The 288,358-nt window shown below is 42.3% G+C and overlaps 1 protein-coding gene across 1 annotated transcript; it reads right to left on the bottom strand.

Moving 5' to 3' along the window:
- Window positions 1–45,386: 45,386 nt before the first annotated feature.
- On the bottom strand, window positions 45,387–151,815 carry VIPR1 (vasoactive intestinal peptide receptor 1). Its single transcript, XM_039726612.1, has 13 exons — window positions 151,543–151,815; window positions 109,894–109,990; window positions 96,687–96,794; window positions 87,526–87,629; window positions 82,103–82,203; window positions 79,664–79,796; window positions 65,655–65,808; window positions 63,228–63,288; window positions 60,857–60,926; window positions 56,376–56,467; window positions 51,526–51,655; window positions 50,878–50,919; window positions 45,387–49,653 (listed from the first exon to the last, which is right to left on the bottom strand). The coding sequence occupies exons 1-13, from the start codon at window positions 151,618–151,620 to the stop codon at window positions 49,462–49,464; spliced, it is 1,362 nt and encodes a 453-aa protein (XP_039582546.1). The 5' UTR covers window positions 151,621–151,815; the 3' UTR covers window positions 45,387–49,461.
- Between the last annotated feature and the right edge of the window lie 136,543 nt (window positions 151,816–288,358).

A 288,358-nucleotide genomic window follows, 5' to 3' on the forward strand; every position in this document is an offset into this window, starting at 1 on the left:
GCACTGATGGTGTGTGTCAGTGGTTGGCCTCTCTTTATGCCAGCATTAACAAGAGTTGGGAGAAAATTGTGTTGTCAAGCACAAGCCAAGCAGAAATAATGGCACTTGAATTCTTTCTCTGCACCCACAAAGTGACAGCATTTGTGGTCTTTAGCGTCTATTTCATGGTTACATGTCACAGGCGAAGCCAAGCCTTGCAATATCCTGGGTTCTCTGGTATGGGTTCAGTTTTGTCCTCTGTAAAGTTGTTTCTGGGGTTAAGAGCTCCTCGTTTGCAGCCTCTTTCCCATAATGTAACACATCTGGACTGCAGAGATCCCCCTCGAGTTTCTCCATCCTGCTCTTCCAGGGAAGTCCCATCGTGTCAGAGAGACTCAGCTGATGTGCAGCTGCATTTTCAAAGCAGGGATGTTCATGTTTCCTGGCCGTGACTGCAAAGAGAGATTTACTCCAGGTTTCAGGAGCTCAGCGTATTTCAGGAGATCTTGATTTACTCCCACTTCCTGCCAAACCTCCCTAAGTGACCCTGGGGGAATTGTACATTCCACCTGTGCCTCACTTCCCAGTCTATAAAAGAGCATGTTTCTCTCAATTTTTCTGTCTTATATTTGGATTTGGAGACTTTTGCAGCAGGAATTGTCTGTTTCTTTGTGCTGTTTGTACCTGCACCAGTGAGACCTGCTCCAGAGTCTGCAGGCGAGTGTCAATGCCTGGGGGATCTGCCTGGGGGATCCCAGCAGTTCTGGAGGAGCTGGTGGCTTCGAGGTCCTTTCCTGACAAAAGGACCCACACCAGCACAGCAGCATCCTTGGTAATGCTGGGGTGACTTCCAGGAAAAAAACCTTCAGGATGAAATGGCAGAGGCCACGACTTCTTGTCCTAATCAATAACCACAAGAAGCACAGAATTTTTAGTTCTTTTAATTTATGTTGTCTCCTTATTTAATGTGAAAAACCAAGGTGTTCCTGAAGCTCTCCTCAGTTTTCCACCCCTTGCTGTCACTCAGTTCTGAGAATGTTTGAAATCTATAATGACCAAGCTCTAAAATCCCTTTTTCTTGTCCAACTGCCTGTATGTGTGTCTGCCCAGACAGCTTGTACCTCCCACTGCATTTGTCTGGTGAGTTAAAGGCCCTCAGCACAACAGATTGTTCATGCCCAGGAAATCAGAGCTCCATCCATCCTGCTGAATGAGGAGAATTCTTCACAGAGGGAGAAGCTTTGCTGCCTGGTGTCAGGCCACTCCTGCCCTGGGGGCTTTCCCAAGGCAGTGGCAGCACAATTTCTTCACCAGATGTGAATGCTGAGCATTGGGGTGTCCCCTGGGTGACTCTGCAGTGACAGGGAGGTGCATCCAAACCTTGACAGGGGGAAAGCCAGGGACCTCTGCACTCTGTGCTCCTCTCAGGAGTTAAAAAGAGCCTGTGCCCTTCCCATGGGGCTGGAGATGTCCTGGCTGTGCCATGTCTGCTTAGATTGTCCTGGCCTGTGAAATGTTGCCTGAGCACCATGTGCAGTTGTGGAGAGGTATCCACCCCTCTATCCAGGAATGCTGGGACAGGAGAATTTTAAATCAGATCCTCACGTGACATTTTGCACCCATAAAACCACCTAGGTGAGCAGGTAATGTTTTTGTAAACATGATCATTTATTGGCTGAGTGGGAGCACAAAGAGAATTTGGCTCTCTCCAGTCAGTGAGACAAACACTGGCTATTTCCAGACCATTCCCTGCCATTGAGGACTTTTAATAAATACCTGATTCCTTGGGAAGGATGCCCTAGAACAGAGACTGGACAGAGCTAAAGAATAAATCAGGGATTTATTCAAAGGATCTCCTCCATGGATGCACCTTGGGCAGCACCAGAGCCCAGCCAGGGCTGCACCCAAGATGAACCCAAATGGTCCCAAAATGCACGAGCGCTGCCGGGGTCTCTCCCTGGGCTCAGCTCTGCTCCATGTGCACATTGCAGTTCAGTGTCCAATCCCAGCTGCAGCCCCTGCAGTCCCATCCTGCTTGTTTTTCTCTCTCCAGCCCACGGGGTTTGTGCTCTTGGGCTGAGATTTGGATCATTTGTCCTTGGTGCCCAGCTGGAGCAGGAATTGTTTTGTCTCCCTGCTCTGTGCAGAGAGCTCATCATCATCTGATATGAAGCCCAGACCCACACACTAAAGCAGCACAGAATGTGAAAAACATAAAAGCTCCAACATGAGGCATCATTTCCCCCAAGGATTTTTCAGATTCCTCACCAGGCTCAGTGCTGGGCTAAGGCAGCTCCCAGGAGGGCAGGTGGTGGCCAGGGCATGGCACAGCAGTAGAGTTTGTTCTATTTTCTTTACAGAAATCAGTCTAAAATCTGTCCCAACCCCAACCTGGTTAATCCCCACGTGTTTCTGTTACTGGGGTGTCTAGTGGCATCCTGTGTTTAGAAGTATTTTTGAGACTTGCTCAATTAATGGGTCAAATCACAGAATCACAGAATGGTTTGGGTAGGAAGGGACCTTAAACTTCACCTAGTTCCACCCCCTTGCCATGGCCAGGGACAGCTTCCACTATCCCAGGCTGCTCCAAGCCCTGTCCAGCCTGGCCTTGGACACTCCCAGGGATCCAGGGGCAGCCCCAGATTCTCTGGGCACCCTGTGCCAGGGACTCACCAGCCTCACAGGGAACAATTTATTCCTCACATCTACTCTAAATCAATCCCCTCTCAGTTTAGAGCCATTCCTCCCCATCCTATCACCACAAACCCTTGTAAAATGTCACACCTCAGTCAACAGCCTGAGATGGAGGAGTGACATTTAAATTTCCACTTCTGGATTTAAAATGATTCATCTCAATCATGCTGCCATCATTAGAGATCATATGAATGAGCTACTTTACATGCTCAAAGCTACATTCCTGTGCCTGAACAGGCAGAAGGAGGGGGATTAATTAAGGGTATTTAATTACTTTCAGTGTCCATTGCACAACATTTCTGCTGGACACGTTGCCATCACTCAGCTGAGTGGCAGTGACTTGTCACAGGGGAGCTGTCAGCAGCAGGAAATTGTGGAGCAAGGAAGGAGAGGAAGAACAACTCACACTGGCCCAAGCCAAGAACACATCCATTAACCAGGGACTGATGGCTCGTTCCATAACTTGTCACCCATTAAAATATTGCAGCTATATGGATGCTGATGTACTGCCAGCTGCACTAAAAATAGGCCAAGTGTGCAGCTTTTAGTGCCACAGGGGAAAAAAAAAAAAGTTTTTGTGCATTAAAAACACTTTGCCATGACTCACATTCCTTCTTGGCTTTTCTGTGCCCTCAGATGGAACATTTTGCCAGAGGTGTCTGGTGCACCCTGAAAGCAGCTTCTGCAAAATAAAATTAGAAAGCACTGTTCATCAAAGCCCTGTGATGTGAGATCCCATCAGCCAGGGAGACCCAGGAGGGGAGGGCAGCTTGTGAGGGTGTCCTGGGTGGCAAGATGTGGCTGGGGGTGTGTGTTCTATTCCCCATCTGTCAGAGCTGGGGCAGTTCTCCTCTGTTCATGGGGCAGTTTTCTTTATCTCTCCCACAGCCAATCCTCCCTCCAGCAGATCTCTGCTGTCCATGGCCACTGAGTGTCCCTGCAGGGCTGATCAAATTCCAGCATCCCATGGGGAGATGCTCCGCCCAGGGCAGGAGCCAAGCATTCCTACCTGGATCCAATCTGAGCCTGGAACAGCACAGCAGCCTTTGCCTACTGCAATGCCAGAGGAGCAGCTTTCTCCTGCCCTGCATTCCGGGACTCTGCCACCACCCTGACACACAGGGGGCCAGATCCTGCTCTGACTCTGGCTCTGATTTTGTTTTTTTTTGTTTTTTTTTTTTGGTACTATTACATTTGTATTTTAATTTCCCAATAAAGGACTGTTATTCCTAATCCCATATCTTTGCCTGAGAGCCCCTTAATTTTAAAACTATAATAATTTAGAGGGAGGGGGTTTACATTCTCTATTTCAAGAGAGGCTCCTTAGCAGACACCTGTCTTTTCAAACCAAGGCAGAGGATGTCCTCAGTCTGATGCTGAGGAGCTTGGGGACAGCAGAGCCATTGTGGGCTGCTCCTGTGGCCCTGAGAGGGTGACAGGGACTGGCAGGAGGTTTGGATGGAGGGGACCTCCTGTGGAATTGGCAGCTTGAGCAGCTGGAGTTGAGGTGGTGCCTGCTGGGGAGGGTCAGGCTGGGAGAGAGATTATTTTTCTCCTCCTTTGGACTCATTTATTGGCAAAGAAGGAAGTAGAGGGTTCTTGAAATGCACTTGCTTTGGAGAAGAGTGCTCTCATCAGTCCTGCAAACAGGAAAGACCTGTCTGGTGAGAGAAGGCTTGAATTTGAAGCCACATCATAGAATCATGGATGAATCTGTGTTGGTGAGAGCCCCTTAATTTTAAAACTATAATAATTTAGAGGGAGGGGGTTTACATTCTCTATTTCAAGAGAGGCTCCTTAGCAGACACCTGTCTTTTCAAACCAAGGCAGAGGATGTCCTCAGTCTGATGCTGAGGAGCTTGGGGACAGCAGAGCCATTGTGGGCTGCTCCTGTGGCCCTGAGAGGGTGACAGGGACTGGCAGGAGGTTTGGATGGAGGGGACCTCCTGTGGAATTGGCAGCTTGAGCAGCTGGAGTTGAGGTGGTGCCTGCTGGGGAGGGTCAGGCTGGGAGAGAGATTATTTTTCTCCTCCTTTGGACTCATTTATTGGCAAAGAAGGGAGTAGAGGGTTCTTGAAATGCACTTGCTTTGGAGAAGAGTGCTCTCATCAGTCCTGCAAACAGGAAAGACCTGTCTGGTGAGAGAAGGCTTGAATTTGAAGCCACATCATAGAATCATGGATGAATCTGTGTTGGAAGGGATCTCTAAAGGCCATCTAGCCCAACACCCTTGCAATGAGCAGGCACATCTTGAAATGAGCAATGTTTCATTAAGACAAATGCAAGGAGTGAGTCAGAACATCAGTGGGGTGCTCATCTTGCTCAGCTCAGGCAGTCCAAGCAGCAGCCTCTGTAACAGGGCGATCATTTCCTCTGCCCATCCTTTTACATACTGAAAGAAGAGGGGAAGAACAGGTTTTGTCTAATATCAGATGTTTAAAAGATAACAGACAGTTTAAAATTAGTCACCCAGGCTCCTTTACATCAGACACGAGAGCAGAAACTTCCAGAGGCCAGCTCATTTTCTGATGACATTTTTTAGGCAGTTGTGTGGCATTCAGCCATGAATCAATAGGTTTATGACCTTCAGATAGAATTTGAAGCAATAAATTGAATATTTTGCAGATCACTGACCACTTACTCTACATCTTTATTTTCAAATTTTCTCATTTTTTTTTCTTTTCAGAGCAGCAAACACTGTTTGCTCCTCTGCTCCTGAGGTGCTGGTGCAGATCCTTCATTCCTTGGTGACATTTGCCACCTGTGCCCTGCTAAATGGTGCCCTGATGTGTCCCAGGAGCTCATTTATTCCCCTCACCAAGCTCTTTGCCTTGTTCATTAACATAATTACTTCCCTGCATTAGCTTATACCTGTAATAAAATCTCTGCTCCTCCTGTTTGAAGCCACAGAGGTTGAAAGCTTGGTAATAAAAACAATCAGTGACTTAACAAATTACTTTCCCCTCAACCATTTGGCTGGTTTGGCAGAGCTCCCTTTCCCTGTGCTGAGTTTTTCCCACTGTAGAGGCACTAAAAAACTCCTTTATTAGTGAGCTCACCTTGGCTGTGATGGCCAAGAGCAGATGTGAGGGAAGAGGAAATTCCTATTGCATGGAATAATATCCATTCCTAAAAGCAAGGACAACACTCAGTTCTGGAAATGATGCTAGGAAGAACCAGAAAATGGTTTTTAAGAAGATTTATTGCACAATTCAGAGTCCTGTGAGTTCTGTGCTTTGCCTGGGATTGAATTCTCTTTAAGAAACTGCTTCTGTTTAAGTTTATTTTTGCCGTGCTCTGCCTCCTTCTGCCTTCCATGGGAATTATTTCACAGTTTTGCAGTAAGACCTCCCAAACACTGTCCAGAGAGGGATTGATTTCTGTCTTTAAAAGGACATTACTGACAGGGAGGGGTTGGATGCTAAATGGGCTCTTTAATCTAGACAAAAACACAACAAAAGCAGGAGAAAAACATGAAAACTGAGAGTAGTTCACTTATTAGAGCAAACTCTTCAGAGAATTGTGCTTTCTCTGTCTCTTGAAGTTTGTGAAAAGATCTAAACACATCTTTGGTATCTTTTCACACAATCTGGGGTGATTTAAATATGTGTGTGGGACAGGAAGGATGCACAAGGTGCTCAGTGCCTGCTGAAGGGGCAGCTGAGCACACAGTGGAGTCCCATGGCTCTCAAATAACATTAAAAACCTGATTTTAGGCAAATAAAATCTATCTTTGGGCTCTGATAATGGATTTAGGGAAGAAGCTGGTACTTTCAGGGAGAAAAATCCTTGATTTATTTATGTGTCCTCTTAAAGATGAGGTGAAATGTCCCCTTGGCTGATTTCAGGTGGGTTGAGGAGCTCAGGGAGAGGAATCCAAACCTCAGGGAAAGCCCAAGGGAAGAGGTGGAATTAACCCCTGACTCTCAAGCCCATCTCCATTGCCTGTCTCTCAAGAATGGCCAAAACAGGACCAGAATTTTGGGTTTATCCTGGCTGGGAAGTGGTGGTGACTCTGTGCCTTGGCTGTGACTCGGCCATTTGTCACCTCCTGTGCCAGGCAGGCAAATTGCCCTGACTCTGCAATCAGGGTAATTAGGCAAAGCAGTGTTTTGAGCTGCTGCAACCCTCGGAATAAAACATTGCCTTTGAATCAAAGTGCTCTGATCAAAGTTGGAGAATTAAGATAACAAAAGAGCAATTAGGGAAATTTTCCAAATGAACAACTTGTGTGGGTGGAAATAGGTTCTTTCAAAAATGTCATCAAAACATCTGAACTCTTTAAGAATGCTCCTTTTTCTTTTGTTTGGAAATTGCTCATTTAGGAGAACAACACAGGAACACGGGTGTGTCATAGGCTGGTGTCACCTGCTCTTCTCCACTTTTCCTCCATGGGAAGGAGTGTCCCACATCCCGGGGGGATGGGGACAGCTCTGTGTCCCAGCTGTGTGACCCAGATCAGGGTCTGGCTGCTGAAATGTTCACAGAAATGCCCAGAGCACTTCTAGGGACAAATGCACACCAGCTATTGTACAGCAAAGATTGTTTCCTCAGGCTCTCACTCCTTTCTGAGCATCAGGGGTGGCACTGGATGATCTTTGCTGACCTTTCCAACCCAAACCATTCTATGATTAAAAAATAAATAAATGTGGCAAGGCTCACAGGGGCTGGAAAGTTCCCTGATGGGCTCTGGCAGAGTGTGAATTGTCCTGCTTTGCAGTGCTGCTTTGTAAAAAAAGAACCTGAGGGTGGAAAACAAAGCAAACCATGTCTGGAAAACAGTTCAGGCTGGACCAGTGTGAATTGTCCCACTTTGCAGTGTTGCTTTGTAAAAAAGAACCTGAGGGTGGAAAACAAAGCAAACCAAGTCTGGAAAACAGTTCAGGCTGGACCTTGAGCAGGCAGAGGGATGTGCTGGGTCAGTCACCTGTCTCAGGCTGACCAAAAAGCCTCTGCCTCACTGACAAGTGAAGTGATTTTCCTGGTAGTGGGAAAATATTGGAACCCTGGATACTGAGAATTTTAAACTTTCTGTTGAACTTTCAGTGAATGCCTCTGAGCACAAAAGAGTGCAGAGCACGGAGTGGCTCTGACTTTGATGAGTGAATCTCAGGCTGAAATTGTCCCCTGCAAGGACAGGGACGCAGAGCTGCCACTGCTGGAATGGAAGCAGCTCTTTGGCTGGAATGTGATTCAGCCAAGATCATCTTCTTATGGACCTGAGATATCTTACAAACGTGTTCCTGAGCTTGGGAAGGAAAAGCACGCCTGGAACATCCAGAAAACCCTGGACTCTCTCCTCTGTTCCGTGAGAGGCCTTGGGAAGCCCCAGTTGCTTCACTGGGGTAATCTGTTGGGATAATCAGGCTCAGATTTCCCTGGAAGATCATTTGCTCCCAAAAAACCTTGAAGTTGTGCTTTGCTTGCTGTAGCTGAGCATCTGCCCTCATCACACAGGTGTTGGTTTCTCCCTCAGCCCCAAGGAGTGGGAGAGGGCCTGATATTCCCTTCAGAGATGAAAAAGGAGGGTTCCTTTCCCCTCATCTCATGGTGTGTGTGGAAGAGGAGGGTCTGGTCTCTTCGCATGGTGTGGTGGGGAGGGACAGGGACCTGATTCAGGGTGAGGGTTTTATCTTCATTTTGTGCATCTGGGGGTCAGATGAGTTCCTGCACCTGGATTCCTCATCCTGGGATCCCTTCCTAACCCACAGCTCTGCCAAAGGCTCTTGGTCAGCCTTGGTTTCTTATTTTAGGGTGAGGTGAATTCCCCTCTGGATGGGACCATTTCTCTCTCTTGACTACAGAAAGAAAATGGGGGTGAAATGTCAGGCTTAAATATCTGCATTTTATCCAGGAGGAGGTGCCACCCTCACCTTCCCTGCTGCCCTCAGAGCTGCACCTCCCTCAGGTTTTATTTTTAATTTTTTAATTTTATTTTTTATTTATTTTATTTTTTCTGGAAAGTTTTTGGAATTTTCAACACCAGGCTTTCAACTTGGCAAATGAAAATATACCTGGAATAGGTGAGGGACTCATCTGACAGACATTCTGTCATGGTTGATTATGTACAAACACATTCTACATCCACAAAAAATAAAATGTTAAGTAGCCAAAACAAAATGAGTAAGCAGTGAGTGCTCACCCACCTTTGGATGGAGGTACAAGGTTCATATTCTTTTTGCCTTGTCCTCCTTTTATCCTTATTTTCCCATTGGTGGAGATAAAATGGGAAAGGAAAAAGTAAGAGGAAACCAAATGTTCAAAGTGCTGAATAAGCTGCGAGCAGTTCCCCTCTGAGACCTGTAATCAGAAAAGGGATTTAATAGTCCCCATCCAGTCCTTCTTTGCCTGCATTTGGAAATTGTGATTATAGCACCAGCGGCACATGTCACAGTGATGCATATCAATCTTGAAATGCCCTCCTCTGCTGGGAATACAGGATGGGCTTATCCATCTTCATCAAAATAAATCAAGAGCCTTTGTAAAGAAGGTTTTCAGCCATAGGTCACCACGTTGCCTGGAAGCTGCAATTTAGGAAGAAAAATGTGATTAAACTTCTCTCAGTTTCTGACATGGGGGTATGTGGCAGAGCGTTTAAGCTGTGGAGTTACACACAGCCTCAATGTGTGTAACTTCAGGGAATGTTGTGTGTTCCCAGAGGAGAGACAATAAAGCCAATTTGGTTATTCCCCTGCTAATTGTATTAGGATTTGGTGAATTTAGCTGAGCCAACGTCACTAACAGTGATCAGAGACTCCTCAGCAGTGGTACCCAGGAGCTGGGAAAGATGGGAAAACCTCCTGGGCTGCTCCGTTCGTTCATTGCATCAGGATGAGATGTCAGGGCAGAAACAGAGCTGAAGGAGACATCACAGCTCTGATCCATCATTGAGATGTTAGGACTTTGAAGCTGAAATTACACAGGGAAAATGAGGCTTCCCTGGATTAGGGCAGCTCTCTGGATCTGTCTGGAGCAGGTCTTTGAGCACCACAAGAGAAAAGGAACAAACTCCTCTAGGGCACCATGTGGGCTGAGACCAAGCAAGGAAAAGCTGTGATTTTCCTGCCAGGAAAAAGAGTGTGAGTCTGGCTGCCAGCTCCTATCCCAGGAAACATCTGGCTAACACCAACCTGGCTGGATCATATCCAGTGATGGAAAGGTGCTATGTCTGGGTTTGAAAAGACAGGCGTCTGCTAAGGAAAGCAGGAGCTTCTCTTGAAATGGAAAATGTAAAACCCCTCCCTCCTAATGATTATAATTTTGAAATTAAGAGGCTCTCAGGCAAAGATATGGGAACAGGAATAACAGTTCTTTATTAGCAAAAATAAAACAAAAAATCTGTGCCACCACCCTGACCCACAGGGGTCAGCTCCTGCTCTGACTCTGGCTGTGGTTTGTTTTCTTTTTTGTACTATTGCATTTGTATTTTTAATTTTCCTAGTTAAGAACTGTTATTCCTGTTCCCATATCTTTGCCTGAGAGCCCTTAATCTTAAAATTATAATAATTTGGAGAGAGGGAGTTTACATTTTCCATTTCAGGGGAAGCTCCTGCTTTCCTTAGCAGACATGTTTCTTTTCAAACCGAGACAACAGGGCACTCCTTTATCTCTGTTTTCTCACCGAGAGGGTTGAGGGGAATGTGTAGATACCAGGCTGAGCAGTGTTCTGCCCATTCTGGGAACAGGTGCTATGACAAATGCATGGTGCTTATTCAGATGGAAAGTGCTGCCTTAGAGATGCTGTCACCACGATGAATGAGTTCATTGCCTGATCCTCTTTCCCACTTGTTGTGGAGTGTCAGGATTCTCAGGCTTCCAGTCACAAGGTTTTGGCTTTTTTCCATGTCACCCAGAGAAGCTGTGGCTGACCCTGGATCCCTGGAAGTGTCCAAGGCCAGGCTGGATGGAGCTTGGATCACCCTGGGCTAGTGGAAGGTGTCCCTGCCCATGGCAGGGGGTAGGACCAGATTTTTAATGTCCCTTCCAACCCTTCTCACCCAGACTCTTTGGGGGCTCAATGATTTCCCTCAATGGATCTGAGTCCAGACTGCACTAAAATGTGTTTGAAAACATTTTAAATTTGCAGCCCAAGTTCAGCCATGGCTGCTGAAAACACCAGGGAAGCAGCAGATGCAGCAGTGGATTTTTCAGGCTTCTGGATCTTCACTCCTCTGATTGATACAGCAGCACAGAGAGTTCAAGCAATCCCTCAGAGAAAAAAGAGTCTCTCAAACAAACAGGAAAGAAAAGAATGTTTGCTTAAAATGCTAAACATATCCTAATTAGTAAATAAAGTGTAATTCAAATAAGGCTTAAGAATTCCTGCCTGACACTGTTATGCCACTTGTGATATTTGTGTAGTAGGAGAGATGAAAAAACCCCACAAAATAGATGAAAATACATGCAAAACGAAATAAAGCTTTAGATTAAAAATGGTGATCCAGATTCAACTCTTTCTTTGAAGATCCTTTGCAATCAGCAGAAAATAAATCTCCCCAAACTTAATGAAATTCAATTTCCCAAGAACAGGGTTTTTTTACAGGTAGGAGCTTAAGCATGGACACAGCCACAGCAACAACTCCTCTTTTATTATCACAAATAAAAAATGACATGAATTCATTGAAGACAATTATAGGAACAGCACCCAGCCTTCACCTCTGGGCAGCAGATCCCCAGAACTCTTTACAGCACAGACTTATCTCAGTTTGTATAGGTCAGGCTGTTAATCATTTCTTTGATTCCATTTTCTGATCTGTGACCAAGGAAAGTCCGTGGCTCAGTTTTCACTGCTGAACCTTTTACCCCTTGCTGACCCTTTTGTGATGACACTATTGAAGAAAAGTGGAGGTGTCTATTTTCTCTTACTTGTGCTCCAGTGTGGGTTGCTCTCTGAAGCTCTGATGCAATAATAAATGCACTGCAAATCTCAATACACCCCATGCTGGTCATGGGGCTGAGCACAGCCTTGGTGAGAGCTTCTCCTCCACACACAACATAAAGTCAATTTATATCTCTCCAGGTAAATTTTTGCCTCATATCTGGGAGGAAAATCAGAATCCTTCATTGCCAGAGGAAGAGCAGGCCCATCTCCAGCAGCCCTGGAGCTGCAGAGGAAAACTGCAGCCTTGTGCAGGATCCCTGCTCCAGCAGAAGCACAGCTGGCACTGCAGGAGGGCTCAGCTACCATGGGATGGGACTGTGCCACCACCCTGACACACAGGGGGTCAGGTTGTATTCTGACTGTCAGTGGTTTTGTTTTTGTTTTTTTTTTTACTATTGCATTTGTATTTTTATTTTTTTTGTTGAAGGACTGTTTTTCCCATTCCCACATCTTTGCCTGAGAAGCTTTTAATTTCAAAATTATAATAATTTAGAAGGATTCAGGTTGTATTCTGACTGTCAGTGGTTTTTGGGATTTTTTAATACTATTGCATTTCTATTTTTAGTTTTTTGTTGAAGAACTGTTTTTCCTATTCCCTCATCTTTGCCTGAGAGGCTTTTAATGTCAAAATTATAATAATTTGGAAGGATGGGGTTTACATTTTCTGTTTCAAGGGAGGCTCCTGCTTCCTTAGCAGACACCTGTGTTTTCAAACCAAAGCACTGATGATTATTGGAAAGAGTTCATGCTGGACGGAGTGGTCTGGGGCAGAGATTGGGTGTGAACTGAAAAAGGGAAAATTTAGACTAAATGTTAGGAAGAAATTCTTCCCTGTGAGGGTGGTGAGGCCTTAGCAGTGGTTGCCCAGAGAAGTCATGGCTGTTCCATCCCTGGAAGTGTCCAAGGCCAGGTTGGATGGGGTCTGGAGCAACCTGGGATAGTGGAAGGTGTCCTGTAGGTTAAAACTGAATTAAATTCTCTTCCAATCCAAACCATTCCATTCTGTAATTTCATGACTGAAGGGCTCCAAGGGCTGTGCAGTGCTTTCATCCATGGATTCTCAGGTGTGTGGGAGGCACTCCTGAAAGTTTCTCCCACACCTGCACTTCCCAATCTGTGTACAACGAATTGCTGTGACACTATTCTGGCAGTGTGGCGCTTGTTCTCTGACCCCAGGTGAGCCTGCACAGGCCCAGGGGGACGCCACAGGCTGGGCAGGACAGGGAGGAGAATCACATCCAGCCCTGGATTTGTGAGCTGGCATTTATTTGGGCCATGTCTCCTCCCCAAGGGGTCCCTGCTCTCTCAGGTGATGCTTTGTGCTGCAGTGGGAAGGGAAGCCCTGAACAAACCACAGGAGCTCCTAAATTAACTTCTCCCACATAATTTCCAGTTGTTTTTTTTTTTCTCCTCCTGTTTCAGTCCACGTTGGACTCCACATCTTAAGAGTTTTATTATTTACAAGTCGCTATCAGCTGAAGGGAGGCAGATCATGTTTTATTGATGTCCTTTCAGACTGAGCACAGGCTGGATGGCTCCTGGAGCATTTCCAGTCCCTCCACTTTGGCAGGGATTGCAAGGCTTGTACCAGCCCTCCCCATTGCAGAAAATCCTGCAGATTTCCAGAGTTTTAGCTGGAAATCTTTACTATCAAGACATTTTTATCTTTACTATCTTTACTATTCACTTTACTATCAAGTCTTTACTAATGTCTTTACTATCAAAATATTTGCTTTTTAAGGAAAAAAAAACCAAAACCACAAGAACCAAAGGCATTTTTCCCTCTTTTTTTAATAGATGCAAATAAATACACAGACATATAAAAGGAAGATTAAAAAATGACAAAAATAAGTGACCTCAATTTGTCACAGATCCTTTTACTCCCCAATTTTTGTGTGTGTGCTGTTACACCACACCTGATCTTTGACTTTGCATGTCTAATGTGTTACTCCCCCACCTTTAATCAAGGGAACAATTGGCAAATCAGGGAAAACAGCACTGGGAGATGCTCTGGGGCATTTTGGACTTTAAGAACATTTTGTAAAAGCAGTTGTAAACTCAAGTACTTGCCTTGTATCTTGTCTTTATAAAAGTGGGGCTGCTGCTCTGGCTGTGTTAAGCAATAAATGCTGAAATGTGTAAGAAAACAGCTCTAAAATATTCCAAATGCTCCAGTTTCTTGGAGGCTGCTGCATGACTGATACACAGAATTCCAGGCATATATTTTGTGCTTATAAACATGCAGAAAACAGCAGCTTCTGCTCTTTTCTTTGGAATCCTGCTCTCCAAACCCAGCAAACTCCACACAGCTGCAGTGGGAAGCTCCAGGCTCCTGGAATTCCTGGGCAGGAGCAGCAGGATCAGGTGGCACACAGGGAATTCCTGTGCTGCAGATTCTGTCCCTGGGGACAGGTACTGCCTGCAAACCCACAGTGCTAAGGGGAGAATAAATCCAATTTCCTGGGAAATTTGCAGCATTGGGAGCTGCCTTCCTGATTTTTTTTCTTTGCAGACTGACAGCAGAAGTTAAGCATGCAGATGGTGTGCCTGTGGCTGCCCTAGTTTTTGGCAGGGAAGTCTGGACAAGAGAGAATTATCCATCCCAGGGCTGGATAATTCCCAGTGGCAGGATGTGTGGGATAGGCCTAGGACAGTGGGCACCTCCAGGGTTTTGGAATTTCACCTCTGAACAAGTGAAGAATCTGGCCAAAATTATTATCCTGGAAGAATAGAAGGGGGAACCCCATTAAAATCTTTTTACCTGTGGTATGGTTTTGCTGTGCCTCATCCCAGCCCTGCTTTTTATGGAGTTGAGGGTGGGATTGCTCAGCATGGGTTCAGCTCTAGGGAGGGTCCCCAAAGTCTTTGCAGTGTGTGGATGAGAGAATAAGAGCTGTGGGCAGAGATTTTTGCTCAGGGTTACTCCCTGGAGAAGGTGCCAAACTTCTTGGAAGGTCCTGATGCCTTGTGAAGGCTGGTCTAGAACAGAAACTAGACAGAGTTAAGGAATAAAGCAGGGATTGATTCAAAGGCCTCCATGGATGCACTTTGGGCAGCACCAGAGCCCAGCCAGGGCTGCACCCAAGATGAACCCAAATGGTCCCAAAATGCACGAGCGCTGCCGGGGTCTCTCCCTGGGCTCAGCTCCGCTCCATGTGCACATTGCAGTTCAGTGTCCAATCCCAGCTGCAGCCCCTGCAGTCCCATCCTGTTTTTCTCTCTGCAGCCCACAGGGTTTGTGCTCTTGGGCTGAGATTTGGATCATTTGTCCTTGGTGCCCAGCTGGAGCAGGAATTGTTTTGTCTCGCGGCTCTGTGCAGAGAGCTCACCATGCCCTGATATGAAGCTCAGAACTGCACACTAAAGCAGCACAGAATGTGAAAATATAAAAGCTGAAACCTGAGGCATCATTTCCCACCAGCCTGGAGCAGCTGGAGATCAGTGTTAGGAAGTGTAGAGGTGATGCAGTGGAGCTGCAGTGAGTACAGCCAGATATCAAACCTTCATCCTGAGGCTCTGCCTGACCCAAAAATATCAGCTCTGTGGGGCAAACTGATAAAAAATGTCTCCATCCAGAATCTGGCCTCATCCTGGGCACAACTCCAACAGAAGGAAATGTTCAGGGAGTTGGGAATGCCTCGGGAGGGCTGGTGTTTCCAATCCAAGCTTCTCCTCTTTTTTCCTTCAGGGACAAAGCTTTCTGGTCCCTGGTGCTTGCAGCTCTGCCCAGTCTCAGGTGTTGAAGGAGAGCTGGCCTGACCCTGGCCTGGCCTGGCCTGACCCTGGCCCTCAGCAAGGGTGGCACCTCTGCCTGGCCCCTGGGCCACGACAGCCACAGCTGAGCTGCCCATGGTGCCAGCAGGGCTGGGAAGGGCCCAGAGGGCCTTGAGAAAGTGGGACTGAATCACAGAATCATGGAATGATTCAGGATGGAAAGAATCTTAAAGCCCATACAGTTCCATGGGCAGGGACACCTTCCACTGTCCCAGGCCGCTCCAAGCCCCATCCAGCCTGGCCTTGGGCACTGCCAGGGATCCAGGGGCAGCCACAGCTGCTCTGGGAATCTGTGCCAGGGCCTCCCCACCCTCACAGGGAACAATTCCTCGCTAATATCCCACCTAAATCTGCTTCCTTCATCTTAAATTCGTTATGGTTAAAGCTGTGCATGGTGCTGACAGCTCCTCTCTGGTCCTATGGCCACCTGTGCTTCATCCCAAAAACACCTCTTGGAAGCCACGTCCTGTGGGGACCTTCTAATCTCAGGTCAGGAGGGTTTCACACTCACTGCTGAGAAACCAGCTCTGGGATTAGAAAAATAACCAACCTGACCAACTCCCTGACTGTTTCTGTGGCTCTTTAAGCTCCGTGTGCCTCCAGGAGGTCCCTTCTTAGAAGGAGTTTGCAGTTCTAACCCGAGGCTCCTCTAACACTCTCCAGTTCAGGGAAGGTTGATCTCCTGGAGGGGAGCCTGCCTTTGTGCTGAGCTGCGGAGAAAATCCCTGTGAATCCCTGGCTTTGTTAAAAGCTGGAGGTTGTGTGAAGTGAGCCCAGCTCTGGGATTTTCCCAAACACACCCAGCACTCGCTCCGACTTTGATCAGCAAACAGAAGTCATCTCAGGAGGGTGTTTATTTTTTTTTAAATCTTGGGTTAGGGTTCAAATGTCTTTGGTGGGCATCTTCAAAAGCTGCCCTGGCCCCAGCTGCTGTGCAGATAACAACAAGCTGCTCTTTGAAGCTGGGATCTGTGTGCCTGCTGTGTCAGGCCTTTGTAGCACTGAGCATCCTTGCTTTGGGATCAAGGACCCCTCTGCCTCTGTTAAATTTCCTGTCAGACATGAAGCTGAACCCTCTGACTGGAAACAAGAATGACTGAACAGCTTGGACAAGGAAAGTCCACAAAAAGGAAGAGGAAATTCGGGCTCGTTATTTTGTGTCCTGATTTTGGCTGGGACAGAGTTGATTTTCTCCCTAGCAGCTGGTACAGAGCTGTGGTTTGGGTTTAGCATGAGGATAATGTTGATACCACACTGATTTTCTGGTTGCTGAGCTATGCTCACCATAAGTCAAGGAATTTTCAGCATCTGCCAGTGAGGACAAGAAGCCATTAGAATGTATTTGTTGTAAATATTCATTATATTAGTTGAAAAAATTGCTGGTCCCCAAGTTAATTTGCTGGATCTTAGAGCTGTGCTGTGTGACACTTGCAGGGTGTGTTCCCTGTCATGCTGTTGTCACCAGTGGGAACTGGGATAAGGTTATCCCATTGTTGACTTTGTATCACTGACAGGATGGAATTGCTGGTTGTGGAAATAATCTTTGTGCTCATTATTCCCATCCAGACTTTGTGAGCCATCTGTTGGTAATTACTGATTGTTATACCTTTTATCTTTTTCCTTCAGAGACTCAATCCATGGGGATGACACCTCCCTTTGTCCTCCCCTTCTCCTCCAGGCTACGAATTTTGAATATCCTTGGGATGGTCAAACCATCATGTTCCCATTGGGTTATACCTTTTATCTTTTTCCTTCAGAGACTCAATCCATGGGGATGACACCTCCCTTTGTCTTCCCCTTCTCCTCCAGGCTAACTACAAATTTTGAATATCCTTGGGATGTTCAAACCATCATGTTCCCATTGCTGTAACTTCTGAATGTGATCCAGGCCTTCAGCTTGAACAATCGTTTCAGAATTCCATGCAGAGATCTGCCCCAGGGCTGGATAATTCCCAGGATGTGTGGGATGGGCCTAGGACAGTGGGCACCTCCTGGGTTTTGGAATTTCACCTCTGAACAAGTGAAGAATCTGGCCAAAATTATTATCCTGGAAGAATAGAAGGGGGAATCCCATTAATGTGTTTTTACCTGAGGTATTTTGGTGTCTCCCTGAGGTGGGATAAATGGCCAGTCTTCCAGTTCAAGTAATTTTAAGTTTCTGCAGAGCTCTTACCAGGAACAGCTGTGACCTGCTTTTCCACCCATCCTTCCAAGCAATGTCTGGTTTTCTGGAGCCCTTTTTACACTTGTTCCTTCTCCACAGATGGAGCTGGATTAAGAAAAAACATCTCCTGGATGCCCTTTATCCATTCCTGATGGTTCAGGCCATCCCTTTATCCTGCCAGAACTCATCCAGCCCATCCTGTAGCAGTTCTGTGGCACCAATGCCACCCTTATAGCTGTGAGGTAGCAACATGTAGGATTTTGGATCCTTTGTATCTGGAAAGAAGGAAAAGTGTGAGCATCGTGTGAAGAGCTCCATTTCAAGTATGGCCAACAGAAACGTTCATCATCCCCGTGTGAAAATGCTTCAATTCTGAAAACTCAGGCCTAAACCCCTGCAGGCATCAACCAGCACAGCTCCAGAGGTTCTTAATGATGCTACCATGTTTTCACTAAAGAGGATGCTCCAGTTTCAGTTTTGGAGAAGATGAAGGGTGTGAAGAGTAGATACATGTGACAGAGGAAAATCATAGAATCGTGGAGTTGCAGGATGGTTTGGGTTGGAAGGAACCTTTCAGATCATCTTGTTCCAAATCCGTGCAGGGACTCCTTCCACCATCCCAGGTTGCTCCAAGCCCTGTCCAACCTGGCCTTGGACAATTCCAGGGATCCAGGGGCAGCCACAGCTTCTCTGGGCACCCTATCCAGGGCTTCAGGGAGGAATTTCTTCCTAATACCTAATCCAAACCTGCCTTCCTTCAGTTTAAAGTCATTTCCCTTGTCCTGTCACTCTACGCCCTTGTGAAATGTCCTTCTCCAACAGTGCTACCTCAATGAGGTTAATAACTTATTTGTGATCCTTCAGCCTTGCAAAAAGGGCAAAATTATTTTTTATACCAGCCAGATATTGGAAGATTTTGAACAAATCCTCATAAATCTTTAATGCTGATAAAGAACTCTACTCAAGCACTCTTAAAGCTGTGAGTAGCTGAGCTGGGTCCTTTTCTCTGTGAGATTCTCTGCTTTTCCTGTGCCAGAGCTGCAGGCAAACCACCATGCATTGGTTATTCTGAGCATCTGGGAGTGTGACCCACTTACTGCACAGGATCTGTCAGTGGAGAGCAGCACAGAGCTCAGACCTGCCTGCAGATAATTAGTGTTTCCTTTGTAACTTCCTCAGGAGCTGGGCAGAGTGGGATATGTTGAAGAATACATTGAAAAAACCAGTATTTCAGGAGCTTGCAGTAGTTTTAATTTCAAGTCTGTCCAGGGTCCTTTCTGCCTGCACTTTGGGGCTGAACTTGTAAAACCCAAAACATATCTAGCACTATCCACACACGTGTGTGTGCATAGAAAAAGAGAGGAATATATCTGGAAAATCTGTCAAGCTCGGAGTGCCAGCATATAATTAACAGAGCAATCAATCTGGAGCATAACAGACTGAGCTGCTCTTACTGTTAGTGAAGAGAGCTATTTAACCTTTTCTGGGCCAGAAAAATAGTGGATATTTATATGTATATATCTATCTATATCTATATCTAATCTATATATATATATATAAAATCAATATCTATATCTATTTCTATATCTATATCTACATTTATATATATCGAAATATAGACATATTTTTATATATTTATATTATATTATTCATTATTATATTTTATTATTAGCTATTATATATATAGTTCTATATATGCATATTAAATTATAATTGTATAATAGATATTATAATACTGATATAATTAAATTTATATATATATTTATATATCAAATATATTTCCAGTGGTAGAAATATCCACTGTCAAGCTGATTTGTACAACCCCAGGCTTGAGAAACCAGTTCTGAGAAGAGCCAGGAACTGTGAACTCCCATAATGTTGATGTCAATGCTGTGCACAACTAATTTCTCCTGCTGGAGTGGAACTATCAGGGCCAGGGGTGCACCATGAAGGGGGATTTGTAGATCTGCTGTGTGGAAGGAGGAGGGGTGAGAGTTTATCCATCAGCCCCTTGGTTCTGTGCTCCAGAAGGGATTTGCTCATGGAGAAGGTCCTGGGGGTGAGGGTTAAGCAGCTGAACGTGAGCCCAGGTGTGCCCAGGTGGCCAAGAAGGCCACTGGCACCTCCTGGGATGACAAAAGGGCCAGGGCAGGGATTGTCCCTCTGTACTGGGCACTGGTGGGGCTTGGAGCAGCCTGGGATGGGGGGAGGTGTCCCTGCCCATGGCAGGGGGTGGGAATGAGGGGATCCTTAAGGTCCCTTCTGACCCAAACCATTCTGGGATTCTGTGATTTATCCAGGATTTCTGTCAGTTTGGGTAACCCACAAAGAGGAGCTGAGAATTCTGAGTTTGCGTGGGTGGTTATTGGTTTCTCTGGGTCTGGATTGAAAGCACTTGAGATGGTATTTCATGTTTGGACTCAGGTGTTTATTATTTCTTATCAGTAAAACATTCTCACGACCATGAGTTCTGCAGTATTTCACTAAAAAGGTACAAAATGGCTAAAAATCTCTTGTTCCAAGTCTTTTAAGACTAAATATCCAATTAAGAACTGACACCTAGATTATTTTCCCTTTTAACCCAATAACTGATCCCTGGAATCCTGCAATGTGGACTTTCCTGCCCAATTACAAAACATCACCCAAGCCCATGAAGAAGAAGGAAGAAGAAGGTTAAGAAGGCAAACAAGAAGGACCAGCCTCCACCCCAAAACCTCCATCTTGCTTCATATTTATTTCTATATTCTAAAATCCCCAACTCTAACTTTTCCACCTTGTGATAGCACACACTTCTATTCAAACTCCACACCCACAATCCCAGTTCTGTCATTCCATTTTGGAAGCTTCTCCACGGCCTCAGGTCAATGCAGTGTTCTCTTGGGGGTCAGTGCCTGGCAGCACAGAAAGTTTAAAATTCTCAGCAGCCAGGGCTCCAACAGGTGATTTTAATTAATATTGTCCCCCTGGAAGGATCAAAAAAGACACAACAAGGTGCAAGGAGCACAGCTCAGGAGAAATTCTGCCTCTCAGAGGAGACACCACCCCACAGACTGGATTTCTAGCAGCCATTGCCACCAAAAAGCCACTTCTCAGAAGGAAAATGGGAATTTGGCTGAGTTCTCCCTCAAAAAATTACACCAAGGGCCACGAGAGTCTTGACACAGACTTCTGGCTGCTGCAACTTTTGCTACAGTTTGGAAATTCTCACTGCTAAATGGAGATAATACTGAAAACACCTTTCTGTGGAAATGTCAGGAATTTAGAGATTTATTTCTATGAAGTATATTTGTGCTCTGTTTCCAGTTTTGAATCATCCAGTTTGCTCAGGAAAACTCTTCTCCTCTTCTGGATGGTGGATGTTAGAGAAACGTGTCTCCTCTGCAAATATTTCTAGGCAGGGAAGAGTGTAATGAAAAACTGGGCAACATTTTACAGTTAAAACTTCTTTTTTTTCTATGAGAGACATTCAGATTTAGAGGCCAGAAGGTTTATTCTTCTGGTTTAATAATAAAACAGAATGTTTATGACTGGTATTTTCAATTCATTTGTGTAGAAATGGGACAAACAGCAATTTTGAAATGTCCTTGTATTGCCTCTTTTCCTGCTTTTCAGAATTAAATCTTTCACCTTGTGGATTTGAATGGAATTTTGAATTTTTAATGGTACCATTTGAGCAAAAAGCCCTTTACTACAGAATCCCTTAAAGAAAACATTTGAAGCCGAAACTGAGATTATTATTTACCCCCAAACAATGCTTTTGCACCATTTATTACTTTGTGTTCTTTTTTTTTTTTTTTTTTTTTTTTAAGAATGGGATTTGTTTTATCCTGAAATTATTTTTCCTGCCTGATTTATGCACAAGCTGAGAAAGCAACTCTCTTGGAGCTCTATTAATAAGTGCTGTGAGAGGCCGTGGGCTGCAGCTGATGAAAAGCTACTGCATGAGTACAAATCCATATTATTCTACATATTTATTAAATAAAAGGGGTGGTTTTTTTCCCTCCTTTGACTTGTGCTGCTGCATTTATATGGGAAAGTGGAATATTTTTCTTTAGGTGCTAGAAACTTCTATTTGAAGACACAACCGTAAACTTGCTTTTCCCTGCTGAAAACTGAATTTCCTCCTGCTGAAATTAGGAGAAAAAATAAGTCTTGGAGGGGTTTTGCTTGCCAAAGATACATGCAAACCTTTTTTAAGGTTTGTATGTATCTGGAGTTTCTGGGGTGAAGGGATTTTAGGACATTAAATGGAATTTTGCTGATATCACTGTGTTTGTAGTTGGGTCTGAAATGTTGGGGTTTTTTTTTTAGCCATGATATCAACATGGACAAAACACTAATTTGGGGGTGTTAATTTTCCTGATGGGCACAAGGGACATTCTTTAGGGGAACAGGAAATGTTCCTGACCCATGGTGGCTCCTAAAGGACGCCTGGGCAAGGACTGGGAAGGTGCTGGTGGGAGGTCAAAACTGTAACAAAAGCTTTTCTAAGGGCTTAAAGAGTTTGGGTGAGCCTGGGATAGTGTTTGGTTGCTGGTGAAGATGTTTCTGGAGAGTTTCACCTTTTTTTTTTCCTCAGGTCAGAGTTCTCCAATGCACCAACCTGCTCTGGAGGACTTTGTAGTTGGAAATGAAGGATTTGCTTCTAGTGACAGCACAGACCATATTTTGGAGAGATCTGGTATTAACCCTCTTTTTCAGAATGTATATTTAATGTGAATGCCAAATTAAATAATTATTAAATTCTTCTGTAAATTAAACAGAATCAAATAATTGTTTTGTTTCTTCATGTCCTTTAAGACTTCCAGAACAATTATCTCGAGGCTTCCAAAGCATCCAAGAGAGGATGGAAGTTGTGATGAAGATTCAGTGAGAGATCTGTGTCATTCTGGAGCCTGGTGAGGTACCTGGAAGCCTCTCAAAAGGCAACAGACTCTTCTGTGTGGTCAGCTGCGATGAGTTGTTCCTCAAAAATCTCTCAAGAGACAAAATGGCCTCAAGATGGATGGATGGCCAGGCCCAGAGGTTGGTGATGAACGGTGCTGCATCCAGCTGGAGCCAGTCACCAGGGTGTCCCTCAGGGCTCTGTGCTGGGGGCAGCTCTGTTCAATGTTTTTATTGGTGACATGGATGAGGGATTGGGTCTGTTATTAGTAAATCTGCAGATGACACCAAGTTGGGAGCTGTGTCCATCTGCTGGAAGGGAGGAGGGCTCTGCAGGGAGACCTGGAACAGGCGGATGGATGGGCAGAGTCTAACAAGGTGAAGTTTAATATGTCCAAGTGCCCAGTGCTGCATTTTGGCCACAATAACCCCTGCAGTGCTCTGGACTGGGGATGGTGTGGCTGGACAGTGCCCAGGGAAAAAGGGACATTTCTGGGGGTATTACTGAAGGGGTATTGGGGACAGTTAATGGTGATATAGAGACTTTAGCATCAGAAGGTGTGAAAAGAAACTTTATTATTAGAAATTTACAGTTCTTATAGAAACAATGGTGGACTTAAGACTTGATTGTCTTTTAGGAATCTCACACTATTGGTGAACTATGAATAGCACACTCTGGAGAACTATATCTGTAAACAATGGTTGTAGAAAGAGAGATAATAATTGTTTGAATTATTTTCTTCCAAGTTTCTCTCAGTTTCTATTCAGCTTCCCGGGATTTTCCTGGGAGAACTATGTCTCTCTATGTTCAGAGGATGTGTAATTACTACATGGGGGTGCTGGTCTCTTCCAACCTGGTCATTCTGGGAATTCTGTGAAGATGTACCTGGGAAGATTTAGGTGGGATATTTAGGAAAAATTCTTCCCAGAAGGGTGGTCAGGCATTGGGACAGGCTGCCCAGGGAAGTGGTGCAATTGCCATCCCTGGAGGGATTTAGAAGACTCCAAAATGTGGAACTTGAGGGTGTGATTTAGGGGTGAACATGGTGATGGTTCTGGCTTGATTCTTGGACGTGATAAGGTCTTTTCCAACCTTAAGTATTCCATGATTCCAAGGTGGTGGCCATGCCCATGAGGATGCTCCCTGCAGGTGACAATCAGGTGTGAATTAAAACCCTCCCAGGTTTTCCAAGGCTTGGAAGGCTGGGCTGTCAAACCATCAATGGATTAACTCTGATTATTTCCAATAAGGCTGATTCCCTGAATTCAAGGAGCAAGAGATTGCTCTGCACCTTTTTCCCTAACAAAAAATCACTTGCAAAATTCAGCTTAATTGCAGAGCAGCTGGATTGGTTATTTCATCACAAAAGAATCATGACAATGCATAATCATGGAGAGCAGGATATTTACAGAGACATAAAAAATGAGACCTTTTTCAGTGAATAATAGAGGGCAGGGATACAGAGGAAATTATTCTGCCTTTTTTAAATATGTACTTGAAAAAATCAGCTTTATCCCAGCTCCTTCAGTGTTCATTTTTTTCAGGGGAAAATCAGGGTTTTGCTCAGGTTTCTTGAATACAGAACTGTTTCTAACACTTGCATATTGATGCCTGCAGCATTGCAAATTTAATAGATGCACCTCATTTGCATAAATCATTTAAGAGCACAGCTCCATGGGGGAACAGAGAAAAAATTAGCCTCAATATTTGATCCAAATCCTAATGAGGCCAATGGAGAGACTCATCAGGGCCCTCCCACACCATTCCTGCCTCAGCTGGGAAGCCCAGTGGCTGCTGTGGCTGCATTGGGGTGGCAAAGGTGCAGTTTTTATTTTCACCTTTGACTTCTGGGTGACCTTTAACTACCTGAGCAGTTTCTTTATGTCTCTCATTCCTCTGATAGAGAACTGTTAAAGAGGTTCTTGGGAAATTATTTGGGACTGGTTCCCAGCACATCAGATTTGTTAATTTATCCTGAAACTGGGGTCTTCAAAATTAATATTTAACCCTTGCTGGTTGCAGTCAGGTGCTGATAAAAGCCCAGACTATTTCAGGCAGAGTTATTTCAGCTGCCTCATTCCAAATTAACTTTGCTGCCTGAAGGACACAGTAATTCGCCACAGAAACTTGCTCCCAATTCCATGGAGCAGGTCTTTGCAAAGGCCCTTGTTCTGCTGATGGCAACGTGTTCAAACTACAAGACAAACACAGATCTTCTGGATTTGATCTCTGAGGTCTTTCTGACCTTAGAAATTCTGTGATTCTCTGCAGGTTTCCAATTAGCTCCCATCCTTGCCTGGCCTGGTGGATTTGTCATGCTGGGGAACTGTTGGCTTGGGGTTCTTGTGAACAGTCAGAAAGGAATCTGGGAAGTGTCTCTGTGGGAAAAGCCCCATGAGGCTAACACCTTGATCCCAGTCTAAAACCTTGATCCCAGTCTAAAACCTTGATCCCAGTCTAAAACCTTCAGGCAGCAGCCTGAATGCCCTGGTGTGACTTAACTGCCAGGCTTGGAGCTTGACGGTTGGCTGGAAGTTGATAAATTATTATAAATATTGGAGTAAAAAAAATATCAAGGAGGGTTTTAGCCTTTTTTTTTTTTTTTTTGAGTGCTTTTCTGGGGTGTCTCCTGCTGAGAGCTCACTCAAGGAAAAATGAATGTCCTTAATTTATTGAATGAAGCCATGAATAGAGCAAGAAATATTGCTGCTAAATTTGATATCTGTATTATCTTCCAGCAAAAGGGAGAAAATTTGCTCCAGTGGCTTTGGGCTAGATCCTCACACCTGAGGAGGAAAATCTTCTTGTGCCTCAGAAATCATCCCCTTGGGCCAGGCCACTGCCAGGGAAGAGCCCAGAGCTGTGGCTAACACTGCTTTAGTGGTTTTTGGTTAAATCCATGCATTTCTCAGGTGCTCTGTCGAAGTAACAAAGGATTTTCCAGCACAGAAGGAACACAGAGAGACTTCAGGAAGATCTTTCTCACTTTGTGTGCCACTGGTAGGAGTGATGTCTCCAGAGAGAAGTATAGTTCCATGAAAATAATTTGTTGGAGTTAAAAGTATCTGAATGGGGGCAGTTTAATGCTGCTTCATTGTTGATCAGCACCTAAACCACCCCAAAAAAAATCTCATTTATAGATCCATTCATAGCACACAGAGTGTTTATCTGGAGTGGAGACACTCAGCTGATTGGTTTTGAAGCACAAGAGGGAATAAACCTTGCCAGGCTCTTTCCCCAGGCACCCAGTATTCCACTTTCACCATCACAGTGAAAATCCCATTTCTTCCCTCTGCCAAATTTTTTTTGGCCATGAAAGGCTGAGAAAAGAAAAGAAGCAGTACCAGGAAACACTGCAGAGATCCCAAATTATTAGTGTTCTGGGCCACTACCTGGACATGGATCTATTGTTTTCCCAAGTGGAGGTAAGAAACTGAGCTCACAAATCTGCCTGAAGTTTCAGCCTACAAATATGCCCCAAACATTTTAATATAAAAATATTGTACTTACACTACACTCACCTCATGTTCCTCTTTCCCTCACAAACTGAACAATTTGGGCTAGGCATGCCTTTCCATTCTGTTTTTCCTCTTGGGAATGTTTTCACAGGGAATGTGTTTCTGGAATGGTTGAGCAGGTTCCAGTGGCAGGGGCACTTTTCCTTCCTTCATCTTGCAATCTGTTTCTTTGAGGGATTCCAGCTCTGCTGCAGAAGAGGGATGAGAGCCTGAGGGGTGATTGATGCCATGGGATGGTGTTTCTGCTGTTTATCCCTATTAAAAAAAGGTAATATCCTTTGTTTTTTATGGGATATTACCCACTGAAGTTGCATTTCAAAAGCACTTTTAAAACTGCAAAGCCAACCCTTCAAAAGCTGGGCAACACCAGTGGGACTTGGGCAATCCTAAAGAGAAGGATAAGGGAGAAAATGCTCTCACATGTGCCTGCTCATGCTGCCCCCGAGGTGAAATCCCAATAAACAAGTTACAAACCAGACCAATTCATTTACATGGCTTGTCTGCCTTGAGGAGAGACTCACAGAAAAGAGGAATTACAGAGGGCTGGAATGAGTCACTGCACTGCCTGCAAGGCTGAAGGGAGCTGGGATCACTGGGCCTGTGAAATATTTGCTGCTAAAAGTAGATAATAGGAATATAAATATCTAAGCATCAATTTAAATATAAACATAAATATGAAATAAGCATAAATGTAGATATATTTCTTATAAATAAAATATAGAAATAGAAATATCCTATAAATTCAAAGCTGTATCAGGAGGAGAACATTCATGGTCACCTCATCAATCCTACGTGGAGCAGTACATGAATTTTAATGCCCATTTCTGAAAAGTTTGGGGAGAGGAGAAAGAAAATCATAATCCATGGAGAGCAGGGGTTGCCCTGAGGTCAGATTTCTTCCTCATGACTGGTTTTGGTGGCACTTCAGACACCCTAAAGCCAGCTCAGGGATGCTGTTCATGCCATCCTGCTGCCCCAGCAATGCCCTTGTGACCTGTAAGGTCTGACAATGAAAAGGAACCCAGAAAAAAATGTGGAATAAACCCTAAGGATACAGCTACTGCAGTGGGTGAAATAGATTTGGGATCCTTCTCCATCATGCCATCCTGCTGCCCCAGCAATGCCCTTGTGACCTGTAAGGTCTGACAGTGAAAAGGAACCCAGAAAAATTGTGGAATAAACCCTAAGGATACAACTACTGTAGTGGTGAAATAGGTTTTGGATCCTTTGGTATTGAGGCCTGCTGCAATGGCCCATTTTTATTTTATTAAACTTTGACTTTCCAAAATGTTTCCATCCAAAATGTTCATCAGCAATGACCCACACCACCTTCCCCCATGAGACACTCCCAGAAATTCTTTGGGAATGTGCCATTTATCCTCAGCACAAGGCACACCAAGGAGTATTGTAGCAATATCACTACAGGACTGATGAATTTGAGTGTCTGGAAATGTTCCCTGGCACTTAGTGGAAGTAATTTCAATTGTTCACAGGACTGTTTACGTGGTTAAATCTGAAAACCTGGTGTTATGGTAGCAGGGTCACAGAGCAATGCACCAATGTCACTGTGGTCCTTCATGGAGCCACAGAATGGTTTGGGTTGGAAAAGACCTTAAAGATCATCTCCTTCCACCCCTGCCATGGCAGGGACACCTTCCACCATCCCAGGGTGCTCCAAGCCCCATCCAACCTGGCCTTGGACACTCCCAGGGATCCAGGGGCAGCCACAGCTTCTCTGGGCATCCTGTGCCAGAGCCTCACCACTCTTAGATGAGATATTTTCTTCCAAATATCTCATGAAAATCTGATCTCCTCAAACTGAAGTAATTTCCCCTTGTAAATGTGACAAAAGTCCAGAAAATTATCCTTGGACAAAAAGGGAGTCTTCACCACAGTAGCAGAAGATGTTTTGGAGGAGAAGCTGTAGCACCTGAGTGAAAACCCTTGATTCTCTGTTTATTTCTGTTTATTTCTCATCTGGTTAATGCAGGGATGCAGCAGAGCTTCCAGACCAGAGATCACCCAGGGCTCTTGGAGGGAGGGCAGCAGTGCAGCCCCTCCTGCTCCACAGTGGGAGACAGGCTGGTGCAGAGATGTGGAAAAAGCTCATCTGAACCACATCCAAACCTGCTCCTCCTGCTGTGTCTCCATCATGGCAAAGCCCAGAGAAAAAGAGGGATTCAGAGAATTAAGGAGTGATTTGTGCTGGAAGGGACCTTAGAGATCATTCCTGCAGTTAGGAATAGTTGCTTGAGGTATCATTCACAGGAAAGAAAAAGAAAGATTTTCCTTCATGCTGTGGAAATGGGGAAAGGGAGAAGGACAATGAGTTAATATGCTTTGATCTCTCTTTCAAGTGCCTCCAACAGCTGCCAGGCCCTCCTCCCTCCTCCTTTTGGGCTCCCTGCCAGTGCACTGCACCTCTTGAGCAAGGAGAGAGCAGCTCCTCTGCATATTAATGTCTTACAGCTCCTACAGGGGCCAGGCTGGGCTAGGACACACCTCTCACAGAGTGCTTTTCATTTCCAGCATGCAGAAAGGGCAACATGCTGTGCAGCCCTCTGGGACACTGTCGTTATCACCCCTAATAATGAAGGGATGGGACTATTTTTGGGCTAAGAAGGATTTATTGCTCAGATAAATATCAGTCTCAGAAGCTGTGAGATATGAGAGGAGCAAGCAATAGCTCAAGAGTAGTCATAAGTTCTTTGTTAGAAGACAATATAGAGCTTTCTAACCCAATAGACAATTGTCATAGGGTTTATTTTGCTTTTCTGACCTATCACCTTTATTTCTACTGCACTGTGGATACTTTTATCCAGTGGGCATAGGTCTCACATGTATAAATATATTGCTGTTATAATTTCTAAACTCTTTGCTCACTCCATACAACCCCATCCCTACATTATAAACCCTTCACCATCTCATCAATACATTTTTTTATGTACTTAAGGCATATACCTACTTACAACTACAGAAACATAAGTTTATGATTTTTCTGCTTAACATCTGTGTATTGTATTTTTACATCAATGCCAGCTTCTTCTAAGGCTGCAGATCAAACCCTTTCATGTCTGTGGAAGTTTCTATTTTTCTGATTGCCACAGGACACCCCCATGGTGCATCCCCTCTGCACAAAGGCTCCAACACAGCCTGCAGGAAGGTGCAAAGCTGCAGCACACACTGCACACACCAGAGGATGTGTTTGCTGTTTCCACCTGATAAGAAAATCCTGCAGGTGCCCTGTCTGCAGTTGGAAAATGGCCCATGAGGGCAATGAAGGCAGCTGGTCCTTACCTGTGACACTGCATCACCTGAGCTGGCACTGCAGGAGCTCAGGTCATGGTGTTCGGTAAATAAATACTTTTGGTAAAAGGCAAAGATTGTCTGAGGTTGTATTCTAAATCAGAGGGAGCTCTGGGGACCCCATGCTTGTTCCTGCCTCTTGGGGTTTAGCTCCTTCTCTGATTCCAGCTGAGGAGCTCACTCTGGAAAAGCCATGGGCAATTTGGCTGTGCAGTCTGTCCTTGTGCTAAACAGGATTAAGCTGAGCTCAACCAGTAAGCAAATCCTCTTCTGTACCAGAGAGTTTCATTTTAGGGTAGAACAGAATTATTCTGTCCCAAGCACACACACACAGAAGATTGTGTGCATCCCAAAATCCCACCTGACCATCCTAGACGTGGATTCCTGGAATGGTTTGGGTTGGAAAGGACCTTAAGGGTCGCTCAGTTCCAACCCTCTGCCCATGGACGGGGTTGGAATTAGGTGGTCTTTAAGGTCTTTTCCAACCCAAACCATTCTGTGGCTCCATGGAGGACCACAGTGACATTGATACATTGACCTGTGACCCTGCTAACATAAAATCAGGTTTGCAGGTTGGACTTTAACCCCCTAAACAGCCCTGTGAACAATTGAAATTATGTTCACAAAGTGCCAGGGAACATTTCCAGACACACAGTTGATCACCCATATAGTGAAATTATTATAACCCCCCTTGCTGTTTCTTGTGTTTGTTTTTCTGCTGCTACTGCTGCCTGCATAAAAATGTGGTTACAGAAGTAAAATAAATGAGCCTGATCACACCCCTGATCAGCTTGAGAAATTTCTCTCACAGTTACACCCAGTAAAACAAAGCTATTTTAGGACAAGAAAAATTCAGAAGGAATGAGTTTGAGAGGCTCATGAGGCTTTGCAAATCCAATGCAAAACTTAAGGCATTTAGGCAGCAGAGGCAATACTCTTACATGGTATGGACCAGGCATCTTTTTCCTTTAATTTTCTTTAATTTCTTTAATTTAATGCTGGAAGCTTTCCAAATGGCTTATCATTGATGATTTTAAATCAAAACCAGACAGTTCACAGAGGTCAGCTGCAGGGGTGGCACTAAGTGGAGCTCTGGCTGAACTTGGCAATGATGGCACTGGCACCTCAAAAGAACCTTTTTCCAAGTAGAAGCTTCCCAAATGGCTTATCATTGATGATTTTAAATCAAAACCAGACAGTTCACAGAGTAAACCAGGTGCAGGGGTGGCACTAAGTGGAGCTCTGGCTGAACTTGGCAATGATGGCACTGGCAGCTCAAAAGAAGATTTTTCCAAGTAGAAGCTTTAAAGATCTCAGCAGATTCCCCATTCTTGGTTTTGATCCAGGAATGGTCACAAAGGGGAAGCTTGTCACAAAATATTAACCCCAGGCCTGTCTGGATGGAGAGGTGACAGCAGGCAGAGAGATCTCCCTGGTGTGACCCACACAAGGAGATGTGGAGACCTCCATCCAAGCCCAAATTCCTCCTCTCCAACATGCTGTGTTAACAGAAAACTCCCCATCCCTGAAGTGCCCAAGGCCAGGCAGGGTTGGAGCAGCCTGGGATACTGTGAGGTGTCCCTGCCTGTGGCAGGGGCTGGAATGGATGATTTTTAAGGTCCCTTCCAACCTAAAACATTCTGGAATTCTGGGATTCTCAGAATGAGTCTGTGGCCAATGTTGTATTTAGAATATTTTGTTCAATCTTTGTGGTGCTGCAAAGTCCTCCTTGGGCATTTTGTCTTGGCTGCATCCCTAATTCCAACTCTCATCTTGCTCAATTAGCCCAATTCATTCTCTGGAAGATAATTCTGTGATTCTATGGCAGGATTTCTTGCAGCAGAGGTCCTCCTCTGCTTGTCAAGCTCTCCTTTCTCTGCTTTAATTCACCTTCTAGGCAGACAAAAAAAAATAAAAATCACAATTGCATGCTTTTATTTCAACAGAACTTACCAATTTAGCCCATTTCAGTGAATGAAAAAGGATGGCTTTGCCTGTCTCTGTGTGCTGAAATCATCCCAGTGTCCATGGATCAGAAGGCTTCATTATTAAATGATGTAAATGAATTAATAAAGAAGGCTTCAAATGCACTTTTGTGACTGTTCCAGGGGTAAAAGGGCTGTGTTTCTCAGAGTAAACCAGGTGTGGCACAGAGCTCAGGAAAATTGAAAACACATATACAAAATCAAACCTCCTCTATGAAAAGCTGCCTGATATGTTTTCACACAAGGTCGTGTTAACTAAGCTGCCATGACTCAGACAAATGGTTTCATTTGCTCAGATTTTGCACAGAAAAAAACACTGGTCTGGCTAGAAATGGCAGAAATTATGGTGTCTGGAAGAGGACAAATCAAAACGGCTTTTTGCCTCAAACACAGACCCATTCATGGTTATTTTGTGGGTGAATGGAGATCTGTGAATGCCTCTTCAACATCCTTGTTTCTCTGTGGTTTCTGCTTGGTAGACAAATATCAGGCATTCCCCAAAGATGCTGTGAGGAGATATCCTGTGGTAAAGGAGATGTTATTGCAGCAAGACAACAAGGTCAAGGGGATGAATGAGAACAGAGACAAATAGAGGTGAAATGTGTTTGGGCCTTTTTAAACTTTGTTTGCAAACTTGCTCTGTACTTGGAGTATCTTTGTAATTCTTTTTTACATTGGATTTCAATCTTAGCTCTACCAGCAGCTGTGAGTCAGCCACTCCTGCCTACCACTGGCTCGAGCCTTTAACAGCACTCCTTGAATTTCTGCATGGTCTAGAAGCTGCTCTAAATCCCACCAGTGGCTGGGAAACTAAATCTCAATTGCCTGACTTCCAGTTGGATTTTGTGAGGGGAATGTTTGTGAAAATGCTTCTGGAAGCCAGTGTGGAAAATGTGACTTTTTCTTCCAGAGTCAGAAAGTTTATCTTGTAAGGACACAAGCTGTCCTAGGCCATTTCTCTTAGGGCCAGAGAAAATGAGTCTTTCACCTTTCTATTTAGGGCACTGGTGAGGTCGTTCAGTCAACTTCTTCCTCAGCAAGACCATCTTTTTCCACTTTTGCTTCCCTCTTTGACATCCTACAATGTGGATGCTGAGAGTCTGGTCAGAAAAAGAGTCAGATAAACTTTCCCAGATAAAACTCTGTGAAGCTTTAGGAAAGTTCAGAAAAAAATTAAAACACTTACTCTTTACAACTAATGTTTTAAACGTGTTGTTTTTTTGTAAGACGTTTAAAAGAAAGGTGTTATTCCTAATTATATTCTATATTCAATAGAGTGAAGAATGTTAATTAAGGACCAATCAGGTCCAGCTTTATTGTAATTATCTATAAAAAAATGTGTAGTGCCTAATAAACTTTACATTTACCTTCTGACTTTGAGTCTATATGTCACTTTATTCACCCTTTCTCAGTACAACAGCGACACTACAACTCCTTGGACAACTTGCAGCTACTGCGATGTATTTTTGGAGCCTAAAGCTAATTTGGAGAAGCATCATCAGCACCAACACAGGCTGCTGTGAGGAGAAGGAGCAGCGGGGGAAAGCAAAAGAGGATTCTGGCCATTTTTAAAATTCAAAGACGTTGAGGTGGATGACCCTTTTGCATACCATGTTCCTAGATGGTATGAGGAACTGAGCCAGGACAAAAACTCCCAGCAGCAAACCCTTCTTCTTGCATGAAGGTCTGGGTGTTTTGATGACTGGTGTTTGCAAGGTCACCCTGTCTGGGAGCAGTCCCTTCCCTCCCCCTCACGCTGTCTCTCGTGGTTGTGGGCAGTGACATAATGTGCAAAAATGTTTACATCCTCATGGAGAGCAAGAAACTGGAAATAAAACATGGGAAAAATGTAATTCCAGCTCAGTCACTGAAGTGCTTTGATAAAAATAAGCAAAGATATCAGATAAATGCATTCTTAAGTTACCAGGGAGGGATGAAGCGCTCTGAAAACCACATTGAGTAATGGAATGATGTAATTCCCCATGATATCCAGTGGTTTTCCATTCCATTGCTGTCAGTTGCCTTTTCCAGACATTTAGAAAGTGCAGGGAAACAGTTTTGAACCTTCCTGAAGGAGCTGAAAGCAGGGTCTTCATGTGCAGGAAGAGGGAGGCAGTGGAGAAGGTGGAGGAAAGCAGGAGCTGTGTGAACATCCTGAAGGCCACAGACCCTGGCTCCATCTTCAGCTACAGCTTCGTTTCTCCCACAGTGGCATCTTTATCCAGAATGGGTGTTTTTCTGTTTGGGATTGTGGAAGCCATAGTGTTGCCCTTGGACTGTAGTGGCTCGCCCAAAACTGTCCCAAATGATAAATTAAAATTTAGATCAATAGATTTTGTAGCCAAAGAAAAAAAAGGCTGCTTGTTTTGTAGTACATAGAGTAAAAAAAAAAAATAAATCATGATATGCAACAGTGGGTGAATTGTCCTGGCCAGGCATCAGACATTGCCACTGCTGACATCTCCAGCTGAGACTGCCCCAAGAAATCCTTTGTTCAAGGAAAGAAATGGGCACTTTGGGTCAGGTTTTCAAGTGCCCGAAAACAGGCTTGGAGAGTTGTAGCAGATGCTGTGGGGCTTGAAAAGAGAGTTTAGATGGGATATCATTAAGAAATTCTTCCCTGTGAGGGTGGTCAGGCCCTGGCACAGGGTGCCCAGAGCAGCTGTGGCTGATCCTGGATTCCTGGAAGTGTCCAAGGCCAGGCTGGACAGGGCTTTGAGCAGCCTGGGACAGTGGAAGATGTCCTTGCCCATGGCAGGGGTGGAATGAGATGAACTTTGAGGTCCATTTCAACTCAAACCATTCTGTGATTCCATGGTATCTACCAAGTCTCCCATGATTATAAAGAGATTTGCTGTAAAAATGCAACCCAGGAAATGAAAACATGATTTCATCTTGAACAGATTCACGGCAAAGTTGAAAATTGGGCCTGAGAAGTTTTTCTGAGCTGGTTTCATGGACGCTGAGCTGTTTTTTGTAGCCACAAAATGAACCTGTGGAAAAACGCCTCGATGTAATCGTGCATTGGAGAGACACAGAGTCAGCAGAGAGCAGCACACATCTCTTGTCACACGTGCAGCTGGATAAATGGAACAAGGAAAGGTCTGATCTGTTATTGCTCCCATCTGGAGGGTAAACCTGACATTTCTATCTGCCAATAGAAATTTATTGTGAAGCAGAGCTGCAGGGAAGGTTTCCTCACGCTAAATCAACGAGCAGAAGAAATGAACCTTGTGTTACAACCAAATAAGAAGCTTAATCACAGCCTACATGTCTGGCTGCATAAATAATTCAAATACATACAGCTGCAATTTCAATATATTAAACCCCAATGTCCCAAACAGCCCTGTGAACAACAAAAATTAATATTCCATTAGTAAAGAAACTGAATAAATTGAAGTTCAGGTTTGTTCTCATTTTGTCTTTGGGGAAGAAAGAACTTTTTACAACCCACAAGGAAAAGAATGTATTAATGATCATCTGGGGGTTCTTTTATCCCAGTAAATCTCTCTTTGCTGGAGCCACAGTTAAATTCTCTCTGTTGAACCCACAGTGCCCCAAAAGAATTATTCCTGTCACTGAGCCAAGGTCATGAGTTTTAGGTGTATTGCTGGAGGTAGAAAATGTTTTGTTTACTTTTTTTAAAAGCTCTGAATTGATGTTTTTCTTACAAATGGGAACATTCACTAAGTGCTAATGTAGTAAAGATAATTATGTTCTTAACAACAGCGGTGTCCTTTTGGTGACAAGTATTTTTTAATCCTGTAATATTCAATGTTTCCGTATGTATTGCTCACCAAAAAAAATTCTTATTATAAGAATTTGACTTCAATATTAACATAGAGCAGAAGCAAACCCCAATTATTTCTATAAGGAGAGGGAGAGAATACTGGATATCCTGTGAGGTGTGCAGGTGTCTCTTTCAAGCAAAACTATAATTGTTGCCACTTTCCTCCCACGGCTTTGAAGAGAAATGGGTTGGTGTAACATCTTCTTCATCACACCTTTTTTACTCCCATGTTTCCCATATTTTATTTCACAAGAACTTGTTAGCAATTTCTGTATTCACTGGTCTGACAGGAACCAGAGCAGCTGTGTCTCAGAAGGCCAAGGACAGCTGTGGATGCTGGTGGTCCATCCATTCCTTGGATGTCCAGTGTTGGAACCCTGGCTGCTGAGAATTCCAGACTTTCTGTGCTGCCAGGCACTGACCCCCAAGAGAACACTGCATTGACCTGAGGCCGTGGAGAAGCTTCCAAAATGGAATGACAGAACTGGGATTGTGGGTGTGGAGTTTGAATAGAAGTGTGTGATATCACAGGGTGGGAAACTCAGAGTTTAAGGGTTTAGAATACAGTAATATAGATAAAGCAAGATGGAAGTTTTGGGGTGGGGGCTGGTCCTTCTTCTTCACATTCTCCATGGGTTTGTATGATTTTGTGTAATTGGATAAAAAAGTTCCCATTGCGGCCATGGGTGGTTGGTTATTGGGTTAAAAGTAAAAATAATTTAAGTGTCATTTGTTAATTGGACAGCTGATCCTTCAAAGGCCGTGTAGAGATAGATATGGAGCCATTTTTAGTTTGTCAGAGTGCAGTGCTGCAGAACTCAGGGTTTGTGAGACTGTGACAGAATAAGATAGATAAGAACTAACAGATAGGTAAAAACTAATAAACATCTGAGTCTGAACACGAAATATTGTCTCGAGCGCTTTCAATCCAAACCCTGACAGAGGCAGAAAAGAAGATGACTGACAGTCCAAGTTCTCCTTGACAACACCTTTGTAGTCATCACCTTAGACCTTTGCAGAGCAGGGGACACCCATCAGGAGTCCCTAAATCTCTCCTTTATTGTTTCCATGCAATGCATTCAGCAAGAGGATGACTTAGTGTGGTGCACATTTTGCCCCTCTCAAATAGAAAAATTGGGAACTTCAGTGTCTTCTCTGTCTTTTAGTTTCCCAAGTCTTAAATCAGACAGCTCAGGTTTATTTAAATATATTTAAATTGAGTATAAATTTATCTGCTGCACCTGCACAGATGAATTTCCCCCTAAACTGAATTAACTACATTAACAAGAACTCCTTAGAAATGAGTTCCAATGAGTGGCTCTGGCATTCATAGCTGCTTAACAGACACCTAAAACCAGGTGAGAGGATTCTCCCCCAGAAAGTCAATACTAAAATAACAAATATGTAAAAAGGAATTAACAATTCTCTTTGTGTTTACAAAGCTGACAACAGTTTTTCACACCCTGTCCCACCCAGCAGAGGGAAACCAGCATTGCTCTATGTGCAGTGAAATGTAGTTTTTCAGCTTCTCATTGTTTTTCTGAACAGAAACATTGGGTGGAATGTCCACATTCTAGGGCTCAATTCTGGCTGTGGGATCTATTTCTGATGTGAGGAATTTGTGCTCACCCAGTTAAGATTTGGTGAGTAAAGCAAACCTACCCAACTGAAGTGCTCACACCTGGAGAAGGTCTGAACAGCTTTAAATCAGGGTTCAGAATTAACAAGAATTCAGAAAAAAGGAAATTTTCATTATCCACATCACCAAGCTGTGCTGTGTTAGTTTTAATTTTTTTGTTGTTTTGTTTTGTTTTGTTCCTGAAATGTAAAAGCTTTGGTAGTGAGCTTCTGCAGCCAGATTACAACAATGAGCACTCATTTATCTTCATTGCTGAAGGCTTCAAGCCTGTGTGTCAGCCTGCACTTCTCCAGCACCTTGCCAGCCCTTGGCTCCTCAAGGACTTGTTTACCTCCTGACTAGAGATGTGTTCCAGCTGTGTGTGTGGGACCCCATTTCAAAAGCTCCCTGGAAATTTCTTTCTTGCTGGAGCAATTTTTGCTTTAAACTTTGCCTTAATGACACCTAAAATGCTTTTTTCTTGTGAACAGACCATAGCATTTGATGTTGAATCTGAAGAATTTCACTCTTGTTCAAGGCTTGGGCAGCTTCCAGAGCTGGCATATTACTATGGATGTGAGCAGCTCTCCAAAGAACATTGCATTAATTTACATTTTGCACTGTAATTACACTGGATTTGAATGATGAGAGTTGCTGAGTTCTATACATCGTTTTTTGATGTTAGAAAAAGTGCTCATTGACTCTTGCTGCTCCTGAGCTCCACAGAACAACCCTTGTGTTTCTCACCTGCCACGAGAATGATGTATATTATAACTACAGTCAAATAAATCATCAGGTACATAGAAAAAATGAACTGATGCAGTTGGATATTAAATCCTAGAATGGTTTGGGTTGGGGGCTTAAAAACCACCTTGTTCTAGCCTGCTGTCATGGGCAGGGACATCTTGCACTAGAGCATGTTGTCCAAAGCAAGGACTCAGTCTTGATCTGAGTTGTTGCCCTCACTTTATTTAGTTGCCCTAAGATGAGTCAGTGGGAGGGAGGCACTGCCATCCTCCTTTTATTGCAAGTCCTTTCCCTCTTCCCTCTTCCCTCTTCCCTCTTCCCTCTTCCCTCTTCCCTCTTCCCTCTTCCCTCTTCCCTCTTCTCTCTTCTCTCTTCTCTCTTCTCTCTCTTCTCTCTTCCTGAAGTGAAATGTTCCTTTTCATATCACAGTAAAATTTCCATTCAAAAGGTATTTTTATGCTTCTATTTTCAGGGGAAAAAATCCCCCATAGCATGTCTAATTTAACATTTTGTTCAAAATAAAGCACAGTCAGTTTTGTCTGGCCCTTCCCTTCCCTTCCCTTCCCTTCCCTTCCCTTCCCTTCCCCCCCAGGAACCAAATAAATGCAATCAGTTTTTCACACAAGACCTAATCACTGATCCAGCTGATGAATTCCAAATCTTTCCTTGGAGATGGGAGAGCTGTTGAGAGCCCAGAATTGAGTTGTACTCTATAATTTTGATTCCAAGCTTTATCCTTGCCTAGTTCTGGCCAAAATTACAGTAATTGTCTCAGAAACTGAGGGTTCCTGGCCAGTAATGGAAGCAGGGGGAGGATAAAACCCTCCACTCTTCTCCCACAGGTCAGGAAATTTGCAATGAGATCCTTGGAAATGTGACCATCACCAACTGGGAAAGGGCTGAGTTCCTATCCAGCCAAGAGGGACCTTCTTCCGTCATGGACCAACATGTTTGGTATTTTCTCAAAAGCCAGAGAATTCCTGGAGCCTCCTGTTTAGAGTCCTACCTGTGAACTAAACAGGACACGAGGAGAGCTGGAATTTAGTGGCCAGCTAGATCACACTTGATGGGAAACATTGATGGGATGGAATGAAAACCTGCATGCACTCCAACCCAAAAATCACATTACACACATAAATCTATTCCACATAATAAATTCCTTCATCACTGCCAACTGAGGTCATATTTCCACCAGATCCCCATATTTTTTTACCTGTGAGCAGAGAGGACACAATGAAATATTATGGATTTTAATGGCTTTATGCCAAAGAGCTCAGGATTAAGTGGCTGATAAGGAGCAGCCATTGAATTAGGTATCCCAGAGCAATAAATCTCTAAGAGCTGGGGGAGGCAGATTCTTGGCAGCAGTGCCCAACTCAGTGTTGGGCCTTGCTTCTGGTATTTTACTTCCTTTGTAAAATAAGTTTCACAAGTGGAAAAAATGATGATTGGGTGCTTTGTCTCACTTTTCAGGAGACAAAGACAAATTTGCAGCTGTTGGTTCAACCCTAGTTTATTTCACATCAAATATTGGCATCCCTGTGCTTTAAAAGCCACTTCCTTGATTTGGAGCTGATATTAAGTGACAGAACTCTTGTTTGTCACCCAGGACACTTAATTATCAAGGTATTGACGTTCTGAGTTGAATCCCTGGAAATGTTGGGTGGGGCTTGGAGCAACTTGGTCTGTGGCAGGTGTCTGTCCTAGATTGCAAGGCAATATGTATTCTGTTTGCCATCTGTTAGAGGTGGGGCAGTTCTCTTCTGTTAATTGGGCAGTTTTCTTTATCTCTTCCACAAACCAATCCTCCCTCTGGGGAGACATGTACTGTAAATGGGCCACTGAGTGTTCCTGCATGGCTGATCAAATTCCATCATCCCATTGGGAGATGCTCCGCCCAGGGGGAGGAGCCAAGCATTCCTACCTGGATAGAATCTCAGTTTTGGGACACCAGAGCAGCCTTTCCACTGGATTCCCAGAGGAGCAGCTGCCTTTTCCACTGGATCTTCAGAGGAAGACTCACCCTTCTGCAGGGTTCCTGCTCCAACAGAACCACACCTGACACTCCAGGAGGGCTGCAGCCACAATTCCAACAGGACTGCTACCAACACCCTGACCAACAGAGTGTCAGGTTGTATTCTGACTCTGTCAGTGGTTTTTTGTGTTGTATTATTGCATGTATTTTGCCTTTTTTTTCTCCTTTTCCTAATAAATTGTATTTCTGACTTGGAGTGTCTCACTGGTTTTGCTTTCAAACCAGAACAGTGGCCCTGGCCATTGCAGGGGGTGGAACAAAATGAGATTTGGAGTCTCTTCCAGCCCAAAACATTTTGTGATTTTATGGTTCCTCTTAATATTTGGACAACAAATTGTGCTTTAGATTGTCCTGTCTTCCCCAACAAGCACATCAAATCACAGGTTTACTAGCCAAATGTTTTCCTTTCTTTTTTCTCCCTCTATCTCAGTCACTGTAAAATAATTACAAAGATTTGCTCTGCAAACCAAGGGCAGGGGTGATTGATGTTGGCTGGTTTCAGCATTCCAAGTTGCTTCCTGTACCCTTAGGCTGTGTGTGGGGAGGATTCAAGGTGCTGATCTAGACTGGGAGGAGTGGAGATGTTTCCAAGGGGAGAGGTTTAACCAGTATTGATGGGTGGGGATGGACTCTGGGAGAGGTTTAAATCCATTAAAAGGGATCTGTTGCCATGTACAGGAAACTTTTGCCTCTCTGGTTTTTGGATGCAAGACCAGTTTAGTTCTGAGCTTTCCAGAGCAGTGCCTGACAGGAGCTGGGGGAGTCCCACCCCTGGAGGTGTTCAAGGACGGACTGGAGGTGACACTCAGTGCTGGAGGTGACACTGGGCTGGTGACAAGGTGGGGAACAATCACAGGCTGGCTCAGAGGTCTTGGAGGGTTTTCCCAACCTCAGTGATCCCGTGATTCTGTGACCTGGGAAATGGCTATTTTAGATGACATTGCCACTCACCTGCCTTTGTTCTTGTGATCCAACAAAGGAGTAAGTGTGATAGTATAGGGATAAAATGTTTCTAAAATCATGGGATATTCAGGGGAGCTGGGAAAAGGTTGGGCCTAGTAGGCCCTGGGAAAATGTTAGGCTTTACTGGATCATGTGAAACTGCACCTGTAAAATCATTTAATGACTATGATAAATGATAGGATTGTTAAATGCGATGATTGTTTGATAATTGGACATAATTATTGTTAAATTGTAACAAGAATCATGAGAAACTATCTCATGATGGAAATTACAAAAATCCATGCTTGGATGAAACCGACGTATACAATAGAACAATATAGGTTTAATAATGATTATATAGTTATATAATGATAAGGGTGTAAAAATGTGTTCATCCTGAACCCATGTTAGAGTCAGATTTGGGTCTGTACCCCTCACACCCAGAGCTCTTCCATAAAAGCACCTGCATACAATCATTCCATGATTATGTGTTCCTGAACACTAACAAGTGCATGAGGGGTTCTACAGTAGGAATGATTTCCCTGTGAGCACGGTCAGTGTTAGAAGAGGTTTCTAGGCTTTCAGAAAGTGCAGTGTTACAGCTGTGACACCATGCCTAGGCTCTGTGTGCCACATGTCCTTGGGATCCTCGGACAACCCAGCATCTCTCTGGGCTGAAGATCCAAATCCCCTCTGTGGATTGTACTGAGGCACAGTTCAGTTTATATCCCCACTGGGAGGGTGTAGATACAACCAACTGCATGTGGAATGAAGATGATTTAACCACTAGGACTGATCCACTACATGGGAAATTGCTTTAATGTCATGGAGATCACAAAATTCCTCATCCTGGTATTTTGCCATGGGGAATCAAAGGAAGAGGATGTCATTTGCCATCTTTAAACACGATTCTTTCTAATAGAGAAAAGATACTTTTGCAGTCATGAAAACTGAACTTACACAGAGAGGCCCTAAAAGCCAAGCTCAAAACCTTCCAGAAGTTGTGATTGCATGTTCCATCAAATTCAGAATAATGGTGCGTGCCTAAGAAAAGCCATGCCTTGCTCTTTGCCAGCCAGGAAGGACACAGAGGACAAACAGCTGGGACCAAAGAGGGTTGGGCTGATTTTTTTTTTTTTTAGACTTCTCAGATGACCTTCAGCAAACCCACTTACGTTCATTTCTGAGCAGTGACTGGACTTCCTCATGTGGAAGATGTTTTTTGGCAGGATGGGATCCTCACCTCTACAGACACAGAATAACATAATTGGCTGGTTTTCCCTTTCCCCAACCCTCACAAGCTGCTTTCCCCAGTTTCTGGCTTAACCCACAGTGGAAGTCAGTACAAAGAGCTTCACTTCTCAGAATGACCCAGAGCATCAGTCCCCTTGTTTTAAATGAAAATGGTTAATCCATGCAGAAAAATGGACAAATATAGCCATGACATGTCATTTCAAGTTGTAGGTTTGGCCTTTATCAGCAGTGTCAGCACTGGGTGTGAATCAGTTTAAGAAGGGGGTGAGTGGCCAAGCTGGCCCTACGGACATGGAAAAGCTCACTGACCTCTTGTTGAGATCTGTTTTCACTGCCTGATATTTGTGTGCATCAAATAATGTGTCTTTGATATGAACAATTATGGTTCACCTGTGGCTTTTCTCCAGCACAGAGGAAGGCTCATGCTTTGTTCTGAGCAATGAAGATGTTTGCTGGGGGATATTCCAGCAACAATCAGCACGTCTGTGTTTGTGTGTGGGGTTGTACGTTCCTGTGATTGCAGGAATCATCTCACACCTGTGGATTGTGACAAAATTATCACGTGATTTCATGGTTGTCACCTCCATGCATCAGTCCTGCCTCCAAAGGACCATCCATGCACCCAGCTCGTGCAGTGGGGGAGGTTTTGGGGTAATTTATGTTGGATATGGTTCTGGTTCTTCTGCTGGCAGAGATGTTCCCAAAGAAGGTCTACACAGAACTCCCATCTACTTGAAGATGTCCCTGCTCACTGCAAGGACTAAATGGCCTTTAAATGGTCCCTTTCAATGTTAATATTTCTATGATTCTCTGATTTTAAGAGTGATTTGGTCTATCTGGTTAACTTTTCAAAGCATGAGGTCATTATGCTTAACTCTAAGCAAGAACCTCCCCAGTTCACAACTTCCTTCTTAGTTTTCCTTCTCTGTGTCTTCTCCAGGACTGTGAGGAAAAAATTAAAATATCAGGTGGAACACCTCAGACACAATGTCTTCACGATGGTTTTATTGCTTGTTTTCAGCAGTGTCAACCACAGAGAAGAACCCCCTCTGAAGCAAGGAGGCGACCCAAATACAAAGGAAAAAAAAAAAAGAAAAAAAAAAAGAAAAAAAAAAAGAAAAAAAATAGCCATTTCATTGCATATGTACAGAGTCAGACCAAAAATAAATAACATCAGGCAAAAGGCCATGGAACAAGGCAGAGACTTCACCTGTGCTGAGCAAGCAGGCCTGTTCTTGCTGGCATGGAGGATACATCACAAGCACCTGGTACAGAGAAGCTCACAGAGAGAGAGATTCTCTGCTCACAGCCAGTGCCCATCACCCTCTGCTGCCAAAGCCTATTTACAGCAGGGCAGAGCAGAGGTGTTTACAGCTGGAGTGAGAAGGGTCAGCTGGCACCAGCTGCTGACCCACAGCTTGAGGTGTTTGAAACAGGCTCTGAAAATGCACTTTTGAGTTCAAAACTGCCTTTTCGAACTCGATTTTTCATCATCATCTGAGTATCAAAAATGTGGTGTTTATTTTTATCTTTTTAATGTGCTCTTCAGATTTCCTCTATGTACAAATGTACAATATCCACAAAACTTGGGTATAAAACACTGGTGCTCTGCTGCTGCCAATGTGTGTGCACTCAGAACACAAGTGAGCATTATTTTCTTTACACACCTGTAGCCTCCAGTCCCAAATATTTGCTTTCTCCCCTGTGATTTCACAGTATTCTAGAAATAACCAGAATTTCAAACCCAGGGCTCTTCAGGATATAGGACAACGTCATGCAAGTTAGGACATTCAGGAAGAGGTGGAAAAGATGATCTGTGCACTCAAAAAACTCCTGATTAAAAGCCATATTTTCATCTGCACAGGTCTCCAGGGGAAATAACAGGGTCAGTCACTGTAATTATACCTCATCAGACTGAAATGCAAATACTGGGTTTGGAGAGGGGATGAAAAGCTGACTGACTGAAAAGAAATGTATTGAAATCCACATTTTGGGACATCTGACTCCACCTGCCAGTCTGGGACTGGAATATTTTCCTTTTTACAGCAGTTTAGTGCCTGAATGATGCCAGCAGAGTCCTTCTGGATGGATGTGGGTGTGTGTGAGCCCTGCTCCTCAAGGTTCATCTCCAGTGAAGCAGCTTCGTGGTGCTGGCCCCATCAGCACTGGGGTGGGAAAAGTGCAAATTTGCATTGTGAGCCAGGGAATTCAGGACTGCAATCCCTGTCCCCAGGAGTTTGGCACATTCATGGCTGCAGAGATGCCACGGGGGGAAGCACAAGGCTGGGAGGGAGCCTGGGCTGTGCCAAACACCCAGTGGGACACAGCAGGAGGAATATTTTATGTGGGCTTTCCTGTTACAGCTGCATTCACCTCCCAGAGAAGGGACTTTGCTTCTGGTCCACCTGTGTTTCCACAGTCCATTTACCAAACCAAAGATGTACCTGTGTGGTGAGAGTAAAATAAGCTTCATGGAGACACATATTGGCACTTCCCAGTTTGAGAGATTCCCTTTTAGTCTGAAATTATTTTGTATTTTCTTTCCCCATATTTCCTTTCCCCTTGTTTAAACCCTGGGGTGAAGCTGGAAGGAATGGAGACAAAAAAATCCCCCCCAAACCCCTTTAATCCCTGTCATGGAGCCAAGTGGTGTTCATTCACTGCTGAGCTTTCTTTGGAACTTCGTTTTGCTTTTGAAAAGCTATCAGCAATCTTCCATTAATCAGCAGGTGCATTTCTCTCTGAAAGCATTCCCATCAGATTGGAGCAGAGATTTGGGTTTAATCCCTCTGCCCTGTGGCACAGACATGACCCTCATTGCTTTTGAGATGAATGGGAACCCAGTGGGATATAGAGAAAAAAGGAAATCTGATGATTAGTTCATGTATAAAATATCTTTTCTCCATCAACACTTTCCTTGAGAAAAACATAACTTTTTTTTTCTTAGCAAAAAAACCCAAACAAGCCAAAAATAAAACAAAATGCTCAGATCTTTCATCTTCTGGCCTTTCCCCCTTTTCATTCCACAGTAATGCTGCTGCTCCTGCATACATAACTCTGATTTTAAAAACTTGTTTGATTTTAATGCCCCTAAAATTCTGCAACAGAATTTATTTTCTAAACTCTAAACAGGGTCATATTCTCATTTCTTGCTGTTTGTGAGAGGGTCACAGAGCAACACAGGTCCCAGCTGAACAGAAATATCTGCAGTCTAATGTTAGCACTGAACCTGGTACCTCCAGACCTTGACAATAATTTATTGTTTATATTTTAATTGTTCTGTACTTATTATCAGTTTTAAATAATTCAATCACTGAAGCATAGAACAGGGGGGCATACTCTATCCCTGATATAAAAAGGGGGTAAGCAGCTCCAGAATGAAGAAAAAGGAATTATTTTGAAGGCAAATCCCAGTTTAATGCTGGTGTAATTCAGTAGTCCTGCAGTGAGGTGATTGGTGCAAGCAGGATCAGAATTTGGCTTTATTTCTATAAAGAGTTTTGGAGCCCACATTCATGATCCTCAAACACATCTGTGCCTTTTAGCAGAGGCAGAAGAAGCTTTCACAGAATTCCCAGAATGACCAGGTTGGAAGAGACCTTCAAGACCATCGAGTCCAACCCAGCCCCAACAGCTCAACTCAACCCTGGCACCCAGTGCCACATCCAGGCTTTGTTAAACACACCCAGGGATGGGGACTGCACCACCTCCCCGGGCAGCCATTCCAGAACTTTAGCACTCTTGCTGTGAAAAACTTTTTCCTGATCTCCAGCCTGTATTTCCCTGGGTGCAGCTGGAGGCTGTGTGCTCTGGTTGTGTCAGTGCTGCTGCAGACAGAGCCCAGCCCCAGCTGAGCACAGGCACCTTTCAGGAGCTGTGCAGAGTGATGAGGGCAGCCCTGAGTCTCCTTTTCTCCTTTAATACCTTTCAGGAGGCACATCTCTGGTCTTTGAAGCAGCAAATGGATGTAGTTGCCCTGCTGGGGTCAGTTCTGGGGTCAGGCTGGAGCTGGGGGAGCAGCAAAAGTGCTGAGCTCTGTTCTGTGCTCTGTGTGGGGCCAGGACTCAGGGCCAGGTCATGGGGCCAGGACAGCTTGCTCCACGTTGTCATCTGCAGTGAAGTCCTTGAATTCCATTTTATTGATGAGCTGGATGAAAATCAGATTAGGCCAGGCCAAGTTATGGAGCCAAATTCCTGCACTAAGCCAGTCAAACAGGGCCCAATCCCAATGTAATCATTCACTTGATTGCTCACGTCCCCAGAGTGAGAAGATTTCACTCTTTATAAAGTGATTCCACCCCCAGCTCCTCTGTTTTCCTGGAACACGGGGCCAAGGCAGCTGGGCTGGCAGCTCTGCATCGCTGACATTGCCATGCCTGTCACAGCAGGTCCATTCAGCACGTTCATTTCATCCCTCAAACACCCTTGACAGCAGAGAGGAGGCGTGGCTGGATGTTCAGTAATGCAATAATTGTCAGTAGGGTGCCTGGGAGCACAGCTCTGGCATGCTGGTGTACTCCACACTTTTTGAAGGAGCCCCCTCAGCTTAGGGAACATCCCATCTTCAGGTTCCTGTGCAGAACAGCCTGGTGGGGAGTGTGACAGGCTGCAGAGGAGCCTGTGGTGAGGGTAAATAACCAGCTGGGGTTTTTCCCTGTCACATCTCCAAAAGGCAAACCTTTGCTGGCTGTCTTTGGCACTTGGCTGGTGCTGGCAGGGGTTAGCACAGGGCTGGAACACAAGAAAAGCTGCAAACACACACATTTCCTCCTGAAAACTGAGAGGAAAAGGGAGCACAGGGAGAGGAAAGGGAAGACCAGAGGGAAAATGCTCCGTGTGTCTCACAGGATGGCTCAGAGGCTTTCCCCCCAGCAAGGCTGCCTGGAACAGATGGGAAGGGATTCCCTCACATCCCACAAAGGAGGCTGCTGGCAGTGGTGCTGCACTTCTGCTCTACAGCTCTGTGCTCCAGCTCCTCTGCTGCTTGGCTGGGACCTGAAATTCCAGTTCACACCTCAGTGGATGCATTCCCAAGATTGGGCAGTGTTCCTCTGCAGCCCATCAGTTTTGTTGAGTATAAATATTATCATGACAGATGAACAGGGGGAATGGCTTTGCAGCCTGATGGATCCAATGTTTCCCAGACTGACATTGCTTCAAAGCTCTGAACCAGTGAGACAAAGCATTTTACATCAACTTGGAAGCTGAGACAGAATTTTTCTTTGCTTCTTCTGGGTTTCCTTGAAGTTAATAATTCACCTGGAAAATGCAGGTCAAGTCCTTGCTTTGAACCAAGCACAGCAGAAGAACTGGAGGTACTGGTGGGATTTCTCCAGTATTTCCTGGGTGAGTCCTAATCCAGGTTTGAAAATGCTCAGTAGAGCAACACAAGCACCAAACACAAAGAGAATCACGGAATATCCTGAGTTAGAAGGGACCCACAAGGATCATCGAGTCCAACTCCTGGTCCTGCACAGGACAACCCCAAAAATCACACCAAGGATCTGAGAGCATCATCCAAACTCTTCTTGTACTCTGACCAGGACCACTTCAAAGGTTCTTGCCTCTGAGAACCTTCTGGATTTCAATGGGATGTTGTTTGAGGGGTGTCAAGGCATAAGGGCTTCAATGCAAGAAAAGTGGGGAAATTTTGAGCATCTTCTTGTTTTCTCTGCATTTTGGGAATCAGGGAGCTGCATTTTGATGATCTTATGGCACGTCAGAGTTGTACCCTCACTGTTGATGTGGGCTCAGTGTAAAGTAGCCATAACAAAGCTGGCTCACACCTGGCCAGCCTGGGGTCACCAGCACTGTAATTTCAGGAATTTTCACATCTTCCTGTAGTTTTAGGACCTACAGGCTGGGTAGCCAGGGCTGCACTGTGACAGGATCTGGGCTGGCTCCCTGCAAACTGAGGACTGCAAGTTTGCCCTTGGTGGATCACAGTTCCTCGTGGCCCTTTACTGACTCCAGCCCCCCACGCTGTTCTCAGAGCTGGAGAAATACTTTGGGAGCATCCAGCTGAGCTGATAACAGGCTCTGGGAATGGTGATGGCATGGAATTCTGCCCTGTCAGGACTCAGAAAGGAGCTGGATCTGCAAGTCTCCTCCTGAGCTCAGTGTGGTTTCTTGGCACCCTTTGCTTAAGGCCAACACCCCCCAACCCCACCAGGCTGCAGGTGCTTCCCTCCAGTGAGCTGCATTTCGTTTTGGAGAAATAAAGCAGGTAAGTTGAGGTCTCTGAGCTCTAAAAGAGGAGCCCACCTCCCTCTCCAGGTGCCTGTGTTGGTGACCCAGACACTCCTTCACGAAGACATGTTTCAGTAGCATGGCAGCAGCCCAATTACTGAGGGTACACATGAGATGGGCAGGGATTTCCCACCCTCAGCACAAAACTTTTTCAACCCCACTCGATGCAGCTGAGTGGGACACAAACATGAACATCTGTACCCTGTATTTTGAGTTTGGGACTGTGGGGTTGCCTCAAATGAGCAGGACTGGGCTTTAATATTTCTCCTTTGCCTCTCCACCATGAAAACAAGAATTAAAAAAAACCCTACTCCCTTGGTTTTAATGGGATCCATGTGCATTCTTCAAGTAGGAATTGCCCCTGGATGGAAACTAACAGGCCTTCAGAAAAGAGGTAAAATGCACACATACATCTTAAACGTCTAACAATGCCTTCATATAGGATGAAAGCTCCCCACAAAAGCTGAAGAAGAAATCCATTTAATAGCTCCTTCACTCCTTCCTCCCTCCTGGAGTGCCAGTTGTGTGCTGAGACAACCTTGTTCTGATGAAAGCAATTTCACCTGCTGCTGTGACACTAATTTTTTTCATCTGGAGAATGGCTCCTTATGGCAGCTGTGACTCAATTAAGGATTACAGGGCCCTATATTTCCCTTTCCTGACAGTGTATGCTAAGCAAGTGCAAATGAATTACAGCCCAATTATTTCCCCCTGATCCCTAATTATCCTGGGTGCATCCATGCACCGAGATCTTTGGGACAACTTAAAGAGAATGAAAAAACACAGCCGTGCTCTGCTTTTGGCATCTGGCCCTGATTTTTATACATGCAAATTGAGTTTCCTGTTCATGGAACACAACCAAGCAAAGCACCATGTCACCAACACAGTGCAGAGAAGGGCGTCCTCACGCTGGTCCTTCTCAGTGATCTGCTCTTCCACAGGGTTCCTGGAAAGCTCCTGCTCCCAAGGATGGTGGGGAATTAGCAGAACACACTGGGGCATCCTCTGAGGGGCTCTCCTGGTGCTGCAGATTCATCTCCACCTGTGTAAAACGTGGGGGCCATGTGCTGGCCTCTCCATTCCTGCTCATGTTCCTCCTGTCCCTTCTCCCCATGTCCCCAGCACCATCTTTGGTGCTGTATCATCACCTCTTATTCACAGGAATTTTGGCACATTCATATGTTTGGTGGTTTGTTTTTTTTTTTCCTGCTTCCTGTCTCTGTCTCTCCTTTACTGGCTCATTCTTTAGAAAAAAAAGTGCAATTTGTCTGTTTTAGAGATGCCAGTTCTGGTAAAGCCACTGAGGACTGAGGCTCTCCCTCCCTCACCCCAGTGCTTCATTATTTATGACACACCAGCATCTCCCAGGCTGTCCTCAAGCAACTTGGACAATTCCTCAGAGCTATCAATCCCTGAGGGCTTGAAATTGAAGAGTGAAAGGCCTGAAAAGAGGGAGACCAAAAGTGTTTCTCTGCCTCTTGGCTTGTCTGATCTCATCCTGGATGCCAGTGGCTTTTCCAGTTGTGTGTCCTCTGTTGGCTCATGTGGAGCAGGTCATTTCACAGGGGTTTGTCATGGGATCACTGATTCCCGGGGATCCTCGTGTCTCAGCTTTGGATGCTCAGTGCCTGGGGAGCCCCTCACACCAGGGAGAACTCGGCCTGGAAGCCGGAGCAGCGGCGCGTCTTTGGCGAGCACTTGGTCAGCATGGAGATCTGGGTGCTGAAGTTGGTGCCGTTGCTGCCCAGGGAAGGGTGGTGGTACTTCATATCCGAGCCCAGGAACCGCTCCAGGTGCCACCTCCGCCACTTCCTCTTGAGCTCAGCTTGCACCTGGGCGTGGGGAAGAGAAAAGGCAGCACAGGGCATCACTTGATGTTCACAGAATTCCCAGAATGCCACCAGGGCACTCTGCTGGCTCATGGTCAGTCATTGTTGTCCAGCCCTGCCAGGTCCCTTTCTGCCTGGGCACTGTCCAGCCACACCATTCCCAGCCTGTTCTGACCTGATTATGTGAGCAGCCTTGGATAACCCCCCACCCCAGGGCCAAGAGTTACTTTATAAAGGCCACTAAACTTGGCTTAGATATAACTTTTAACCACATAAAGGGACACTTCAGTCAGTAAATTACTGGAGCAGAAATCCCTGAGCTTCATCAGAAAGGAAATTCTCATTTATACAATCAAGGTGCTAGATTACTTAACTTCAATGACAACACTTGGTAAGTATAATTTAGATGCTTTTTTTTCCACTGCCCTGTTTTTGGTTCAAATATAAGTGATTTAACTACAGCTTGTTTGTAAAGCTGTCAATACAGCTGTGCTTTTTTTTGACAGAAGCTGCTTGTTGCTGCTCAGAGTGTTTACAGAAATAACCTGGTCTATGCCATCCCAATTCAAATCCTGAACAAACCTGGCCACTGCCCTTGTCCCCTCCTGCAGCCCTCTAGTGCAAATTTTTAGGTAACAGCATAAATTAGATGGAACACCTGTGTCTGAAGGGCTCTGGGATAAACAAACACAGAACAGCACAATCCCAGGATGAGAATGCCAGGACTAAAACGTGGGAAAGTCAATATTACTCCTGCAAGGCAGAAACACGTTCACCTGCACTGCTCTGTGCAGTCACACCAATGCCTGTGCTGGTTTTGGCAGTGGCTGTGATCCTGAGGAGGATTCCTGGAGGCACCAGGCATGAACAGGGCTTACATGGGATTTATCCTGCCCTGCTGAAGGTGGTGCTTTGGGATCAGGGATTGTGCAAGTTCACACAGGAGTTCTGCTCATGCTGTCTCACGAGGAGAGGATGGGCTCAGCAGCAACTCTACAGTGCAAGCACAAGTCCTGATGTGTTTATTAATTGTTGTTATTATTGTGCTGAAAACTGTCAGGCAAATGGTTGAATTGTTTTCCTGGAGAGAGAGATGTGATCTGGATGCTTCCCCCAATTCTGTAACACCAGGATCAGGAATGGGACACTTCTCAATTCGCTCTCCAATGCATTCATTTTTTCCTAGCTGCAAACATTGACCAAAAAACCCTGATGGTCTGGTCTTACCTCTCCATTGAGGAAGCAGTAGAGAACAGCCACCACAAACCCCTGGGGAAAGGAGAAAACAGGATTTTAGCACTACAGACAAGGAGAGAGTGTAGATCCATTCAGCTCCTAAAGGAGAGATCACACAACCACAGAAGTGTTCAGGTTGGAAAAGACCTCTAAGGTCATCAAGGCCAACCATTCCCCCAGCACAGCCAAGTCCACCACTGACCCATGTCCCCAGGTGCCACATCTGCAGTTTTTGAACACTTCCAGATGCCAGATGTGCAGTGATGATGATGTAGACAGGGATCTTAATCATTCACCACTGAATGAAATTTGCTGCCCAAAGCCCCATCTGCCGTGGCCTTGGACACACCAATGATACAAAAACTGAACTGTGGTGCTAATTTTTCTCCCTTAAGTAGGAAAAACACAGAGACACCAATGCACAGAGGAACATTTTCTTTTCATTTCCTAAAATGAGGGAAGAGAATCTCCTTCTGGAAGGCAAAATATAGATTTATCTTTCATCCTGGCCAGGCTGGAGTGAGTAGATTTTCCATAAAGGTACAAGATCAGTATGGGGCATGTCCAGAAAAAAAAGCCATGTCCAGCTTGTTGCATTTCTCCCTGGTGACAGACCTGGTGACCCAAATGGTGGCTTACCTGGAATGACCCAACCACGAGCTCAAAGACCAGCTTCACTTCTGCTTTGAAATTGTCAGGGAAGAAAGCAAACATGATGTAGTGAATGCCAAAGAGAGGGATCAGCAGCAGAGTGGACTTGGCCAGCCTCCTGTTGGAAAGACAAACATGAGCCACGAGGGGAGAGGGAAGAGGGTAAGAGGTTGAGGAATCCTGCAGCTGAGCCCTGAAATAAACCCTGAAAATTTGCTATTTCTCCTTGTCCCACAGACTGCAGATGGCTGGTGATTTCAGACCTGGTGGCACCATAAAATGTGACATTTTTATTCCCAGTAGCTCCACTGGAGGTATTTCTTTCTCCCTCCTCTCTTCTTCCCCACCCACCAGAGATCTTTTTTTCATCTCCACAAGCTAAATCATCATCTAGCAATGTCTTTGTTTGCCTGGGATTTCAGAAAATTACAGCTTCTGGGAGAGAAATGGTATGTTTAGCTCAGAGTAATGACAGGCTACTGCACAATGAATGTCTCCAAAGGAGGGGGATGAACAGTATTAGTGCTTAATGGCATCATGCTGGGTAATCAGGGGTCTAATTAGGAAGAGATGATAATGTATTAAATGTAATCATTATTTTAAAAGTAGCTGGCAGAAAGAAAATTAAATAAAGGGTCTAAGGATGCTTGTGGGGGTTTTGTCTCACTTGGTCCCTCGTATCCTCTGACATTTCCCCCTCTCTCAGAGGCTTCTGGAGGAAATAAAGGTAAGGCTGGGATGTTGGAAATACTCATTATTCCACCTGGAACCCCTCCACCTCCAAAGCCTCCTCAGGCTCAGACCTCTCAGACCATCTTCATTTATTTGCCACCTGCAGGAGCCCACGGGGAGGCTGATGTGGCAGCTTTCTGCAGAGGATGCTCATCCCTGTGCCTCCCAGAGCTCCTCTGTAGCTCTCCCTGGGGCTGGCCCAGAGACAGCTCAACACTGAGGCTGTGGTTGGAGGCTGTGGCTCATTCCAGGAAAAATGAGAGCCTGCAGGAAGATGAGGGACTTTACAGGAGTTTGCCTTTCTCACAGCCCTCACTAGCAGGTACATCCCTGCTCTCAGGGATCAAAAATCTGAGTTGTCTGAGGAACATCAGCCTAGAGGAGGAGATGTGGTGCTACCTTTGTGTCCCACATTGACAGAGATGCTGTTTGCAACCTCCAGTGGATTAGAAAATTTTATCTTATCATTGCAGACAACACTGGGACCTTAATTACAATATTTTCCCTCCTGGCTGGATTGTGGTGATGAAAAGGACATTAATGACAAAACTTGAGCCCCCTCCTCCAATCTGCACACCTCACACCAGTCTCTTATTCCCAGCACTGAGCTTCACCAGATACTGAGTTTTAGATTTTATTTTGGCATCAAGGCAAGGGCTCTGTGATTTTTAAAAGACTCCACCACCTAAACACAAAATCATCACCCAGTCCCAGTGTGATTTCTCCCAGGAAGCTCAAGCCTGGCTGCACAGGAGGCAGAACTGCTTGGGGGATTGTGTAAAGCTGGTTAAATCTGCTGGAAACCATGGATTATCAAAACCATCATTGCTCTGATTCCCAGCACATCCCAGACCTCCCCTCTCTGACAGATACATGTGGTGACAGGTAATTTTGGGAGAACACATGTCCATTAACCTGCATGGAATCTGCTCCTGCCCTTGGGAGTGGGCAAGAGTGAACCAACATTTCAGTCACGCTCCTTGAAATCATAATGGAAAAGTTACTCAGAGGACTTTGATGACAATATTGATCCACAGACATGGACAGAATGGAGAGATTAATTTTGCTCAAGTTTTCTCCTGCAGAAGACAAATTCTATTTGCCTGAAATATTGCTGTCCCATTCTTGCACAAGTCCCTGTCATTTCCAGAAAACTGTTTTGGGAGACTTGTTCTCAGAGCTTCCAGAACATGAAAGCCCAGCTCCCTGTCTGCAGCATTAATGAGGGAGTCAGCAGCACCTGAACTTCCAGCCTGCAGCTAAGCTCAGACCTTTTGGAGCTGAACAATGCTGTCAGCACGTCAGCAGGCTGTGTTTGTAGAAAATAAACAGTATAAAATACACATCAGAAGGAGGGAGAAATGCAAATGAGATATCCAGGATGCTGTTTGTTTAAAACAGATTTGTCTCAGGTTTGGCAGGAGGAATGCACAGAATCACAGAGGCATTTGGTTGGGAAAGACATCCCAGACCATCCAGTCCAAGCTGTGCCTGATCCCCACCTTGTCCCAGCCCAGAGCACTGAGTGCCACCTCCAGGCCTTCCTTGGACACCTCCAGGGATGGGGAGTCCACAACCTCCCTGGGCAGCCCCTTCCAATGCTTCACAACCCTTTTGGTGAACAATTCCTCCTGATGTCCAACCTGAACCTCTCCAGGTACACCTTGAAGCCATTTCCTCTCATCCTGCCACTTGTTGCCTGGGAGAAGAGCCCAATCCCCATCTGGCTCCAACCTCCTTTCAGGGAGTTGTGGAGAGCAATAGGGTCACCCTGAGCCTCCTTTTCTCCAGGCTAAACACCCCCAGCTCCCTCAACATTTCAGGAGCAGTTTTTTTGCTAAGAACTGTTGGGTCCTGCACTCAAACCCCAGAAGCCTCCACAGATTTCTGTCTGAAAGTAAAAATCTTAGGACCACACTGAGAACTTGCCTTGGTGAGGTCCAGCCTTCAGTTTCAGACAATTAATATTTGTTTCCAAAGGAAAGTGTGGTGTCTTGTACCTACTACAGTGAATACAGTCAACAGAGTTTTCCAGATGTGGCTGGTGGCCAGGTGCCTCTGTACAGGGGGACAAGTGTGCCATAGGTCCTATGTCCTGTGTGACAGGTCCCTGCAAGTATTGGAAGTGTCCTGAACTACCTCACGTCCCTTGGAAACCTAAAATTTTAGGGTCAGGTTGGAAGGAGCTCTGAGCAACCTGGGATAGAGGAAGGTATCCCTGGCCATGGCAGGGGGTTGGAACTGGATGAGATTTAAGGTCCCTCCCAATCCAAAATGTTCTGGGATTCTGTGATTCTGTGAAGTGAGCAACTGATTCATTCCCTGTCACCATGATATTTTTATGAAAATCCTTTTGCCAGGACCTTTTCTCCTGAGAAGCTAGGAAGCTTCAACTTCTCCACGTTTTGCTGATTTCTAATGTGATCTTGAATAGAATAGAATAGAATAGAATAGAACAGAATAGAATATCACAGTATAATAAATCAGCCTTCTGAAACATGAAGTCAAGGTTCTCATCTCTTCTCTCATCCTGTGACCCTTGAACACAACCATAATTCCCCAGTGGAACTGAGCCATCTCTCCAGGTGGTGAAGGAAGGTGAGGATCTGTGGGTGTCAGGATCAGTTGTCCTTCAGCAGAACCCCCTGTTGAGCAGGTCAGTGAGGGGAACTCTGTGTTTTACCAACATGCCCTGTGTTTGTTTACAAGGCAAAAAGAGCTTTCCTGGCAGCTCCACCTCACTGGAAAATGTGTCCTGAACCCAAAGCCCAGCATGACCTGTGAGATAATCTGGACATAACTCATCAGGTGCACGTTGGCAGCACTTTTGCTGAGGTGAACAGGAGCCAGCAGTGCCAGGACACTGCTCAGTACTAGAAATTATTTAAATATGCTGATTTAATCTCTGCACCTGCTGCAAACCTGGGGTGCAAAGATAAAATTCCCAGTTGGAAATCCAGAAGGGCAGCTGGTAGAAAGTGCAAGGTCTGGTAATGTAGGTGTGTTGTGATGACAGAAAAATAGGTAATTGGCTTTGGCTGCTGCCAGGAAAATTAAGGTCAAACACTGGCATTTCCTTTCATAAATTTGAGAATCTCTCGAGGCAGATGAAATGAATAATTCACCATCACCAGAGAAAAAGTCTCAGTGGCGTGGCTGGGCAGGATTTAAGGAACATATTGTTACTTTTTTCCATCCTGCAGCAAGACGAACTGATATTTTTCAGGGTACCCAAAAGCACAGCTCCCTCCAAAGACAAAGATTTACAAGCAGCGACCATGCAGACACTGGACTCTTTTCATTTAATTCTATTCTAGGAAACATTAAATAAATACCCAGGATAGCTGAAAAGCGGAGCCAGAACAGTGGGAAGAATCAACAATAACCTGGTCTGGACTTTTATTTTATTTGCATTGAAGCCAGAATAAATCCATGCAAATGGACATTTCTTTCACTCTTAAAATACTGCAGCTGAGACCAGCTTTGGCCACTGAGAGAAAGATGTTGATCTCTCTGGTATGTTGTTCATTATATAAAGCCCCATTAAGGTCAACCTCACATCCCTGGAATAAAAGTATTAAGTCAAGTAAAACTTCTAAGACAGTGATCCTTCTCAAAAGAGAAGAGAAATGTATTGAGCTAATCCAATCTTGTTTAGAGATATCTTTTAGGATAAGGAAAATTTGTCATAGATCTTACTGAATGGTAATTTTCTAGATCTCTCCTTTAAAACTGAAGGTCAGGGAAAAAAGCCTGTACACTATGGAGAGCAACTTTTTGGTTTCCATCAGGGTCTTTCTGTCTTCAGAATCCAATAAATATTAAATATTCAAAGCAAAATTATATTTGGCTTCATGATCATTATTATTACTCTCATTTCTTCATCATTAATCCCAGGAGAAATCCCTCTCATCTGCCACAAACTGACATAAAACCTGCCCAGCTCTTTTAGCAAATGCTCCATTTCCTGATTTCTAATCTGCTTTAAGCAATTAAAATTAATTGATTTTGCTCATTAATCAAGACACAATAATGAACTATCAAGCAGCCAGGCAGGTTTCCCAAAAACCACTTTTAAGATAGGCTTGGAAAAGTGTGGGACTTACGAATATTGGCTGGTTTCATTGTGCCCAACATCTGGGGAATGCAGCTTCTGGACTAAGATACGGATGATGCAGATGAAGAGGATGAAGTTCACCTGTGGAGATGGAAAGAGAGGGGTAAAACATCAGCATTTTCCTTCAAGGAATAGAGCCCATCACTAGAGGGGAATTCCTCTCACTGGAATGGGTTTTGCCATGGAAGGAGCTGCCGTTTAACAAGCCATGAGCAGAGAGCCCCTCTCGGGGGCGGGGAGCACATGGAAAACCGACACAGGATGGCATCTTGGGCCTGACATCAGCCTGCTTGGGACTTCGTGTCATACATCCCAAGTATGATGATGTCAAGCCCATAGAGCACAGCTCCGCACGACGTTCCTGCTGCGCGCGCGGGAGGAGCCGCGGCACCGGCGGCTCGCGAGGCGGTGACATGGGGCCAGCTGCTGAGCGCGGTGAGCCAGGGAAGCCAAACCAAAACACGAAGCAGGATCCACTCCAGCGGGCCTCTGCCCAATCCTATTTGATACCGTGGGATTTAGCTTTTTATGTTTTTCAGATCCTGTACTGCTTTAGGGTGTTTCTCTAAAACTCCACAGCCTGTCAGCTGCGGTTCTCCTGTTTTATTCAGACAAAACAATTCCTCTCTGGGCCTGAAACTCAGGGACACCTGACTGTCTCAGGCCCTGAAAAGTATAAACAAAAGTGAGCAAACTGGAGGTATGTGACTTCATTACCTGAAGCTGTAATTTGAAAGATTTGATGCCTCAGCCAAAACACAAAGCAGGATCCACTCCAGCGGGCCTCTGCCCAATCCTATTTGATGCCGTGGGATTTAGCTTTTTATGTTTTTCAGATCCTGTACTGCTTTAGGGTGTTTCTCTAAAACTCCACAGCCTGTCAGCTGCGGTTCTCCTGTTTTATTCAGACAAAACAATTCCTCTCTGGGCCTGAAACTCAGGGACACCTGACTGTCTCAGGCCCTGAAAAGTATAAACATAAGTGAGCGAACTGGAGGTATGTGACTTCATTACCTGAAGCTGTAATTTGAAAGATTTGATGCCTCAGGCCTTAGCTTTTTAAATTATTTTTTTTCAGATTCTGTGCTGCTTTAGTGTGTGGGTCTGGGTTTCATATTAGAAACCATTCAGTTTTTCAGATCCTGTACTGCTTTAGGGTGTTTCTCTAAAACTCCACAGCCTGTCAGCTGCGGTTCTCCTGTTTTATTCAGACAAAACAATTCCTCTCTGGGCCTGAAACTCAGGGACACCTGACTGTCTCAGGCCCTGAAAAGTATAAACAAAAGTGAGCAAACTGGAGGTATGTGACTTCATTACCTGAAGCTGTAATTTGAAAGATTTGATGCCTCAGGCTTTAGCTTTTTAAATTTTTTTTTTCCAGATTCTGTGCTGCTTTAGTGTGTGGGTCTGGGTTTCATATTAGAAACCATTCATATTAGGGGATGGTGAGCTCTCTTCACAGAGCAGGGAGACAAAACAATTTCTTCTCTATCTGGGGACCAAGGACAACCAATCCAGATCTCAGGCCCAAGAGCATAAAAAAAGATTGACTGAAGAGAGAAAAAAAAGGAGGATGGGACTTCATGGGCTGGAACTGTGGTTGGGCAATTAACCAAGATGCAAGTGGATCAGGACTTACAAAAATGTGAGCTCTCGTGACCAAGCCCTATTTTGCTTCCATCTTGGAGCCATCTGAGCAGAGCCATGATTGTGGCTCCACTACTGCCAGGGTGTGGCCTTTGAAGGCTCTTCAGTAAATATCCTCTTTATTCTCTTTAACTCTTTTCTAGCCTCTGTTCCAGCTGCTTAAGGCACCAGTATAACCTCTGGTATGTAAACAGACCAAACTTGTAACTGCATGAAAATTTGTCACCATCATCCATCGTGGTGTAGCCCCACTTAGAGGTTCCTGACTGCCCAAGGTGAACCTATTGACAGCTTTCAATAAATACCCACTTTTATTCTCTTTATCTTGTCTAGCCTCTGTTGCAGGTAGCCACTCCAAGGCATCATATTGGCCATGTCCTGTCTGTGCAACAGGGGATAGACCTCACCAGTAGGGAACGTTCCCTCCTGGGATGTTAGACCAGATCAGTCTGGCTGATACCCAGATTTTAGGTGATTCTTTTCACCCCAAAATCTCACAGTGCCCTATCAATGTACTCAAGCAATGTGAACCTTATTTAATAGCAAAGGTGTAGAGCTAGGAGTGGGAATGTCCTGATGGCATGAATTGAATTAATATCTGCTGCTTTCAAGGTCCTCTCTGTTGAGTCATCCTGTTACTCATGCAACACAGACAACAGAAAAGCAATGACAGATTTCTGGGGACTTGGTTCAGTTTTCGTTTGGCACACAACCCCTTTCTTTATCCTTTCATGGTCAGTGAATGTGCAAACAATTCTAGTTTTTAGTGGCTCAGCAGCTGGAAGGGATCGTATTAAACCAGCCAATCTGATTCCTTGCAAAAATAGATTATAAGATTTCTTCCAGCAATTCCTACACTTATCACAACAATAGATGAATAAAACAGACTGAAGCCCATCTCTCAAATAGGGGCTCTTTTTACAAAGCCTATGACTGATTGGCTACCCACTGCATTTCTTGGTTATGATGCATTGCTTAATCACTTCTTACCTATCAGTTTATCAGAGTTTCTGTTTATATTTATTTCCTTAAAAAATGGTTTGTGTGTCTGATTTTGTGGGAAGTGAAATTTATTAGTCCCAACCAGTATTATCTAGATCAACTACACTAATTATCATTGATAACACACAAGCTGCTGCAAGGAAGGCAAGAATGGGGAAATTAAATTCCGACTGTGTTGGTTTGGAGAGGTCAAGAGCAAACACAGAGTGGAGTGGGTATATGGGCTTGGTATAACCTTGGAATTCCATGGCAGAAGACATAGGAATCAGGATACTGGAGAAGTTTTTTAGATTATTTTTTATCCCTAGAATGTAATTGAAGAGAATCAATGTGTTCCCAGTGCTTAACGCCTTGTATACAAGATATATTTCATGTTCCTTAAAGATCTTATAGATCTTGTATATGTATTTCTTCCTTGTACACAAGACATATCTCATGTTCCTTAAAGATCTTATAGATCTTGTGTATGTATTTCTTCTTTACACTGAAATATCAGCTGTATTCCCATTGATTTGGAGGAAATGCTGCATTACTCCCTGGAGAAACCTGCTGTTCATCAGCCAGTGGCTATCATGCCCTTCCTTTAGGACAGATTTATAGGATATCTGCTGAGGGAAAAATCAGGAACTGCTGGGTAAATTCTGTTTGGCAATGAGGAAAAGATTTATTGGCCAAAAGAAAAGACTGACCCAATGATCCAAGAGGAATAAAAGGGTGTGTTTTTTTGACTGAAAGCTTATCTCAGGAAAAGCAAAATACTATCTATAGCTTTCCAGGATGATATAAATATTTGGAGATGTGTCATCTATGCTCCATATTTCTTTCCAATGAGGTAAACAGAGCAAGATGTCATTATTGAAACTTTCAGTCTGGAATCCCTGCATGATAAATGCCACAGGGAAAAAAAATAGTCTTCTTGTAAAAGTCATAATGTGCGTGGAATAAGAAGGATGTCTAAGGAAAGATTTCTGTTTAAAAGAGATTGATTTGATTTGGTTTCTGTTGCTTTTTTTTTTTTTTTTTTTTTGCTTCCCTTCCCACATCGTTGACTTCATTTAAGAAAACTCAAAACTAAGTTTAACTCCAGTTCATTTGATTTTAAGGTTTGGATCCATGCCCAACAGAGCAATGTTCAACAAGGATGGAAGGACCCAGAGTTCCTGAGAAGTGTCCTGTTTTCTATGGTAAGGATTGATCATATCCAGAGAATTAAAATAAAATACTTCTGTTGATTTTTGTGGAAATTAGCCAAACTCCTCTAGAACTTACTCCAAAAATACACAGCTGGAATGCAACTCTGTACTGGATGCAAGAGACAAATTCCTGAGGGAATTCCTCTACTCCCTTTTATCTAAGTGGAAATTCACAGTAGGACTCATGTTAATTTGTAGTGTTGACATCTACAACTGAACAAGTCATCCTGGTCAGCTCAGAGAAACAAAACCACTCCTAGCATGGGTCATCTGGTGGAATTCACTGATTCCTGAGGCAAAATGAGCCTTTCCTGGATGTTCAACCACATTCCTTCATCTCCCATGGCCACCCCACCAAGGAGATGGAGGTGGTCACAGCTACATCAAGTCAGCTCCACCCTGGTGGCCTGGTCACTCAAACTCTTCCTGTGGTCAATGCTGCAGGTGAGGGTGTTTGTTTGCAGGAGGAATTTCCTCATCTTAAAGCAAATTTTCAATGTACAGTGGGATTTTACCTGGCAGTGCATTTTCCATGGACATTTACGGGACACTTCTCAACACCCCTTCACCCCTCCCCAGTTAGGACTAAAGATGGCTTTGCAGCCAGCAGAACGTGCTGATACTTTACCAAAATAGACACCAAAATAGGAGTTTTAATGATCCACCAGAATGGGGATTCCACTATTTCTTCCCAGCACCTAAAAAGAAACAAAGCCAGACTTAAAACATCAAGCACAGCAAGCAAGCAGGTCTGTAACCTTCTCAGCTTTCCCTAAAAGCTAAGTTTTGCTAGGTGGGTTATGTGAAGAGAACTAAACCTCATGTGTATGGACTGGGAATGGTCAAAACTTGCTTTGCAGTGGCTGTGAGCACTGGTAGGTACCAAATATCCTAGAGGTAATGCCAATTTTTTCCCCCTTGGCCATGGATTGGGCTGGAGCATGTTAGGCAGGGTGAATGTGGGGGAGGATGGTGATTTTTCTTCATTTCTTTTACACTGAGCTCTGCTGCAGGGAAATGTTACAGAAACCATGAAAATTGATCAAAATTTATGAAAAAATTCACCAGGGCTCCAGTGCTCTCCACCATCCTGGATGGAGGGTGTTTGATAAGCACAGAGCAATTGGCACCAGCAGAAAAAAAAAACAAAACCCAAAAAAACCCCAACAAAAAAACCATCACATCCTTCTGAAAAAAAATTCCAGCCAGTGGTGGAATTAGTCCCATAAATCCAGCAAGCTGCACCTCATCTATGGACAGTGTTAGAAAAGTCCCCAGGGTCCAGGGTGGGATTTATTTCATCCTGAAGCCAGAGATGTCTGCACACACCACCCCTCACCTGTTATTGCATTTTAAAACCAACGAGGAAATGAGAGGGAAGGACTGATGTGTAAATGACTGATATTGCTTGGGACACCTTTATCTGCACAGTCAGGTGACAGAAGGTGCATTTTTAGGAAAGAATTCATGGAAATTGGGCTGCTTTCATGTAAGGATAGATTAGTGGTGCCTACTGCAGACAATTTCACCCAGATTCAGCTCCTCTAATTCCAAATGTTGGCAGGGAAGGCAGTAGAAGATGAAGAGAGGCACTTTTAGGGCACAGTTCCCAAGACCTATATTAAGCATCAACTTTGGGATGATAAAAATTTCACTCTGTGGACTACACTGACTAAATCTGCCCTTTTGGAGAGGGAGCAAATTTCTCACATACAGATGCTTCCAGTTAGGTGTGTGCTGCCCTTTCATATAAAGTGGCCCTAATTATGTCTAGTGCACTTCATTTTTGAAATAAATTGAGACAGTCTGAATGAAGGTCACTTTCACTTGGAGATAGAATGTTTAAATAAAGTCTTAGTGTTGTTTAAGCAATCTTACCTAATTAGGGTTTATTTAATCTGGATTAATTTCCTGTAATTTTTGTCTGCAGGTAATGAAAAAAAAATCTGGGTTAGGTATTAATATATTCTATAAATTCATGCTCTGTTTTACTCAGCACAAAAATGTAGGGATTTAAAGGCCCCAGAAAATACAAATAATTCTGTATTTTTATTAAGAATTTTTGGAGCTGAATGGGAATATAGTAAGAAAACTGGCATCCAGAATGGTTAAATCCTCCTGTCTCTGTCTCATTGTAGAGGCTATTTATTAACAGAGTAAATAAGGTCAGTTTTATGCAGATAGAGTGAACCCATAAAGGAAGTGAGTAGCCCTCAGGAAATGTGCCGGCGTGACTATAAATCAAAAATGCAGTGAGAAATCTGAGCTGCTTCTTGTAGTGAAAAAGGGGCAAATCAGGACACATTTGGAGGGGAAGAATGCATGGGAGAAAATGGATTTAACTCCAGGATGCAAATGCAAGAAGTGAGGGAATGCACACTGAGGACAGAATAAGCACTTGATTCTGCATCTCTCTGGGGTGTTTTCCCATAAAATCCTTTCCAATTACTGCAGCCTGACCGCTTGAATAAAAGCAAGAATGAGCATTTCAGGATCAAATCCTCTCTATTTGCACATATTCTTGTATAACTCTGGTGTCTACCTCATTTTCTTAGCTGCATTCTCTCTGCTTCTTATACAAAATATCAAAGGCTGCTGCTAGGTGAAATGGGATGAAGAATAGATCCTAAAATCGGCTTAAGAAAAAACTAAAAAAAAAAGAATTTTTAGGCTTTTCCTGTGGGAGAGAATTGGGTGTGTTTATAAATTCCCTGCTGCATATTTAGGGTCAATTCTGCAGGGTGCAAAACTGCTCTGAGCAGAGGGACAAATGCAACCATCAAGGTCTGCTCACAAATTCCCTACAAATATCCTGACCAAGGCACTGGGAAGTAAAGAGGGGGAGTGATTGGCCTAAAGTGACATTTCAGGGAGACCCTGGAGCGTTTCCTGGTTCCTGGTGGCAGGGGAGAGGTGCCACTGCTGCTGTTTTTTGGGTTGCTAAGATTTCAGGGTTTTCCTTGGCCATAAAGGAAAGATAATTGAGTGCAGAGGCTTACCCAACATCGAAAAAGTAAATCCTGACAATTGTCCAGGCAGTGATGAACACGGAGGGGGCACCTGAGGAGAGAAGAGATGGTGTTGCTGTCAGAAATCATTATCTGATTTCATTACCAGATTATTTAAAATCTGTCTCATTTCTCAGGGCTCTTCTCCCTCTCTCTCCACCTCTCCTGAGTGACTGAGGGGATGCCTTCCCTCAGGGGTAGGAAAATACTTCATGTTTTCAACCCTCACATGCCAAGCAGGCAATGTTGCATTTCCCTCCCTGTGGCCATGCAAGAGCAGCTCTCTGAAACTGCTACCTGCATGCTGAAATTCCTGTTGCAGTGCCTAAAAAAACCTTCCAGGGGTGAAATGCAAGGAATAGGAATCACTTGAGCCACCTACAGTGTGGACACCTGTACCTGAGGATGTCACCACAGGCTCTCCTGAGCACCAAGGGGCAGAATTGTGTGTTTCTCACACAGAGACCATCCAGCTACATTAAATGCTTGATTTAGAACAATAAATATGAAATATCCCTGGACTCTTCTGCCCTGTAAGGGAGCCTGGAGTGCCAAGTTCACACACAGCTGTCTGTAGCTGGCCAGGTGAAGCTGCCTCTGCTCCTCACTCCATGGTCTGACACGTTTGGGTGGTCTTGTCCCCTCCTTGTGCTGGCTCTTTTCTCTCTCTAATCCTTGACTGGATTTAGGTTGGAAATACTCACAGGAGAACACATCTCTTTGCTCTGTGTTAGTCACAGATTGTGTACACTTTATTACCAGTGATTTCCAAGTACAATACTACTAAAACCAGTAAAAACTGTAATTAGAGCATCCAAATTATTAATTCATGCATAATCCAATCCAGATCCATTCCTAATGCTCTTGCAAATGATGGATGACTGAAAGGCCAAAAGTTCCCTCAAGCACTTGCTAAGTTCTGGAATTGCCCTTCTGCACCCAAGCAACCTCAGGACACATGAGGAGCGCAAGAAATTTCCTTTGATTTAAATCATTGCCTTCATGCATTTTTCTTTAAACTTTCAGCTCTCCAGTGCTGAAATAAAGAATATCTGGAGCGCAAGGTGAGTTTAACAAAGGTCTGACCTGAGGAACTGAAACAAGACCTGCTCCCATCATCCCTCCTTCTGCCCAGAGCAGGGAGAATCATCTCTGCTTTGCAGTGTGAAGCCAAGCATAGCTCCTGCCACTTTCAATGGGAGTTACTCCATGGATAATTGAGCAAATCCTGAGTCCTGGCATGCCCCTGCACATGGCACAATTTTATTTTACCTTTTCTTCTCAAGATTTCTTCCTGCTCTTATTATTTCTGTTTCAGCTACTGAGAGCAGGCAATAGAAAGTTATTTGCTTACTTAAATATAAATTTTCAACTAAATGGTATGAAAGGCGAAAAAAAATCTGTTTTCTTTTTGAAAAAATAAAAGCTGATCTGGTGGGATTAATTTGCATAAGTCAGCAATTCAGTTGTGAGTAACTTTGTAAAGAGTTTAATTATCTCTTCCTTACCATTTTTCTAATTTTATTTTGTTTTGTTTATTTTATATTTTATTTTATTTTATTTTATTTTATTTTATTTTATTTTATTTTATTTTATTTTATTTTATTTTAAAATATATTTTATTTTATAGTATTTTTTCATTATATGATTTTTATTTAATTTTATTTGATGCATTTGAGACTGGATTTACATTAAGACTGGAGAAATCACCAGTGCAGTGAGCAGAATGTTATCAGCATTAGCACACAGGTGATGGGATCTCAGGGCAGCTGGCTGGCCTGAATTCAGTTTCTGCTTCAGTCCAGGAGTTCTGCTTTGCTGGGATCCATCCTTACAATTTAAGGTCAATCCATGATACCAAATTTGGAATTCCTTCCCAATATCCAATCCAAATCTACTCTCTGTCAGTTTGAAGCCCTTCCCTGTGTCATGTGCCTCCATCCCTTGTCCTCAGTCCCTCTCCAGCTCTCCTGGAGCCCCTTCAGGCCCTGGAAGGGGCTCTGAGCTCTCCCTGGATCTTCTCCAGGTGAACATTCCCAGTTCTCCCAGCCTGGCTCCAGCCCTGGAGCATCTCTGTGACCTCCTCTGGAGTTGCTCCAACTGCTCCACATCCTTCTCATTTTGGGGACCCCATGGCTGGGTGCATCTCTGCAGTGGATGTCAGATAGGAGAGCAGAGGGACAGAATCACCTCCCGCAGCCTGCTCCTCGTGCTTCTGTTGGTTCAGCCCAGGACACAGTTGGGTTTTTGGGCACGTCTTGAACTCGTGTCCAGCCTCTCATCCAGTCCTTCTCAGGATTTAGGGGGGCCTGGGTGCTGTCTACAAAATCCCTGCCCCACCTGAGTGCCCAGGTATCTGTGCTGAATTCCTGCTACAAACAAACCCCAGGCAGGATCCCCTCCTGAGGAGACGCGTACCCCAGCCGATCAGGATGTACCACCAGAAGTACTTCCTCTCCGAGAAGAAGGAGATGACCAGCAGGGTGTGAAGGTACAACCCCTCCACCAGCAGCCAGAAGAAGTTGGCCATGACACAGTACTGGAAGAAAACCATCATGGCCTTGCAGCCCACCTGGAAGAGAAGAAATGAACAGTGGTGAACTGTTGGAGCCCTGGCTGCTGAGAATTTCAGACTTTCTGTGCTGCCAGGCACTGACCCCCAAGAGAACACTGCATTGACCTGAGGCCGTGGAGAAGCTTCCAAAATGGAATGACAGAACTGGGATTGTGGGTGTGCAGTTTGAATAGAAGTGTGTGATATCACAGGGTGGAAAACCTAGAGTGTAAGGGTTTAGAATATAGTAATATTTATAAAGCAAGATGGAAGTTTTAAAGCAGAAGCTGGTCCTTCTTTCCCTTCTTCTTCATAAAGTTAAGTAGTATTGTGTAATTAGATAAAGAAATCATCATTACAGACCATGAGTAGCTAGTTATTAAGTTAAAAGTAAAAATAACTTGTGTAATTTCTTAATTAGAAAATTTATCCTTTAAAAAACCTAATAAAGAAAAAGATACAGCTGTATTTTTAACTTATTAGAAAGAAGTACTATAAAACTCACACTTTATGAGATTGTAATGTAAATAAGAACTAATAAACATCTGAGTCCAAACAAGAAATACCATCTCACACATTTAATCCCAACCTTAACAAAAACCCCCCGAAAAACAAAACAAAAAACCCCCTTCCCCCCCCAAAAAACAAAACAAAAACAAAACCAAAAAAACCCCAAAAACCAAACCAACAAACAAAACCAAACCAAACAAAAAATCCACATAGTAGTGCCCTGTGTTAGGAACTGCAGCACATTCCCACAGGAAAGAAATTTCCATTAAATTATCAGTGACCCTTGCCCTGGGTGTATCTTTGGGATTGCTTTGTGCAGCACCTGAATTCCTTATGGAATGAATTCTATGGTGAGAAGTCTACAAGAAGTTGCTCCTCTTTAGGAAAAGAAGGACTGGGATATGTATTTTTACAATAAAGGATAGGCAGGAGAAGCAGGGCAAGCACACAAAAGTATGCACAGGTTTTATTGCTCTGGAAGGGGAGAGATTTGAAAAGGGAAGGTGAATTGTTTACCTTCAGGAAATGAATAATTAAACACAGTAACTTGCTGTGTGGAGATTTCACTGCAGCACAGGTAATGGGAACAGTTCCCTTAGCAAAGAAATAAATACAAATGGAAATTTCTGACACTTAAGGGACATTTCTGACACTTGGCACCCACTGCATCATTACACATCCTCGAGGTGTTGGCTCAGCAATTGCCCTGTTGATTTCTGTGGGTCTGCCTGGGTGATACCCTGCATTTTCTGGGGCAAGTGTTTGCTCTCACTCCCTGGTTGGTGGCACTTCCCTGGTGTCCTGCACGTGTGGAATGTTTAATTTAGAGCAACAAGACCCCATTTTCCTCTCTACTCCTTTCCTGCTGAAAGCAGTTGCTATGAAACACTGGTTAAAAGGAGAAGTGTGGAAAGAGTTTTTTCAATGCCACATGTTTTGGGAGGGACTGTCCCCACCCTCATCCCTAAACACATCAGTGTGTGACCCTGGGGACCCTGTTGGGCTCCTGATAACCAACTTCTGTGCACATCAGCTCCCCGCTGTGAGGCACAGCACAGACACAGACTGAGGGGTGCTGATGGGGGAAGGTGGAGGCAGAGCAGGACGTGAACTCCCTTCCACCTCAGAATATGCTCTGTATGACTTCAGGGACTGCCAGGGAAGGAAGGCGGCACAGGGCTGGGCTGGCAGAGCTGGGGATGCAGCAGCCTCATGCCAACGGCATCACTGTGGCATTCACATTCTCTGAAAAATCCCCTTGTCCAGGATTTTTCTCCTGGGAAGCTGAGAAACCTCAGACAAAAAGGAAAACAATATTTATTTCATTTGCTTCTCCTCTGTTTTGCTGCTTTGGAATGTGGTTGGAGATTGTTTACCCACAGGTGATTGTTTCATTGGATTCTGGTGTGAATTGTTTTCACTCTTTGGCCAACCAGGGCCAAGCTGTGTTGGGACTCTGGGAAGAGTCAGGAGTTTTCATTATTATCTTTTTAGCATTCTGTCTGTATCCTTTCTGTATTCTTTAGTATAGTTTAGTATAGCATTCTTTAATATAATATATTATTATAAAATAATAAATTAGCCTTCTGAGAACATGGGGTCAGATTCATCATTCCTCCCTTCACTGGGGATCCTGGCAAATACAATACATCACCACACCTTTGGTTTCTCTCTGATTTTTGTACACATGGCTGTGTGACACTGCCACCCCTCCTTCCTTTCCCCCAAAGCCTGAGTGTCTTCTTGGTGTGTTTGCAGCCAGCAGGGATGTGTGTGTGAGTGAAATTCCTTAATGGTTTTACTCTGTGGGTGTTTGGCTCTAATTCAGCAGCTCCCAGGTGAGACACGAGGTTTAAAGGGGCAGATCTGATGCACCTCAACCACCTGCCTGTAAAACAAGCATTTCCTTTGGGGATTGTGCACCAGGGAATCACTTCTAGATGGTTGCACTGAACTCATGGCAGAGTCAGGAGCACAGCACAAGGGGCTGCAAGGCTCCACAGGACAAGGGAAGGCTGCTCACAAACAGTGCACGTGGTTTCTGCCCAGCAGAAAAGGAAAGGAAATCCCTCAGGAAGGGATTTCCAGTCTGACTTTGCAGAGCTATTGCCGTGCAGAGAGAAAGCTTTGCTGATCTCAGTCTGTGGCAGCAGAAATTGCAGATCCAAACCCATCCTCTCTTCTCCCAGCACTGGCAAACATCAATTTTGTGGCAGTCTCTGGCCCTAATTCCTCCCTTAAAGGGGTAGTGGCTTGTCACAAACCTGAGGTGGATCATGGTCAGCAGTTGGATCTCATAATCCCCGAGATCTTTCCAACCTTAATGATTCTATGGTTTTATTTATTTATTTTATTTATTTATTTTATGGTTTTATTTCTCTATGCACATGGGCAGCAGCTGGGTTTTGGCAAATTCTCCTTCTCTTCCTGGGTAGCAGATCAATTCTTTGCTCCTGGCTGAGGGATATTTGCTTATTTTGAGTATTTCCTACCACTCTTGGAATTTTTGGTTTTACCTAGAGAAAAGACCTTTTTGTGCAGCATTTTGAGTGCATGACAGTAATGTCTTGTAGCCAGGGATACCCTGTGGCACTGGAAGAGAGCTGGATGCACTGTCCTGTCCTTAAAATTAAATAATAGCATTTTTCCACTGCCTGAGCTTGCTATTGTTGCCTAAAGTGGATAAGTTTAAAGCAGATATTTCCAGGAGAGGTGCAGTTTGATTGCTGATGATTCCATTGATCCTCTTTGACAGTGGCACATTTGGAAAACAACCCTTCCTGCCTTTTGGAGACCTTATTCCATGCAGCACTTGGTAATGGGTCTCCACCTTCCTGACTGATTAAATTCAGCCTCAGAGAGGCTGGTTTAATGCTGGAATATAAAATCCTCTTTTATGTAAGATATCTTACCCTTTAGATGACAGGCACAGGGCAGAGATGAGCCATTACATCTCTAGAATTTATTTTTTTTTCCATAAAGAGCAGAGCTCACTATGTGTCACTGTTGAAAGACTAACATGGGGCTATTTTTAAAACAGACATTTTCAAGAGAAAAAGCTGAATTACATCACTTTTGCTACCCTCTCTTCTTCCACAGGCTCATTTACAGATTATTTCCTTGTCTTTCCTCAGGGATCTTGCTCTGCTCATGTCTGCAGCAGATGTGGCAGTGAGACGGTTTTTCCCTTGATTTTGTGGCTCCTCTCTTTAGAGCTGCATCAGGGATGTGCTCTTTGCTTTTCCCATGAAATTCCCTCTCTTTCCACATGTGTTTCCAATGGCTGAACTCTGGGAAGGGCTCTGCCTCCAGCCAGAGAGGCATTGGGCTCTCGACCCCTCCTGACAAAATCTTGCACCCCAACACATTTGTCCTTCTCTGCATATTCCTCACAGCTAATAAGAAAATTTAGTTTTGATTATTGTAACCGTTTCCTTGAGGATGGGGCCTGTCCTAGACCAGCTCAAGGGCTTTCAAGAGGAAGAGGCAAAGAGAAGGGACACAAGGGTGGGGACAAGAAGGATGAGAAACAACCCTGCCAGGTTTTTTCCTTGTGCCTTTTGGATAATGTTAGCCCTGATAAAAATATCTTTCTCTTCGTTTTTAGGTGGGTCAATTGGTCACTACATCAGTTTTATGACCCATCTATAAAAATACAGTTCAGGTGCTGGAGGCAGTAATTAGCTCAGAGCTGAATCTGCACTAAATATACACATATCATTCACCTTAGTAGCAGTAACTCATCCATAGCTCCTGAAATTTGTCAGTCTGGACCAGCTGATAAATTTATCAACCTCAATAAGAACAGCTTAGTTGGACAGGAATTGTTCTGAGTTTTTGAGGTACACACACTCACACATCCATGATCAGCCTCCTGTGAATGTAACAAAATTCTATAAAAAAAAAAGGCAATCATTCCACAGAAATGCCAGCACAAGCCTCCCTTGTCTTCTTCAGTGCGGCTATGGTTTGTTGCAGGTTTGGGATTGGGTTCAGGAAGGATTTAGACCAAAGAATTACAAAGGAGCACGTGAGTGATTGATACTCCACCTACCACAGTGGAGAACACTGGAGTCTCACAGCCCCAGTCACAAGAATCTCCCATCCCCTGTACAGAATCATGGAATAATTTGAGTTGGAAGGGACCTTTTAAAGGTTCCATCCATGTATGGCCTGTCCTCTGTCTGGACACAACCCCTGTGCAGACCCTCCAGCCCCCATTCCTCCCTTGTACCCATAAACTCTTCCTGAAGGGTGGAAGCTTTGGGGCAGGGCACCAAGACTTCTCTAAGTCAGATTAAAGACATATTGAAGACATCCCATGCAATCCTGGTCAGTGATGCAGCTCCTGGCATTATTTATGGAGTTGGGACAGTGCATCCAGCAAAAATGTGGGCTCAGATTTGCCTCAATCCATCAATCATGAAACCTTGAGACCTCAAAATCCTCCTTTAAGGCACTTTGGTGCTGTTACCTGGGCTACCACCAGCCCTGCAGCAGGAAGAGATTTATGCTGAGATTCCTGCAGGTGTCTTCCATAGAAGACTGATAAAAACTCATTTTCCCAGTGACAGATTTATCCAGCACTTTTGTTTTATGCTGCCCAGAAGACAAAACCTGTGGAAGGGCTGCTGACTGACTGGTGCTGCATTTGCACACAGCAAGAGCTGATCTTCTCCCCAGCCTGGTCAAAGAGGCTTTCTTGACCTTATTTAATCTATTTTCATAGATCCCACTCATGACCTGGAAGATGGGACAGCACTGGGCAGGTATTGCCTGCTTTGGAGATGCTGAAATTAAGAATTTCCAGCACAGGGACTGGCCCAACCCTAAATGTCCATAACTATAGTTCCACTTTAAATGCTAATAATCATAATTAAATTCAGGAATACATCACTTTTGAGCTCTTACCACCCCACCCCTTCTGTTGAGACATCCACTTAAATCAAAGCTTAATGAAATCTGTAGTAATGATCCAATAACCAAATGATTGCTCTGCTTGTAAAGCTACACAACGTGATTAAGTCGCCATTTCACTATCATGGCACTGGAATTCATGTGTCAAATTCCCAATAATTTTATAATATAATTGCTCTGTCCATGGCTTAACATGGCCCATTGATCTCTGTGCATGTGCCATGGAGATGTCAGGATGGACTTGGTTTCCAAACACGTATTTTCAATTTTCACAGGGGTTTTTCTCTGCTCTTAACTTAACATTTTGTTCACAAAATCAGAGAATCATTTGGTTTGGAAAAGACTTTTATTATCATTGAGTTCTACTGTAAATCCAGCACTACCAAGGCCACCACTAAACTGTGTCTCTGAGAGAGAGAAAGAGAAAGAAAAAGAAAAAAGAAAGAGAAAGAAAAAGAGAAAGAAAAAAGAAAGAGAAAGAGAAAGAAAAAGAGAAAGAAAAAGAAAAGAAAAAGAAACAACTTTATGCTAACTTAGGCTTAGCACACCCAACCTGTTGTGCAACAGCAACAAAAAAGCAAATTAAAAACAAACAAGCTAGACTGCCTGGCAAAAAGCCATCACTTTAATTTCTTCCCTCAGTTTAACTGCAGTTGTAGACCAGGTTCAAACAGGTGGGCTATAAAAAAGCTCCACAAAGTTTATGTTTGATAATCAAAGTGAATTGTCTTCAGAAACTGAAATTATAAAACTCCTCCTAAATCAATTGGGTGCCTTTGACTCCTGCCCTCCCTCCCTGTCATGGGCTGTGACAAGCAGGGAATTTCCAACAATAAATTGCTGCACTAGTGGGTGGCTCTGCAGGTTTTCCTGGGAGATACATAGAAATTTAGGATGTTAGGAGCAATATCTGTGAATGAAGAAATGTGATTCAAGAAATTCTTAAAAGGCCATCTTGACAGAAGCAAAGTGGCTCACAATGGAAGTACGTGGACTCCAGTCTGAAAGTCTCTGTGAAAGCAATTTATGACCTATCAGGAATTATGAAAAATAAAAGACCTTCATGGGAATGGTAATCTTATGTCTTGATAATGAACCTTTCAGAGGCTTCAACTCTTAAGTGCAAAAATGTATTATTAACAGTGCAGACAGATCAATTTAAGTGGATTCATGGTCACTGCCTGCCTCAGGCACAGTAAGAAGAGGTCCCAAACCCACATTTTCCCTGTTAACTTCCTGCTCTGCATCCATGGTACCCCAGAAACATTATGCAAGAGTACTCTGAAGCCTTGCTAGTGGCTAATTAATTCCATTTATCTTATGCTGCTTTCCTTCAGGTCACAATCCATCACATTTTCATGCACCCATCATAGCCCCAAGAGCACGCCCTGCAATACTTGCCTCATGTCAGCTGTCATTGGGCAATTTATGAAGCCATTATAAACTGGATTTGTGTCTGGGCTCGTGGATTTGTTACCACTCCATAAAGCAGAAATGCCATTCCCAGATGGATGAGCTGGGCTGCACAGCCTGACCCAGGCACACCCCCTGCCTGAGCCAGGTAAGGCTTTCCTGCTCCCATCAAAACTGTGCAGCAATGGAGACATCAGAAAGAAGCTTTTGGATCAGTCTATTATTTCTATTTCTATTTCTATTTCTATTTCTATTTCTATTTCTATTTCTATTTCTATTATTTCTATTATTTCTATTTCTATTTCTAGTTATTTCTTTCCTGTGCCTCTTCCATCTGCAACAAGGTCGTGCCACTGATGAACCTGCATGGAGCATTGTATCCCTCATTAGAGAATAATTTCTGCAGAAAGAGCTCAATCCAAAGTCATATGAAATCCAAAGTCCCAGGACTTAATTTAAAGCAAATTTAAACTTGTCTTTTCTCTGTACTTTCACCTTCTCAGTTCCAGCTGAAAATGGCATTTATAGCAACAGAATCCCAGAATGTTTTGGGTTGGAAACCTTAAAGATCAACCAGTGCCACCCCATGCCATGGGCAGGGACACCTTCCACTGTCCCGGGGTGCTCCAAGCCCTGTCCAACCTGACTTTGGACACTTTTAGGGATGAGGTGAGGATTTACAAGGAAATTACATGAGACAGCTTCTGTTTCATGTGCAAAGCATGGCAGGAGCAGATCCTGCAGTGATTAAAATAAATGGAGCTGCACCAGTAAATTTTGTATTAAAACAAATGGAGTTGCACCTGTAAATTCTGTAGTAAAATAAATGGAGTTGTACCACTTTACACTGATGAAAAATGTGGTGCACATGGCTGCTCTTCCTGCCTTGCCCACTTCCCATGCAGGCTTCCTCAAATCCAGCACTGGATTCAGGATTCAGGAAGAAACTCTTCTGCTTTCCCTCACACAAGAAGCAACTTTAAGCCCCATGACTGTGATCCTCAAGGCTATTTAAGAATGTCTCTTTACTGATTTTAACAGGGGTTATGTAACTGCCAGTCTTGAAGGACTCAGCCTTTCTATTTTGTCTCTTAGGAATTCCTGTTTGATTTTTGGGAGCAGTCTTGTGAGTATTTCCGAGATGCTGATTATCTCTGGCTGGTCTAACCTGGGTGTCAGATGACTCAGAGTTGAGTTCAGGTGTAAAAATAGAATTATCTTGCTAAATGGGTTAACTGTGCCTGTTTTGTGCTCATCAATCACAGGATAAAGGCTCTCATGAGCATATCTGCAGTGACAAGCCAAGTCAACCACAAGGCAGCAACTCAAAAGAGAAGGATGTTGGGGTTTTAATAAAGCCCTTCCTCACACTTTTCCCATTTTCCCTCCTTTTTGGTGTGTTGGTGCCAGCCCACAATGCTGGCACTGCTGTGTCCAGGATTACAGAATCACTTCAGTAAAGAAAATTCCTCCTCCAGAGCTCTGCCAGTCTGACCTTCATTCCAGGGTTATTTCCCTCTGCCTCCATTCCTGGGTTATCTCCTTCTTCCTTAATTTCTGGGTTATTCCCTTCTGCCTCCATTCCTGGGTTATTTCCTTCTGCCTCTATTCCTGGGTTTTTTTTTTGTTTTGTTTTGTTTTTGTTTTTTGTTTTTGTTTTTTTTTTCCTTCTGCCTCCCTTCCTTCCCTTTGCTTTCTTTCTGTTGTTTTGCATGATTTACAGGACCTTTCTCTAGGGCTTGTTTGGGGTTTGTTTTGTTCTTTTTTGCCCTTCCCCTCTGTTTTGCTGTAAACCTTAGATTGTAGCAGTGATCATCAGATATCACCCAAGGAAACAGCTGACTCTCTAATATTTGTTTTGCTTTAACACAAGTGCGTAAAAAAACCTTCTACTGTTCCATTTCTCCATCAGCCTGCAAATTGTGGTGCTCCCACATGGAGCTGAGTAGCCTCACTGCTGGAAATGAAAATGTATCTGTCTTCAACTTCCATAAATAAAATTCATTTAGGGGCCTGTAGCTGTTATCAGTTTGTCCTGGGGGAATTACAGTAAAAAAGCACCAATTTTTCACTCTGAAAATATGAGATATGCATGTAAATTCTCAACTGCTGAACTCCCCCTCTCCTTTGCAAAGAATAATTTTTGTGTTGGAATTTTTTTGTTTTACTGGAATAATACAAAAGGGAAAAGATAAATGATGTGATCTCCCTTGGCTGAATCTCCAGCAAGGGCAAACTTGCAGAGCTCAGATAAAAATGTCAGCCTGAATTTAATCTGTAGATTTTGATCTTTGTTTACAGCAAACTGTTGGATTTGTCTTCAGCAGGGCTGGAAATGTAAGTGGTTCATCATTATTATGCCATCCAGATATGACAGTAATGAAACTATATCAAAACCTGTCCCTAAACCCACAAAAAAAATTAAATAAAACCACTATTGAAGTGTTCAGTTCAATCCTTCTACCACATTTGTTGTTTTGAGTGTTGTTTTTTACAGGGTGTTCCCAAGGGAGAGAAGGAAAGAGGAAGATAAATTGTGGGAATGCCAAGAGGGAAGGGCAATAAACCTAAGGAAATCAGTGAGAAAAACTAAAACTTCTAAGGAGGACTCTTGAGTCTGGGAGGGGGAAAAACAAACAAACAAACAAATAAACAAACAAGCAAACAAACAAACCAAACAAACCCCCCCCCCCCAAAAAAAAAACAAAAAAAAAGAAGGCAAATCCAGATCTTAAAAATTTTTCACACACAATGAACAATTTGCAGATGTAACAAAACCATGTGCAGTGAGTTTTCCATCAGAATTTACCAATTAGTGAGACAGAACATAACCTGAGTGAGTCAAAACCAATACTGAGCCAGTCGAATTGAAGAATTATTGAAGAACTCAGGGTGGGTGGTTCCACAGAGCCCTCTGAGCCTGATCATCTCCACATCCAAGTGCTTAAAGCCCCAGCTGACAAACACACTCCAGCAGATGCCTGCTTTTAATCCATTTAAGCCAACAGGATGATTCAGTTACACATAATTACAATTAAAAAGCTACATAAATACTCTATGAGAGAGAGAGAGGAAGTGGGTTTGGTCTCCTCATGATACCTTGAGCAGAATGTTGTGTCTGTGCATGGCCATCACACCCCTCTAGAAAATTCCCTGCAGGGTTTTGTTTCTTACTGGAAAATCCCACAAAAATCCACTTTTGGAAGAGGTCTGTCTAAGGATTCTCTATGAGCTTTAGTATAAGTCTCTTTTATTTGGTGAGAGTTCTTCTTTATTTGACTTTTTATAATATGTATTGTGAATATGTTAAGATTGTGGTGGTAATATATTTGCAGTCATAAGGTACTAGATCATATTTACTAAGTGTTTTTTAATAGTTGCTTGAAGTAGGGAGAGCTTCAGCTGCTCTCTTTGTTTGTCTCAAATCTTTAGTTATGTCATGTGTAAATAGTTGCTTGAAGTAGGGAGAGCTTCAGCTGCTCTCTTTAATTGTTTGTCTCAAGTCTTTAGTTATGTTGTGTGTCAGTGGTACATAATTGGGATTTGTATTTTGTTTGCCATATTTTATTGGTATGGCTATTATTTGTGTTGGTGTCATGTCAAAATCTCCTTCCTTGAATGTGTTTTTTTTTCCTAATTTCTGCTTAATTGGTAGAATTTGGAATGTCTCTTGAAGGATCTTTTGTATTATTATTTGAGCTGACTCTTGGAATACAAGGAAATAGGACTAATTCTCTGTTTGTATTCTGTGGGTTGGTGTCTTGCAAAGATGCTCCTTCTTCAGGCTTTGAGGCTGTATTCCTTCCTTCATTCACTGTGCCTAGACACAAATCTTAACAGTCTGGGACACCTGGGAGGAGGAGAAGGAGTGAGGGATGTTTACAAAGCCACCAGTGCTGAGTTTCCTTGTAGGAAACAGGAAAACAAGGAAATAAGTTTCCTTGTGATGTGGGACAAGGGGCCTTGTACAGGTTCTGGGTTAAAGATCATTTAAAACTGCCCCATTTGTTCACAAAAACAAGCTGGCTTGTCAGCTCAGGGTTTCTGCCCAATAAAAACAGGTTGATTTTTTTCACCCGAGCAGCAAGACTTTTCTGTGCCCCAGGAGTGAGTTTATCCATAAAGCAGGACCAAGGACCACACATCACTCTGCAAACATCACCCAGTGCTGGCTCACACCATCACTCAGTCATGCTCATCACATGTATTTTATATTTTATATTTTGTGTTTTATATTTTATATTTTGGCTGCACTAGTTCTGAAATGCTTACAGCCACATTCTCACTCACTGTGGCCCATAGAAATGCTCAATAAATTAATTTTTCAGGGTGTTTGTTCATGTTGAACTCAGTAGCAATCCAAGCCTCTTTGAGTTTAAAATGGTGGAGAGTTAACACCACACCTAAAGTGTCCCAAACTAGGTAAAATGAAGTAAAAATGCAGTAAAGCCTATTAAAAATGGTTTTTTTTATTACATATACATCTTCTCATGTTGAAATTCCTACTTGATTGAAGAATTGACACATTAATCAATGTGTCAAAGTGGAGAGTTAACACCACACCTAAAGTGTGGTAAAATGAAGTAAAAATGCAGTAGAGCCTATTAAAAATGGGGTTTTTTATTACATATACATCTTCTTGTGTTGAAATTCCTACTTGATTGAAGAATTGACACATTAATCAATGTGTCAAAGTGGAGAGCTTAAGGTATTTTTGTGTGGCTAGAGCACAAAACATAATTTAAAGTCTTCTTACTGCAGCAGGTAATATCAAATTGAGGACTTTGGTGCCTTCATCAGAAATGCCGGGAGAGGTTTCTATTCATTTGGATTTTATAGTCCTAAATCTGTTCTGTCTTTACCCTTTCATTCCCTAAAGGAACCAAGTGTGGTACTTCCTCATCTAATGTAACACTTTTATTGCTTTGGGTTTGCCCTGTTCTAAACCAGAGTAGTAGTGAGAGCATTCAGCAAATTGTTTGTTCAGATTTCTGCCCAGACTGAAGGAGCTCAAGGCCACATCCATTACACACACAGCCTTCAGTGAATTGTGTATAAAATCCTGACTATATGAAATAGCACCAGGTCTCCCAAGCCAAGCTTTATCCTGCAAGTTCAAAGCACAAACTTAAGCCAACCTAACCTAACCCAACCAACCCACAGGAACACAATGGATTTTATAACAATTTTTCCTAACAGGTTAATGTTAGGAGAGGAATTTGTGCCAGTGTTTTTAGACTGTGACTTAAAAACTTGCCCAAAATGCTGGTTCAGGACTGGTGCAGATTTTGCAAGGGGGATGCTCAGCCTAATGTGGTGGAGACAGATTTTTCCCACACAAATTTATAACTGTTATACATCATCCAGCCATTCACCCTGTGCTGGCAATTAACTCAAAAATCTTCTGATGGGTAGAAACGCAAAAATGTTGTAGCCATGGGGCTACCTGAAAGTGCAGGTATTCTGGATTCTGCAGGAAAATTCTATATTTACACCCAGAAATGTTTCTGCATGAATGAGAAGCAAACATTTCTCACTCAGCTCTCTGCAGCTCAGTGCCTCAGTCCTGATCCAGCAGAATCCAGTGCAAACTCCCACAGGGATCAGAGGTGGGTTCACACTCCATGGCCTGTCCTGGCTTAGCTGCTCTGCCAATTGATGACATTGACAATTAATCTGTATCAATTTATTCCAGCTTCCATGTCTTTCTACCCATTCATAGACCTTCACAAGAAAATCCCATTCCAAGAATCCAGATCCTAGTGAATCACAGAGAGGAAGGAGCACACAGGGAAAAGGATCATGCTGCACACATTTCTTGGGAAAAGCTGAGAGGAGGCTGCCCTGGGTTTCAGCTGAGAAATGCTCAAGAAGAAAGGTCATTATAACAGCAGGGACAGGACTCAGGGTAAGGATACAGGAAAACCAGCAAGCAAGAAAAAAATGGGTGGATGGAAAAGAAAAGAGAATCTTTTTTTCTGGTGGTGCATGACATAAAAAACAGGTCCAGAGCTATCAGCAAGCAACTCATCTAATGCTCTGAATTTACTATGGAGGGTTCCCGTTTTTCTTTTTTTCTTATTTTTTTTTCCCCCCTGGATAACTTCTGATCACATCTCTTCATTTTGGTGATTTCAATTTCCTGCCTAAATTTATTCATGACTGGTGTCCTCTTACGTCAGTGTTGCCTGTAGATAAACAGCCCTTCTCCCTCCTTAATGTTTGCTCCAGCTGATAACACTGAGTTTGAAAGGCAAAAAAATAACCCAGCTCGTTTATTCCCCTTATTTATCATCCCAGTAGGGAAATCTCACAGTTGCAGACAGCGAGTGTGGGATACTGATTCAGATGAAAAATGGATGATGATGTCTGCACAGAGATTTCCTGCCTGAAGTCCTGCAGGGATCTGGTCACTGGAGCCCAGAGAATCACCCACATGCAGGTGCCTTCTCCCAAAGGATTGAACAGCATTCCAGACTCCAGGGAACAGATTAATTAGAGCCACTATCTATGGATGCATATAACACACACAGCTCATGTGGAAGTACTTATCCCATAGATAACTAAAATTAGTTATGTGAATTTGGATCTGACTTCCATCCTCATGGAAGGAAAAGAGTTTACTGAATCCCTAAACAAAATCCCTAAAATCCTTTGACCAGGATATCCAAGAAATTAGCATGTGGCTGGGAGATGGACACAGGACTGACAGGAGCCCCAAAATTCTGTACAACCTCATTGTGAGTTTGACCTGATAAAATCCTTAAGGTTTGAAAACACCTCTAAGACCATCAAGTCCAACTTCAGAAAGGACCAGATATAAAATATAAATATATACATGTTGGACTCTGACAATCAATTTATTCCTTCTCCATATAAGTCAAATGGCAGCAATTATGGATTTTTTTTTCCTTTTAAACGAGAGGAGGATTTGAAATCTTCCCAAAGTACCACCTCACATGCATTTGCAAGGTAATTTTTGCATTTCTTAAGAGGGGCAACAAAATGAGGTGGAAAGTTTGAGGCTACTTACTGAGCTCACGAAGCAGTGCTCGGACTCCCCACTTTCAAACAGGATGACATCCTTGATGAAGACTGCGATGGCTCTCATGATGAAGGACATGAAGAGGTGCATGTGAATGTAATTTCGAGTACAGTGTAGTTTTCTGTTGGAAAGAAATGAAACATTTCTGAATAGTAAATCTTCTCAAAAGCATTATTTTTATATTTACACATTTTTTTCTACCATGACAGAGAGTCCCAATTAAACATTAGAAACCCTGAGACAGGCTCTGATGAGCATCACCACAAATCCACTTAAGCCTCCTTAATTCCACAGAACGTGGCAATCCATGTATCTGCAGCAGTACTGCTGCTTTTTCAATCCTCAGAAAAACAGGAAAAAAATACAGGATGACAGAAAACAGGTCCGTCCCACTGCTCTCCACTGGAAAAGAAATGTTTTTGACTGAGCAGACTGAGCTCATTATAAAGGGCTTTTTTTTCTACAGAATGTTTCTGCTGCTATAATTCTTTTCAAAGTGAAATGTCTCTTCAAGCAGGCAAATAAATTCTTAGCATCTGTTGCCAGAATTAACACATATTACAGATTTTCTGGAATAATATGAACTATATTTTCATGTAAAAATTACTGGTTAATGATACTGAGAACTACACCAGAGTGTTTCTGTCCCTTGCCTGCTAATATTTTGAAGAAGAATTCTGATCTCAGAGGAAATTTTTTTCAAGAGAGAATTTCCATCAGCCAAAGTGAAAGGCCTGATAGCCTGGAAATGGGTACTTTGTACAGACACCAGAACCACACCAGACCTCACTCTGCAGCACAATAAAATTACCACCTCTTAACGAGCCACTGGGCACTGGCAGAGGCTGTGCTGCTAATCTCTGATCATGGCAAAATAATGGGGCCGAGCTGAGTCCCCTGTGCCTGCAGGCCAAGGCAAGTCAAGTTAAGCTGTTTCCCAGCACAGAAAAGCAGGATCCTCAATGGTTTCACCAGCCTGGCTGGCACCTTGTGCCTTGTGGAGGTAATTGCCATGTGTCTGATTGACTCCTCCATTGTAAGAGGAGTGGAGAGAGAACTCGGGAAGAGAAGTGCTAAGCTCCTGAATGGTGAGGCCAGCCTTGATGAGAGTTACCCTAGAAAATGTGCTCTGTCTTACACGAGGAGATGCAACCTCATCCAAAGGGCTCTTCCATCTCAGCTTTTTGCTGATCTCCCTTTACATAAATTAATTTATAAGAGGAGATGACATATATGCAGACTTCTTCATTGGAGGGACCCAAATTTAGATGCCTGAATCTATTGCAAAAAATAGAGAGCAAGAATTAATCCATGTGCTGCAGTCTGGGATTCCAATGCCACTTGGTGAGCTGCAGACTATCTGCCCATCCATCTCTGAGGCCCTGGGTCTCCTGCAGGCCCTGCATCCTACCTGCCACACTTGTGCCTATTCCAGGGACACCAGCAAGTTTAAATGGCCCTGGGTGTCTCTGTTGTGCCATAGAGTGGCAGCAGGAAGAGTTTTTGGAAAAGACTTTGGGAGGAAACAGGTTGCCCAGAGAAGCTGTGGCTGTTCCATTCCTGGAAGTGTCCAAGGCCAGGTTGGATGGAACTTGGAGCAACCTGGGACTGCAGAAGGTGTCCCTGCTCATGGCAGGGGATGGAATGAGATGATCTTTAAGGTCCCTTCCAACCCAAACCATTCTCTGATTTTGTTATCCTGGATATTTTTGGATACCATTTTGAATACCTACTTTAGGTAGAAATTCCCTGGTATCCATATACAGGACTCTATGGACTGTAACCCTCTAACAGAGATCCATCATAGAGCAATCTGCCTTTGGTGAGATGAATCCACCCAGTTAAGTGGATTGGGGTTACAACTTCCATGCAAATGTCAAAACTCCCACACCAAAACATGTCACCATGATATTTTATGAAAAATCCCTTTGCCAGGATTTTTCTCCTGAGAAGCTGGGAAGCTTCAGCTTCTCCGTTTTGCTGCTTTGCAATGTGATTTGGAGAATTGTTTATCCCAGCATGTGAATTATTTTTATTTAATGACCAATCCCAGTCCAGCTGTGTTGGACTCTCTGGTCAGTCACGTGTTTTTATTATTTTGTCTTTTCTAGCTTTCTGGTGTATCCTTTCTCTCTATAATTTAGTATAGTTTTAGTATATAATTTTCTTTTAATATAATATCATAATATAATAAATCAGCCTTCTAAGAAATATGGAGTCAGATTCATCTCTTTCCTCATTCTGGGACTCTCACAAACACCACAACAAAAACACAGTGACACTGAAAGATGGAGGAACATTCCTCCCCTATCCAACCAGAGTGACAGAAATCTTGTGCATCTTCCTGTAACACTCATAGCCTGCACAGCCTGTAAATCACCAGCCTTTGAGCCCCTTCCCTGAGCCTTTTTTGGCTGGTGGCCTCACCTGAAGAGACACAGAATGATCATGGCAGCCGTGAGGGCGATGAGGGACAGGGTGTGTCCGATGGTGTAGCCGGTCTTGACCGTTCCGTAGAACGCCGTTTGCTGGTGTGAAAGAAAGAACACAGAGCTTTCAAAGAGGTTCAAAAATCCTAAATGCAGAGTCACTGACTGCTGGGTAAAGGGAATCATCCTTCTCCACTCTCTTAATACACCTCTGACTCCTTCACCCTTTAAAATCCCATCCAGTGACTCAAACACTGCCGGTGTGAGTGTGGAGAACTCAGCTGGCTGCAGCAGAGCTTGGACAACTCCAAACCCAGACTAAAGTTACACAAGGCAAAGTTTCCTGCTGGAAGGAGGCTGATTTGACACCTTCTCCAGCCTAAAACCTTGTGGAACAGAAGTGATCAATGTTCAGCTAAACAGTGCACAACACTGGGTCTGACGTGCGGTGAAATTAATTTTATTAAGGAGGTCTGAGGGCAGAACTGTCTGGGAAATTGGTTTGCTTTTGTGGGATTTACACTGTTGTTTATGCAAGTAAAATGTTCTCACTGTTAACTCAGAAATATGTGTTAAGTTGGAAATCGGTTCATGATTTTTCTCTTTGACAGCACACAGAGGGAATCTCTGAGCATAGCACACCACAGGGCTTGGATCCAACAGGGAATCCCAGTCTAAATAAAATGGGCAAATAAGCTCTACAAAGCTCTCTAGCAACACTCTAAATCAATAGTTTGATTTCCAGCTTAAAGAAAAGAAAAAAAATCAAGAGATAAAATTATTTAGACATTTATAAATTTAAAAAATAATCTAAGTTTTTATGAGAACCTAACTCAGTTTATGGAATTTTTTTTTTCTAGCTCTTGATTGACCATCCTCTGCCCTCCTTATCACCATCTTCTATAAACAACCCAAACAACCAAAATCACAAAGAGCAGGTTAGGCAGAAAATCTAAACACAAACTTGTTTGGAGAAATACTCTTCCATAACATTGAGAGCTGACATTTTTATGTGCTATTTTCCCAGGCTTTGACAAGTATTTGGTACTTTACAGAGCCAGTGAGGCTGGGATGAGTTGCAATCCTTTAGCATTTGCACAAGCCAGCTTGGAGGGGGGTTAAAACAAAAGAGTTTTCAGAGATAACACTGGTCACATCTTTGACCACAGATCTCAGAGGTGGTTCAAGCACCGTGTCCTTCCAGCCATGTCACTAAGAGCTTTGGGTCACCCTGAACAGATAATTCAAAGGTTTCAGGAAGATTTATATGCCTGGTCTTGCCCAGGTAAAGCTCTGCAGGTGGGGCCTCACCTGAGGGGGGCAAAGGGACAGAACCCCCCCTTCCCCTGCTGCCCAGGCTGTGGGAACAGCCCAGGATACAATTGGATTTCTGAGCTACAGGTGCACATGGTCAGCACATGTCCAGCCTCTCATCCACCAGCACCCCCAAGATAAAAATCTTCTTTCCAGCCTTCCTGGAGTTTGGGATCCCAAAAACTCTGACTTTTCTAATTAAAGCAGTCAACCTCCCTCATGTGGATTTAATCTTTCTCTATTATCTCTATTTTGATGGCACCAGAGAAGAACTGTTCCAGGAAAGATTTGGCCAGCAGAAAAAAGGACCTTGTGGTAGGGGACTGTAGGGGGAAGAGGTTGTCCCACTCTTCATTTAGGAGAGCAAAGCAGGCCTTCTGCCTCTTAGAGTTATTCCCAGGAGCAAGTTGTGCACAGAAGGTTCTTGGTGTTATTCAACCAGCAATTCCCTGCTTTTCCCCTCATATTTTATGGTGACTAATTTCCCCCCCATATTTTATGGTGACTAATCCTTTTTGTGCAGAGGGGGATGGTTCTGCATGCAGCTTTAATGCAGGAGGTGGGGTCATCTCTGTTCTGGAAACTGCACATAATGGCTTCTCACTCTTCACTACACTTGCTAATGACAATTGGTTCCTATTTCAGGGTTATCAAAGCAGAGAATTTGACCCAGGATCATAAATGGAATTGAAATTTCACTCAGGGTCCAGATTATAAAATATTCTTATTAGAAATGAAAGGGATGCAGATAAGTGCAGGCAATGCATGCTAGGATGTCTGACTGTTTTACAGAATGAAACCAGGCAACTTCATCATTGTCTCTTTGACTTCTAAAAGCTTCTGCCTAATTTCACAGGAGTGTGATAATAACAATTATCCAAGGTAGGTGCTAAATTGAGATTAACTGAGATTTATTTTCCTTGGTTTCTATTCAGTAACCTCAACATTTGTCCCTTGGTTGACAATGGGAAACATTTACAATTTTGAAAGGAAAATAAGAGAAATATTGATATAAAATCCTTCAGGACACAAGTGTTTTGGGGTTCATGTCATCCAGCCCAAAGTCGTTTGGGTTCCCTCAAGAGTAAATGAAAAGAAATTTCTTTGGAGAGAAATGTGGGCAGAAGTGACCTCTGGAGGTGTCTCTTTATTTCACCATTTTCAGGCAGAACCTACAGAGACCTGGTGTTGCAACCCTGGATACTGAGAATTTTAGACTTTCTGTGTTGAAAGTCACAGATCCTCAAGAGAACACTGCATTTGACCCGAAGCCATAGAGAAAGCTTCCAAAATTGATTAATAACACAAAGATTATAAGTGTGTAGTTCATATAGAAGTGTGTAACATCATAGGGTGGAAAACCTAGAGTTTAAATTTTATAGTAATACATATAAGGCAAGATAGAAGTTTTAAAGCAGTAGCTAATCCTTCTTCACCTTCTTAATGAGTTTAAGTAGTATTTTATAATTAGATAAAAAGTCCACATTGCAGAACACAAGTAGTTAGTAATTTAGTTAAAAATAAAAATAATTCAAGTATAATTTCTTAATTAGGTGGTTTTTCCTTAAAAGGCCTTATAGAGATAAATACAAAGCCATTTTGTAACTTATTAGTGAAATGCTGTAAAACTCACAACTTATAAGACTATAATATAAAGAAGAATTAATAAACATCTGAGCTCCAACACAAAATACCATCTCTATGCATTTAATCCCGACCCTGACCAAAGCAAAAAAAAAACAAAAATAAAAACCCACAATAACCCTGGGGTGGCCCCTCTGAGCAGATGGAAACACAGCAGGGAGAAGAGCATCACATCTGACAGAGGAGCAGGATAACAACCCCACTCCCCATTTGCTAATGCACCACTTTTAAAGGTCAGCTTGGAGAAGGGCTCATCATCACTGCATGGACCCCAAGAGCAGCACTTTGGTGCCTGCATCATCTGCTGCTTTAGGGACTGCCAGAATTCACAGCTAAAACCTTTCACACTGCCCTTATTTATTTTTCATATTGTTTTTTCTTGCTGTTTCTGACCTGAGACCAAAAGTTCATGAAGTTTTTAACTCCTAAAAGCTTATCAGTCTTTCCTGGACCTCATGTCCTGTACAGACTGATGTTTTTTTTCTATTCCCTTTACTTCTTGCTCCCCAAACTCACTGCCAATTCAACAACAAGAAAACAAAAATCTATTCTTCTTCACAGGCTGCTACTGCATGTTTACCCCCCTCAGCCACCTTTCACATGAATTGGACTTTAACAGCAAGAAAAAATTGTGGAAATCAAGGGAAAATAATTAAGAAAGAATTAAAAGAACAATAGAAGTTCTCCTGGTAACACGGCACTCTGGCAACGCTGCACTCTAGCAACGCTGCAGGCTGTTGGGTGGCAGGAGCATGTCCCAGGAATTCCCAAATCCCCTGTGCAGCAGGAACACAAACCAGAGCTCTGGGTGGGGGTCCTTGCACAGCAGAGCTGGAGCAGTGGGTTCTGCAGGCACACAGCTCAGTCTGAGGGATGGACGCTTGAGCACGTGAAGTGCTGGCTGACCCTGAAGGCAGACCAAGGCTCTCTTCAGCACAGCCCTCGAGTTCTTTGTGCACCTCTGCCTTTGCTCTTTTCTGTTTTCTTTCCCACTCAGAGCTGGCTCAGTTCTGCCCTGTTAAATCTTGGAGTGCCCTGGCAATGCGTGACCATGCACAGAGACCTCTCACCATATTGAGTCTCAGAATCCCAGAATGGATTGGGTTAGAAGGGACCATAAAATCATCTCATTCCACCTCTGTCCTGGGCAGGGACACCTTCCACTATCCCAGGTTGCTCCAAGCTCTCTCCAACCTATCCTTGAGCACTTCCCAGGATGGGGCAGCCACAGCTTCTCTGGGTATCCTTTGCTGGGGCCTCACCATCCTCACAGTGAGGAATTTCTTCCCAATATCTCATCTAAACCTGCCCTCCTTCAGCTTAACACCATTCCCCTTGTCCTTCCACTCCATGCTCTTGTGAAAAATTCCTCTCCAACCTTTTTTAAGCCCCCTTTAAATACTGGAAACAGATGTTAATTAATTATCGAGATTCCTATGTCCAATATTCACTAACACTGAGGTATGTCTTAAACAGAAACAACAACAACAAAAAGGATGAGCAGTGATTTAATATAAACACATTAACCTATTATATAAAAACATAAATACTGCAACATGTGATTGCAGTGAAATATAACTTTCCATGCATAAGCTTTTTCTTGTTGACTATGGGACTGCTACAGGTGATTAGTTTAGATTAGAAGCTGAACTTTGAGTTAGGTGAGGTGAATCTTGCTTCTAACATTTGTTATCCTCTTTAGACTTTACCCCTCATGTCTCGGCACGCAGCAAAACCATAACAAACTCCTTCCTGTGGAGTGATAATACTCTGCAAAGCTAATTATACCTAGGTCAGAGATTGCTAATTTATACACAATAAATAAACACAAACAATATCCCAGAGAACTTTTGGATTTCCTATCAAAATTTAGTAAAATTTTGAAAATGTGTGTTCCCTACAGTGATGTAGATATTTAGCTGGTTGAGATTGCAGAGTAACAAAATGTAAGTTTTATGCCTTTAGAGTTTTTGATGCTTATGTTGCCATAGAAAGATTAGAATCACCATATCTACTTAAGCATAAATATAAATGTGGAGGGCCTGTTTCAAAGTGCACTGTGGAAAATGAAACACTTGAAGTTATGTGTGGGCATCACATGGACAATGGTCTGATCTTCTCAGGTCCTGATGTCCTGGAAATTTTGGATGTCCCATCCCTGGAAGCGTTCAAGGCCAGGTTTGGAACAGCCTGGTGCCCCTGTCCGTGGCAGGGGGTGGAATGGGATGATCCTGAAGTTCCCCTCCATCCCAAGCCTTTCCATAACTCCACCAGTCTAAGACATCAAAGGGAAGATAATTTCCTTGACCAAACATTTGAACTCTGCTTCCAAGGATCCTCAAGAGGATCCTTCCCTCCTGAGGAATCAGAGGGGGAATGGGAAAAATTTGGCATAGGAGGATCATACAATTTGGATACTGATCCCTGTTAAATCTTGATGTCCCCCCATCCAGGTTTACAAACCTCTTCCCCTGGAGTGCTGTTGGAATCATATCCACAAGCTACAGCGTAGGGTGCAGGGTACACATCTGACCAGCCCTGGCTTGTACAATTCCTGGTCACATTTCCTGGAAGAAAAGAAAAAACCACATGATTTAAAAAGAAACCTTTATCTCACTGTTAAAACAACTTCTGCCTCTTGTGGTATAAATGCCAAAACACAATTCTTGTAACACTTAGAGAAAAACTCTCATACTTTTTCCCTGTTATTAATTTTTCATATTACACAGAGCTCATAAATGGGAGTCATCTATTCTGTTTTAAAGTCCAGGCCTCAGTAGAAAAGTTCATTTTAATACAGAGGTGCACACAAAACATCTCTTCCAGTGGTACCATGCTGCCAGTTGTACCCAGACCTTTGGTTCCTGGCACTGCACCAGTATTGTTTGAATGTTTTATTGTCACATTGACTTTGTTCCTGGAAAATTTTTATCTAAACAGAGCAGTGAAGTATTTATGCCTTTCACTGTGTTCCCGAGAAGCCAGGACAGGGATAGATAAAGGGCTTATTTCACACCATGCAGATAAGGCTGGGGGTCTGGGAACTAAATCCAGTCCTCCACACCCAGACCTTGGCTACAACTGAGCCCTGATCAAATGTGATTCCTGGGAAATGTACTGCACTCTGGTTTGTGAACAGAACACTTCAAAATTTGGCTGTGAAGGGACAAAATCCACACACTGACAACCTGTATTGCCTGTTTTAACTTGCATACTCCAGGGCAGGAAGATTTCCTGGACTGTCAAGCTTGCTGAGTGCCTGGGGCCTCTGACCAGCTAAAAAGAGCTTTAATTAACACAAGAACATCTCACTCCCTCAGCCAAACTGTCAAAACTGACGTTCATGTGGCTCTTTGCTGCTCAGAACTGCCTGATCCATCCAGGATTGTAAGAGCAAAGCACTTCTCACTTTGTAAAACATCTCTGCTTCCTGTCCCTGCTGGACCTCAAACCCACATCAGCTTAATCCAGCAAAAGGAGAGACCAGCACTCAGGATAAGCCTTACCCCAAGAGATTTGTAGGCTAAAAGGCCAAGATATGGGTTTGTCAAGAAATAACAAAGCAGAAATGCCCCCAACAGCACATTGTAAATTCGCCCAGCACCTTCTCTGACCACCAGTGCCCACCATGCCCACCTCACTAAAATCCCATTATTGGGACATTCCACTGGTGCCATTCACCTCACAAAACTGGAAAACTGGTCAATACACCAGAATGATCAAAAAGAAGTCAAGCCTTGCTTCTTAAGGTAAAAAGTGACATCAGTGGAGCTCAAAGAGCTTTGCAACCATTTCCAGCGACAGAGCTCTTTGCACAAAAGAGTAAGAAAACTCCTGCAAATGGGACCAAATAAGTTATGCAGCTGTGAGTCACAAAAATATTTGAGTATCACCTCCAGCAATTTCTGACACTTGATTCATCTGAGCATCTTCCCAACCACGGGCCTGTTCTGCCCTGAGATCAGCAGCAGACAATGCCCTGCCTGAAGTCACTGCTCCAATCCCTGTCACAGATGGATTTTGACATTAAACTTGCCCCTTTAATCTGTCTTTGCAGCAGATCTGAATCCAGGAGGGCTCTCAAAGGTGCTTTTCTTCATTTTCAAGCTGCTCCAGAAGCAGAAAGTCCAGCACAGCTCCATGGGCTGCTGTTCCAGGCTTTCCCTGCATGGCCACCGTTTGCAGTTCCTTCCACCAGAGTTCATATCAGGATCATAAAGGATCTTGTGCAAACAAATCAAGGACACGACTGTGCGGTGCTTTCAGCTTTTCTGAGTTATGCAATTTCTGTTATTTCTTCTTTGTTACAATGGATCCCATTATCTGAACTTCACTGCTTCCCATTTCCTGCTCAAAACTCTGTTTGGGGATGGCTTAAGATTTCACGGTGGTTTTAAATCTGTGTTTCTTATTCTGAGTGAGCTAAGGTGTGTTTCTTTCGGCGAGTTTTTCTCCTATTTCTTCTTTTCAATTGCATTTCCTCACAATTTCATGATTATTTAAAAACTCTCTCCTCTCTCAATACCTTCAAAAATTGTCCCAATGCTTTAGCAGATGTGGAGACCAAGGTAGAAAAAGAACAATGACAAAGCACCAGTGGAATTAAAAAATAATAATAAAAATTACTCTGATTTTAAGGAAACTCACTTCCCAGATAAGTTTTTCTGCCACTCTTTGCAGCTTATGTCACTTTTAGATGTGGAAATTCATACACATGGTGTGATACAAGACACCTTTCTAAAACCTCTCATGTTCATCTGACATCTGAGAGGTACAAAAAGCACAAGGTTAAAAAAAACAAATGTTTGATCAGACCACAATTTGCCTCAAGTAATGGATGATGTCTCTTCTCAGACCAAATAATGTTTCTAATTACTACTATTTAAAATATCACTTTCTATACTGAAAATGAGCATAAAATTTGGGAAAGTGTCCCACAAGCTTAGCTTTCCTCTGAGGTTTACAGGCTCAGGTTAGACTGAAGTATGACACAGATTTTTATGTCCCAGTGTCAAATCCCAGCTCTATCCTGATGAAAATGAGACTTTTTTTTGTTGTCTCGTTGGCTCTTGTTTTTTCCAGACTTTGGTCATAATGTCTAATTATTTATCAATGGAAAGGCAAATTTTTCAAAGCAACAGAAGTTATATTTGCCATTTTCCAGAGCTGTTTCTCAGTAATTTGTGTAACACAAGCTCTCCCAAAAATGAGCACCAATGGAGTACATTGAAAATCTGGAATACATTGAAAATGACAGTATCAGAAAACACAAACTTTCTGCACTCGGAATTTATCTGTAGCCTTTCAAAGTTCACTAGATTTCCCAAATGTTCCCATTTCCTATCAGACTGGAGCTAAAATTTTCAAACTGTACTCCTGGAGATTTAATGAGAAAGGAGACCAGGGGTTTATAACTCCTCATAATTAGCAATGCAGAGTGGACGAGAATCACTGAGAGATGGGAATCATCCCAGTGCTAGCAGGTTTGTGCTCCAGGATCTCCTCTGTGTTGTGGAAAAAGAAGAGGCCAGTTCCTGGTGAGAACAGAGTCCCCTCAATGTCATGGTATTAGTTAAAGCCATGAATTAATCTTGTTTTCTGGTGGGGTTTGTATTTGATTTTATCAATGTTACCACTGTCAAAGTGGTGTGACTGTTCCTAAAAGCAATGTTCCTAAAAAAAAAAAAAAAGAAAAAGCCACAACTAACTCCATTTCCTATCAGACTGGAGCTAAAATTTTCAAACTGTACTCCTGGAGATTTAATGAGAAAGGAGACCAGGGGTTTATAACTCCTCATAATTAGCAATGCAGAGTGGACGAGAATCACTGAGAGATGGGAATCATCCCAGTGCTAGCAGGTTTGTGCTCCAGGATCTCCTCTGTGTTGTGGAAAAAGAAGAGGCAAGCCCCTGGTGAGAACAGAGTCCCCTCAATGTCATGGTATTAGTTAAAGCCATGAATTAATCTGGGTTTTTTGTGGGGTTTGTATTTAATTTGATCAATGTTACCACTGTCAAAGTGGTGTGACTGCTCCTAAAAGCAATGAGGTGAGGTTTTCCATTAAAAAAAAAAAAGACAAAGCCACAACTCTCATTTATTTTAATAATAACCTCATAATGCTTTGCAAGAGCTCAGTGCCCTGCTTTCATTGCATCCCACAATGGCTGAGGCTGGAAGGGACCTCTGGAGGTCATCTGGCCCCAAACTCCTGCTCAGGTGTGGTCACCTAAAATGGAAGCATGACCAGATGCCTTTTGGATATTCTTGGAATCCTTCAAAGATTGCACAAGCATATCTTGTCTCAGAATTTAGAACCATGAAATCATCAAATGGCTGAGGCTGGAAGGGACCTCTGGAGGTCATCTGGCCCCAAACTCCTGCTCAGGTGTGGTCACCTAAAATGGAAGCATGACTTCGAATCCTTCAAGGATGGACAAGTTGCAGAAGCAAATCTTGTCTCAGAATTTAGAACCATGAAATCATCAAGGAGTGATTTGGGTTGGAAGGGACCCTGAAGCCCACTTCCAACCTCCCTGCCATGGGCAGGGAACATGCACAAGCATATCTTGTCTCAGAATTTAGAACCATGAAATCATCAAGGAATGATTTGGGTTGGAAGGGACCCTAAAGCCCAGTTCCAACTTCCCTGCCATGGGCAGGGAACCTCCCAGGAGACCTCCTTGTTGTCACTGAGAGGAATTTCCCTCCATGATTTATTCATGACACAGCAGAAGAGGAGGGAGGAGTTTGTGGAACAGAGATAAAACCAGAACATTTTCTTTATCAGAGGTGTTTGATCTGGGTGGGAGTCAAACACTGAACAGATGAACAGAATAAATGCACGGAGCTGTTGTCTTGCTCTTTAGGATTTTTCCTCTTAATTTCTTTCTGCCTCTCATCTGTTTCAAACACACCCTTCAAACTCTGAGACATGTCTGAAAGTTCATGTTACAGGTGAAGTTTTACTTCTTTGATCTTGGAAAAACCCTCTTATTGGCTTTTAATGGGAATTTGAATTCAGACAAAGAGATCTGAGGTCAATCATGGCTCAGGGGTGTTGGGTTTTGCCCCCTCTTGCTTTCCTTGCCCTTTTCTGTAACAACTTCTAAAGCAGAGGGGAAGGTGTGCTCTGCCCAGCAATCACTCCTGCTTCTCTAGCACCATATTCCATAGACATAAATCGATTTTTTCAAGCAGAAACTATTAAAGCAGTAACACTTCTATTATCTACCATTCCTGAGACACGCTGGGTCCACTGGAACATCTCTGCTTTCATTTTTATTATTGATCTGCCCCACTGCTCCTGGGAAACACTTGAAACTTGCAGACAGCTTGCACTTAGCTGGATGCTGAAGTGCTTAGGCCTGGGAAAAACTTGTGGGGAAAGTCGTGACAGGACTTTCACAATTTCACAATTTGTTTCTTCTGCCTTGGTCGTGGTCTCACAATATCATTCCTTCAGTGCAATTTCTGCCCGCTGTTTAATGTTATTTTATGTTTTTGTAATTCATAACCTCATCTCATTGTAGAACCCGTGGCCTTGGGTCAGCACATCAAACAAGACAGACTTAATTTTCTCCCTTTTTTGTTTTTCACATCACTTGGCCTGCAGATATTGCTGCCACATGTCCAGTGCCCTGAAACTTCCTGAGCCCCATTTTTGTAGCAAAACTCAGTTTTCCCTTATTTTCCTTTCCCTTTCCTTTACATTTCACTTCTAAGATACAGATAATTCCCCCTTTCTTAACAATAACATTGTTCCCCTTGATTAGGCACCTTTTGTAAACTGTTTGTTTTCTCATCCTAAAAACAGAGCTGTCAAATTTTAGGACAAAATTCTCATTGGATCTTTTGATCCTGCAATTATAGGATTACAGGAAACATTTAGAAAAAAAATGCACATTTTTGGGTAGAGGTGGAGGTGCAGTACCAATCCTTCTGAGGAGTGGGGCACAAGCATTGTGACACTTCAGGTGCAAAAAAAATCAAGGAATGATAGAAAGGCTTAGGTTAGAAAAGCCCTCTAAGATCATCAAGTCCAATCATTAACTCCACATTGCCAAGGCCAACATTAAACCATGTCCCCAAGTGCCACATCCACACGTTTTTGAACACTGCCAGGGATGGTGATGCCCTCTCTGAGCCTCCTTTTCTCCAGGTAATTTTGCTTTTCTGATATGAAGGCACATGTGGACAGCAAGGCACCTGAACAGGTCACAGGTTTTCAGTGAAGAGAACTCCAAAAAAAACCACACTCAACTTCTTGAGTATCTTAATGACCATTTGTAGCAAATAAATAATGGGTATGGCTCATTTTGGGGTTCTTTAGTGAGGTGGTGTTGTCTTCTTCTCATCTGCTGCTCTCTGCTCATCTCTATCCTCATTTTATTCAGTTTTTGCTCCAGTTTCAGAAGCAATGCAGAATAAAAAGTGCTCATGAAGGAGGGGAAAGGAGAGGGGGAATAAATTTAGAACACCCAAGGAAAAAAGGATTTTGGCAAGCCCAAAACTCAGATGGATCTCACCTCGCTGAGTGGGATTCCAGAGCTTGGTTGTGCCCATCCCCACCCCCTTAGGTCAATTAATCTCAGATATGAAGCTTAAAAACTGTCAGTGTTAATTTAACTTGTGCATGGCAGACAATTTGCTTTTGGAGAAACTGAGAGACATAAATCCCTATTACAAATGTCATCTTCCATGTATGGAAGGAGAGCTGGAACACTCTGGTCAAGGGGTGGAAAGCAATGCACTTTAATAATGAAAGGTGCCAAAAATATTTTCATCCGTCTCCCTCACGTGGCACTGATGAACGTCATGAAATAATGAAAATTTTCTGGATCTGTGAATGCCATAAAAAATTAATGTCAAATGACATCAGGACAATTTAAGGTTTTTAAATGCCACGAGACATTTTATCCATTATTAACCATGAGATGGGATATTAGTCATTTGAAGAGCTCTCCATGAGGCAGGAAAATCACATTAACTCTTTGCTCCCTGGTATTTCACTCTTTTCCTGCTATAAACACATTAAAAAGATTTTTCTCTGGCTCACAGCTTGATAAAAGCTTTCCTGTTCCTGCAAAGGGATCAAAGAGTACGACACAAACATTACCCAGATGATTGAGTTCCTTGAGAGCTGCTCAATGACACTCACTGCTACAAAGGAAGAGCTGCTTCACAACATTTAATGACATTAATTTTGCAACAAATCCTATAAAACGGGAGGCAATCTTCCCCTCCCTTTATTTAAGACCATCACTGCTTTCCCTGTTTGTTGATGGTTGTGTACAAAGTGTCTGACTCAGAATCAAAGCTGCTGCTTCTGCTTTGGGGATGGCATCAGTTGTTCTGTTGGTGCTCTGCTGAGGCAGAATTCAATCCTGTTGGAAGACATTCCCATCTGCCAGAGCCACTCTGCAATATTTTGATTGCAAATGGAGAGAGATATGGGGTTTATGGACTGTATTAAACTCATCCTGGAGTGGGAATCAAAAAAACAGCTGAACTGTACTTCTAAAAAGGAGGTACAGTTCAGCTGGTTTTTAGATTCCCACTCCAGGAGAAGTTTAATACCATCCAAGATAGTATTAAACAGGAGGAACAGGCTCCAGGATGAGCCTGTTCCTCACCTCTGACTGTAAAACCAGTTCAGAGAGTCCTTGAGGTTTAAAAAGAGCTCTGAGAACATCAAGTCCAACCATTAACCATTGCCAGGTCCACACTAAACCGTATTCCTATTTTTGAGCACTTCCCTGGACAATGAATCCACCACTTCCCTGGGCAGCCTGTTCCAGTGCTTGACCTTTATATATAATCAAATATACACAATATTCTCCTCATCACTCACCTCTGGTAGGATGATGTATTAAAAAGCATTTTTAAGAGGTTTTTTTTGCTGTTTTACTAACTCTGCTGGCGTATAAAACCCAGTGAGTGAATGCTGTGCTTGGGGGAGGGCACAGAGCAGGAACAGCAGGAAATTATTCCACACAGCTGATCCCATGCACAGGGGTCTTGTCCTGCAAGATGTGATATCACAGCAGCTTCTGCCTCTTCTCCCTGGGTGTTGACACAGGAGTGATGAGCTACCAGGGAGTTTTGGAAATGAGGAAGTCAGTGCTAGAATAGTGTTGGAACCCTGGCTGCTGAGAATTCCAGACTTTCTGTGCTGTCAGGCACTGACCCCCAGGAGAACACTGCATTGACCTGAGGCCGTGGAGAAGCTTCCAAAATGGAATGACAGAACTGGGATTGTGGGTGTGCAGTTTGAATAGAAGTGTGTGATAACACAGGGTGGGGAAACTCAGAGTCAAGGGTTTAGAATATAGTAATATTTATAAAGCAAGATGGAGGTTTTAGGGCAGAGACTGGTCCTTCTTCTTCTTCTCCTTCTTCACCTTCTCCTTCTTCTCATTCTTTTTCTTCTTCTTTTTCTTCTTCTTTTTCTTCTTCTTCTCCTTCTTCTCCATGGGTTTGGGTGGTTTTGTGTAATTGGATAAAAAATTCCCCATTGCAGACCATGGGTGGTTGGTAATTGGGTTAAAAGTGAAAATAATTGAGGTGTCATTTCTTAATTGGACAGTTGATCCTTCAAAGGCCTTGCAGAGAGAGAGATGGGGCTCCATTTTTAGTTTGTCAGAGTGCAGTGCTGCAGAACTCAGGGTTTGTGAGAGTGTGACAGAGATAAGAACTGATCAACATCTGAATGCCAACAAGAAATTCCGCCTCAGGACTTAATCCCAACCCTGACAGAAAATAGAAGCAAAGAATCCACAGGACAGGACTCCAGGGATTTTTAATTTCCCTTCTGTGCCTGCAAGGAATTTTGGTGTGGCCTTGGGCAAGTCATGTAATCAGCATGTGCTGGTTAATGAGTGCAGTGCCCAGGTCTGTTGAACAGGGATGATATTGTTTGCCTACCCCCATTCCTAATTTATCCTGTGTGTTTGCATTACAAAACTTTAAAAATGGAGGGTCAGCCCAATGCAGGATCTCCAGTGCAAAAGAACTTAATTCTCTGTTAAGGCCTTCAGGACTTCTATAATAAAAATAGTGAAAAAAACTATAAACTACCAGGAGGCACAATCAGCCCTTGCTGTACAGCCCCTTGAGACCTGAGTTTTAAACCAAAGCTTCTCAGAACACCCTGAACAGTGAGTTAAGCTACGTCCTCCATTAACCTCCCCTGCCCATTATTTGTCAGGTTAATTCCTTGGCCTGTGGTCAGATTTGTCATTCCAGCAGAAAAAAACCCCCAACTTTATTACGTCCAGTTCCTGCTTGTTCATTTTCTGTCAGAGACTTAATTAATGATTGTGCTAAACTGCTCATTTTGCACAACAGACACAACTGTTCCACAGGTTGATTCAATTTTCACTGCACAACATCCATATTATTGGATTTCACCAGGGGCCATTTTTGCATCCCTGTGATCCACAGCAGTGCTGCTGCGAGTGCAGGGAGGATGTTTCCATGTTTGGGAATTCATGGATGGCTTGGAAACCTCCTTCACCTCGGGCTAAGAGCTGGTTTCTCCCTCTTTATTGAGATGTTCCCCCCGTGGAATGCTGAGAAACCCCGCTGGGAGCGAAGCTGTGGAGCTGATTTGGGATTTGCTTACCCAGGTAGGAGGTCAGGAATCTGAAGTACTTGGGGCATGGCCGCACCACGACTTCTCCCACCTCTGCTTCGGGCCAGCACGTGATGTTGTCCCACTGCCTCCTGCAGCCTGGGGAAGAGAGAAAAGCAGATGATGGAACACTCAGGAGTGTGGGATGCAGCAGAGCAGCTCTGCAAAGGTGTGGAGAGCCCCTCACCCTGGCACAGGCACCTTTTGGAATGAAACCCCACTGAAAATTTCCTTTAAACATGCGGCTTTTATCTCCCCCAGTCCCTAAAGTTCAGCACTGTAATTTTCCAGCGATCAGTATGGATAGAACAGCAGATAAAGACAAAAAGAAAAAAGAGTCAAATCAGACTTGATACAAGAATAGTGTCTTCTCCTAGATTAAAAAGGCAGAAATTCCTGATTAAATCTCTCTCTTCCTTGCTCTTGTTGACCTGTTGCATTAAAACACCTGATCTGAGCCTGTGAGACATTGTCCTTTCCTTCTGTTTCCCCCACATCCCATCATCTTTTCCTTCCCAGTGCAGTGATTGTGCAGCTCTCACAGCAGGAAGGGACACATGAAATCAAGGACCAAAATCCCTTCACCAGAAGCAGTTTTCTTCTTGAAAAGGGAAAAGGCACAAAACATTGCTGGAGGCTGAACAGGGACAGTGCTGTGGCCAGGAGAGGATCCCTATGCAGGAGTGAGGGAAGGTGCCACATCCAAACTGGGAATGAAGAAATAACCAGCACAGGGAGGAAAAATAAAAGGGTTTTGTCAAAATAAGGCACTGCTGAAGATTTTCTGGGTAGGATAAAAGATTTAGTGGAAAGAAAAATACCATGTCCTTTCTACAGATTTCTAATGTTTTGATTTTGCCCTTTTATTTCTGAAAAGGCATTAATAACACCCCATGCATGCTGCATTGTTGGATCACGTAACATTAATGCTGAAGCCAAAAGGAGTTGGCAGGTTTGAATTAAAAAAAAAAAAAAAAAATAGATTCAAACACATTTTTGCATCTGTCACCATTTGAGAGTTCTTAGCAGAATTTTGACATTTTCCCCCCTGCTTTATATTTCCAACAGCCAGGCACTTCAGTTGCTGCCTGGTGAGATGGATGGGTTGTCAGCAGAGCTGCCTGTTTCCAGCACCTCTGCTCTCAGTTATTTGTCACAGCCCATCAGATGGAAACGCCCCCCCAAATGTGACTCCCGAGCTGTTGAGGTCACCAGCCCCACAGGAGAGAGTCTGGGGTGTGAGGAACAAAGAGGTGACAAAATGTTGAGGAAATCCTTCTCACGTGCCAGCAAAGGGAACTATGAGAACCCTGCACTTGTTGGTAATTGCACCCAAATTCCTCCTTTAAATCATCTTTTACTCCTTGAGCTAAGAGAAGGGCTGGTGTCATCACCAGGCAGATCTGTCTCAGATCAAGTGGGAGCACACAGAAATGCTTTGAAGCTGAAAAAGAACCCTTAGCTGGCTTTCAAAGTGATTTTATGGGTTTTTCCTCCCCTCTCCTTTCATGAACAAACGGAACTTTTCAAATAATGAAGTCCTGAGCTGAGTTTATCAGAGCCTGAAAAATGGAATAAGTGATGGTATCTCCTTCATGCAGAGCTCATTAGAAGTCAGGTTTCAGGTCCTTGTATCAGGTGCCCAGCTCAGCTCTCACAGCCTCACACTTATCTCCCAAACAGCCAGCAGCTCCAGCAGTGTCAGGATATTAAAGATTCCATGGAAAATGATTCCACGGTGGAATATTTCACGTTCTACAATCTTTTCCTCCGCCAAGTGCAATAAATTAGAGTGCAGCCATTACCTCATGATAGGTTATAATACAAAATAAAAGCCATCTGATAGCATCAGATGGCTTTTTAAATGCCCTGAATTATGCACTCTGAGAGTTTTGGTGATCTGTATCTTTTTCTCTGTTGACATTTTTCAGCACCACCTGTGATGTGTGAAGAAAGCTTTTAGGTGCTCACTTTTGTATAAAAAGCTTTTTTTTCTGATAAAAGGAAAGTGAAACCGGCCTTGCAAGGCACATGAAGTGTATTTTTACAAATTATTGCATCTGTAAACACACCTTATACCTGCCTTTTAGCTCTTACCACACCAATTTTCCTCATTGCTGTCCCAGACATGCTGAAAATATTTCTGCAATAAATGAAGAAGGGAGTGGAAAGCAGAACTCTGGCGGGCAGTGCCTTGTGAGGATCAGTGAATCTTGGAATGGTTTGGGTTGGAATGGACCCTAAAGATCATCTCATTCCAAATCCCTGCCACCATCCCAGGCTGCTCCAAGCCCTGTCCAGCCTGGCCTTGGACACTTCCAGGGATCTTGGAGCAGACACAGCTGCTCTGGGCACCCTGTTCTAACAGGTCTGTGTCTTTCTTGGGCTAATTATCTGCACTTGAGGAAAATCAGTAATTTTTAGTGAGTAGAAGAGAATAACTGGAGTTTAAAGAATTGGAACAAATGAAGATTGATATTGCAAAATGCTTTGCATGCACAGTCCAGTGCTGTAATAATCACACCACAAGTTCAGGTAAAATTTTGTGCCCTTTCGTCTGACCCAGCACACAGACAATATTTATCAAACAGCCTTCCAGAAAATGCTTTTCTTCCTCCCAGACTGATAGGTTTTATCCTGAAAAGTGCTGGGATTGGCAGGGAAAAATCCATCTGAGAGCAGAAACAGCTGCACTGTGCCTTGACAGAAGGAAATCCCTCCCTTCCCTGTGGCATCACTTGGATGCAGCAAAGATGACAAGTTTGGCCTGATCATGTCGTGCTTGAGGAGTGATAAAGTGCTTCTCCATTAATTAATTAATTATAAATGTCGTGTTCTACCTTGCACTCAGTGTCTGCAGGGAGGCTACAAAGGAATTTCTCAATCCTCACCCAGTGCAGCAAGTGCCAGTGAGTTAAAAACACACCTAATCTCCGTTTCCATCACAAGAGCTTCTCTGCTCACGTGCCTGTCCCAAAAACCAGGGGACACACACTGCCAGGGGCTGTGCTTTGGGAAGGATCCCAGGTCAATCTGGAGGAGCTCTATAAAAATAAGTGTAACTCTTCCAGGTCAGCAGCACTTACCACCTCTCTGGGTGTTTCAGGTGCAGCTTGTAAACTCTTGTCATTATAAAAATAAATTTTAAAAAATTAAATAAATATTTTTTTTTAAAGAAAAGGGTGTTTTTTCCCACCATTTTAATTATTTTAACTGTGACTCCCACACCCTCAGCTTTGTGCTGCCCTTCCTTGCCAGATCCTGGAGTGCTCTCTGGAGCTGAATATCTGCTTCTGGAGGGAGAAATCCTTCAAGCCTCTAAAGAAGCTGGAGCTCAGATCCCTCTATCCAGCAGCTCAGCCTTCCTCTCTGCAAGCCAAACACCCCACCAGCAAGCCAGGGGCTGCACCAGCCTCACTCAGAGCCCTCCTCTAAGAGGTTCTGGCTCAGAAGCAGCTGCAAGTGACACAGTGACACAAGAGCTCTCATTTCCTCCCCCTTTAAAAGGCTAATAAACAGAAAACAGGTCAATTCTCACAGTGGTTTGCAGAACTGGCAGACTGGAGCATTAAAAACACATTTATTGGATTCATATCTACATTTACAGCAAATTGTGGGCAAAGCTTATCTAGGAAGCAGCAGAGAATAACTTTGCCTCATGAATAAAGATGAATTCCAGAGCTTTGGCACAGCTCTGAGATGGGACTTGGTCTGGCTGAGGAAAGAGATAAGTGGCAGCAGGCTGGTACCAGGCACTCTCTGAAGCCAGCAGAACTCCCAGGTCAGGGAAAATCCCTTTCAGCACATCCGTCTTTCACTGAATCATGGAATCATTCAGGTTGGAAAAGACCTCCAAGGGCGTCAAACCCAACTTCTGATAGAACACCACCCCCCCCAAACCCTCACACCAAATTCTCCCTAATGCTTGGGGTCACTCCAGGTCCCTTGTGAAAGACATTCCCCCACATTTTGCTCTTGGAATCCCTGTTCAGATGCAGGGATGCCCACTTGACACCTGGGGTATCTCAGGAGCTCTCAGCACCCTCAGGGATCACAGCAAGGCCAAGGCACAGCTCAGTGAAGCCAGGCTGAGCTACCCCAGGGCACCACCACAGCCTGGTGTGCTGCAATAAAATCTCATTTTCACTCCAATTTCATACCAGCAGGCAGTTTCCAAGCCCTCAGAACTGTAAACAGCCACGGGGGGGACATTTATTGTCCCCCTGACAAGCCCAGCCTTGTGGCTTGCCTCGTTAAAAGCATCTCATTACAACCAATTATCACAGCATCAATCTCCCTGCCCCAGCTGAGCTCTGATTTCTCCCTGACTGAAAGGACAGACCCCAAAGATGGTGCCTGCAACAATTCATAACTCAGCACCACCCAGGCAATTTGAATTTAATCTCAGAGGAGGAAAAGCCACCATTAGCCCTGGGTCACCACAGACTCCAGAGAGACCTCCCTAATGAGGGATAATTTTCTATTAGAAAGTTGTATGCAATAATAAAAAGTACTGTAGATAGATTATTTTTCTCCCATAAGTCTTGTAAATTAAATGTAATTTAATTTGATTTGATTCTGAACCCAGGAAGTTTTTTAGAATTCACAACCTCCCGTGCCAAGGCATTGCACAATTTAAGTGCCCACTGACAGAAAAATTCTATCCTTTTCTGAATTCACTTTGAACCTAATCATTGCTGCTTTCACTAGGAACTGCTCAGTTCTTTTACAAAGATAGGAATATTCACAGCCTAACCACAATATCCCTTTCCCTGGGGAGAAAACCCATAAAATGCTCTTTAACATCCCTCCTTGGGCATCTCTTTTCCAAGCTGAAGTGTCCCAGTCTATTCAGTAGCTTCCAGCATGGAAACAGCTCCCTGTCATTTCTCCCCTGTATCTTTGATGGGTTTAATTCTACCACATCCTGCCCTGGGCTTGCAGAGGAGGGTTTTACCCTATTTTTCTGTGACAGATTGGGTTTGACTGGGATTAAGTTGGGCTCTGAGGTGTCACTAAATGCATCCTCCCTCCCTTCCCTAAAAAAGTCACTGCTGTGCCCTCCTATCCCCGGTCCCACTCACACTCCAGCATCCTTTGGGCATCTCTCCTTCCCCCAGCTCCATCTCATCCCATTTTTTATGTTATTATTTGCATCACCACTGGCAAAGTGCTCTGCAGCAACCCCACCAGAGCTCCCTTCCAGCTTTCCCCAGCTCTGTGTTTAGTTTGGGTGTTTTTTGCCTGTTGTGCTGCCTGCTCTGCCTCCAGCCCTGCATGACAGGGAAGCCAAGCAGCTGAGGGAAATCCACAATCCTGCCAGGGCTGTGACCCCTGGCACGGTGGCATTTCCTTCCCACCACCCATGAGCTCTGCTGATGCTCCTTTGCTCATCACTCACTGGGGGATTTGCAGCTCCAGCTCAGCAGAAAAGCAATCACAGAAAGCAAAAAGGATCCCCAAAATTCAGGATAAGTGAAAAGAGTTTGCTTTGGACTTTGCCTCAATATCTGTGCAAGTCTATGTTTTCATTTTTCCCTACAAGCTGAACTTGATGATCTGAAAGGTCTTTTCCACCTTAACAACTCCATGGTTCTATAACAAGAACACCATTAATTACTATAAAACCTGGTTTATACTTCTGCAAGTAGAAGCTGTCCAGGCACTCAACAGGAATATATTAAAAAATAACATTCTTCCTAAATGTTTGCAGAAATTTGACTCAAAGACATAAGAAGGAAATCTCACCTTAAAGCCTCCAAACTGAGTCAGTCTAATTAACATGAAAGAAATCACCAGTGACTGTTGCTGGAGGGTGATTTTTAAACATGAAAATCCTGAGATTTTCCATCAACAACATCTATTGGGAAACAATTTTTTTTATAAAGTTTGTAATCTTTCAGCCTTTTCTAACCAACAAACTAAATAAACACTGGGCTTTTTTAATCCCTCCTTTTCATAAATCAAATTTGTGAGCTGAGCCCTTCTGCCTAGCTCCAGAACATGTAAACTGAAAGAAAAGATCCAAGATTTAAGATGAAGGTTTGCACAGGGGGTTGCCAAAACCATGACTTATCTCCCAGATCTAAACAAGATCTCCAGTGCTCTGAGACAGCGTCCTTAAAGGATTGTTCCAGGGTTTCCTCACTCAAATCCCTCTGCTCTTCCAGGAGTTGTAGAGAGCTGGATTTGTAGAGAATCAGACTTTGAATTTAGGGACCTTCCTAAGATGATTTTTCCCATATTGGCATCTCCAGAAAGAAATTCATAGCAAAGACGAGTGGCTCAACCTCTAGGAATGCTTCTCCCAACATCACTTTTGGTATAGACAATATTCCCCAAGTAGAAAGGATGGATACCATCATGAAAATGCTCTGATAAAGTCAATATTAATAGAAAAACTGAAAGAAAAGATGAGGAATGAGAGTCTTTTTAACCAGAAATCTCATGGGATTTGAGAGGGACAAACACAGGCTGCTGTCAGAAACAAAACCTACGCATGGATTTAATCTGAGCTCCAGATTAAATCATTAATTTAACTATCCGGAGCTTTGAAAATACTTGGAATTTATTTTCCATTGCACCAATGTCACTTCCTCTTTATTTCTAAAACCTTTGCATGGCTGTGTGCATTTATCTGTTATCCCATGTTAAAAAAAAAAAAAACCCAAACAAAAAAACCCAAAACTTCTGCTGGCATTTAAAACTGTGGCACATCCTCCAACTAAAATGTCTTTTAAAATGCCTTTTCCAACATAATCTGTTATCCCATGTTAAAAAAAAACCCAAAAAACCCAAAAAACCAAAACTTCTGCTGGCGTTTAAAAGTGTGGCACATTCTCCAAACTAAAATGCCTTTTCCAACATGAATTTATGTCCACTAAGTGGCTGCTAATCCTGACAAACTCCGGGACAGCTGTTCCCAAATCAAACAAACCCTGCTGCTTGTTAGAGAGCTTCCAGCCACGAGTCAGCAACAGCAAAAGCAAGGCAAAGCCTCCACCCTGCTGTGTTTTAAGGCAGAAAACAGATGTTGGAACATCTTAACATATGTGGAAAGGTGAGGTCAGGTAAAAATCAGGGAGGAGTGATGAGATGCTGTGTGGGTCTGTGCTGAAATTTCATCTTGTTTTTGGTGGGTATTTGCACTTGAGGTGGGTGGGTGGGCTCAGACAAGCAACTGAGGGATCACTGTTATAAATATGGAATTGTTGATTTTGAAAAAACATTTAAAAGCCATTGAGGCCAAGAGTTAACCCAGCATCACCGTGTTAACCACTGATCACATCCCCAAAATTCAACTGGGAATTAGCAGTGCTCACTGGAGAGGCACCTGGAACTAAATCCCAATTTTCAGTGAGCCTGGGATTGCATTCCTCCCTTCTGAATTACAGAATCATGGAATAGTTTGGGTGGAAAAGGACCTTTAAAGGTCCTCTCATTCAACACCCTTGCCATGATTTCACCTCAGCTGGCCAAATCCCCTCTGAGCAGTGAACACCAGCAGAGATTATCTGTGAAATGTGGGGTTTTTGTTTAAATATCCCCTCATTTTAAATATTTTTATAACAGACAAGACAATCTGGACAGGATTCATCACATCCTGAAAGAGCTGGCTACCCCTGGCCAGAACACACCAGAGATGCCCAAACCCAAGTGAAAATCCCCTGCCAAAATTCATTGCCATGCCATGGCTGTTTGCCCACAGAACAAGGATGGACAGAAAAAGAACCATTTTTAGGGAAAATTTTGTTGATTACTATTTCCTCAGAAAGAAACTCCTGGTCTGGAAGAACAGCATCAGCTTCAGGCTGGATGAAGGCAGCCAAAGTCTGGGGCTGGTTCTCAGGGTTCAGACTGGTTTTACACTGTGACAACGCTGCTCCTTCCTCAGGTTTCAGGAGCCAGCTTTCACAGCAGACTGCAAAAGCTCTGCTCAGAAAAATCTATGGCAGTTTTATTTATTTGTCTCACAGGTGTGAGGCACGTGCAAGTTAAGCAGTTGTGAACAGGCACGGGAAGGGGGAATGCCACTATTTTCCCCCCGTGTTTTCCATTTTTCAGACTTTTAAATTGGGTTTTATTCTGTTTCCATGACAGACAGGGCTAGAAAGCAAACAAAAAAGTGCAGTGTTGAAGGACTAGGGGTATCAGGACAGGTTGGATGGGGCTTGGAGCAACATGGGATAGTGGAAGGTGTCCCTGCCCATGGCAGGAGGTTGGAAGGAGATGATCTTTAAGGTCTTTTCCAATCCAAACCATTCCATGGTTCTGTGATTCCACAAAGGCCATGCTCCCTGCACAGCTCTTGGTCTCTAGAGCTGCTCATCCCACCCAGACACGAGTCATGGTTCCTTATTCAGCTGCCATCCCCTAAATAACTCTCCTGCTTCTGAAAGAGTATCTGATTGCAGAGCAAATTAATTAGCAATAATGGGATAAACAGATAATGAGCTGAGCTAGCCGACCTAGACCTGATTGATTTTCCTGCCTTTTGAAAAAAGAGAGAGCTACTTTTTAAAAATTTATTATCATTTAATTTGTGTGCTTCATTTTAAGCTGAACTGTTTGTAAATTAAAACCATGGAGAAGCGAAGCTTTCTCCAAAAAAGAAAAACAAAACAGAAATACTCCTCTGTGCATGACATAAAAGAGCCAAGTGAAAGTCAGCGGGAAGCAGTGCAGTGGTGATTCCTGCCTTGAAGCCATCAGGAGCTCAACAGAGAGAGAGAGATTTGCCTCTGTCTGTGAGTCTGGGAAGGAAATCCTCTTCTTCCAACCCTTGAGAGAGCTTCCCCTCCTGCTGCTCAGTGCATTGTCAGCTGAGCAGCCACTGTGTTGCACACATATATCCTGGAAAAAGCACCTGGAGCTAAATCCCAATTTTCAGTTAGGCTGGGATTGCATTCCTCCCTTCTGAAATACAGAATCATGGAATAGTTTGGGTTGAAAGGAACCTTTAAAGGTCAACTTGTTCCACCCCCTTGCCATGATTTCACCTCAGCTGGCCAAATCCCCTCTGAGCAGTGAACACCAGCACAGAGATTATCTATGCAATATGGGTTTTTTTCCCCACACACCTGAGCTGCTCATTAAGATTTTAAATATTTAAATATCCCCTTATTTTAAATATTTTGACAACAGGCAAGACAGTCTGAGCAGGATTCATCACATCCTGAAAGAGCTGGCTACCCCTGGCCAGAACACACCAGAGATGCCCAAACCCAAGTGAAAATCCCCTGCCAAAATTCATTGCCATGCCATGGCTGTTTGCCCATGTGAATCTGGTCTCTGTCTACCTGTTCCTGATTTTAATGGCAAAGAACCCTCTCCTGTGTGTAATCACATATTGCATTTGATGTCTTTGGCAGTTATTTCAGCATGGAAAGAACACCAGGGCAGAACAGTGCAAGGCCAGTCCTGCAACAGAACTACACCCCACACACCCTTCCAGAAACTGGGCAAGCTCTACCCCAAGTCCATAAAACTCTCCTTCTTGCAGAGAGGCTGTTGGGTGTTCTCTGATGGTTACAAACTTCCTTAAGAGCCCAGACTTTGATATTGGTGCTGTTTGGTTCTCCTCTGTACACACTGCCAGATTCAACTGCTTTTCCCTCTGGATTTCCCCCTCACTGCATCTTCTGCAGCATTTCTTGTGCTGGAAAAAAATTAAGTAAACTTCTCCTCATCAGAGTTAGGCAATATTTAGTGACACCTATGCTGTAGAATCACAGAATCATCTGGGTTGGAAGAGACCTTTAAAATTATCAAGTACAACTGTCAAACCTCCTCAAATATGGGTAAATTCACAGACACTGAATCACACTCCAAAAGGGAATAGATTTACATGGATCATCTCCTTCCAACCCCCTGCCAAGGGCAGGGACACCTTCCCAGGTTGGTCCAAGCCCTGTCCATCCTGGCTTTGGACACTTCCAGGGATGGAAGAAATTTAATCTGAAAAGAAACCTGGATTTCATGAATGTTCAGCCCCCTGTGAGGAAGAGGTGGGTGTTTGAAGACAAAAAAAAGAGGGTTAAGAAGGACATTGTTGTTTATCAGTGGAAATCTACCTGCTTAACCGGAGCCAGTGATCAACCTCAGCCCCATCAAGTGCTCTTAACAAGTGACTAATCTGCCTGACACATCAAATTACAGCTGTGATTAATCCCCTCTGATCAATACAATTGATAATGGCTCCTAAACAAAGCTTTCTTTCCAGAATGTACCTAGGCACTGTGTTTATTTCCCCTCATTTGATTAGAAAGGATAACAAATCACTCCTTAAGCCTCAAGTGATTCTCTTTTTCCTGAAAAGCTGTGGGAAGTGCAGAAGTCAACACAAGCACCTGGCTATAAATCAAAGTTTAACACTGCAGATCACAGGGAGCCTCAATTGCTTTCCATTCTCCTATTCTGGGGGATGGAACTGGGTTAAAATCATGTTTTTTCCTCAGAGTTTTACTATGATTTCTCTTTCCAGCAACACTCAGATGAAACAGTCATCACCTTCATACAATCTCATATCATCACCTTCATGAGATTTGTCTCCATCAAACTCCCCCCTTGCACCCACCCATCAAAGTTTAAAGCTTGGTGTTACAGCTCAGGCACATTTCTTGAGTTATGGAGCCCCACTCCAGAAAAACACATTCCTTGACCTACTTGTGCTCTAATGCTGTGATCACTCTCAGGGGGAAATGTCATCGTCATATTTTCTGAAAAATCCCCTTGCCCAGGATTTTCTCCTGGGAAGCTGACAAGCCTCAGAGAAAAATGAAACCAATAATTATCTGATATCTCCTGTGTTTTGTTGCTTTGGAATGTGGTTTGGACATTGTTGCATTGGTTTCATGTGAATTGTTTTGACTCATTGGCCAAACAGGGTCAAGCTGTGTCAAGACTCTGGAGAGAGTCACCAGTTTCATTATTATGTTTTTAACCTTCTGTAAGTATCCTTTCTGTATTCTTTTAGTATAGCTTAGTTTAGTATTCTTTAATATAATACAGATAATAAAATAATAAATTAGCCTTCTGAGAACATGGAGTCATATTCATCATTCCTCACTTTGTCTGGGAACCCCAAGAATACAAGAGGGAAACACATCCTATGTAGGCACTTGGAAATTGTCTGTCCACAAGCACATAACAGAATTCTCCACACATTCATCCACATCACCCATTTAAGAGCCAACAATTCTGCTTTTCCTGATGCCTCCAGGGCAGTTGTGAGTGCCTGGATAATAAATCCAGGTATTGAGCTCCTAAATACCTGATGATGCTTCCGGGTAAATGGACACTAACTGCTTTCCACAAAGTAAAGGACCTTAAAATCATCTCCTTCCACCCCCTTTCCATGAGGAGGGACGTCTTCCACTATCCCAGGTTGTTCCAAGCCACATCCAACCTGGTCTTGGACACTTCCAGGGATGAAGCAGCCACAGCTTCTCTGGACACCTGTGCCAGGCCTCACCCATCTCTCAGGAAAGAATTTCTTCCCAATATCCCATCTAATGCTGCTCTCATTCAGTTGGAAGCCATTCCCCATTGTCGTGTCACTCCAGCTCCAGTACTGTCTCCATGGACAAAACCATTTTCCTGTGCTTAAATCTTCAATTTCTGAATCAGTCCAATTCATCAGTAGTGACTGGTGAAAATGCAGATTTATCCCAGTCCAATATTTCAGCATTCCATCAGGGAAAAAACCCTCAAAAGGATTTCTATATACTTGCTTTGGGCATTATTGACTTCAGAATTGGAAAAAATACTTCTAATTGTTTAGTTCTGTTGTTACAGGAGAAGAAAAAAAAATCCATTAAAAAAAAAACAAAAACAAAAAACCCCAAAAAAACAAACACCCAATAAAAAAAAAAAAAAAAAAAAAAACCCCAAAAAAAAAAAAAAAAAAAAAAAAAAAAAAAAAACAAAAAAAACCAAACCCCAAAGGAAAAAAACAACTGTTTTGGATTATACTTTCCAAAGAGAAAAATCATTTTGGAAAAGCAGAAAAAGTGTCATTTCAACTATTTATTCTCCTTTTTAATGTATTGTATTAATTTAATTTCTTTAAATATCCATGAAAACAAAATTAAGCATTTAGCTGGCTTTCAGATGAAGGTTTTTATCCACCCTGAGCTCTCCCTTTACTGGATTCCAGAAGAAGATCTCTTCAAAAGGCTCCATTTAAATGTACAAGGACACTTGAAACAGCTTCCAAATCAAAGACAACCATCCCTTAGCAGATAAAAGCAGGGGCCAAAAACCTTCCTGGCATCCAGAGAAGCTCCTCCTGGGATCAGCTTGTCCCAAGATTCTGCTCCATCAGAGCAGTTCTTCACTCTGTGGCCTGGCTGCAAACATTGCCAGTGGACAGTTTCCTCTTCCACTTTTATCTCTTTCAGGAGGAGGGATGAAAATCTCAGCCAGGATTTCAGATTCATCTTCCCAGCCCTTTTCCCAGAAAAATGATCCCTTTTTTTTTTGGATCCTAGCAGTCTCACCTGGGTTCCTACACACCTTTCACTGACAGACACGGGGCTGGTAACTTGAGAGAGGCACTTGGAGGGGGAGAGATCCAACTGGATGCCTTAACTTGGGGATCTGCTGCAGGACAGGGTGGGATGGGGCAGCACCAAAACCTTCCTCCTTTCCTGATCATTGAAGCAGGAAGAGGGTTAGGGAGACTGGAGAGCCTTCCAGGGGGATTTCTCATTGTGGTGAGTGCTCCATGAACAAGCAGAGGATCTCAGCTGCCAGTCCCAACTCCAGAAAACCTTCACAGCTTCTGCTCTACCATGAGGACAGGAGCAATTTGGGCATAGGGAAGGGAGGCCAGCTCAATCAAAAGAGATGGTCACAGTGACTTCCCTTAGGGTGGTCCAAGACTTAGGAGAACTTCAGGCTTTCAGCTCCCAAGGAAAAATTGGAAAAATTCCAGTTAAAGACAGTGGACAACTGTGGTTAAACTCACTGAAACACCTCAGCCAGGCATTCCCAGCCAGGAGGCTGCAAGGGAACCTGCAGAGCTGCTGGAACTCTTGGCTGGCTTTGGAAGCACCCATTTCACTCCCTCCTGAAGAGCAGCTGGAGGAATCCTTGCTCCAGCAGCAGAAGGGCTGGGAAACAGCCAGGACAAGGTAGCTGTGAGGCTGAGGGAGGTGGGATTGCTGGCCAGGGAGGGACAGAGGCGTTGCCATACCTGAGGTCTGGTTGTCCCAGGTCAGCTCTGCCAGGCACTGGCTGCGCTCCTCCTCGATCTCCTGCATGATGCTGCACTCTGGTCTCGTGCTGGACGCCTGCAGGGAGGGCACAGAAGGAAAAAGTGAGCAAAGCCCATGCTCAGGGAGGCATTCCTGGGGATTCATGGCCTCGTGGAGCAAGCTGGAGCTCTCCAGGACCGTTGCACAGATGTGCACCCAGCCTTATTCTATATTTGCTCAAGAGGAGGGAGAGCAACCCAGAGCTGCTGAAAAAAATCAGCATTTCCTTCCATTTCCTTAGAAAAAAAACCCCAGAGCCTATTTTTTTCTGATGATCAGTGTGATAATTCACTTGTGGGGAATTTTGGAAGAATTCAAGACAGGACCTCTAAATTGCTTTTGATGATGCAGTTTATTTTTCTTATCCTCTGCATAGGCATGAAGGGTGAGTTCAGCTCACATCTTTACTGCATGGTTCAGAAAGTCACAAGACCTCCAGTTACAAGACCTTTTAAGGAGTTATTGACCAATAAAACACTGCCAACAAGGATATTTATGCTTTTGACTCAATCCTTAAATATTTAGTCTTATGGACTCATGCTACAGTGTAAGCTTTCTTAGCCAATCATGTTATGACACACAAACCTACAGTATTGCATTCTAAACTCCTTGTTTACATCTGTAACTGCTTTTATTTTTTTCTATATCTTAAATTCTAAAACTCTAAACTTTCCTTTACTTAGCTTAACATGTCTCTGTTTTAAACTCAAAATCCACATTCTTGTTTCTAGCACCTCAGTTTGGAAGCCTTTTCCAAGGTCTCAGATCAAATCCCGGGTTTAATTCTAAGCTTTGGCTTACAGGCCCAAAGTTCTGAGAGTTCCTTGCATTTTGGATTCCAACAGACCAGGAGCAATTCTGCTGCTCTGTGCTCTGGAAACCCTGCCTGGCTAACCAGCACCACCAGCTATGTAGGGCAGGGCAGATTTAATATTCATGCCAGGAGCAGTGGGATCTGTGCTTCGTGGTTTATTCCCTGGCTCCTGGCTCTCACTCTAATTCAAAGCACAACAAACCACAAATCAAATAAGATCAGAATCTCTGATGCAGATTAGGAGATCAAGGAGCTAAAAAGCAGGAAATTCCCAGTGACAAGGCTTTTTCCCCTCAAGTGTTTTGTCCCCAGTCAGCCCTAATCAAGTTGTAGTTGTGTTTGCAATAAAACAGTGGCCATAAATGTTCAGGTAATTAATTGTGGGCTCCTCATAACGTGCAATTCATTAACTGCCTCAATCATAAAACGTGGAAATGGTGATTTTTACTCCAAAAAAAGAGAACTCATATCTCAGTGTCCCCTTGTCACCAACGCAATCTCATCTTGGAGGGGACACCTTGACCATTGCTATGTGCAGAAACTGAGGCTGCTCCCAACCCCAGCTCTTTTAAAGGGATTGGAAAGGGCATTCAACAGGGAGAAAACTTTCCAGAAATCCAGCTGCAAAGAGGTGGAGAGAAGGGAATGATGTCAAGAGAGCCAAGCCTTGGCTTGAGTTCATACTGTCACTGTTAAATGTAATGTGGGAAAAAACATCAGCGGGGTGAACTTCAGGAACAGATCATGAGGACATAGGAGAAGTGATTGATTCTGCATCCCCTCTTGAGGGTTTTGGGATAATCATATATTTTCATCAGAAATAGGCAGAGAAAATAAATTAAGAAAGCAAAAATAATTTCTTGTCTTGTTTCAAAATGCGTTGAGTTATTGCTCTGTTGATATATTTGCCAGTCAAGGTTTTAAGACAAAAAGAAGTCTAGCAATCCTTTGAAGGAACAATTGTTTGATGTAAATTTGGGTTGAGATTATAATTTAACACATTAAATTAGTCTCACCATTTCCTATTAACCTATCCTGCTCTCTTGCCTGTTTCATGCCATGCCTGGTTCAGATTTTAATTTCCTTTAGGTTGGGAGTGGGCCTTGATTAGTAATGTATAAACAAATAATTGTGGTTTTCTAGTCAAATTAAAAATAAATAAAAATACAAACACCAGAAGAAGGGGAATCATTTGGAGTCATCTTCATTCTCAAATATTTCTTTTTCCCAAAGGGAAACAGATCTTTGGAAATTTCATCTTGGCTCATCTGAAATACCATAGAGTTATTTTGTTTTGATTTACAGTTGTTCTTGCCATTTTATTTCAACCTTAAAAAAGCACAAGGGGAAGCGTGAGAGATTTGCAGAACACTTGCTGGAAAAATAAAGATTGAAATGTTTTCAAAATATTCTGACTTTTTCAAGGGGAAGTTTTAACTCTCTGGACTTAAACGTTTGCCAAATTCATCTCACATCTATAAATACCTCTGGTTTTCACTTTATAAATTAATTCATACTACTCTAACTTTGATCAGGGCTGGCAAAGCACTCTGGAGTTCTACAACGGATCTGAATTTTTTTTAGGCAGTAGATTTTACACCAAGCCCATTAGCAAGTACTTCACTGCCACTTCTTCCCTTCCCCAAAATCTCATGCCTGAGTTGGATAATTGCATATTCGCCTCAGTGGTCCAATATTTACTTCTGAGTAAGTGGTTTCATCACCTTTAAAAACCAATGAGGTTCTGTTTTGAAAAGTGGGCTTGTGATAGGCTCAGGTAAACTTGATTTTATGTAGAATCTTATTTTTTTTCCCATACAATCCAAAAGAAAATAGGCAAAACACTGAAAAAAGAGTGTCCAGTAGCTAAATACCAAAATACAGAAGATCTTGGATTTGTGGTGCTGGTGCTGACTTCTTGTGGGCTTTTAGGGAAGTTGGGTTCTCACAACAACCCCAAGAAAAACTGCAGGTCGAGGGCAGAGGGGCTGGAAAAGGCCCTGGGGGTGCTGGTGACAGCAGCTGAACATGAGCCCAGTGTGCCCAGGTGGGCAGGAAGGGCAGTGGCACTTGGATTGGATCAGGAATTGGGTGTCCAGGACCAGAGTGAGGATTGTCCCCTGTGCTGGGCACTGGTGAGGCCACACCTCCAACCCCGGGGTCAGTTTTGGGCTCCTCATGACAAGAAGGACATTGAGGGGCTGGAGCGAGTCCAGGGAAGGGAACGGAGCTGGGAAAGGTCTGGAGCACCAGGAGTGGCTGAGGGAGCTGGGAAAGGGGCTCAGCCTGGAGAAAAGGAGGTTCAAGGGGGACCCTGTGTCTCCTGCCAGGAGGGGACAGCCAGGTGTGGCTCTGCTCCCAAGTAACAAGTGACAGGACAAGGGGGAAGAACCTCAATTAGCACCAGGGGAGGTGTAGTTTGGATATTAGGGAAAATTTCCTCACTGAAAGAGCTAACCACAGGTTGCCCAGGGCAGTGGTTGAGTCACCATCCTTTGGAGATACCTAAAAGCCATGTAGATCTGGCCCTTGGGGACATGAGCTAGTGGTGGCCTTGGCAGTGCTGGGCTAACGAATCCTCTTGATGATCTTGGAGATCTTTCCCAACCCTAATGATTTTATGAAGAAAGAGTGGGATGTATCTCAGCTTCTCTGTCAGTGGGACACATCATCCTCAATTTCAGCTGAGTCAGAGCTCTATGTTTAGTCTGACCTGCTTTTTTTACCATTCCTCCAAGTCCACAGAGAGCAAACAAACACCAGCTCTGAAGGCTTTCATCCCACTCCACTGCCTGTGGTTGGATGGCTTCAAACTTAAATACCCAGCACTCAGCTGGAAAAGGTCAGTGATGTGTGAATTTAATGTCCACAGACCTTTCACTCAATCAAGGTCAACAAACAGATTCACACTGGAGGACTTGGAGTTTATGGCTCATTTTGCACATTAACTAAAGAAGTAAATAAATAACTCTATCAGACTCGTTGTTCCTCCTTCAACCTCCTCAGTGATAACAGCAATAACCCTCACGTGTCACAGCAGTCACTGATACAGGCTGACAAAGGCAGATGGGATAAAAATAACCCAAAAAGATCACAGTTTTGGGCATCATTAGGAAACAAAGTGTGGAGTTTTTTGCTGGGGGATCATCAGGGAACAAGATCAGCTGCCTTAATTCCCCCCCAAGTGACAAAATGCTCATGTGGTTGGAAAGAGCCCTGAAGAGCTGTCAGTCCTGCCTGGCAAAGGGGATATTCCCTGGAGGAGGGGCTAAATCATTATCTTTCTTTGGTCTATTCCTCCTGGAAAAGTTGAATTAGACTTTATAGACAGCTTTGTACAAACTCACTTTACTAATTCTCCATTTCTAGGCTGTTTTTTACTATGCTGTGTTGTTCTGTTTGGGTTTTTTCCTCTGGAACAGGCAGAGATTTTGGGCTTCAGCCTCTTTCACTGCAGTGGGCAACTGGCCACACAAACAAAGGGCTGGGGAGCACATGAATTCACTTTTTCCATCCAAAAAGTAAATATAAAGCAAAAAGCATGACAAGCTCTGGTCAGCTCATGTTAACGTCAGAGGGTGATCTGTAATCCAGTTTCTTGGGAATGTCCATTATGGGTGAAGCTGAAATGTGGTAATTACCCCCTCAAATCCCTCCTGGCATGCCCAAAACACTCCGTGAAGGCGTGGTGGGTTTGTCAGGGGTTTTCCCACTACGATCCCTGAGCAGAAGGATGAAGGGAATGTTTTTCTGGATGTGATTTCTTGCAGCCCTGATCTCTGCAGCAACCCTCACATAACAAGGAGTTGTAACCAAAGTCTTTGTTAATGAGAGTTTTCCTTCCCAACAGATCCCAGGAATTGTTAGAGGATTACTGTGCAGTCTGCTGCTGCAAATAAAGCCTTTGTGTACACTGCTTAATTAAATACAATTCCAAAGATTGCCAAGACTGGAAGAGCTGCAGAAATGTTTAGTCTCATCTGCAGGGCCAGAATATCCAGGGGACACGTGGAAGCTCCTCAGAGACAGGTGGGGGTCACAGAAGAAGGGCTGTGAGCCTCAATGTGCCCCTTTCTCCTGATCCCAGGTGTGGGAAATGGATTTGTAGGGAATTCTGCAAGCCTGACAGAAGGCTCACACAGTGTGTGCATCTGTGTGTAAATCTTGAGATGAGAAATGCTGACTTAGAAATGCCATGGAATGGACAGTGTTGAGAGAGAAATGGAACCAGGAACAAGTTTCAAAAGATAACCTTACAAATAAGACTGAATACTCTAGAGAAATTGAACTATAAAAGATACATTGTAGTAAGGCCACGAGGAGTGATTTTAGATGATTGGCTTTGAAACATTTACAGCATGGTGTGGCTAAAGCTGATAAGCCAAGAACACTTATAGTGTATTATAATTAAAAAAATATTTTCTAATTATAATTAAAAATTAGTTAGCTTCTAATTATAATAACATAAATTATAACATCTGTATTGTCTCACCCTTCACATAAAGCTAAAAATAAAAGTTCTTAAAACACCTCTCAAGTACCCCAAATTTAAATTTAAAAAAATCCAACACCCAGATGATTGGCTTTGAAACATTTACAGCATGGTGTGGCTAAAGCTGATAAGCCAAGAAACACTTATAGTGTATTATAGTTAAAAAATAGCTTCTAATTATAATGACGTAAATTATAACATCTGTATAGTCTCTCCCTTCCCATAAAACTAAAATAAAATTTCTTAAAACACCTCTCAATTACCCCAAATTTAAATTAAAAAAAATCCAACACCTAGGGTGTTCCTGGGCTCACTGGTGGGAGACTCCAGAGATGAGAACCAGGGTGACCACAGTGATAACAGGATATGGATTCAAACAAAGGAGGAGAAGAACTGAAAATCTTCAGATGATGCAATCCCACCCCTCACCCATTTCTGTTCAGCTCAGTAGAAGTGGACACAGGTTCACTTCCAGCTCTCTGAGTGACAATTTCTCCCCATCCCCACCTTCCCAGAGCTTCTGTGAAAATAGGAATGCAATAAGACAAGAGCAAGCTGCCTTCCTAGAGTTTCTGTAACTTGACTTCAGTCACTGCTCCAGGTGAAGTTTCTTAACCCTTTCTCATGTGAACCACAAAGGAAATGAAAGATTTTAGCAGGCAGGTCTTATTTCAAGCATCAGAAATATAGCCTCCATCTGGCTTTTATCCATACTCATTATTTGTAAGAACATAGGACTGAAGGAACTTCTCTCAAAACAACCCTGGCTTTGATTTCTTCCCTAACTTCATTCAGTTCTGTCTTAAACCTAGATTTTCAGACTGTTTTTTGGGTTTGTTTTTTTTTTTTCCTTTTAAACATCCTCAGAAAAATACAGCTTTATTCCTAAAACCCCTCTGAGTCAGCTAAAAAAATACAGTGTAAAAGTGCAAAATGAGAAAAGGATGACACCAAGGATATTTTTCCATAGTGATGAGTGACACAATTTCCAACAAGGCTGTCAAAAGCTGCAAAAGCTCTGGTGGCCTGGGGAAAATAAAATTTTTAAAAAGGGAGTATTTATGAAGTATTATAATTATTTGCTCTTCTGAAGGAGCTTTTTGTAAGAATCCAAAACCATGTTACAAATATCGTGAAGTAAATTTTAAATATCAGTAATATAGACAGAATGGAAGATAAATTCAAGTTTAAAACATCCGAAACCTCCTGTGTGCCCTTTGTAGGATCAATTCAGGAGGATTTTCAAACCCAGTGATTTTAAACCAGAGAAAATTTGTTTTCTCTTGTGTTGTGAATAAATTTCTCTGTGACCAACCAGCAGTGAGGAACCACAAGCAGCAGCACATCTTCCTGGGAGACTTTCCCAAATAAAAGAGGTCCAGGCAAATCCCCAACTCCCTTGACTCCCACTCAGCTGCTCAAACCACTGCACTTTATCTTCCTGCCAAACATAATCCTGCCAATGACAGATCCATCCTTTGACAAGGAAAGCAGATGTCTTTTCCCCGCTCATTCCTGTCAAACAAAGGCAACTTGGCCAAATCAATCCAGCAGCTTGGAGGCTCAGAGCCTCCTTTTAGTCAGATTGTCCCATTGCTGTGGGAGATCAGGGAAAAAGGAGTGTTTTGCAAAGAGCCAGAGGGAAAGGGAAGCTGAGCAGCTGTGTTCCTTAACTCCTTAGGGACAAGCTTGCAAATGCTTCTGCTGGAAAAAAAGAGATGAATTGGGGGTTTTAAGGAAGGAGAACCCTGGAAATTCAGTTATGAACACAACTACAAGAGAGCAGCACCTGAGTGAATTCAAACGAGCAGGAGACAGCTCTGGTTGCTGGGTAAGCGCCTTAAATGATGAGCTGGAGTAGCCAAGAAGCTCAGAGTGAGGATCTGAGTCCAGGCTGTTGCAGGAACAGAGGGATGCTGCAACACTGGGATCAGCAGTGCTTAGATCTGCAATTACTGTGCTGCAATATTCCTCATGGCTGAGGGAAAATAAGAGAGGAACAACCACAATTATCCCAAAATTGGTAGGGACAGGGACAGAAATGAAGGAAAGTGGGCTCCACTACCTGGAGTGCAAATTATCTTGTAGCTTTCCCTGAACTACTGATCATTGACTACTTTTAATTTCTTTTTCCCTTTGGGTTGAGGGAAATCTGTTCTTTTTAATAAAAATGTTCCAAAATTTACCCATTAAACTATTTAAACCTCCTGGAAGAAATTCAGCTCCAAAACATCTGCTCAGTCAATGACAGGAACAGCAGGAACACAAAAGGAAATGCAAATCCAGACCTGTCTGACCCCCAGGGCTCAGGAACAGGATTTAGGGATCTGTGGGCAAAAATGATGTGTTTGTAATGTAAACATCTACATCTGTCTTCACACTGATTATCCTACCTCACCTGAAGAGAGAAGCAGGAACTTTCAGGGCAGGAGTCACTCCAAACTGAAGGGAATGTCTAAAATAGGCAAAAGAAAACTTGCCCTGTAGCGCTTCATCCAGGGAGCCTGAGGCTGGGTGGGTGGGTGCCTACTCTGCCAATATCTGAAGGTAAATGAGCCAAACCCCACAAACCTGGGCTCATCTAAACAGAATCATCCCCTCCAGACAGCCCCATCCTCCCCTGGAATTCTCCAAGAGCAGGTGGAGGTGGTACCTGGCAGGATCCCCCTAAAGAAGTTGAGTGAATACTTGTGAGTGCTCTAATTTGTTCAAAGGCTGATTTTTATTCCAAGACACAGCAACTTTCACGTGCTGCTGTTCAGGAAAGGCCCTGGGCTCCAGCAGAATATGCAGGTAAGCTGCTAATACTGTCCTGAATTTCTGTTCATCCAGCCCTGAGTCATCACCTGAGCAGCCTTCACTGCTGTGCACAAGAAAAGTGTTTCCTAATTCAGATGCAGGCTCAGACAGACTGAAAAACCTCAGATACCAATTCCTCATCCATCCATCCATCCATCCATCCATCCATCCATCCATCCATCCATCCATCCCTGATTCTTTCCCTGAGCAACCCAGCCCTGCCTGCTCTCCACTCCAGCCCATTCCAGCTGTGCCACCTGAGTCTTATTTTCCTCCTGAATCCCACCCTGATGTCACCCCCCAGCAGCTCCACCTGCCATGACATTCAGCCCTGGAGTTGAACTCAGATCTGGCCAGCTTCCCCAGAGAGCTGGGAGGTTTTTGGGTGGGGTATTGCAGGGGGGAATCCCAAATCCAGAGGAGTTCAGTCTGGCCGGTTCTCCAGAAGAATCCTTAACCTGGCAAATGGGAGTTCAGTGCAGAGCCTGGCACAAAATTAGAGCTTCATCTAAACCACAGTGAATTCCCTGAGGTTTCTCTTCTCTTCTCTTCTCTTCTCTTCTCTTCTCTTCTCTTCTCTTCTCTTCTCTTCTCTTCTCTTCTCTTCTCTTCTCTCATTCCCCAGACCTCTCCCACTGCCTGGGATTGGTGTACATACATCACAGACAAAAAAACCTTCAGAAAACAGGACCCAGAGGCCTCCTGCAAGGCTGGGTATTGGGGATCACTTATAACCAGGGAAAAAGCAAACTGGGCATTCTGCAGTTCTCAGAAAAGCTGCAGTGGTTTGCTTTAAGGAACAGCAGTTTTGGTCACAAACAGGCAGCTGCTGTTAGGTTCTAGAGGAAGTGAAAGCCCTGAGGTTGTCTAGAAATCCAATGTGAGCTCAGTGTGACCACACCATCAGGAAAGAAACAGACAGCAGGCTTGCCTTGCATTCCTGCTGGAAACCCTCAGAGCTGGAATAAGAACCAACTTCACCTGGAACTCTGGGGATGTTTGGAGAGGAGACAAATCCTGTCCACAACTTCTCACTGTTTGTATTTTTTTTCATGCACTCAGGTAAGGACAGCAAAGGGAAATGTTACAGAACAGCTTTAAACTGAAAGAAAATGGGTTTTGATTGGATATTAGGAAGGAAATGATTGACTGTGAGGCCCTGGCACAGGTTGTCCAGGGAATTTGTGGCTGCCTCATCCCTGGAAGTGTTCAAGGCCAGGTTGGATGGGGCTTGGAGCAGCCTGGGATAGTGGAAGGTTTAGTGTCAGTATCACATCCTGAGGAGCAACCAGGATGAAACAGAAACAAGAAACAGAGAAAGCAAGAAAAAGGGCATGCAAAAAATAATCCTTCCTATGGGCTGCGTTATCCAACAGTCACCATAGTGCCCTTCTAGAACACAGTTTAGGATAAGGTTTTAACCTTCTTGGCTATCAGTACCTTCCACATCTTTTATCAAACCAACCTAAGAGCAATGCCAGAATGATTTTACTATTTGTACATCACTTCCACTCTAAGCTAGTGGTCCTAAACAGGGCTTGTTAGTGCCACTATTCAGAGCTTTCTATGAAAATCTAGGTATGTTCCTGGAACAATCCATAAGCACGTCTCATTTCAAAGAATTCACTCTCAGAGGGCTGCCTCCCTACAAAGGGGAGCACAAAAAAATACAAAGGCGTTGGCACAAGATGAGTGTGGTTCATTCAGACATTGGGCAAAAAAAGGAATGTTCCCTCTTTCAAATGGAGCAGAAGTGGCTCAGTCGAGGCCCTGGATGAGTACATTACTCATGGCTTTATAAAGCATTTTTGTCAGAGCTCTAGTGAATGGTTCTTCACAGATGGTCTGAAGCATCCAGGTGTGCCTTCCAGGAAGAAGGACATGCTGGGGTGAGCTCTCAGCCTCAGGACAGAGGAAAAAGTCATTGTTCCTAAATGAGGGAGCCAAGAGTGCCCCAGTGGTTTGGAGCTGCTCCAAGCTCAAGAGCTTCTCTGACAAAAATCAGGACAAGGCCACCTCTCCTCCCTTGGCTGAGGAGGATGGGACACAAAAGGAGAAGTCGTTTATAAAATGAGTGAAGAAGAGCAAGGTTAGGACAACTACAGGGAGAAATGCTGCTGTGGAGAAAAAGGATTCACAAAAATGGGCAAAACCACACAGGGAGCAAGTGAAGAGATCCTGACCTAAGCCAGCACAGGATGGACACATGGACAGAGCTGATTTGTAAGAATAGAACATGCTGGAGAGCACTGATTGCCCAGGGATCTCCTAAGGAAAGTTTTAATTACATTTAAGTTTGTCAGCTTTGAGTAAAGACATTTTGATAACCCTCTTGTGCCCAATGGCCAGAGCACATAGAGGACATCATGTATCTGAGCAGCTGCTGAAGAGGGACATCCTCATCAGGACTTTGCAGCCTGCCCACAGATTTTAGGAGGAATTTAACAGTCCTGGAGGAGTAAATATTACTGGACTCAGTAATCAAAACTATCAGCACTCCCCCTGCACAGTCCTGTGTGCAGGGTCAGTATGAAGACATGGGAATAATTCAAAACGTGGTTCCACTCCTGTTGCCTGAAAAGGGAGTAAAAGCCACAGGTTGAACAGGTTGTAACATGAGCCCGAGAGCCTGAAAAGGTGACAAATAGGACATGACACACACTCGCCCACGCTGTCTAAACCAGGCATGCATGCAGCTCTTCCACCTGAGGAGAGCACTGACATCTCCTCAGGAGCCCAAGGGCCACATTTAATTCTTCTGACAGCTCCCACCACCTTCCTGCTCATAGAGGAGTGCTGTGACAGGGCTGCATCCCTGCCATTGACACTTCTGAGCACAAGCTGAGTGCCAGGTAATCCCAGTGAAGGGTCAGATGGTGGAAACACCCACATTCCAAATCCAAAAAACCCCAGCATCTTCCATGCTTCAAACACAGAATCATGGAATGGTTTGGGCTGGGAAGGACCTTGGAGAACATCTCAGTGCCAGGTGGAACAGGTGATCCCAGTGAAGGATCAGATGATGGAAAAACCCACATTCCAAACCCAAACAACCCCAGCAGAACACAGACTCATGGAATGGTTTAAACACAGCATCATGGAATGGTTTAGGTTGGGAGGGACCTTGGAGATCATCCCAGTGCCAGGTGGAACAGGTGATCCCTGCAAAAGGTTAGATGGTGGAAACACCCACATTCTAAACCCAAACAGCAGCTTCCATGTTTTAAATACAGAATCATGGAATGGTTTGGAGGGACCTTGGAGATGATCTCATTCCAACCCTCTAACATGGGCAGGACACCTTCCACTATCCCAGGCTGCTCCAAGTCTCATCCAACCTGTCCTTTGACATTCCCAGGGATGGGCCACAATGAAGCTTGACCAGGGAAATGATTTCCAGTAGTTTTAAGGAAGTAAGGACCAAACCCTCTGGCTTCCTGCAGGGATTCACCACCCCAGCTTGGCTGTTGGGTGACATCTCTGCTGCCCATCCATCCCTGAACAAAGCCAACTTCCAGCACCCTCAAACTGTGCACCAGCTTGTGGTGAACCTGATGTTTAGGAAGATGATTAATTCTGGTTTTTTCCCCCAGGCATTTCCTTTTGTAATTCCCTGCCTGCTAACAGCACAGATGGGGGAAAGAGATTAGAGGGAAGATGTTTCTGCTTTGTCTGGTTAAAAGGGAAAATAGAGAAGAGCACAAATGACACAAAAATTAGTGGCTTGATGCCAAAACCAAATCTTAGTGGTACAGCATCACCAGACCTCTCTCTGGTGATGCCACGGGCTGTAGATCTCAATGTCTTAAAATGATAGTGTCTTTAATGTCTTCTGACAAATGGAGAAACCAAAGCAGAAAACACACACACACACACACACAAAAACCACATAAAACCAACCAAAAAAACCCCCAAACTCAAAAGAACCTAAGGAAACCCCAACCCACAAAAACCCGACCCAAAAACCCACAACAAAACTGTCAGTTGGCCTCTCTGCCTTCAAAAACTCCTTCTTTACAGAAAAAAAATAGACAAAGCAGTAACAAACCTCCCCTAAATACTTCACACTTTCTGTTCCCAGCATTTGAATGTCTCTAAAAGACCTTTCCATGTGTCAGTGTACATTGATATCCACATCTGTCAGAGGGATGAAATATTGAAATGTTCTCCTCAAAACACCCTGGTCTGCCAGCAAAGAGCCAACAGAAAAAGGGAAAATTGGTGTGGAAAAGAAAATAATTGGGCCCTTTTTTCCATGTGAAAAAGTGAAAGACTTCAAGTCTCAATTCAGGAATATTGGATATGAGGAAAACAACAGATTAGGCAATTAGGAAGGTAAAACCTGAGATGGGCATCAGTGATCAGGACACCTGGGAAGAGGATCTTGGAAAGAAAACAATGTTTAGAGCAGCAGGAGGGGCAGAAAACCCCTGAGCATTGCTAGAAGTCTCAGCCTGGCTGTCAGGATCAACTCAGCTGAGCAGAAAATGCCTTTGAGCCACAGGGCTAAAAAGAGAACAACAGGAAAAGAAACCAAGTGAGATTACTATGCAAAGAGCTGAAATTCAAGAGAAAGCCAAATATAGCACCAAGAAAAAGAGAACTCACATGGAGCCCCACCCCAGCTTCTGTTCACTGGCTTCTCCAAAGAACTGGAGGTGAAAATACAATTTTGCTAATGCAAACTGGAATAGTTACACATGAAAATGATTTAGCGTGAATAATTGAGAACAACAACAGGGCTGGTGTGAAGTGATATGGAAACTGATGTGAGGTGGAAGCCACTCAGACAGGAAAAACATGCTCAGATGGCATGGTGGGAGTGGCACCATCTGGCTGAAAGTCAACAAAAGTAAAGCTTTTTTATATGTAGGAAAGAGAGGGGGGAAAAGATCCAGACAGCTCTCAGCAGGTTAATCTGAGTTAAATACACAGAACTTTTGAACACTCGAAAGAAAGAGTGATGGAAAGTGGCAGCAAATGGAGATGGGGACAAAATAGAAAACGTGGTTTATTGAAAGTAAATCATGGCAAGGTAACTTACAGGTTTGTTTTAAAAATTCTTTGGGGTTTTTTTTTTTTTTTTTTGAGGGGGGAGGGATGAAAGTCAGTGGATTTAAACTTTCCAAACCTCATTAAAAAGTCTGATTCTCTGCTAAAAGGAATGACTGCCATAACAATGGGCACAAGGATTAATAAATCTGGGAGGAAACTAAAGGAGATGGTCCAGTGGGGCTGTGAATTCCTCATCCCTGGAAGTGCCCAAGGCCAGGGTGGATGGGGGTCTTGGAGCAAACTGGGATGAGGAGGGATGAAAGTCAGTGGATTTAAACTTTCCAAACCTCATTAAAAAGTCTGATTCTCTGCTAAAAGGAATGACTGCCATAACAATGGGCACAGGGATTAATAAATCTGGGAGGAAGCTAAAGGAGATGGCCCAGTGGGGCTGTGAATTCCTCATCCCTGGAAGTGCCCAAAGCCAGGTTGGATGGGGGTCTTGGAGCAACCTGGGATGGGGGAAGGTGATCCTGCCCATGGCAGGGGGTGAAATTAACTTTTTTTTAATCACTTGTGTGCACACACCTGAAAATGGCCAATCCAGATCTGCCTACAACTATAGATGGGGCAAACATCCTTAAAAAGGGAAAGGGAGGGGTAATTTAAAGGATGCTGATGGTGCCTTTAGAGTAATCAGCCCTTCACAGCCACCTCCTCCTTGCTTTAGCAGCCCCTACCTGCCTGGCACCTTTTCCATCAGGAGCTGGATCTTTCCTGGCTCTACCCCAGCATCCCTTGGTCCCATCAAATCAGGAGAGCAATAACACTTGAAAACTCTCCCAGAAACTTCAGCTCCTGCAGGAGGGCTACAATTTCCTGACTGGAATCCTGCAGCAGGGCTACAATTTCCTGACTGGAAAGAGAAGGGGAAAAAAAAAAAGAAAATTAAAGAAAGAGAAAAAAGTAACTAAATTCAATTTTGGTTCTGAGGAAGAAAGCATGAAACTAAGGCAAAGAATTTTTCTGACTCTCCAAAACTCCTCAAGTGTGTAAAATCAATTAGTTGAGAGACAGGCAGCAGCATGCTGAGCAGCAAGAATATCAGTGAGGGGCACAGGGAACATCTTCCACAGCAGTCACCTCCAGAAGGGTGAGAGAGGAGGAAAGCAAAACTGCTGGGAAGAAATCAGCTTATTATTTATGCTTCTTCTTATGTGCTGTTCAAACACTGACTGTAACATGGGATAGCAGAGGAGGAGGCTCTCAGGTGTCCCTGTGAGGTCAGCAGGACTTCAGCTCCCAAATGCCTTCTGAGGTGGGGTTATTTCAGACTGACACTCAGCCCCTCTGTGGATGCTTAAAAAAATAATCACAGTCCTGCACAAAGTCAGTAAAAAATGTCCATTTTGGCTGGTATGACCTAGGAAACTCCTGACACTCGGTGGTTCTGAGCAATGAGCTGACAGCACAATTCTAAGACAGCCAGGAGCTCTGGGCAGCTGAATGCAAGAGGCTGAGCCTCAAAAAATACTCAACCCTCTATTGGTGACACTGTCATTGTCACCCCCTAAGCACAACCAAGGATTAACCAATTCTCCACACTGCTGGAAGTTTATCCAACAGAGCAGCAAAGTCTCACATGTATGAGTTATCCCTTTATTGTTTAACAACCTGTCCTGCAGTAAATCTGGCCAAGGGATTGTCCCAGTCACCCAAAGGAGAGGATGCAGCAGAGGCATCGTGGTGACCACAGCACAGGCAGTACCTGGTGCTGTCTAATCACTGAATTACAGAAAAATTGGCTGGAAGGGATCTCAGGAGGGCTGGCCCAGCCTTCAGCTTGAAGCTGGACTCACACCAATGTTACTCTTGCTCAGCCACCAAAAAACCTTCCAGCATGGAGATTGCACAACCTTTCTGGGTGATTTGTTTTGTTTTACAACCCTTGTAATGCAGAAAACTGCATTGTTTGTAGCTGCTCTTCAAGCACCTTCTGACTACAGCCTCATGTAGAACCTTGAGGTCAAAGAGGAGCCACATCCCCCCCATTTACACAGCAAATGTTCATCTACACAGCCAGGCATCCCCCTTTTCACCTTCACAAATAAATAATAACCATGAGATTTGCATTGGCAGCTGCTTGCAAGGGAAAATTCTGAGACAAAATGAAGTCACAGAGCTTTCCAAAGACGTGGGAGGATTAGGCAGGATTGCACCTCGTTTCCAGGTGGCTGGCACAGCATACACCCTGCCTCACCACTGAGAATGGCATTGTAGGAATGATTAAAGGTCTGGAGAACCTAGGATAAAAAAATAATAATAAAAAACCAAATTTTTTTAAAAGCCCATCTAACCTTAGGGAGAGAGAAAGCAAATGTGTAATCAATCACAACCAGCAAGTGCCTAAAGGATAAGATTTCTTCCCAAGGATATCTATTTAATGTGGGGGAAAAAAAAAAAAGGGGTTTAAATTCCAGGGACTGAACTCTCTAAAGAGACAAATGAGGATTAGAAGAAAAGCTTTGCCTGGGGATGGTTTAACACTGCCTGGCAGGACAGGCCAGAAGAACCTTTCTGGAGTGTCTGTCCCAAATCATTTGGGTGTGTTTGTACTGCAGGTCCAAGGAAGAACCTGATGGCTGGAGTTATGCAGGTGGTAAAACTAAATTTCACAGAGGCAAACAGGTGAACTCCAGAGGTCCCTTCCAAACTCAGCTGACCTGGATCTGCATTAAAGTGATATTGAGTTTGCCAAGAGTAAAGGGAAAAGGTGTAATTCTTGGGATTTTTCTTTTAATTATCAGAAAAAACCCAGCAAAGATTAGGACAGTCTACAAGAGCCTGACTATTTTATCCCTATTTAAAAGTAAGAAATCCCAGAAATGGTTTATATAACCTTTTGTTCCATCCTTTATCAGTGTCCTCATAGATCCTCACCCATTCCTGGACTTCTCTCTGCTGACCATCAAAAAGACTTGACCTATATTTTGAAACTCTAAGTTTCTCTGGCTGCAACTTAAGGCTTAAATTTGTAGTTCTACCCTACCAAATCTGTGGTTCTAACCAGACTGGTTATGAAGCTTTTTTCTTTTTATATCCTGCTTTCTATTTGCAGAAGTTTTATCAAATACTTAAAGACAAGTTGTGAGTTGTCCCTCAGTGTTTCATTTTCTAGAATAAACATGTCCAGTTCTTTCATTTTTTTTCTTCCATGGCATTTTTCAGACATTTTATCATTCTTCTGGCTCTGCCTGGACTCCAGTTTCAAGTGTTTTTACTCCACAACAGATACACGTGCTCGAGTTAAAATCTGTCAGGGATTATTTGCTTCTTTTTCCTTGGCCAAAACAAAGGTTTGGTTCCAGTTTATTGTTTATCTTACTTGCAGCCTAACATAGTCATTAGCCAGAAGTAAAAGGGGTTGTCTATGAACTCAGCCCAACCTCTGTGGAAAATGAGCTAAAACAGGCAAAAAACCTCTGAGAGATTCTGATTTTGCAGGTGGAGAAGTGCATAAAGCTGGGGAGGACAAAAAGTTCTGTCAGGAACAGAAACCCAGGGTAATTTTTCCAAGTCCCTTATCTAAGTCTTAGTGACGTAACCACCTTTCAGCAAATTAAAATATCAGTGCACCAGATGAACTTTGTCTTGCAGAGTCACAGCTGAATGGGGAAGATGAACTGCAAGGAATAACATCAACCCCAAGGAAAAAGCAGGAAAAATCCCAGAAAATGGCATCCCACTCCATCCCCTGAAGTGACACCACATATTCCAGTAGCTTTTAGATATGTACACATGTTGAAGCAGAAGGGTAAAAGTACAGCCTTGTGCTGCAAAATCAACACCAAATGATAAAAATAGGAATTATTAAAAAACAAACCCCAACATTTCCTCATTTTAGTTCCCCTCCATTCACACAGCCCAGCAGCTCATGTGCACATGAGAAGCTCACTGAGGACTATTCAGTTTAACAAATTCCTGGGAATTCCCTTTCAATAAGGACTGTATTGCCTTCAAACATCAGAAGGTTTGGATATTGAAAGAATGAAGGTAATCAGGGAATCACAGAATCAGTCCTCTGTGGCTTTACTTATCTCTGAAGGCTTGTACAGCCAACAGGACCAGTCAAACCACAGACCTTGGCATGACAGAATAATTTAGGTTGGAAAAGCCCTTTCAGATCATTGAATCCAACCATTATTGGGTCTTTCATGAGTAAACTTGAGGGCGACACTAAACTGGGAGTGTGTGTCCAGCTGTTGGAAAGTAAGAAGGCTCTGCAGGGAGACCTGGAAGGCTTGAATGGATGGGCAGAGTCCAGTAAGATGAAGTTTAATAAATCCAAGTGCCCAGTCCTGCAATTTGGCCACAATAACCCCTGCAGTGCTCTGGGCTGGGGACAGTGTGGATGGACAGTGCTCAGGCACAAAGGGACCTGGGGGTGCTGGTCAACAGTGACTGAACGTGAGCCAGCAGTGTGCCCTGCTGGCCAAGAAGGCCAAGGGCTCCTGGCCTGGAGCAGGAATGGTGTGGCCAGCAGGAGCAGGGAGGTCACCCTTCCCCTGCACTGGGCACTGCTGAGGGCACACCTCGAGTGCTGTGCCCAGCTCTGGCCCCTCAGCTTGGGAAGGACCTTGGGACACTGAGCACATCCAGAGGGGACAGCGAGGCTGGAGAGGGGCTGGGAACACAAACCCTGAGAGGAACCCCTGAGGGAGCTGGGGGTGCTCAGCCTGGAGAAAAGGAGACTCAGGGCTGCCCTCATCACTCTGCACAGCTCCTGAAAGGTGCCTGTGCTCAGCTGGGGCTGGGCTCTGTCTGCAGCAGCACTGACACAACCAGAGCACACAGCCTCCAGCTGCACCAAGGGAAATACAGGCTGGAGATCAGGAAAAAGTTTTTCACAGCAAGAGTGATAAAGTTCTGGAATGGCTGCCCGGGGAGGTGGTGCAGTCCCCATCCCTGGGTGTGTTTAACAAAGCCTGGATGTGGCACTGGGTGCCAGGGTTGAGTTGAGCTGTTGGGGCTGGGTTGGACTCGATGGTCTTGAAAGTCTCTCCCAGCCTTGTGATTCTGTGTGGTTCTGTGTGATTAACTCATCACCCTGAAATCCACCAGCAAACCATGTCCCCATGACACCTGGAGAGCAAACAGTGTAAGATCTTCACCTGCAATCTCCAGCCAGCAGCAATGTCCTGTCAGGGCTTTAATTCAGGGTGAAACTGGAAATGACACCTGCAAAGCCACATAATGGATGACTCACAGTGAATCCAGCCAAGTTTACCCATTCAAGAAGGATAAATCTCAGGGCTTCAAAATCGTCTCGATTGGGCCATGGGTGAGGGGTGGAGCTGGCAGGGTTAAGGGTTGGGCTCAATGATCTTTGAGGTCTTTTCCAATCTAAACATTTCTATGATTCTGTGGATGCAGAGGTGAAATTGCAAAAGCAGATTAAAAACTCCTTTAAAACTCCATCTGCAACAGCATGAGCTGCCATCAAAGTTTCTAATCACAAAATGCCCTAGGGGAAATACCCACAAAAACCATCCTAAAGGACTAAGGCGCTTCATTAAAGAATAAAAATAATAACAACTAAGAAATCCAGCCCCTCTTCCCTCCAGAGTTTGATCTTGAGCAGAGTTTTCTTGGCCACATCACACACTCCTGGATATCCCAGATTTCCCACAGAAGGCATCCACCACAACAACACCTCAAGCACGGACACGTGACAAACATAGCCCAGAGAATTTTCTGAAAACATTAACTGACAAAACCCAGCCAAGTTCTTAAGCTGCCATCCATGCCCCATGAAGAGGAATATGTTCTATAAACACAGAGATATCTCCAGAAACAGTGACACCAAACAGGAGATTCCCCCTTTGCCTGTGTTCTACTGACTGGAAGCTGAGTTTAATACACAGCACATTCTTTTTTCTTCTCTGGTTTTATTAATTGTACCAATTGTAAATCTGTTAATGAAACAGCACTTAAATTGTTCATAATAACATTAAAACCACCTCCCTGTGATATAAATGAGGTTCCCATATCAGGTCCTCTCTGTGGACTGTGGGAAATTTCCCCATGTTGATTAGACTGTTAATTAAGGTTGGGTTTTGAGTAAACAATTGTTTAGGGAATTGATCACTGCTCTGTTGATCCTCTGCAACTTTCCAGGGACCATCATCCCAAGAATGCCATTTGGATGATATTATCCTACTCCCACTGCCAAATTGCCATCCCTGTCTTCAAGAAAGCAACACCAGAATGTTGTAGGAGCCTACTAAAATATCCCTGCTGTCCCCCAAGTGATGCTTCTGTAATAAAACCCATCTTTCTCTCGTGATCTCTGCATCCTGAAAAAAACTTCCTCCTCCTGATGGCCAGGTACCAGCTTGAGGATGGGGGACCTCCTTCACCTCCTCTTGGTTGCCCTGTTTATGAAATCATGGAATCATGAAATGGTTTGGGTTGGTTTAAATCTCCTCTCATTCCAGCCCCTGCCACGGACAGGGACATGTTCCACCAGACCAGGTTATTTTTCACACACAGGTCATAGTTCTCCTGGAAGGAAGGGCCAGGCCACCAAAGACACGATGGTGATCCAAGCCAGGCACAGTTTCCCAATGGAAATGATTAACTTGGAGTAAAAACTTCATCGCAGCTCAACCATGAATTAAAAAGGGGGGAAATCGGAAGTGAAAATAAATAAGTGAACCAACAACCCAGTGTTTACTAAACTAAGGCAAACAGAGATTAAGAAATATAAACAAAGCATCATGAAATTTAGAAACATTATATGAGAACCTGAAGATATCAGGAAAACTGTGCAGCTGGTAAAGATAAGACATTAATGAGAAGTTAATATTTTTAGTTGTTTTGTTGGTTTTGGGTTGTTTGTTTTGCTTTTTTTTTAAATTTAATTTGTTTTGAGTTTGGTTTCCTTGGAGATATTTGAGTTTGGAAATTTTTTTAACAAAAAAATTACAACAAACAAAATTTTACAGACTGTGCACTCCAGTAGAGGAAAGTTCAATGTGTAATAATTTTGATCTGTATTTGGAAAGCAGCAGGGCAACACGCATGGCTCTGCTGATGACATAGAAGCTTTTTCCAGCTCATTAGTAACAAAGGCAGATGTTAAACAGCATCCACCAGAGATAAACATTTAAAATTAGCAGGCCTGGACATCTTGCACCTAAGAGCATTTGTAAGAGCTGGCTGAGATCTGTTTGAACCCAGCCAAATGCAAAACCTGGACTGGAGAAAGAGCAGACTCAGTGCAGACCTCCAGTATGGCAGCCCAGATTTTGGGAAAGAAGTGATGTGGCAGAGAATTTGGGGATTAAAAGAGGTAAATAACTCCACTTTAACTCCAAGTGTGTGCTGATGGGAAAAGGCAAACACGAGTGTTTGCTGGATAAACTGAGCAGAGAGGAAGGACAAGAATAAAATTCTCCTCTTTTACACGGCACTGGAAGGTCTGTCCCATGACACAACGTCAAGAATTTTAAAAGGCCAATAAAAACCAAAGGAGGGTGTGGAAAGGAAGCACAAAAGGAAGTGGAGGAGCTCTGCATCCTTCTGGATGCCCTCGGGTTATCTCAGTAGCCTCTGGGAGCACGTTCAGGCAACTTAACCAGGTGTTGAATGTGCTCAGAGACCCTTTGCCATCAGAAAATTCAATCCAGCAGAGTAAAGCGCAATGGACATGAACTGAAAACATCTGAAAATCCATACCCCTCTCTAGATTATCTCCAATAATAGCCAGGGCCAGGGGAAATGTGTTGGGATGCTCATCTCAGCCCCTTAAAAAGCAGAGTTCAGCAGAGCACGAGTTACATTTTATCAGAAACAGGTGGTTGGACTCGACTTACTAGAGGTAACTGGTGAAAATTAGCTGCTCTTAATAACTTGCCAAATAAAATAATCTGTCCTTCCCATCAGGGATTACTCTAATCTTAATATAGCTCCAACTGCATGGACTTCCTGGGTTTTGATGTCAGATTTTGGCCCAGGCACTGAGATGTTACATTTTCCTTGGACTTTCCCAAGTAGCTGTTGACTTCCACTCATGAAAGCCCACTTGTTCTTGTCTGGAAAAAAACCCCTCTATATTTAAATAATGAAGTTTCAATAATGTTCTCAACTGCAAGAGGAGGAAATGCTGCACAGACGTCCTTGAAAACTCCACTTCAGGGGCATTTCTCTTTGATTAACACCTTTGGGCTGGAAAAAGCCAGGTCAAGGTCTAACTATCCATGTCATGGAGCAAGAAGAAAAATAATATTGTTCCTGATGGAGCCACAGGTGCTGCCAGTTTCATCAGGAAACTTGCAGTATCATCTTTTTTTTTTTTTTTTTTTTCCATATTCAGTACATCCTGGTCTAGTGGAAGATGCCCCTGCTGAGAGCAGCAGCTTGGAACGAGATGAACTCTAAGATTCCTTCCCACCAAAGCCATTCCATGATTCTGTGATCCCAGCCAAGAGAGGAGCAGCAGCAGCAGCCTTCAGGTCACCTTGGTGGCACAGAGAAGAAAGGTGCCAAACCTCTGTAATCCAGCTGATAAATAAATGAGAAATTCAATTTTTTTCTTTATTTTCTGAATAATTTAATGTTTTTTTGCTGCTGGTTTTGCTGGTTTTTGGGGTTGCCAAAAGTGACCAGGAGCTATTGGTATTTCACCAGCACAGACAATGACATGGAGCTTGATAAATAAATGAGAAATTCAATTTTTTTCTTTATTTTCTGAATAATTTATTGTTTTTTTTACTGCTGGTTTTGCTGGTTTTTGGGGTTGCCAAAAGTGACCAGGAGCTATTGGTATTTCACCAGTGCAGACAGTGACATGGTCTGTGTCATGCCACAGGTCCCTGTGCATGCAGGAATAGACAGAGAAATTGCACCCCAAGGCAGAATTCCTTTGCCTGAGGCTTGCTGCTGGAGTTCCAGGTGAAATTCTCAAGAGCTGGGAGAGCCCATGGTCCAAGAGAAGGTGTCTGAGGGACCTTTCCAGGTGAAATTCTCAAGAGCTGGGAGAGCCCATGGTCCAAGAGAAGGTATCTGAAGGACCTGTCCCCTCTGCTTCCTGAACTGACACAAGACCCTACCTGGGGGCAGATAAACCCAACCTCAAAGCTCCAGTGACCACAAAAGCAGAGTTTGACATCTTAATCTGCAATTCACTCCCAGCCTGGGGTTGTTTTTACAGGACAAAAGGAGAATCTGAGCCTATTCTTGCTAAAAGTGAAGAATGCCTGGAGTTTCCCTGTCCTGTGTATAATATCTCCCTCTGTTCCTTCCATGTGTGGGAGAAAGAAATCCATCTGGAATGAAGGAGATGTCCTGCAATTCCAGGGAATAGACACCATTTCTACTGGATTTTTTTGTTGTTGTTGTTGTTTTCTGTTCTTCAAAGCAAGAACATCCATGTCATCTGTTCTGGGCTTGCTGGACCCCACAAAGCCAGCCTGGGGCTGGGGACAGAGTGAACTCTGGCTGCACCTGCCCCTCAGGAGCTATTTGGATGTTACAAAAGAGAATGGATTGTGCAATCCCTGTGCCTGCAGATGTGCTGTGGGATCCCACTTTAACTCTCTTGCTATCTGAGGTGCCCATCCCATAAAGGAGGATTGCACTGCTCGTGGTTTGTCAGACTCATCTGGGTCTCTACCTGGGGGCAGGGACCTAAAAAGCATCTTCAGGGCTGGGATTTCACAACCCAATTGTTTCACTCTTCTGGCAGAGTTCAACCTTTTCCCTGAGGATCCTCAGAGCTGAAAATGCCTCTCAGTGGCACAAGCTCACACTGCCATGGCAGAGGTTGGTCCAGCAAGGCAAGCTCTTCCAGACAAGAAACTCAGGCTATTGCCAAAAGGAAAACCATGTTTAAGTCAGGAGTCCAGAACTCTTTCCAACACCACAGCGCGCCAACTAGCCTAGTGAAAAAATAGGATTTTCTGTTCCACAGCCCGTGCTTTGCCCACTGCTGTGAACGTTGTGTTCAGCATCATCTGGTTCCTATCATTAACTTCCCTTAACTGGGTTTCCTGCCCCAAGGGGTTGTTTCCTGTCCCCAAGGGGGTTGCTTCCTGCCCAGAACATCCCATTCCCAGCCCTGCATGCATTATTGAGGGCCAGTTTTTGTAGATGAAAACTTATGGCACTTTTAAATCGCAGCCAAACCAGTGCCAGGATCCAGCTGTGCCCTGTGCATCCATCACAGGTTTATCAGGCTGTGAGCATTTCTGGCAGAAATTGGCTTCTCCAAGTGTGGAAATGCAGCTTTGCCCCTTAATTTCACTCCTAAATTCCCAGCTTTGGGCTTCAGGGAATCACACAGAAGGCACAGCAGCAGCAGAACAGGGTGAGGAAAGAGAAGAAGCAACCAAAGCCTAAAATCAAAAGCCTGAAATTATTAGTACCTTTTTTCTGAGGCATGTGTGCTAATGTAAAGGCTGTTATTGCTGTAATTATAGCTGTGCTTACTGTCACTGCTAATGGATGTGCCTTCCAAGCTCACAGGGCTGCAGGCAGGGAGGGAACCTTCTCCTTCCACAGCTTTCCCAACCTGGGCATGGAGCCATCCACACACGGCTCCCAACACGCCCAGAACTGAGCCTTGCAAAGAGCTGGAGGAAAATCAAACTCAGTAACCCTGCCCCAGTGATTTACAGTGACACTCCAGACCACGGTTGTGGTTATACAGCCTGGAAATATTCTTGTGGGTGAGTAAACAGAATAAGTGAATAATTTTTTATTATTTTTTTTTAATTCTGCAGAAGAGATTTCAGAGTGCTGGATTGAGTTTATAGCCCTCACCTTGCTGTGTTTCTGCTCTTTTCTGTGTATCAGCCTTTGGGGGAGATTTGTGTCATTCATCTCCTTGGTGACACAAGTTGATATCAGACAGTTGTTTCTGCAGGTATTTGACAGCAGCATTTCATGCCACAGCTAAACCTGGACCAGGTAAAGACTGAGCAATATAAGGAGCAAAATGACATCTTTATTTTCTCCTAGGTGAACGCACATTTTCTACCAAGCATGGCCGGAAATCCCCTGGATTCAGCCAAGTACCAGATCCAGGCTTTGCTCCACAGAATTAAATACAGGATAGGAAATAGAGGGAAGTACTTTCCTCAGCATCAAAGTACAGCAAAATGTGCAGATTTTCTCTGAAAAGCCTTCTTTTAAAAGCAAAAAAAAAAATCAAGGTTGGCTCCCCAGAGTGCAGCATCCCCCTGGGATGGCACCATGAACTCCTTAACACATGGAGTCAGAGCAGGGATGTCTGAAAGATGGGAACAAAAAAAAAAAAAAATCACATTTCTTCCGAGAAGCAGAGAAATTATCCCTGCCCTGGGATCCAAGCCACTGAGGATTAAAACTCTTTGGAACAAGAAGACAATCACACTTTTTTTCTCCTTATACACAAAGTAATTTGCCTCTTCAATGGCATAAGAATTAAATCCAGCTGGAATGGCTTTTTAATTAAAATCATACTTTGCTTATCAGAGTGAGAGCACTTAGCTGATTACAAAGGGAACGTGGCAACCTCTGGCTTCCCATTCCCTGTGCCCCCAGCTCCCTGTGCTAAACCCTTTGTAACCCTTTGCAGACTGCAAAGCTGGGCTCTCCTCACCCCACCTATGGATCAGAAAAAGTCAGGTAGGGCACACAGAGTCTCTATAAAAGTTGAGACAAAATTCCTTCCTTGAATCTGCTGGAGTTCAGTTTGCTGAAACCTGGGAATTTCCTAAGCTAAGAATCTCCATGTATTTAATTTAATCTCCTTGACTGTTTTTTTTTTATAGTCATATACAACTGAAATGTCTCTCACTGTCCTGGAAGGGCCCTGAGGCCAAAGGCTGAACCCATTCCTGGCAGGTTCCCCCCACTCCAATGGTTAAGGAGCCCTTTCTTCCCAAGCATCATCACCCACACTTGCTGCCAGATGGGGACCACAAAATTCCCAGCTCAGGACAGGGACAAGGCAGGGTCACACCCCCTCAAGGTGTCCCCTGGGGAACACCCCACGTCCCTGGGGTCACTGGGAGGTGCTGCCTGTGCCACACGTGGGTCTCAGCTGATTTATCCTGGCCAGGGTGGTGGCTGCAGGGCAGGATTTTCCCAAGCACAGCCAGGAGTTAAATTCTGAGTGTCCAATGAATATGTGACCGAATTCCTGAGGGCTTTTATCTCCCTGTGTCCTTTGCCAGCTCCTTCGACGTGAAGGGATGCTGGGGGAGATGCTGGAGCTGAGGTCTTGGACTTGTGTTGTTTGCAGGGATCCTTTGGGAGTTCCCTTGAAATAGCCACAGGAACTCAGCAGCACTTTCCTTACAGACAGAAGGGAGATCAGATGCTACTTGCATCAGGAAAGATATTGTTTTTAGCACCAGTAAAATTATTTCAGCCACAAGGTGCTGATTTAGGCTGAGTTAACCATCTCCAGGTCAAACCCAAGAACACACGTGTTGCTCTTCACGTGCCTCCCACATAGTGAAGAAAATGCAGTTTTTCCCTTGCACTCCTCCTGTCCCCTCCCTCTTGTGCTGCTTTCCATCACACCACTTCAATGCCACCGTTCTGCAGGGAAATATAACCCACTGATAAACCCCACAGGAGACACCTGATCTCAGTGGCCAGAATTCCTCAGACTCCTAAATATTTTTAAACTCCAGACTTAGCCCAATATTACATTTCTAAGCCAGAAAACCTTCTCCCCCAATTAAGTCTGCTGCTGTTGAAGGGAGTTAGAGAACCCCAGACTCCAAGGCTCAACAGGATTGAAACTGATGGTTGTGACAGAACTTCCAAAAGTGGAACCCTTCACTGTCTGATCTGTGGCACAGGCCATGATCCCTTCTCTGAGCGGGTCAGACTGACAGCCTGAGGATCAGGAAAGTGGCATTTCCCTCCTCCCCAGAAATGGCTCTGCCATCAAGTAAAGATGTGGCCATCCTGGCCATGTTCTGGCCTGAAAAGGAAGTTTAAAACCAAGGCTTTTTTCTCTATTTATTCACTCCTCTGTTAAGAAAAATAACTTAGGACTTCTGAACATATCCAGTCTCTTAATGGGAAGAAAAGGGGGAAAGGCTATTCTGGTTTTACTTCCTCATGAACTAAGAATGAAAATGATAAATCCCTTCATCCCCTCTCAACTTCACAAAATAACCACCTTGCTGAGATTATTACTCAAGTGAAAGGTTAGAGTTTTTGTTAAAGGAAAATATCTTTAGAAGGCAAAGAGTCAGCAAGGTCTAAAGTGAAGAGACCACTCACCAATCCTCACATCTTGGCCTTCAGATCAATTAAATCTTGTTTCCCAGCAGCCACATGCCCCAGTCTCAGAGGACAGCTCTGGTCACTTACTGGTGAGCTCTGCAGAGTTTTAATGGGGACCTCACTGTTGGGGTACAAATTCAATTTTATATTTCTCCCCCTCCTGCCCCTTGTAAGCAGCTCATGTCCCTGTCCATGTGGGCCTGGAGGTGCTCGCTGCATCTTTTCTGGTGAAAAGTACAATTTTTAATTTTGCTGTTGTTATTTTAGCACAGTGTGAAGAGTCTGGGTGAGACTATCAAAAATATTAATCTTCCTCTCCATTCGGTGCTCACTGCATCTTTTCTGGTGAGAAGCACAATTTTTAATTTTGCTGTTGTTATTTTAGCACAGTGTGAAGAGTGTGGGTGAGACTCTCTATCAAAAATATTAATCATCCTCTCCACTTCAGTTATTTTACAGGAAATGGGCCACATCTGCTGGGTGAAACACCCTTCTGGGACTGTCACCCAACCCCTGTGTGACCACTGAGCACATGGCCTCTGCCATCCTGATGGAAACCATTCCCTGTCTCTGCTCCTTGACAAAACACCCCTTTCCCTTCATGGCCACGATCCCCAGGACTCTTGGCTGGCAGGGCAGATGGATGGATGGATTCCTCAGAACAAGGGGTGATGTTGGCAGAGGGCAGTGAGCCCTGTCACACGTAGAGCAAAGCTGCCCAGTTGGCTTTGAGCTTCTGCCACACATGCACGTCCCCAGCAGGTCCACACACACTCACAAATTCCAAAATAAAGTGCCTAGAGGGAGACTGTCAAAAGAGGAATCATCAGTGGGATCTGGCAAATCCACAGCACTGGGATTAGGTGGGACTGGACTCTGAGGAGACACCACTTAAGTCTCCCAGTACTTAAAGGAGTTTTATATAAAAAAGGGAGAACAATTCTTCATGTGAACAGATAGATACAGGACAGGGGAAGGGTTCTAAACTAAGAGGACAGATTTATTAGAGGTCAAGAAGAAATTGTTCCCTGTGAAGGTGCTGAGGCCCTGGCACAGGCTGCCCAGAGAAGCTGTGGCTGCCCCTGGATCCCTGGAAGTGTCCAAGGCCAGGCTGAAAGAGGCTTGGAGCACTCTGGGACAGTGGGAGGTGTCCCTGCCATGGCAGGGGGTGGAATGGATGATTTTAAGATCCTTTCCAAGCCAAACCATCCCATGACTTTGTGCTGACTACACAAACCCCTTGAGAGATCCTGCTCATCCCTCAACAAACCACACTGGATTTCTGCACTGGATTTTAATTTCCAAGAGAAGAAATGTTCCTCTTTCCAGGATGACCTGTTCCCACCTCCTGCTCTCACCTGGCTGAAAGTCAAACCCAGATACAGCTCCAAGCTTCACCAAGCTCCCATCCCTGCACTTCCAGGTAGATCCATAACTAATGCTTTGTTCCTGCTAGAGGTGGTTCTGCCTTGCTCAGCTTTTCCTGAAGGAGAGCAGGAGGGTGAGCACAGCACTGGGAACAGGACCACATCTCACTCCCTCACTGCTGCAAACCTTCCCACACCCAGATAAATCCAATCCCATCGAGTAGACAACACCCTTGCACCAGCAAGGCTCTTTAGAATCATAAAATCCTTAAAGCTGGGAGAGGCCTCTGAGGTCACTGAGCCCAACCACAAACCCAGCACTGCCATGTCCACCACTAAACCATGGCCCCAAACACCACCTTTACACATTTTTGGATGCATTCAGGGAGGGTGATTCCACCACCAACAGGAGCAGCCTGTTCCAAAGCTTGACAACACGTTCAGAGAAGGAATTTTTCCTAACGCTTCCATGAAGAAAAAGATGCTTCCATTCCCTGATGTCATCACTAGTCCATGCCATCCCCATGACATCAATTAGCAATGCTAATCCAGCCAAACATTAATTACAACGCCTTTAGGATGTAGGCAGAAAAAAGTGAAAAGAAACAAGGCAAAAATAAATCGCATTTCCAGGTTGGGTTTTAGGCATTCAGCCACAAGACCACCGCCAGCAGAAAGTTCATTTTCAGAGTCTGGAACTGAGCTGAGCTTCCCAGTTTTATCCTGAACTCTCCATCTGTGGCTGAATTTGTTGGTTCATCTCCTTGTCCTGCTGGTTGCCCCAATGGATGCTGTTCCTTCCCTGTACTTATCCCCAGGCTACTCTGCAAGGGAAATCAGCATTTATTTTTAGGTCCACTGCTCTCTGACAGGTTGGGCTCTCCTCCCAGGGCTGCAATATATATTTAATACTTGTTTTCAGAGCTGACAGCCCAGGAAGTCTGAGTGGTGAACTGGCACATGCAAGAAATCATTAAAAAGGAGAGGGGCATCAACCTGCCAAACATTTTAACTCCCCTTCTGGAAAGCCAGACTTGAACAATTCAATTGTTCATGGGATTCATCAATCCCATGGTGGGGAAGGAAGCAAGAATCAAAGACACAGTTGCTGTTTGATGAGGATGATGATGGTGATGATGATAGCTTCACTGTGCAATAACAAATCCTGTCAGACCTGCAGCAGAGGTACATGAGGGGGATACACCATCAGAGCAATTTGCAGAATTTGCAAAAAGTCAGTTAAAAAAAAAGGACAGTACAGGAGAGAGAAGTGCACCTGGGCTGCTCAGCATTCCCAGCACAGGGAATGCCCCTGGGAGTGCTGGAGCTTCTGGATGTTGGTGATCCAGGTGGGACCAGCAGAGCCAGGGCTCATCCCACATGAGGGATCCAGCTCAGATCTGTGATCACTCCACAGTGGATCTCCCCAAGGGCTGAGCTTCCCAACCCTCTGCAGCTGGGGCTCAGAACTCCTGCCCATGGTCACCACAACCTCCATCCTCTCCCTTATCCCATATCCCCGTGGAATTCCATGCTGGGATCACAGCTCCTGGCCAGACCTTGAGCTCTTCATCGCATCCTGCAGCAATCCTGTGGATTCTTTTCCCTTCCCACTGAAACATGGTTTTAAAGGGTTAAGAGTTAGAACCCATTCATACTGAAGTTAGATACACCAATGATAGGTTAATGACTATTAGATGCTTAAGCTAAAGCTAATTGAAATATTATGAGCTCATTTGTAGAAGGAAGTGGAGCAAGTGACCCATTATTGGAACATACTGAAACCAGTGGAACAATGCCCAGCACCTGGACTCTGTGTCAATCTATCATGAAGCAGGGGGCCTTGGATGGTGCCAGAGGTCACAGAGACCTGAAGAAGACATTCCTGACTTCATCCCTAGGACCACTGACCCAATTCAAGACCACTGACCAAATTGGAGAGAAGAATTGCGCACACGTGAAGGACCATTAATCTCATTTTAATACACAGTGGGAATGGGAGGTGCTGGGGTTATGTATATGTATTGTTTTGGGAAATAAATAGAAGGCAAAAATCCTTGTGTGGTGCAGTCACACATTTTGGGGACAACCGCCATGCTGCGGCCCTTCGGCGTAATAAACATAAAACTTTCTAATTTTGAATGGTTAGAGAGTCTTTGTCTGTGATTTTCGGTTTTAACAATTCACCACCTCTCTTTCCAAAGAGCAGGGACAGAGCTGGTGAGTTTTATGAGGTGTCTTCCTTCAGAAAAACACTTTTCCTCAGCCCTTTGCCTTGCTCCTCTTCCACAACTCAGCTGTGGTTTTTGGAAGATGTTCCCTCCATAAATCCTGCCTTTGTTCCACCTCCCTGTAACAACACCTCTCAGCAGACAAATTTGCACAGACAACCAAAGCTTCAGCTTTGTAGCTGAGTTTAAAAAGATTTCCAGATATTTTCTAGATCCCTCAAGGCTCAGGTCAAGTAGACCCAAGGCAGCGAGCTCCAACCCTAATTTCCTTTTCTGTCTAAAAAACCATCAGGGCTTGGCTAACACAGTTTAACCACCAGACATGTCTGGCTCTGGGAACAGCTTTCCAGTGAAAGCAGCACATCAAAAAGACAGATTTTAAGAAAAGTAAAGTAAATAGCTGTATGGTTAAAATGGGATACCTATGTTGGCAGACAATTAAAGGAGACAGAAAATAGTTCCTGTTTTTTAATATAATAAAATTATTCCTGATATTTAATATAATAAATATTTATTTTAATAGTTTAATATTTAATTTAATAGTTATTTTAATAGTTTTAATAGAATAAGTTAATTTTAATTTTTTAACTTTAATAGTTATTTTAATAGTTGTTCCTATTATTTATTATAATTGTTATTTATTATTACGTGAATAAATATATATTATACTAGTTTAATAAATATAAACTATTTAAAAAGAAAAATTATTATAATAAATAATATTATTAACAATGCATAAATATTTTTAAAATAATGCCTTAACTTCCTCAAACATTTATTACTAATATATTAATTATATAATTCCACACATTTTTATAATAAAAATTATTTACAAAATATTTCTTAAAAATAAAAAAATATTTATAAAATATTATTGTATCCCCAAGTCTGTAAGATCCAAATTGAAACCACAGCTGAGGTGGAAGGCATAAATACACACACCAACACCAGGAGTCCCTTCCTCATGCTGTATAAATTTAATTATAATGTAGATCACACATTTCCAGAGCACCTTCAGCCTCTGGCAGACACCAATGGACCATCTCCAAAAGAAGTAGGGATAGGGACCAAGATGAATGGATCTCTAAAAGCAACCTCTCAAAGCAGAGTTTTATTAAGTGCTCTTCCAGCCATGATTGACTGCTGATATATGACACAGGATATTTTTTATTTGACTTACTAGCACAGCAAGAGACAGAAAAAAGCTTTTAACTCTCTTTACCCCTAGAACACAGCGAGGAAACTTCCAGCTACGCATTTCATGGGTCTGAAAAAACTGTTCTGAGTTCTGCCAAGATCGTTAATTACAGAAATAAAAATCAAAAAAAGAGCAATTAGCACCTGCAGAGATGAAATCAGCCGGGCAGGGAGGAGCTGGTGGGACCAGCAGCCCTCGGTGGGGCTGTGAAGAGTTATCACCTCTGGGGCAGCCTGGAGCAGGCAGGTGGGAAGGAAATTGTGGCATGACATAAAAATCCACATCTCCATGGAGGCTGAGGGCTTTAGTGCCCAGAAGAGCCATGAATGTTAATTTGGGAGCTTGGCTGTGAATCTGTGCCTGTCATGAAGGATGGGAGCAATGGTTTTGCCACAGGACAACCAGCACTCTGATTTCATAATGGATTTTTTTGCTCCTATATACAATATTTTATGTTGTTCCCTCCATTATTTTAGTACTCTGCACCCTCATTTATCCTTTTTACAGAAATTAAGCATGCTTTTAGCGTCTGGGTAGCCAAAACTTGGATAGACTTACAGCTTTACAGAAAAAAAATCCAGTTGGATCATACATGAATCTAGGTATTCTACCTTCCTAGTAAGCACTGATTTTCAGGCTAAATCCACAGCAATGGTTTTATTCCTCTTTTATCCCTCAGGAAGTATTGCTATTCCTGAAAGCACACATTTTTATAAGCATAAATATATATACATATATATAAATATCCGTTTTGTTCCAAGAGAAGCTGTTATTTCTCTTGATAAAACCTTTCCTCATCTGCATTGTACACAAAGAGGTAAAGATAAGCATTTGATACACCTTGTGCTGTGTGAATTCCCTGGAAAGGGAGGAGAGAGAGGGGCAAGGAGGAACAAAGCTTAATTTTGCTGGAGATGCTGCTGAAAACAAAATTGTTTGAACAACTCCTGCACCCCAACCACAAAGCATCACCTCCAGTAGGTGAAAAAAAAGCTTTGCACAGAGAAACTCTGCAAAAAACCAAACTGTCCAAGGAGAGTCAGGGAGCAGAGAAGAGCAGAAGGGGTGGAAAACTTCCTTGAGAGGGATCATGGCTGAGACACACATGGCTCTGCAGATGTGTTTAATGTCATATCCTCCCAAAAAAATGCACCCAGCCTTGCAGTCAAGACTTGAGCACATCAGAAATTCCTGGTGCACTGCTTGGCCTCCTTTTGGTGCCCTGGAAAGCTGGGAGCTCTTTCAACAGCAGCCTTTTTCTCTGCCTCTGAGGATGTCAAGCAGAACGCCAACCTGTTCCTGTTGGGAAAATGGGTTGGAAAAGCCAAATTGTTTTTAAAAAGCAGGATGAAAATGGTAAAAAACCGAATAGATGGATGGAGGTGTGGAAGGAAACAAGTGAAAAGTCCAATTGTTCTTAAAAAGCAGGATAAAATTGGTAAAGAACCCAATAGATGGATGGAGGTGTGGAAGGAAACAAGTGAAAAGTCCAATTGTTCTTAAAAAGCAGAATGAAAATGGTAAAAAAATTGATATATGGATGCAGATGTGAAAGGAAACAAGTGAATTAACTCTTTTGCCACTTTGATTTTGCTTTGGAATGACCTCAGGGCAACAGAAAACCCCAGGAACTCTCAGGGAGGGGATCCCAAAGTTCCATCACCCCTCCACAGAACTCCCAGCACACGCTTAGGAAGGGGAGCAAAGCAGCCACATCATTCCTTGCTGAATTATCCCAAATTACATGGGGGGAAAAAAACCAGCCAAAAAATGCCAGGCACAGCTCAGGACTGAGCCCAGCCACTGATGGCGAGGAGGATGAAGTGACTTTAGCCACTTTAAACCAGGCACAGGTTTAGTCTCCACTTGGGAAATTCCTGAGAGCAGTGCAAGGTGACTTAAAAATTAAAAAAAAAAAAAAAGAAAATTTTAAAAATAAAAGAAAGCAAGTACATGTGTGCCACACACATCCATGTGCAGGATGAACAAGTTCCCCTCTCCCCTGACAAATGGATGGGGTAGAAGATGTAACAATAATCACCACATTCACTTAAAATGAGAGGTGGATGTGGCAAAATCAAGGTGGCAGAGGTGTAATCCCCAGCAGGGTTTGGATCTTGGCCATTCCCAAGCTGAGTGCATAAAAATGCTGAGGGTCAGCCTTGAGGCTGCTTTTCATTTTGGTGCAGATGTGCAGAGTTGTATGTTGTGTGCTTTTTTTCAGGGGTGGTGGTAATCACATTTAATTTGATTTCATTTCCTTCCTGCCTAGCAAGGGGATGTGTGCTCCTCAAAGTCTGAGCTGCCACTTGGGAGAGATGAAATAAAACCTGTTCTTGGGCAGGGAATAAAGCAGGCTGCAGGGAAGAGCTCAGCATGGAGGAAATTTCCTTCTGTTTTTTTCACTCTTACACAACACAAGAAACCAGTTTGAGGCTTAAGATCTCCAAAGAGAAGTGCCTGCCAAAGGAATGAAGTGCCACTCTATCCGTGCAAGGTGCAGAATGAGGTAACTTTAATTTTGGTGTTCGCAGCATCACAGAGTCCCAGAATCCTACAATGGTTTGGGACCTCCAAGATCATCCTCCAACCCCACAGAGCATCTGCAGGGTCTTCCCTCTCTCAAAGGGATGATGTGGGATATTTTTGTATCCCTCCAGTGGCCTGGAAGTGATCAGCAGAACTGACCCTGCCCTCACTGCTGACCCCACAGGAGCTCAGACCATCCTGGTCACCCAGACACCCAAACTGCCAAAACTGGGGTGTCCTGATCTGCCAGAATCCCACCTGCAAGGGAGCTCCCAGGCTGAGCATCTGCGACAGCCAGTGACATCTGTGAGGGCCCTGGGGACACTGCTCAGATGTTGGTGGGGATGTTCCAGATCACCAGGGATTAATTGAAACATCTGTTAAACACGGGATCCGGGCTGGAGCCTCAAATATGTCTTTTCAAAAGACACCCAATGGATTTCAGCTTTCAAAAGGAGACACCAGGTATTGATATTCTGCCCTCCAGACAAGAATTGTGTTTAAATAGATTTTTTTCTCCATCCCTCTTGATGAGGTGACAGGGATGAGGGTGAAAAAACAGAGAGCTCATACAGGAGGAGGAACACCCCTGCTGAAAAAAGAACAGGATCATGGGGGTGGTGGCTCAGCAGAGCTGGGATCTCTGTATTCAATTCTTTTGGCCTCTTCTCCACTTTAAATCCATGCAAATCAATGGAGCCAGGCCATGCCAGCCAGCAGAGTTTATCAAAACCACATCACCCACCCAGCTCATTAGTGAAACGCATCGAAAAATAACCCCACTTTGGTTCTGAATTAGAAAATAATCACAATTCTGCGCAAATACTGGAATTTAAATGGCAAGCAGACTCACAGAAGTGTAACTCTCCAGCTCCCAGCAATGCAAACAGTGAAATGGAGAGTTTGGGACTGCCCTGGTGGGGGGAGAAATCCACCTAATGTGACTAACGGAGGAATTTAAAGCTGTTAATGTCCACTGGTGCAGCTGACTGAAAAAGTGACTGTGCTAATTTAAAATACATCAGGATCTCAAAAATTCCTATTCCTGTAGAGGAATAGGCCTTTACATCCTGTAAATCCTACATACATACACATATATAAAAATATATAAATTAAGAAAATTATATATGTACATATAAATATATATGTACACATACATATAAATATATACATAAAAATATATATACACATACATATACATGTATATAGACACACATATACACATATATACACATGTACATATATGCATATATATACATATACACAAATACACAAATATAAATATACACATATACACAAATATAAATATACATATATATATAAATATATATATATATTAAAACCCATGAAATTTATATATATATATATGTAACAGTCAGTGCTGGAGATAAGATCTGCCCCAATAAAGTGCCAGTAGAGCAGCACTAATGCGAGCTCTGCAGCCTTGAGCAACCCACAGCACACATCCCTGCTCACAGAAACCTCCCTAAATTCACTCCAGAAACCAACCAGCTCCAAATGACCCAGCTGGGGGCTGATGCCACCCAACAGGGACACCAGGGTGGGACACCAGCCTGCAGACCCTGGGGCACTGCATCTGCCTGGCACCCACAGCACTGGGGGCAAAAAATAGCAGAGGCAAGGGCTGGAAGGGCAAGGAAATCTCACATCTGCTTGCTCCTCTTCACCTCACCTGCTCGCTCCCAGCAGGTCAGGCCCTGTTCACAGAGAATATTTATTTTTGTGCAGGTTGGCAATTATTAAACAGAAGGGATTTGCTGTTGTAGCTCTCCCCTGGTTAGGGTTTATCCATGAGGCTGAGCTGGTTCAAAGCCACAGCCAAGGGGATGCTCCTAAGAAAGCTGAAGTTTTGGGGTGGGAAATATTTGTGCTGTGTTAACAACATCCTCATCAGAAGGTTCATCCTCAGAAAGTTGCATTTCTTAATTAAACTATTTATCCTTAAAAAAACCTTATTAAAATACAGCTCAATTTTTTAACTTATTAAAATAAACTACTATAAAACTCACAATTTATGAAACTATCAGAGAAGTAAAAACCAATAAATATCTAAATCCAAACAAAAAGCACCATCTCACACATTTAATCCCAACCCTAACCAAAAAAAAAATAAAAATTAAACCTCAACATGCACCTTTTCTTTCACACCTTCAGGAGCTTTTTAGGTTTTCTAGCAGTGTTGAAGTAGCCTGGTATTGTGCTATTTAACAAATAAATGGGTTTTATAATGATGCAAGGAGCATCCAATGGCTCTGGGAGCTCATCCCCTCCTCAAAACCTTCCCCAGGCACTTCCTGAGTGTCAATGAATGAACTCTCCCCATGTTAGAGTTCTGGATACTGAGAATTTTAGACTTTCTGTACTGAGAGATTCTAACCCTCAGGAGAACACTGAATTTGACCTGAAGCTGTGGAAAAAAACTTCCAAAATTGATTGATGAGACTAAGATTATAGGTGTGTAGTTGATTAGAAGTGTGTAATATCACAAAATAGAAAACTTAAAGTTTCAGAATATAGCAATATATATGGGACAATGTAGAAGTTTTAAAGCAGTAGCTAGTTGTTCTTTTTACCTTCTTCATAAGTTTGAGCAGTATTTTGTAATTAAACAGAAAAGTTCCACATTACAGACTTTGAAAGGTAAGTTACTAAGTTAAAAGTGAAAATAATTTGTTATTTGTTAATTACATAATTTAGCCTTAAAAAACCTTGTAACAAAAGATTGTGAACCATTTTGTGCCTTGTTCAACACTACAAAACTCACTGCTGTGAGACTGCAACATAGATAAGAAATAATAAACATCTAAATAAAAACAGTAATAATAAATTATTATCTAATAATAAACAATCTAATTATTAGATAATAATAAATAATCTAAATTTTAAAAAACCCCTAAATAATCCACTATCATCTCAAGTGCTTGCAATCCCAACCTCAAAAGAAGTAGAAAAAAATCCCAGGAAAGGTGAAAGATGCACCCAGAGAGATGAATCAGCCCAGAGAAATCTCTGGTGCTCATTCTGTAGAAAGGAATGGTGACAAAAAGGCTGCTCAGGTGGGGACCAGCCTTCTCCAGCTGTGCCCAGGACCTCCCTGACACAGCAGGAGCTGGGGAGTTCTGGGTGGATGCCACTCTGAGTGTTGGCATCACATCCCTGGCCCTCACATAGAGCCAAATGTTTGGGGTTTCTGCCACTGCAGCCCCCTGAGATTTCATTTTCAGAGGCAAAATCGTCTCCCCTCTTGGCTGAGGTCCCACCCAGCTGAAGCTGTGGGAGCTTGTGACTTCTGGAGAACATCTGGGAGCGTGGAGAGGCTGCACTCAGCACCCACAGAGGGAAACCTGCACAGGGCAGCACAGGAGGACAAACCCCTGCCTTGGCACAGGCCAGTCTGTGTGTCTGTCCATCCTGCTGGGGCACAACTCCAGCCCCTCCTACTCTGGGCTCTCCAGTCACCTCCAGCTCCTTTTGTCCCCTGACCTGGGATTTTTTCTTGGCTGCATTTCCTAGATTTTGGTTCTCGCAAAGCTCTTTCCTCCTCTTCCCAACACAGAAGAGAGAAAGCTGATGAGAGCAGGGAGTGGGGCTATATTTAATCCCACAGCCTTTCCCAGGCATTGGAAAACCACAAATCCATGTCCCCTGAGGCAGGGTGATGCAGCAGGGGAAGTGACAGCAGCACAGAAGTGACACTGCCATGCTGGTGCTGACCTGGTCTGAGGGCAGGGCATGACCTCCTGCCTTCCTAAAACCCAGCTGAATCCTGCTCCCCACAAAAACCTGACTCAGATTTTTTATTCTGCACAGATAATCTGATCCTTTCCCTGAATTTCAGCCACTCAGGGTGTGACAAATCTCCTCCAAGTGCACGCAGGTCTGGCTTAAAAAAAGATCATCAAATCTCAGGTCTCGTTTTCCACAGTGTCTGGTGCCCTTGCCCAGGCTGCCAACAAAGGGGACACTTGATGCTGAACAGGGAGATCTCCCTCCTGTCCCTCTTCCCTCTGTTCCAAAAGATTTGTGTCTACATTCTAGCCCAAACACCAGAAAATTCCCAGTCCTCCCAGACTATCAGCATATCATGTGGAAGATTGGTTTTGACAAGTCACCAGTCTCTCCAGTTGTTTCTGCTGGAGGCCATCTGGTAAAGGCAAAAACCTCTCTAATTTTTTTAAATCTTTTTTTTTTCACCCTGAAAATGAATATAAACTCTGCATGTTTGCCATTTCTAAGGCAGCCTTGCAGCTGAAACACCTCTCTCCTGACACGGTCCCACCACTCACTCAGTCTCTACTTGCAATTTGTCAGATGTGCAGAGCATCCCCTGTTCTGCATCCCCTGACTGCCCCGATGCCTCCTTGGAAAGCCGAGTGTGAGAGACAAAAAGCCACTCAAAAAGTCACTGTGAAACACTGAGAGTGAGAACAATACGTTTTGTCAGTCTCAGGAGCCACGACAGGACAAAACGCAACTCACCTGAATTTGGATTTCTATCTGGAGCAGCTCTGGCTCTCACACCTCTCACTGAGGGGTTGGAACCAGAGGATTTTTAAAGTGTTATAAAAAGGGAGGAAATGCACCTCCAAACCCCAATTTCACACCCCAGGCGGCTTTCCCTGTCCATGGTCCCACCTGGCTCCTGCTGCTGAGTGTCTGGTAAAAATCCCTTTTTAAATATCACCCTGGTGGACTCGGCTGCTGGTATAGCCCATCCCAATTCCTGGCTGGTTGTCCGGAGTTTCTTGCTGGAGACAAATCCCTAGGCTGGGATGGTATGATAATGACGGTATGAATGCCCCTGCTGTCGTGCTGGTGAGTAAAACACAGCTTGAAACAGCTTTAAGTATTTCCTCTAGCACATTTTTCCCCCTCAGATACAGTTTCCCCCACCTATTTTACAATTTTGCCTTTTTATGCCCTTAGTAAGACCTCCCACAATATTATTCTTGCTGATTGTGTGTCCTCTCTGAAAACTTTACAGAGAGAGGCAGAGAGGCTTTCAGAGTTACCCAGACACAGGGTTGGGCAACTGGTTCTCCTGAATAAAGTCAGTCATGCATTTATACAAGCAAAAATGGAATAAATCATACACCCAGTGATAGACTCTGGGTTTGTGGCAAGGCCTTTGTTAAACACATGTTGTTATTGCTAAAGGATCTTTGTGCTGGGTGCAGGAACTGGCCTGGAGGATCCCAGTGAGAACCTTGTCTTTTGGCCAAAACCATTTGTGGTTGTTTTGTTTAAAGTATATTTATGTCACTTCACAGATTCTCAATCTATGACAGGAGGAAAGAGGCACAGACACAGCTGAAGTGGTTGTTATGATTTCTGTGGAGCTCAGATTTCACTGATTTTCCACACTGATCACATCTCCAGCATTTGCACTCGGACTGATGAAGATCTGAGTTGTTTTATTCTTTTCCATCACAAACCTACTTCAAGGCTGGAACAGAGCAATGCTCTGAAGAAAAGCACAAATTACACCAGCTGGGCAGATTTGGCTAATTCAAGGAGCTTGAAGTCTGAAGGCACGTGGAATCCACCAACTGCTTCAAATTATCCACATCTCATTTCTAGACACACATTGGGGGGAAAAAAAAGTGTCTAATTTGTAGCTCTTCAGACCAAATTATCTTAATTACACCCCTAAAAGCAACACAGAACCTAAAAGGGATTATTGTGCATTTACACCACATCCAAACCACCATTACTGCTTTTATTCCAACTTTTCCAAGCTGCCCCTGGCAGGAGGGCAGGACTTTGGTGAGCATGGCTTGATGACCTCAGCAAATGGGATCTGCCCAATTCCCCCTTCTCCACAGCGTGCACAATGAGAGATGAAAGTTTATAACAGCAATTAGAAACCACATGGCTGCAAGAATTTTATGGTGCTGAACTTGTTGATCAGCCACTTGTTCAGAGTTTTTTTCCCCAAGGACGTACCAATATAATTATCAAAGAAATTATACGAAACAAACCCAAACCAAGCTCTGCTGAGCCATCACAGGTCCCAGAGTCAGGTTATGACTGAAAAGCTACTTTTGCTTTAAAAATCAGCACCAAATCCCAGGTTTAAGATGAGAAACAGACCAGGAATTTTCTCCAGTACTGAGGCAGTTCAGTGTTAGTCACCCTGCAGATCGGTGCTGATAAGGAGCATGTGAATCTTTTTAACCCACCAGCGTGAACCAGATCCCAGGAACATTAACAACAACACCAGAATAATAAAAGGGCTGGAAAGGAAGCAGTTACAGGATTGCACCTGGTCTTGTGCTGCCCCAAAGCTTTAGGGGTTTGTGCTTATTGATGGCAGCCCACGAGCATCACCCACAGCCTGATCCTGCCACCCCTTGCAGGGTGAACTTCAGCAGCCCTGTGACCTCACCCTCTGCAGGATCTGGCCCCAGAGGAGCCCCTCATGCCAACAATCTTTAAAGAAATGGGAATTTTGCCAAGGGTTTCAGTGGAAGCAAGAGCTGGAGCAGCTCCAGCAGCTGATGAGAACACTGCCCCCTTCTCCTTTCCCCAGCTCCAGCCCTGGACACTTGGGTTATTTTGGATCTTCCCTAAAGCAAGCTCTGTAGAATCCCAAGAACTGATTGCCTTGTCCTTTTTTTTTAGTACTTTAATCCATTTTCCCAACCTGTTCTTCCTCTAAGAAAGTCTTTGGCAATGCAGTTGGGTGGGTGGCTCATGGTGACAGCCAAAAAAAAAATTACAATTAAATCCATTTGTTTCCTTCCTTGTGGGACATGGATAGAAGAAAGGGGAGAAGGAAAGGGAGACAAGTGATGCACTGACACATCTGGGTTAACTTCCACTCTCTGAGGCTCAGCTTGCTTGGTCTGACTCTGCTTTAAGACCTGGATGATGCTCTGAGCAACTGGTATGCTGAAATTCCACAGGGCTTTGGAATCAGATGCTATTTATTTCCAACCATTCTACAATTTTGTGATGGTTCTGTGACCACAAGCACTGTCACCAGCCCAGCAGAGCAAACACAGGTGACTTGCAATGGGTGGTACAACCCAGTTGTGGTGGGCAACCTCACCCAGCCCTACAGGATGCTGGGGAGGCAGCCTCACCTTCCTGGGAGAAAACAGCTGTGGGAGCAGCTTACAAGTGAGAGGGAAACTCAGCCACAGCCAGCGCCAAATCTCCCCCTAAATTAAAACCAGTCGCGCTCTACATCAAGCCCTGTGAGGAAACGAGCCGTGAGAACAAAGCGAAATCAGGGAATTGCAGACTCCCTGAATGGTCTGGGATGGAAAGGACCTTAAAGATGCTCCGGTTCCACCCCGTGCCACGGGCAGGGCCACCTTTCCCTGGACCCGTGCCCTGTGCCTGCTGGCACGGAGGATCAGCTCGTGTGACTCTGTGCGGGGCACACACAGCTCCAGGAGAAACAAACCCCCTTTGCTCAGCCTGCCCCGAGCCAGCACGGACCCGACCGCGGGGACATCACACCGGGCAGGGACACGGCAGCCCGGACACATTCCCGGCTCCCGGCTCCGGCTCGGGAGCGCTGGGAAGCGGCGCTTTGCCCAACTTCTCCTGGGCAGCCCATCCCGGAGCCCCTCGCGGAAAGCTCATCCCGCTATCCCCAGGTGAGCTGCGAGCGCTCCCCGAGCTCCCGAACAGAAACCAAAGCGAGCCGAAGGCCAGCAAAGCTGAACGACAGCGAAACCCGCAGCCGCTTGCGGAACAACGCGCTAAAACCCCGCAGGGAACCCCTCCAGCCCAAAGGGATCCCCTGAAGGGAACACCTGAGCCCAAAGCCGAGCCCTCGCCGTTTCCAGGGAAGGAGCAGAGCCTGCCAAAGTTGCCCGAAGTTTTCGCGGTCACTCACCGCGGCCAGCAGGCAGCCGAGCAGCGGCACGGCGCGGCGCAGCGCCCAGCCCCGCATCCTGCCCCGGCCCCGCCGCATCCAGCGGGCACGGCGGCGGCTGGAGGAGCAGCAGCAGGAGGAGGAAGGAGGAGAAGGAGGAGGAGGAGGCAGCGGCTCCGAGCCCGCACCGCCCGCACCGCACCGCCTCCTGCGCGGGGCGGCTCCGGCACCGCCCCCGCCCGCCCCAGGTGCGGCAGCGGCGCTGCCCCGAGCCCCTTTCTTCTTTCTTCTCACCCGGCTTCCCTTGACCTTTATTAATTTCCCCTTCCTCTTTTTTTTCCTCTTATTTCCCTCCTTTTTCCTTCTTGCCCTTTCTCCTTTCTCCTTTCTTTCCTATTTCCCTTCTCTTCCTCCCCCCCTTTATCTTTTTCCATTCTCTCCTTTCTTTTTACATCTTTTTTTCCTTTTTTTTCCCTTTTCCTCATCTCTTCCTCCTTTCTCTCCGATTTCCTGCATTTCCTTTTCACTATTTCCTTCTATTTTCTTACTCTTCCCTTTTACTTGGTCTCCCTTTTTATCTTTTCCTTTTCCCCCCTTCTGTCCCTTTTTTTTTTCTTTTTCTTTTCCATTTCCTCCTTGTTCTCTATTTATTCCCTTTTCCCCTTTCCTTTTCCCCTTTCCTTTTCCCCTTTCCTTTTCCTTTCTTTTCCTTTCCTTTCCTTTCCTTTCCTTTCCTTTCCTTTCCTTTCCTTTCCTTTCCTTTCCTTTCCTTTCCTTTCCTTTCCTTTCCTTTTTCCTCCCCTTTCCCCTTCTGGGAATGTGACCCAGCACTGCTAGAAAGGGAAAGGAGTGATTGATTAAGGAATGTGGCTTCCTCTGAAATAACTGCTTGGTAAGAACTGGTTAAATGGGCCAAAAATCCCAATCCAGTGATCTGTATGTATATTTTCCCCAGAAAAAGGCAGAACATTTCTATGTTGTAGGTCACTGACATGGAATTTCTGGATTTCTCAGATTGGAGGAACAGCTCAAGACCAGGCTGACCTTCATTTTTTAATAAAAATGTGGAAATCCTTCCCCTTTCCAGCACACTGGGCAGCATTTCATTTAATATTAAGGGCAATGCTCCTTTCAACTCAAGACAACCCTCAGGTCTAAGCTTACTATAGAGTAGAAAGACAAATAAGCCTTATAAATAAAGGTAAAAATAAGAAAAAATAATACCCTCCTTGCTGTTCCTTTCCCCCCAGCCCCACTAGATTTTCAAGCTCCAACAGATGGACAGGTTTATTGTTTTGTAAAGCACCTGCTGAAAAAAAAACCCAAAATCCTCAAGGAAAGAAAACAAAATCACATTTTGGAGGTCCTGGAGACAGCTCCCTAATTCCAGACTCTTCAATTTACTGACACAACCAAGAAAAATGCCATTTTTAGGGAAAAAGCTTAATGGCTAAAAATCCAAAGTCATATCCAGTCTTTAACTTTTGTTAGCAGATCACTAAACCATCCACTTTTTAAAGCTAACCTGAAAAGGCTGAGAAAAAAAAAAACAACAAAAAACAAACAAACCACTTTAGTGTCTTTTCCCCCCACTTTTCTGAAAAGACATGAATTTATTGGTATTGAAAATATTTTCCCTTTTTTTTTCCATTGGATATGAAAAATCCCCATCCTCTCCCTTGCTTCTCATCATTGATCTGATGGTGGCCTATAATCGCCAGCATAAAAAGAGGGACAAGATGTTAATTACCTCAATTAGTTGTACAGAGGTTTATAAAGCTATATAAAGCTCAGTTTGGATCCTAAAATAACAGGGGCAGAGCTGATTAGCTGGTCACTGCATCCCCCCACTAATTACAGCCACTTTGGCTTTCCTTATTTCATTTATTAATGCAGCCTGGATGCTTTCAAGTAGCCTGTTAAGGATAAATTTTGGGGGGAAGGAGGAGGGGAGCAAGGTGTTGGCAGGTGCTGCTTTTTGGGTTCTTTGCAGAGAGTAAATCTGAAGGATTTGGGATTTTACAGGAAAAGTCTGAAGCACATTTTGCCCTGTGGACTGTGCTGAATTGAGGTCCAGCAGGTTTGCTGTGTTGAGGGTATGGAATTTTGGAAGGAAATAACCCTCTTGTGATGCTGCCGGTCCTCAGGGATCAGAAGGGCTGGGTTTAATTCTTGATTAAAACCAATTCAGCTCTCAAGTCTGGTCCTGTTCAACAAGAACTTCCACAGATTCACAAATAGTTCATTTTCAACACCATAAATCTGGTTACATTCAATGAAGGAGGAGAGACACAGCCCTGAGCAAACAGAGCTACTTTCCCCTTCCCTTTTTTCCTTTTTCCTTCATATTTAATTTTATCCAGACTCCTCCTATACTATAATTTTTGGCCTTGCCAAAGGGGTGGAACAATCATGGGTTACAGGTGGGGTTTTGTTGTCTGCATGGTGTACCTTCATTTTCATCCTTAGGGGTGTGGAAGTTAATATGCAAATGGACATTAATGAGGGGCTAGGCTACTTTCAGTGAGAATTTACAGCGGATACAACAGGTAAAATAAATATTTTGGTCCTCTTCCACACTTCTGTGCCTCACTGAAATAACATCAGGCTGTGGGACCTCTGCCTCCCTCCAGACATCATCCTGTTGTCACTCCTTGCTCTGGCCTGGTGCAAGATAAAAGAGGGAAGATTAATGTTCTTCTCATAAATTCTTCTCATAAATTCTTCTCCAAATTCAGATAATTCTCTAAAAAAAATCTGATAATTTTTTGCAAGTGAACTCCACAGCATTGGGAGAAATCTGCTTGTTTGATTTGAACTCACCTCTTGCTCATTTCATCCCATGCCCCCAGATCTTTCACTGTATCAGTGAAATCACATTCCCTTCTCCACCTGGTTAAAGGCTCTGTGTCAGTGCAGATGGAAAAGCCCCAAACTCTCTGGAGCTTGTGCCATGCTTTTGGCATCTTTTTTTTTTTTCCCTCTTCTTATCCCTGTGTATCTTCTTTAAAACAAAAACGGGTGCCTGAAGAATTCAAGATGTCAGGTTTATGGCATGGCCTAGTGCTGGTTGTGGTTTAAACCTTCATTTTTGCATTGGGTGGGAACAGGAGAATTCCCAGCTGAATTACTCAGGTATTCCCATTCCAAGATGTATTTCCCCCAGAGCATGGCTCTGTTTTGAGCTGCTGCAGTTCAGCTCCCATTTCCTCTCTGCTGGTGGGAGCTTGGTGCTCACCTCACTGTGAGTCCATCCAACACCTCCCTGCAAAAGTTTTTCCCAAGTTTTGGGAATGTGAGGGAAAGCTGGAAGGTGGTCGCTGCTTGGTGTTGAACAGGCTCTCAGCTAATAAGTTGATATTGCAGCCTAGAAAGTGACTTTTTTCCTTAATCTCAGCTGTGAACAATTTGAGAAAACCTTGATCTAATTCCTCTTCACATCAACGGTCACCTAAGTGATCACTGTCTTGGGTTGGTGCATCTTCTCTGGGCCTGCCTTTCTTCATTACCATTATTTAACCCCCTCCCTCGAAGGTAATTAACATTTCTGCTGTGGCATCCTTCACAAAATGACTTATTTCTCAGAGGGCTGCTTGGGGAAATGTCATCAAAAGTAAGAAATTTTGGTGGACAGTAATGGCGGAGGTAAATAAAAGCAACCACATTGTTTCCTGCCCATGTTTGGTTGGTTTTTTTTTCCTGTGTGCCTCTGGCAATCAGAAATGCAAAGACTAAAAGCAGTGGTGTCTAGAAGGACAATATTTGAGGGCTGATTCATGCAGCAGTTTGCTGCAGGCTGGATTTGCTGTTCTGTGCCCTGTTCCCCATTTAGCTTCCTCTCCAAAGCCAACACAATGCATCTGTTCTGCTTTCCTCTGGGTGACTTTATTTGAACACAGTAATAGCATCACATCCCATAAACAAGCTGCAAAATGAATTCCTGTGCATTATTTGCATTGGGGATTAGAGGCAGGCAAACACTGGCTGTGGTGTTTTGCAAACAGGACCATTCCGTCCACCTACAGGACTTCATTATTTGCAAAATGAAGCACAAACAATTGGGGTTTTCCTGTGGTTTAAAGCCCCTTATTCAGCGTGGGGTGGAACCACCAGAGTGGCCCTAGGGAAAATCTGAAGTGAGCTGACCACAACCCAGCAGGGCTGAAAGCTCAGACTTTCTTCTCTTTCTGTCCTCAGCTGTCCCCAAAAGTTTTCCAGTGAAGTTCTCCTGGAAATCTCCACCTGTTTAATGACTAAAGCTGTGAGGACAGCAGAGGTGGATATGTCAGTGCAGAAGATGAAATATCTGAAGAGCAGGAATGGGATATTTCAATTAAAAGGATCTGCCTGATACAAGTGGGCGAAAATCTTGTCCTTGATCTCTGGGGCAAGGGCAAATTATCCAGTTGCTGATGCTCACCTCACTCTGTAAGCTAAAGATAGCAATAATTACCTACCCAACTCCCAGGAGAGCTGAGGATTAATTGCTTCATAGTACTCAACATTTATTTTCACACAATCAAAGCCACTGGGAGCAGAAAAAAAATAAGCTTTGCAATTACTATTACATATCCACAGGGGACTATCCGCTCACAAAATGCTTGGATAAAACAGTTTTCTTAAAAATAATTAAAAATAATAATAATCTTACTTGCATTTGGGCAGAAAAAGATAAAATCTTCTGGCTCAGGAAGAACAAACCAAATTTAAAAAAAAAAACTGTGCAAACAAACTAACAAGCAAGAACTTTCTCCAGACTGGGGATGGCAGGGATGGAATGAATTCAGGCGAGTAGCAAACCATGCATTATGAAAGCAGAGCTGTTTACACTGGGAACATTGCAGAGCTGCTCCAGGGCACACCACGTGCCCAAGGCACAGGGGAACAGGGCACCTCTCCCTCTTTTCTCCTTGGGGCTCTGCAGAGCCAAGGAGGACAGAGCAGGTGACCAGGGCAGGGTTGTGAGGGCACAAAGCTGCCCAGCACAGTTCTCAGCATGGCTACAACCACATTTCCTAAAATCACAGTGCCCAGCACAGGCAGGTTCTGTCCCAGGTCGTGGCCACCATGAAGAAACATTTTACCCTCACTACTGAGAGATTTTTATCTCCTCTAACACTCAGAGAGTGGTTTGGCAGCAGAAGAAGGCACAAGAAGCAGGGAAACCAACACAGTGATTGACACCAGAGATTACACAAGCTAAATAAAATCTTGGGATAAAACACGATCTAGAGGGGGAGATAAAGCCTCCACCTTATCATCAGAGGATGTGACACAGCTGATTCTTTTGTGGAGGAGGCAGGAAATGGAACATTTTACACAGCCTGGCCAAATGCATCACAGAGTTGCTCTGCATGGAGAGGATTGGCTGCTGGTGTCCACAGAACAAGCCCCACTTTCTTCTGACTGGGTGAGGAGAATCTCTGTTGTTAAAATAATGAACTGTTTTTAGGAGCTCAGCAGCTGGAAAAAGGAATTTCTAGAATCTCAGTAATTTTTGTGATAAATGTCTTGAGGCTTAGTATAAACTGACAAGTGCAATAAACAGTGAATAAAAAATTCAGGGCTCGTCCCCAGGTGTCTGCTTGGACTTGCTGGTGGGACTCAGGGTTTGTTGGTGGACTTGGTAGTGCTGGGTTAATGGTTGGACTCTATCTTACAGGTATTTGCCAAGCTAAAAATTCCAAAATTCTGTAAATCTATTGCTCTCCAAGATCCTATCTCTTATCCATCCACTTTCGGTTTCACCATGGACAAAATCCTCCAGAAGCTCTGAGACTGGATGTGCCTGAGTTTACTGAAACTGGTTTTGAGAAGGCTGAGCTGCCACATTCATTTCAGGAAGGGTTAAAGAGGAAAGCCCACATTTCAGAAATCAGCATGTTCATTGAATTGGTGCTGCTAACAGGATCTGCCTGATCCATCCAGCTGGTTTGTGCTCTGGGGCTGCTGGAGTCCTGAGGGGTGCAAAGAGCCCTGGGGACAGTGGTTCTGATCTGTGCAGGGCCAGATGCTGGGAAGAAGGTGGAATAACAGAGAAAATGCTCAGCAAAGCATTTTTGGCCACACTGTGGAGCATGATCCTGTTTTTCACAGCTGCTGGGCTGAGTTGCTACTTTCTCTTTTCTAAGCCAAATGAAAGGTGCAGCTGAGATCCAAAGCCCTGGACATCCACCAGGACACTCTTTGGGATTCATCAGTCACAAGAGCTCCTGTGAGTTTTTCTCTTTTCTTTTCCACTCCTCTTCTGAAATGAGCAGCAAGCTCAGGCTCCTTTCCTCTCTTTCCTGCAGAGAAGGAGATCTTTCATCTCAGCAGACAGCAGCCTTGGTCTGTTCAGCTCTGTCCAAGCCAGTTGCTCTCACACAGGGCTGGGCAGCCCTGCCCCATGCCTGGACTGTGCCAGATTGTTCCTGCAGGCATCAGTCAGTAAAAAAAACCCACAAAAATCACAAGGCTGCTCACACATGGTGATGGAGATAGGAATAAAACCCCCTCTTTCCTCTCAAACTGAGGGATTTTTTTGCAGCTTGGTAAGAAAACACCTGAGCCTGAAACTTGCTGGTTGTCTATCATCTGGAATCTGGTTGTTTCCACAGGACAAAGATTAAGTCAGAGGATCTATGTGTGGTTAGTGGGAAGGTATCTGCCTGTCTGAGGGCTCCCCTGTGAGCTCATTCTCCCACACCCCAAACAAACCAATGTCACTGTAAAGAATTAATTTCTGCCTCTGCCTGGTTGTGCTTTTGGCAGTCAGTGAACACTCCTTGTAAGATTATTGATTTTCCTCCTGTTTGTTTAGCTGGGATATCCCTTGTTTCCAGCTCAAATCTGCTCTTCAAAATCCTCCTTGCACTAAGAAATGAGAGCAGCCTTGCTTTTCCCTTTTCACTCAGCTGTAATCTCTCAGAGAGAAAGAATCCAAGCAGGTATTAGTGTTAGGAGTTCTTCCTCCAGCCCTCCTTATTATGAATCAGATTTAAAGCAAGCCTTTCTGGCTGCTGCAGTTCATTTCTCTTGCTTGAACTGATGAATATCCCAGGGTTTGTGCTGCTCATTTGATTCCCTTGCCTGATGCATTCCTTACATATCTGCTGCCTCCAGGATAGATTTGTGCAAGCAAATTAAGCATCCTCACTATATGTCAGCAAAACATTACATCCACTAATGGAGGGAAGTGTTATGTTCTAAGTCCTTTCAACACACATGAAAAATAAAACTCTGTTTCTTGGGGGGAATAAGAAATGACAGCACATTCTCCTGAATTAATGCTGTCTGGGAAGAATTTGTAGCACATAAATGTAATTTTCCAGATAATTTTGATGTGGTTTTTTTTTTCCTTTCCCGCATAACTCTTCTTTCTTTGTAAGCAAAATATAGTTTCATGCCTGCAATCTGCCAGACTGACTGTACAAAGCAGGGAAACCCTCTCCTAATCCAGACTAAATCGTGTTAGATTTAACAGGATTGACAACGACTGGTTTTCCATGCTTCCCTTCAATTTCTGACTGTGCAAATGACAATGACAAAATATCCCAAAAAGTCCCTTTCTCTTTTTCTGTATCAGAGGTGGATGAGTGAAGGAGCTGAAGTGTGTGGCATTACTCTGATACCTGTGAGTTGTGAGCCTCTCTGGGAAGTCTGGCACTCCATTTTTCAAGAAAAAAAGAGATTTTTAAACTGTGGATGCTGCTGTAGTCATCTAGAAAAAAAAAAAATCAGGCGTATGAAGACACGCTTCCCAAGGAGAGCTAAACATTATCCAAGGGGATGCCATAACACAGGCAATCATTGAGGAAGTGAAGCATTAGGCTTTTAGGGAAGATAATTTACTGAGCTTTCCTGACGTGCAGGCGGCGTATGAAGACACGCTTCCCAAGGAGAGCTAAACATTATCCAAGGGGATGCCATAACACAGGCAATCATTGAGGAAGTGAAGCATTAGGCTTTTAGGGAAGATAATTGAATTTACTGAGCTTTCCTGACGTGCAGGTTCTGTGCTGGTGCCTCCTGTGTTACCTGGTGCCTCTGAAAGGGATTTCACAGAGAGGTGAGTGACCTTTCTGAAGGGCACGAGAGACTGGGACTGGATTTTACCTCCAAGGTGCTGCCTTGAACTCGCTCCTCGCGTATCAAAGGCTTGGCGCAGCCCCAGCCAAGTTCACCGGGGCTCAGCGAAGCTTTATTTGTTTTAACAGAAAATATGACCCTTGGCATTTGTAACATCAATCTCCTCCCTTATCTCTCTATTTACACTCAGCCCTCTGTGTTTTTACAGCGTCTTCTCCCCCGTGCTCAGCCCCTGGCTCCCAATCCCCCCGGAGCAGGGCAGCTCTTCGCGTTTGTGCCGCTGCCCTCGCGCTCTTTTGGGTCAGCAAACAAGAACTTTGGCTGGGGATGGCAAAGAGCAGCCACTCCTGCTCCACAGCTCCACACAGGGAGGGAGTGGCATCTGGGCCCTGGGTTATCTCCAGCCAGAGATAGCCAGAGCTGGGCTGTGTGCACCTGGCAGAGGGAAAATTGTGGATGCCATGGGACAGAGAGAGAGAGGAACGGCCAGCGTTTCTCACAGCAGCTTGTGAGAATTTTTAGGGAGTTGTAAGGATGTGGTAACTTAAGTATAAACAATCTGCAGGTGGTGTTTTTCTACTTCATCTTTCTGTTCTTCTCAAAGATGCTGTATGAGGAAGGTGTTTTTGTTAACTAGCCAATCAAGTATAATGTATCCTTCTATAAAAGCCACGCCATTCTCTTGAATAAAGCTTCTTTTGCTCTTTCTACCATACTGCCTCCCGCCCGTTCCTGTGTCATTCTTGGCACAAGAGTAACAAAAATTATCCCAGTGCCAACGCTGAGGGCAGCACCAAGCATCAGGGAATGTGCTAAGGGGATTTTTGCTCTCGGGCAGACAGTTTTTTGGAAGCAGTAATATCAATTACTTTTAAAGCATGACCCCACTAAGGTGCTGTCACCTTCAGGCATTCACAGCAGGATTCCCAGGAGAAATGGGGGTGATGGAGGTGTATGGAGGGGCTTGAAAGCTGGCCTGCAAGCAAAGCTGAGTTAATAGAAGAAATAACAATTAATGATTTTTGAGTGTATCAATAGCAAAGAAGAAGACAAAGCCATCAGCATGGAAACAGATTAGAAAAGATACATGAACATTTTTGTAAGCTAGGCTATGTGCATAGGTAGATGTGTATAGGTGCCTTATTAAATTTCTGTAAAATTTTGCCAATTATATTGACACTAATTGCTTTGCAATTAATATAAGTTATTGTGATATAGTTAATGACTTAAGATCACGTTTTGTTAAAAGTATATAAGTAAAAAAATACCAATTAATATAAGTTATTGTGATATAGTTAATGACTTAAGATCACGCTTTGTTAAAAGTATATAAGTTAAAAAATAGGCAAAATAAAAACTTTTTTCTTCTTAGACCCTAATCACATGTGTGTATGTCACGTCCAACCTAACAATAACAGAGGTTTTTTCACTGTATAACATTGCTAAGAGCAGCTGGGCTAGAAAACTTCCAGTGCATGTCCCTCTTTAAAGGGAATAGCTCTCTGAGGGGGAATTTAGGCAGCTGTGCCACATCTCCCTCTGTCTGGGGAGGTGAGTGGGTTGGACTCGCTCTGCAGTGAGTCATCCCCATCTCGTTTAACTGCAGCTTCACCAATTTTCATTTGTTTATTCGTGTGTTCCAGGCATATCTGATCGATGATGTGGCCCCGGAGTCTCACTGCACCAAAGCTCCACACTTCTCATCAAAGTTTTCCAGCAGAAAGGGGGGAGCCCACAGGACAAAGCATCAGATAGACAGATGGAATTTGTAAAACTGAAGATGTTCTGCTTTTACCATTCATCCATGCTCAGGTTGAACAAAGGTTTTCTGTTATTGTGAATATCAAGGATGACTACAAAATATAAGCCTGTAATAAGTCCAAGATGAAATTCAGTCTTTCAGTATATTTGCAAGTGAGAAAGTAATCATAATGATTTTAAACAATACCAAGATAATAAGGAATCTCTGAATTGACAGTTATAATCAGCTAAGGCTTCACTTTAAGAAATTATCCACGATCAGGGGAAAAATTACTACAGACTTGGTCTAGATTTCAGTCTACTCAAATCCTGTTGAAGGATTTCAACTGCAAATCCTGGGGAGGTTATAGTGTCCAAATTCCAGTTTACTCAAATCTATTGAAGTTGGGGATGGTTACAATGTCTAAATTTCAGTTTACTCAAATCCTGTTAAGTTGGGGAAGTTACAGTTAGTGCTGAAAGCTAAATGTCTCTTAAAACTATTTCCTCTTTGGGGGCTTTTTCAGATCTTTCCTGAACTGGGTCAAAACTATTCCGGAGCACATAATTAGGATGAAAACATGGAGCAACCATTTGGATCCAGAGTCAAACATCACATTAAGAATAAGCAGGATGAGTTTCATTGCCAGACAGTCTCAGTGCCACCCACATTGATTTCCAGGGAAATTAATCATGGTGGAGATCTTTTGAGGTGATGAAGATAACAAAACCCAGCACTGCCCAATGTGCCACCTGTGCCTTTCATGCTGCTCAAGCTTTGCTCTATTCCTGGACAGCAAAAGAGCCCTGCAATAAAACCCAGTATTTACATGTGTTTCTTCAGCTGTGGCCCCAAAAGCAAACACACTCCCTGTCAAGAGGCAGCCTGTAAATAGTGAAGTGTTATCAGAGTGCACCCCAGTTTGCATCTTCAGATAATCTTCCAACTTTACTGGAGCCACCAGTCCTTCTCCACATAAAACGAGAGCACTGCTCCTTTATACAACCTCTCTGTTGGGCTTCTGGGTGGGATTTGTTTGCTTAAACACAGGCACAAGACAATGTTATTTGAGATTCTGTCTCACAGCCCTGTGAGCGTGGCAAACGGGGCAGGATCTGCAGCACATCTGTGCTTTACAGGCTGGGAAGATGAGGCTGGGCAAGATGTGGGTGCTGTGTCAAAAGTGTTCTTTCAAATGGTGGTTGTGGTTTTCAGCTGTGGAGCACCATGGTACAGGTGTTAATTTGGCTCCTCAGGTTTTTAACTATCCTTGGGAGTTTAATCACTTCCAGCCATGGAAAGATGGAGATAATCCTGATGAAAACCTCTGAAAGAAGTCAGATAAACCCCCTTCAAAAGTATCTTATTTCTGTCCTTCAGCAGCAGCAGAGCTCAGGGCTGACAGATTCAGGTGTAGAAGCCCAGACTGTAAATATATGGAGGACAGGTTTCACTGGGATTAGGGATTTTGTTGTATCTAGCTGTGATTAAGTCAGCAGAAAATACACATGGGACCCACTTGAACTGGCTCCTTTCCCCTGGGCAAAGCTCTGATCTGGGAGACTTGGTCAGGACTAGTGAGATGTCCCCAGAGGTGCCCTGTGCTCCAGGTTTGGTCAGGTACCAGCTCACTCCAGGCATTAAAGTCATGGAATGAATGGAATTCCTGATGCTGGAATGCTCCCAGACTTTGTGCTGTTGGGAGTTTCAGAGACAACCTGAGAAGCAGGACCCTGAATTCAAAGCTGGTGCAGTTCTTCAGCTCTTTCAGAGGCTGACCCTTCTGTTTTCCCTTCAGTTTGGTTCGATTTTGGGTTATTTGTTCAAGCTGTAGAACCTTTTAAGTGCAATGGTTATACAAACAATAACAACCCGAGCTGAAGTTATCTGCTTGGACTGAATTCTGTTTTGAGTTGGAAACGGGAGCAGTGACCTGTGGGCTCCTGCAAAAAATGGTTATCAGTGTGAGATCCAATGCTCCTTTGATTTTGGTACATAATTAAAAATTAGAAACTGTCCTACATGTTTAACCCCTTATATTCCATTCATCTCCAAAGCTTAGCAAGACTTCTCCATTCATCCACTGTTTAAAAAATGGGGAAAATAAAGCCAGATCACTTAAAAAATCCGTAATTTTCATTAGAAGGATTTAAAAAATATCCTTCTTTTACCTACTCAGTGTTCTATTAACAATCACATTATGGAGGCACCCTGAAGAATTTTTACAGAGACTAAGCCATAAAACCTTTACATGCTCTGTACCCGTGATCCCCTTTCACATTTATCTCATAGCAGTGATAACATTTGCATAGATATACTATGGAAAACTTGAGGCAGCTTTCAAGCACGTCCTCTGCATGTGTTTTAATGAAATCTGTGTGGCAAAATATTTTGAATATCTCTGAGTGACTTCCAGTGTGAGGAATTTTGAAAGAATTTGAGACGGGACTTCTGAGTTTCTTTAGGTGGTATGATTTATTTTTCTTATCTTCTACATAGGCAGGAAGGATGAATTTGGCTCACATCTTTACCCCATGGTTCAGAAGGTCCCAAGACCTCTAGTTACAAGACTTTTTAAAGGATTTATTGACCAATAAAACACTGCTTTTGACCCAGTCCTTAACTATTTTGTCTTATGGACCCATGCTACAGTGTGAACTTTCTTAACCTATCATGTTATGGCACACAAACCTACAGTACTGCACACTAAAACTTCTCATTACCTTTGTAACTACTTTTATTTTTTCTATATTTAAATTCTAAAACTCTAAACTTTCCTCTACTTAGCTTAATGTGTGTCTGCTTTAAACTCTAAATCCACATTCTCACTTCTAGCACCTCAGTTTGGAAGACTTTTCCAAGGTCTCAGATCAAATCCCGGGTTTCATTCTAAGCTTTGGCTTACAGGCCTAAAGTTCTGAGAGTTCTCTGCATTTTAGGTTCCAGCATTCCAGATCTGTTGTTTAACATGGTCACAATGCTCAGAGCTTGATTTCTGGCTAAAAAAATTTTTCATGTGGCACATCTGGGAGCACCAGGAGCATGCTGGCCAGGGAATCCTGCCAGGCTGGGCTCCAGCACTGCAGGAAAACTTCAAATCCTTTGGATTTGCACAGAAGATGGTTTGAGGAAGGCACAGTCTGGAGCTGAAGAGAAGCTAAGCCATGGTGAAGGCACTGCCAGCATTCCAATGCTGGCTCTAATCAGCTCACTATTTATATCCCCAGGCGGTTATTCATCAGGAGCTGCATCAGCAGACAAAAAGATTGATTGCAGTAGAGGAACCAGGGAAACCTCACACCAGCAGCATGAGAAAGGAATCCGAAGCAGGGCACAGACTTGAGGGAACACAGATTTCCTCCTCAGAAGAGGATGTGTTTCACACAGTGAGGGAGTCAGCTCATGGAGGAGGAGCCTGTTTGAGCTGATCTTCCTTGGCTGCCAAACACCTCCAAGTTCTGTCAGTCCTCACAAGTGCAGTGTTGTGTAAAAGTATCTCCAGAGATAATTTGGGAGGTTGTGAGTAGATGAGGCCTCTAGAATGGCATGAGAATATGAGGGAAGCATGCAGCTCCTCGCAGTTAATTAATTAACTAATTGCCTGATGAACTTGGGCACATCACCGAGATGACGTGATCAGTTTTCCTCTTATACCATATATTGTCTGCCAATGAGTTTTTTGGGGGTTTTTTTTTTTTTTTTTTTTTTTTTGCCATTTCAAACCAGCTCTGATCACAGAATCCTGGAATGGTTTGGGATGGAGGAGACCTTAAAGATCATCTCATTCCAACCTTCCATGGGCAGGGACACCTTCCACTATCCCAGGTAGTTCCAAGGCCTGTCCAATATGCCTCATGGTTGTGGGCCCATCCTGAAATCCTCATTGCCAGGGGATAAACTAAACCCTAACCTATACTTATCACTCACTACTAAATACTATAAAACAACAAACAAAACAAAAAAACCCTCAAAAAAATAAATCAACAACTACCCTAATCTCTCAATACCCCAACCAACACTCCAATTAATCAAATAATAATAATTAAACAAAACAAAGCCACCAATTTCGTGTAGTGGTTTTAGTTTGTTAATTTGAGATTTTGTTAGTTTTGGGATTTTTTGGTTAATGTAAGAGAAACAGAGTGTGGTGGATTTACTGTTGGTTAATTATTAGTGTTATTTATTTTTTTGTTGTGAGGTAGGATTAGGAGAAAGGTAAAGTAGGTTTAAAATTTCAAGAGTATAAAGAAAAATTTATTAATAGTAACTAAAAGAAAGAGTAAAAAGGATTAGAATAAAACTTTTAGAATATTTTTATTTCTCTTATAACTTTTATTTTTCTAATGATAATGAAAATAAATTTTTAAATTGTAGTTAGTTTGCTATTTTTAAAATAGTTTTTTTTTTACTTTGTTTAGGGAGAGAAGTTTTTTTAATGTAATGGAGATTTTTTAATAAGGAAAAAATAGGATTTTTGTGTTTTTAAATTTTTTTTATGAATAGTAGTTGTTTGGGGAAATCTGTAACTGTAAAGTTTTTTTTAAATAAATTTTTTTAGTTGTGTTTTGGGGTTATGTTAATTTATGAGGCATTGTTTTATTGTCTTCTGAATGACAGTGACCGTGAACTGTCAGTGTTTAACATCTCTGGATGTTGATATATCCAAAGCCACAGGTCCTATAACTGTGTGGAACCTCTTACTACACAGGTAACTGGACATTTATGGGGCACCACTAATCATATTTAATTCACATCAATCCCCAGTGAAACCACTGGAATCACTGAGACATATTTCAGAAATTGAATGAATTTCAAAAATATAGCCACTTTTTCATCAAAACCCCTATAAAATCAATCTTCCACTTCAGAATGTAGCCCTAAGGCTTGAAGATGACTGAAATTACTTAAATGCAGAAAGAATCTTTAATTACATGCTCATTTGAGAGAAGGAATGTAAGACTGTGTCCCTGGATTCATTTTTCAGACTGCTTTAGTAGTCTTTGTGCAGAACATTCTCCTCTGATGGGGGACTTGAAAAATACATCCACCATGGAAATTTGCCTTGTGAAGAGACCCCATTTTAATTATAGCTGTCTGAGTAAAGTTGAGATAATACGTTCCTACAGTGGATGAAATTATGATCCATCCTTCAAGCTCTCTGTGACAGTGACAAGCCTGTGACAGACTTTTCCAGTTAGGAAAGACTTGTGGAAGACACTGACTGGGCTGCTCCACAGAGAGGGGCAGCTCTTCATGGGATGGACATGGCCTCACTTCAGATCTTCAATGTCACAGGGAATTTTAGGACCATGCCTTATGATTCCAGCATAAAAATTTTTTGGTGTGGTTTGGTTGTCAGCAGAAGGAGTCTTGAAGCTGTCAGCTCTGGGATAATGTAATCACATGGATGCTTTCTTCCTAATCCCCATTTCTTGGTTGTTTTATCTTTGGAGCAGAGAATGTAAATCCTTCCCCGCCACTCCCAAAACCAGTATATTTAAACCACAATATTTAACACCACATGTGCTTTTAAAACTTGGCTGGCTCCAGTTTTTTTGCAGGAATTGGTTACCTTGGCTGCGTAGGAAATGAGCCCCTGGAATCAGCTCGTATTTCAGTGATTTTCACATATTTAAGGGCCAGATGGGATCATTAGCTCACTCACCTTGCTCTTTTACACAGCCTATGGGATGGGATTCACCTCCCAATTATTTAAGGAATGAAGTTAGAGTTAGAATACCTGTGCCAAAATGAGCTGTCTTCCCTCTGCTCCTTTTGCAGGTAATGAAGAGGGATCATTTCTTTCACAGGGTAATTCACTCTTCCCTGTGATAGATTTGGGTGTAGGATGTAGAAATTACTGGGGCTGTGGCCTTCTCACAGGGGGTTCACCATCCAGTCTTTGCCTGAGGAATGTCAGCAGTTTGTGCCTGAAAGTGTCAAGAAATGGAGAATCCACTTATTTTCTTTCTTGTGCTGCTGATTTATCACCCTTGGTCTCAGAAACCAAACTCCAAAGGTGGGACTGGCTGGGCTGATATTGGTTATAAGGGAATCTTGTGCAAGTAGCCCAGGGGAAGAGAAACAGCTTGCACCATGATGAATCCATCTCCATTCCCTGTGGCTGCCTGATATCCCAACAGGCAGAGAAAGAGCAAAGAGCTCCAGAATGAGGTGACAGCAATGACTGCTGACAGGGAGAGGTTTCTGCAAGGGCCAGAGGGAGGAGATGGATGTGGAGGGATGTGACAGATGAAGAGAAAATGAGTGTTGAGAAAAGGTTTGTCCAGAGAAATCAGGTTGTGGTGAGCTGACCTCAGCTAGACATCAGGTTCCCACCAGAGTTACTCCATCATTCCCCTCCTCAGCTGGACAGGAGAGAGAAAATATAAATAAAGGCTTTTGGGTCGATGTAAGGACAGGAAGAGATCTCTCAGCAGTTGCTGTGACAGGCAAAGCAGGCTTGACTTAGGAAAAAAGAATAATTTAATGTATTACCAATAAAATCAGAGCAGGGTAATGAGAAATGAAAACCAAACCATAAAACTCCTTCCTCCTACCCCTCCCTTCTTCCCAGGCTCAACCTCACTCCTGGATTCTCTGGAGCTGGCTGGAATTGCCTCCCTCAGACATCACTCCCTCTCTTCTCACAGAAGCCACCCCTGAAGTCCTCTGTTATCAAAACCTGGTCTCCCAAACCAATGCACAGAAACACTCTGCTACTAAAACAAGACTGATAAAAGTGAATGATGACTAATTTAAAATCAGCAAAATCAAGCTTGTTTAATTACAGACCAAATAAATAACTTGAATAATTAATTATGAGGAGATAAACTCAAAGCCCAATGTGTGTTTTAGAGGGATAATGCTTATCTGAGGTGGCATTTGGGGATGACCACATTCCACTGAAAATCAGTGGATAACAGGGGACATCTGCAGCAGTGTCAAACAGAACAAACTGACTAAAACTGATGACAATGACAAGGTACAGACCAATGAAAATGTAGAAGAATCTGTACTTTTTCTGGCAGCTTCTTCTGAAAAATGCAGGATTGGTCAGTGCTTGAGCCAGACTTGCTGTGAAAATTATATTCTCTGCCACATTACAGTGCCAATGAAGATATTTTTTATGACACTTTTTTTTACTAGAAAATAATTAGATGAGCAGGGAATAGCCAGGGAAAATGTAAAGAATATACTTTCATGTCCTGATATACATTAATTCAGACACCATGTCTTACCCTCGTTGACTGCACAGTTAAATGGAAATAGAAACCCTAAACTCTGAGTCATGGGCTTTTCTTTCTTGATCAAAAAGTCTGTGGGATTTGTAACTCAGATGCTGAGTACCTATAAGAAATGGTCTGTTTAGATCCTTTAAGGATTTGTCTGAAATAATCCAAGTAGTTTGTAAAGGATCATGTAGTTAAATCCTGGTCCCTCCCCTAATCACTGGTCCAAACAGATTTTTTTTATATGGAATGAGATATAATCAACATTCATGAGGATCAGGGTGGCCTGCAGATAAGTCAAGCTGTTATCCTCCCCCTGTCCAGCACTGCTGGGGCCACTCCTGACACCCTGTACACATTCCTGCTCTCCCCACTCCTTCTAGCCCAAGAGGGATGTGAATAAATTAAAAGTGATTGGGAAAAGAGCCACCAAAATTATCAAAGGTACAGCACAACATGCTGGCAGCTGCCAGCCAGGAAATTCCCAGTTTGTACTGATCCATGGGATTTTCCCACACCCACCTGCACAGCTTTGTACTTTGTCATACGGACACACCCTCAGGGAATTAAAAAAAAAAAAAAAAAAAGAAATCAAGGGATTGGGGTTATATTCCAAATCAGTTTGTGGTGGTTGTGTGGTTATGCTGAATTACATGAGTCATATCCAGCTCCCTGAGAGTGTGCAATGATTTAAAGGAATGTTCCTCAGGCCTGGGCTTGGCTGGCATGGAGAAGGAATAGATTAAATAACATTTTGAGGTGATTTCACACTTGTTTGTGTGATGCTGCATCCTGAACACTTGTCTTGGCACTTTTGATTCAGCCTGGGTGTAGAGCAGCGATGCTCCCGCTGCCACAGCGTGCACTATTGATTTATCACGCTGAAGTGAGTACAAGTGAAACATGGAGATTCATTAAGAGAGACCATTTACGCCTCTGGACTCGATATGTTTTCAAAATGATACTCTACAACCTCATTAGTGTCTTGTTCTCATTCATGGATTCACCTGCCGAGCGACAAGAAAAGAAACAACAAGAGCAGAAAACTGATCCTCGGCACTGGTGTCTGATTCCTTGGGAATTCAGTATTTGTCTCATCATTCCGGGGTGCCAGGTGGATTCAATAAGTGCAGTCAAGCTCTAAAGTAGAAGTACTGGTGGCTCAAACATTGAGGAAAGAGGTTAAAAGGTACAGGATTAGTCCAGTCCCTTCCTTAAAAGAACAGCGGCTGCCTTTGTGTCATTCCTCATATGCTCTCAGATAAAAAAGAACATATTTTGATTATTTGTAACAGTGTTTTGGTCTCCTGTGATCCCTTGAATAACTCCCCATGAATTTTCCAAAAGGTAGTCACAAAACCATTTTTCATTCCTTTTTAAAGGATGTATTTTCTTCAGGACACATGAGTAATCCTCTCTGATGTTGTCTGCCTTAGATCTCTTTTAGCACTGAAAACCACGAAAAGGTAAATTAAATGTATCCATTTAGATGCTTTTAATTGGCAGCCAACGTCAATGAGAAACTTTGGACTGGATTTACCCAAAGGGAGTTGTTAAAAGGTTTATGGAGAGAAGTGAGATTTTTATTGAAATGCCTCTTTTTACTATTTTTCCTGGACAGTGTTTGTATGAAGTTGGCAATTCCCATGCTCACAGCTGAATCTCTCTCTTCCCTGTTTCATGATCTCCCTGGAATATGCTCTAGGCACACCGTTCCCAAGACTGAGGTTTTAATGTTTTAGGAAAAACTTTCAGATGGGATTAAAGGTGTTGGGAGCACAAAGACCTGTGGAGGTTCTGCTCCCAAACCATCAGGAACTGACTCCCCTGCAGAAATGGGGCACGGATGCACAAACTCCCTGGATGTGAAGGGGAATTCTCATGGGAGGGTTGGTGCAGCCACAGTGGCAGTGGGGAAGATAAATTTGGAACACGAGGACGAGATTCATCCGTAGCTCCAGACACCAACGTCTGACTCTGCCTCCCTTGGGACATGTTGGATTAATCCTGAAATATGCCCGCTGAGTCACACTCGAGTAACATCACCTCTCATCCAGCAGGAAGGATTCAGAACTGGCTGGATGGTCAGACACAGAGGGTGGTGGTGAATGGTGCTGCATCCAGCTGGAGCCAGCTACCAGGGGTGTCCCTCAGGGCTCTGTGCTGGGGCCAGCTCTGTTCAAAGTTTTTATTGCTGACATGGATGAAGGGATTGAGTCTGTCATCAGTAAATCTGCAGATGACACCAAGCTGGGAGCTGTGTCCATCTGCTGGAAGGGAAGAGGGCTCTGCAGGGAGACCTGGCAGGGTTGGACGGATGGGCAGAGTCCAGTAAGATGACATGGGTGCCAGGGTTGAGTTGAGCTGTTGGGGCTGGCTTGGACTCGGTGGTCTTGAAGGTCTCCTTCAACCCAGTGATTCTGTGAATTCTGTGATTTTTTTTCTGGAGTTCTTTTTGGGGAAGGAATGACTGGGAGAAGTAGTTAAAGTATTTAGGAATGAGGGGTTTCCCTTAGAAGGAGCTCTTGGACTTTCAGCAGTGTTTTGGAAGGTGGGCAGTGCAGGGCTGTGTCTGCAGAGAGCTCCTAGTGTAGAGAACTGAGAGCTGTAGGACAGATCCAGGAGAAAATCCATGCAAGAGTTGCCGGACAGATGCAATAATTGCAGGATGTCACCTTGTGGTTTTCCAGGTGTGAAAGGAACCAGCAGCAGCCCTTCCATCTGTCCTGTCCACTCCAGATCCAGGGCAGCTCTGTCCCTGATGCCTTGGTGGCACTTATGGACTGCACACAAGGCTCTGTGTACACATGCCAAGGTTTCCAGTGGAGAAGGCTGAAGATCAGCTCCTGACCTTCACCCTGAAGTTATTTATGAGGGCTCGACTCCCGAACTTCACCCTGCAGTGATTTATGAGAGCTCAGCTCCTGAACTTCACCCTGGGCTGATTTATGGGTGCTCATACACTCATTTCCCCCAGCTCTGCTGGGAGGATAATCCCAGAGGAGTGACAGAGCTGGGAGTCTGGTTGGCAGCTGCCTGAGCCTCGGGGTAGAGTTTGGCTGAACTCAGCTTTTCCCATCTGCAGGATGGTGCTGGTAATCCTCTTACCTGCCAAGAATTTTGTGTTTCCTCCAGAGAAAAGCACAAGGTGGGAGTGTTTGGTGGTGATGACCCAGTGAGAGTTTTGCAGACACATTTTGGTCAGTCAGAGATGCTGTTGAAGCCTGTGCCAGCTGCCCTGTTGGGAAGAAGGAGGACAGTGCACATCAGTGTCATCTTTAGAGAGAAAAGACTCAAAAAGGGTGGAAGGAGGCACTACCAGTGGAAGAAATCCCCATTCTCAACCAGCTGAAAGAGAAAACAATGTTCTTAACAACAGTTTGAAGAAATATAGATAATACAGCAACAAACAGAGCCAGGATACCCAGCAGGGAGTTGTTTTTTATTAGCTCCAGGGTGTTCTCATCTGGAATGGGAATTGAACAACCTCCAAAAACATCCAGGCAATGCAATTGCAGGGACACACTATCAGTAGGATTTAATAATGAGCTGCTCATGCAAAGGGCTGTCCTGGAGAAAGAAGCTCAGGGCTGAGCTGAAGATGTTTAGCAGATGGGCAGGATTATGGTAATCCTTATCCAAAGCAGCAAATATTTCATTCTGCTCTGACCAAACCAGAGGCCCAAGGAGAGTGGCCAGCCCAGAGGTGTAACTGGAAGGGATATTATGGTAATGGAAAAGAGAGGAGGTGAGAAAAGCTTGAGAACTGCTGGGTTAGAGGTTCTGCAGGACAGGAGAGAACAGGTTTTTTCATTTGCTGAAAAACCTAAACCCCTTGAGGTTCACCCTGGTAGATCATTCATCCAGACAGCAAACCATAGATAGAATCCTACAATGGTTTGGGTTTAAAGGGGTCTATTTCCACCCCACTCCTTCCACTATCCCAGCCCCATCCAGCCTGGCCTTGGGCACTTCCAGGGATTCAGGGGCAGCCACAGCTTCTCTGGAAACCTGTTCTGGGACCTCAGCACCTCCCAGGGAACAATTTCTTCCCAAAATCCCATCTAACCCTGCATCTTTCTTGGGATTGTCATGGGGCTCTGTCAAGAGTCAGCTGGCTTGACTCATAAAATCCAAAGATGATGTGTGGGCTGGTCCTAAAGGGCTATAAGGAGCACAATTACCATCAAAATTAATCACTTAATGCTGAAAACATTAATGTTTAACTTCTGGGTTGAGATTCTTGGTTTTTAGGAAGCCAGAGAATCTATGCTTAAATTCTGTGGAACTCATACAACATGCTGAGTGCATGGAGCAAGAAGTCCCATGTTTACACTCAGTCCTCTCTTTTTAGAGCTGCAGCTTTTTGGCTGGGATGGTTCTTCAAGCTGTACATTTTTTTAACCACTTTAGCTTTAATATTTTGAAACATAGTAATGCTGAACATGAGCCAGCATTATTTTTTAATCTAACATTGGGCATAACCCACAGCAGACCTTAAAGCCAGTCAATAGAAGGCTGGAATCAAATTTAGAGGCAGAGGAAGTGCTTATTTGCCTCCTGAAACCAGCTGGGTGAAAGAAATCATCTGTTGAGAAGCCATGGGAGCTCAAAGGGCATTTGGACACCACAGGTGAAGATTTGCCATCTCACTCCAGCTCATACTGATGTTCTTAGTCCAGCAAGCTCAGCCATGGTCATTAACATGCAAAACACACGTGCTGCTTAATTATGAAGAGATATTTTTGGATTATCATGCCTAGCTAGGAAAAGTCTACGTTTGCTGCAAAGAAATCCGTGGAGGGCATCAGTACCATGAGGGGAGGAAATGGAACATTGTGAAAGCTTTGCTGCAGCACAACTGCTTTCCCCATCACATTTTACTTGTTTGAGAAAGTTTGCAATCCCAAAATATACAGGGCAGGGAGGAATCATGTAAACACAAATCTAGGATAGCAGGAAAAACATGGCTTAGTGCTCTGAGGGCAGAAAACCTGGAAAATGGAACACTGGTTAATGGTTATCTCCTGTGAAGGGATCACAGGGTGAGGCTAAAAGGTTGAAGGTTTTGCAGTGGTTTTTTTAATGATTTCTGCAGTGTGAGATCCAGGTTTTTGGATTGGTCTCAAGCCTGATATAAATAAATGAGTTTGGAAAGTGAGCTGTGAAATCTCAGCTGATGCATAAACTGGTTTCTCTGAGCTGCACAAACCTTAACCTGTGTCAGGATCCAGCCCATGGAGAAGCTCAAAATACTCTGCTGGTGTTGAGTCCAGCCCACCTTCATTTTTTACATTTTCTGTATTTTCTGATGCTGGCACCAGCTGTTGGGACAAGCAGACAAGACAAGATGGGCAGGTTTGAGTTATTTTTATCCCCACAGCTGTTCAATCAGACTCTTATTTAGCAGCTCAATTCTGTGGATAATCTCAATGTAATTAGCAGGTTTAGGTAAAATTCAGAAATGTACTTAAAATTTTGGTAATTATTATTCTAGAATCAGCACCGGTTGCAAGCACATAATTATGCTTGGTGTAGTACAAACTCATTATGGGATGTAATTCTGGCCTATGTCGTTTGCAATAGAGCTAAAAATTTTCTTTTTGCACAAACCCTGTTTCACAAGAATTTTTTTTTTAAATCTGTCACTTAAAGGACTGGGGATGTTCCTGTACAGTTTACAATTAAAAAAAAATAAGAAGCTGATAATTCTGGCCTATGTCGTTTGCAATAGAGCTAAAAATTTTCTTTTTGCACAAACTCTGTTTTACAAAGAACTTTTTTTTTAAATCTGTCACTTAAAGGACTGGGGATGTTCCTGTACAGTTTACAATTAAAAAAAAATAAGAAGCTGATAACTTTGAATAGTCCTATAAGGTTGCATTGCTGATTTTGAACAGATTGTTGTTAACAAATTATTCTCCATAAAAGAGAATAATTAGAATGAGGGTTAATTAGGATTAATGAATTGGTTGCCCCAAAATAATTTTTCTCCTTTTTAGTTCATTAAGAAATTAAAGTTTGGGGGGCTGACCCATATAATTTCTTTTCCATGTTTCTGGTGGGATTTTTTTTGGCACTGCAAAGAAAACAAGATTTAGCTATTAAGTTGTGAAAAACAGAGATTGAATGAATGAGGGACCTGACAGGAAAACTCGCAGTAGCTTGAGGGAGAAGAAAGAATTCCAGTGGTTTCCAGCCCTGTGTTCCACCACTGGCTCATCCTCCCTCCATAAGACCTCTTGCATTTCCTACCAATTAAATCTGTGGCTTGAAACACACATATCTTTCAACTAATAAAATTATTTTTTCTTAATTTTCCCCCTCCATCATTAATTCTTTAGAATTACACAGTTCTTAGGTGCTGCTCTCACAAGCTGGTTGTGATCTGCCAGCACACCCTCAGCCAAGAAATATTGATAACTGGTTTTCCCACACTTCATCTGATTTATTTCACCTCCCAGACATGTTCGTGTACCTACTTCCTACTCTCATGCTGTTCTGTGCAGAAAAACCCCCAATAAATTAAAAATATCCTAAGTGAGGGGCTAAAACCTATGAAAATATCATTATGGATCAATGCCCAAATGGGTATTCTGTCCTCAGTATGTCTAACATTTCTTCTTAGGGACAGGTGTAGGAATATGAGAGGTTTCCTTCACACAGTCTCCTAAATTCCCCCAGGATAGGATTTGGGTGTGAATGGAGGCTTGGAAAACATCCTGAGATGTGTTTGTCTGGTTTATGGATTTTCCTTTTCTGAATATCTCCAGTTGTTTTTGAACTTGTCTGACCATTTGCTCCAACTCCTTCAGAGAGTTCCACAGCACCACATCCCTTTTTTTCTGGCATCTCCTTTGTTTGTGTTGAGCTGGGCACTCACTGATTTGATTTGTTGTGAGGTAATTACTACCCAAGAATAGATTTGCTGCCCTTTCATCTTCTCAGCCACTGCTCACATCACTCTGGATTCTGCAGGTGTCCATCATCCCTTCCTCACTCATCCCACTGCCAGGCTGGATTCCAACTTGTCCTTTTGCTCCTTATTCCAATACCACCAACCCATGGGGGATCATCCCTTCAGTGATGGATTTTCCACGAAGTTTTCATAGAATTATTATAATGTGACCAGAACCACATACAATTTCCAAGATGTGAGGACATTACCCATAGAAAAATGCCTTCTATTTTCTTCTTCATTCCCCTAGAATATCTCAAATTTCATTTGTGTTTTTGACTGATACTTCTGCTGAATTGACATTTCCATAAGAGAATTGCTGGCTCAAGAGCTCATTTTTCAGTGCTAGCAGCTGTGCCAGAGCCTGCCATAGTTCAATCCCTCACCAGCTATCTTGAACCCCCCTTTAGGGACTGGAAGGGGCTCTCAGGTCTCCTGGGAGCCTTCTCTTCTCCAGGATGAATAAACCCTTATATCCACAGGAGAGCTGGAGGCTGTGAATGGATTTGTTTGAATGCAGGTCCCAGGAGCCCCCAAATTTACTTCAGGACCCGTTCTCCTATGACTTTTCTAAACATTTATCACAGCACTGGGTAAGGCGAGGGTGGAAAAGGGCTGCCATGGGTTTTAAAAGGAAAAATCATCATTTAAATTAACAGCAAAATACACAGACCTTCAGCATAAAAAAATTATACATCTCACCCACTCACCTTAAAAAATACAAAACTACTATTCAGTAGAGTCAATAAAAGTTAATTTTTCTTATGTGTAATCCACTGTTGGCTGAAGAACATTAGCATTTCAAATAGATTTGCTCATTAAAATGAAGATATCATTTGATAAAATACCATTTCTTGGGATTTCAATTCTTGCACTAAAAATTGGAAAGAAGAAAAGGCAGAATTCAGTGGAAATCCCCCTTCCCTTCCCTTCCCTTCCCTTCCCTTCCCTTCCCTTCCCTTCCCATTTTTGGCATTTCAGCAGGGACAGCTGTGCAGAGATGTTGAGGGTGGTGGCCAAGGACTGATGCTCCAGGGTGCCAGAGTTTTTACCAAATTCCTGGGATGGGTGAGGACTCAGAAATGTCCCAATCTCTGGTTAGATCAGTTGCATTTACAAGAACAGCTGTGGAGCACCAATGCAGAACGAAGGGTTGGAACTATCAATCCCCATCAGTAAAAAACCACAGATTTTAAATCCAGGAGTGGCGTGTTTAATCCCAAATTCTGGGAAGTTGTTGGTTTTAATTTCATAAACTAAACACGTATCCTAATTGAAAAATCAAATGAAATCCAAAAAATCCTGCCAAATGTTAAAAATACATTGCATGTGCCTCATGCAATGTGGTTGTTACATTTCTGTCAATGCAATCAGTGTTGTTTATGTCTCTAAATCCCATAAACAACAACCCAGCAATAAAGAGCAAGCCAAACCCAAATCATGGGTGTGCTGGCAAGAGGCTGGAATGTTGGACACAGAGGCTCCTGGGTGTAAAAAACCCAAACCTAAACCAGAAGTGGCACTGCAGGAGCAAACTGAGCACCACACACACTGTGCTCCGCAGGCTTGTTTGGTGGGAATGTTGTAGGGGGAATTGTTTTCCTCCTGTGCAACACTGATTTAATGCACCGCTGAGCTGATGGTCAGTTTGATGCCTTGAGAAGGCTGACCTAGAACAGAGACTGGACAGAGCTAAAGAATAAAGCAGGGATTTATTCAAAGGATCTCCTCCATGGATCCACCTTGGGCAGCACCAGAGCCCAGCCAGGGCTGCACCCAAGATGAACCCAAATGGCCCCAAAATGCACGAGCGCTGCCGGGGTCTCTCCCTGGGCTCAGCTCTGCTCCATGTGCACATTGCAGTTCAGTGTCCAACCCCAGCTGCAGCCCCTGCAGTCCCATCCTGCTTGTTTTTCTCTCTCCAGCCCACGGGGTTTGTGCTCCTGGGCTGAGATTTGGATCATTTGTCCTTGGTGCCCAGCTGGAGCAGGAATTGTTTTGTCTCCCTGCTCTGTGCAGAGAGCTCACCATGCCCTGATGTGAAGCCCAGACCCACACACTAAAGCAGCACAGAATGTGAAAATGTAAAAGCTAAAACCTGAGGCATCAAGTTAATATCCTTAAATAAATCATCACTGAAGGCAATGAGGGAATGCTGATTGCTTCCAGTCATGGCCTGGCCTTGGTACTTTTCCTTCCAGGTCCATTTGTTTTCATTAAACAGATGGATGGTCCTGTGATCTGTGCGTTTAAGGGGGTTGCCCTCATGGAAAGGCTTGAAAACCTCCAGTAGATGATGGGGAATGTGACCTGCACCCCAGCCCACGGTGATGGAGACTCTCACTGTGGTGTAGCCTTTGGATCCTGCACAGAAGTGCTGATTTCAGCTCCTTATTCATTAATCTCATCAAAGGGAAACATGCTAAAGACTTCAGCTCACACAAAGGAGAGGAAAAATATTAGCTAAGGGTGGCTGAACAATGGCAGAGCTGCTGGGCGCCTGGTGATGGAGAAAAAGAGGGACTGAAATTCACAATTCCAGGGAATTTGCTGTCATGTTTAGGAGCCAGGGCAAAACAGAGAGATTTCTGGACTAGGATTTCAATGGTTCAGTTAGTAGGACAGGTGAAGCAGAGGTAAAATATTGATTTTAATGATGCCAGGATCAATTTCATCCAATATCAATGATGTTAGCAAGGCTTACTTTATCCCAGCAATGCCATCAAATCTGAGATTACATTGCAGTTATTAAATCCATCCTTTAATCTGATAAATTTATTGTGAGGACATCACCAATGTACTCATAATCCCTCCTTATCTCTCCAGTATTGGTGGCTGTAGTATTGAGTCTGAGATAGAATAAATGAGATTTGAGAAGAAAGATCAATAGTTTTGAGCAGCAATACCTGCCTGCCAGCTTCAGAGATGAGAGAAAGAAGATATGTGTTGATGTTTCAAGGAAGTCAGAAACATTATCCACTGTGTCTTAAATCAGGTAGATTAGTTGGACCAAGACAATTTAATAATTGGATTTTTTGCTGTTGTGGTTAATTGTACCACACTGATAATATCCACAGCCAAGTGTTGCAGGTTCTCTCCCTTTATGGCTCCTAATGGATGAAAAATGGGTGTAAAGGGATTATTAGCAGGATTTATTATGTACAAATACACCCCAAAATGTTGTTATCCCTCTGTGAGCTGAGTCCCACCCAAATATGTTCTTTGAAGACGCATCAGCCTGACTGGAAGAAAAAGAACCTTATTTTAGGTACTTTGGAGAAAACAAATGGGGCTGGCAAGTGGAAATGATTGGCTTCTCATATCTGGGACTGCAAAGAGAGGAACCTGCCTCCAGATCCTCATTTCACAACAAACTTCCTGTTTTGGGGAGTCTGTATCAGAGCACAACACCAGAGGTGTTTAGGTTCTTCTGACATCCTCAGAACCGCCACTTAGACATTCCCTCTTCATCCCAAAGTCCAGCTCTGTCAGGAAACCTCTAATTCACTTGGAAATACATTCACAGAATCGGTGAATGTTGGATTTTATCCTTTTTTTGCCAGGGTAGGGATTCAGATGTTTATTAGTTCTTATCTCTGTCACTCTCACAACCCCCATTCACTTGGAAATACATTCACAGAATCGGTGAATGTTGGATTTTATCCTTTTTTTGCCAGGGTAGGGATTCAGATGTTTATTAGTTCTTGTCTCTGTCACTCTCACAAACCCCGAGTTCTACAGCATTGCACTCTAAAAAACTAAAAATGGAGCCCCATATCTTTCTACAAGGCCTTTTAAGCATAAACTGTCCAATTAAGAAATGACACCTCAATTATTTTCACTTTTAACCCAATAACTAATCACCCATGGCCGCAATGTGGACTTTTTCATCCAGCTACACAAAACCACCCAAACCCATGGAAAAGAACGTGCACAGAAAGTCTGAAATTCTCAGCAGCCAGGGTTCCAACAGGTGAACATAAAAAAAATCCCAGGAGAAAAATTTGGTGAAGTCAGAATCATTTATTTGAGGCTGTTTCCAGATTAATCAGTGGCTCTTACAGGTAAAACTCAAAAATCTACCACTGTAGATGTGGACCCCCCTGGCCATTGCATGGCTGAGGCAGTGACTGCAATGAGGTGACACCAACCTTCAGCTGCATCAAAATCTCTGTGAAAGCTTCTGCCATGGCAGGGCATATTGATAAGGAGTGAAAAATGGAGAAGGAAAATCAGCATTATCAATCTGGAGTATTAAACTGGAAATTACTTTAAGAGGGGTTATCCAGACCTTATATTCATGGGTATCATGTGATCTGTCAGGCCAAAATTAAAGTGTCAGCCCTGTTTTGAGGGTTGCTGAATATCCACAGTGGCCCAGCTACATTTTTCTGAAACTCATAAATCTTTCCAAAGTATGTGATAGGGAAAAAATGGGATTTTCAAGGTTTTCATTGCTGTGAGGGTAAATTTTGTGAATTTCTTTTCTTAGCAAAGCAGAAAGAAAAGACTTAAAACAACATTGTTCTATTTTGTTAACTTCTACAATTTAATTTTTTCATATGCTAAGATAATGACAATTTACAACAGAGAGATATGCAACATTTGAGTGTAAATCAAAAAAAAAATTAAATAACCTGTATTATTGACCTAAAACTCAAGGATAAAAAATAATAAAAAATTGAAGGGATTGAAAGCAAGACTAATGCACATCCTTGAGGGGTTTAACAGAAAAGAAGGCAGTAGTGCTGTCACCATTCACAGAAATATGAAATGTCTGAGCAGAATCCATCAGCTGCTAAGGTGGAACAGAACAATGAAGAATTTGTGATATCCAAAAGCTGCAAGGTTTTCTCTCACAAAGATTCTGCATTCAGGAAATTAGAATAATTCCTAAATTCTGAATGATGATTACTGATTTTGGAAGTCTGAATATAAAAACCTATAAGGAAATGGAGCCATAAGTATGAGCCTGTATTCAACTCAAACTGGGAAATCCACAAATAGTGTAGAATAATTTTCAGGAATTTTGGCAGATCTATAACCAGGAAAATGCAATTAACTGAACCCCAAAATATAGAAAACAAACCATTCTCACTCTCAAATTGTCAGAGTAATTTCCAGAGTGAAGGCTCACAGGGTTAATGAGAAATGAATAGAAATTTAGCAGGGAAAAAAAAAAAAATTATAAGAACATCACCAAGCTCAGGGCAAAAATCAGGATTTACAAGGTTTCAAACAGCATTTTGAGATACAAGATGATCTCTGGGATACAGTTTCAACTTCTAGCCCAATAAATAAACAAAGTGCATAAATAGTTGCATAAAAATAGTTTGGAGAAAAATAAAGCATAAATCCAGCCAGAGCTGGGTTCATTGGGGTGAAACGTGAGACATCACAGAAGATCACAGGATAAATGTTTGCAAATCTCCAAAGGAACAAGCCAAATCCTTTTATCAGAACACCTCTTGAAAATATCATCCCTCCACAGCCACCTGAATCCATTTTACTAATGGAGCTTCATTTGTGCCCTCAAAGTTAATGGGATGTCCTAAAATAATCCAATAATTGGGGTTATTTCCTCAAGGGTTGAGCAGTGATATGCTGTAACACACAAGCCTTGTAAATTTGTTACTAAGGAGCCTTCAATGATTTTAGCACAAAAATGCATTCCTTTTTTAAAAAAGAGATTAAATCAAAAGGAGTAAAAATATTCAGAATCCTTCATATTTTAACAAATCCACATCTACCTCACTGTCAGAGGCAACTCCTTGTCACACTCAGGCCACGTTTCAGCTTGAACTTTTTGACCATATTAAATCCTCATGCCTGAAACAGCAGGGAAAAGCAGGAAGTTAAACTGGGAAAGGTGTCTGAAAATGTTCATGTTTATATGACTGATAGTGAAGTAGTAGCAGATTTATAGCTGCAGTTTTTATTTAAAAAGATAATTTGAAATTGCTCCCAAAAAAAGATAAATGTGAGGTGAAACAGAATGCTTTCCTGTGGTTTGTTCAATACAATTTGGGGTGACCCAGAACTGTGTGGAACTCCCCTCCCTATAGTTTTTATTTAAATAATCCTTATTTTTTATTCTCTTGTTCCATTCCTGTTGTGTGTGAGGAGAGGGGTCGGTTAATAAACAAAATTTTAAAAAGCTGTGTCCATCTTGAATTGTTGTAATTCCATTCCGTACTAGCACAGCCCTTTTTAGGTACAAATCAAAATATCCTAACAAAAAGTATGCAAATAAACAGAATCCCTAAAAATATCATTCTGTTGTAATGAGGGAATTTTTGATTTGTGTTTTACCCTTCAATCTTTACAAGGTCTATAATGAACCCACCTTACCCTTTATGCACTTGGTTATTTTGGAGCTGAGTCTCACCTGCCAGACTTACCAGGATAAATTTAGCATAAGAATTAATTATTTTAGGCTAAAAATCACCACCAGGGCTAAGATGACCACACGAGCTCCCCCACCAAGAAGTGAGATGGATCCTTTCCCAGAACTGCTATTTGGTGCTTTTAGAGAGGCATGAGTTAAAATAACCACACAGAAATTTATTTACTACAGGAGTTTCAGAAACCTGGGACTGCTTTCAGCATAATTCTGTGAAATAAGTGGAATTTCATCATTACAGCCTGTGAGATCAGTGAAATATGTGACATTTGCACACAGACCTCTTCGAGCTGTGTTTAATATTGGTTTGGAATAAGTTCAGCATTGCATTTATTAAATAACAGGGGAAATTATTAGGCAATTTGACCTTATTTTGTGCTCATTTGGTCCTAATGATTTGCTCTGGTACAACCTAAGCTGAAGCACCTGAATAACCAGATCAAACAAGTGGACCATAAATATCAACCAGAGTCAAAAAGACAGGAAAGGAAGAATTTTTGACATCAGCTTTCCATGTGAAGTTTTAACATGTATTGAACATTACTATTTATCCAGCTTTTAATATCATTGTGGAGGAAGATTCAGCTGGGTCCCAATGTGGCACTACTTGTTTAAGATGTCCAGGGAAAAGCAGAGAAAAATGTTAATTAGAGGAGAGCTTGTTGAAATAAGATTTTCCTCTGTTTAATAACAGCCTAAAGGCTTAGAGGGGGGATAGGCAGCAGACTTTTAATTAAACTGTTTACTTTTAATGAGAATTTGCTAGAATTCATCATAATCAGGAATGTGTTAGTGGAACAATAAAGTGGTAAGAGTGGAAAATGTCCATTTCAGTAGGAGTCAGAAGAGGAAAAGAGCAAAATAAAAAATAGTCCTGGTTGCAATATGATTTCATAGATTTCACAGAATTCCCAGAATGACCAGGTTGGAAGAGACCTTCAAGACCATCGAGTCCAACCCAGCCCCAACAGCTCAACTCAACCCTGGCACCCAGTGCCACATCCAGGCTTTGTTAAACACACCCAGGGATGGGGACTGCACCACCTCCCCGGGCAGCCATGCCAGAACTTTATCACTCTTTATGTAAAAAACTTTTTCTTAATATCCAGCCTGAATTTCCCTTGGTGCAGCTGGAGGCTGTGTGCTCTGGTTGTGTCAGTGCTGCCTGGAGAAAGAGACCAACCCCCACGTGACCACAAATTTTGGGATTTGCATTTGACCACACAATATCTGGGAAATTTCTTCAGGGTTATTAGAAAGCAACAAGAGGCAAATAAAGATTTAAAAAGAAAACACAAGCAAGACCAAGCCTGGCACATGAATGTCTTGTATGGCCATGTGTGTCCATGGCAGAATCATCCAGAGTCACCCAGAGAAGGCAGATTTGGAATTGCCAGACTGGCAGAGGCAGCGTCCTTATTGCTCAGCTGATTGAGCTCATCCTTGGTATAAGGATGGGGCATGGATCATCTCCAGTTTAAGGCAGCTCTTTTAGGATCACCTTCTGGAGATGCTCATCTCTCTGTCTTGAGTTCAGAAGGAGCTGGAACAATTCTGGGCTGGACAGGTATTTGCTTTCAGTATTGGAGAGGATAAATCCCATTTTGATGGACAGACATTGTTATAGTTTGGGTAGTTTCAGTGTGGGATGATTTTGAATGGAGTGCCATTACCTTCATTTAACTGTATTAAAACTTCTGCACCACTGCAAGTCAGCTTGCTCTGTAAGTAAAAGAAATATTGAGGTTGAAGGCAGTACTTGTCTGACCTATTCAGATACCAGTTCAACAAAAAAATTAATTCTGTTCTGTACTCTGCTGACTGAAGTTCTACTGGCTGCAAAGCCACCACTCTCCAGACCTTCAGCATGGGCCAGAAAAATTCCTCCCTGGGGTGGTTTCAGTGCTCCCACACTCACAGACACCAGGGATGGACAGGATGATGATGATGTGTGAAAGCTCTTTACAACCAAGTGTTTGCCAAAGACAATGAAACCAATAATCACTTCTTTGGGGGCTGAGGCTAGTCAGAACCACCGGAAATCTGCTGCAGGATTTTTTTGTCAGAGCTCTGAAAAAGGAGGAGCCCGACGTCCCAGGCAGCTCTCGGGCAGGAAGCAGCACCATGGACAGGGGCAGCTGCTTCCCTCCCAAAATCCCAGCTCCCGGTCAGAAGCAAATGCTCCTGACTTCAGGGATTGTGGATTTATGGATTCACAGAATGGTTTGTGTGGGAAGGGATCTTAAATATAATCTCCTTCCACCCGCTGCCATGGGCAGAGACACTTTCCAGTAGACCAGATTGTCCCAAGCTCCATCCAACCTGGTCAGTGACATTTCCAGGGATCCAGGGGCAGCCAGAGCTTCTCAGAGTCCCCACCCTCACAGCCAAGAATTCCTTCCCAATACCCCATCTAACCCTGCCCTCTGTCATTTTATTCCATCCCCTCTTGTCCTATCAGTCCATGTCCTTGTCCAAAGTCCATCTCTGAGTTACTTGTAGCCCCTTTAGGTGCTATAAGGATCTATTGCATTTATTCTACATTTTTTTTTAATTGGAAGATCTGAATGGCACTCAGAAGTATTGGTTGTGACATCTGCCTTTTCTCAGCAGGAAATACAAAAAAATCCCTGTTGTGCACAAGACAAAAAAACCCCCAAAACAACAAAAAAACCAAACAAACAATACACACAAAAGGGCATAATTACTCAGTATCACACAGGAAAATTAGAAAAGTGTTCTTTCATGTCCTTTATCCTCTAAGTTGTACCATTTTGGCCTTATCTTGCTGCTCTTTTGTTATGAGCAATGTCAGTAAAGAAAATTTTGATGCAATTCTTGGACTGCTGTTCACATCATCACTTCATCAAGTTACAAGGTCATAACAGGAGACCAAAGCTAATCAGATGAGCAAACTCAGGTGGCTTGACAACTGCCAGCTGAATTGTTTCATTATTTTGATTAGCAAATGCCTCAGGAGTCATCTTGTATTTACAGGGAAAATGAGAAAATGCCACTGTCATCTGCTTATTTTCAGAATTGCCTGTTCCTGTCTTGACTGTGAGATTTTTATGAGGATTTTTCCCTCCCTGTGCTGTTAATCATCAATTTTCTTAACTTTAATTTCTTCAGGAGAGAAACTGCATTTTGCTAAGGAACAGTGACAAGAAAAGGAGGAGGTGTCTGCCCATTTCTGTTTTGTGAACAGGGGAAATCGTGGCTGTATCTCTGAGCATTACCTGGACAAGTCCCCTGCCTCCAGTTCTCCTGTGGGGTTTGGGTTTTTTTATATAATAATGCACCCAAAGTCTTTACAGTGATTTTCATGCACAAATCCACTCCTCTCAATGCTAATGACCTTCATTAAGTGGTGATTGGTGTAAATAAGCTTAGGCTATTTAGGATAATGTGTGTTTCATAGACCTACTAGATGATAAAATTTCCTTATTATTGCAAAGTTTATTACCTTTGCATTTCCTCCTGACATTTTAAGTGAAAAGGGGTAAATTTTAAATGTTTCTCTGGCTGCTTTCACAGGTGATTACATTCCCAAGACTTCATGAGTCACCAGAGATTACCTTTTAGGCCTCTGGCAAGTATAAAATAAAACATTGTGCCTGCAAATCCCCATGACCTCTGCAAGTGAATCGGTTTACCTGCACTGATATAAGGATAGAGATTTTGTCCAGAGAAATTAAAAGATGTGCCAGCTAAGAAGTTCCAGGGGGCTGCAGGTTGGTGCCTTTCTATTTAGATCCTGGGGTTTTGTGGTGCAGCTCTGTGGGCTGCTGGATGCTGTTGACCTGCTGGTGCCTGCATCCTCTAACCCCAGAAAAACGGGATCAAAGTAATGGAAAACCAGCATCTTCAACCACAAGTGTTCTTCATATTCTTCCTCACCTTTGTTTTGATTGTCAGAGTCTCTTTTCAGGTGGGAGGCTCTCAGTCTGTGCTCTGAGCAGCAGGGTTTGACATCAGAACCAGGTCTTGCAGCCCTGTTGTGGGCAGGAGGGAGGAAATTCCCTGTGCTTGTTACAAGCCCCAGCCAGGGGTCTACACAGGTGTCTTGGTTTGAAAAGACAGGTATCTACTAAGGAAGGCAGAAGCCTCCCTTGAAATGGAAAATCTAAACCCCCTCCCTCCAAATTATTATCATTTTGAAATTAAGGGGCTCTCAGGCAAAGATATGGGAGCAAGAATAACAGTTCTTTAACAGGAAAATTAAAAATTAAATAATACAAAACAACCCTGCCAGAGTCAGAATATGTCCTGCCCCCCTGTGTGTCAGGGTGGTGGCACAGTCCCATCCCATGGGGGCTCAGCCCTCCTGCAGTGCCAGCTGTGCTTCTGCTGGAGCAGGGATCCTGCACAAGGCTGCAGTTTTCCTCTGCAGCTCCAGGGCTGCTGCAGATGGGCCTGCTCTCCCTCTGGGAATGCAGGGCAGGAGAAAGCTGCTCCTCTGGGAATGCAGTGGGCAAAGGCTGCTGTGCTGTTCCAGGCTCAGATTGTATCCAGGTAGGAATGCTTGGCTCCTGCCCTGGGCGGAGCATCTCCCCATGGGATGCTGGAATTTGATCAGCCCTGCAGGGACACTCAGTGGCCATGGACAGCAGAGATCTCCTGGAGGGAGGATTGTCTGTGGGAGAGATAAAGAAAACTGCCCCATGAACAGAGGAGAACTGCCCCAGCTCTGACAGATGGAACATAGAATAGACACCCCCAGACACATCTTGCATTTGCAGTCTAAGATAACAGAGCACTTTGGCTCTGAACTACTCCATCAAGTTTGGGCTCAACATGCTGTTCCAGAACTTCAGTGGGGTATAATTACCCATTTCCTTTCTTAATTGATCAAGTCACTCCAGTTGAAGGAATGAGAGGGCAGGTGTCTAGAAATCTTTCAAGGGAAAAGAGATGCTGCTGAGAGAATTTAAGTGTCTCTGGGTTTTGATGATTGAGTTATTTTGGATGTTGGCATTATTTGAATTCCCATTTTAAGTTCCATTTGGATCACGTAGAGATCTCAGTATTTTGATGCCAATAGCAGATGCCAATAGAGAAATGAGACCAGGAGGGAAATCAGAGAGTCCCAGAATGGTGTGGGTTGAAAGGGACCTTAAAGATCCCCCAATTCCAACCCCTGCTGTGAGCAGGGACATCTTCCACTAGAGTTGCTCAGAGCTTGGTACCATTTTACTCCTTTCGCCTGTTTTATTTTTGGGGTTTATTTCACACAACAGCGAGTAGATTGTCCCCACATTGGCCATTACCTTCCCTCCAAAATGTGAAGACTTTACTTCATATTTTTATGAGATGCTGAGGCACAGATTCAAATATGATTGTCCTGTTCCTGATCACCTTCAGGGTCTTCCCGAGACTGGAACTCTACACAGTGACATATATAAAACTTCCAGCTGCTAACACAAAGCTCTTAAATGTCCTTTCAGGCCACAAGTGAACCTCTAGAGCTCAGATCAGCTGTGATATTAATTGCTAATAACAGCACGTTTGTCTCCTTGCATAATGCAGCTGTGGCATTAATTACCACTGGGGTTATCTGTCAGGCTTAGAAACCAGCTGTAAACTTGAAGTATTTGACCCCCTTTTTTCTGTAAATCTCAAAATTTTCTCCTTATTGACTCAGTTGACATTAAATTCAGATGTTCACCTTTTTAGCTGGACTCTTCTTGCTCTGCATAATAAAGGGCAACAAAACATAGCCCAGTGTTATGGGAAAAGAACAAGACACACTTTACATTAAGAGTTTGCAGGTGGGAAAAAAATAAACAGAAGGATTAAAAAATAAAAATCCCCACCAAACCCAAACTATTGCAACCAACAAATTTTCAGATACAGCCAAAAAACCCCAACCATTTATTAAGACTTGGGAACCCCAAGTGCCATACACAGAGTGTAATTTTTCACTGTGGCTGTGTTCAGAATGGGATTTTCAGCTTAGGCACACAGCACTGTGTGTAAGGATGGCTGTACCTGAGTGAGTGTGTGACAAAAGCAGTTTCTTGGCTGCAATATATTCCCTAAATCATCATATTTTCAAAAATCTATGACAATAAAATGACCTTTCACCTTTTCAGGTGCAAACACACAGAACTGCTGGGTGCTCTCAGTGCATCTTTCATCCCATTTTGTCCCAGCATCTGGGAGGAGGTGGGGAAGGAAGAGAGAATTTACAGGCTGCTAAAAAGATGCTGTAGTTTACCAGCCTAGCTTTGGAGTACATGTATGTATAAATGTAAATATAAATGTAAAAAATTAAATAGAAATACTTGTACATACATGAATGTATGTATGCATATATTTTATATTTCTATTTATAATTTGTTGTTGTCTTTCTAAAAACCCTCTGTCTTTACAAAGATGTTGCATACCTCAGATCACTTTCTCTAAAAGCCATTTCCAAATCTGATGCTAAAGAGTGACATTGAACAGCAGAGCAGAGGATCCATGGCTTGGCCCCCATTCTCTAAAGAGGGTGGAAGGAATGAATTGGGACCATGAACTGGGACCTTTGACTTGGATCTAAGTTAATTGTTTGTGCTACAGGGTGGGTCAAACCATGCCTTCTTTTCGTGTGTACCAGCAAACTTGTTCCAGGCACAACTAGTATTTTTTTTTAACAATTTGAACAGGTTTTTACATAAACAAGTCGATGTAGCAGCACTAAAACAGCAGCACTCATAAAGATCCACTCAGGATGAAGGTTTACTGCTTTTTTCAATACTAACTCCTTTTGAGCTGCTGAAAGGCCAATTATATGTTGCTGGTATGAGTTTTCATTTCCTAACAGTGTCATTTTCTGCTATACAACCTGCAGCCTGTATTAGAGTTTGAACAGCACCAGTTTATCTCTGCTGCTCATTCACTATTTCATTTTCCCTTCCCTTCCTGCCTCACAAACCCATCTCCAGCAGGCTCAGCTGGGTGCTGGCTGCTGGGCAGTGCCCCTATGGCTCTTCCATGGGTGCTTTTGAAGGAGGGATATTTTCCTTGACGTCACCTGGTGCCTCCTGGCTGTTTTGAGAACCTCTCTGCCTCCCCGACGGCGACGCTCCTGACGTGCTTGGCAAACAGCTGGAGCCACCAGAGGCTGGAGCTCTGAATGCCACAACCTTTCCACAATGAGATCCCCCCTGCCTCCCAGGCATTAACTGCAGGAATGGCATTAGAGGAGCTCTTGGGTCTGGAATGCAGACAGTACTCGGGAGGAAGAACACGAAGATGTTTTTAGAAAACTTCTATTGTAGAGAACTGTAAGAGCTGGAAAAATAAATACTTATATAGACACAGGCTTTTTTTTTTTTTTTCTTTCCATAGCAGGAAGCAAACATTTATTCTGAGCTCAATCCCTGCTCTTAATACATAATCCCCAAACAACTCTAGCGTCATTAAGAGTTGCAATAAAATGATTTTCCTTTTTAAATAGCCTGGCATGGAATTTCAGGCTGAGCAGAAATAAAAGAGACAACTGGAAAACCAAACAGAAATTCAGGTACAAAACATTGCTAAGACAACAGACAGTTGTATTACGTGACTAAACTCCCACATGTGGAAGGAGCTACACGCATTAGGTGATTCACTGTTTAGTGCTATATATTTGTATATATTTATGACCAAGAGATTGTTCTGCAGGCTTCTCTATAATGAAAGCCAGGAAATTTTACATGGTGATTCTTAAAGAAACACCAATCCAACATTCTTACATGTTTAGCAGTGCTGATTGCTCTGTTTCTCTCATGTTTCCCCTCCATATCAAGACCTCTCCACTTTAGGTGGTGGAAGAAGAGGTAGAGATGATGAACAGACTTTTTTTTTCTCACTGCAGGGTACATTTCATATCAACTCCCATTATCCCCATCCTGTCACATGTTTTATTTCACATTTCATGTGTTTCATTCTGGTTTTATTTCCTACTGCTGTACAGCCCAGCTGTTGTAGAGTTTGTTTTCCCTATAAAAACTCTCAGCAAGACTGGTACCTCCACAAGGATGGTCTGAACTCCATTTTAAAATGGAATTATAAAATCCTAGGATGGGATTTTGTGGCCAAACCCATCATCTAATGCCAGGTTGAGGTTCCATCAGAGCACTGGTCTTCTGTGGGCTCCACTTCATATTTGGGAGCTTGGTTCAGGAGTCTCAGGTATTCCCAGACAGCTGAGTCCTGTCCTTTTGTGACATGGATTTGACCCTGTCAGTTAAGAACTGTAAATTTAGGTTTCTAAACCTGCAGGATGCTAAGAAAAACAGGAGGTGAGAAAAATTGTGGATCAGGATAATGATCATTGATTAGGGAAAGCAAAAGCTGCACACACAAGTACTGCAGAAAGAGGAATTTTTTTTTTTTACTAATTCCCATCTCTGAGGAGATTCCAGCTCTTCCTGGAGAGCAGTGCCACTACAACAGTCACTTGAGGCACTGAGTGCCATAATCACCAACAAGCTTTTACTGCTGAGCACATCATTATACAAACTGCATGAGACAGAAAATGCAGTGGAAAATGAAACAGTGGAAAATGTAGCAATTAGGAAACACCCAGATGCAAATATCCTGTGGAGACAGGCCCTGGGGTTCAGAGGCATTGACCTAAACTGGATTTAGTTAGACTGACAACCTTGGATGTAACATGAGTGACAGCAAAACAAACTAGTATAAAAAACCCAGTTTTTATAAAACCAGTACAAGCTCAGGGAACTGGGAGGTCAGAGCTGCCACTCTCTTCCTTTCACAAAACACTTGACCCATTCACTACTGGGAGTTACACCAAATTATGTCCAGAGGTTCCTTTCAGCCCAAATTATTCTCTGATTCAAATTTCCCTGTGAGGAAAGCCAGTTTGCATTTCAAACAGAGATTCATTCCTCAACAGGAGAGGTCTTCCAGGCAGGACTTTTTCCCATCTGACACTGTTGAAGAGGATTCCTGGAAATCAGGAAATGGATCTGGATTTCCCACCCAAGATTCCCAGTGTGTTGATCCTCATCTGGATAACCAAGTTCTGCAAAGGGATCTGCGTCAGTGACAACAATTTAAATTATTTTAAAACCAAAACTCATTAATTCTTAGGGGAATGCATTCTTTTCACCACTGTTTTCCTAAATGCTTTAGAAAATATGATCTACCAAGTCTTTCTGATACATGGTTGAGATTCAATGAATTGCAATAACTTAGTTTCAAATGAAAATCTTGTAAACATAAGACCCAGCTCATTAACATTCAACACAAATCTCTTATTCCAGTAAAAATCTGCCTTCCCATCTAGTTACAATTCTGTTTCTGCATTTAATGGGTTGAAGGGTAATTAGCATGGGGTGGGAGAAACTGAATTCAGGCACAGCATTCTGAACCATCTCCAAATAGCATGCAGGTGCCTGTTTCCTGTAATTTCATTACTTACTGAAAGCCTTGTAAATTCATCTTTTAAAACATCAGGGGAAGCAGCACCCTGAAACATCTGCTCTGATTAATTTCTACAATTAATAAAGGTATTTCCACAGTTTAAACTCATCTATCCCAAACTCAACCAGGTGTCAAATTCAGAAACATATTTATTTTTCATGTAATAACCACAAGGCTTCTAAGTTTAAAATGGATTAAAAACTTAAGAAAGCAAAAATAAAAGAAAAAAAAAATATTTTGTCTTTCAGTGTTAAGTTAGGTATTTAAGAGGTTTAGACAATGCCTATATTAGCTTATATTAGACAATGCTTTAATTTTTGGATTGATCAGGAAGTTGGAGTAGATGATCACTGAAGGTACATTCAAAGCCAAATATTTCTATTCTATTCTGTCCTATTTTTATATCTCATTCTTACCTGGTTAGCGCTGACATCTGGCAATGTAACCTATAAAATAAAGGCAGATGTTTACTGATATGTTTGTGTGTGTGTGTAGAATGTCTTGGAATATGGGGAAAAAGTTAAATTATACAGGAAATCCTGGCAGAAAGGCAAGTCTTGGTCACTGGTATGATGTCATGCAATATTTTCTCTATCCTAAAAATAGTCAGGATGTGACAGCCACCATTTGTCATTTCAGCCAGTCCATTGCTTTTCTGAAAGTGCTACTGTAGTCCTAGTATCAATCAATTTTTATAAAATGTAGAACAACATTTACACAATCCCCTGTGATGTCTGCACTTATGGTTAAAAGGGGAATAGCCAATAAAACTAATTTAATAAGTTGATTAAATAATTAAAATTCTGCTTAGATAAAGCGGTGAACACATGAGTCACAGTTCAATGGACTTAATGTCACCCACGACATTTCCTCCCCACTTTGCATCCTGCTCTGAACAATTAGATGTGCTCAAACAGATATTTATTTGTGATTTTTTAAATCACATCTCAATATAAGGTGTGAGGTCATTGTAATAGCACAAAACTCTCATGGGAGTTTAACAAAGTGGAGAACAAAAGAGAAATGTGGGAGCCGTGCCCACATGGGGAATGCCTTGTCAAAGGTGATGAAAAAACCCTTTTTATGGATGAGTGGTGGGCTCAGACTCCTTCACTCTCTGAAACAGAGGGATATTCAAACTTTCAGAGAACAAAACATGCCAGGAAATGTGCAGTGTCCCCAGGTGTGCTGCAGGAGAGAAATAGAAAGGTTAAAGGAACTGATCAAGTTGATGGGAACAATGCTGGTGGTGCTCTGGGCTTGACTGGGCCCTTTGGGGTCCATCCAGCAACCTGTGCACTCACCACTCATTCTGCAGGAAAAAGAAATGTTTTCCTGTGTAGGGAGAATACAGAGAAGAGAAGGAAATGGTGGAATCCTGCTCAGAGGGTGATTCAGTCTCCTGTCACCAGCACAAGCACAGCCCTCTCCTAAGCTGTTCAAGCTCCATCCTGAAAGGAGTTTACATTTTTAATGTAACTTTGGTACTTTAATCAATGTGCTGTCCCTGAACTTCATCACTTCCTGATGCCTAAGATTACTTTGATCTTTACTGAATGACAGACAAATGTAGAAAACCAGTAAAGTTACTCCTGTTGGAAGAATGTAAATGTTTTGTAGTGGTTACTCACAGCTGGGGAAGTCCTTGACCACGAGAGTTTGAGAGGAGTGCATTGAAATCCACTTTACATCCTCAACATTTAAATGCATGGGAGTTGTTGCTCTCATTTTGTAAGGAAGCACTGCCTCTGTGTCACAGCTTTCTTTCAGCTGGGTTCATTTTCCTAATGAAGAGGAAAACGACGGACCAAATCCCATATTTCAATTTAAAACTTTCCATGCAGAGCCCATTCATTCAGGTGTGCTATAACATAAAACCCCATTCACGTCAGTCCCTCATTTTAACTTGCTGATGCAACCTCTGGGTCATCGTGCTGAGTTTTATTTCTTAGCATTTTGAACTTTTGAAAGGAAATGTTTTACTGTAGCACCTCAGCATTTGCGTTGTGGCATGAACATTGTGAGCACGTCATAAATCATGTTCCTTCCTTTCACACTGCAGTGTCACAGCAAAAGTGAAGGTTAAAGCTATCTTTCCTGAGCTCTAAGCACGCTCAGACAATGAAGAAAAGGAATCTAACAACCTTCACCCACTTTCAGTATAAAACATCCAGCTAAAACTCAGAGGATGCAAAAGAACTAAGTTCAATGGGTTACAGCTCAGTCTTTATGAAAGTATTATTTTTAAAGCAAAGGAAAGGACACTTTCAGACTTCTTGTGTGTGGAACAAGTCCTGGTACCAGAAAATGCAGAGCCTATGAGGAGGAGACACAGCATCAGGTCAAGGAGGAGTGCTGGAACTAATCCCACTGACCCAAAGGATGTATCCTCCAAATCCAGTAATCAGTGTCCTGCAGAATGTGTCCCTTAAGCCTCAGCCTGTTTTCTGTGTGATAAAAAAATCCCAACAGTTTCTGCCTTGCAATTTTGCCTTAAGCCTCAGCCTGTTTTCTGTGTGATAAAAAAAAAAAAAATCCCAACACTTTCTGCCTTGCAATTTTGAGGAATGAAATGCTCACAGGGCTCTGCCACTCTGAATGTGGCCTGATTTTCTAGTTGAACACATGTGGATGTTCAGAAAACATTTGCACTTGTCCCAGTTGCCCCTCAATATATTTTTGTCTTGCTTTCCACTTTCTAAGTGCTTTTCTCTTTCTCTGACTAAAATCTAGTGAGTACAAAATAAAGTTATAGAAGGCTGCTTGGAGTCTTCCCCAAACATTTGTGAAGAGTTTGCTTCCTGCTGGTTCTCATTTATGGCTGAAACTACAGCTGAAGTTCTTTAGCATAGCTGGATTTGGTCATTCAATTGTATTTCTGGTGGTTTTGGTCAGGATGAAAGGAGTTGGAATTATGGAATGGATTAGGTTGAAGAGGATCTTAAAAATCATCCCATCCCACCCCCAGCCATGGGCAGGGACACCTTCCACTGCCCCAAGGTGCTCCAAGCCCTGTCCAGCCTGGCCTTGGACACTTCCAGGGATCCAGGGGCAGCCACAGCTGCTCTGGGCACTCTGTGCCAGGGCCTCCCCACACTCTCAGGGAAGGATTTCTTCCCAATATCCCATCTAACCCTGTCCTCTGGCAGTTTAAAACCATTCCCTCTTGTCCTACCCACACTATGCTTTCCACAAGGACTCCCTCTGCCTACAAATGTTTTCCTGAATGCTTTCCTGTTGAAATGCTTTTCTGTCCAGCTCCATTTCTCTGTATTGCTGCTGATCAGTTGGACCTAGCCAAGCTCAGGAAAAGTTGGGATGTGGGCAAACACAGCCAAGGGAGATGTGTGTTTCTTTCTTGCCTTCCTGTGGCATTTGGAGCAAAACTGACCACACCCATGTAGAAACTGCCTTTCAGGGTCAGCAGCAATATTGTGTGTGTAACCTGGATGTGGTTCCTTGAAAATACCTGAATCAGATTACAAACTTGAATTTGGGAAGCCTGGGGAATGTGTTGTAATGTTTCTATGAGTCCTGGTCTGAGGGCAGGATGATCTCTTTGCACTAACAACCTTTTCCCACACCAGATTTCCTCCAGGGGCCACACCAGGAACCTCCAACCAGAAGAAGGTTTCTGTTAAGTGGAGATTCACAAACCTCCTGATACAGCACCCTGAGGGACAGCTGGAGAAAAGCTGATTTCAAAGAAAGCGAGTCTGTAAAGGAAGGGTGGTCTCCTCTCATGATGTGATTACCATATCTGTCTCCTTGTTGTTCAGCCCTGTTTTGTGAACAGCTGTGACTCTATTCTTTCCTCTGTGCAGGAGACACAGCTTTAAGTACAGACTGGTCCTTTCTGGATGTATTTGACAGTTCTGGTTACTCAGTCCTGAAAAGGATTTGCAGAGCATGAATGAATTGAAGACACAAGTAACACTCAGTTTTTCACAGGGAGTGGCATTATTTTGGTTTCTGAGGGACTCCAATGTGACACATGGGTGGTTCTGCAGCAGCTGGACTCAAAACCTTGGAACATTCTTGAGACTGTCCAACATCCTCATAGAGACGTAGTTATGGTGACAGAGAATTTTCAAGATTAGGTATTTAGAAAGTATGAGTGAAAAGTATGAGAGAAAAATTACATTAATGTCAGAAGTTTCCTGCTTTAGGTTTTTCTGCTGATTGCAGGAATCAGATATGAGGATGAAATCTCACTCTGGAATAGACTGCAGCCACAGAGTGACATTTCTTAAAATCTAACGTTGATTTCTCAGTGAGATAGATACTTGGTATTACTTGGAAAGCAGAATGTCCTTTTTCTCTTCCATGAAGAATTAAAACGCTGAGATGAGATGGGAGAATAGGGTTAAGAATGAATAAAAATGAGAAGATAAAACCAGCCAAATGCTTTTAGCACAGCTGATTTGATTTTCCTTTAAATTGGCATAGGTTTTCCTTGAAGAAGGATGAGATGGGACCATTCACTGTGATACATCTCCCTGCAAGAGCCATCTTTTAGACTTTGAATGAAAATCTGCTTAATTCTAACAAGATTTGAATCCTTTATTTATTCCCAACACACGGAGGGAGGGATCAGACTTGAAGGTCTGAGATGGTTTTATTTGTAGACTGTTTTGCCTGATGCTGGTTATCTCTGACAGCATTTGCTTGGGCTGGGTTCATTCCTCTTGTCATGATTACACGTGTGACACGTGTGGAATGACACCACTAATGCCACTGCCCTTAAATCTTCTTGTCCCAATGCGATGCAGAATCCCTGTCCCAGCTCCCAGCTGTATAAATCTGCAGGGTTTAATCAATCAGGAGCAATTTAATACAGTCACTAAGCAGTCACAGCTCTGTAGTCAGTGACAAATGAAGCAAACACGCTGTCACCAAGCAGCACTGAGGCAGCCCTGCACCTTTAGGTGTGCAAGGAGTTTCTCTGCAATGCTCCTCCCTGTTAAACTCCAAAACCTGGAACAGCTCCTTTGGCCTCTACCCTTTCACTCCAGGTCAGAACCTCTTGCAGTGAGGTAGAGAAATCATAAAGAATTCATAAAATCAGGCCTGCTCTGTTAAAATCAGTGGCTGGCCTTGTCAAAGCTGCCATTTTGCACATTCTCATGTGAAAGCAATCCTGGTGTGAGCAGTTCATTAACATAACAATCTATTCCTAGGCAAAAAACAACTAGCACTTGCATAAACTGTTTTTACACCATTAGATAGAAAAATGAAAACTATCTCTCACAAACAACTTTTCCTGCACATACACCCGGGGGTCTGAGTGACCAATCAATACAGAGTAACAACTTGTTGTTAACCAATAAAGTAATTGTCAAGAAAACTACTGACCAATTGGAGTCACACATGAGGTCTGTAAAACTGCATAAAAGGGAGTAATATGAATAAAGGAGTGGCTTTTTCCACCATGAAGAAAATGGAATATTTGTGATTTATTAAATGATTTATTCCCATAAGCACCTGTGCATGGAGGCCTTGGATCCATGCAGAGATGATGCTCCACTTGAGGCAGCAGATTGGAAAGCACTTCTTGCTTTTCTCATCTGTTTTTACTGCAGAAAGGTCTTTCTAAAGAAAATCTCACCCAGTCTGGGTTCTTTTAACACAGCACTACAGAGGGTGCAGCTGCTGATTTTTGAGGGATGAAGTTATCTCTGAATGAAGGTCCAGGTAGATTTCAGAAGGTGCTGAACACTTAAAATCATAGAATCATGGAAAAATTAAGGTTGGGAAGACCTACAAGATCATCCAGTCCAACCTTCAACCCACTAAGTCAATCACTAAACTTTGCCAGTCTCACCTTTCCCCACTGAGACTCTCAACCCTCAGGACAGAGTTTGGCTCCAGGTCTCCAAGCTGAGCCTGTTGAATTTTTCTCTAAGATGTTTTTTGTGTCCTTATCTTGAAGGGATCCTATCAACAGGAAATACAGAATTCAGGTCATATACAGGGGCTGAGCTCCTCTCTATGTGAGATTTTGAGCTCAGCAAGAAAAATATATTTTTTTCTTCTGAGAATTCCTTCAGGTTTGGGTTGACTGATGTGTTTCATTTAATTGTCACTTGGAGGACTTTGGATTGTGTAATTTATTTTTTCTAAAAATGAAGAGAGGTTCCTTGCACTCTCTTTTACTATGAACTAAATGTTTGCTTGCAGGGTCTGCACCAAAATAACTCCAGTGTGGAGTTTTCTTTGCTACACATCAGATCTCTAATGGGAATAGCTGTTAGAAATTCAGTAATGTTTTCTTAGGTTCCAAACTCCCTCTTCAGGAATTATTGACATTCCTGACACTCGTGCTGAGCTGACAGCTCACACTGTCAGTGCCTGAAGATCCCAGTGCTGAACATCCCTAAATATTTCTGCTGATGCCTTTTAAGGCTCAGACTGAGGTGTGGTACCACTGGAACATCTTAATTCAGGCAGTTTCCCTTGTTAGCTAGGAAATTAAAGGCAAAAATTAAAGATACAGAGGTATTTTTGCCTTTTTTGTTCCCTGACCTGTTCTCTTCCATAGCTCTTAACTTAGATGTTAAGTTAAAGACTTTTAATTATAAAGCTCTATACAGTTTCCATGCGAAATATGACAAAAATAGAATATTTCTGAAAGGAAACACTAACAATTCAGTTCTTCCCATCTCTTGTCAGCTTGGATTCATGACCCAAGGAGCACAGAGAAGCAAATAAGACAGCAATTTTGGGAGGAAAAGAATCTTGACCCTCAGTACACAGTGGCACCTCCAGTTCTCAACACGGTTCTCCCTGAGTTGCTGCCTGTTTTATTGAGCTCTCATATAAATGGTTCTTTTTCCTCTTCTGAATTAAAATGAATTTCACACCAGCCAGGTTTCATTACTTTGTTTATCCTTCCAAAACACTTGTGTATCTCAAACTCACAAAACATGTCTGATTTTGTTTGCAGATGGTTTTTGCCTCTCATGAAATAACCAAGAGAACATTTGGTTTGATTGCACTCATTTATTTGCCCATTAGTCTGTTTGTAGCTGTAATAAGAAAGCAAATGATTTCCACTGTATATTTTATTTATGGCATTTTTTTCTGAAGATTAAGCTGCAGAGCCTGATTCAAATGTTACAAATTATGGAGTTTTGGCATCCAAGGACCTAATTGGAAGCATTGTGCAGAGGATTTGTGAGCTGCAGATCTTGGGTGCAGAGTCAGAGGAAGAATCTGAACTTCCTGCTCCTCCTCTCACTGCATTCAAAGTTCAGGGTTGCTCAAATCCACGCAGAACACTTTTGCCCACCCTTGTCTAAGTCCTTGTCAACCCCAAAGCAGGGAGGATCCATCAGGAATGGAGACATGGAGAAAGGGGTGGGAGGGATGGAACACTGTGAGGAAACACTGGGAGAGATGGGGGAGCTCACCTGGAGAGGAGAAGGCTCTGGGGAGACCTCAGAGCCCCTTCCAGGCCCTAAAGGGGCTCCAGGAGAGCTGGAGAGGGACCTTGGACTAGGGCATGGAGTGGTAGGACAAGAGACAATGGTTTTAAACTGCAGGGGAGTCAGTTTAGATTAGGCATAAGGGAGAATTTTTTTACTTTAGGTGGTGAAACACTGAAAGGTCCACAGAGGTGGTGGATGCTCCATCCGTGGAAACACTGAAGGTCAGGTTGGACAAAGCTCTGAGAAACCTGATCTAGTTGAAAATGTTCCTGCTTATAGCAGGGGAGTTGGACTAGGTGACCTTTTAATGTCCATCCCAACCCAAACCATTCTACAATTTCATGTTTCTGTGATTCCAAACAAACCATGTTGGGTTGTTCAAGGGTGTCTTTAAGTGAGTGCTGGATTTTGCTTCTCCAGGGGGCTGGTGACTCCTGGTTCAATGGTTTGTGAAACTTCCTTGTTGTCCAGGGATCTAAAGTGGAAGAAATGGCAAAGCACCTCCAATTTAATAATCCCAGGATTCCATTCAGAATCTCCCCTCAGAATTTTTCAGATCAGCTAGGGAAGCATCGTTAATTCTTTCCATTAATTGTAATTAATGGCATTTAGCAGGTTTTGCAATTCTTTCACTTCCAGTATTTTTGAAGCTGAAAGTCCTCCTATGTTATAAACTTCAACATTTATTGCCAACATCATGGGAATACCTTATGGAGGAGTTTTTAGTAACAGGTTATATCCTGCCAGAGATGGAAGAAAAATGAGCTTGGATTGTTGTTTTTGAAGCAATGTTCTTTTTGTGAGTGTTCCTAACGATGCAGACATCAGATCCATTCCATAATTGTTTCTGCGTCCTGCTACGTGCAAGACACTTTAAAAAGTACTTTATTAGTATAAATGAAAGAAAAATCCTGGCTCATAGTTCACTGAAACCTCTGTCTTGATGAGTCAGTGTGTTTCTTCCTTCCACCTCCAAGCAATTATTTTGATCTATGGAACAGCCTTGATGAATCAGATGGCTTCTTTTAGTTATGGAGAAATAACTTGCAAAGTTTTAGGGAAACAAATGACTTAGAATGAATTTCTTATTAAATACAAGAGAAAGTCTGGTAAACAGTGCTTGGCATGAGGTGCTCAGGCCCAGTGAAATAATTTTAATCCACTTTCCATAGCTTTTCCCTGCCACACACGGACTCAGAAGTTAAACAGAAGTGAATGCAAATGAAATTTGAAGTAAAACTGCTGACCTACATATCTGCTGCCACAGTGACAAGGAATACCCAGGATGAATATTAAATAGTAATCAATGAAATTAAACTGTTTTCTGGGAGGATTTGTGAAGATCTTAGCTTTGGACTGAAGCCCTAGAATTAGTACTGTGTATGGGAAGAGATCATGCTCACCTTAGCCACAGGTATTAATAGATTGTATCAGAATTTTAGAGTTGTATAAGGCACTTTGGCATTCATTTATGGGGGAAATTACATTTTTTACATGCACTTAATTTTCAGGCACAGACTTTTCTCTTGATGGGAAACCTCTGAGTTTACACACTTCCTGTGCAGAACTCCCTGTCCAGGATGGAGAGCTCAAAAATGGATTGAATAAAACCCCCAACCTTCCGCAGCCTAGTTCACTTGGTCTATTTTAGACCCTTATTTTAGGACCTGTATGCCTTTGAACATCCTGATTAGATTTCCTTTACCTGAAAGGCAGCCTAGGAGACAATCCACATTTGTATTTAGGCAGATCAATCCCATGCTGTTGTTGCTTCTCTCTTTTTTGTTTTTGTACTCTTTTATTTCCTACTGGTTGTTACATAATTCTTTTTCTTTCTTTTTAAAATAATCTATGAGGTGGAGACAAACCTTTGACTTCTGGGTTTGCACAGCCCTTGAGGACCAAAATAGCAAACCTTTGAGCCTGGAGTCCAGAGTTTGGAGGCAGTGGTTCCTCTTTGGATCCAGATTGGTTAATTGAGGGTAAAGTCTCGTCTTGCCCTGTTTCAGTAACGCCTCAATGAAAGCTTCAGCTAAAGGTCACACGCACTCCCATCCTGCGCTCCGTGCTCCTGAGATTGCTGTTGCTGGGTTCTTTCATTTCAGACTGTAGGTAGATAAATCTTTCAGCACACTTTCTGCTGGAGAGACTCCTCCTGGCATTCAGGTGGAAGTGGAGAGGAACCAGCACTGGGCATCATTCACCCAGAACCCATTTCCTAAATGTAAACTTTGCTTTCACAGCAAGAAAAGCAGAATGTAAACTGAGCAGAGAAAGCTGAATGCTCTCCTGCAATCCCTTTCTTCCCCAGAATAGCCACAGAAATGTTTCAGAGGAGGAAATTGCTGCCTCATTTTTTGGACAGTCTGAAAACTCTCTCTCCCATGTAGTGCTGGCAAGGCAATAAATAAAAACACCAAAAATAAAAATCCCGAAGCTCCTGATCTTTTTCTCTGTGTGTTTGTGTGTGCTCCTTGAACAATCAGAAGATCACCAGGTCCATAGCTGTGTTTTGGACAGCCTGGGGTGGGTGTCTCACCTCCCAGTGCTCCACCAGTGACATCTACTGGTAAATGCCACCCTTGTCATCCCTGGTGGGACCAGGCGGGGGGACCCAACATGCTCCAGGCACCTGAGAACCACCACTGCTGGGAAGAGCAGCCATGTGGAGGGCTCAGTTACGAAACCTTCCACATTCTTTAGGCCAGCACCATCCCTGGATCACGGCCAAATTATGAGTTTCATTACTGAGTAATACTCAAAAGGGCACGATGCACATGTGGAAACAACTGCCTTGAGGAATGTCAAATAAATCTGATTTAGTGCTGTAGTGCCTCTTGAGTAAGTGCAGTTTTGGGGTCAGCCCCATCTTTAGCTCCATTGCTTTATTTTATTTATTCTTTGAGTTAAAACTATTGTGCAAGTTGGTATTTTTATGACTCTTGCAAAAGGGGAAAATTTGTCTACTGGTTTCAGCCCACCAAACCACATGAACATTGAATGAAACACATCCTGCTATTCAATCAGCTGTCACCGTTTCCAAAAGATTCCCATTCCTAACTTCCAGGCTGTGCATGTTAAGCCATAACCATGGGATTTGTAAACACCTACAGAAACCACAAATAACTGCCCTGAAAAGAGGAATTTCTGAGTGTTTGCATGCAATGATGTTTAATATTTGGTCTCTGGTACAGCACATCAACGAGTTTAACTTGTCATTCCTGAACTTCAATCATCATTAGCATTTGGTTGAATTCCCTCCTCCAAAACAAATACAAAATAAATGACAAACATCAAGCTGAATTCTAAAGTTCAGCCATGGCTGTGCCCTTTAGCATTCACTGTTTGCAAACATTGCTCAACATCCAGTCCCTGTTTGAGATGAGCTGGTGGTTGTTTGTTTGAAGCCACTGAACCATTTGAGGCAGCAGCACTTTGTAGCCTTGCAGAAAGCCAAAAATAAAACCTGCTGTGTCCAACCCTGACAAGCAATGGTGCTTCTATCTTTTGGTTTTTAGCATCCTGTGTCTTCACTAAATAGAAGGGGTAGTTCATTAACTGGTAGCAGACACTTTTTTACAAAATACCTTTCTTCAAAACTATTCCACTGTCCAAATCTCAACGTTTGGCTTCTGTTTGTGCAACTCTTGGAATCAAAGAGTCGCAGAATATCCTGAGTTGGAAGGATCCACAAGGATCATTGAGTCCAGCTCCTGGCTCTGCACAGACACCCCAACAACCCCACCCTGTGCATCCCTGGGAGTGTTGGCACAGCCCTGGAGCTCTGGCAGCCTTGGGGCTGTGCCCATTCCCTGGGGAGCCTGGGCAGTGGCCAAACACCCTCTGGGGAAGAACCTTTTCCTGATCTCCAACCTAAACCTCTCCTGGAATTGCTTCAAGCCATACCCTCATGTCCTGTCACTGAGCATCAAAGACAGGTGTTTTGGTTTTTTTTTTTTTATTCTAGGGTTTTACTTTTTAAGTCAATTATTTCTTTGAATGGAGTTGGAGATGGCAGGCAGTGTCCTTCCCTGAAGTACAGAGAGGAGCTTTTGCCAATGACTCCAGGTGATTAATGCACATGGAACCACTTCATAAGCAATGCAAAGTATGATCAAAGAATCACAGAATCACAGAATGGTTTGAGTTGGAAAGAACCTTAAAAACCATCAAATTTCAATCCCCTGTCATGGGCAGGGACACCTTCCACTGGCCCAGGGTGATCCAAGCCCTGTCCAACCTGGCCTTGGACACTTCCAGGGATCCAGGGGCAGCCACAGCTTCTCTGGGAACCTGTGCCAGGGCCTCGACCCCCCCACAATAAACAGACACTTAAAAAAAATTGTTGCAAATAAAAATTACCATCTTTGCTAAGGAGGTTACTGTCTTTCCAACTGCACTAAAGAGGCACATTTCTACATGGCTTTTGCTGTGAAAAGCCAAAGGAACCCACTTCATCTGTTCCCACTGCAGGAGACCTTGTTGCTCCTGTTATTTCACCTTAGCACAAATTCCCAATGAAAAGTTGATGGATGAGATGATTTCTGCTAAACCACAGGCACAACCGTGGTCATTACAATGATCACACACCCCCATCTGACTTCCAGACATGCATTTAATTTCCTTAGATTCATGCTATAAAAACATTTCCCTTGTGGGCTGTGACACGGCCTTCACATTGTATCAGACACTTTTAGCTGGACAATTATCCGAATGCTTTTTAAAATGGTAATTATTTCCCAGGGCCACAGATGCACTCTGCAGAGCCCAGAGAAGCTGTGGCTGAACTGCTGTCAGGTGGATGCAGCACTGTGATTTAGTGATGGTTAAACTTAAGCAGGATGGACATGAGCTGCAGTTTCCATTTGGGCTGGGAGCAGGGAAATCTCCCTGCAGTGAATTCATTCCTCAGTGCAGAGATGGCTTAAGGCTTTCTAGGCTGCATCCTGAGGCACTTCCAGAGTGAGCTGTGGGAGTTCACCAAATGGTCATTTCTAAATTTTCTGCAGAACAGCCTGATGTTCTACAGACCTGATTTGAATCCAAATGTGCTCCCAGGCTGAATTCTCCTGCTGCCACTTGGATATTACTTACTCAGTGGGCTTACAAGATGCTGTTGCCTGTTGAGTTCCTGTAAATTCATAGCCACATCTATATTTTGGGTTAGTTTGGAGAATGAGAGAATTGCTCATTTGGGAAAACAAATGGTATAGAAAAATCATTTCTGCCGAGTAACCATAATTTCACTGGGCTTTAGCTGTCTGCAGCAGACTTAGTCATAGTGCAGACCCTTGGAATAATCCTGGAGAGAAAAAAAGGCTATTTGGGCTATGATTGAGATACTCTGGTGGAATGACCCTCTGAAAGGGCTTTTTTCTTTCCACTGACTGAAGGGAAACAGTTCAGATCTGGATGTCTGTATGACAAATGTCTATATTTTGTCTATATCCCACAATTCCTCATTTCTCATTATGCATTTCTTGGGGAAGAGATTAACCTGCTCTGGACAATGTGCACAGCCAGCTCCTCTAAACAATGTCAAAATTCCTACCCTGCTCTTAAATACATGTATTTATATCACAAAAAAAAATCTTTGTGGCACTCTCCTCTGCCTGCCTCATTTGGCTTTGTTGGCTTTGAGCCAGGTTTAACCACCCCATTGTTTCCTCTTATGGAGCTTCCATCAAAATGGAATGGAGAACACGAGGTAAAACTCAGCGCTTAGAAATCCCAATTTAATTAAAACAAAGATGCTGGGCATCTAATGTGCCATATTAGAAAATCATTTAAGGGTTTAAATGTACAATTCTGCTGGAAAATGCAGCCAGTGCTGCTCTTTGCCTAAATTTTGAACTCCTTACTTTATAATTATTCTAAAGAATATAAAACAAAGCCACCCAGAAACCTTCCCTGGAGTACTGGGAAGATTAGTTGACTTGGGAGTTATTAGAAAGGGAGATAAAACTGATCTCCTTTAATTCTTTAAAAGTCTCTGGCAAATCTTCAATGTCTTTGAAATGCCATGCAAAGATTGGTGATTGGTGGTACATAATTAAGACATGCTCTTTCTCCCTCTTGTGTTCCTCAGTTCTCATTTATTTTCTCTAAAATAAAGACCTTTTTGGGTCTAAAATAAAGATTATTTCTCTAAAATAAGGACTGAATGCAAAGCTTTCCCTATCTAAACTCAAGGACACTGAGGGGAGATTTTGGCAATATTTGAACTGTGGTGTGTTTGATCATTTTCCTTTACAATGGGCTGCAAACAAGACTTTTCCCTTAAATATTTTTCCATTCTCCTTAAGAAAAAATTGAAAATTCACTCAGAATCAGGCTGAAACCTGTAAGCTGACTAACATCCCTGATGTGAGCAGGGTAACTACCACAGTACCTCGTGTTCTTCAGTAAGAGATAAAGGTTCGTGGCTCTCTAGGGTGGAAATAATATTTACAAGGAAAAATAAAAGAGGAAATTGGAAACACAGGCTCTGTTAAACAGCTCTATAAAGGAAGAAGAACAAATCAGCAGGACTAAACAGGTGTGGAAATGACCACAAATTGCACCTGGGGGAAGTTGGTGACTTGTAATGATAGAACATTGAGAACATCATTTGTATGGACTGTCCCTGGAAAGTGTTTCTTGTTGTCTCTTCTGTTGCCTAAGAACCTCCTGCTTGTTGAATGCTTAAGGGGAAAGAAAAAGGACAAAATTTCTTCTGAGGAGGAACTGCCCTCATGAGATGTAACATTTAAAACACCATTATTAGATGGTTATGGAATGTTTATAACTTGTGCACTGTCTCACACTTAATAAACCAGAAGAGGGAGGTTTATGCAACTCAAATGGTGATTCATATCCCATTTTTTTTTGATATTTAATTCTTAAGTATGCAACTCTAAGTTGTTCTAAGCTCAGGAAGGATCTGTTTATGGAAAATAGAGATAAAACAGAAGAAGTTGCCTCCAGAAATTGATTCATTTTGGTGATCATTTTGTTCCTGTAATATATGGAGATGAATTCTCTCTCTGGAGGTGTTGATTTGTCTCCACTGTTGCTGAAGGGAATCCATTCTGACCAGTTCAGATTTAGGCATTTGAAAATGAGAGTTTGAAGTCAGGTTGCATGAATCATAGAGATGTGATGTTATATTCCAAATGTAATTAGTGGAAAAGCAATACAGAGGATTGACAAAGTATGGAAAAGCTGAGAGTACTGAATTTTTCAAAGAAAAAAGAAGTTAGATCACGACTATTAAAATCAAATTCTGCTTTAGCTCATTAAACGGGCACATGAAAATAGGATGGCATTTTCTTCATCTGTGAATTATCAAGGATTTCTTTTCATCGTTTCTCATTTCTGGGCTTACAACTCAAGTGATTCCCAATTTCACAGGATCACAAAATGGTTTGGGTTGGAAAGGACCTTAAAGATCACCTTGTTTGAAATCCCTGCCATGGGCACGAGCATCTTCCACCATCCCAAAACTCATCTCTTTGAGTTTTGACATTACAGGAAAGGACCTTAAAGATCACCTTGTTTGAAATCCCTGCCATGGGCACGACCATCCCAGGATGCTCCAAGCCCCATCTCTTTGAGTTTTGACATTACAACTCCTTGAGAATGGACTAGAGAGGAATGATCCTCAGTGTGTAATCATTTCACCAAGGCCACTTTTCCTTAATTTCTCATTAAACTCTCATAAGAAATAGTGTTAGAAGCCCTACCAATGCCACAGTACATCTCCTCAATTTGTTTTTCTTTCTTTTTTTACAAAGTGCATAAGAAAGATCAGACTTCATTAAGATGATTCCTGCTTGACAAATCCACACTTGCCTGTTACTCATCTTTTTGCAACCATGATGAGAGAGATTTAATTGTCGTGTTTTATTCCCAAGGGATCCAGGGCCCTGAGGAGCACACATTGTATTTTCAAAAGCTGCTTAGTCACTGAAGAATGAAAATCCTTCTGACTTTCAGCCAGACAAGTGTCCTCTGATCAAAGTGGCCTGTGGATGGGTTCTGAGCACACATCAGGTGTGGGAAGATGTGGGAAGCATATGGCATTGGGGACAATTTTAACTGGTAAATTTCCATTAAACTTCAGTTAACTTCCAATTAAACTTCACTCCCTGAGGATTGTGGAACCACAAAGGTCTTTCTACACTGTTTGGTTTCCTGGGCTTTAATAGTTTTAATAGTTCAAATAGCATAATAATTTTAAATGCTCAGTTCTTTTGGAAAGCAAGACTAAAGCTCATGTTGGTGATGCAATTGAAAATTGATCTTGCAGTGAGTCTACATATTTCCAAAGGAGACAGACACATCTATCTATCTATCTATCTATCTATCTATCTATCTATCCATCTATCTAATATTTATCAATATAATCTATAGATCTATCATCTATCTATATCCATATGATATCAATAGATGCACACCAAGTGTATCAATTCAGTAGAAAAGATCTGTATTAGTCAGGACTTCTGACAGGGTTTGTCAAGTTTTAATGAAAAGTTTCAACCCTGAGTCATGACAAAGACTGCTGGTAGAGAAAAATTCAATATTGCAGTGGAGATGATTACAGGAGCCATGATCATGCCTTGGGACTGTGGTGTAGGAGCAACCCAAACCATCACTCCTCACTTGTGCTCTTCTTACTTCAGAGAAGAAGCCCAATTGTTTTCTCCCTGTACTTTCTCAGATACACAATAGAAATTTGTAAATTCCCCAAATTCCTTGTCATGCTCCAAGGGAACATGGCAGGCCAGACTAAAGAGTATTTAATCCCAGACAAATGATATGAACATAACTGACTTTTAATCTGTGATATTACTCCAGCTGGATTTTCAGCCCTATGCACCTTTTCCAAGTTTCATGTCGGCTTCTCGGCTGAGGAATGTCTTGGTTCTGTTCTCCTGCTTAATTTCAGCTCTTGGAGTCAGCCAGTCAGAGCGCTCCAGTCCTGTCTGTATTTTTCTGCTCTACTGGTCATGACAACACTGACTGACAACCCAGTTAAGTATGCCAAAGGAGGAATGGGCACAGGACTGGACATGGAGGGAAAGATCCTTGCATAGCCCATGGAATTCGGCCAGTCCCTCATTACTTTGGATGAAAGGATCAGAAACATCAGTTTAAATGTACAAAACATCTTGATTCTGTTTTTTTTTTTTTTTCCCCCCAGGATTGTAGGCTATCTTACATGGAGATTTTAAGAGATTCTTACTTGTGGACGCTGCTGCTATTTGATCTTTTTTCTTATTTGTCTTATTCACTACTGAGTATTCTCTATCAAGGAAAGTAATTTTTAAATTACTTTCATTATAATCAGATACTATTATTTCCTGCAGTTAAATGCAGCCAGAGAAAGACTGTCCAGCCTTGGAAAAAATTGCTGTAGGTCTCCAAAGAAGTTTGCTGATATGCTCCTTCCAGGAAAAGTACACTTCTTTGGTTTCTGTTACTTGAGAAAGGGGTTGGTTGGATGTTTGGGTTTTTTCCCTTCTGATTTTGGGGTTTTTTTTGTACCTCTAGAGCCTGAAAATGAATGTTGGAATTGGGAACAAACAGCAAACATCAAGCAGAGTTGTGCTAAATTCCTAAATACACTCTGCAGTCGTGATGGACCAAATACCTGATGAGAGCAAAGGCGTCAGGGGAATGTCCCTTTGGAATTTCCATTGGATATCCAGTGCTCTCACATCCCAGCTTTTAGCTGTCCACAGTTTTAATGTCCAGCTGAAGCATTCTCTGCTGCATGTGAAATGACACAGGAGAAATGAACACCCAATTCACACCATCCTATGTAAGATATATTTTATGTTTCTCCCCACTGATTATTGAGGTAATCTCATTCCACTTCCACGCTTCTGCTACTGAAACAATTGTATTTATTCGTTAATCAAACTCTATCTTAAAATTAATGAGCCTGGCTGCTGTCTTCAACCTGCTAAATGCTTGACCTGGAATATGCACTGCTTAAAAACACCTAATTAGGTGTAGCCTAAATTTACTGGTGGCCATTTTAAATCAATTTATTCTTGTGCCAGAAATGTCTTTCTTGTCTTTTCACATTAATTAGGAAAAATTACTGACACAGTTGATGATTCTCCAGCTGAGAAATGGGACAACATGAAAGCACCAAGAGATGTCTGAATGGAGTGTGTGTGTTGCCAAAGTCAATTTTCTTTTTGCCTTGAGATTTTCTTTTATTCTGCTGAAGCCAATAATAAGATCATGAAAGGCAGAACTAATCTTCCCTACTGCTTTGAAATTTTCAGTTTAGGTTCAGTTTTCCTTTCTCTAAGGGAAGCCTTTCAGACAGTAAGACTTTTTTTATCCTGTTAGTTTTGAATGTTTGTCATTCCACACAAGGAATAGTTCCTTCTATGAATTACACAGATTCAGAGTGTCCATCTCAACAGCACTTGGAAACCTCTTAGAAGGATTTCAAGAAGAAAGTGCCTTGTCGTTTCTTTATTCTGATGCTTCCACATTAATGCTGTTACAGAGAAAGTTAATTAAAGATGAAGGACTGGCAATGTATCTGAGATCTTGTTGCAGAGAACAATTGATGGGAGCAGATTTTCAGCTGATTTAAACTGTGGTAGCTTTCTGAAAAAGGAGATTTGACAATGTGGGTCAGCAGGGCTCCAGGGACAGAATCTTCCTTTCAACTTGTTACAGACTGTGCAGTAATTAGAGTCCATGAGGAAGGAATAAGTTGTGTGTGCAAAGGATGATAACATTTGATATCAGTTTTGAGGAGTCATAAAAATTCTTCTTCTCCATTTTTTTCTCTTTTTAGAGGAACGTGCTGAGATTATATTAAAATATCTTAATTCCTTGTAATAAGGGGGAAAAAAGCCACTGTAGAAAATAGAAAAAATTCAGAGCTGATTTTTACAGAAGTCACCTTTATTCTGAAGCAAAATCTACTCCATGCTTAGCATATTTAATAATTTAGAGACAGAGACTTAGTTTAAAACAATCGAAGAAAAATAAATTTCAATATATATAAGACAGGGATAAAGGTATAAAGTCATTTCAGATTATTTAACTTACCCTGAAATATAAATGTTAACTTTGTCTTTCCTGCAGAGCTTGTTATTTTCAAAGTTTCCTTTGCTAATTAGGGATTGTCAATCATTGAGACTCCCAGAAAAATCCAAACAAGACAAGAGAAATACTTTGAGTCTTTCAAAAAATAAATATACATGGCTTGAACTCCTGGAACTTGTCATGTACTGGTGCTCCAGGGCTCCACTTTGCCATCAGCATTCCTGCCCAAAGATTTGCCTGCTGACATTTACATGAGGAGGTGGCATTTGCTTTTGGGGGATGTATTTGGTGTCACGTATTCTTTGCAGTAACTCTTTTGTCATGGCATGTAAAGGTCATTTCTGCAGAGCAGGGAGCATTTGTAAACTTCCTCAGAAAGGATATGGGCATGAATAGGAAGGATATTATTTGTCTGAAAACTGCTGTGTTTTTCCCTCACAAATTCCCCCATTTTTTCCTCTTTTCTTTTTTCTTTTTTCCCCTGGTTTCTTTGTATGAAGCCTGCAGGAATAAAATTTTTTTCCAACAAAATAATTTCTGCATTGTGATTCTGCAGTTTCTTTAAAAAAAAAACAAACCAGAAAATATATCTTAGTTAGAAAATTACAAATTTATTTTGCTTGTGAAAAGCCAATTATTCTGATTTGCCAAGAGAAGCTGTGGCTGCCCCATCCCTGGAAATGTCCAAGGCCAGGTAGGGCAGGGCTTGGAGAAACCTGGTCTAGGGTTGTCCTCTACAGACATCCAATGCCATTATAGATATCCCTGAGCATCCCAGCTGGCTCCTGCTGTCAGCTCTTCTGGATGCTTCAAATACCTTAAGGCAATTCAAACAACCCTCTTAAAATTTGTATTGTAGATAATGAAGTTTAATTGTTTAGTTTGGTTTTTTTTAAGTCTGGTTATCTTGATAAGAAGATATGCTTATTTATACTGCTATATTGATAGGAATATAAATATATTTAGGTATATACTTAAATATTTTTATATAAACATAGGAATATATTTTATATTTTTATGGTTTTATATTTATATAATTATATATTTACATATTTATATAAAATCATGTTGATACCAATGAACTATGTAATAAATGCTCAATACAGAACATCAGTAGCACCAATAGATCCTGAGAACTTACTGAGCTCCTCTCAAAGTCCCAAAGTGTTTGTTTATTGAATCACTCTGTAAGCTCCACTAATTACATTGACTGGGGTTTTAATTACTGTCATGAGGATATAAATGCCTCACCCACATGGAGATATCTGCATCTGTTGCCTAAATGTAAACACCCAAATCTCGAGCTGAATCTCCACCAAGGAGCCTTCCTTCCCCTCTCTTCCTAGATGATGGAATGACCTGATCTCTGGGTTATTGATTAAATTCACACTGCAATACGTCCCCGTGTCAGATTCAACTTTTCAGGCTCATCTTATAAAGGGCTTTGCTGGTGCTGGTACATGTAAGATGAGAGAGACAAAAAATACCCCTAAAGTTCCTCCTTAGAACTGACCTGGTGTTACGGTTTTGTAAAGGGAAACATTTAGGGAAGTAATGTAGAGCTTTTATTTCTTTATTACTTTATTTCTTTACATTGTCAATGAGAAAAAAAAGTTGTGAGAAGGAAAACAGCTTTCTAAAAAATTTATCCTAATTTTTATTATTCTTTCTTTTAATTACTGTTAATGAATTTTTCTTTGTACCCTTTTAAAGCTGTAAGCCTACTTTTCCTTTCTCTTAATCCTACTTCACAACAGGAAGTAAATACACTAATAATTAACCAAGACTAAAAACCACCACACTCATTAATACACCACCCAAAAAAATCTGAAAATTAACAAAATCTCATATTAGCAAACTGAAACCACTACACAAAACTAGTGTTTCCACCCAATTCCAAACTAAAACCACCACATCTGCAAAAACACCACTGTATTCCTGGCATACAGATAAAAAAGACTAAAAAGCATTAATTATTTATTCACTTCTGCCTTTGTATTTCTAAAGAAGCAATGGAGCAGATGCCAGCTGAGGACACACTGTTTTGTTGGGAGAGTTTGAGTTCCCATGTACAACTCCTGCCCACGGACAGGAAGGAGAGTAACTCCAGCTCTTCTGGGGCATTGTCCTGGCTTGTAAAATATGTGTGTGTTCTATCGCCATCTGTCAGAGCTGGGGCAGTTCTCCTCTGTTCATGGGGCAGTTTTCTTCATCTCTCCCACAGCCAATCCTCCCTCCAGGAGATCTCTGCTGTCCATGGCCACTGAGTGTCCCTGCAGGGCTGATCAAATTCCAGCATCCCATGGGGAGATGCTCCGCCCAGGGCAGGAGCCAAGCATTCCTACCTGGATACAATCTGAGCCTGGAACAGCACAGCAGCCTTTGCCCCCTGCATTCCCAGAGGAGCAGCTTTCTCCTGCCCTGCATTCCCAGAGGAAGAGCAGGCCCATCTCCAGCAGCCCTGGAGCTGCAGAGGAAAACTGCAGCCTTGTGCAGGATCCCTGCTCCAGCAGAAGCACAGCTGGCACTGCAGGAGGGCTGAGCCCCCATGGGATGGGACTGTGCCACCACCCTGACACACAGGGGGTCAACTCCTGCTCTGGCTCTGGCAGTGTTTGTTTTGTATTACTGTATTTTTATTTTTCCTATTAAAGAACTGTTTTTCCCATTCTCATTTTTTTTTTTTTTTTTTTTTTGTACTTTTGCATTTTTAGCTTTGTTAGTAAATAACTGTTATTCCCATATGTTTCCCTGAGAGCCCCTTAATTCCAAAATTCTAATAATTCAGATGGGGTTTACATTTTCCATTTCATGGGAGGCTCCCGCCTTCTTTAGCAGACACCTGGCTTTTCAAACCAAGACAAGCATCAGTATCTCACGTTTGAACCCCTGGAAGAGATTATGAAAATGTTTTCCTGATTGCTACAGTCCTGCACAGCTATTGTTAAAAACTCAGTGTTTACAGCCTCAAATCCCAAAAAGGGCAAAACTCTTGGTCACTTTTATAAACTTGTCTTTTGGGAGAGTCCAGAAAAATCAGATTTTGCTGTTGTCATGCAGAAGAAAGAAGAGCCATTTAGCAACAGACTAGTTCTAGATAAATCACAATTATTACATCCCAGGCTGTGGGGAAATAAATTACACCACAAGTAAAGCTAAAATTGGCTGCTCATGGGGTAGAAAATCAGTCTGGTTTAGAGCAGGCGTAGAAATTATGGCCTCCAAAACATATCATTTGGTCTTCAGATAAACATTCTGAACCCCAGTGGTTATCCCATCTTCTACACAATGAAACTCAGGGGCATGAAGCTTTGCATGTCAATTCTTATACATTGTTTGTGAGATATTTCGATTGAGTTCAGATGTCCTAAAGATTCTGAAAAGTCTGATTTTTTTTTTTTTGACATGTAAATGAATTAAGAATGACCACTCAAATATCTGTTCTGGTAGTGTTCATTTCAGTCAGGTAGGAGTAATCTGGTTACTATTTCCTGTCCTCAAGCTGTCTACCTCACATGGAATCTGTATCCTTTCTAAAATTTATTTTTTATGGTTTTTTTTGCACTGTGTCCAAGACTGCAATGTAATTAACAGCAGGTACATGTCTGATGTCAGATCACCTCCAATTTTGCCCAAAAACATCATTTAGGAGGCATCGGAACTTTTGCAAAATATATTTATCATATCATTAAGCAGTGAGCAAACATAAAAAAGAAATAAGTAGAAGAACCAGGTAATGAATTTATAGCAATAAAGATTTTTCAGCTGTGGAATGAAATGTAAACAGATGAAAGGGTGGGATGGTCAGTTTAAAAGGCTTAAATGTGGAATCAATCCATTGTTAGACTGAGCTGTTCTCAAAATTATTTTTTACATTAGTTTTGTTAAGTGATTAAAAAAAGATAAAAGTAAAACTTCACAACAATTTCTGAAAATTATTTCTGTCACTGCTGCCTTGGAAACACCTTTACAGATCCCCTAATTTTGTAGGATTTATATCAATATATTTTGTTTTCACTTATTTTCCACTCTGAAGCCAGAAAGACAGAACGAGATGAGTTGTTCAAGTTCCAGAAAGTAGTCAAAACACCAGAAAGTGCTTTTAGAAATTGGAGTATATTTGTTATAATATTTGAGCATACCAAAAAACTTATAGTGAAAAATATCAATCTTTAAAAAATGGAGTCATTATGAAATTCTCTGATTTTTCTTTGGAGGATGAGGATGAGAGGATGAGATGGACCTGTTGGCAAAAAGAGACCCTAGGGAGAGCATCATCCTCCCACACATCAGGGTACAAACCATGGTAGATCTCAATTTCCTGATTGCTGATTCTGTTTGCTGGGCTTTTCTGGAGGTTGAGTTTTGGGGAGGTTTATGTCCTTTTCTCATTTTTATTTATAAACAAGAAACATTTGTGGTTCATGTCGCTGTGTCATTGGTCTTACAATCCTTTTCTCTTACTCTAACTGTTCATAAATATTTTCACAATTTAAATTGTTTCATTATGAGTTTTTCTTATGGTGGAGAAAACAGGAGGTTGGACAAAATATATCTGTAAAATTCTGTATGAACAAGATCCAAACCACACTAGAACAGGACTCAGCATCCTCTTGAATATCTTCTGCTGTTTCACTAATTTTTTTTTTTTTTTTTGCTTTTCTTCACATACAATTTTTAAAGCTGTCCCAAGCATCGACTCCACTCAAGGCTTGATAATGGGATTTCATATAATTTCATTTTTTTTCCCCTCTTGAATTTCCTTGGTCCTTTCTTTCCCTTTCCTTCTTTATTGCTCTTCCAGAGGGTTAGGCTAAGTCATAATTTTATTTAGCCTTATTTATGCCAAGTAATTTCCTTATTTTATTGTCTTTGCCATAAGGACTACAAGGGAGCCCTTACTTTTGTTTAATGTCAGCTAATTTGAACATGTCTTTTTACCTTTAGGCACAGAATTTTCAATATTTACCACAGATGCAACAATTCAGTTATGGGAAACATGGGAGGAAAACAGTAATTAACACAAAGAGAAAATGGTAAAAATATCAAGGAGGAAGGAGAATACAATGGCTTGGAAGCCAATATAAATAATAATTATAAAGAAAGGCAATAAAAGTCACTAAATACAGATTTCCCAGTGAGCAGACAAACTGATCTGAATATTTTTAACAATAGATCTATGAGTTCTGAAGGAGTGTGAGAGGCACATTTCAGTTTGGAAACACAGTCAAGATTTTGATATTTAGATTTTTAGCACACTTGGCTTAATAATTCACTTCTGGTGTGAGCAGCACAGGCTGCCTTTCATTTAAAAAAAATATTATCAGCACAGCATTGTTTTGTTGCACAAAAAAAAAAAAAGGTCTTGTGTATGATAATCTTTAAAATGAATAAATGAATATTTTTATTGGGAAAATGCAACCTGTGCAAGAAATGAGGACCCAACTTTAATGGGGAAAAGACCAAATTTTAAAAAGTTTGCAATTTGGACAGAGCTGGGTATGTTTTTTTTCCTTAAAGACTTCAGTTGACTTTGGACTAAGACGTGATTATCTGTCTGTATTGCTCTCAAGGCCTGGAAATTGAATACTCAGCATATTGCAGTTGAATGAACCTCATTTAACTCGGGCAAAAAATATAAAAATCATATTTTATTAATGTGAATAAGAAGAGAGGAGATACATTTTTGTTGTTTGCTTTCTGTAGCTCTTTAAACTTGCAGCCAGTCCCTAAAACTATGTCAGGTTTTTGCTGAGGGTGCATATTTTTAATATTTGGTGATTGTTTAAAAAAAATGTTTTAGCTGCTGAAAATGAATAAAGTTCAATGTATTTTCACCTTCATGGTTCCCAGTTTACAGCAGGGAGAGTGACAGAGAATGCAAAAGATAAGAAAAAAATTAAACAATATTTTTCCTGGCTACAATAAAAAGCATATAAATGTGATCAGGGAGAACTTTAAAGGAAAAAAAAAAAGGCAAGATATGAGTTGTTTATTGTATCAAAGTAAGGCAGGTGGAGACAAGCTGAACATCACCAGGTAAATTCCAGGAAGGATAAACTGTTCCAGGCAGTAAAGGCTGAGAAACACGTGGGCATCAAATGAAACTGGGAAGAAAGTTTATATCCATCAAAACACTGAGTTCCTGAAAAGACTCACAGGAGAGTGTGGAAAGTGAAAAAAGTTGTGTTGCTTTGAAGGATCAAGATTTGGGAGAAAGGAGCCTACAAGGAAGAGGGAGAGGGACTTGTTCCAAGCACAGGTAGTGACAGGACAAGGGGGGGTGGCCTTAAACTGATGGAGGGTAAATTTGGATGGGATATTGGGAAGAAATTCTTCCCTGGCAGGGTGCTGAGACCCTGGCACAGGGTGCCCAGAGAAGCTGTGGCTGCTCCTGGATCCCTGGAAGTGTCCAAGGCCAGGTTGGACCGGGCTTAGAGCAGCCTGGGACACTGGAAAGTGTTTCTGCCCATGGCTGGGGGTGGCACTGGATGGACTTTAAGATGTCTTCCAACCCAAACTATTCTGTGACTCAGTGATTCCCTGCATTACGCTGCAAGGTGAGTGCTGAAGCTGAACACTGAGACATCAGATTATGCTCCAAGCTGGTGCTCCTAAGGCAAGACAAATTCATTTTTTCCCCCTGGATACTTAAATCAGTGCCACAGGTTTTCCTTTTTTTTATTTTTTTAATTTTAATTGGCAAAACTGAATGAGTCATAGGATTAGAGATTCTTCTTCTGTCTCTCTAAGATGAGTAAAGAAACTCTTCAGATAAGGAAATTCAGAACACTGAACTCTCTTAGTGGCAACCTGCTTTCAAGGACAAGGACTCTGCATGGGATCTTATGCTGCCTCCAGGAAATGATATTTCCACTTCTGCCCCTTGTTTGGTTCAACCATTCATCTCCTTTTTTACATTAGCAATAGCCTTGGGAGAAACATTCTTCAACATTTTGAATGGGGACCGGGAATTAAGCGCCACTCCCTGAAGGCTGGAACAGAATAATCTGTAGGGACCCTTCTAACCCCAGCCATTCTGTGATATGATTCTTGTCCCCTGCCCAAGACTGAAAGCAGCACTTAAATGCCCTGTAAGGTCAAGGACTTTGGAAACTAAGTCCCAGACTGGTTTATCTTAATTTCATTTACAGTAGCACAGAAATGGTATTGGCTAAAAGAGAAGGAGGCAGAAACCCAAGAAAAAGAACTTAAAACTTACTATTTGATCTGGCCATGCTAAAATACCATTTATCCTACAGAGTAAAAATTAAAAAATAGGACAAAAAGTGTAATTTAATAGGAAGAAGATAAAAATATTACTAGAAATTAATAGTTTTGCACCATTTATCCTACAGAGTAAAAATTAAAAAATAGGACAAAAAGTGTAATTTAATAGGAAGAGGATAAGGAAAGTTATTAAAAATTGATTGTTTTTTTCCTCCAACATGACACACATATTTCTGATGACCACTGAATCATTGAATGATCATGGAGACATTGAATGGTTAGACTTGGAAAAGATGGTAAAGATCATCTCACTCCAGCTGCTGTCATGGACAGGGACAGCTTCCACTATCCCGGGTTGCTCCAAACCCTAGCCTTGGACACTTCCAGGGATAGTGGCTGTCTGTCTCCACAGGTAGAAGTGCCAAGATCTTTTCTACAAAAGCTGGGATATGCACAGGAGGAAGAAATGACTGTGAGCAGAACCCTGGCCTTGGACACTTCCAGGGATAGTGGCTGTCTGTCTCCACAGGTAGAAGATATTCAGTTCCAAGATCTTTTTATACAAAAGCTGGGATATGCACATCAGGAAGAAATGACTGTGAGGAGAATAAAAATAACAGATCCAGAGCCTCACCACTCCCCTGAGTAATTGCACCTGAGGGCTGTTAAACAAACTGCCAGAGCCTGTGCTGCATTTACCACCCGTGATGTTTATAAAACCAAGATAAGGAACGCTCCTGGACGTTATGATTGAGCCAAACACGAAGTCGACTTTAATCAGACGAGGTTTACTGCCTCCCTTCAGTGTCTGGAGAGCAGCTGGGGTTGTGCCTTTAAAGGGAATGCAGCTCCTGCCACTTCAACCCACCTAGGAAAGCACCATGTGTTGGTGGCGCTGAAGGATGAGCTGGAAGGTGCCTTTCAACCCATACATATTTCCCAGCATCTTTGCAAAAATTGACTGGAACATTTTAAGGGGTTTCACCTCTGCAGTGGTGTGTCCACAGCTGGATACCCATTGCCACGTGGTCATGAGCAGTGACCTGACCCAGTCCTGAACCTTTCACTGTCCCAGGGAGTCACAAACACCAGGCATGGCCACAGCTCAGAGCTGCCACCAGCCTCCAAAATTTATCCTCTTTATGTATTATTCAAATACCACAAATAAATTTTCTCAGAGAGTAAATTTAGTGGTTTGGAGCAGAGTCAGCCCCATGGTGCATTTCCAGTTCTGCAGCCGTGCCTCCTGCCCACAGCTGGGTACAAATGAGGAGAGTGCACTCTGGGAGGATTAGGAGGAGCTGAGATGGATGGCAAGGATGCTAAATCCTGCAGCCCACACACTGAAAAGCTCACAAGGTCGGTGCTCACAAAATACAGTTCTCTCTGTGCCCAAAATTCAAATAAAATGTTTCAATCATTAAATCTTCTTGAATCATGATACTTGGAAAGCCTTGTGCAGGTAGGAGGGGTGGGGAGCTGGATCTCCATGGAGACACAGCAACTAAAGCACAGTCCAACACTAAAGCAGCTGTTTTATCACATGTTGGGTCTGAACTCATCCTTTCCCAGTTCTGAAATGGACTGGATGCAGCTTGCCTTAGCTTTTTGGAGATCAAGGACACCCACACCAAAACCTCTGTGGGAACACGGCTATTCCCACTTGGAATGGATGCAACTGGCAATTGCTAAACTTCCTTTTCCTCCTCCCAAAAGAGCAGGAATTCTCTGCACCTCTCAGGTTGTAGGGATGAGGTTTCTCTTTGAATTCTTTTCCCTGGGACCAACTGCTGTCTGCTGGTGCTGTGCATGAAGAAGAGGATGGGACACATTCCTGCCTTATGGGGGGATTCCATGCAACCTGTGAATTTACAGGAGACAGTGGGTGCAAAAATTACTTCACCTACTACTTGTAACACTTTTCAAAAAGCCCAGGTGAGCTGCTCCCAGTGTGACTTCTATTTGTAATATACTTCCTTTTGTGCACCAAACCTTTTTCTTAAAATCCTGGAATGGTTTGGGTGGGGAAGGACTTTACAGATCATCCATGCCATGGGCAGAGACACCTTCCACTTTCCCCGGTTTTTCCAAGTCCTGTCCAACCTGGCCTTGGACACTTCCAGAGATGGGGTGGATTTTCCTCAGGTGTGTGATTTGCAGGGGCAGGAGGACTGGAGGCTCCTCAGCAGCAATTTCAAACTTCCTCTTAAAACCCTAAATTAGACTGTTCTGCAAATAACCCACTCACAACCCTCAAGTGCTTGCAAATGGTGTGAAAACAACAAAATCACCTGGTTTAATCAACTCACAATCAGTTTCCTTTGGAAAAGGGATGTATTTGACCAGGGCTATTCCTCAAACAGAACATTTATCTCTCAGCCTCTCCTTCTGTTAAAATTCCAGTCTCCAGAAAAACACAATGAACATGATTTGAGTTTGTTTTCTAGGCTCTACCAGGGCAGACAAAAGAAAGGAAAAGGCTTAATTTTGTCCAAGCTTAAATGAACCAAAGAAATAGGAGGAATAGAAAGCAACAAAGAAATTTTGGATTGAGTCTGAATCAGGAGGAAAAGCTGGAGAAGAATGAAGTGGGGGCTTTTGGAGTTTTCTCCATTCAATCAAATTTTTATTTCCAAGTAATCATCATTCCTGATGGATCCCCATTTTTCTGGGGAGGGCTGAACACCTGCCTGCCCATGGGAAGCCATGAATGAATTCCTTGATTTGTTCTGTTGTGTGTGTGGCTTCTCCTTCACCTATTTAACAGTTTTCATTTCAACAAATGACTTTTCTCACTTTTACCCTTCCAATTCTCTCCCCCATTGCTCTGAAGGTGTTTGGGGGAGAGGCTGAGCTGCCAGCTGGGGTTAAACCACGACCACAGGTAGGATTGGCTTGTTCAGATGGGTAAAAATGTTGGCTGGGAATCAAGGAAATCTGTTCCTCCACTCCTACCTGCAGGCAAATTATTTTTCTGCTGGCAAAAATGTTATTTTAGCCCTTTGCTTTCTATGAACTACTTCCAAATTATTTAATGGGTCTGTTTTGAAGCTCCTTCTCTGTGGGGCCATCTACTGCAACTCACCATGACTTCACTCCAGAGAAACATTGGCTTTTGTTTCCAAAATACTCCAGGAAAGTTGCTCAGAATGTTTCAAAATAACCAAACAAATAATGAAAGGCCCATCTCAATCATTAAAAAACTGATCATTGAGTGAATCACTCTGTTTTTATCTGAGGGAGCTCATGTTGAAATATGTGTCATGTTGGTATTTATTCTGGCCTCTGCCAGAGTACCAAAACCCAGAACTTCTGAAAATGTACCTTAAATAAATAAAAATGAATAGGGTTTTGTTAAGTACAACAATGATATTATTACAGTGATTGTATTGGTAGTGGTTTATATTAAAATTTCTGTATGTATTCTGTAAAACACAAGTAGTGAGCCCTGGAAAATAAATTTGGAGACAATAATATGGGACAAAGAAATAAATAGTTTCCTGTCTGGGAGAGATGAACAGTGCTAGAAATAAGAATTTCTTGCTCTGTCAGTTCTTCTCTTCTTCTTTTTCCTTTCAATAATCCAATATAACTGAGGGAATCCAGACTAAAGAATGGTTTCTTTGCTGCATCCAGGCCTCCATGCATTTATATTTCTTGAGGTGCTTCTAACCCAAGAAAGTTTTCCTGCCTTTTTTTGAGCTCAGAGCTGCCTTTTCAGTGTTCCATTTTCCCAGTGCTCCGTTTTCCCAGCAGTTGTTTGGTGTGATGGACCTGAGTGGAGCCTCCAGTCAGCCTCTATTCCAAACCCTGCACTATTAGAATAATCTTAAAACATTTTAAAGTCAATCCCATATGAAACTCCATCTATTTCAAACAGCTGAGGCCAAAAGTATTGTTAGAGTTGGCATGGGAGAAGCTAAAAAATCTGATTTCACTTTAATGTCACCTTTGTTTCCTTGGAAAGTCATGGAATACATATCAGTCAAGAATCAGGGAACAGGAACACTGAGCTCTGCAGTGCACACAGGACAGAGATCTCTGGGAGCAAATAGATTTTTGGCTGGCAGCAGCAGGAATAAGTTATCCATAAAACAAGCAGTGAGCCTGGACTAAGGTTATTTTTGGGACATACTTTCACCTAGACATGATCTAATAATGGATTAGAATCAGTCTTTGTATGACTGTCCAAAATGGAACATGAAAATAAAGGTTTTATTTCAGAACACAGTGAAAAGTCCTCTGTAAAAGCTCTCCATTCTCCTGACCCTCCTGAGAGATTTGAGCCCTGCTCAGCAAGTGGCCTTCTCTGAGAGGTTTCCAAAAAGCAAATTTCTAAGAACTCTGCTCATCATGATGGAGTCATTTGTTTCCTTTCTTTCTCTCTTGAATCCCAGGGAAAGGTTAAGTTTCCAAATGGAACTTTGATTCTTTGTTCAAGCCATGTTTAGCACAGAATGCCCTGTACCTCAGCACTGACACCTCTCTTGGCAATAAACTTTGGATAAACTCCCTAGGGGAAAGTGCAATTAGAGCAGGAGAGGAGCACAGTGACTCAGAACATGTTCTTTAGAGCTGGCAGGGAAAGGATGCTCTGCTGAAGCTGGGAGATGCAGCAGCAGTGAAAATAACAGAGTTTTTGCCCAAAAATCAGAGTGTTTGCCCAAAAGATATGTCCCACTTGGCCTCCAGAAGTGCCGGGGCTTCTCTGAGGTCACTTTGCTCTCTGTCTCCTGCTGCTGATCAATATTCAGTCACGTGAAAATAACCCTGCATGTCTGTCTGTTAACCATGGAATTGTCCCCAGAGCCAAACCCAGTCAGGTGACACTGAATGTCAAAAATTTCTGAATATTGTACTTTGCTGATAAGAGTGAGAAGCAGCACTGGCATCTCTGGGGCTTCAGGAAGAGTTTAATATTGGGGATCCCAAGCCCAGGTGAGGCACTGCAACCATCCTGAGGCCCAAGGAGAGCCCTGGGGTTCTCAAAGGAACAGCTCCATCTGTAGCTTGTTTAAGAGGTTACCAGCAGATCTCCTGGGAGATAAGAAAGGGAAAGAAAACTGCTATTCCCTTTTTGTTCCCTATTTCCAGAGCTGTTTGGTATCCTAGAAAAGAGCTGAATCCTTTCAGATCCTGGGCCCTTGCTGAGAGCTGCCTGGGCAGTGAGTCCTGGTGGCTGGGTGGATGTGGAAGCTGTGACATCTGAGAGGTTGCCCCAAGTTTAGATCTTTATCTTTTGCTTGCCAACAGATTTTTGATTTTTCCATTCCTATGATTCTCTTTGACTGAACACTTCAGAAAAATGTATTTAGAGCTCTAGCAGAGATGATTCCCCAAAGGGCAGTTCCCACTCACCTTGCACACATGGCAGGTGTGTAGGATGCAGGAAAAAGAGCAGGTGAGTCACTGTTGAGAAGCTTTTTGACATTTGGTGTTGCTTTATGGTCTGTAAAATGTGTCTATTTCTGAGAACACGAATGAGATCAAATGCTTCTCCTTCACTAATCCAGTTTTCTTGCTGAATTTCCTTCAGATCTTGGTCATGTTTCTGTTCATAAGCCATGCCAGTAACTGGTGTCCATTTCCTACCAGAGGAAGGAACTTCTCAAGCTGTATCCATGTATTTATCCCAGAACACAATCACATACAGTCTCAAAATACCCATTAATAATCTTGGTGCCCAAATATCAAAAACCTGATTTATTAACATTCTCACATTGTTTTGAATGTGAATAGTGTTTGTCCACTGAGGTCCTCCTAAAGTGATGCCATTCTCAGATTATTACCTGGTAAGGCAATTTCAAGAAGAAAGAAATGTACTGTTCTCCAAAGAGAGAAACAGAGCAGCACTGGGGCCTTTATTTAAGCAGTCTGACAGTAAAAGACCATTGAAAGATGGGGATGGAAAGGAGAGAAAAAATCCCTTAAAGTGCCCTTCTCCATCTTATACTTTTAATTGGAGAAAAATGTAAATGAAGAACACCGAGCAATGGAATTTTCAACATCTAGAGGTAGATTTATATGAGCTATTAGGAAGAAATGTTTCCCTGTGAGGGTGGGGAGGCCCTAGCACAGGTGTCCAGAGAAGCTGTGGCTGCCCCATGATCCCTGGAAGTGTCCAAGGCCAGGCTGGATGGGGCTTGGAGCAGCTTGGGTTAGTGGAAGGTGTCCCTGCTCATTGAAGTGGGACTCAAATTAGATGGTCTTGAATTTCCCTTCCAACCTGAACCACTTCTTACCTGTCCCTTGAACAAAACAGAATTTATTATTAATTTCCTGTTAAGTGTTTAACAGGAAACAGAAACTCCTGAGTGACACTGGAAACGATATGGAGACCTCAGACCACAGTAAAGGATAAAGGGCTTAGAGACAACAGGGACAAATGAACAGCAAAGAGGAGGATGACCACACACCAGCCTCTGAAATATTTAATTGCAAGCTGAACCTTCTTTTATTTAGAGACAATGTAGATCTGTGTCACTGAACTCTGTGCAAATTGCCACGGGGTCTTTCTAATGCCCACTGGGCCCAAGTTCAGCAACGTGATGGATTGTTCAATTTACTGAGTAAACCAAGGGCTCTCTGTGAATTTTAGATGCTAATCTTCTGATTGAACTCCATTGCCAGCGAGACCTGCCCTACAAAGTTTGCTAATAAGAATTGATCCAACTATTGATAAGGATTTAAAGGGTTGATGCAGGATATTAACCACGTATTGAACTCAGCTGCTCCCCAGCTGCTGCTACAGAAAAAGTGTAAGGTTGTTTTAAACTTGCTAAAAATTAATAGATATCATCTCCACATGACGTAGCATCATTAATGTGTCATTAAGTTAGGGGACACCTTCATGTGAACAAGCTAATCATGAAGATTTGAGATGTGAGAGAAGTATAAAAAGTACATGCCATCGGTGTGCATATTGAATCACACATTTATCCCCATTGTCCTTCTTTCAGCAGGAATTTCTTCACAGAAAGGGTTGGCAAGCGTTGGCAGGGGCTGCCCAGGGAAGTGGTGGAGTCCTCACCCCTGGAGGTGACCAAGGAAGGACTGGAGGTGGCACTCAGTGCTCTGGGCAGATGACAAGGGGGGGATCGGGAAGATTGGACTTGATATCTGAGAGATCTTTTCCAACCAAAATGATTCTGAGAGTTTTAAAAGTGAAGACACAAATTTCAAAAATTCTGAGGAAAGAGGCTCAGAGAAGATTTCAAACTGAACCCAGCTCTGATCTATCAGTGTCATCATGGTTTAAATTACTGTGGGTGGGCCTGGTGGCCTCAATGGCAAAATCAATATTGTGTTGGACCTTACATATCCAAAAAGCTGAGGACATTTCCTTCGTGCAATTTTGCAAAAAGAAAAATCCATCAACATGATTTCCTTCGCTCTGTGGCAAGTCAGGCCCAGGCATTAGGACTTGGGTGTTTATTCCAAGAGGTGTAATGGGGAAAATCATGGACATATTTCTCAGCAGCCTCTCAGAGGGGTTTGCTGCTGATCATGTAGAAAAATCCACCACATGCACAGGATTTTTGAACACTTCCAGGGATGATGGCTCCACCCTGGACAGCCTATTCCAATGTCTGACCACACTTACAGTGAAGAAATTTCCCCCAATATCCAATCTAAACCTTCCCTGGTGGAAACCTGGGGATGTTTCCTCTGGTTATATCCCTTTTTAACTGGGAGAAGAGACCTGAGTTAGACCTTGGAAGAACTCAGAAGTTTTTTTTCTGTTTCTTCTTTGCTTATTACTCCTAAAAGAGATGGGGAAGGACAACAGAAGGAGAGACACAAAAAGCCCCAAAGTAACTGTCTTTTGTTGAAAATCAATACAATTCAGATGTCAGGTTACTATTAGGGAATTTTAAGAGCTTTCTTAATTAGTCTTACGTTAGAAGGCAGTAATTAGTATGTGTGTGCAGTACCAGTCACTTCAACAAAAATTGATTTGGTTTAATTAGATTTACGCATCTGCCATTTCTCTAAACCCCAAAATAATTTGAAGCTGTAGGTGGGCCTCCATCCCTAAATCAGAAGGTGAAAAACAGACACATAGACCTATATTAAGATCTGCTAAATTTGATGGAGTACAGCAGAGTCACCACCAACACTCATATTCCAGAGCTCCTGGATACTTACCCCCCATAAATTCAGTCTGACTTTCATTCAGTGATTCTGGACCCAGCCAAAACTAAGCTGGTTTGAGCACCCAGAATATCTCAAGGGATGGACACCAGTTTCTGGAATGATGGGGTTTTTTTCCTTGTCCTTTACTGAAGGGATTTGTAAAGGCCAATGTTTTCAGAGTCACAGCAAACAGCATTTACTTGAGCAAGTATTAAACTGGATGCACTGAGAGGAGAAAATAATCAATTAACACTAAAAAAATCCTTATCAGTCAATGGAAGAGAGTGTAAAAACCCCAAAGGATGTGCCTTATCAACACTAAGATTTATGAATGGTTTGTTAATAGATTTTCCCTTAAAACTCAAGTTACAACAAGAAATGATAAGCAGAGGAGTAATCACAACAGGCAGGATCAGAGATGTTAATAAAAGAAAATGGATTACAAACATTTTTTGTTTGTCAAGATCCTCCTGGTGTTCTCAGTAAATCTATGAAAGTTTCTCAAAGTAGAAGGTGAAAAATGGAGTAAAGCTCTCAAACATTTGCTTCTTGGCTCTGCCAAAAACAGAAATGCAAAATTAACAGTTTGGATGCAGTTCTCCCACCTGAGTGATCCCATGATTCTAAGGGAGGCCAAGGAACAAGAGGTGGAGAGATCAGGAGGGAATAGGTTTGGTCAATACTGCAGAGAAAAATCTCCTGAAAACTTGGCTGGGCTTTGTTCTAAAGCATCTTTCAAGCTGTGTATGTTCACCCAAGAAATTATTTCTTGCGTGGAAGTTACCCACAAATTGCCTGTATTACCTATGGTGGCTGACACCAAAACCCCAGTTTTCTACATTCCCTAATTCTAGACAAGAAAGACTGGGATTATTTTTTAAAAATTATTTATACTTCATGTAGTAAAAAAATTTAAAAAAGCTTTATGTTCTCATGTTTTAAGCCTCTCCTAGCAATCATCAAGATTCAAAGAAGCCCATCTAGCAATAAGTTTCATTTTGTATAGCCCTGATGTATCACGTTTGTATTATGACATGTCCAAAGTTTTAATGGCAATTTGAGCCATCTCTCCATTTTGATTGAAAGGCTGCAATATGAACTAAGACCTAGAAAACAATCCCTTTTATTAAATAAATGCACCTGGTATCACCTTTCTGGCCGTGTAGGGTGGTCTCTCTCTTACACCTTCTAAAAACTGGTTTTGTGATAGAGATTTTAACCTGATAACTACCAGTGCTCAGATTTGATTATGGTAGAAATCCTTGGCTGAAGTGATAGCTCAGAAAGCCTGACCCTGATCTCTGAATTTTGAATCTTGTCTTTGGGAGAGGTTTTCAGAGAGAAAAAAAAAACCCCAAACAAACCCAAAACCCTATGTATGTCTCTAAAACCATTCCTTTGATAAAGTGAAATTTCAAGGTGATAGAGGTGTGGTATCTCTGCTGTCTCTGTGGTTTCCAGGCCTGTGAATAAAGTGTGGAGCACAATTCATCCCATCCTAAAAGAGGCATCCAAAAGGGGCCCAAGGAGCTGCATTCTGGAAGTTTCCATTCCTTTCCCCTGAGTGGCCATAGGGGAGTCAGGGGTGACTTCCATGGGTAAATGTCTACAGCTGGGAAATGATACATGAGTTGGTTATAACCATGTAATTAATTAATTAAAATTTTTAAAAAAATAATTAATGAATTTTTAAAATGTTACTTAATTAAAGGAGATTATTAATTAATTTAATCTGAATTTTACCTGGGTAAAACCTCTATTTCTGTCTGTTCAGTGAAGATGAAAATCAGATTTTGACAAGCCTGGATAGCAAAGGTTGAAATACTTTGTCTTGAACTTAGTTTAATGTAAATAACTCTTGTGTATCATGTAACCCTGATCTCTGAATTTTGAATCTTGTCTTTGGGAGAGGTTTTCAGAGAAAAGAAAAAAAAAACCCAAACAACCAACCCCAACACTAATCTAGAAAAAAAAAGAATAATTCAAAATTTAAGTGAGAGCCTACCTATTTCAAAACAGTAAAGAGCTGCATTCTGGAAGTTTCCATTCCTTTCCCCTGAGTGGCCATAGGGGAGTCAGGGGTGACTTCCATGGGTAAATGTCTACAGCTGGGAAATGATACATGAGTTGGTTATAACCATGTAATTAATTAATTAAAATTTTTAAAAAAATAATTAATGAATTTTTAAAATGTTACTTAATTAAAGGAGATTATTAATTAATTTAATCTGAATTTTACCTGGGTAAAACCTCTATTTCTGTCTGTTCAGTGAAGATGAAAATCAGATTTTGACAAGCCTGGATAGCAAAGGTTGAAATACTTTGTCTTGAACTTAGTTTAATGTAAATAACTCTTGTGTATCATGTAGGATGGAGCTTGGAGCAACTTGGGATAGTGGAAGGTGTCCCTGCCCATGGCAGAGGGTTGGAACTGGGCAATATTTAAGATCCTTTCCAACTCATCCAATCCCAGGATTCTGTGATCCCAGAGATTTCAAGTGCTGATCTGATGACAGCAATCAGAAAGTTTGGTTTGACTCAGAAGAAATTTACTGGGGAAAAGGAGTTTTGCAGAGAATGTTGTTATAACCTGAGGCTCTGTGACTGAAATTCACAATAAGTTGTGAAATGTATATGCTCTTATGATCCTGAAAACAAATTAATAATAAGAAAAATATCTAACCATGGCTACTTCTTGCTACAGGGAATGACTGATCAATCAAACTGGTCAGTCCTGTCCTCAGTCAAAAGCCATGAGCAGCCTGTGTCCCTCTTCCTAATCTAGAAAAAAAAAGAGTAATTCAAAATTTAAGTGAGAGTCTACCTATTTCAAAACAGTAAGGGAAGAACTCCAGCTGGACTGGGCTGGGATTGCATCCCAGGAGCTGCCAGGGAAGGACAAATCTGTCATTTGTCATCAGAGCCACCACCCACCAAAATCAGGGTCTTGCTTTGCCCTTTCCAGCAGCATCTCTCAGCAACAACTATTTCATAAAATAATTGTGTTTCTTCACTGTACACCAGGAGCACAGAACCTGATAAACTTCTGAGGTTTCCTGCCAAGATTCAGTGTGGCAGATTGGGCTCCAAACCAATATACATGAGTTCTTCTTCATTCAGCTGCAATTCCACTGCATCCTTTATATTTTTTTGTATTGTAGTGTAGTGTTTTTTGACAGTGTCAGATGCTCAGTCAACAAAAAGGTTTTAATAATGTGACAGAGTATATATAGTATATGATATATGATATTATATATTTAATATATAATATAAAAATATAAAATATATAATATATATACACTATATAATATACTATATACTATATTATATAACATATATAATATATAAACCAGAATATATAATATATATAATACATAATACATTAATACTTTATATATATATATATATATAAATAAGTATACCTGGATATAAATGTCCTAAACATGTTGAGGTAAATTTTAATGCAACTTAAATCAAAATTTCTTATCCCACTACCTTTAAAGGAGAGGAAACAACCTGAACTCATAAATTCATTACTAAATGAAGAGAAACATCAGTGAAAAGGTATTTTTAATTTTTTCCCCCAGCATTTATTTTTGAGGAATAAAAATAAAAATCTAATGATTAATTCTATATTTTAATTAGTTAGAGATGTAAGTATTCTTCCCCCCACCCAAATTTCTGATGAACTAATTTTAGTTATTATTTTTTGAGAAGATGGAGTTGAAGCTGCATATTTAAATACTGAAATAGAGCTGTTTTTCACAATTTCTGATTCATTGCATATGGTGAAATTTTGTGTTCTAACTTGAAATCACAAAGCAGTTTTTCTAATATTCAGTTTAGCAACTGAATCTGTTTTTCATCTGGTAACACAGGTGCTTTTGGAAAATATAGAGCTGAACATACCATTGCACAGGTTGCATCTGAAGAAAAATAATTAAAGCTATGAAATTCCATTGAAGCTACAATTATTGAGAAGTCTGGAAACACTGGAAGAATTTGTCTGTGCAATCTCAGTTACCTTTTCTATCTGAGAAACTAAAATTCCAACATACTTTTTGACTTTGATTTTTTTTTTTTTTCAGTAATTTGGGGGGGTGTTTTGGTTTTTTGGGGTTTTTTTTTTGTTTTGTTTTGTTTCTTTTGTGGGTTGTTTGTTTGTTTGTTTGTGGTTTTTTGTTAATTTTTTTTTCTGTTTTGTTTCTTTTGTGGGTTGTTTGTTTGTTTGTGGTTTTTTTGTTAATTTTTTTTTATGCAGCTTTTACTCAAGCCATTTTGGTTTCCATTCTGAGGAGAAAAATTTTGCTTAGACATTCTAGATGGAATTGCATGTCCAGCAGCAAATCTGGGCTGCCTTCTAGGAAGCTGGAGCTCAGATCATACAGAGATTCAGACAGAGCAAGGTCTCCTTGTAGTGGTTGAAATTTTCCCTTGCAGTCAGGGGGGTTTAATCTTGTCTTTCCTACTAATTCTGTTCCTGGTTTTATACCTGGTGAAGATGATCAGCATAAACTGCCCAAGTTCACACGGCTTTCCTGGGAATAAATTTCTTTATTTCCTTTTGGAAAACTCATTTATTTGAAGCCATCATAGGAAAGTTTAGATATCCTGACAGATAGGTGCTGACAAATGTCCTAAAACACAAAGAAAGGATGTCCCAAGAAGCAGAAATCAGCTTTTTATATTTGCTGGCCTCAAGCTGGGTTTACAGCAATATTTAAGGTTCTTCCCAAGAGTCATCTTCAACTATTCTTCACCACTGAGCTGTTTCACCCTTAAATTCACTTTATTTCAGCCTGCCAACCCCGCAGCAGTGAGAAACATCCCTGGGTGTCTGCCTGGTCTGTCCTTCCCAGTGTAGCTCTGCCAGTGGGCAGCTGACCTGGATGGAGAGTTCCAGAAGCACTGGGAACCAGGCACAGGGAGCTGGGGGAATGCTGAGGAGGTTTGGCAGTGCTGAAGTCCATGGAATCACAGTGAAAATGGTGTGAAAATTCAGGCTCAAGCCTCTGCTTAAGTTTATTTGAGCTCTTTGTATAAAAAATAATTTTATATATATATATATATATATACACACACACATTCATATATATTTATATATTTATATATTTATATATGTATAAATAATTGTATAAATTCATTAACACCAGTGGTATTGCAAGCTTTTGGTTACTGAACCCAGGTTGTCTCTGCCCTGGAATGGGGAGAATTAGCTCCAGCAATTTATTTTTAGTGCCTGCTAAAATTCCATTTGAAAACAAATAAAAATTTATTCTATCCTAGAGCTGCTTTATTCATTACAGCTCAGTTCAGAACCAAGCTCTGCCTTCCACAGTGTGTGGGTCCCTGGGATCCTGGCTCACATTCCTGCCTGCAAGGGGTCCTGGCTCTGTCCACAGCACACTGACAAGCTGATGATTCCAGAAGAATTGACCTGGAATCCTCTGGGAGGAAAAGTCTCCAGATTTCTGTGTTGCAGTAAGGTAGAAAAATCATAAAATCAAGCCTGCTTTCCTGGAATCAGTGGCTGGCCTTGTCAAGCTGGCACTCTGCAAGTTCTTATGTGAAAGCAATCCTGGTGTGAGCAGTTAATTAACATAACAATCTATTCCTGGGTGAAAAATAATTAGAACCTGTATAAACTGTTTTTACACAGTTAGATAGAAAAATGAAAACTATCTCTCACAAACAACTTTTCCTGCACATACACCCTGGGGGTTTGAGTCACCAATCAATACAGAATAACAATTTGTTACTGACCAAAAAGTAATTGGCAAGAAAGCTACTGACCAATTGGAGTCCCCCACAAGGTCTGTAAAACTGTATAAAAAGGAGTTATGTGACTAAAGAAGGGGCTTTTTCCACCATGAAAAAGATGGAGTCTGTGATTTATTCCCATAGAAAGCACGGACCCAAGGCCATTTCAAAGAAGCAAGCCACCAGACTATTTCCAATAAAATTCACTCGGTGGTTATGTGAAACCTTTTTTTGTGACTTTTAAGTGCTTAAAAATAGCTGTTGAGCTTTGTCACCTGAGGCTGGTTTCCTCGTGAACCTTTTAATGGCCTTTTCTTGACCTCTGGAATCTTCTGCCAGCACTGTGTGTGGTGCCATCAATTGATCTCTCACTGCGTGATGGAGCCAGCAAATTCATCACACTCATTTTCCGTGCCTGAGGTCAGATGGAGCCTCAGAATTCCATGATATTTACCTGATAAACATCTACAACCCCCAGCATTAGTTATTAGCACAGGAGGTGTTGGTATTTGTATTAAACACTAATTAAATGCTTATTTCTAGTGCTGTCATGTGTATTGCCCAGAGCACAGGATGAATTATGGCAGTGACAGATTTCAGAGAGCAGAGATATTTGCTTGAGGAATATTTCTTTGGAGATTTTTTTTTCCTGTTCCCTTTATGGCAAAACAGTCCTGTTTGTAATAGAGAGTAATCTTATTTATCTCTCCATGCTTAAAATCATAAAGAGTATTTGTTCAGGAAATGCAATTGGTTGGAAGAGTGTGAGAAGAGCAGAGGCAGAATGAATTTTTTGGGGTCTATTTGGTTATTCACAGCATTACTGGGAGCTAAAAAGGGGAGAAAACCCCAAAGAGAAAGGAAACAGGAGCACACATTAATTTTTTTTTCTCAAACAGAAGCTGGAGAGAGGCACAGCAGGAGAGAAGAGCCCACAATGCCTGTTGCACTGGCTGGTTACTCATTTGTGTGTTTTTACAAGCTGATTACTCATGGAGTAAACGCGAATCACACTTGCCATTCATGATTTGCTTTCTTTCCCTCTTTGCCTGGAATATCTGAGCATGTGTGTGTTTGTCCAGCTCTGCTCTGGAAAGGCATTGAGGAGCAATTCCAAGGAGATTTCTGGTGGATGGGGCTGCAAATTTCACACTCTTCATTTTCCATGGACACTCAGAGATCCTAGGGAGTGAGGAGGCTTTTTTATCCCCTTGGCAAAGCAGTGTATGAGGTCAAAACTTCCACCTCAGACCTGTCCTGGGAGCAGGGAACCCTTCCAGGCTGAGAGGTGTGGTTGTGAGCTGCTGCTTCTGCTGAGTTCTGCTCTGTTTGCATTGTCAACATCCATTTTAATACATTTTTCTGGCAGCACCACAATGCATATTTTCATTGAGTTCCTAAACAAAAGGCATTGCCTAACCCACACCTCTTGCAGTGTTTGCAGGAGTGGTGCAGTGTGTGCGTTCTGGGTTTTTGGCATTCCAGAGCACACCTTGCAAGCCAGAAACTTCTATATCCCTGAAACAGTCATTACAATTTAGACCATCAAGCTAAGGGCGTGGCAACATTTGGGGGTGATATTTGGAGTTTAAAAACGCACATTATTGGGCATTCAATGAGTAGGAGTAGGCAGCAGCTACCATTTTAGTTTTCTTATGGAGAGCTCTGTAAGTATCCTAATTATCTCAGAGAAAAATTGTAAAAGACTGTATGAGCTTGAAAAAAAAATCAAGGATTAGAAAGGCAATTTATAGGCATATATTTAAAATCAAATCAGAGCCCTTATTGTGCAAAATGCTGAAAGGTTTTGCTTTTGGAAATCTGAAAGCTCATAATATTTACTTTCATTGTACAGATCCAGGTGTTTCAAGCAGATATTATTTCCAGAATCAGATTCACATTGCAGATCCATTTGGTTTTTCTGAGAGAGTGAATTCACATTTCACACTGGCTGGGTATGTTAATCCCTCACACCAGCACTTAGAAATTATCCAGAAGTGGAGAAAAATATTTTGAGCAGGTGGGCTGGTACCATCTGAAGACACAGAAGGAAACACAGTGGTACAACAAAGGCTGTGAATTGCGCTCCCAAAATTCCTACTCTAAAAAAAAAACCCATCTCTTCATGGCTGGTGGAAGTTTGTGAAAATAAGGTTTGCAGAGGAGTCTGTTTAAATGAGGGACTTGGGTCTCCTTAGAAGCCTGGTACCACTCAGAAATTGAAAATTCCTTCTGCTAGCAGTGCCAGGGAAAATCTCCTCTGCCACTGTCTCAGTGCACTTAAGTGTAGACTATCTTATAGAACGAAGAGATTAATTACTGACCTCCAGCAATTAATTATAATCCAGAAAAGGATTAATTTATGTATGGGCTGTAGTGAAGGGAGAAAAAAAAAAGCTCTTTTCAGTAAGCACAGTCAAATAAAGGCTTGTCATTTCTTAATTATATCTAACTGAAAGAACACCTAACCTGTGACCAATAAAATCCAGGGGCAATTTTCTGTGTCTTGGTGATTGATTGTGTTTGTGCAAGGAAAACAAAAATGGGGGAGGTCAATTTACTTAACATCAGCATGAGTAAATAAAATATTGCTGGTTTATATACCTCATTAGATTTTATAATCAGGACTAAAATTAGGTAGTGGAAGCCTGCACCAAGTCTATATTTTGACTTGCTTGAAGATAGAGTGGGAATAGGCTGTTAATTTGGATATTTGTCCTGGTTTAGGGCAAATTTGGGAGGAAACTTCCAAAGGGGTTCCTCTAGAAAGCAGATACAAGACTAAGGCATCTCCTCTTTCTCCTTCTAGAGAAAGTCTCCCAGGAGAGTTTAAATTTAACATTTCTTCTGGGAGAGATTCACGGTGGCATCATTCTGGGGGGCTCTGAAAGAGCTCAATGTGCAACAGGGAGGAAGACAGACCGTGGTGACGAGATTTGCATGTCTTGGCAAGAAGGTAAATTCCTCTTCAAAATGGGTAGAGTGTAAGAAAAGCATTTGGTTTTACAGCAGCTGCTGAGGGGAAGGTGGGGCTGTAACACAGAATCTGTCATTGCATGGCAGGAAAAGACCTTTAAGGTCATCAAGTCCAACTTTCATCTTGGCACCATTGCCATAAACCACATCCTCAATGGCCACAGATTTTACACTTCCAAGGATGGTGGCTCCACCATCTTCCTGGGCAGCCTGTTCCAGTGCTTCACCAACCTTTCATGAAGAATCTTTTCCAAATCTCCAGCTTGAACCTCCTCTGGAGCAACTTGAGGTCATTCCCTCTCCTCCTGCCCCTGTTTCCTGGGACCAGAACCGGACTCCCCTTGCTGCCCTCTCCTGTCAACAGAGCCACAAGGTCCCCCCTGAGCCTCCTTTTCTCCAGGATAAACAATTCCCATCAATATTCTTATCCCTTAAATATCTCATGGTTGCTCTGCTTCATTGTTGCACCACCATCCCTTTCCCCTTGCAACATTCATTATGATTTTTCAATTTACTTCTTTTTTTTTTTTTTTGGTTTCCTCTTTCCATGAGCTTCTTTTTAGTGGATTTGGTATCTCTTCATGTGTGCTGCCTCAGCAGCACAGCAGCCTCTCTGAAATGCTGCTCTGGATTGAAAAAACTCTCCAAACCCATTTTTTATTTTTTAGGAATGGGGAAGTGCCTGCTGAGTCAGCACAGTGAGAGCACGGATCCGTGGAATGAGAGCTGGGTGGGAATTAGTGAGCCTGTGATAATGTCAGGGAGCATTCATTATGCTGCAGGGAGCAGGAGGAAATAGGAACATCATTATGAGCAAATTCCAGCTGCTGGGAGGAGGGAACCAGCACCACTGTGGGAAACAGCACAACTGCTAATGGGATTTTAAGAGCTGCAAACCTGATAGAAGGGCAAGTCATCCCCAAAAAGTAATAAAGCTTTGGTAATCCATTATTTATGTGTGCTGGAAGGGAATATCCTGAGTGTTCGTAAAGAAATGCAGAAGCCTGCTTGTTTTCAAGGTGTTATTTTCCTATTGAGTGCCCCTCCAAACCTCAGTGCAAGCAAATTTTAATGCAGATATCAACAAAGCTTATTCTTATTTTTTATTCTAATTTCTCTTTTTTAAAAGTTTGATTGAATAGTTAATTCCTGGAGACAATCCTATGCTTATCTTCCTGTTACCACTAAAGTAAGAATAATTATTCCCCCCAATTCCACCAGGCAATCTGTATCAATTAAGGTTTTTCATGAGTTAATGGGGAAAATCATATAAACCTTATGGCAGCTGGGATTCAGGCCTTCAACATAAGGGAATTTTCCTCCCTGTCAGGCAATCTGTATCAATTAAGGTTTTTCATGAGTTAATGGGGAAAATCATATAAACCTTATGGCAGCTGGGATTCAGGCCTTCAACAGATAAAGGAATTTTCCTCCCTGCTCATTGTGGAAGAATTTTGCACTGAGGAAACCATTCAGCATTTAATTATGCAAAATAAATGCTTTGCTTTACAAAAGGATGAGATTTGCTGGGCACACTCCTTACTATCTGTTGAGTCCTTCCTGTCAAAACTGACTTGAGTTTATGGAATCCCAGAATGGTTTGGATTGGAGGAGACCATAAAAATGATCCAGCTCCACTCCTGCCAGGGGCACCTTCCACTAGTCCAGGTTGCTCTGATCTTCGTCTACCCAGGCCTTAAACACTTCATTGATGAGGCATCCAAAATTTCAGTGGGCAACCTTTTCTAGTGCCTCTCAACCTCATAGTAAAGTATTTGTTCCCAGTATTTAATCTAAGCTTAGTCCCAGTTTGAAGCCATTCTCCCTTACCACCCTTGAGTTACTTCTGCTTGGTGATTTTAAAAGAAATCATTTCAGGCTCTGTTTTATCTTGTCCTAGCACTGTCAGCTTTTGCCAAAATGCAGAACCTGTGGCCTGGATTCAAAACCCACTACTGAAAATGAGAAAAAACCCCATTTGAATAGCTTATAATAAAACCAGTAGTTATTAATACGTAAGAGTTTTCATATCACAATTGGTAAGCTCAAAGGCTGCTGTGGCTGTGAAGGGAATCTTGACCTTATTTCATGAGGGGCAATGAATTTCTCCTGAAAATGATAAGTGGAGCCAATCATTGCTCCTCAATCAGCTGCAGAGCAGCGAATCACCCATCATCCTGCAGCCTCTCACATCAAGCCAAACAATGTCTCAAACTGGTAAATAAAATGGGCAGACTTATGAGAGAGATATTTTCCAGGAAAATGTCCCTAAATAATTTCATTTCTGGTCCTGGCAGTACCAGGTTTTGTTCCTGTTACTGATGCCTCCTGAAGGCTGGCCTAGAACAGAGGCTGGACAGAGCTAAAGAATAAAGCAGGGATTTATTCAAAGGATCTCCTCCATGGATCCACCTTGGGCAGCACCAGAGCCCAGCCAGGGCTGCACCCAAGATGAACCCAAATGGTCCCAAAATGCACGAGCGCTGCCGGGGTCTCTCCCTGGGCTCAGCTCTGCTCCATGTGCACATTGCAGTTCAGTGTCCAATCCCAGCTGCAGCCCCTGCAGTCCCATCCTGCTTGTTTTTCTCTCTGCAGCCCACGGGGTTTGTGCTCCTGGGCTGAGATTTGGATCATTTGTCCTTGGTGCCCAGCTGGAGCAGGAATTGTTTTGTCTCCCTGCTCTGTGCAGAGAGCTCACCATGCCCTGATGTGAAGCTCAGACCCACACACTAAAGCAGCACAGAATGTGAAAATATAAAAGGTAAACCCTGAGGCATCATTTCTTTTCTTCTTAATGAGGTGGAAATAAAATTTTATCAATCAGTCACAAGCAAAACTTTGAAGACTTTAAGGCCTTTGAACTTTTAGGGTTTAATGTCAGTCTTGCAAGGAACTGCAGCTTTTTACATCACACAAGCACATGGAAACCTCATCTTCTGGTGTCACTCACTTGTTTTTGTCCAATAAAGTCCATGCTGTCTCCTGTCTCTTTGGTCACAGCAAAAAAGACAACAGGGGCACACTGTGAGCCCTGAACACTCAAAGGTGAGAAAAAATAATTAAAATATTCCTGTTATAAAATATCTTGATTTTTAATTCAACTTCTTAATTTTGAAGAACCTGGCTTCAGTGCTTAGTTCTAGAAACTACACACAATTTTAATTTGAACTTTAGGTCCAGAACAGACAATTTGGTGCACTATCTGCAGGTTTTTATCTGTTTACGGGGACTTTCCCTATACAACCCTGAATATTTGTTCAGTTTTTCTCTAGGGAACTATAAAGACCTTCTTGTGTAAATTCAAAATTAAAAACCGGATATGATAAACCTAAAGGAAAATGGGGAATTTTATGTCTCTTACTTTTAATTTAGTCTAATTACTTTTTTAAATTTTTTCTCTCTTTGTTTTCTGTCCCCTTCCAACCCCCCACATTCCCACTCAAATTTTATCATTATCTTGGCATTTTCCTTTGCCCTGCAGCCAGTCTTTCCTCTATGCAAGGCTTCATATTCCTTAACAGTGAAGTGAAAAGAATGAATGAATAAATAAATAAAAACCCTTCATGGGAGGAATAAACACAAGAACTTCATGCTTATTTAAATTAAATTTGGCTTGGAGAAAAGGAAAACTTCCTCAAGCCCTCCAAATTTTAACACTTTTTATTTGAAGTGTTACAGATGGAGCACATCACACATCTGCTGGGCTCCTCTCAAAAAGGGGCAGGAAGCAACACCTGGAGTAATTTGTGCTTTCAATATTTCTACTGTGCCCACTGAAGAATAAAAATCCTACTGGCAGCCTTGTTCTTAACTGATTTTTACATGATCGGGGACATCAAGGAGATGGAAGTGATTTAACTTCACAGATGTGGACTGGAAAAAGTCTAATTAAGCATTCTTGCTGGGACATTAAATAGTTTAAACTTAATCTTCCATGATGATATTCTTATGGGTCTGGCAGAAAAAAAAAAAAAAAAGAGAAGGGACGTAATTGAGGCATGAATTATGGAATAGTAATACTATAATAAAATAAATGGTTTTGTGATTGGCAGCAGAGCCCCTCAAATTTAAATGCAGCCCTCTGAAAACCCTGTATTTAGTGGAAAATGTTTTTTAGGGCATAGTTCAGTCTGAAATGAAGACTTCTGGTTTTGGGCTCTTCTGGAAGAACAGGTCACAAGGAGGAAATAAGAGTATTGTTTGGAAAGTCATCAGGCAAGAATTGATAGCTACACCTTTCTGGGAAGCAAACAAAACTACATTGCAACATTCTCTCCCATTTATAAAAATCTGTTTTCTGAACTCTTGACAATCCTCAGTATTTCCTGCAGATGCCAAATTAATTTTGCTTCATCTTATGGAGTGGTCTGGGGGAAGGACAGTCTCAGACAGGCAATTAGGAACTGCATCTTCTAGAGACTGTCCAAAATTGGGTATATTCAGGCAGAACTGCACAGAGCTGTCTGCTTATGTTGCAGACATAAAAAAATGTTAAATGATAAAAGTAAATCAGCAAAACTCCAGCATACAAAGGACAGAGCTCTGAATATCAAGTAGCTTAAATTAATTTGCTGCTCTTGCAGAGCAACTGGTGTCTTGTCACCACATATATTTCCATCTTCCCACAAGGACAGCTCTTGTTTTCCGGTTTAAAGCACTGTTTAAAAATAAAATATGCACCTCTTGGAGGGAGCCTCAGCTTACAGAATGGAGAAGCCAATCCTGACATGATTCAACATTCACATTAGCAGCAGGTTTTGTCCCCAGGGTGGAGGCAGGAGAGTGGGACCCTGCTTTGGGCTCCTGTTTGTGAAATGAGGTGGCTGAAGGAACAGCTCTGCTTTCCTCTTTGAAGGCTTTGGAAGAAAGGCAGGGTGGACATGGGAATATTGAGCTTCTCTCATGGAACACGGGGTCAGAATAATAAGGATGAACTGGTTTGTTTCCCACCTTCTTGAGTGCAAGTATCCCCATTACTGGGAGCTTTAAACAATATCAGCCTTTTTCTCATAATCCCTCTCTTTCTAATATTTGGTAGTTTACCTCTTTATTTATTTTTTTATTTCTTAACCTTTTAAATTTTTTAAGATAAACATTTCATAGCACTGTTAGTATCTCAAACTCAAGCAAAATAAATATTTTTTCTTATTTTTCCATCTAAATAACATTAAAGTGTTCCCCATGACCAGCATTGTTGTTCAGAGCAATTCTTCAAGGTCAGCCTTTTAAGGAAATTGGAAGAATATTCCAATGCTGGGCCATAAATCCTCTGATCAGAACCTGGGGTTCCTCTCAGGTGTTGTCTGATCAAAGAGCTGGAGTTTGACACAGATTTGTTGCTGATTTCTCCTACAGCCAGTGATAGATGTGGGTCCTTCCGAAAGGTCATTCTGTATCCAAAATGGAGATATGAGATGGATGCTATAAATCACACTCGTTTATCTCTCTCTCCTCCACCCTTCCTCCAATTATCAGTTTAAAGTGGGATATATCTGATTAGAGATCTGAAATATGCACCCTGATGGGGACATGGTTTTATGATGGACTTGGCAATGTTGGGTTTATGGTTAGATTCAATGATCTTAGAGGCTTTTTCCAACCTAAATATTTATATCACTCTATGATTTAATGAATAGCTCAGTTGGAGAAATGATGCCTCAGGTTTTAGCTTTTATATTTTTCAGATTCTGTGCTGCTTTAGTGTGTGGGTCTGAGCTTCACATCAGGGCATGGTGAGCTCTCTGCACAGAGCAGGGAGACAAAACAATTCCTGCTCCAGCTGGGCACCAAGGACAAATGATCCAAATCTCAGCCCAAGAGCACAAACCCCGTGGGCTGGAGAGAGAAAAACAAGCAGGATGGGACTGCAGGGGCTGCAGCTGGGATTGGACACTGAACTGCAATGTGCACGTGGAGCAGAGCTGAGCCCAGGGAGAGACCCCGGCAGCGCTCGTGCATTTTGGGACCATTTGGGTTCATCTTGGGTGCAGCCCTGGCTGGGCTCTTGTGCTGCCCAAGGTGGATCCATGGAGAGATCCTTTGAATAAATCCCTGCTTTATTCTTTAGCTCTGTCCTAGGTCAGCCTGCACAAGCATCAGAGGGACCTACAGTGACTGTCTAATCCAACTGCCTGGTCACTAACCTTCCATTTTCAGATGGAAGTGGGTAATTTTAGATGCCTGGTCTGAATTTTATGCCGAAAATTTTAATGGATTTCAGTCCATAAAGACTAATTCCTCCTTCAAAGCCTATGTTCATATTTATCTGAATGAACGTGAACCAGCCTACCTTCATTAATCTCAATTTATCTGATATCTGAACTGCTAAGGAGAGAGGAAACGTGTTGTCAGACTTGGGGAAATTAATTTAATTTATTCCAGGTAAAGCAGAGTGGGACAAGGAAGAATAACAACAAATTTTGGAACACCTTCCCACCACCCTTTCCTTCTTCTAATTTCCTCCTTAGCCTATTGCAGGTTATGTTTATTTTAAGGCACAAATCTGTTCTGAAATTACTTTAAAGTTCACTTGCTTAGGCACTTGAGAACAGTAGTGAAATAAAGTAATTAAAAATCTAATATAACTGACAGGTCCTTGTTAAGTCAGCCCTGCCAAACCTATGCAAAAACAATTACAGTATGCAAATGATCCACCTTAATGCTATTCGCTGTTAAATGTCAAAGAATGAAAAATGCATTGGATTATCATAATTTCCTCACTGTTATGATGATGCTGTAGTGATAACTATAAATGTCACTTTTCTGAGGTAGTTTATGGACAAAATCACATCACCACTGCAGGCAAATCAGAGTTGGGTTCTCTGGTCAGCTGTGGACAAGAAATTAATTCAGCAATATTTTACCATGTCTTTCTGAAATTGAGTGAAAATTTGCCTTCTCTTGAATTTGCAATAAGAGTTGGGCATAAAAATCTCAAGATTTTGAAAAGTGTGAAATCCAAGCATTTTTCCTTTGACTCTGTGAATATGATTGTATTGATTGTGGTTGATTAGCCCAGGCTGATTCCAGTTCTCCACCAAAGTCACTCTGTCACTTCCCTGCTCAGCTGGACAGAGAGAGAATCTGCAGCAAAAAGCTCATGGATCAAGGTAAGGGTGGGGAGAGATCATTCAGTAATTACCATCATGGGCAAAAGAGACTTAACTTGAGAAAATTAATTTCATTTATTCAAATAAAGCCCAGTGGGACAATGAGAAATCAACCCAAATTTCATAATACTTTCCCACCACTCCTTCCTTCTTCCAATTTCCTCCTTCCCAAGAGCTGCAGGGAGATGGGGAATGGGGATTGTGGTCAGTACATCATAGGTTGTCTCTGTTGTCTCTTCCTCCCTATGGGGAGGATTCCTCACACTTTCCTCCTGCTCCAGTGTGGGATCCCTCCCATGGGAGAGTTCTTCAGCCACTTCTCACAAATGAGTTCTCATCCTGGGCTGCACTTCACAAATTCACACAGAATTCACAGAATGAGCAGGTTGGAAGAGACCTTCAGGATCATTGAGTCATACCAGCCCCAGCAGCTCAACTCAACCCTGGCACCCAGTGCCACATCCAGGCTTTGTTAAACACACCCAGGGATGGGGACTGCACCACCTCCCCGGGCAGCCATTCCAGAACTTTATCACTCTTGCTGTGAAAAACTTTTTCCTAATATCTAACCTATATTTCTTCCACGTGGTCCTGTTCCCATGGGGTCAGTCCTTCAGGACCTGGCTGCTCCAATGTGGGTTCCCCATGGGTTCACAAATCCTGCCGTAAACCTGCTCCAGTGAGGGCTCCTCTCTCCACAGGGTCCGAGGTCCTGCCAGGAGCTGCTCCAGATTTCCATGGGGTCACAACATTTTTTTGGGCACCCTTTTGCTCCAGCATGGGTTTCTCCACTGCTGTAAGTTTATTTCTGCTCCTCTGTAGATCTCCATGGGCTGCAGGGCACAGCTGCCTCTCCTTGGGCTGCCCCAGAGGCGAATCTCTGTTCCAGCTCCTGAAGGAGCCCCTGCTCCTCCTTCTCCATGACCTTGGTGCCTGCAGAGCTGCTCCTCTCACATATTCTCACTCCTCTTTTCTCTGATTGCTCCTACACAGCAAATCCTTTCCCCTTTTTAGCTCTGTTATCTCAAAGATGTTGCCAATGCCATGATGGGCTCAGCTTTGGCCAGCTCTGGGTCCATCCTGGAACTGGCTGGAATTGGCTCCATTGGAAATGGAGGAATCTTCTGGAAGCTTCTCACAATAGTCCCCCCTGTAACCCCTCTACTACCAAAATCTGACCACCAAACCCAGCAGAATTACTAGAACAAATTATTTTCTAGGCAGTGATGTTAGGTGTGAGACAATGGAGCTGCAGTTGTGAGGAGGAAGACACCAGAGTTCAGTTGTGGTTTTATAACTAAAAAAGAAGTACGAGAAAATAGTGCACAAATATGGTGCTCTGGGGTCCACAGGAGTGGCAAAAATCAAATCCCACCTCCAAAAGTTGCTTTAATACCAAATTGGCCAGAAAACCTATGGGCTTGTTTGTAGGACATGAGGTTAAAAAACTCTAATTAAAAAACCCCAAGAAGCAAGCAAACAAACAAACAAACAAAAAAAAAACACCAAAAAAACCCACCCCAAACCAAAAAAACACCCCAAAACTAAAACAAAATCCAGACAAACCCAAACCAACCCTTCCATTTTTTACTTCTTCAGCTTTATCTAATTTCTCAGTGTATGTCATTCTGAGGTCTGAGCTTGTATCACATACCCTTGTTTCTCTTTAAGAAATAAACCCAAATAGATTATTTCATGCCTCTCCTAAAAGTCTAAAACCATGTCAAACAACAAACAAGAATATCTTTTGTTTTTCCACTTTCTGCCTTATTATTTGCTGTTTGACACAGATGGTTACAAAGAAAGATCTAAAGAGAATTTTAACTCCTAGGGAAGAAAAGAAAATAAAAATCTTTCCTGATACTGCCTTTTTTGTTGTTGTTTGTTTTTTAAGGATGATGGATTCTGCCTTAGTTTTTCTAACTCAGTAAAATCTCTTATTATGTTACAGCAAGGAGTTGGTGTAACATAATAATTTGGTGAGCTTGAGGGAGAGAAATGGAGATGGAGGAAAGAATGAGGGATGAAAGAATTGCTCATGTCCCCAAATTCATTTGAGTTCCAGTCTTGGGGGTCAGTAAAAAAGTATAAGGCTCTTAATATCAATGCCTAAATTTGAAGTTTAATGCTCACTTTATCCAGTCTGGTTTACAGATTTGTCCATGATTCATCCAGTATTGAAGTCTTTTTTCTTTTTGCTTCAGACAAATGCTATTCAATCAGTTCTTATCCTGAGGGACTTGAAAAGAAATATTGTTTTATTACAACCCTGATGTGTTCTCTACAACTGTACAGCTCTAAAATGTGGGATCACTCATGGAAAATAATAAGATATTTGTAGCTATTTATTTTTGGGGACACTTGCCCTGGTACCTCTGGTATCCAAGTACGTGGCATGTTGTAGAACAGAGTGCTTCGATCTCCTGTGGGGCAGGATTGACAGTGCATGGAGAAATCAGTCCTACAATGGCTCTTCCTTCAAAAGGGGACAGCAACCAGCAAGAGGAGAAGGACAAATTGGGAAAACTCAATGGATCTTCTGGAGCTCACGCCTGGGAAATGTGTGATCACCTGGGGAATGTGTGCTGACCTTCAGGGCCAGGTGATGCCACCAGGGCCAGGAGCAGCCCCGCTCTGGGTGGGCTCCCAGCCCTACACACACAGTCACAGCTGGACCAGAGGTGTAGGTCACATGTGCCAGATCTGATCTGTGAAAATGTTTGTCTGCAGGTCAATGATGTGGAAAATATTGTCATCCAGATGAGAGGAGAATGAGGGAAGTCCTCGTCTCAGTCTGCAGCTTCCTCAGGAGGGGAAGTGTGGCATTTACATTCTCTGAGCATGAGTCCTTTGCTCAGGGTTTTTCTCCAGGGATGCTGAAAGGCAGCGAGAGGTCTCAGAGAAAAGGAAAACATTTCTTATCTCATTTGCTTCTCCTGTGTTGTGCTCATGTGGAATGTGTTTGGAGATTGTTTACCTGAGGTGATTGCTTGATTGGACTCCAGTGTGAGTTGTTTTGACTCACTGGCCAATTATGGCCAAGCTGTGCTGGGACTCTGGAAAGAGCCACAAGTTTTCATTATTATCTTTTTAGCATTCTGTAAGTATCCTTTCTGTATTCTTTAGTATAGTATAGTATTCTTTAATATAATATGGTATAATAAAGTAATAAATTAGCCTTCTGATAAGATGGAGTCCTCCTCATTATTCCTCTCTTTGTTGGTGGCCCTGCATTTACAATAGGGAAGGGGAACTCTGATCTCTCCTCTCTGGTAACCAGTGACATGACCTGAGGGAAAGGCTGGAGCTGTACCAGGGGAGCTTTAGGCTGGAGATCAGGAGAAGGTTCTTCCCTGGAGGGTGGTGGGGCACTGGACAGGCTCCCCATGGAAAGGGTTATTGCATCAAGCCTGACAGAGTTCCAGAAGGTTTGGACAACACTCTTGGGCACAGGGTGGGATTTTTGAAGTTGTCCTGTGCAGGGGTAGGAGCTGGACCTGATGATCCTCCCAGCTCAGGATATTCCATGATTCTGCAGTGGTTAATGCTGTTACTTAACTGAGCTACATTTTTTTGTCAATTGCCATTTCAGTTGTGTCCATAGCCCTGTTGATCCCTTAGGAGCAATTTCTGTATTTATATACCTGCATAATTAAAAAACAAAACAACAAAACAAAACTAAAAAAAAAAAAAAAAAAAAAAAAAAAAAAAAAAAAACCAAAACCAAAAACTTTCTGGATCTCTCTGTGGGGTATGGATATGTCTGGATGACATCTGAGAACTCAAGAGAAAGAAATATAGACTTCAGGGAGGAAAGCAGAGCATTTCCAAATATCCATTTCCCACTCTTTCCTTTATTTGCCATGAGAACTGGAGATGAAGTTTTGGGGCTGTTGACACATTTCCTTTCCTGAGTCGTTTCATTTAATGAACCCTAAACACATCAGTTGGAAGGGCTGACATATGAGACCTTTCAAAGTGAGATCTGAGTCAAGGCAACTGAGAAATGGTGGCATCAGTCAAGGAAACTGGTTATTTGAACATCCTTCTCAGGGATTCTTTATTTTCCTGTTCATTTATCTGCTCCAGGGAAAATAGATGGAAAGGGTGAGAGAGACAAATAAAGCATCTTTCCCTGGATCCACAAAACCTCTGTTCCACCAACCCCTAGATGGAATGGTCTAATGGGGGGTGGAAATGAAGATTAAAAGGTATTTTTGACACAAATAAGAGGTCAGAAATACAGGGAGACTGGTCAGTCTTTGCAAAGCTCTGTGCATTTATTAGAGCACTGAGGGGTATCACTGTTCTGGGAGTGTGGAGAGCAAATCGACTGCAAAGTTCAGCATCTCAGAAAGAAATAATTTGCTACTAATCATGTGAACAACCAAGATTAGATTAGGTAAGAATTCAGTTTTATCAAAAAAATACAAGGAAGCAACACCTGCTATTTTCTCTGTACTGATTTAGTGGTGAATTTTGCCTTGCTCATAGAGATGAAATGACTTCTAGAGGAAGATTACAGCTTCCTAAGCAAGATGCCAGAGTAAATTGAAAACTACATAAAATAATCTGAGGCTTTGAAAAGAATATATTTAATGCTTTTCTTTGTCAAGAAGAAAAAGAGAGAGAAGGGGACAGAGGCACTGGTGATCTTTGACTGTTTGGTTTCTTTGAATAAAGCTTCCCCTTCTTTTTGGAACCCACAGTACAAATTTTGCTACTTTGGGTTTGCTTGTTCTGCATTTATTATTATTTATCATCTTCTTAGCATATATTTACAGCCATCAATCCTTCTAGAATTTCCCATTTCTGTATTATCTGTGTCTCATTTGTAGCTCCAAATTTCAGAAAAATTTCTATTCCTACACAAGGGGCAAGAGATAGATGTGAATCCAAGGGAGCCCTCCCACACCCAAGGGAATTTTTGTCCTGATGTTCCTTCTCTCAGCCCCTTGCTTTGCCCAAATTTTAATTAAGCACAGGCAAGGCCAGATGGTGAACCTGGGGAGTTGGAGGATCTTCTTCAGGCTGCTGCACTTTTCTCCTGGGAGGAAGATCTCAAAGACCACTTTTTGGATGTTAAAATTTAGGGGCACAAAGCACACAGACTTAGTCACTGCTCCAGAATCCCAGGAGGGGATTCTCTGCTTTGTTTTTAATATAAGAGTAGCAAAATTGTATTTGTTTGTCATCTACCTTCAACTTCAGAGCATTTGAAGGAATTTTGCTGCAGAGAAAAAAGGAAGTTGCTTTTTTTTTTTTTTTTTTAATATATATAAGGGTAACAAACTTGTATTTGTTTCTTATCTACCCTCAGCTTCAGAGCATTTGAAGGAATTTTGCTGCAGAGAAAAAAGGAAGTTGCCTTTCTTTCAGACAGATACCACACAGAAACAATTTCAGTTCCAAAAACGGCTGTTTGGGGAAATTCTGAGATTATTAAAAATGCCAATAGGCTGCTTTGAAACTTTGATGGCAAAAATTTTTCTGTGGAAAATCCTGATTGTAACTGACTTACCTGATCTGTGGGCACTGTCAGCTGATCTGAAGCCTCTGACAGCTCTCTCTGATCAATCCATAATAATTCATCCTTCCTCAAACTAGATGCCCAGGGGGAACCAGTGCCTGTCTGATCCATTTTGAATTTGGGCAGAAATTAGATGGAGGTTATCACTGGGACCTTATGAAATTTTACAAACAAAGAAATAAACCATTAAAAGAAAAAGAATGAAAGAAATCCCACTAATCAATGGAGATTCATAATGATCAGAATTTCCTTTCAGGAAAAGATACATTTAGAAAAATCAATAATTGCTAAAAAACTAATCAACAGATAAAGAAATGCAGTATTTTATTGGGAGGGAATTTTCAATTTTCATGTCTTACAGCTGCAAAATTTACATAATATTTATGGAATGTCAAGTCCAGGTGCTGAAGAATTGAACTCTTAACTGATTTCACACTCAAGAGAAGATAAATCTCTTTTACCTCTGCCTTTGCCTGTGTTGAACTGAGCAATGAAAACTAAAGTTTTTCCCATTTGAACACTGCCTGCCAGATTAGAGCATAATAAAGCAGTCTACTATTTGTACATTTTGCAGAGATATTAAAAATACAATCCATAAAACCAACAAATCTGCAGGACACTTCTTGCTGATTAGGTTTTATCAATTTTCCTGGACATACCAACTCTCCACAGAGGCTCCTCAAGATTAAATTGCCTTTTTCTTTTGGGATTCAGAGCAAATAATTCAAGGCTGTATGTTTTCACTTAAAATGCTCAGCCAAAATCCAGAGAAGGCAGGTGGAATATTCTAAGCAGACTAAATACTGTACAAACACCCCCTCAGAGGGGAAACCAGCATTTCACATGCCCAAACCAGTCTGACAGACAGGCTTTTGGAGAAAATTTTCCTAGATTTTCCATCTATTTCGCAAGCTGCCTTTCTGTATTACCAGCCATGAAACTTCATTTAAAATATCTAATCAATTTCCAGAGGAAAATTATTTTTTTTTCCGCTAAAGTACCTTTCAAAAAGAAAAAAAAAAAGAAAAAAAGAAAAATAGGCTGAAGAAGAAACTTTTAAAAAGCATATTCTTTCTAAACTTATGCAGTTTTCTTTAGAAGACATCATGAGAAAGAACGAAAAAGAAATAAGAAATAAAGAAAACCATTGGATTTTCGCTATTTTCATAGAAATGGTTCTGTCTCATTCAGCCTTGTGGGGAAGGTATCACAGTTCAAGGTCTCTCAGTGACTAACTACACATCCAGCCTCTGACTAACGAGGGCTTTATTATCTGATGTGATGACACAAAGCTTTTTCCCCTAAATATTGATCTGACATGGAGAGCAATGTGGACTTTGCTAATCCATGCAGTCACAGCAATGGATTAAAACCTGCCTTGTGCCACATGTGAAACATTTTTGATGTTTCAGAAATCCTGTGGAGTCTTAATTTTTTTGGTTTTTTGTTAGGGTTGGGATTAAATGCCTGAGATGGTACTTCTTGTTTGGACTCAGATGTTTATTAGTTCTTATTTATATTACAGTTTCACAAACTGAGTTTTATAGCACTTCACTCCAGCAAAGTAAAAATGGAGCTGTATCTCTTGTTCTACAAGGCTTTTTAAGGATAAACTGTTTAACTAAGAAATGACACCTAAATTATTTTCATTTTTAACCTAATAACTAACTACTTGTGGCTCACAAAGTGGACTTTTAAATCCAATTACACAATACTAGTTAAACAAATGAAGAAGAAAGTGAAGAAGTATTAGTCTCTGCCCTAAAAACTCCATCTTGCTTTATATATATTATTATATTCTAAAACTTTAGAATTTCCCACTCTGTGATATCACACACTTCTATTCAAACTCCACACCCACAATCCCAGTTCTGTCATTCCATTTTGGAAGCTTCTCCACGGCCTCAGGTCAATGCAGTGTTCTCTTGGGGGTCAGTGCCTGGCAGCACAGAAAGTCTGGAATTCTCAGCAGCCAGGGTTCCAACAAAATCCAAGGGCAGCCTGGAAAGAATAACACCAGAGTTCCCCTGGTGTGTCTGCCTGATTAAACTTCTCTTTGCTTTTTGGCTTTATTTTGCAATAAATTCTGTCTTTTTGATTTATCGAGGAAAAGACAGATAAAATGTGAATCCATTTTTTACAGCTCAAAAAATTGTTGTCATTACACTGTGAAGCATTTGGGGCTGCATCAGTTAACTTTAGGAATTGCATTACCTCTAAATTGCCTTCTTTCCAACCAGGAAGAGAACACTTCAGAAGAGTCAATATTTTCCCTGCCCTAATGATCATATTTCTTTTAACCTTATTATATCACTGTTATCCCATTTTAAATGAACTGGATAGAAGAGGAGTAAGTTTAGCCAGAGGTTGGCTCTTTATTCTGCTTGATTGATTTTATGTACCTGCTTGTATTTTGCTTCAAATCAGTTTGTTGTAACTCACTGACCCAGTGAAGGAATTCTTGTTTTCTCCCTTTCACCAATAAAAAGAAAATTGGTTTAAGGGCTTCAGGGCTATAACTCAACCCCCAGAATTTTTATGTCCTCACATCTGGGTTGCTCTGGTGATTGATTGAATGTCATAGCCTAATTACAAATAACTATTGAAAAACGCAGGGGCAAACTCAAATAATTTTTAAATGGGACTCACAGAGGATAATCCCCATCATTTTTAGCTCTGCTTGTAAAAGGTTTTATGATCATTTGGCTTTTGCAGTGTTGTTTACATTGGAGAATGGCGTTTGAATGGATTTGATAGTAAAATACTGAAACTGAAAACCATGGATGCTATTTTTAAATCCTCAAAGACCATTTCAAACCTCTTCCTGTCCTTGTTGGACATGATTAGATTGAAGACATCTGACAGCCTTCTGAAAAATGCCACCAGCCAAATCCAAATCCAAATCAAATTCCAATTCCAAATCCAACCTGTTTTTCCATATTTTGGGTTAAAATTATAGCTGTAAATCCATGGTTAAAAAGGTTCTTTTTTCCACTGGTTTGCAAAAAGTTAACAGGGGAAAAAGCTAAATAGCATAAAAATTTTGCTTTGATAATTAATTCTAAAATTAAAACTGTTAAACTATAAAAAAATTAAAAAAAAATCCAGAAAAAAATCAAATTCTGAGGTTAATTTTTATTTATTTTCTCTATTTTTAGATTAATGTGCATTAAGTTTTGTAATATATCTATTCTACTATTATTACATATCTGTTATATTCTAGCTTTATATTGATAAACAGTTCTCTCATTTTATATCAGCTGTTCAGGGGAGTACATAAAAATATGACTAATTTGTTTTTCAAACAAATTAGTTTTTGATTTCCAAAATTTTCACTTATGCTTCTGAAATAAAGGGACAGTGTGATCCATCAATTAAGTACTGTTTCACTGGCCTTTTGTTTTACTGTTGTTTATTTGCATTATTATGAAATAATTTATCTGATGTTATTTTACTTGAGGACACATATCTGAGAGATTTGGTTGGGCTTTTATAATTATTTCATTTTGTTGTGAGGACTGTTTCTGATATTAGAGAAGAAAATAATGATAATAATGATAATGATAATAGTAAGGTTAATGATCATGACAATAATCCTGATGACAATAATAATGTTAAAATGATGACAATAATTACCATCATGATTCGGAGTTGGCTTTTACTTATTAATTATGCACAGAAGCCATGAAAATCTCATGTGATTTGACCCTAAGTGTTTAAAATAATAAAAGTTTTATTAGGTAAAAGTCTAGAGCTGTCAGAGATTGTGACGCCTCTGTTTTGTCCCTGGCTTTGCTTTTTTCTGGTTCAATCACCTTGAGGAAAAGAATTGAGTCCCCTGGTGGTCCTATATCTTTTCATGTTTTTTTTTCTCAGAACATCAAAATTTCAGACAATTTGTTCTTTGGGACCGGATCTGTGCCACAATTTATGGTCACAGAGCACTTAGCACGAGTGACTTCAGCCTGGAGTTTCGAGGGGTTTCAGCAGCACAGCTTATAAATAATAATGGGATGGAGCCTCAAACAGGGAAAATGCACATTGGCTCCAAGGTGACAATATGGATGTGATGCCTCAGGTTTTAGCTTTTACATTTTTCAGATTCTGTGCTGCTTTAGTGTGTGGGTCTGAGCTTCACATCAGGGCATGGTGAGCTCTCTGCACAGAGCAGGGAGACAAAACAATTCCTGCTCCAGCTGGGCACCAAGGACAAATGATCCCAATCTCAGCCCAAGAGCACAAACCCCGTGGGCTGGAGAGAGAAAAACAAGCAGGATGGGACTGCAGGGGCTGCAGCTGGGATTGGACACTGAACTGCAATGTGCACATGGAGCAGAGCTGAGCCCAGGGAGAGACCCCGGCAGCGCTCGTGCATTTTGGGACCATTTGGGTTCATCTTGGGTGCAGCCCTGGCTGGGCTCTGGTGCTGCCCAAGGTGGATCCATGGAGGAGATCCTTTGAATAAATCCATGCTTTATTCTTTAACTGTGTCTAGTGTTGCTTGATTAACCTGATTTTTATAAAGCATGTTTGTTTTTGTTTCATTTTTTAGCCTTTGAATTAAGTAACCCTATTCCTCCATCTTTGCATTAATTTACAATTTCTTGAGAGATGAAATTAAGAATTCAATGAGTCTTTTCCATGTCTCTACTTCAGACCTAGAGATGAACATTCCTTTTGCCTTCTGGAATTCTCAGTCTCCAGTTCCTTCCTGTTATGAGGATTTTTAATTTAGTTTTATTTTCAGAATAATTTCCATGGCTTCATAAACCAAATACAACAGAATCTCAGGAGATGTGTATAATAGTATTTACAACATGGAAATGATTTTTAGTAAAAAAAATAAATATATTAGGAACATTGCTGGCCATTACAGTGTTTTGAGTGAACTTTACACAGAATGTCCCACCACAAAAAGAGGTGGCAAGTCAGGGATAAATTCCTAGCAGTGAGACTTTCTTTTGTGCAATGCTGCTTTGGATTTAAGCCCATCAAACCCTCATGTATTTTGACAGACCTGACATGGTTAATCACAAGCACGATTTGAGGAGTTTCAGACTCAAAAGAAATGTAATTAGAAGCTACTACAGGGTAAGAATGCTTTCTTGTGGTGTATCAGGGTAGTAAAGGCTGCTGACAAGTTGACATGGAAAGATCTCACTTCTATTTAAAAAATAAAGGTGCTAACTCCTAAATATAATTTCTTAATCATTTAAACTACGCAGCCCTTTGTGTGCTTAATAGGATAAAAAATGCAATAAAAATGCCACCCTGAGAAAGCAGCTGCCTCTCTGCATCACTAATGACAGCATCAGCTGCTTGTGGGCCTTATTCTTCTGGGGGGAAGTAGGGAAAGATTATTTCTTTCAAATTCATAAAAAGACTCAATTATATCTTAATTAAGCCTATTAGTTTCTCCCTTTGGGGGACAGCCTCACATTTCCACTGGAGGCAAAGCACGGATATCATGCCTGCCTTTGTTCCCCAGCCCCTTTGCTAAATGACATACAATAAAAAATGGCAGCAATGCCACACCTGGTGCTTTTATTCCATCAGCATCTCTTGGCTGTGACCTTCTGGGCCACACTAATTTTCAAACCTGACAATAACCATGGAAAGGGTGTCTCAGAAATTTATTTTCTGTTGTCATTGTCTGTGATATGCCTTGGAGCATTTGGGTTTGAATAGTTTCATTAAGCTTCAAGAAAACTCAGGAAAAATTATACAGTTGTTTTTCTTGGGTCAGCATTGAGTTGCAAGTTTACTCAAGTCAAGATTTATAACAAATTCTACAACTTCCTTCCTTCCTTCCTTCCTTCCTTCCAAGTCAAGATTTATAACAAATTCTACATCTTCCTTCCTTCCTTCCTTCCTTCCTTCCTTCCCTCCAACAGGAAAACAAACACTGGCTACATTTTCAACAATTCTAGATATTCCTGATCATTTCTCTTTACTAGGAGATAAAAATTATCCCTTGTATTTACTTCCAAAACACCTGGCAAGGTGGATTTACTCTCTTCTTTTCCCTTCACAGCCTTTGTGGTCCTATAAAAGTTTCCATCATCTCCCTGAATAATGTTTGGAATTCAAAGAAACCTCTTGAAGAGGTGTTCATGTCTAAAAGGAGCTTGTATTCAAATGGTGGGCAGGTTGGAGAAAGGGCAAAAGAAGGGAAATATTTTGTGCTAAGTACGTTGATCTGAGCTGGAGTTCTTCAGAAAAAAATCTGGTAAATTAGAATATTTGTGTTTCTTCCTCATTTGTCAGGTATCAGAATCATGGGTTTGGATCAGAACAGGAAAAATAAAAACTTGTGAAATATTTTGGAAAATAGAAACATTAAGAATCCAGGCAAAAGAGAAGAAGGATTTTATTTAGAGACCAGTCACAGCACAGTTCTCTCCTTTCCTTCCTCTCACTTTTTCTCATTTTAGCAATTTTAAAATGAACTCTCCAAATTCAGACAATTTCCGAGGTTTTGTTGGGATTTCTCGGCTCTGGTTTAGATGTGTAAAGTTTGGGTGAGATGAATCCTCCCTTCCAGCTCAGACACAGCTCTGCTCCTCGAGCCTTTGCCTTTGGAGATTTTAGGCAGGACCAAGATCCATTTATGATGGTTCAGCTCCCAAAATGAGACAAAAGCAGGTTCTTTGAGCCCGATGTAAGTGAGGAATTGTGGTCAGAGAAGAAACAGAGTAACTGTAAAGGGGAAAAAAAAAAAAAAAAAGCAATACTGAGTGTATTATGTTTAATTTTATGATTTTAAACATGTCCAGAGGCAATTCAGTGCCTGGAATGGCCATTCCAAGGCTACACCTCTGAGCAGCCATCGTGTACACAGAGGGAAGCAGGAATTGCACATTTATTTAAAGGATTTGATGTTAAGGTCCAAAAAGATCATCACAAGCCTCAGGTTTGATCCAGAGCAGAGAGCACTCACTCACTTAGGGCTGGAGTTTATATTTTTAAAGAGTAACCTGAGCCTATTTGAAATGTGGCAAGCAGTGCAGGAATCCTCAGTTTTACTCCTTCCTTTCTATTTCTGCCTCTGAGTTTATGTATGGAGTGTTCTTTCAAACACTGGGAAGTGCAAGCTTTGCACTTTTGCCTTTGCTTGGAATAAAATCCAGCACCATTCTGGTGCTGCTGGGAATTCTGCTCTTCCTCAAAGCCCTCAGCTGCTATGGCTCAACCCTTGGGTGTGTAAACCAGAATGTGCCTGCAAAGCATTTGTCAAGTTTATTTTAATTTTAAGGGTCTTTTTTCTGATTAAAAAAAAATCAAGAATTCTCCAAATTATATATTAATGCATGCAAACACCTAGAAGATGTAATATTTATCCCATGTATTCAGTAACAGAATTTTGGTTATTCTATTGCAAGAAATGTCTTTTCCTAGAGTTATTTCTATATTGGTGACTTCAACAGAGGCAAGGAATATTACAGGGTGTAAATTTATTGGCTTCTTTGTAAAGTTTTAAGATTTTTCCTAGTGTGAGGAACAGCTCTTCTGGGTTGGCAGACTCCAGCAACATCCCCAAAACACCCCCTGGGCAAGGTTCAGAACTTCCAGTGCTGCAGGAACCATTCCCAACAGGCAGTTTGTGTCTGGAATTGTTGGTTTTAGTGCTTTTTAAAATGGTTTCATTCTTTAGTTTTAAAGATTAGAGTCTCTGCACGTATTTGGCCTAAAAACCAGAAAATCACTTGATTTAACTGGACATTTGTAGCTATAAAATACCTAAGAAGTGTAAGCAGATAGCTCTGCTTTCTGGGGTTTGGGGTAATTATGAAATCAGAGTGTATTTAAGCCACAAATTCCCTGCCAAGGGTCTTAAACCTGGGTGTTGGTAAAGAATCCTCTATGTTAAATATATTTAAATTTATTTAACATATATTATTAGTGTGTTATTTATGCTAAATCATAAACAACTTATTATTTGCATTCCTGGCACAAAGTTTAAGAAATCAGTGAAGGCAAATGGCGTAAATCTGCCCAATCTAGAGATTTGCAATCCAGATTTGCAGGGCTACCACCTCTAAAAATAACATTATTAGTCTTATATCTTTATGTTTACTACAGCAGCAGTTTGAAAACTTTCCTGTCAGGTGCCATATCCTGTTTTTTTCCCTGAAAACTGACCATTCATAGAAATTAGAAGCAAAATATGCTGTCAAAACCAGCTTTTCTATTTCCGTTTTAAAGTGGAGAAATTAGGCCAATAGGGACTAATTATTTATCCAGTGGAGCCTGGAACAATAGTTGTTAGTTTGATTAATTATTGACAATTAGAAAGTAATTTTTATGTAATTTTTTGCTTCTTGGCACTGCTGTCAAGAAACAATCCCTGTAGGGAAACAGACAAGAATCTGCAAAGTGGGTTAATGATTAGTCCTGGGTCTCGTAGAAATTTAGATTTTTATTGGGTTTTTATTGCCATCTTCACAACAGCTGCTCAGTGCAGGCCTGTGGAATTAAGCAGTACCCTTCTTTATTTTAAATATTTTTTTAATATTTAAAAATTCTATATTTTAAATTTCTATGATGGGAAGATCATCTCCCCTCCTCTGGAGAAGCCACCTGTCTGTGCTGGCTGTACCTGGACTTCCATCTTACACAAACCTGCTCATTTTCCATGGTTGCAGTTGGATATTGAATCTCATCCAGTGCCCAAGGGTTTGCAGTTTGTATTCCATCCTCTTTCATGCCCTCAGGGCTTCCTGATTTTTTATTTTACCGATGCAATAATCTAGCTTTCCTGTGGAATAGCAGCTGGGAGGATTCATCCCAGCTTATATTGGCAGCCCAAGGCAGGTGGCAAAACTGCCTGGAAAAAGAGAAGAGATCAGAGATCAAATGAAAAGAGACTCATCTGACTCTGGCTCCCCTGAAGGAGTTTCTGTTTCTTTTCACTATAGAGACCAGGAAAAAAAATCTATGCTTAACCCTGATGTTTCAGATTGTGAGAAGTTATTGAAATGAGTATAAAATTTGCTGTATTAGAAAACCGAATAAATGTCTTTGAATTATTTAATCCAATGTCCCAAATTACCACTAGGCCATGCTATTTTTTTCCTACATGAGAAGGTGTATAAAAATTTAAGCATGATCTGATTATTTTTCTTTCGTTTTTGGCACTGTGTTCTTTTGAATTTCATATCAAACAGCATCAAAATACTACTTGTCATCCATATGTATCACTATAATAATAGAATAAGCAGAGCTTCTCCAAAGAACTTTGAGAAATAGGAAAGCAGATGCTTTGTTTCCAATAACATATGTAACAACCCTTCCATAAACTTTCAGCTTGAGATATAATAAGATTACAACAGTGAAAAATATTTTTTTTTTCCAGAAAAGTCGAAACTCATGGGGTTGTTTTCTTCTTGTGGTTTTTCTGGGTTGTTGTTTTTTTTTTTTTTTTTTTGTTTTTTTTTTTTTTCTTTTTTTTTTTTTTGTTTTTTTTTTTTTTCTTTTTTTTTTTTTTGTTTTTTTTTTTTTTCTTTTTTTTTTTTTTGTTTTTTTGTTTTGTTTTGTTTCTGGCAATGAACAATGGTAATTTTGGGGTTTTTTTTTTTTTTTTTTTTTTTTTTTTTTTTGTTTCTGGCAATGAACAATGGTGAAACATTTCTCTTTAACCTTCAGTAAAGTCCTCTTGAGCTGCAGCAGGTGAGCTCTGCCATTGAGATATCTTCCAGGCAGTTCAGTGTCAGATGGACTCCTGCCCAAAAACTGACAGGAAAGAGAGGAAAACTTGTTCTGCTTCCAAAACAAACCCCTTCTCACCTGGAGAAGTCACACAAAAGAAGAGTTTTCAGCTTTAATGAACTCACCCGGGTGAGGTCAGGAACTGGCAGTGAAAAGGGGAACACACCTGTGTTGGAAAAGGGAGTTCACAATGAGCTGCTCAAAGGATTTAGAACCAACAGGACAAAAGGGGATTGTCTGCAGCATTCCGGTGTGGAAAAGCACATTCCAACACCCTGCACTGAGCACGGGGCTGATCCACCCCAGGACGGTGCTGGAGGGCAGCTGGAGGATGTTCTTATTGTTCCTGATGCCTCCTGAAGGCTGACCTAGAACAGAGACTGGACAGAGCTAAAGAATAAAGCAGGGATTTATTCAAAGGATCTCCTCCATGGATCCACCTTGGGCAGCACCAGAGCCCAGCCAGGGCTGCACCCAGGATGAACCCAAATGGTCCCAAAATGCACGAGCGCTGCCGGGGTCTCTCCCTGGGCTCAGCTCTGCTCCATGTGCACATTGCAGTTCAGTGTCCAATCCCAGCTGCAGCCCCTGCAGTCCCATCCTGCTTGTTTTTCTCTCTCCAGTCCCCGGGGTTTGTGCTCTTGGGGCTGAGATTTGGATCATTTGTCCTTGGTGCCCAGCTGGAGCAGGAATTGTTTTGTCTCCCTGCTCTGTGCAGAGAGCTCACCATGCCCTGATGTGAAGCTCAGACCCACAGACTAAAGCAGCACAGAATGTGAAAATGTAAAAGCTAAAACCTGAGGCATCATTCTACTTTTGGCAACCAACTGATAGGGACATCTGGTTAATTAAGGAGGCCTTGCAGGCTCATCCAGCAGAGAACTCCTGGTACTTGAGGGTTTCTTTTATCCTAAATCAGTGTCACAAGGTGTTTGCTCCTTCCAGATCCAGTGCAGTAGTCCAGGTTTGTGCCCTAAATCCAGGGTGATCATGACCTCATCCTGTGTCTTTCACGACCCTTTGGTCTCTTCTTCAAGGCATCCAGTTCCACTTCTGACCCTAAAGACACCCCAAAAATCCCACCCTGCCTGGGAGCATTGCACAAGCACTTCTGGAATTCTTGTACCCTTGAGGCCGTGACCATTCCCTGGGGAGCCTGTTCAGTGCCTGGCCGTCCCCTGGGGGAAGAACCTTTTCCTGATCTCCAGCACAAAACTCCTCTGACACAGCTTTCTGCCATTTCCACTCCTGGCATTTCTACTTCAGACCCTTGATCTGCTTGTGGAAAATCAGCTCTGCTCAGCAGGGCTGGACTGTGCACTTACCCGGCTCTTTTTCTCTATTCTACTCCTTGGATGTCCATTGGAACCCCAAATACCAAGGCTGGACTCTTCCTGAGGGCACAAAAAGAAGAAAAAATTGATACAAATGGAGAAAAATGGAAACAGCCTCTTCCTTTGGTGTCTGGAATGCTTTGGATGCTAAATCCATTTGGGTGAGCACTCATTGGCTTTCCCTCTGGATTTTGGGTCCTGAGATGCTGTGCTGTAGAGTTTGAGGCAGATTTTGGAGTAGTTTCTTCTGTCTGTGTGCAGTTGGTGATACTTCAGAGGTTTTTGTCTTTCTCAAACCAGGCTGTTCTCCAGAAGTGACAAAAAAGACACATCTGATAGAAAAGTTGGTGGTTCTGTCCTTTCATCCCCTTGAGATTTCAACACCATCTTTCCTGCCATCAGCAAAAGAGAAAAAAAGGTGAAAGGCATTGATTTTTTTAACACGAGCAAGGCAACAAATTTTCTCTTACTGTTGTTCTCAGAGATGGATTTATTTTTAGCTTTTAAAATTAATTTGAAAAGGAGAAACCATCATGAGGCAGAAATGGGAACTGGACCATTTCAGCCCACATTTGTTAATTTTGCAAAGCTATAAGCTATGAAATAAAGGCTTATATAAATAAAACTGTTGGGCAGCTGTAACCATGAACATTGTGACTGTCCCTACCTGTGATAAAAATGCAAAAGTGAAATAAAATTCTCCTCATTAGCTCCACCAACAGTTAATTTTCAAGATGGTCAAATATTTCAAAATACTGAACTAAAAATAGCAGTGTTCCTGTAAGTTGTTTAAACTGCTGGAAAAGCTCAGGCTGAAAGAACAGGGTAAAGCTTCTCACACGTGCACAAATTCAAACATGTACAGTCATTTCTTTGAATTAAACTATTTAGAAAGAAAGGAAAAAAAAGAAAACCAGAGCTACTGTGCTGTTTGGTCAGCTGAGCTCATGTTGCCAGTGAATGTTTTGCTTTAGCACTATGGATACCAAAATGAGCAAGTGCAATGTTTATCACATTGTTAATAAAAATATTTCTTAAAAGGGCTTCTTTTTTGATGTTTCACTTAAAAGAAAAAAATTTTGGGGCTCTAGCTAAGGAATCCTGCCTGCAGGTGCTATGTTGTCTCTTTTCCAAAATGTTATCTCTTTCCATTTGAGTAATAATAGAAGGGATGCACAAACTGGGCTTTGCAGATGGCATTTTCTTGTACTTTTTCCAGCAATTATTCTCCATGTAAGGAAGGAATCTATTATTTTCCTTACAGAAAGCTTAAAAGCAATGAAATAAGGAGAAATTCAATTAAAAACCCAGAAAGACAAAGAGAACAAACACCAAATAAATTGGTGGAGTCATAAAGCAAAAAACAATTGACATCTTTATCACACAAGAAGTTACACTCAGAGCAAACAGTCTGCAATGGGCAAGGATGAAATCATAAAGGTGAAATTTTCTATATTTAACTTAAATTGTCCAGTTTTTAGCATCAGCCATGACAATCTGTGCATTTCCAGCATGTGCTTATGTTGGAATGATTCCCTTTTAGGAAATCCTTCTATTTCCACAGCAATCTAAGGTCAGCATAAATACCTGAGCATAGAATAAAAAAAAACCCTAATTATTAGGTAGCTGTGGTGAATTTTGGCTTGGATAAAACCACATGAATCACATTTGGCATCTTTTGCCATTCCTTCCATAAATAGGAAAGTGGGTCCTGAGATCCATGGGGTGTTAGCAGATGGTTTGCATGGGATATTTTGCACATTCCTGAAGAAGAAATTTGCCTCACCTTATCTTGGTTGGTGTTTCAAGACTACTTCAAGACTACTCATTCAAGACCAGCCCCATGTGCTGGCCTAAATATGAACCCTTCTTTTTCCATCTGTGCCTCTCCTGCCTCACAGCACTTTAACATCTGCTCCAGGGGAGCCAATGCCAAGGCTTCTTTCAGCTTTTCCTCCAACAGCTCCAGTGCTGGCCAAGGTTTGTCCAACAGCTCTGTCCTGTCAGAAAGCCAGCCCAGAGCACCACCAGGAGCTCTCCTGGGATGAGGAAGTGTTCTCCAGACCCTGACTCAGGTACTGATTGCTCCTCATGCCTTATAAAGGCTGACCTAGAAAAGAGACTAAACAGAGTTAAAGAAATAAAAGTTAAAACCTGAGGCATCACTCCATTTCCTAAGTAGCACAGGAATTGTGCTGTCAATGTGCTTCAAATCCCTTTGCCCATCCTCCTCCTCTCAGGAACTGGTGTTGGTGAACTCCTGCTCCCCATCCTGGTCCCTGCCTGGCTTGAGACCTCTGCTAATCATCCCTGATCCAGGCACGGTTGGGATGGCAGGCTGCTCAAAGCCGTATGATTTCCTCTTCTTGCCCACATTGTTTAAAGCACATTTAATCACTTCCAGATTCCTCACTCATGGTGTTACTCTTGGATGTGGTGTGATGACAAGGAGCATGCTTTGCTATTCATATTGAACTATTTTTTCACCTTTCTTGGGTTTTTTACCTGATGTTGCACCTTGATCTTTCAGGACAGATATTATCTCTGTGTCAGCAGTGTTCTGGCCATGTTAAAATATTTGTAAGTGTTTTAAATGAAGTTTTACCCCATTTATATGATCAGCCAAATGTCACAGTTTGTATCTACATTCTCAAAAGTTTCTTGGTTAAAAATACTAAGCCACCAGCAATTATATCTTAAATAAGTGGTTGTAGGATTTGAGTTCTCATATAAATCCAAGAATTACAATTGCAATTCCTGTCCTTGAGACCAAACAAACCAAAACACCCAAAGGTGATTGCATAGTCAGATCTGATTATCGTGATAAGCCTGTAACACAAGGCAATAATCAGAAATATCTAAGATAAAGTAGTAAATGTAAGAATTTTGGGGGAAAATAATCTACTTTTTCAGCTCCTGTCCAAGAAGGTAGATTGTGGCAGAGAACTGAAAAGCGTTCCTGGAAATGTCTTTCTCTAAGAAAGCACAGATCTACTCTCAAGCCAGGTAGCAAAATAACAAATATGATTTCAGAATCTGTAATGCAGCTCTAGCTCAGGAACAAAAATCAATCCTATTGACTTTAGTGCCTGTGGGAAAAGCAGGGCTGGAAGTGGAGATCAATGACTGTGGGGTGGATCTCTCAAGGTCAAGGTTCACTCTTTAACCTCAGGTTGTCTTGCAGGGGAAACACTGGAAAATTATTTTGTCCCACCCAGTGTCCTTTAAAGAGTTACCTCTTATCTTTTGGATTCCTCAGGGAATCCCTCTATCCCAGAACACTTTTAATCTGTCCTGGTTTTATCCTCCTATGTGGCCATTCAAGCAGAGGAGCTGTCATTCAGGAATTTTCATTCAGTCATTCCTCTCTGCCCTGTGGAGTCACCACAGAAGAAATGAGAGAAAGCCACTGAAAAGCCTTATTTAGTCCTTTTGATAACACAAAAAAGGAAGCGCCACCATTCTCTTCTCATTGCCCAGCTGACACAAAAGTAGCTACAACATAATTTCCACAGCCATAAAATTCTAAGTGAAGGCATAAATCCACCATGCAATAATTCATTTAAGTGACTAAGCAGTCTTAATAACCACTCTCTCATTTTAAAGTTTAATTATTTAAGAGTTTGTCTGTCAGAATAAACTTCCAAGTAAAATAATAACTAGACCATCCAGTAACAATAGTTCAGTATTTCATAAAAGGTTGAAATTTTTAGTAGTTATTGTATAAACTGTGGATGGGTGACAACACAGCATGTCAGGAGGTCTGGAGAATGTTGCAAAAGGGATTTATTATGGTACAATAGAAATGTTCTGAATTTCAGATTTGCAGAGTTTTGTAGGAATTTATGAGCCTAAGAGAAGAGTCATGTAAAAGCCAGGTGGTTCATAAAATTGTCTGTGTTACGTTTTCTGCATAGATAATAGAGGGAGGCATCTCCAAAAGGTGATTTTTTGGCAGTTGTGAATGTTACATTTCTGTCTGAACATATTAGTAATGCTCTATTGATTACATGGGGATTTTAAAAAATCAGATCTGAATAAATGCTTAACTTTGACATATTTGAGTCTTTGGGTCTGAGAACAAAATTGTTCATGTGTGTCTGTAATTTTGACTTTTGGAGAATTCTGAGACTTTGTATCTCACTCTGACAAAGTGTTGCATTTATTTCTGTTGAGATTAACTTTATTTTTTAATTCTCAAAGAGAAGAATGCAGATAGTCATGCAGGCAGTTCCTTTTTTCTGATAACACTTTTATCTACAGATACCACATGCAGTGGCAAAACACTTCAGCTTATTTTTATTTGCTGTGAGTGGAAGGAAGAGCAGGAGAAAGGCTTCAGAGCTGGAAGTGTCCAACTGTTGCTGAATAAAGGACATTTAAAATGCACAAACAGAAAGCAAACATTCTGGCACCCCAAAAAAATTTGCAGATTTCTTTTCTGGAAGGCATTTCAGAATCTCAAAAATAATAAAAATGCTTTTGAATACACAGAATTCTAAAAAAAGGTGATCCAGTTATTTTATGGAATTATTCAAATCAAAGCAGGTATTTTCTTGAAACAAATGAAGTTTTGCTGACCCATACAACACTCAGACCTCTTGCTGTTATTCCTATAAATGTGAATGCACAAGCTGAACTTCATTCAATGCCCAGAAGAAATCCAAGGGGATTTCCTGTGAAATAGCATAAAAAAAAAAAAAAAAAAAAAGGTGATCCAGTTCATTTTATGGAATTATTCAAATCAAGGCAGGTATTTTCTTGAAATAAATGAAGCTTTGCTGACCCATGCAACACTCAGACCTCTTGCAGTTATTCCTGTAAATGTGAATGCACAAGCTGAACTTCATTCAATGCCCAGAAGAAATCCAAGGGGATTTCCTGTGAAATAGCATTTCCTGAAAAATAGGTATATGCAGACTAGGTCTAAAAAGGAAAATCAAAGGAATTATTATACCTATAGAGGGACATAAAAGCAGGAGAATAGCAGATTTAGGGTTAAATATGTGAGTGTTCTATTAAAAGTGAGGTGACATCAGCTGCAAAAATGCAGGAAGTAAATACATTTTATAACTTTAACATAAATATGCATCGTGTCCAATTATGTGCACAATGCTCAGAAACAGGATGGAATTAATATTTAATTTTTAGAACTTGCTATCAATTATTAAACATTTCCCCACTGGAGATTTTTAAGGGCCAACTTACAACAGAAATTAAAAAATAACCAAATAGTTCTGAGTCACTGTCTGCCCAAACTAATATCTTCAGAGTGACTCATTCTGATGTATTTAGCCCATAAAATACCAGCATTTAAACTGTTCCTGAAAATACATTTATATCTGTTGGAATCAAAGTTTTGTCTTTAAACTCACTGTGAACTGTAACACTTGTGTTATAAAAGACCATCAGTTGACCATTACAGGCTCTTGCACAAGAGAAGATGGAAGATTTCTTGTAAAATTTATTTCCCCATTAATTACAGGGATTTGTCTTTCCCTGAATGAATCATTTCTACCTCATGGAGCCAGGTTCCCATAACATTTTTCAAAGCAGTTGAGGCAATCAGACAGCAAAGCACTTAAAAAGCAAAATCTCTTTCTCAGAACTGCTTTTGTGTTTCCAATGAGTTTCCTTCCTTCTAACTGTGCAGTGCCCAAAGCAGAGTTGCATAGGATGGTGGAATGGTTTGGGTTGGAAGGGGCATTCAAAATCATTCCATTCTACCCCATGCCATGGGCAGGGACACCTTCCACTATTCCAGGCTGCTCCAAGCCCCATCCAGCTTGGCCTTGGGAACTGCCAGGGATCCAGGGGCAGCCACAGCTTCTCTGGGCACCCTGTGCCAGAGCCTGCCTACTCTCACAGAGAAGAATTTTTTTCCCAATACCCCATCTAACCTTTTAATCTTTCAGTTTGAAGCCATTCCCCCTTGTCCCATCTCTCCATCCCTTGTCGCAAGACCATCTCTCTCTTCTCTCTTCTTTCTCTCTTCTCTCTTCTCTCTTCTCTCTTCTCTCTTCTCTCTTCTCTCTTCTCTCTTCTCTCTTCTCTCTTCTCTCTTCTCTTCTCTTCTCTTCTCTTCTCTTCTCTTCTCTTCTCTTCTCTTCTCTTCTCTTCTCTCTTCTCTCCTCCCCTCCCCTCCTTATTTCTTCTGTCCTAAGAAGTAACAACCCTACAGCTGCCAACTGGGATTTCACTGGAAATTCCTCACCAGCTACTCATTCCCCTTTTTTTAGTTATCCCTGCTTGTTTGGCAGTGTGATTGTGTTCAAGGGTCCCCAGGACGAGGGAAGAGATGAGAATGTTGACTCCATGTTTCAGAAGGCTGATTTATTATATTATGATGTTGTATTATATTAAAATGCCATACTAAAACTATACTAAAAGAACAGAGAAATGATACAGACAGAAAGCTAGAAAGGAAAGAAATGGAATGAATAAAAACCTGTGACTCTCAGAGAGTCTGACACAGCTGGACCATGGTTGGTCATTAAGTAGAAACAACTCACATGGACCAATGAAAGATGCACCTGTTGTTAACAACCTCCAGACCACATTCCACAGATATCAGACAGTTAATTGTTTACATTTATTTTCTGAGGCTTCTCACCTAGAATAAGAGAAAAATCCTAGCAAAGGATTTTCATAAAATATCACAGTGACAAGGAAGGAATTGTGGAAGCAACATCCCACCTTCACATTCCGGTAACAAACCCTTCTACAGCCTCAGCATTCTTCTCTCTTCCCTTTGTAGCCACTGAAGGGGAAATGGGAGAAGATGTCCAATGACCCTGTGAGAGACATCCAGCTCTCTGGAACATGTTATTATTTATAATGATTTGACCTCTGCTGGCTGCAAAGGCAAAGCAGGGTGACAATTTCAGTAAACACCCCCACTGGAGATGTTATAAATAGGCAGGCACCTCTCAGTTTGTCCAGTTCATTGCTCCAGCTCCTAAATCTCTTCCAGATTATAGCAGTATTTTTTTTCCCTGCCATTAATCTGTCCTGTCTGCAGAGCAGAGAAGGAACAGCCTTATTTTATGTTTTGTTGTGAAACAAACAAAATAAAAATAAAGCCCTGGAATAGGAGCTGGAGTTAATCCAGAAAGAAACACTCAGCTTAAAATGGAATGTTTAAAAGGCAGCATTTAACCCCTTTTTCATTAACAATGTGTTTCTAAAAAAAATAAGGGCTTTAAAACCAAAGAGAATTGTTTTGCTCTCAAAATGTCAAAGTTAATATTTGACTTTTAACAAGTATTTCACACTTCCTTCACTTTTTTTAGACAATTGGGGAAACTGTCTGTTACCCCTCTTCCAAATATATTTTCCAGTCTCTGCCAAAGAAAATCTTGCCCATCTCTAACTGTATAAGATGGAAGAGAATGTCAGGAGCCCATCAGCCTGACAAAGACAATAATGAGTAACAAGGAAGAGCCTGAAAATCTTTCCTAGAATCTTTAGTAAATCTGAAAAATCCTCTGCCTATTTTGTGCCAACAAATCAGTAGTAGTTTGAGGTTCAGTCTGTGTTGTTTTCTTTGTCCTCTTGCCAAATATCCTCATTTATTTTCTGGGAATAAGGAACTGGTCAGCTGCTAAAAGAGTTCATCCTTCCATGCATTGCCCAATAAGTTTACAAATTACAGAAAACAGCTGAATTTAAATTGTTCATTAAAGAATCAAAGCCATCTGACAGAAATGGCAGTGCAGGTGTAGATTCTGATTTTTGGGAGAACAAAAGATGGATGTGCTCTAAATAAACCTGATGGGGAGATGAGGATGAGTTGGATGATTAACAAGACTGGTACTGGCAAATATAAATACCTAATTATGTTCTCAATCAGAAGCTGCAGAGTTCAGAGGCAAAAATAAAATCAGTGGTGTTTTAAGAAAATGAGCTTTTAATGCAACTTTTCCAGGAATATTTTCACAAAGAAAACAGTGGAAGCATTCTTAATACATCTATGGTGGTGGCTGCTCTCTATTTAATCACCTTTTTAATTACCCAAAAATCTGTGTAGTGAAATCCTCACTGCCTGGTTTTAGAGGCTGCATAAAGGCAAAAAAAAAAAAAAAAGTGTTGGCTATAAAAGCTGTGTCATGTAGATGCACACCAGCAATTCCAGGGACTACAATCAATGCACTGAAAGTAATTATAAGGCAAGAGACATGAAATGCTGGGAATTGCAGCCGTGTTTGGTATTTTTCTCCAGAACAAATATTCTGGAGAGCTTTCTGGCTAAAAGGATGAAGAAACTGGTAAACAGAACAAAGCTCAAGACTTGGAAGGGAGTAAATGAAGGAAATACTCATAAAAAAATTTATATATAAAATCACGTGAGAACAGATGTGCTTGGAAAGACAGTAGTGATGTAAATGTCATAGATTGATGGGTTTTTCCCATCATTTTTGCTTTCCACATCTAGTTTTCACAGTTGAATTAGAGTTTCCATGACCCCTCTATCAGCAGTGGATGTCAGGTATGACTTTTGTAGGTTTTCCTCCCCCAGGTCTTTTTCTGGTTCTCTAAGTGCTCCTTAACGTGTTTCAACCAAGAAAAGATTATTCAGGAAAAACCAGAATTTTGCCCAAGTGTATCAGGGACAGGCAGAATTCCAGTGGCAGACTTGAGGGAAGACAGGATAACATAGGGGCACACTGGGGTCAGCCTGGCTGCTTGGGAACTCCAAATATTTGGTTCATAACTACAGAAACTTAGGTTACCCTGCCCTTTGATTTAAACACAAAAAAACAGAGAACAACTGGAGATTTATGGGTCTTTAAACACCAGAATCAGAGTGCTTGAGCAGGACAGACCTGCAGCATTGACAGAGGGGGGAAAAAAAAAGGAAAAAAATTCCAGTGGGGAAAAACCCCCTAAACTCTAGTATCCTGTTAGAACGACTCCTTCTGCACAAGCATCAGCATCCTTTTGAATTAATGGAGAATGACAAAGTATTATTGTTCTGAGAAATCATGCTAATGTCCCATTCTCAATGTCAAGAGCCCTGGGAGAGTAAGGTTCAGGACTAATAAATGTCTTTCACTAACAAAATAATTTAAGAAGTTCATTTAATCATTTAATAGTTCCAGGAATGTGTCTCTTAAAAGTCTTAAAGTTGTCAGAAAAGTCCTTCACTTTCCCAAACACATGCTTATCCATTGGTTACACAGCCCACAGGATTCCAAGAAGATCTGGAATATTTTAAAAGCTACTTGGGAAAAAAAAAAAGAAAGAAAAAAATCCAAACCCATTACGTTTACAAGCTGATCTCTATTCCAATATTCTTAGAATCAGTTTATTGTCTTTTTTTTTTTAACTGCTATAGTGCCATATGCCTTTTTTTGCCTTATTTCCCTTATTCTTTCCTTCATTCAGAGAATTACCAGTGAACACAGGGATACCTTGGTGGCTCTTTTAACATTATTTGCCTGACTGAACTTCCCAGGAATTTTAAAAGGATCTTTGCACACAGGCAAAGATCATCTGCCTTGATTGGGCAGTCGAGGTATGTGGGAATCCTTAAAATCAGAGGGTTTTGGGAAAGCTGCAAAAGGGAGGCCTCAGAGACAGCAAAACTGCAATTGGAGCTAAGCAGCAGTCAGAAGATTTCAGCAGAAAAATTATATGAGAAGTAGAAAGTAAAGACAAATGGAGCAATGGTCTGTGTATTAATGCATGTCTAGAATAACTCCCTAAGCTGCAGAAAAGTATATCTAGCAAGATGTTAGGAAGTTCTAAGCTTAATAATGGAGCTCTGTGCATTGTATCTTAAGGCTTACAAACAGGTATTGTATCCAAAATAAGCATTGTTTTAACAATAGGTATGTGTACTTATAGTAGTTAGATGGAACTTCTGTCAATGTACTTTTGCTTTGTGTGATTGGTTAAAAACCTTTAAAGCGAGTTGTAACATTAAGTTCTTTGTCTGCTGCTGGGGATGTGAGCTGCTGGCATCTTCCCATTGTCATAACCATGTAATGAGACTGATGCTGGAAAATAAAACAGCTCAAGCTGTGTTCCTCAGCAGTCCCATCCCATTTGGGATTTGTACCTAAAATCCCAGCCAGCAATAAGGATGGTCCTTATCCCTAAACCCCAAGTGGATCCAAACCATTCCATGCATGGCTTTGTGGCTAACGAGACATGAGCAGAAAGGATTTGACGAATGGGAATGGGATGAGTGGAATCTCTGCTGTTAAACCTTTGCTTAGGTTGGTCTTTTGATGCAGCTTAGAAACCCAGTCCTTGTATAAACGACTGCTTCTCTTCACCAGTTCTCACTGCCTTTGGAGACAGTTTATATTCCAGTGTGGGTTTAAAAGGAAGGTTGTGATTTCCAGGGTGGATGGATGGCCTAAGTACAAGCAGCAGCTATTCCTTCAATGCTACATCTGCTGGGAAAATATGAACTCTTGGCTCCTGCTTAGACTAAACACTGGTCAAAATTATCTTGCGAGTGGTTGAGTGCTTCCAGTTTTCCATTTCATATCCTCATTTTTATACCTTGCAGTTGCAAAATAAGTTTGACCTAAAGAAGTTTCCCAAGACTCTGTCTGTGTTCTTCCGACAATAAAGGGACCACTGTGGAGATTTTAGGGTGCTGGGTGCCCCAGCCTTCTGTTTCATCCAGAGATTTCCCCTGCAGCAGCCTGATCCTTTCCCACGAGAGCAAAGTCAAATCCACATGTAACAATGGAGTTAGCTTTCCCCCAATCCCAATTATCCCCCAAAATAGCCAACCTGAGGTAAGCTGGAGTCCATACTGGCTGTCCAGGGATTTCAGGGAGTCTCCCGCTCTGCAGACACCCCAAACCCACCTGGATGCATTCCTGTGTCACCTGCTCTGGCTGGCCCTGCCTTGGTAGGGGGTTGGACTGGGTGATCTCCAGAGGAGGTTCCAACCCCAAGGATTCTGTGATCAGGAGGAAAGGAGAAATTTGAATGCTGAAGATGCTCAATTTATTGAGCAGAGGGCAGTGAAGAGTCCTCAATGTGTTCCTTTGCCACCATGCTCTCCCACAGCTGCTCTCTGGGGTGCTGCAGGGATGTTCCCACCCCTCTGAGGTTCTCAGGTTTCTGTAGCTGGTGTTGATGCCTTAAGTTTTAGCTTCCATATTTTCCAGATTCTGTTACATAGCAACTGCATTGCTATATAACTCTGAATTTCATGTAAAGTGTTAGCGAGTTCTCCTCACAGTTCAGTCAGACAAAACAATCCTTTTCCAGACCCAGAACCAAGGACACCACTGCATCTTCAGGCCCAAAAAGTACAAAAACAGTGAATTGAGGAGAGCAAACTGGGAGGATGGGACTGCATAATCTGAAGCTGTAATTGGACAATTAACCCCCATATGTGAATGGATCACATTTTCTTTCATATAAAAATGTGAAAACACAAGACTCACATCCATCTTGGGTAGAGACTTGTACTGGCCAGGGTGTATCCTTTGAAGGCCTTTTTGGTAATTCCCTACTTTATTCCGTTAACTCTGTCTAGCCTCTGTTCCAGGTAGCTTCACAAGGCATCAGTTCAACCCATCCCCTCCACATTTCAGCTCCTCTCAACACTGCACAATTTGCAGCATTTGCAACAAGTTGGATGAAAACTAGTATAAAATATCTCGTGTCTCTGTGGTGTGATGGGAGCTGAGGGCAGAGAGCAGAAGTACAACATAACAAGTGTAAGGAACTAAAACACATCCAGAGGTGCTGTTTGTTACTTAAAGCACAGAGGGACAGTGTCAAGTTTTAATCTTCTTTGTGCCAGGGTCGGGATTAAATATATGAGATGGTATTTCTTGTTGGGACCCAGATGTTTATCAATTCTTATCTATGTCACAGTCTCACAAACCCTGAGTTTTACAGCACTTCACTCTAACAAACTAAAAATGGAGCCCCATCTCTCTCTCTAGAAAGCCTTTGAAGGATCAACTGTCCAATTAAGAAATGACACCACAATTATTTTTACATTTATCCCAATAACCAATCACCCATGCCTGCAATGGGGACTTTTTTATCCAATTACATAAAACCACCCAAACACATGGAGAAGAAGGTGAAGAAGAAGGAGCAGCCTCTGCCCTAAAACCTCCATCTTGCTTTTTATATATTACTGTATTCTAAACCCTTAAACTCTGAGTTTCCCACCCTGTGGTATCACACACTTCTATTCAAACTCCACACCCACAATCCCAGTTCTGTCATTCCATTTTGGAAGCTTCTCCACAGCCTCAGGTCAATGCAGTGTTCTCTTGGGGGTTCAGTGCCTGTCAGCACAGAAAGCCCAAAATTCCCAGCACCCAGGGTTCCAAAAGGAGAGAATGATGGAGTGGGTGAAGAATTGCCAGAGAAGAACACAGGAGGGAGCATTTCTAGCTGATAGTCCAGAGGATGAACTGCATCTCATGCCTATATTCTGTTGTAAAATCCTGGTAAAATGAATATTTTAGGGGTGTAATATTATTATCATTGTCCTCTTGTAAGTTTTTCCAGGCTAAGCATCTTTTGTAGGTGAGCAAGCAAAACTGAATCAACCGTATTTTCCTAGCCTTCATCCTTATCAAGCTACTTCAATTGCCAACAGTTAGAAACAACCAATAAAATAGTTACTCCTGGAATCAATATTCAACACAAAGAGCATGAAAAGATTAACTATAAATATATATATATTTAAAAAATCACTGCTTGTCTGGATTTACTGGAGCTGCTTGTGCATTTCAAGAGAGAGAAAGAAATTCTGTGTTATAGCAGATCTGTCATTTACCCTCCCTTTACTACAAGCAGTTGCATTTAATTAAATTTTAATGCTGCAATCATCTTCACTCAGCCAAGAGGATAATGTGTTACTTCATGCACTTACATTATCTGTGTAGTTATTTAAAAGCAGCATGCTGCCTTTATGTACCATCATTCCCACACCTCTCACTTTTCTCCTGCTCCACACAAGGAAGAAGTAGAAAGTGGGAAAAGAAAACTGAATCGTGTCTTGGAGGGATCATTCTGTGTGTAGGAGGCACCTCCTGCCTGCCTGAGCTACACCTGAGCTTGTTAATATTAATTTATCTTTCCCCAATTTCTATTTAACGTATTCAAGAGTCCAGGATTAAAATCCTCTCATCCTAAAGCAGAACAAGGCAGATGAGTCACATTTTGAGAGATCTGTATTTCTGCCATGACTGGAAAAACTGCATGAGGGTATTTGCTCTAAACCATAGACATCTGAATTTGGGGGAAAATAGGTGTACAGCGGAAAAGGGAGTTGTTGAGGGTCCCTCTGAAACTGAGAAACTCCTTCTGAAACTGGGAAACTCCCTCTGAAACTGAGAAACTCCCTCTGAAACCCTCTGACCCCTCCCTGGGCCAAGAACAGCTCAGTGTAGAAGTAACAGATATTTCTGATACATTAAATAAATAAATTGGGGCATATAATTTGTATCTCATGTGTCTTTATTTCATTAGAAACACACATTATTGCTTTTTTTTCTCGTCTTAGAATCCTGCTTTGGGAGAAATCTGAAGTCTGTTCAACTCTTCTGGTTTCCTGAGCATCCTGCAGCCCTGTCCTGCGTCATTTGTGGTGTTCATCCAGTCCACGACACTCTAAAATATATTTTATTTTTGAAAGTAATGCAAAACACTTGCCAATTTAAACATGGAAAGGCTATGGTTGTGTTCTGTGTGCTAGAAGGGGAAATTAGAAGCACAACACACGACCCAGGTTGTTGAGTGTTGGGCTGCACAGATTTGTGCAGTTAAATACAGGTGTAACCAGCAGCAGGATCAGGATTTTGCCTACAACAATGTGCAGAAAATTTTTCTCATTCCTGGCAATTTATATAAATAAGAAAAAGAAAATTAAGATTAAAAAAATTAAAATTAAAATTAAAATTAAAATTAAAATTAAAACAATATTCAGTTACACAGAACTGTGATAAACCTTGATGGTTCCTATAAAAGGTGGCAATTCATGCAACATTCATGGTGAAATACTTTATACACTCAGACCTTCATTTTGTTAATCTCCTGAGGGCAAAATACCAGAATGAACAACTGAAAGCGAAATATCTGTGACATTTAAATTCATAAAATAGTTAAAAGCATAAATAGTTAAGAGAAAGGTGTGGCATGATAGAAAAAAAGAGTGCACAGAATAATCAATTAATTGTGGTTATATTTATCAAAGCTCACTTGGTGAGCTATAATTTAAAGATACAGGAAACAGATTAATCTGACCAAACAGAAAATTCTGCAAAGCTTCCCAGGATATTGATTTGACAACTCCTGTGAGATTATTACTTGGATCACCTCTGTGTGAGCAGGGAGCAGAAGGAGCTTGGGAAGCAGAGTTCACCTCACAGAAATGTAGGTGGCAAATGTACATTGGGTGATTTGCATCTTCATGGTAAGTCTGTAAGAGGAACTCAGTGTGACAAGGTCAGCTGCAAATGTCATCACTAAAGATTTCTGAAGTCAATTATAATTGGCAATTTTTCCAAAACCAAACAGCAAAAATATCTGAGAACTAGAAGAGCTGCACAGAAATGTTTAAGTGGAATCAGGTCCCATTTCTTCAAATTTTAACTTAAATCCACTTGATTAATTAAGCACAAAAGTTAAATCTCTTTTTGAAGCTTGTCCCTCTGCCCTTATTTCTCTCTGACGGCTGTCCTTGATCTGCCTGGGCTATTGATGCTCTGGGTGAATAACCAAACACCAGGAGCTCTGTGTGGAGGCATTGGCCTGGCATTAATTCTATTAAACACCACATTTAATGATCATCTGTGCAGAAGCTCTGTGAGATGTGGGAGGAATGAGCAAACAAATTTCTGACTGCTAATCAATAAAGTATAACGTCTGAAATCATGATGTGGCAACTTTTAAAGAGTATCTTCAAATCCCTTTTTTCGCTGAGATTATCTTTCGACTTTTCTTTGTCCAGCCTTCACCATATAGACTGCTCTGGACTGGGCTATGTGGGACTGGAGTGATTTTGCCTAGCTGGGGGAGCTCTGCATGTTTTTCTCTGTTCATAAATGAAATAAACGATTTCTCTGCTGCTCTAATCTGATTGTGGTACCTGTGGAAGCTGGAAAGCAATTTTGAAATACATCTCCTTTGACCATCATGGTCATGATGAATCACATCTCCAGTCCTCCTCAAATCACCTGGTAAGGGATGCTGGTGGTGGTGGTGGCAGCTGCAAGGGCCTCCCTGCCAGGAGAAATTCAGTTTTCAGGACTTCTTATCTTTATCTATTTTTTCCCATGTTCTACAGAATAGATTGGGTGTGCAGTGTGGAAATGGAAGATGGAATTTCTGTCAGCCTTCCCATTACCTCTAGTAACATCTAAAATTCCACTCTGATATAATTTAAATTCCTAATAGAGAAATCCTAGCCATTATCTTTTAGTTTAAACACTACTTGAAAAATAGCCAAATTCATAAAGCGATGCAATAGTGTATATATAAAATACAATTAAAATTACATACATGCACACACTTTGATTTTTTTGTAATCAAAACTGTTATCTCTCAGTTCACCCAGACCCAAAAAACATTTTGTGGAAAAAGAACAGCTCCAGTCAGCAACAGGATCAAATTTTATCTTACCATGCCTCAGCTGCCAAGGAAACAACACACACTTTGCTCCACAGAGTTTGCACAACTCATAAGTGCTGTTATAGAAAATCAACACAATAAATACTCCTTTGTTGAACTATTGGAAAATGATGGAGTTACAGTCTATAGAGTTCTCCTTGTCTACATTACAAAGAAATCAGGAATGCTTTAACATCCAGAGAGCAGCTGGAGTGTGGGGAACCCCCAGCAACTCTCTGGGAGAAGTGGAGATGGCTGTTGGTGCAACCCTGGATACTGTGAATTTTAGACTTTCTGTGCTGCCAGGCACTGACCCCCAAGAGAACACTGCATTGACCTGAGGCCGTAGAGAAGCTTCCAAAATGGAATGACAGAACTGGGATTGTGGATGTGGAGTTTGAATAGGAGTGTGTGATAGCACAGGGTGGAAAACTCAGAGTTTGAGGGTTTAGAATACAGTAACATAGATAAAGCAAGATGGAGGTTTTAAGGCAGAGGCTGGTCCTTCTTCTTCACCTTCTTCTTCTTCTTCTTCACCTTCTTCTCCATGGTTTTGGGTGGTTTTGTGTAATTGGATAAAAAAGTCCCCATTGCAGCCACGGGTGGTTGGTTATTGGGTTAAAAGTAAAAGTAATTTAGTTGTCATTCCTTAACTGGACAGTTTATCCTTAAAAGGTCTTGTAAAGAGAGAGATGGGGCTCCATTTTTAGTTTGTCAGAGTGCAGTGCTGCAGAACTCAGGGACTGTGAGAGTGTGACAGAGATAAGAACTGATAAACATCTGAGTCCCAACAAGAAACACCATCTCACATATTTAATCCCAACCCTGGCACAAAGAAGATAAGACTTGACAGCTGTGACAAAAGGTTGGGAGGAAACCACAAAGATATGAAGAGTCAAGACACCTCTTTTAAACCAAAATTATAAATTGCAATATTAGTAATGCAAAATTATAACGTGCAATGTGTGATCTGGAGTATGGAAAAAGCAGCCTGGTAAAAATGTTCAATTTCCAAAGAATTCCATCAGAAAATGGCAGTACAACGTGATGCTGTGAGCAAGCAGACACAGATGTTTATTTGTTTATTTTCTTATGTGTGTGTAAGGGGTAAATACATTATGCAGAAATATATCCATCCATATATAAACAGAGAGAAGCCATGAAAGGAGGCAGCTACTATGAAATACAAGGCAGGCCATAGTTCAGAAGAACAGAGGAACACTGCTCATTCTTGGCTTCTTTCTTCTTTTTCTGTCATGATCAGGATTGAAGCATTCCAGATGATGTTTTGTGTTCAGACTCAGGTGTTTATTAGTTCTTATCTATGTCACAGTCTCACAAGCAGTGAGTTTTGTAGTATTTCATTAACAAGATACAAAATGGTTATCTTTCTTTACAAGACCTTTTAAGGATAAACTAGCCAATTACGAAATGACAACTAAATTATTTTTGCTTTTAACCCAATAACCAACCCAATAACCATGGACTGCAATGGGGACTTTTTTATCCAATTACACAAAACCACCCAAACCCATGGAAAAGAAGGTGAAGGAGAAGGTGGAGAAGAAGGACCAGCCTCCACCCTAAAACCTCCATCTTTCTTTATGTATATGACTATATTCTAAACCCTTAAACTCTGAGTTTCCCACCCTGTGATATCACACACTTCTATTCAAACTCCACATCCACAATCCCAGTTCTGTCATTCCATTTTGGAAGCTTCTCCACGGCCTCAGGTCAAATGCAGTGTTCTCTTGGGGGTCAGTGCCTGGCAGCACAGAAAGTCTGAAATTCTCAGCATGTCTCCAGCTGCTTGAAATGGTTTAAAATATCTGTATTTTCACCACATGGAAAATCCCTTTTTCTTCTGTCCAGGTTTGTTAAAGGGTCTCCAGGGTAACTCTTAGTGTCCACTTGGGTTTCTCAAGCAGTTTGTTGAGGTTTCCAATCCCTATTTCCACATGTCTAACTCTGGTTGCGGGAACTATTTGAACACCTGGTTTTATTCTGCTTTCACACTTAATTTAGGAGGATAATCCCCCTTCTCCCTCTGTCCCCAAATGGTAGTTCAGCCTCCGTGAACCATTTCATGGAGATGTTCATCTCTCTGCCTTGATTGCAGAAAACACCTACAAAGTTGTGTTTCACCTCATCCAGTGCTGTTCCCCACCCAAAAAGGATAAAATACCCATGAATTTAAATCATTCCTATCTACAACTTGCAGCATGACTATTCTCTGTGGCATGTGAATTTATTGTCATGATAATGGCAAACTCTGCAAAACATGCAACAGATATTTGTTATTCATATCTTTAAAATATTAGCTGGCACACACACACAGTTTAGTAACTATGGCAACACTGATAAATTTGAAAATAATGGCTCTTATTTGCTTTGTACAAAAAGGTCAAGGACTGAACACTTGGAGCACAAACAGGAAGAGCCAATTTTGAGGATTAACTGCTGGAATTGGTGGTGTTAGCATTCCCCATCCTGGTAACATTCATCCCTGGGCACCAGAGACCCATTAGGGATTGAAAAGGGAAAATACCTCTCTTGAGAAGCAACCAGGAGAGATGAAATTTCCAGTTTCTACGAAATGTTCGATTTCCTCTTATTTTTCCCTTGACCTTTGAGTGATTTCATTTTTCTTAAAACCACCCCAATGACCTTGAAACTTTCCCAGAACTGGGATAATAGGCTATAGTATGACTCCACACATGGACAAATATTGACAGAGAACATTCACATAGGAACTTGCTGTGAGCCCTGCTAGGCCTCCACCCTAATTGTTATTGCCAATACCTGTGGCAGGCTTTTTATCAGAGAATTAAATACCCTGGCATTGCCTCATGCTGAGCAAACAGGGGCTGGAAACCCAGGAAAAGAGATCAGGATGGCCTCAGTTGGGACATAACCTGGCTGTGCCAAAGTCTGGCATTTTATATTATTTAAAACCAATATCTAAAGAGGCTTTAATTAAATAACTGGGTTTAAATCAGGAGTGCTAAGGAGGAGGGCTTCAGGGCCTGGAGAAGCTTAAATAAGAAATACTGCAGATACCCATGTTTTTTCTCTACTTATAGCAGGGACAATTAGCCATCAGCAGGATTTGTCTGTGCATGAGAATGCTCAGGGTGCTGAGTTGTTGGAGCCCTGGCTGCTGAGAATTTCAGACTTTCTGTGCTGCCAGGCACTGACCCCCAAGAGAACACTGCATTTGACCTGAGGCCGTGGAGAAGCTTCCAAAATGGAATGACAGAACTGGGATTGTGGGTGTGGAGTTTGAATAGAAGTGTGTGTGACCACAGGGTGGGAAACTCAGAGTTTGAGGGTTTAGAATACAGTAATACAGATAAAGCAAGATGGAGGTTTTGGGGCAGTGGCTGGGCCTTGTTCACCTTCTTTCCATGGGTTTGGGTGGTTTTGTGTAATTGTATAAAAAAGTCCCCATTACAGCCATGGGTGGTTGGTTATTGGGTTAAAAGCAAAAATAATTTAGGTGTAATTTCTTAATTGGCTAGTTTATCCTTAACAGAATAAAATAGAGAGATTGAGATTGGGCTCCATTTTTAGTCTGTTGGAGTGCAGTGCTGCAGAACTCAGGGTTTGTGAGAGTGTGACAGAGATAAGAACTGATAAACATCTGAGTCCCAACAAGAAATACCGACTCACACATTTAATCCCAACCCTGGCAAAAAGAAGTTAAAATTCCACACTGAGTTGAAGAAGAACTCTGACTTTTGGGAGAGCTTCAGCAGATGCAGCAGAACAAAGGGACAAAGCCCTGGCACAAATGCCAGGATCTGGCATAATTATAAACCAAGAGAACCAGGCACAGACACTTGGCAAACAAAGGTAGGATGGGAATTCAACCAGGGTTCCACCTGGACTCAGTCTCAGAAGAAAAACTAGGAGAAAAATTCAGACTGGGCACCAGGAATTTCCCTCTCACTTTTCACAGAATTCACAGAATTCCAGAATGGTTTGGGTCGAAAGGGACCTAAAAGATCATTTTGTTCCAGCTGTCTGCCATGCAGGGACACCTTCAGTTGGAGGGAAGGTTCTGGTGGATGATTAAACAGGATGGGCAAGGTCAGCATCTTCTCTTCTCTGGATACTGTGGGTCAAGAAGCACATTATCCTGATGGATTTAACAGGATATTTTGGTAGCAGATGTAGGCACTGTGAAAATGTAGGGATCCTCTTTTCTCCAGTATTAAAACCAGGTGAGATTGTGCGCAGCTGCTGTCATAATTCATCCAACCAAGATTTTTATAATTATTTTTGGGTTTAATTGCAGGGTCTGCAGGGTGGGTCTGTTCTTAATATTCCTCTTAGTGTCAATCAGAGCACGGCTGGGCAATAACTCCATTTCCCACTGTCTTCCCAGTGCTTGGAATCACCAGGAATGCAGCTGGGGATGTGGAGCAGCTTGTAAATCTGTCACAGCAGAGTTTTTCCTCCACACACATGCTGGATCTTGTGCTGGGTGTAGGAATCTGACACGCCAGAGAATGTGACAGATAACATATGTTAGTCTGAGCTCTCATTCCCCAGCCTCAGGAAGTGCTGGGATGTTTCTCTGAATTGAATTGCAGTTATCTCATGTGCTTGGCAATTTCAAACACTCTGTGTGTGTGTGTGTGTGTAGCACAATCTTTCTACAGATTATTAAATAAAAACAAAACAAAACAAAACATGGACATCATCTAATCTAATTTTCTGCATAGCAGAAGTTATTGGTGCTTCCTAAATTAACTCCTGTTGAATTAGTACTTGTTTATGTGGGAAAAAAAAACCCCAAAATTAATGCAAAAACCCCCAGAAGTAAAATTGTTATGCATACCTGAAGTCCCTCATATCCCCAAAGTTGTTGTTCAATTGGTAGCTAGATCCACATTGTTCAAAAAAGGCATTTTCATCCAAAAATATTGATTGCCAAAAATTAATTTTAGAGCAAATTTATATTCCATTTCTGCTTTACCCTTGATATTATTTTGGTTAAAACCTCCACTTTTAGTCTGATTAAATGACTGCTAATCAAGGCAATTTTTGTATGATAAGAGAGAAGCATTATTGATTTGTCACAATTTTGCTTTTAAATAAACACATTAAAGAACACAGCAGTAACTTAAAATGTTTTCTATTTTCTAATGCTTTCATAGGTCCATTTTTTGCTATGTAACTTTTGAATATTATTATAAATGTTTGATCAGATTGTGTTTTGTTGGTTATTATGCTGATTGTATCTTAATGGCAGGGTCACTCATCAGGATTACATTGTGACATCACAGACTATTGTTAACTGAGAATTGCTTGTTGAAAGCACAAATTATTCCTTTCATGACCAAATTGATTTAGTTAGTTTTATTTATTTATTGTCATTAATCATGACACAGGTCACAGGTTTCCAGAGGAACAGGATAGGGTTTTTGACACAATTTGTAAACCCATAAAAGGTTACAAAACAAAAACTGATGAGGTGAAAATAGGATCTCCTATTTGTTACAACCTAAACCCAAGAGTGAAGGGTGTGATTCCTGCTCATGCCTCAGTAAAAATTAGTAGGAGGGACCCCAGACCCACCAAAAAAAAATAAAAATCCATGTGGTGTTCCATGTAAATGTTTGTATTCCTAAAGTGAGGAATGAAAGGAAGCACATTGAGAAGAAAATATTTTCCTTATGGAAACTCCAGCCTGTGGCAGAACTGATCTGAGACAAATTGGAAAATAGGAGAGCTCGGCCATGGTGAAAGAACTACCCCTGATGAGTCTGGTTCTTTAATCTGCCTTTCTAATCAGCTCCTGGAGAAGGAATAGGCATGGATGAAATCAGGGCTGTCAAAATTCCCTATGGAGAAGCTGGCTTTTGGTTTGGCTGGAGGGTGCAGCACCTGAGTGATGCAGGCTGAGGTGACAACAGTGCAGAAGGGACAAAGGATTTGTCTTTTATGTTTTCCTGAGGTGGTGGACAAGGAACTCCTGCTTGTGTAGCTCCCTCAGCCCCATCAGAGTGGTGCTGCAGCCCCATTCCCTCAGCTTGGGAAGGACCTTGGGACACTGAGCACATCCAGAGGGGACAACAAGGCTGGAGAGGGGCTGGGAACACAAACCCTGAGAGGAAGCCCTGAGGGAGCTGGGGGTGCTCAGCCTGGAGAAAAGGAGACTCAGGGCTGCTCTCATCACTCTGCACAGCTCCTGAAAGGTGCCTGTGCTCAGCTGGAGAAATTCCCTGCTGGAAAGGATCTGAATATGCATCCCCCTGCTAAGAGCTGGCATCGATGTCCCATTTGCAGAGAGGAACTCTGCAAAAAGATGTGCAGGAGGAAAAGGCAACTTTCTACACCTGCCCTGCCACCTTTGCTGCAGAAGGACATTTTGCATTGCTGCAGAACATTTTGCATTGCTGGAGAAGGACATTTTGGACTGCTAGAGAACATTCTGGATCCCAGCAGAAGGACATTTTGGTTTGCTGAAGAAGAACATTTTGGATTGCAGCAGAAGAACATTTTGGATTTCAGCAGAAGGACATTTTGGATTGCAGCAGAAGGACATTTTGCATTGCTGCAGAAGGGCATTTTGGATTGTTGCAGAAGAATATTTTGAATTGCTGCAGGAAGGAGAAATGGCACCTGGGACCCGAGTACCTCCCATGGTAGCAAATACATCCTGGCTCATTCCTTGTACAAGGCAAGCAACCCCTGGGGGATGTTCCACCCCTTGCATGAGATCTTCTGGAGAGCTCCACAAACAGGACTTTCTGATGCCTCTGCAGAATTCTGAGCCTTGAAACGTGTAGTTTGTTATCATTATTAATTTAATGCTGTGGTGTGTTGACACTGGCTGGATGGGCAGCCAAGCCAGTCTGAGCCTCCCCTCTCCAAGTGGGCAGGGGAGAGAAAAGGTTCATGAGCTGGATAAGGACAGAGACACATCAGTCACCAAATGCAGTCCCAGGAAAAGCAGACTCAAAGCCAGGGATGTTAATTGAATTTATTATCAACAAACTCACAGCGGGATAGTGAGAAGTAAATAAATTTTAAAAACATCTTCCTCCCATCCCTCTCTCCTTCCCAGCTCTGCCTCCTCCCCACCAGAGGTGCAGGGAGATGGAAATGGGGGTTATGGACACTCACATGTTGTTCTTGTCACTTTTTAGGGAGAGGAGCCAGAGTTCTTCCCCTGCCCCATTGTGAGGTCCCTCCCACAGGAGACAGCTGATCTCCGCATGAGATTTATTATCTGCCTCATAATGATGGGGGGAAAAAAATCTTCCTGCCTTTCATAATCACACGGGAGGTGAGGCAGGAATGGCTGAACTGTCTGGCCACGCCAGAGGGAGCTGAATCAGAGATTTACCACAAAGGCTGCTTTGGTCACCCAGGCCTAGAGGGGATCCTTGCTCATGGGGCAGAAGAGCTGAGGGTAACTGGAGCTGCCTCACTCCCTGAGAGCCCTGCTGGCTGCTGGAACTGGCCTGCTCCTCAACAAACACTGCTGAGGAGTTTTGACCTTTTCATCTGCTGTTTTGTCTCCCACATAACATTACTGGAGGCCGTGCTTATGTCTGTTCATTTTTTTCTTCTTGACAGATGGTCTGATACAGCCCTTAATTCTTGACAGCAAAGGAGCAATAAATATTTCTCTGACTTTCCTCTTTTTCTTAATTTATTTTACAGTACTCCGGAGTCGCAGAAGTATTATTGTAAAACTTATTTTAATGGTACCCCTGAAATCCCAAGAATTAAAGTCAGTTGAGGGAGAATATATGTGATATTTTATTATGATGTTAAGGAGTCTCTCCCAGGTTAAGCAGTCTGTTTCACTAATATGCTCCTCCTGCATTTTCATTATTTTCTGACTCTGCTGCAGCTCAACAAGATGTTTCTATCTGTCAGTTAATTCTTCCAAGATCCTCTCCTTCTTTCACTTTTGACATAGAAATGCAAATTATCTTGCTGGTGGGATTTGAATAACTACTAGTTCAAATTTTAGAATTACAATTTAAATGCAGTGATAGGACAAGGGGGAATGGCTTTAAACTTAAAGATTTAGACTAGAAATTAGGGAGAAATTCTTCCCTGTGAGGGTGATCAGGCACTGGAACAGCTTCCCAGAGAAGCTGTGGCTGCCCCTGGATCCCTGGAAGTGTCTAAGGCCAGGCTGGGCTTGGAGCAGCCTGGGATAATTGAAGGTGTCCCTGACCATGAAAAGATGAGTTCTAATGTCCCTTCCAACCCAACCCATTCTATGATTTCATTTCTCCTTGTCCCTGATTTTTTTCCAAGGGTCATTCCCACCACACAGTTCCCGTTTGAGGGATTTGTGGTTTTGTTAACTCACAGAATTCCCAGAATGACCAGGTTGGAAGAGACCTTCAAGGTCATCAAGTCCAACCCAGCCCCAACAGCTCAACTCAACCCTGGCACCCAGTGCCACATCCAGGCTTTGTTAAACACACCCAGGGATGGGGACTGCACCACCTCCCCGGGCAGCCATTCCAGAATTTTATCACTCTTTCTGTGAAAAACTTTTTCCTGATATCCTGCCTGTATTTCCCTGGGTGCAGCTGGAGGCTGTGTGCTCTGGTTGTGTCAGTGCTGCTGCAGACAGAGCCCAGCCCCAGCTGAGCACAGGCACCTTTCAGGAGCTGTGCAGAGTGATGAGGGCAGCCCTGAGTCTCCTTTTCTCCAGGCTGAGCAAGAGGTTTAACTCCATGGTTTTAAACCCCTCAGAACATGATACAAACTCTGTGGACTCTGCTAAGACACGAATGAGCCCAGTATTGATTGCACAGGATGGGCATTCAAGCATCACCTCAGGTAAAGCTCCTGTCTGGTGCTAGAACACACTGTGCTGTCAATTAGTGCAGCTGAAAACACTTGCCAGTGTTGGCTCGTCCCCTTGAATAGGAAAGCAGCTGGGTCAATAAATGTGACATATTTTCCATTACCACAGTGAGGTCAGAGTCATTTTTCACCCCTGTGAATTCCTGTGCTGCCAGGCTGACACAGCAGCACAACCTGGGGAATGGGCACGGGAGGTCTTCAGCTCAGCAAAATGATCTCATCAAGAGTGGCTAAAAATGAACTAAATGGGAAAAAAAAAAACAACAAAAAAAAACCATAACCCCAGCTTTGAGTGATGTCAGATATTCAGCTTCCAATTTATATTGTGTTTTTGCTTCAGTGTTTGCATCACATTTAAATGCTTCTGAAGCTGAAATCTTTTGGCTGGAGAAACCTTAGATACACACCAGCTCTTTTCCTTTGTCGTAGTAGGAGGTATAAAACCAATAATATTTGGACTAAGGAACCTAATTCCTATCAATTTACTTGAACTCTTGATCTCAATATCTCTTGGTGCAGTTTTCAATTCTCTCTTGTTGTGAAGGGCCCAAAACTGAGCCCAGGATTTGAGGTGTGGCCTCAGCAGTGCCCAGCACAGAGGGACAATCCCTGCCCTGCTCCTGCTGGCCACACTGCTGCTGGCACAGCCCTGGTGCCATTGGTTTTCTTGGACAGCTGGGCACTCCTGGGCTCAAGTTCAGCCCCACATCCTGGAAAGGATGGAGATTCTCCTCAGCCCTCCTTCTACTGTTGATGTATTTACAAAAAACTTGCCTTTTATTTCTGAGTTCTACACAAAACTCTATGTTAGGCCAGGCCTGTCTCCTTATTTTTTAATTATTCTGTATTTTCTTTGCTTTGAATCTTGTGAGCCACAGGCACTGACCTTGTTTTTGTGCTATTTCTCTGACACTCTGGGACCACTGGAAAGACTTTAAGAACAATTTGCCCATATAGGTTTCTACTTTCCAGCAGCTGTGCAGAAATGAAGCCTTAAATTTGCTTTTTTTCAAAGACAACACAGATTCTGGAGTCCTGTGACCAAACCCCATTTTTATGGGATGGTTTGGGAAGGTTTTCTCATGGGTCTCACACAGCTGAGGCAGAGGAGAGTGAGGAATCAGGGACCTCAGACTGAATGAGAGTGCTTGTAGCTGAGAGGGGAAATGCAGCTCTCTTTTCTTTCGAGGTATTATGAAATATCCTGCTGTGATTTCCATGTCTTTTATCTCAAACCACCTCAGCCTAGCTCTTAAAGATGAGAGGTTTTAATAGCACACTGATCATGAGCATGAATTTGTGATGATGCCCAAAATAGAGTAAGAGTGGGGAGAATGTAATAAAGGACAGCATAAATAAAAACAAAGGTGAGTATAAAGTTCTTTAAGTGGCAAATTCTCAGTGAGGGGAAAGGGGATCACTTCCCAGCAGAAATGGTTAATATTACTGAGCTTAGTGAATTGTGGCATTGCTGGGTGTGATGCTCCTGCTGGGTATTCCCTGTGCAGATATCCTGAGCTTATATTGCAGATCAGACCCAGTCAGGGCAAATTTTTATTAGACCTTCATTAGGTTTAATCATCTTCAGCTTTTTATAAGCAGAATATCTGTGATTTTTAATGGCAACTATACCCCTGCAAGGACATTCAATAAACCTACACTCAGCACTACAGGCTAACTCCTTTGAGGTGTGTCCTGTTTCCTTAAAATTGTCCACAGAATGAAGAATGAACACAAATCATTGCTCTTGGCAAGACAGCAAAACAGCTTCCTCTGAAAGACTTTATGCACTCACCTTCTTGTCCTAATTTTGGAAAGGAATTGAGGCAAAATCAAGCGGATTGAACACGGTGAATAAATAATGCCTTGTTTTTATTTAGCTTTTTCTATACCCCAGTCTCACTGTCCTCGTGGCAGTGCTATTCCAGGCATTCTGCACATTCTTATGTAACAGAGCTGTCCTACTGCTGACTTTGAAATGGATTTGCTCTTGGCCTTCAAATCATCTCCTGACAGAGCACGCCACAGATCCCCAGCTGCCTCTTCCAGCAATTTCACGGCTTGCTTGTGGTTTAGTTTTAAATGTGCAAAGGGAAATGTGGAGTTCTGCCTTTTCCAGGTGAGTTTGTGTTGCCAGGTGCATCTCAACAGCAGAAAAAATGTTGGAATGAGAGATTTTCTCCCCACACACATATTGTTTTCCTACCACATCATCAATAATATCCTGCACAAAATGAGGGAAAATGATAAAATTCACAACTCTGAGCAGTTTGCCACTTCTTACTTTGTTGGATTGATAACACAGATGATTGAAATGAGCTTTTCATGCCAGCCCAGCCATCCTGTGTTGTTTAAGGAAAGGATAAAGCACCTCCAAGGAGGAATTTATATCACTCAAAAAGGGGTAACCAGGAGTGAAAAACTCTCTGCATGCCTGGTCCTGATGTGCTGTGTCTGTTACATCTATAAAATGAAATAGTCTTAAGTTTAATTATATGGAAAACAGCTTTTCATCTGAATAATAGTTGTAAGTTTTAGATATAAAGACTTTTCTCAACACAAGTCTGATCCAAAAAGTGGCATTTTCCAAGTTCTTGTTTGTAGAATCTTAGGAAGAAAAAAAAAAGTGTTCCTATTAACTACTCTATATTTATTTGATAATTTTAGTTTTGTACTTAAATTACTTTTAATAAAGTAGCTCAGTTTAGTCCTTAATATAACACGTACCACAAGCCATCCAGAATTCTTGAAAGTGAGAGGTTTTCTTTTAGCACTTTATTTTTCACCCACCACAGGAAAGAACATAGTGTTCATCTGAAAGCAGGAGAGCTTGTGCCTGATTATATCCAGCTATTTAAATACTGGTTCTTATTATACTGCAAAATATTGCATGCATTTATTAATTTTTTTTTTCTTATTCTTCCAAGCTGTGGTAATCTATTTATTGATGTGCCATAAATCATTCTGTTCCACATCCTAATGCATCAAGAAAAGATATTGGGTGACAGGAATCAAGTGTCCTTTTAACTCAAGGACATATTCACATATTACAATATTCACATATTGTAAATATAGAATTATAGAAGAAATTTATCCTGAAAACCAAAGAACTCTGCAAGGTCATTTCAAGATTTTTTTTTCTGCTGTTCCCATGAGGGACCATTTTTATCATGTGGTCTAAATACTGAGCCCAAAGTGAAATATTTTGTGTAGCAGCTCATGGGGGGAGCACAATTAGTCTCCTCTTTCTTGTGAAAACAAACATGACTGAGAAATGCAGCACAAAAACACTTGTGAGCTGATATAGACTAATCAGGGAATCATTTTTAAGTAACATGAGTGATGGAGGCAAAGCAGAAACATCTGTGACACACTGGGAAAGATTGAGCTGATCATATTGACCCATGGACAGAGGGGAAATTTAGATATTTATTCGTTTTACTCATGGTAAACCTGCAAATAACAGAATAAACCGAAAACCTGAATAAGATGAAGTTTTAGAATTTGGTTCCAGGGTTGGCTTGAGCAAAGCCAATGATAGCCCAAGGTATTAATGTCTCATCCCAATTCCTGGGATGGCTCTGTCCCACACAAAACTCCTCAATCCCAAGAACATCCACTCATGAGCTGAAAGGATGAAGTGACCACATTCATTTGGGAGGAAGAACTGAATTCAGTCCTCTTTGTATTAGCAACAATATCTTACTTGTTTTAAAGTCCAGGTAAAGCTCTCTGGCCTATTTTATAATTTCCTGTTGTGGTTACAGGCTGTGGATCCTTCTCTCACAGCCCACGGAGATTTGTTATTGCAAGGTCAGTTCCATGGTGCTGCTACCTAACCTAAACCTCACCACATTTTAGTTGCTTTTCCTCTAAATTTATTAACTTCAATTCAAGCTTGGCATTTATTGTATTTGCGGGGTTCCCAGACAAAGGAAGGAATGATGCATCTGACTTCATGTTCTTTGAAGGCTAATTTATTATTTTATGATACTATATTATATTAAAGAATACTAAACTATACTAAAGAATACAGAAAGGATACAGACAGATGGCTAAAAAGATAATAATGAAAACTCGTGACTCTTTCCAGAGTCTCGACACAGCCTGACCCTGATTGGCCAAAGAGTCAAAACAATTCCCATGAAACCAATGAAACAATCACCTCTTGGTAAACAATGTCCAAACACATTCCAAAGCAGCAAAGCACAGGAGAAGCAAATGAGATAATTATTGTTTTGCTTTTTCTCTGAGGCTTCTCAGCTTCCCAGGAGAAGAATCCTGGGCAAAGGGATTTTTGCAGAAAATATGACTGTAAGAGACATTCAGAACTTTGCAGGTGTTCTGAATATTTGCTGTATGTGACCAAGAAACCTGGCCCTGTTGTGAGACATGGACTAAAGAGTGGATTTGTGTGACAGGAAGTGATGGAACAACTAACTTGCCTCAGACTTTTGAGACCACAAACAGAAGCAGATAAAATAACAGTGTCCCACACTGTCCTGTGTCCTGGTCTGTGGCTTTTGCCATCGTCATGAAGAGCATCTCATTTAATCCACAGAATAAATATGGCAGAGGGAAATTGTTGGCAACAAATGTTGGAGCAGTTGTATTTGTGATTTTGAGTTTCTCACTGAAAAGCTCTTCCTCAACAGCTCTCCCAATAACGTGACTGCCACAAGATAAATATTTCTATTCATGTGCTTAGAGAGATGCTGCCTCTACATTATGTCCTAAGAAAAAATGAAAATGTGCTCAACATCCCTCAGAAAGTTTTCTTCAGAGCAGCAACTGCTCTGATTATCCCCATTACCGAATCCCTGACTCCCGCTTCCTCAATAGCTCTCCCAATAACGTGACTGCCACAAGATAAATATTTCTATTCATGTGCTTAGAGAGATGCTGCCTCTACATTATGTCCTAAGAAAAAATGAAAATGTGCTCAACATCCCTCAGAAAGTTTTCTCCAGAGCAGCAACTGCTCTGATTATCCATTGCTGCATCCCTGACTCCCAGGTTCCAGTCAGAGAAAAAACAAATCATATTTGCTTGCACACTTTGGAGTTTTGAAAACTTTTACTGCTGTGGGAGACATCCAAGAGGCAGAACATTCAGCTTGTCTGACCTGTTTGCCATGGACCACATCAGTCCAATTCCTTTGGTATTTGGCATGTCTATGGGGCTAAATTACTACACTGATTTTTTTTTTTTTTTTGTGAATGCTTTATCAGTTCCTCTCAGCCAGGATTCAAACTTCCTCTCTCTGCCTTCTTCTGCTGTGTGTAAAACTCCATTTCCTTTCCCTTTCTGGGCAGAGAAGATAAAGTGATCCAGAAGTGAGCAGTGTTTGATTGGGGCCAGCTAAAAGCCCCACAGAGAGGCTGGCTGATAAACACCAAGAAATACATGGATTGATTGGGGCTTTTTGCCTGTTAGTTGTGGGTTTAATGAGGAAAATGGAGTTACCTGGGAAAATCATAGTTCAAACAGAAAGAGAAAAAAATTAGGTAGACATGAGGAAAAATTGTTCCCTGTAAGAATGGGGAGGCCCTGGCACAGGTGCCCAGAGAAGCTGTGGCTGCCCCTGGATCCCTGGAAGTGTCCAAGGCCAGGTTGGACAGGGCTTGGAGCAACCTGGGATGGTGGAAGGTGTCCCTGCCATGGCAGGGGTGGGATTGGATGATCTTTAATGTCCCTTCCAACCCAAACCATTCCAGGATTCTGTGATTCTATGGTTCATTAATGGTGGATTTACGGAAATTCCATTACTTAGTGTGCAGCACACTCATACCTGGAGTTGTAGCTGATTGCTCAACCCCTTTCCTCACCACTTCTCTCTCTCTTCCCAGACCCACTTAATTCCAGGACATGAGAAGCTTGTAGGAAGAGAGAGGGAGAAAAAGGAGAAATTGGTGGGAATGGAGTCAGAGAAAAGCTGTGAGGTGAGTAGGTTCCTGTGGTGTGATTTCAATTCCAAACCAGAGGTGAAAGAAGGAAGTTTGAATGAAATGAAACCAAACACAGGGGGGTCTGGATCGGCTCTGGATTGTCAAACCAGACAGGGAGAATTGATGCTGCAATGTTTTATCAGAAGAAAAGTTCTCTGAAAGGCCTATGAGAGCTGAGGAAATAAAAGATTTCCATTAAGGTTGGAACCAGCAGTGATGAGTGACAGCAAACATCTACATCTGGGCTTAGTGGAGCTGTATAGCTGGATGGAATTTAGAGATTTTTGAGGTGTGGGAATGATGCCTCAGGTTTTAGCTTTTATGTTTTTCAC

The sequence above is a fragment of the Passer montanus genome, unplaced genomic scaffold (assembly GCF_014805655.1).
Source record: "Passer montanus isolate IOZ18808 unplaced genomic scaffold, ASM1480565v1 scaffold59, whole genome shotgun sequence".
Classification (NCBI taxonomy): Eukaryota; Metazoa; Chordata; class Aves; order Passeriformes; family Passeridae; genus Passer; species Passer montanus.

What these genes read in the sequence shown, in the direction of transcription:
- VIPR1 (XM_039726612.1), bottom strand. Translation starts at nt 151,620, where the DNA reads ATGCGGCGGGGCCGGGGCAGGATGCGGGGCTGGGCGCTGCGCCGCGCC. An exon ending in GTACATCCTGATCGGCTGGG is followed by an intron (nt 63,289 to 65,654) that starts GTACGCGTCTCC and finishes TTCTCTCCTCAG; the next exon opens with GTGCCCCCTCCGTGTTCATC. An exon ending in ATTTACTTTTTCGATGTTGG is followed by an intron (nt 60,927 to 63,227) that starts GTAAGCCTCTGC and finishes GTTTCTTTTTAG; the next exon opens with GTGCTGGGAAGAAATAGTGG.